We start from the raw sequence: 288,358 nt of genomic DNA, 5'->3' as shown, positions 1-288,358 counted from the left end.
CGGACCGCCTGTCCGCTCTCATCAGATCCGCTCCGATTACTGAACGGATGGAAAAATAGGGTTTCCATCCGTCCAGATTTCAGCACAGGATCGGATGCGGATGGCAGCGGAGGTGACCTCCGCTGACACCCGCTGCCCCATAGAGCTGCATGGAGGATCCGATCAGATCCGCCTAAAAAACTGACAGGCGGATCTGATCGGACTGCCCGTGTGAAAGAGCCCTTAAAGTAGCGCAGTGCCAAAAAAAAAAAAAATATATATATATATATATATATATATATATATATATATATATATACACATATATATACATACACACACACACACACACACACACACACTATATATGTCATGAATGATGTAAAATCAATTGTATACGCCAGGGATCCTCAAACTACGGCCCTCCAGCTGTTGCAGAACTACACATTCCATGAGGCATTGTAAAACTCTGACATTCACAGACATGACTAAGCATGATGGGAATTGTAGTTCCTTAACAACTGGAGGGCCGTAGTTTGGGAATCCCTGGTATACGCTATATATTGTTTCTTTAATGATTTTTTTTTTTTTCCTCCCTCACGAAGGTGGCGTTACCCTTTAACCCAAAATCGGGAGATCAGTTTTAACCATTTCACAAAGCCTGCTCTTATTCTGTATATACAAAAAGTATAACTTTCAGGCAAACCAAACCTGTAGCAGAATACATTTCGGCCAAAACGCATTTAGAAATCAGATGATTTTTTTTTTTTTTTAATACAAGTAAAAAATAAAAATCACACAAAAACACTTAAACTAGCTTAAATGTCGGTGTATTTTTATGCAATTTTACAATCAAAAGGCAGCGCAGATGAAGTACAATGTGTTACACTTCAAGTCATTTAGTACACATGCAGTCTGTGACATCTACAAGTACAGTGCGCCACTGTGGTATAACCCTACACTCCTCTTCAGGCTCCAGAAGGCATCTGAGCAAACCCGGTGAGCTATTAAAAAGACGTACACATTCTATGCTACCCGAGGGATGGAGGCTTGAGTAAGAAGCATTTAGTAAGTTACAGAGCCATAGCGTGACTGTACTTCATTCTTAATACAGTAAGTGAAGGAAAAGAGGCCGTCCAATAAATACGCATGAAGGTTCGGCAAACCTTTGTCAGTCCAGCTGATGTTGGGGGTTCTTGTTTGCTAGGAAATAAGCTAAGTACACAGTGCAGAGAGAAAAAAAAAAAAAAATATATATATAGCTCCCAGGTCCTGTATCTGTCCGCATCTTTAAGCAAAGGTGCTGGCCTGCACTCCCCAAAACATCCAACCGCACTCCATTGACATTTAATAAATTGTTCCAGACCCACAGAATGTGCGCCCAGGCCTTCCCTGCTCTGATGCAATTCACTCATAGAAAAAGCTTAATCAGAGGTGAGCAGCTCTTCGTCCTATCAGTTTGATGAAGCGCGTCGGATAAAAAGAGAAGATCTGGGCAGACTGCATTTTTTTTCCTGAACAATAAAGTTAGTTTAATTTGATGTCACTGGAGTGCAGCTGGACATTGTTTGCACAGCCCAATACAGAGATGGTGAACCTTGGCACCCCAGATGTTTTGGAAATATATTTCCCACAATGCTCAGCTACACTGGATAGTGCATGAGCATCATGGGAAATGTAGTTCCAAAACATATGGGGTGCCAGGATTCACCATCACTGGCCTAATAAAAGAGTGGAGGCCAGTTGATAGGCAGCACCGGGAGCAAAGGCCAGAGAAGGGCAGCTAGTTACCAGCTAGCTAAATGGTTATTTGGGTAGAAATAAAAAAGGTTATGGATTAATGGTCAAGAAGCGATAACAGACAAGGCAAGCAGAGACTGGTGGGTTAACCACAGTACGCCTCAAGTCCTCAAAACGCAATGCCCAGTGCCTAAAATACTCATCACAGCAGAGAACTAGGAATGTGCACCTGTTCACACTCCTAGTTCCCAGATCCTGTTGCTAATCTGAGAGATAAGTCAGAGTCAAGTTAACGGACAACACAAACTTGGTCTGGAAATCTTAAAAGTTTTTACTGGCGTCTTCATAGGGTATTAAGCTATAAGAAGGGAACCAACACCATGTGGACTGACAAAAAGGTTTTTACAATCATTACTTTATTTGTACAATGTTTAACACTTACAGCACTGTTCAGGAATAAATGCACAGATCTGAAAGCGAGATTTCAAAAAAAGCTGCCATTTTCCCTCCCATATACTCCCATTAGAACTTGCGCTAAAAACAAAGCACCCATATGAACAATATGATCCCCTTTCGGCGTCCCTTAGGACAGGAAAACTGCAGGAGAGGGTTGAAAGCCACAGCCGCTGATAATTTATTGTGATTAGAGTTCGGGACTACGGGAGCAGAGCAAGAGTTCCGGGAGGTAAAAACGACATCACTGAGGATCGGACCAAGGGTGGGTTACAGTGCGGAGCCATGAGAACGAATGCAGAACGGGAGCCGTGCAAGAGAGTCGGCCTTGTGATGGAGTGTCACCCCCGGCATCTCTAGAAGGATTATCCTCACACCAAAGCCAGCACTGGAGAGAGAAAAAAAAAAAACACAAAATCACTTTAAATGAGCTGGATATGAAGTCTTGAATGTGAATGTAATGTGTAAGGCCCCTTTCACACGAACGATCCGATCCCCCTGTCAGATTTTCAGGCGGATCGGATCCTCCATGCATCCCTATGAGGCAGCGGACCTCCGCTGACACTCGCTGCTATCCACTTCCGATCCTGTCCGTGAAATCCGGACGGATGGAAACCCTATTTTCCATCCGTCTGGTGGATTGGATAAGAACGGACAGGCGGTCCATTCTCATCCGATCTCCCCAGAGAACAGCGGGGATCTGACAGCTCCGTCTCTGCACACAGAGCAGAGATGGAGCTGTCATCCGCCTGCTCAGTGGGGATCGGCTGATCGATGCCCCGCTAAGCAGAACGGACCTCATTGGACACACCGCCATGCGAAAGGACCCTAAGCCTATTTATTTTATTTTTTAAATCAGGTCATACTTATCTGCTGTATGAAATGGTTTTGCACAGAGCAAGCCTGATCCGCCTCCTCTGGGGTCCCCCACCAGCCCTCCTGGTTCCTCCTTCCTGCCAAGTGTCTTTATAGCAAGCCACTTGCTATGAGGTACTTTGTGGCTCCTGATTGAGCCTACAACTCTGTGCGTCCATTGATATACACAGAATGGTTCGGCCACTCCCCTGGTTTCTCTTCACACTGATTGACAACAGCAGGAGCTGCTGCCTAAAGGAAGATAGGAAGAGGGGGGAAAAAAAGGGAGAGAAGAGGGGGGGAAAAAAAAGGGAGAGAAGAGGGGGGGAAAAAAAAAAGGGAGAGAAGAGGGGGGGAAAAAAAAAAGGGAGAGAAGAGGGGGGGAAAAAAAAAAAGGGAGAGAAGAGGGGGGAAAAAAAAAGGGAGAGAAGAGGGGGGGAAAAAAAAAGGGAGAGAAGAGGGGGGGAAAAAAAAAGGGAGAGAAGAGGGGGGGAAAAAAAAAGGGAGAGAAGAGGGGGGGAAAAAAAGGGAGAGAAGAGGGGGGGGAAAAAAAGGGAGAGAAGAGGGGGGAAAAAGGGAGAGAAGGGGGGGGAAAAAAAAGGGAGAGAAGGGGGGAAAAAAAAAGGGAGAGAAGGGGGGGGAAAGAGAAAGAGGGGGGGGGGAAAGAGAAAGAGGGGGGGGGGGAAAGAGAAAGAGGGGGGGGGGAAAGAGAAAGAGGGGGGGGGGGAAAGAGAAAGAGGGGGGGGGGGAAAGAGAAAGAGGGGGGGGGGGGAAAGAGAAAGAGGGGGGGGGGGGAAAGAGAAAGAGGGGGGGGGGGAAAGAGAAAGAGGGGGGGGAAGAGAAAGAGGGGGGGGGGGAAGAGAAAGAGGGGGGGGGGAAAGAGAAAGAGGGGGGGGGGGAAAGAGAAAGAGGGGGGGGGGGGAAAGAGAAAGAGGGGGGGGGGGGAAGAGAAAGAGGGGGGGGGGGAAGAGAAAGAGGGGGGGGGGAGAGAAAGAGGGGGGGGGAGAGAAAGAGGGGGGGGGGGGAGAGAAAGAGGGGGGGGGAGAGAAAGAGGGGGGGGGAGAGAAAGAGGGGGGGGGAGAGAAAGAGGGGGGGGGAGAGAAAGAGGGGGGAGAGAAAGAGGGGGGAGAGAAAGAGGGGGGAGAGAAAGAGGGGGGAGAGAAAGAGGGGGGAGAGAAAGAGGGGGGAGAGAAAAAGGAGGAGAGAAAAAGGAGGAGAGAGGTCTCAGGCACAGCACTGAATCAAAATTGGTCCCAGGTAAGTATGGGGGCGCTAGTGGGGAGTTGCACGCAAAAGATTTTTTACCTTAAATGCAGAGATCATATCAGGGACAGAAAGCAAGGGGAAATCCCTAACCTAGGCAAAAAGGTAAGGGGATCCCCCGGCCCAATGCACTCGATTGCGCTGGGATGGCATGTCAGCAAGCCCAGATCACAAATCAATGTGTTGCTGGCCCTGAGGTCTAGGGCCACCCCAGCGGGCGCCCGTGGGCCACAAGCTGAGCAGCCTGCATTAGCACTTTAACTTTGGGGCACATTATCATAGTAGCAATCATATAAACTTGCTGCAGTTTACATCTATGTATTGGATGGTTGGTGGAATTTAAGTGTCGTTATTGATGATTTCTTAACGCTGCATGTTTGGTTTTCTATTTTCTTTTTTACTTTGTATCTAGGGTACAGGGACAGCTGCTAATAACCCTTCGGCCCTAGTGCAAATCTGTTTTTCTTGTATTTTGCAGATAAGGCCATCTAATTTTAGCTCACACTGACCATCAGTCATAACCACACCTGTGAGGGCTTCCTGTGCAAAGTATTTCACATCTACATCTTGGTCTTGCGTTAACTTCTCCAGGACTGGTTTCACATCATTCTGTAGGGTGCTGCAATACAGATCAAGAAGGAAAGGTCAAAACAATTAACGCAAAGAAGATACATATACATAGCTGCATAGTGAAGCCTGTCAGTCATTGTAGTCTCTCCTAAGTAAAACACTTGAACCAGTGCTCTACGGCCTCACTTCTCTAACAGCTTACTAATTAAACCACCATGTATTCGGGGGTCTGGAAGCTATTAGCACAAAAGTCCTATTGAATCTATGAAAACACTGTAGGCTTGCTTAATCTATACATACAATAAAGATGGCCTTCAAAACCTACACAGATCAGTAAAGTATATTTAAATCCCTTTCATAAATACACATTCCAGAGCTGCTGGGTTAGCTATGTGGTATTACAAGAGAGACTAAAAACAAATCCAGTTCCATTTCTCGGTAGTTTCCAGGAAAAATCCCCAATATACGCTTTGTTATTACATCAGCCTGGAGGTGCTGACAATGAAAATTCTTAAGGAGTGACAGAAAAAAAAAAAAAGGCACCGGTGGTTTAGATTATTGCCCCAGGAGGAGGCACTGATACATCTGAAGGGTCCCCAGACACACAGATAACGGGTTGATTCATAGGTGTAGATGTGGATTCCCATATGTAAAACCTGCACCTAAAGCAGATGAAAAGTCTGTATCAGGTCTGTAATGGGACCGGTGTGCTTTGATGTGGTCTGTTCTTGAAAAGTACAGCAAGCCCCCAAAAAGGCAAGAAACCGCCCCCCAGGAAGACCAAGAAAAACAAAACACATCAAAAGGCATGTATGCTTTGAACTTTAACCTGTGATGAAAACATGTACAGATCAACTGGGGTCATCTCTTGGTGAGTCTCTGACCAGGAACAGTCATGCAACCAAAAGTCAGAACTCTAACTTATAAGTTGTTGAAAATCTAACTAAAGCCTCGTACACACGCAACGAATTTCCGCCGACCGGTCGTCCATCTTTTGTCCAGAGTGGTGTCTGTTGGTTGGAATGTGCTCTAGACTGCACACAAATTTTCCCGCACGACAGAATTCTACTTCAGAAGTGATGTCATGTGTTGGATTGCTTTCTAGGTGTTCTTTCATCTCTGAGCATGCCTAGTCTTGCTCATAAGATTTTTCCCCATCGAAATCTGTACTAATGAGACGAAAATCAGACGGTCGACAAAAATTTTATAGCCTGCACACCAGGATTTTTTCGGCCGAAAAGTCGGAGTCGGAAGCACCATACTAACAAGCCGAAAATCGGCAGATCGGTCGTCGGACGAAATTTCCTGGCCAAATTTCTACTCGTGTGTACGGGGCTTAAAGCAGGCCATAGACGAGTCAACAACTGAACAAAAACTGATCCATGCACGGAGGGCTGTGCATCCCGATGCACTGGGAAGTCCCCACGTGTTCTGTGCATCCCCCCCCCCCATGCACTGGGAAGTCCCCACGTGTTCTGTGCATCCCCCCCATGCACTGGGAAGTCCCACTGATGTAAATTGGGATGAAGGCACTGGGTAGGCACAGCTGCTGCTCCCAACATGAGATCCATGTGGGTTCAGGTGTGTGAGAGTGTCCCCGAACATACAGTGTGCATTCGAGGACATGCATCCGCACCCACATGGATGTCAAATTAGGAGCAGTGGCTGTGTCTCAAATTACATAAATGGGATTCAAAGAACACATGTGCATCCGTGTGGATAAAAAAAAGGCCCTCCAAGAGCATACACTTTAGTACATCCTGTGTGAACGAGGAACCTCTTATTTGTGACCATATTGAGAGGTGCCTCCTTACACTGGGGGATCAATTAGAAAACTGCTCCCTTATAGATAGCGAACAAGATCATCTTGAGAGTCAAGAGCAGAGGCTCCACCGGTCTCATAATGCTGGCTCTGAGGAGTCACATCAACCATGAATTTACAGTATGCAGGTACCATAGGGTGGGAGATTAATCTGCCACTGTTTAACCACTTTGCCACTGAGTACCGTAGTACTACTGCGGCAAAGTGGCTCGTTGTCTGATGACGTAGACCTACGTCGTCAGACACTCCCCCTTGTGGGCGGCGCTGCGCGCCGCCGGAGGTTCGCTCCTGCTGTATTCAGTCACAGCGGGAGTCGGGCCAGAGGAGGAGCAGCGGCAGTCGCCGCTGCTCTGCCCCGATCGTCGGGGATCTAATGTGGAGATCCGCCCGTGTAAACACAAGCGGGCGGATCTCCCAAGTGACAGATCGGAGTGTTCAGCATAGCTGAACACTCCGATCTGTCCCTGGCTCACAGTCATCTCCCCCCCCACACGTCAGTAAGCACCAGGCATACATTAACCCCTCCCTCTCCAATAAAATTAACCCCTTCCCTGCCAGTGTCATTTTTACAGTAACAGTGCATATTTATAGCACTGATTACTGTAGTAATGTCACTGGTACCCCCAAAAGTGTCAAAAATGTCAGTCAAGGGTCCGATCTGTCCGCCCCAATGTCGCAGTCCCGGAAAAAAAAAAAAAAAAAAAAAAAAAAAGAAAAAAAAAAAAAAAGCAGATTGCCGCCATTACGCGTTAAAAAAACACACCAAAAATGACAGAAATCTTTCCCTTTGTTAGTAAACGCAATAACTTTTGCGCAAACCAATCAAAATACACTTATTGTGAATTTTTTTATCAAACATAGGTAGCAGAAAACAAATTGGCCAAAAATGTAAAAAAATTTTGATTTTTACATTTTTTTTTTTTTTAACACATACATACATACATACATACATACATACATACATACACTATATATATATATATATATATATATATATATATATATATATATATATATATATATATATATATATATATATATATATATATACACACATATATATACATACATATACATACATATACATATATACATATACATACATACACATGCATTATTGGTATCAGTGGGAGGAATGTTTCCCCATAATTGGTGTCAGTGGGAGAAATCAGTTCATCTCTGGTGCCCATGAGAGGAATAATACCTTATTGTTAGGGTCAGTGGGAAGAATAGTAACCAGTCTTTGGGGGTCAGTGAAAGGAATAGTGCCCCAAGGGCCAGGTAAAAGCAAGCAAAGGGCCATATTCGGCCCATGGGCAATAGTTTAAACCTCTGGTTTAAAAAAAGGCAAAAAAAAATAAAATCTTTTTTTTTAGTTTTGGATAGAGTGGAGAGGAATTATAACGGTCAGTTTTTGTTACGGTCTATGCCCCCATTAGGGAGATTCACCCCATTTCTCCTTTTTACCATTATCAATAAAAGTGAAAGTAAAACAAAAAAAATTCCAAATGTTGGGTTGTCCACAGAAAAGTAAGAGGGGAAATCTTCCAATGGGGACACTAGTTCTGGAGACCTGGGGGTCCCAAAGAGATTCCCTTAGCTAGCAGAGATTTCTTCTCACTTCCTGTTTGGCTATGGCATAGGAAGAGAATGTAAATCTCCCCAATAGGACACAGGTGGCAAATTATATAAACAGAGGTTATAAACTTCCCTTATTCCATGTAAAAATCAAAAGGAGGTGGGGGGGGGGGGGGTTGCCTATAGTTCTACTTTAAAAGAAAACCTGGCAGCCTCTGAGGAGCCTTGGTTGAGAAGGCTGGACTGGAAACAGATCCGTACCTGTTGTCCAGTGTGGGACCGATCTTCTGGAGAGACTTGGCAACATTAAAGCGCACATTCGCCACGGCATCGCCTGCCATCCGCACTACCGTGGGCAACATGTGTTTGGTGGTGATCTCCTGTCCACAAACTTCAGAGAGCACCTAGAAAAAAACAAAAAAACACTAGCTGAAAAGAAACTCAAGCATGGAAATAAAAGATCCGGCTTCTCCCCTTATTGCTGACAAACAGTTTTATGTCCAAGAGAACCTCCACATTCACTTACATTGATACAGAACAAGGTGGTCATTCGGTGCAGATAGTTCGGGTCGTTGGACATTGCCAGCACTTTGGGGATGATGGTGGCCTGAGCCCACTCCTTACCAAACTTCTCCACCAGCTTCTTCAGGTTGCTGGTAGCTGCCTCTCGGATGGCATATACTGAAAAAGAAAAAAACTTTTTTTTCCACATCTGACAATAATGGAACATCGTCATCACAAAGCTAAAAGTTGCTTTATAACCTTAGGCCCCTTTCACACAGGCGGACCGTTCAGATCGGCCTGTCCATTTTTTTGGCGGATCTGAACAGAGGCCCCATGCATCTCTATGGGGCATCGGATGTCAGCAGACATGTCCACTGACATCCGATCCTGTCAAATCTGGACGGATGGAAACCCTATTTTCCATCTAATCCAGCGGATCGGATCAGGAGGAAAAACGGACAGACGGTCCGCTCCCATCCGATTCCCCCATAGAGAACAGCGGGACCTGACAGCTCTGTCTCCACACACAGCACGGACAGAGCAGCCATCCGCCTGTTCAGCGGGGGAAATCGCCGGATCGATCCCCCGCTGAGATAAACGGAGTCCGCCGATGAACCGGAATGTGTGAAAGGGGCCTAAAGCTCTAAAATCACTTTAAAGCCCAACTAAATTCAAGTATAACTTACCTATCCTTTAACGGTCCATGTGCCTAGCTAGTGCCAGCATCTTCCACCAAACTCCTAGGTGCTGGGCTGCAGCCATCTTTAGCATGGCACAGGGTGACGTCACTCCTGCACATGTGCAGTTTAATCATCCTGGAGCACAGGATCTGTGCCAGAATGTAAACTGGCCCATGCAGCTCAGTAAACATTCCAAAAAAGACTGAGCAACAGGCATTGCATGTCTCTCCTGCAATAAAGAGCCGGCCTACTCACAGTTTTTAAAAAGGAGACTTTAGTTCTGCTTTAATATCAGAACAATAAATTTTTTTTTTTTTTTTTTTAATTGTTCAACGGAGAGGTAAAAAAATGTTGACATTTAAAAAACACAACTAACCTAGTTAAAGTTAGCTTCACCACAAATCTCCAAAATGGGTACACATCAAGAAATGTAAAAAATTATGAGAGCGCCATAGCACTAGAATGTGTGCAGAAGATTTTCTTTGTAGGACAATTGCGCAAATCTGTGATCAGAGTAAAGGGCAGCTGCAATTGGCCCTTTACCCTGATCTGGGATCAGCTGTATCCAAAAGGACCCAGCGGTCACAGAGTATGCCTGCTGCAGGGGGTGGGGGTTTTTGGAAGAAGTTTATGGACCCCCTCCCAGAACTTTAGTATCGTGCTGTAGCCATCTTTTGACTATAGCGCTATGCTGAAGTGGCTAAGGTATTGCTAAACATGTCGATTTGTATTGCCTGCATACTCTTCTTATTTTACATTTAAATGAAAAAAAAAAGGGGGGGGGGGAGAAGATACACTACTTTGTTTTCTGTTAGATAAACAAATCTTATGTATGATAATGATGTTTAGGCAGAAGCCTAAAGTGGTCTAGAAATACACAACACCCCCACGGTTTTAGAATCATCAGCAGCTGGAAGAGAGAATGGCTTAATAATGGATTAGGACATCTGTAAAGCATCAGGACGGTGTCCCTAGGCATTGAGATTTAAAGATAAACATTTCTTACCATGATCCACGAGCCAGGCCATACATAATGAGTTCAGCTTCTCATCAAAGAACTCTACACCCTACACAGGAACAAAACAAAAAAAAAATAAATCATTGCCGAGGCCAAGAAACAAATACTTGTGATTATTATTAACAATAACATTCCCCTTTCAACAGCACTTCAGAAACCACCTCTAAGCGCACACAAATCAGGCACAACGGCTCCCTCTGCTGGTGAAAGCATTGCAGAGCTCTGGAGTTATAGGCAGCGTCTCCTGGGGACTGCACAGTGTGGGATACCAACCCTGGATGGGGCTCAGCCAAGTGTTTGTTTAGCTGCTATAAACAGACTTTGGTTTGAATCCAAGTGCATATCAAATCACAGAACTCCAATCCCCATTACACTAGTGAGGGAGTGTCAACACCCCCCCCCCCCCCCCAAAAAAAAAGCAAACATTTGGTAGCAGAGATTTGATATTATTTCAAGAAAATCTCAAACTGTCACTGTGTACCAAAATTAGGCAAACAAATATGATCTGGGAAAAAAAAAAAAAACCCTTAAAGGGCCGGTTCACACTGGTGCGATGAGTGAAACCCTGCGATTCAGTGCCAGTTTCTGAATCGCAGTGGTTTATATATTATATATATCTTATAAGGAGCTAAATTATATATATATATATATATATATATATATATATATATATATATATATATATATATATATATATATATATATATATATATATATATATATATATATATATATATATATATATATATATATATATATATATATATATATATATATATAAAATCCATTTGTATATCTCTCTTTTTTTTTTTTTTTAAAGTGGCAGTATACTGTTTTTTTTACCTTTACCTACAGGTAAGCCTATAATAAGGCTTACCTGTAGGTACAATTAATATCTCCTAAACCTGCACGGTTTAGGAGATATTTGCACTGCATGCAGCCGGTCATGCAAGCGGCGCATGTGCTCTGAAGGTCCGGCGGACCTTCAGCTTTCCTTGCCAGGAGCTTGCCGGAAAAAGACGTCATCGCGGCTCCGGCCAATCACAGCGCCGGAGCCGCCGAACACGGAAGAGACGCCGAGGGATCATGTCCGCTCCCACAGCGATGTCCGGGGGTCCGTGTCAGGGCTTCGTTCTAGGGCAAGTGTTTCATAATGAGCTAGTACGCGATGCACACTAGCTCATAATGCCTTTGTCTTGCAGGGTTTTTTTTTTTTTTAAGGTTTACAACCGCTTTAATTACTTTATATTTTTACATCGTCCATTAAAAAAATCTGGTCCGCCTGCCTTTTTTTTCCAGGTACACCCGATTGGGCCACCCATTCTCCTCTATGGGGAGGCAGAATGGGTGCCATCCAATCCTACAAGACCTGCTGAAAACAGACATATGGCGATACGTTCGCCATCCGTTCAGTGAGTTGGATGAAAACGGACATCATACTGTTCGTTTTCCTCCTATCTTCCTATAGAGGAGAGCAGGATTCTGACAGGTCCATCTCTGCACAGCGAGTTGAGATGGACCTGTCATCCGCCTGCTCTGTGGGGATCAGTGGGAGCGATCCCCACTGAGCAAGTGGAGTTCCTCAAAACAGATCCGCCCTGTGTGAAAGGGGCCTTATTCCCATAAGGAATGCAAACATCCCTGGTGATAGAAATAAGTCAGGACAGGTCCTCTTAATGGAGAGATCTGGGGGTCAATAGGACAGACATGGCAGCGAAAGGGTTAAAGCACTGGGAGAATTGCTTTACTTTCTCTAACCAACTCGAAGCATTATTACAAAACAAAATTGCGCAAAAAAAATAAAAAAATAACACAACCACCCTCATTATATATTGTGTCTACAAGGACAAGGTGTACACTGGAGAGTTTCCAAGAGACAAGTACAAATAATGAATATGTATTCAATGTACCGGATGCGGATCGCCCGCTCGCAGAGATACAAGACAATGAGACAAATTGCAGCCCTTTATTGTGTAACCACAACCAGGATGAGTTCTACCTCCAGCTCCCCGCTCACACACAACACTCATTCCGCAGCTCCACTTCTCCTATATAGAAAGGCTCTTAACCTTGAACATTTGTTTACAGACTCCAGGCGCACAAAGGGGGGGGGGGGGGGGGAGAAAGGACGGCCAATCGTTCAGATGAATGTTAATGATGGCACATACCAGCTGCTCAGCTAGGAGAGGCATGCACTCAGCGCCATGGACCTCAAACCCGGGCGGGCACTCACATATAGAAATAATAAATATATGGTAAAAGGCGCTGGTAATCTCTAAAGTGCTGTGTATGGATGCTTAATTAATTTGAATTAAAAAACTTTTTCACCAAATGTAAAAACTTCAATAAAAAACAATAAAACACAATTATCTTGAATAATAAAGTGCAAGTGCTTGCAAGCTGCTGTGCAAAAATTTACATAAACCTTTTAAACAATATTAATTGTGTATCCACAAATAATTGTTACAAACTTAGTGCATCTATTAATAAATTAATGTGATCACAAAATTTTAAAGTGATTAAGGTGAAAACTGTGCTCAATAAATATTTATAGTTTAGTCCAAGTCAATTCATGCAAAAAAAATTATAGTAATATAATCGCTTGGATCTGTAGTGCTTCAAGTGTAGGAGAGTGTCACTCGTTGCCTCTTACCAGATAGGGGCAGGTCGCAAGGACCCCCAACGCTTGTGATCCCTTTCACTAGGTGGATCAGACCATTAATCGACTCCTGTCTCCAGAGTATCCTGCTCCTATTCATGCGTCACTCATACATAGAGTATACGATCCGTATGTGCATGTATAAAGATATATAAGATAGCCGGACAATAGTGTAATACTGTTGGTTTTTTAATCAACATACACAAAAAACAAATAGATGGCTTCTTACATTTTGTTGTGCCCTCCTGGCACTGGGCAATTTGTATGGATTGCTTGCGGATATCAGGAAAAAGAGTCCTCCAAGGATCTGCAGTATCCCCTTTGCGTCTCCTATTCCCTGTTTACATGCGGCAATCGGCTTGTATTTCAGCCTGTGTGTCAAAAAGCCCTTCCTTCCTGTTTCCGGGTATCAGCAGTAACCACAATGCATTTCGCGTGTCTATGCGTCATCAGGCGGTCACTGTTGCCCGGATTCTCGCCATTAAATACCGCTGGCTGCAATTTGATAGGCGCCTGCCTGGTATTCACCTGGGCGCTCATTTATTTGCCAATCATTATTTAGTGCGGCTTCTATATATTGTCCTTTTTTACCAGCTGACACTTAGAAAATTTAAACATACTTTATTCCAAAAAAAATCTTTAAAAAAATACTTAAAAATAATTATAAAAGAGCCAATTATATCAGCGCTAGTAGCTCTAGATGTATAAACCACTGCTATTAGTTCCGTGGGATGTCTATCCTGTTCTCCGCATCAACCACTACAATTAAGCCAGAATGTAACATATATCACAAAAAGGCTCTTTTATAATTATTTTTAAGTATTTTTTTAAAGATTTTTTTTGGAATAAAGTATGTTTAAATTTTCTAAGTGTCAGCTGGTAAAAAAGGACAATATATAGAAGCCGCACTAAATAATGATTGGCAAATAAATGAGCGCCCAGGTGAATACCAGGCAGGCGCCTATCAAATTGCAGCCAGCGGTATTTAATGGCGAGAATCCGGGCAACAGTGACCGCCTGATGACGCATAGACACGCGAAATGCATTGTGGTTACTGCTGATACCCGGAAACAGGAAGGAAGGGCTTTTTGACACACAGGCTGAAATACAAGCCGATTGCCGCATGTAAACAGGGAATAGGAGACGCAAAGGGGATACTGCAGATCCTTGGAGGACTCTTTTTCCTGATATCCGCAAGCAATCCATACAAATTGCCCAGTGCCAGGAGGGCACAACAAAATGTAAGAAGCCATCTATTTGTTTTTTGTGTATGTTGATTAAAAAACCAACAGTATTACACTATTGTCCGGCTATCTTATATATCTTTATACATGCACATACGGATCGTATACTCTATGTATGAGTGACGCATGAATAGGAGCAGGATACTCTGGAGACAGGAGTCGATTAATGGTCTGATCCACCTAGTGAAAGGGATCACAAGCGTTGGGGGTCCTTGCGACCTGCCCCTATCTGGTAAGAGGCAACGAGTGACACTCTCCTACACTTGAAGCACTACAGATCCAAGCGATTATATTACTATAATTTTTTTTGCATGAATTGACTTGGACTAAACTATAAATATTTATTGAGCACAGTTTTCACCTTAATCACTTTAAAATTTTGTGATCACATTAATTTATTAATAGATGCACTAAGTTTGTAACAATTATTTGTGGATACACAATTAATATTGTTTAAAAGGTTTATGTAAATTTTTGCACAGCAGCTTGCAAGCACTTGCACTTTATTATTCAAGATAATTGTGTTTTATTGTTTTTTATTGAAGTTTTTACATTTGGTGAAAAAGTTTTTTAATTCAAATTAATTAAGCATCCATACACAGCACTTTAGAGATTACCAGCGCCTTTTACCATATATTTATTATCTATTTATTGTTATATTAACAATTAAAAGGGCAGCAGGTTCAAATATCTTTTAAATAGGGCTGGGCGCCTTCACAATCTTTTTTAATCACATATAGAAATGTTATAATTGACACACATACCAGCTGGCCTGCGAGGAGAGGCATGTACTCAGCGCCATGGACCTCATACACGGGCGGGCACTCACATATAGAAATGTTCTAATTGATACACATACCAGCTGCTCAGCTAGGAGAGGCATGCACTCAGCGGGCACTCACATAGAAATGTTCTAATTGATACACATACCAGCTGGCCTGCGAGGAGAGGCATGTACTCGATGATGGCTAGACGCACTCTCCACTTGGCGTCCTCCGCCAGCTCCACGATAGCGGGCAACAGTGACTGGGAGAGCTGGCGGATGCCGATGACCTCGTTTACACAGTCCAGGTTGGAGATGATGTTGAGTCTCACTTCTGGACACTGGAGAGAGAATAGACATTGTGGTTAACCAAAAGGGACACAAATGACAAAACACAGCGATCAGGATGACATTTTAGGGATGTTCACACTAGCTCACAGCCCAAAACACAGCAACCCGAACGTCACTTTCCCAATCAGCATTTAATATATTTTTAATCCTCATGCTGCTAGCATTCGTAAATGGATAGGAAGGTAGATTATATTTATTGGTTTTACATTTTTTTCACATTTATTCCGTTACTTCTTTGCTTTTTGCCTAGGCAAATGATGTCCCACATCCCAGGAGTCTTCAGGAGGGGTTCTCTCAGCTAAGCGCACTCCTGCTTGCATGCCTGAGCTAAGGGCAGGTGGATTCCAGGAATTAAAATGCTACATGAATCATCTGCCCTTACTCAAGATGGCCACAGACAGAAACGCTAATGCCCCATACACACGTGCAGATTGTCTGCAGACTTACCTTTTCTATGTAGTGCAAGGGCCTGCCGGATTGCATACAAATTGAAAGTGTTTAGGTTTGACCTCATATTATATGGTTTTGGTAAGTCTGCAGACAAAAGTCTGCAGATAATCTGCACGTGTGTATGGGGCATTAGAGGTTGTTATTGCTCAACAAAATAAAGCATGAAGACACGGATAGATGGGGGAATTGGTTTTAAAGAGAAAGTAAACCAACCCCAAAAAAAGAAAAAAAAAAAACCCTGTAACACAAAGGCATAATGAGCTAGTATGCATAGCATACTAGCTCATTATGAAATACTTACCTTAGAGTGAAGCCCCCGCAGTGCCACCCGCTCAGCAACAGGACGGCAGACCTATTCAGCCATCCTACTTCCTGGTTCTCGTCCTCTGGCCATCTGATTGGCCGGAGGCACGACGACATCACTCCCGCAGCCATTCATGGCACAGGGCTCTTAAGAAATGGCACGGGTGGCCGTTCCTTCAGAGCGCATGCGCCGATGAGGTTATCGGCTGCATTAAAAGTAAACATCTCCCAAACAGTGCAAGTTTAGGAGATATTTACAGTACCTATAGTTAAGCCTTCTTAAAGGCTTACCCATAGGTACAAGTTATAAGAGAGGGCTTTACAACCGCTTTAAAGTAAAGTCAGAAGGTTTTTTCTTTTTTTATCTTCATGCATTCTATGCATGAAGATAAAAAACCTTCTCGATGTAGCAGCCCCCCCAGCAACCCCTAATACTTAAAAGCGCTGCATGTTTGATACCAAAATCCACAAAAAATCAATTGGGGAGAAAAAGTTCATAAAAAGTCCACACACATATAAATGAGGAATCCCAGGTACAGACAGAGTAAAAGTTGTAAGTTGTGAATCCAGAAGCCACCACCAAACACCAGGTGTCCAAGCCTCTTACCGGATCGGACAGACCCCCAATACAGAGATCAGTCAAGCGTGCCCAATAAACAATCACTCATGTGGAGCCGATCCCAGATCCAAAATCTTCCAAATCAGGCAGCTCAGTCTCAGTAAATGACAAGACCTGTGGTGCTAGTCCAGAGATCCCTCCAACTGTGACAGTGATGTCCAGAGTAGGTCTTGGTACACAGGTGAACAGTTGGAGGGACTTGTGGACTATTTATAAACTTTTACTCCCCAATTGTTTTTTGTGGATTTTAGTAAAAGCGCTAAATGTAATTTTAAGCTTATTCATATCCACATTTCAGGATTGGCGCAAACTGCTTTTTTCTGTTGATATAGGGTTTGTTTATTTTAGCACAGTATTATATCTTTATAACCCCTAATACTTACCTGAGCCCCATTTCTCTCCAGCAATGTCCACGAGTCCCTCGGCTGTCCAGGACTCTCCCTCCTGATTGGCTGAAACACAGCTGTGGCACCATTGGCTGTCAGTCAGTTAGCCAAATCAGGAGAGAGGAGGCAGGGCCAAACAACAGCTCTGTGTCAATGCTGTGGGGGCACTCGACAGGAGGGAGTGACATGCAGGACCATCCAGAGTAGTTCATGCAATCATGTTGCAGAATATAACACAGCCCCTGGAAGGCAGAGTGAGTGGATGTTCCTAGGCAGGCTGCCTTTGCATGCGTCCACCCTAGGTAATGCTCACATCTGATGCTGATCCCCCATAATTGAAGAACTGAAATCCAATGAAAAAAAAAAAAAAAAAAAGACGGACAATCCAGGGACAGCACAGCTAGGCAAGAAAGCGCTAGATGTCTTCCAGCCAGGAAACAATGTGGGCAAACAGAAAACATATTGCAGCTTGCCAATTCTTAGATGCGATGGCTGCATTCGTTTTCTTTTTAGTTTTATTTCCCCCTTTTATTTTCACCTGGTTCATCTGCCCAGTAAGTTGGTTTTTCAAAAGAACAAGCTCTTGCAGATGTAGCAGTTGGAGGGTTGAGACAAAACCATTTACCATTGGCAAGGGTGCTTACAATGGTCAGATTTTATGTAAAATTTTTTTTTTTTTTTTTTTTTTGAGATAAAAAGAAAAACCTGCTGTAAAATTATTATGAAGTGTGAGCTGGCAATTGGCTATCTAAATCTGCTAGTACATCTAATAACCTCTCTACAATGTTGCTGTCCAAAGGTTTCTCCTTCATCCAGAGTGGGGGGCACCCTAATGCTGGGTACACATGAGCATGAAAAAACGGGTCGGTTTGGCATAAACTGCCCAACATTCAGCCCGTGTGTACAGCTGCCTGTCAGACAGAAGCCGATCTCATGATAGGCATCAGTTTAGTGTTACGAAGGAGGTCTTGTACTATTATTATTGCTCTCACTCAGGCATGCAAAGCTATATGCAACAAGTGCATTGCAAGCCACGTTCTCATGCACAGGTGGCCCCAAAGCATGCATTTTCGTTCCTACGTGTGTGTGTGTAAATGTGTGTGTGTTTTTTTTTTTTATAAATATGCTCGGGTACAACCATTTTCTTGAAAAAAAATGTGGTTTTTGGTGACAGGTTCTCTTTAATGAGACATGCAGGGTCTTAAAGACCCTGCATGTCTCCTTTGGGCTCCAATGAAGGTTTTGTATTGCAGATCGCATTGCAAAACATTCCTTCTCAGCTAAGCTAGCTGGGGACACGGAGAGGCTGACCCCGGAAGAGATGTCAGATATCGCTTTCCGGATCACAGCAAGAAGGGGAGGAGAGCAGATGTGTGTCCACACTTGTCCTTATGGGCCATAAACACTATACAACTTTCTGAAGACTTTTTCCTTTAGATTTACCAAAACCATATAATATGAGGTCAAACCTAAACACTTTCAATTTGTATGCAATCTGGCAGGCCCTTGCACTACATAGAAAAGGTAAATCTGAAGGAAATCTACCAACAAAAGTTGGATAGTGTGTATCCAGCTTCAGTCTACAGCCACTTCCATCCGCCATGTCCTGGGGCGGCACCGATACTGTGTGAGCGCAATCAGGTGACCGGGCAGCCGCCCCAATGCTTTCACCTAACAAGCAGGAGTCGGCTTGTCCATTTCACACACAATCCCAGGGGCTGCAGCCACTGGATTGTGTGAGAGACCCCCCCCCCCCCCCCCACTGTCAGATCCATACGAGGTATGGACCTGGCAGCGACAGGTTTAATACGGATTTAAGATTCCAGATCTAACCCCTGAAAATCCAACATTCCTATTTAGGCTCCATTCACACCTGAGCGTATCCTTTTTGGGCATTTGGAGACAGGCATTGACATTAACAAAAACGTTTGTAATCTGCCAACAAAGCTCATGTACTTTTTTGAGCTTCAGGCGGCAAAATGCTCATATGGGAACAGGGGCCATTGAAATGAAAAGGATTTTGCTTATTAGGAGTTTTCACTTCAGAGAGGAGCGTTTTACAAGCTGAAAAACACAGGTGTGAACAGGGCCATAGGGTAAATTTGTAATATATTGTGCTTGTAATCAGACCAGATTTCAGCTTCACCCATTACTTTCTTGTGGCGTGCGCCACCTTGTGGCAGAAATATGTAAAACAGAGGAGTCGTCATTAAAATATCACTACAAAAGGTACCTTATGTAATGGGTGATGACACATCAGTGATTTCATAATCTAGAGCACATGTGTCAAACACAAGGCCCGTGGGCCGAATCAGGCCCTCAAGACCATTTCATGTGGCCCTTGCACCTCTCCTAGAGCTGCAGTAGAGCTCCAGCCCTCCTTTGGACCTCCTCGTGACCCTGCACTTACTACTTCCCAGCTCTGCCCCCAGCAGCAACACAAGGTAAGGGGTGCACTGTGATGTAAGGGGGGGGGGGGGGGAACTCTTGACATCTGATATAAGGGGGTTGGGATACTCTGGACATCTAGTATTACAGATACAGCCGGCCCTTTGAGGGCAATCCTAATGCTGATGCGGCCCTCGATGAAGTTGAGTTTGACACCCCTGATCTAGAGCAAGGGTCTTCAAACTATGGCCCTCCAGCTGTTCAAGAACTACAATTCCCATCATGCCTAGTCATGTCTGTGAATGTCAGAGTTTAACAATGCTTCATGGGATGTGTAGTTCCGCAACAGCTGGAGGGCCGTAGTTTGAGGATCCCTGATCTAGAGCAATGAAACATACCCCACATATCTGACACATACAGGAACGTCTCTTACCTCATCCTTCAGCTGAGCCAAGAAAAGAGGAAGAAGATGTTCTATAGTATTCTCCTTCCCCAGGATGGGGGACAGACCCATGATGACGGATGCCAGGGCGGATTTCACGTGCTGGTTGGCATCTGAAACCAATTCCTGGTTAGAAAGGAAACAAAGGATAAAGATCAGAATTCTAATAAAAGGAAACTCATCAAAAACGTATACACAATAGGGCCAAAGGTTTGTGGATTTAACCACTTGACCGCAGGAAGATTTTACCGTCTTCATGACCAGACCATTTTTTGCTATTTGGCACTGCACTACTTTAAGTGGTAATTGCGCAGCCATGCAGCACTGTACCCGCATAAAATGTATATTTTTTTCCATACAAAGAGCTTTCTTCTGCTGGAATATTATATATATATATATATATATATATATATATATATACATACACACACACACACACACACACACGTTTTCTACTTTCTGTTTAAAAGAAAAAACAAGCAATGAAAACATTTTAAAAAATAAAAATATATATTGGAATTTTACACAGCAATGACACCAGGGCCGGCCCTACCATGGATCCCGCTGGGCCCATTGGACCCAGGCAGCAAATTGACTCCCAAGATTTTTTTTCCAGCAGTTGTGTGTCATCAGTTTGCGATGTGTTACAGGCGGCATTTCTACATCTCATACTGCCGCCCGTAGTGCAAACTAATGAGTATGAGGAGGCGGAGCATCTCCTCCAGGGAACGTCCCTCGCGTAATCATAGGGAGCACAATGACACCAGACATCAGTGCACTTCCACTTTTGCTTCAGTGTATAGCGTTTGGCAGGCTTGCTGCCCACTATGTTGGGTAGACTTTGTCATGGGCACGAAGCTTTCCGCATGTAAACACTCCCGTCTGCTGCTTACTGCAGCTCAAGGGGGGGGGGGCAGTTGGTTCAACTGCACGTTTTAAAAGCCTAAAGCCTGCTATATAATAATAGTTTTTTTGTTCAGCCAAAAAAAAAGAAAACCCTGACAGGTTTGGTCGGAGCCCCTGTATTAATCTTCCCCCGCTGAGCTGTTGTGTTGTGACAGGAGGAGGGCCCCCCGCCATTAGCTGCTGGTTTTCCAGGATGCTCGTCCAACAGAAGCCATACACACAGGCCGAACGTCAGCCAGTATTAAACCAACCGGTGTCGTCCAGCATTTGGCCCATGTGTACAGAACTTAAGGGGCACGAACAGCAGTGATCCTGCCGCTGGAGAGGTCTTTAGCAGCAAAGTTGCGCATGTGCCATTAGCCTGCGTTCATACAATGAAAATCATAAGTCATCTGCTACATATACATTGAGGAAGAGCCGACAGACCTACCTTGACACATGGGAGGATCTGCGTCATGATGATATTCTCCCGACAGTCGGGTGACAAGTTCTCACAGAATTCTACAACAAAAAACAGTACACTGGGGTAAGAGGAGGATCGGCATTTATACTTACTGTACACGACAAACCCTTTAAATAATTGTGAAGCAAAAGGATTTGAAGAGCAAAAATGCACTATTCCAGCCATAAACTTTTAACTGGATTTTTAGGATATAACAAATGGCACTTTTCCACTGCAAGTACCGGCTCGGTTCTACTCGGCCCGGTTTGCTTTTCCACTGCTGGTATCGCATGGTACGGTGTTGGAACGGTACGGTACGGTTTGGTTTGCTTTTCCACTAAAGTAGTACTAAAGTTAAGTGGGTGAGAGAACAATGATTCTCTGACCAATCAGTGGCTAGTAGTGACTGCATGCAAAGGATTGTGGGATATGGTACCGGTATGGTACCTCTTGGAACCACAATCGAGGTGGTACTGTTTTTGAGAGCCGTACCGTTTGGTTCCATGCAGTGGAAAAGCGCCGCCGTACCGAACCGAACCATTCCTACACTATACCATGTGGTACCAGCAGTGGAAAAGTGTCAAAAGAATTTTGGCATAACATTTCAGAGTAGGCGAATCAAACAAAAAAAAAAAAAAAAAAAAAAAAAAACACATTCACATGGGCTCCCTGCGGTCCTTTGGGTTTTAATGGCAGAAGAGGGGAGTGGCTACCCAATTATGTGACCGCTGTGATTGGCTCTCAAAGTGGTTGCATTCCCAACCGTCCCGATGGCTCCCAATCTGATGTGCTAGGGATCTGAAATTTTGCAGGTTTATAAGTGGGTATCTTAGTAATATGCATGCCAATTTTTGCTTTTGTAGGTCGTGGTGAATTATAGTGCCAAGAGAAATGGAGTAGGTGTCATGTTGGACAAAGTTGAATACCGAGCAATCAAAGCGTGTGTTGCTGCTAGCGGACAATGCACCTGCACATAGAGCTGCCGAAACTGTCACTTTTGTTCGTGATTGGGGCTATGAATCTCTGCCCCATCCACCTTACCTGGCACCTTTGGACTTCTTCCGGTTTCCAAATCTGAAGAAACATTTACGGGGAAGAGGTTTCCACAATGACTGAAGTGGATAGCTGGATTTCCTCCAAATCTGCATACTTCTACGCAGATGGGATTAATGGTGTGTAACCACAGAAGGTGGATATGTAGAGAAGGAAGAGTCAGATCCCCAGCACATCCGGATCTTGGGAATGGTAACTTATTGACCTCCCCTCGTACTTGCCTGCTCTTTTTTCAAGACCCCCGCAAGCACTCCTGGTAACTCCCCTCCTCTTCCCATGGGGGCAATCGTGCATGTTCGCACCCGAGCCCTACTGCTCCATCCATGGACACAGACAGCGGGACTCGGCCCCGCCCCCGCCTTTAATTGACAGCACTGGGAGCCAATGGCTCCTAGTACCCCAGCAAAACCAGCCCTCCCCTCATACTTGCCTGCTCTTTCAAGGCCCCCGCCGGCACTTCTGGTACCTTCCCCTCTGTCCAATGCCCCCATGGGAAGCCACTTCCCATAGGGCAATCGTGTGTGCTCGCACCCGAGCCCTACTGCTCCATCCATGGACACAGACAGCGGGACTCGGCCCCGGCCCTGCCTTTAATTGACAGCCCTGGGAGCCAATGGCTCCTGGTGCCCCAACAAAGCCCCGGAAGGGAGGGGAGAGAAGAGCTGCAGACGTGCACTGTGCTGAATTGAATGAGGGCTCATGTAAGTAAGAGGGGGCCAGGGGATGCTGACACCTGAGCATTTTTTACCTTATTGCAAGGAATGCATAAAAAAAAAAAAAAAAAAAAATCGGCATCTTGCTTACGGTGAGATTATCGAAAGGTTATTCTCCAAAAGGTGATTCTCCAAAAGGTGTATCGGAATCTTAAAACAGTATAGCAGGGATCCACTACATGGACTGTTAATACATAGGTCATTGGTCTATTAAGTAAAATGCCAAGGCTCCATCATGTCCTCTCTGTGGCATTGCTCTGCAATTCGGCAGGAGTACAGACCCATTCACAATTTCTTGTTTACACCCCATGCGACTTACATCACAGCAGGTGTAAACATTGGTGCCGAGCAGGGGACAGGGTTGCTATAGTAATCCGGAATGAAAACGAGTCTTAGCAAAAAATAAATCACTGGGCATGTGCGAGATTACGGCAGGGAGAAAGAGAAAGGGTGGAAGCCCACAATGTTGCTGACTCTGAAGACCGTACCCAACATGGAGCCGGCTTCGGCCAGGATGGAAGAAACGAAAACACAGAACAGTAAGAAATATGCAAATGGATTAATAATTAGGCAGAATATAATGGAAAGCTTTATCATACTGGCTGCATTGAGAAGGAGCACACCAGGAGCAGTTCACTATCGCTTTACCATGGCTCTGATTATTTAACTGAAACCTATCAAGAAGGTTATCACAGAGATCAATGTTTCCAGGTACAGTCAATGCTTTTAACCCAAGACCAATGTCTAGCACTCCAGCCAAGGCTCACATCCAAGACCACTGTCTATGCCCTAGCTAAAGGTTCCATCAAAGACCAAAATTACTAGTGCTCCAGCCACGGCTTTCAACCAAGACCAATTTACCAGTGCCCTGGCCATGGCCCCCCAACCAAGACCAGTGTCTAGTGCCTGGCTAAGGCCCTCATCCAAGACCAATATCTGAAGCCCCAGCCGAGGCTCTCATCCAAGACCAATGTACAGCTGCCATAGACAAGGCTTGCATCCAAAATCACCATCTCCTACCACAGCCTAGTCTCCTATCCCAGACCAAGGTCTTCCACCCCAGGAAAGATTCCCATCAAAGACCAATGCCTCATGCCAAAGCCAGGGATCCCATCAAAGACCTGTAGTGCATTAGCACATCTTTCCCAGCAAGGAGTGTTGTCTCCAAGGGTTAGAGAGGTTGGATTCACCCCTTTTCTATGGATAGTGTAGGACCCACTGATAATGGGGTACTTTGACGCAGTGGTGGGCTTGAGCACGATATGGCCATATAGTGGGACTAAACCCCCATTTTTATTTATGGATTGTCTCCATATTTGATAGTCATTTCTTTTGCATGGTTGCGCTATTCTTTTTTAATATACATGTTGCTTGGTCCATAGCTGCACCGGCTTTAGATATACATGTTCAGGGTTTGCTCCCCCAATTTTTTGCTTGTTCATCAAAGACCAATGCCTCATGCCAAAGCCAGGGATCCCATCAAAGACCAACGCCTCATGCCAAAGCCAGGGATCCCATCAAAGACCAATGCCTCATGCCAAAGTCAGGGATCCCATCAAAGACCAATGCCTCATGCCAAAGTCAGGGATCCCATCAAAGACCAATGCCTCATGCCAAAGCCAGGGATCCCATCAAATACCAATGCCTCATGCCAAAGCCAGGGATCCCATCAAATACCAATGCCTCATGCCAAAGCCAGGGATCCCATCAAATACCAATGCCTCATGCCAAAGCCAGGGATCCCATCAAATACCAATTTTTCCTGCCTCTAAAGCTTCCATTTAAGACCAATGTCATAGAATACCTCTGTGCCATTATTCAGTAAGCTGTTCAGCTGGGAACCAGCACTATTTCCAGGAACTATACAATAGCAGCCTGAACCATGCCAGTTAAAGTAGAACTATAGGAAAAACTTTTTTTCCTTTCACTTTGGCTAGAGCGAGGGAGGTTTATATAACCCCTGCAAGTCCCACCCCCCCCCCCCCCCCCGCCATCTGTATCCCATTGGGGAGATTTTCCTTTACTTCCGGTCCCATAGCCAAACAGGAAGTGAGAAGAAATCCTTGCAAATTAAAGGGAATTCCTTGGGGACCCCCAGAACTAGTGTCCCTATCGGAAGATTTCCCCTCTTACTTTTCTGGGGACAACCCAAAGTTTGGGATTTTCTTTTACTTTCCCTTTTAATGATAAATGGCAAACAGGACAAAGAGAGGATGAATCTGCCTAACGGGGACACAGACAGCAATAAAAACTGACAGGGGTTCCAATTCGTCTCAACTCTTATCAAAACTAAAAAAGTTTTTCCTTTAGTTATACTTTAATGGTAACTGTGATAGTAACTTCTCTTTAGGAAGTGAATGACTCTGAATAGAACAGATATTTGAAGCTTTCTTGAAGACTTATTAACAATCTGGAGGTGGATCTCTTATATGAGTCAACAGAAAATCTTAATGAAGTAAAAAAAGACCATTGTGTGCACCACCCCCAGCTGCACAATCTTTCTCTCAGTGGTAACTGCTGGATTTCCGCAGTACAGAAAGACATCAACAAGCGCTTAATGTCCCAATCCCAGAGAGAACATTCTAATGACCATTTCACTCCGGGCCAGAAGGAGCAAATATGGTAAAAAAAAAAAAAAAAAAAAAAAAAAAAAATCAAAGCTGCAATTCTAAGCAAAGAAAAATTGTGAGCCAACAACTTCCTGTGCTGCATTGTCATCAGTTACATTGTTCCCAGCTTTCTTGGTGGACAACAGAACACCCTTTTTATGGTGATTAGGAGAGAGGAAAAGACTATAGCTCAGCCTTAAGGCCCGTACACACGTACTGATCGTCGACCGATCTGCCGATTGTAGGCTTGTTAGTATGATTCCTCCGACAGCGCACATTCGGCCGAAAAGAATCTGTCATGCAAGCATTAAAATTTTTGTATGCCGACACCAGAACGGCCGATTGTTCGCCAGTCAGTACAGAATTTGGCCGACAGACAGCAGATTTGCAAGACTGGGCATGCTCAGAGAAGAAAAAAGACAAGGAAAGTTAACCATAACATGACATCACTTCTGCAGTCGGTTGTAGTCAGCGGACAAAATTCTTGTGCAGTCTTTTGCACTTTTCAACAGACACGACAGCCCGGGGACAAAAGACGGCCGATCGTTCGGCCGACGATCGGTACGTGTATACGGGGCTTTAGGGCGATAACTCTGCTCCTCCATAGATACAGGAGAGGGTTTTCTTTAAGTTTTGGATAGTGGAGAGGGATTAGAACCCCCATGTTAAAAAAGGAGAAGTCCACAGTTAAACACTTGACCTCTGGAAGCCCCCCTCTGGACCCCCCTTCCTGACCCGGCCATTTTTTTGCAAACTGCACTGCGTTACTTTGACAATTACGCGTTCGTACGACACTATCCAAATTAAATGCATGTCCTTTTTCCCCCACAAATAGAGCTTTCTGTTGGTGGCATTTGATCAACTCTACATTTATTTTTTGCAGAGGAGGAGAGGAAGAAAAAAAAAAAAAAAGATAATTTTGAAAAAAAATTTAAATAAAGAAAATATATAAAAAAAATATATATCAATTTTTACTTTCGGCTATAAACACATCCATAAAAAGCAAAAATAAAACACAAAAAAACAGTCAATATGTATTCTGCTATATCTTTTTTTTTTTTTTTTTTTTTTTTTTTTTTTTACCAAAAACATATCAAAATAAAAGCGTATATGGATTGTAGATGCTATAACTTTTGCGCAAACCAAACTATGGGATATTTTTTTTTTTTTCTACTAGTGATGGCGATGAGCAGCGACTTCTAACAGGACTGCGATATTGCAGCGGACAAATTGGACACTGACACTAATACAGTGATCAGTGCTAAAAATACGCACGGTCAGTGAACTAATGACACTGGCTGGGAAGAGGTTAAACATCAGAGGGATCAAAGGGTTACCTGTGTGCCTGGCTGTTTTTTTTTTTTTTTTTTACAGTGTGGTAGGTGCTTTTACTAGGGGGAAGACATGGATCCTTGTTCCTGCTTTGCAGAGACACAGTATCCCTGACAGGATGGCAATCTGCCTGGTTTACATTCTGCATGTGTACCAAACTGGCGGGTGCCGGCGCACAGGGCTTGCGGGAGCAGGCCGCTGCACTCACACACACAGTCCTACACACAGCGGCCGCCTTGTAGCAGTAAAACTGCTATAGGGCGGTCTCTAAGTGGTAAAGAAAATGTATTTATGCTTATTTTTATTTTACTTGGAGCCTCTAAAGCATTGCACCCGTGATCAGCAGTTTGCAATTTTGCAATTGCCATGAATGACTCTTTCAGACTTGTCAGTGTATCTGCTTGTACAGGCAGGTAGGTAGATAAACACTGACAGGAAGAGACCATGAACTACCTAGAGCGCTCAACAGGGTCATTGAGAACTACAAGCTGACAAAGGCAGGTGCTACTTGTAATTACCTATTCACAAAAGTCTGTGAATGAATGAACGAACGTCGCGGCCGGGCGGGCAGAACCACTTACAGTCACTTTTTTTTTTTAAGAAGCGGGAGGGGGGGGGGGGGGGGGAGAGATGCCCCCACTTGCTGTCACTGGAGGCAGCAGAGCGGGCAGTGGCTGCAATAGTGGCAACATGTTACACCCTAAACAGGAACATGCAACATGCTCCCAAAGGTGAACTTTTAGGTGTAAAGGTTATTTTTTTTTTTTAAAAACAAACAAGTCATATATAGAAAGCCCCTTGACACACAGAATGGGACTCAGCCCTGCTTCCGTGTCACTGCCTTGATTGACAGCCGTGGGAGCCGATGATGAGAAGCAGAGAGCCTCGGCTCTCGTGCACATCACTGATCGATATCAGGCTCACGTATGTAGAGTATTTATGCAGATAATTCCGCAAGGCAGAAAAAAAAAAAAATCCTTTTGCCTTTTCAACCACTAAGTTTTTATTCCTACCTCTGCCCTCATTAGGGAGATTCACCAATCTCTGTTTACCATCATTGAAAATGAAGCAATCCCAAAATTTTGGGTGTCCCCAGAAAAGTAATAGAAGGGAAATCTTCCAATGGTGACACTCTCTACGGTAACTTTGGGGGGGGGGGGCGCCCCAAGTGATTCCACTCATTCTCAGGGATTTCTGCTCATTTCTTGTTTTTCGGCTATGGGGCATGAAGTGAAGGTAACTCTCCCCACACAGGAAGGAAGTTTGCCTATAGATCTACTTTATCTTGTAATAAATCGGTTCATCTAAATCCTTCCAGAGATATTCCTTACCTTTAACTTTGTGGGAAGCCGCAGCTCGCACCTCAGCCTCACAGTCCTTCATCAGATTCTGGAAAGCCGGAACCAAGTCTGTCTTTGTGATTTCTGGGCCAACTGCTTTCTGGAGCTATACGGTGGCAGAGAAAACATCACATGGCTTAACACAGACATAAGAAATATTTACTGCCTGTGATGACAAAGATCACCAGGGCTAAGTGCAGTGTTACAAATTGCCAAACTAATTGTCAGCACAGAATACGGGAAAAAAAAAAAAAAAAAAGTGTCTCAAGGCTATCCTAGGTTCCCATTCACATTCGGTGCAGTGCTTCCCTGTGCGATTTCAGCCTATTCATTTTGAATAGCCTGAAATCACTCTGCACCAAAACTAGAGCATGCACCACTTTTGGAAATGCACTATAACTGGATCACGTGATAATTTTGCGACCTGCGTTGGGGTTGTTAGGTTTGCATTGACACCCGGTGCAGATCGCAAGGGCAGTGCGATTTGAATGCGGAATGGGAAACTGGCATGGGACACCGTATGGCATTCTGTTGAGAACTGGCCCTTACCTAGGCTAATCACAGCAACAGAGTAATCCTAAAGCCCCGTACACACGATCAGATTATCGAACGATCTGGCGTCCGTTTTTTGTGGCATGCTAGTCTGATGTGGAAAGTGAAGAGGTTGTTTTCATACAAATTTTCCCGTACGACAGAATTCTACTTCAGAAGTGATGTCATGTGTTGGATTGCTTTCTTTGTGTTCTTTCGTCTCTGAGCATGCCTAGTCTTGCTCATAAGATTTTTTTTCCGTCTAAATCTGTACTAATGAGACGAAAATCGGACGCGTTTTGACGGACGACAAAAATTTTATAGCCTGCACACCAGGATTTTGTCCGAAAAGTCGGAGTCGGCTGTCGAAAGCACCATACTAACAATTCGAAAATCGACAGATCGGTCGGACGAATTTTCCCTTCAGATTTTCTTATTGCGTGTACAGGCCTTAAGGCTAGGTTTACACTAATGCAGTGCAGGAAATGCTGCAATCTGTGCACCTTTCCTGCACTGCATTCAAATCGGACTGCCCTTACGATCCATACCAGGCGTTAATGCAATCATGACACCCCAAATGTGTATTTGCCTGCACCGGGCCATGCGATCTGCTTACAACGCAATCCCAAAATTGCTGCATACACGCTTTTAGTGCGATATGAGCCCAGTCAAAATAAATGGGCTTGAATCACACATGAATTGAACAGGAATGCGGGGCTGTTCCTGCGCAATTCACAAGCGGTTCATAGTGTGAAACAAGCCTAAAGCCCAGAACACACGAAGCGATTGTTGGCCGAACGATCGGCCGTCTTTTGTCCAGTGTTGTGTTGGTTGAAATGTGCTCTAGACTGCACACGAATTTTGTCGGCCAACAACAACCAACTGCAGAAGTGATGTCATGTGCTGGTCTACTTTTCGTGTGTTTTTTCTTCTCTGAGCATGCCCAGTCTTGATCATCACATTTTTGTTGGCCGAAATCTGTACTGACTGAGGAACAATCGGCTGTTCTGTTGACGGCCAACAAAAATTTTATAGCATGCAAACCAGATTTTGTTCGGCCGAAAAGTCGCAGCCGGTTGTCGGAAGCATCATACTAACAAGCCGACAATCGGCTGATCGGACGTTGGCCGAAAATTTATGGCCAACAATCGCTGCGTGTGTACGGGGCTTAAAGCACAGCTGAACCATGCACACACATACTCTAAGGCAGGGCTTCCCAAACTTTGAGTCAAGACCCACTTCTGAATACAGTTATTTTTTGGGACCCACTTGCTTGTAATTGAATATTGTAAAGCGCTACAGAATTTGTTGGCACTATATAAATGCAAATAATAATAATATTATTAATAATGCATTTTTTAAAAGGGAGGAGGATGTTAATTTAAAAATATCAATTTACTACTTTTAAAAGCATTATTGAATACACTTGCCAGATGTTCTAAGTGAAGGGTCAGAAATCTGTGGCATGCAAGCAGAGTTGTAAGTAATCAGCACCCTCATAGACAGTATAAGGCAGGCAGAGGACAGAAATCAAACCACCCCAGGACAGTAATCAGCAGGCTATATGGCACTCACCCTTCTCTCCCAATGGTCCACAGTGAAGGTGAAGCCCCCGTTTGCCCTCTCCAGGGCCCAGCACACCTCACCCAGAGTCTCCATGATGAGGAGCTCTATGCTGGTCTTGGTGTCCTGACTCTTCTCCTTCAAATCCTCTACTGAGGCCACAGAAGCTGTCATGAACTCCTGAAACTCCTACATAACAGCCCACATACGTACTCACTGATGCAAGTATCCTCCTCGCGGGAAATGCAGACCAGCCTCCATAAACTGCGTGGGCGGGGTCCTTAATCCATCACAATTTGACTGCTCTTGCTTTCTGTAATTTGCGCAGGCTCGCACAGCACAATTTAAGCGGGCCCGCTCTCAGTGATTTACGGCTCAGCGCGACCCCCTCAAACGCACCTTACGACCCACCAGTGGGTCCCGACCCACAGTTGGGAACTCTTGCTCGAAGGGTATGTTCACCATACATGCGGGAAAACTGTTAGGTGGCTATTCCAGCGCAGTCTCACCACATCGACAAGGCAAAATGCCTCATCTACTAGGTGCTCACTCACATCACTTTGTTGCCATTGTGTGAAGGCACTTTGTGCTGAGAAAAATTACTGCATGCAGTACAACTTTTCAGCGTAGCGCAGTGCAAAGCAAACCCACTTTGTGCTGGCAATTAAAAAAAATATATATATATATATATATTATATAATAATGCAATGTGCCGAGCTCAGAGCATCATCACGGCCCTGATGTTAGCCCCACCATACACCAGCTGTGTTGCAATGCAGCGGCTGGTGTGAACACGCCCTAACATGACTTACCTCTGTGAATTTATCGGCCACCATGTACCGAACACGCCAGGACTTATCCTCAGCTGCTTGTCTCAGTGTCGGCATCACCAGCGGCTCCAGCTCTTCCTGAGGTAGGAGCTGAGCAATATTTACACAGGCCTCCACGGCCAACAGACGGACAGAATCCTGAGAAACAGACATGTGATAAATAGACTGAGCCGGCCACAGATACAGAATAACCAATTACCTCCATATGAATTATCTAACAGCTTTACCTGCTCATCTGAGGCCAGGTTGGAGAACATTGGGATTATTTCACTTTTCACATATTCTAGCTCTAATACTTTTGCAAATTCCCCCAATTTGGAAGCAGCTGCCCGTCTGACCATTGGGGTGTCATCTGAGCACAGATTCCGAAAATGTCTGAATTCAAGAGAAGAGATAAACATAAATATCACATCAAAAAACAAAAAAAAAAAATAAAAAATTAAATTTATTAACACCGTTATGAATAAACAGTGGGGGGTTATTACGCTTCATCTTATGTTCCAGCTACAAGCTCCATGCTGAGCATCACCCCTATATAGATATATGAGCGAGGCACACACGACAGAGACGCAGCAAGCGAGGCACACACGACAGAGACGCAGCAAGCGAGGCACACACGACAGAGACGCAGCAAGCGAGGCACACACGACAGACGCAGCAAGCGAGGCACACACGACAGAGACGCAGCAAGCGAGGCACACACGACAGAGACGCAGCAAGCGAGGCACACACGACAGAGACACAGCAAGCGAGGCACACACGACAGAGACACAGCAAGCGAGGCACACGAGAGTAGGGATGCACCGATCTGATATTAAGATCGGATATCGGCTTCGATACTGGCAAAATAGCTGAATCTGGGATCTGTAAAATTAAAAGATCCATGGGCCGATCCGGTGCTGCCATGTTCAGTTGTATGTTTTAAATTCCTGTTTTCAGGATTTTGCACTTTATATTTTTTACTGTTTGATTACTATTGTATGTTCAAGCAATAAAAAAAAAAAAATAATTTTATTGTGGCTACATTTTATTCTTTTTAAATTTGGAGTTTGTCTTTGAATACATAAATTTTAGATTTTGAATGCACAATTGTTATAACAAAACAATAGTACCAGATCGGTATGGACAGATATGCAAAGCCAGACATCGGTATCGGGACTAGAAAAGCCGGATCTGTGCACCCCTACATGAGACACAGCGAGCGAGGCACACAGCCCAGATCTACAAATTTAAAGCAGGGCTCCACCCAAAACAATAAGCTCCACTTGTTTGCTTCCCCCCCGCCACATTTGGCACCTTACGGGGAGAGCGGATACCTGTCAAAACCAGGTACCCACTCCCACTTAAGGTAAGATTGCTGCAATCGTTATGCGGCGATCTGCAAAATTTCCGGCCCCTCCTCCTCATGCGCTGCCTTCTGGGAGACACAGGTCCCAGAAAACAGCAGGACCATTCAAAAAGCGCAGCGCGACTCCTGCATGCACAGTAGTAAACAGGCTGGCTTCACTTCCGGTTTCTTTTAGTGAAGATGCCAGTGACTGCACCCTGAGCCAATGGACAGATTGCCTTGGGGTGCCGATGTCAAGGGATCCCTGGACAGGCAAGTGTCCTTATATTAAAAGTCAGCATCTACAGTTTTTTTACAGGCTGGAACTCCTCTTTATTCTCCCTGGCCCCCCAGGGATATCCTTTACCAGCAACCTTGGCACTCCCCCCACCAAGGTCCTTCCTTTTCATGTGGCCCTGCTTCCTGCCCCGTGTGTCTACTCACTGTCTAAGTTCCGCTTTGACGGTGCTGGAGATCCGTGGATAACACACGCTGAACAGACCGCATGCAGAAGTGCGTGAGGTGAACCAGTCGCCACTGGCCAAGCGCTTCCCCAGAGGTACGAAGTGCGCCTCGAGGTCCGAGGGAGAGTGTTCATGGGAAATGGCTCGAAGGGATTCCACGGCTTTATCCCTCACCACTGTCTCCTCAACAGTGGCCAAGCTCTCTAGCGGCGGCTGGAAGATAAGAAATAAGTTAGTTGTTTTCTTTGTGATTAAACAGAAAGTAGAGTTTCAAGGAAAAGAATACAGAAGCTACCATGGAGAGAGACATACATACAAGTTCAGGGCCATCATTCAGATGCTGAAAAATATCTGCCCCCTATATATCAGTGTTGCCGATAATCGGTCGATCCCTACTTTACAACCACTTTAAACTGATGCGCGTATGGCCACCATTACTTTTCACTCGTGAATCAATGACATGGAAAGGAGCATTAAAGATGGGAACTAAGCGATTGTCTTTCTGCTTGTAGTGGGGATTTAAAAACACTCACTGGTGTTAAAGATCTATATCTAGTGATTAACGTATGAGCAGCCCCCGACATCACCAAAGGGCCACAGAATATTCAATGTATGCAATGCCTTAGGGCAGTGGTCCTCAAACCTGGTCCTCAGGGCCCACTAACAGGCCAGGTTTGCAAGATAACTGAAATACACCCCAGGTGATCTCATTTGCTGCTCAGTGATTGCAGTACTCTAGTCTGCATCTCCCCAAGGTAATATTTAAAGCGATTTTGTGGCCATCCGCTTGCTTTTCGTCACCTGAAAAGGAAATGGATAGTTACAATTTTTTTTTTTTACTTACCTTGTTATTGTAGAAAAATATACTAACCTTTCTTCCACTTCCTCCCTCTGTGGCCGTGGCCCGCGCCGTCACTTCCGGTTTGCAATGATTCCTGGGAGCTGAACGTCATCGCTCCCAGGAATCAAAGCGACAGCACCGGCCCCGCTCGTCACTTCCGGGGCGACGCCGCATTCCCTGCTAAACAGCTTCTAGGCATGCCCAGAAGCTGTGGAGGAATGCAGCACCGCACCGGAATGACGAGCGGGGCCGGTGCAGGCGCATTCTGGGAGAAGAGGACACGGAAGAGGACGCAGAAGAGGACGCTCCGGCTTCAGCTGCCCACATCTGAGATGGCAGCACTGGAGAAGAGATTTAAAGGTAAGTGCAACCCGGGACAGTACAGAGGCTAGCCATTGTGGAATGTACTAGCCCTGACTGTCCGGGGGGTATTTTTATTGAAAAATTTTTTTTCATGGCCGGAACTCCGCTTTAAAGCGGAGTTCCAAATACCTTTTCTAACTAAAAATACCCCTATGATACTAATCCATCGTCCTTTACAGAACTGCTTTTCTCATACTTACAAGGTGTACAGTATTGGATTTTAGTCAAAATCTTACTTTTAAAAACACCGTCTGGGCGCGGCCATCTTGGATGTGGGTATCTGAAGCCACAGTGTATTCTGCTGTGTCCTCCTTCCTGATTCCAGGAAGTGTTCTGGGAGTTCTTCCTCATTCCAGCCTCCTGGGAGTGAAGACAAACAGCTCCCAGGATGCAATGCAAAGGCGGAAGTGATGTCGGTGGCCGTGGCCACAGAGGAGGAGAAGGAGGAAGTACAATCAAAAATGCCCTGAAAATAAGGTAAGGGACCCCCCCAAAAAAATTGAAAATGCCCAATTGTTGATCAGCTTAGCGAGCACTCCAGGAATCACTAAAGTTGCAAAATAGGCCGGAACTCCGCTTTAAAATCTGGCCTGTTATGGCACTTTTCCACTGCAAGTACCGGCTCGGTTCTACTTGGCCCAGTTTGCTTTTCCACTGCTGGTACGGTGTTGGAACGGTTCGGTACGGTTTGGTATGGTTTACTTTTCCACTAAAGTAGTACTAAAGTAGTAAGTGGGTGGGATAACAGCGATTCTCTGACCAGTGGCTAGTAGTGACAGCATGCAAAGGATTGTGGGATATGGTACCTCTTGGAACCACAATCGAGGTGGTACTGTTTTAGAGAGCCGTACCGTTCAGTTCCATGCAGTGGAAAAGCGCCGCCGTACCGTTCCAACACCGTACCATGCGGTACCAGCAGTGGAAAAGCAAAAAAGCGAGCCGAACCGTTGGGTTTCATGCAGTGGAAAAGCACCATTAGTGGGCCCCGAGGACCAGAGTTGAGGACCACTGCCTTAGGGGGACTGCAGAACGAATAAAGGAAATGAAGGTCAGAGAGTGTGGATAGAATACTTTGTTGGCTGTGGATATTCTGCAGAAGACAATGAAACTAGGAACATGTTACATGAGGCTAGAGATCAATGCTATTACCTCAATCAATGTTCCCCCTACAGACTGCTGAGGTCCGAGGGCCACAGGTTGGGCACCAGGGATATCGATGAAAAAGGTCTTAGAAATCAGAAATAAGGGCAGTAGATTTAGGAACACTTACCAGTAAGCAGTGTACAAACTCTGGTCCCCCAACCAGTGTAGTAAAGGTCCCCAATTGTTCAGCCAAAGCCAGCAGCACTTCATCTTCATCATAGATCGTATCTGCAAGACAAAGGAATCCGTCATCCACAGCTCTGTCTTTCAGGAGCTCACTGGAGTGGAGGGGCCAGGCTTTCAGCAGGGCTATGAGAGGCTGAGCCCGTCTCATGGGCTGTCCTGGTAGGAGGAGCCTGAGGTCTCATGGGCTGTCCTCATGGGCTGCCCTGGTAGGAGGAGCCTGGGGTCTCATTGGGCTGCCCTGGTAGGAGGAGCCTGGGGTCTCATTGGGCTGCCCTGGTAGGAGGAGCCTGGGGTCTCATTGGGCTGCCCTGGTAGGAGGAGCCTGGGGTCTCATTGGGCTGCCCTGGTAGGAGGAGCCTGGGGTCTCATTGGGCTGTCCTGGTAGGAGGAGCCTGAGGTCTCATTGGGCTGCCCTGGAAAACGACTTGAGAAAGTCCGTTCTCTTCTCCCATGAAGACGCACCACTTACCTGTCAGGAATGGCAAAAGCTCACTGCGGGTCCTTTCTACGCCCAAAGCCAAAGCAATCGTGGAGAGCTTCTTAATACTGTTCAGACGGAGCTGCAGATAAATGAGAAATAATGTAAGAACCTCCAATGTGATTACAGGGAGACATTTCGATTCTTTCAGATCTTTTTGCAAGAGCCAACGGGCAGCACAGTAACTCAAGTCTTGGATCCAGCCCAGGACACCACCTGCATGGAGTTTGCATGTTCTCCCTGTGCTTGTATGGGATTCCGCCAAGTTCTCCACTTTCCTCCCACACCCCATAGACATGCTGGTGGGTTGACTGGCTCCTGTTTAAATTGGTCCTTCTATATGTCTGTGAGATAGGGACCTTAGACTGTAAGCTCCTCGAACACAGGGACCAGTATGAATGCACAGTGTGTGATGCACGGTGTAAATGGTGTGTGCCCTATAAATGCCTTTATTAAATTCTCAAGAGGTTCATTGAACTCTGATGAAACAAGTGCTTGCCAGCAGTGCCCAATGGCAGCATTCAGGAGGCAGCCAACACCCCCTGGTAGTCACCTGGCAGAATTCAGTAGCCAGGCAACATGTCTTCCTGTGGTCATCAATAGAAAACGCTTCCATTTTTAAAGCGTCCCGGTCACCAAACAGTCCAGTATTTTAGATGCTCACTTGCAGCATTTCTGCTTGTTCAATTAAGCTTTGACAGTAAAAGCTGGAAGCTGATTGGTTTATATGCAGAGCTGCTCCTGTTTTAATAAATCCCCCCCATAATATACCTCTGCAACCTACTAGAGACACCCTGGAAAGTCAACTCCCCATCACAAACCCCTCCCTCCTTCTACGCCCGTCCTTCAATGGGAGAGTCTAATTACCACTGGTTATGAGTAAGCGATTATCTATATTGTGAAACGCGTCAGGCTGACATGTCTCTCAATGCACTGTCTGTATGGACTCGATGAGGAATAAAGAACTATTTTGATTTCATGTATCCGTGTGCGGACCAACTTCTTTGCTTGCACTACATAGGGCACGCCCTGCCACTACATAATACCGTTGGCTGCCCCGCCACCACATAGGGCCCGCCCCGCCCTGCCACTACATCGGGCCCACCCTGCCACCACATAGGGCCCGCCGGCCGCCCCTACATAGGGCCCACCCTGCCACTAGATAGGGCCTGCCAGCCACCCTGCCACTACATCTGGCCCACCCTGCCACCACATAGGGCCCACCCTGCCACTACATAGGGCCCGCCAGCCGCCCTGCCACTACATCGGGCCCACCCTGCCACCACATAGGGCCCGCCGGCCGCCCCTACATAGGGCCCACCCTGCCACTAGATAGGGCCTGCCAGCCACCCTGCCACTACATCTGGCCCACCCTGCCACTACATAGGGCCCGCCAGCCGCCCTGCCACTACATCGGGCCCACCCTGCCACCACATAGGGCCTGCCGGCCGCCCCTACATAGGGCCCACCCTGCCACTGCATAGGGCCTGCCGGCTGCCCTGCCACCACATAGGGCCCCCCGGCCGCCCCTACATAGGGCCCGCCCTGCCACTACATAGGGCCTGCCAGCCACCCTGCCACTACATCTGGCCCACCCTGCCACCACATAGGGCCCGCCGGCCGCCCCTACATAGGGCCCGCCCTGCCACTGCATAGGGCCTGCCGGCTGCCCCGCCACTACATAGGGCCCGCCGGCTGCCCTGCCACCACATAGGGACCGCCGGCCGCCCCTACATAGGGCCCACCCTGCCACTACATCGGGCCCACCCTGCCACCACATAGGGCCTGCCGGCCGCCCCTACATAGGGCCCGCCCTGCCACTGCATAGGGCCTGCCGGCCGCCCCTACATAGGGCCCGCCCTGCCACTGCATAGGGCCTGCCGGCCGCCCCTACATAGGGCCCGCCCTGCCACTGCATAGGGCCTGCCGGCCGCCCCTGCATAGGGCCCGCCCTGCCACTGCATAGGGCCTGCCGGCCGCCCCTGCATAGGGCCCGCCCTGCCACTGCATAGGGCCTGCCGGCCGCCCCTGCATAGGGCCCGCCCTGCCACTGCATAGGGCCCGCCGGCCGCCCTCCAACTACATACTACCCACCCTGCCACCACATACTGCCCTCCGGCCCTGCCACTACATAATGACTACCGGACGCCCTGCCAGCACATACTACCCGCTGGCTGCCCTGCCACTACATACTGCCCACTGCCCTGCCACTCAGCGCACACTTTCAGGCATACATGGTAATGGCTCCCTCACTGCTTAAACCTACAGTACAAAGCCCCCTCCATACTAAGAACTGAGAGGGACCCCTCCACCTCAGGACCTCTTGTACTGTCAGGGGACCCTCCTCTATATTCCCCAACAGGAAATGGGTCCCCTCAAATGAACCACTGTGGGGGGGGGGGGGAGTGCACATTCACCTCAAGCCTGCAGAATGAGGGCCCCCTTGATGGTTGGGGGTCAGATGAAGGCCCCCTCCTCAGGTTAAGGGGCCCCTCTATAGGAGATTAAGGCCTCCTCCTCAGGGTTAGGGCCCCTATACTGAGGGGCCCCTCTATAGGAGATTAAGGCCTCCTCCTCAGGGTTAGGGCCCCTATACTGACACTGAGGGCCCCTCTATAGTAGATGAAGGTCTCCTCCTCAGGGTAAGGGCCCCTATACTGACACTGAGGGCCCCTCTATAGGAGATGAATGCCCCTTTCTCTGGGTAAGGGCCCCTATACTGACACTGAGGGGCCCCTCTATAGGAGATGAATGCCCCTTTCTCTGGGTAAGGGCCCCTATACTGACACTGAGGGGCCCCTCTATAGGAGATGAAGGCCCCCATTCTCAGGGTTAGGGCCCCTATACTGACACTGAGGGGCCCCTCCTCCTCCTGAGGCCTGCACTGCCCCCAGCCCTCAGTAGTAGTAGTAGTAGTATCAGCACCCCTCCCCCTCCTCACCTGCACATCCTCATTCCGCAGCTCATCGATGAGGACGGCGATGGGATACAGAGAGTCGTCCCCGTCAGCCGCAGCCATGATCGCTTCTTCCTGCCAGGCGGAGAGTGAGGGGGGAGGAGCCGGGGACGGGGGCGCCGAGCCTGTCACGCAGGGGTAAACAAGTCACTCCCCCAAGTCTTATGTTTATAGAGCAACGCGTCCCCTGACCAGCGGGAAGGAGGGGAGAAGGGCGGAGACAGGTTGCTAGGGGATTCCAGGAGTAGGGGGTGGACACTTCTGAAGCCGAGTCGGCCATTTATAGTAAGGGATGAAGGGAAATCAGAGCGAGTGTGAGAAACGAGACAAATCAAAACCACACCCAGATCATCGTGTTAGCCTATAACAGGTGGGGATTTGATGATATATTATGTTTAAATATTCTAAAGCCAAGGGTAGAGGATAAGACTTAAGGGGCGGGGTCAGCACTGATGAGGGGCGGGACCTCACGCTGACAGGCGGGAGGGAAAAGTACTTTCCAAGGGTGGAGAATAGGACTGGCGGGGCGGGGCCAGCTCTGACGAGAGGCTCGCTGGAGGTAAACAAGTCCTATCCTCCAAGGGTGAAGGATAGGACGTCAGGGGCGGAGCCGGCTCCAGCTAGAGGCGTGCCCGCTCCTCCTACCTAGGTTATTGATCTGGTCAGTTAAGTCACGCCTCTCAACTTTTTAAAATGAGAATGAGGGACACCTATTAGCAAAAGTATGCAGGCATAGGACACACCCCCTGCCACGCCCCCTTAAAGGAGAATTATTGCAAAAAAAAAAAAATGACTAGTTAACCACTTTCAGACCGGAGGATTTGGCTGCTCAAAGACCAGGCCCTATTTTGCGATTCGGCACTGCGTGATTTTAACGGACAATTGCACGGTCGTGCGACGCTGTACCCAAATGAATTTGACGTCCTTTTTTTCCCACAAACAGAGTTTTCTTTTGGTGGTATTTGATAAGCTGTGCGATTTTTATTTTTTGCGCTATAAACAAAAAAAGAGCGTCAATTTTGAAAAAATAACAATATTTTTCACATATTTTTATATGAAATTCTCAAAAAAAAAAAATGTAAAAATCTAATTTTTTTAACATTTTAGGCCAATTTGTTTTCTGCTACATATGTTTGGAAAAAAAAAACCGCAATAAGCGTATTTTGATTGGTTTGCGAAAAAGTTATTGCGTTTACCAACTACGGGAAAGTTTTCTGTCGTTTTTATTGTTTTTTTTTTTAACGAGTAATGGCGGCGATCTGTGATTTTTTTTGCGGTACTGCGACATTGCGGCGGACAGATCGGACCCTTGACTGACATTTTTGACACTTTTGGGGGTACCAGTGACATTACTACAGTAAACAGTGCTATAAATATGCACTGTTACTGTAAAAATGACCATGGCAGGGAAGGGGTTAACTTTATTGGTGATCAAGGGGTTAAATGTGTCCCTAGGGGCGTGATTCTGTCAGGGGGCGTGGCTTGTGAAGTAACCACAGAGACATACGATCCTACATAGCAGGATCACATAGCCTCTGTACTTACTTCAGGGAGAATGACAGACGGCTGTGTTTACATCAGCCGTCTGTCTTTCTCCCTCTCCACCGGGAGATCGCGAGTGACCGGCGGACATCGGAGCCGCCGGTCACACGCGCTGGCTCCCCAGGGAACGAGCGGGGGCGGGAGCGCGCCACCGGTGCAGTGCGCTCGCCCCCTACAGGCTCGTGGGCGAGCGACCTAGGTCTACATCGCTTTGCCTGTAAGCAGCAGCTTGCTGCAGTAAATCTACGTGAAGCGGTCGTAAAGTGGTTAAACCACAAGTGCTTTTTTTTTTTTTTTTACACTATTATTCCTGTGGCGTCCGCTAGCAGATACCGTGACCGTGCCACAAACCTTTGCACCTTCCTGTTGAGCGGAGATGCCAACAGATCCACCTTGGGGGGTGCCCTACCGGAGACACAACTGATGAAACACATCCGGATGAAGGGACCACTCCCCTTAGTCCAACGCCTGCCGACTGAGAAAATCTGCCTGCTAATTGTCCACCTCTGGAATGTGTACGATGGAGAGGGCCAGAACGAAGCCTTCTGCCCACCATAGAATGCTGGCTACCTCCAGAGCTGCAAACATTTTTTTGTTCCACGCTGGTGATTGACATAAGCCACGGCCGTGGCGCTGTCCGATTGGATTCGCACGGGACACCCCTGAAGAAGACGATCTGTCCAGTGATTTAGGCACAGTCTGATCTCTCAGAGTTCCAGAACATTGATGGGGAATCTGGACTCTTCCAGTGTCCAAACACCCTGAGCAGCGCTCCGAACCCAGGACACATTCCCACCCGGACAGACTGGTATCTTTGGTGACCTCTGTACAATACAAGGGGAGAAAGGATTTGCCCTGATGAAGAGCCAGAGAGCGAAGCTAACAGATTAGAGACCCTTTTGTTTACTGGCTCAGCCAGATCTGGTTATCCAGACACTTCGGACACTTGTCCCATGTGGCTAAGATTTCCCCTTGCAGGGGCCTCATATGGAATGATGCAAACGGGACCACTTTCAAAAAGGTAGAAACCATCAGCCCCAGCACCCGCATGCAAGTCCAGAGGGATGACCACTGGACAGCAGGTGATGAATAGCAGCATGCAATTTCTGGAGTTTGTCTAGAGGAAAGAACACTGAATAGAACCAAGTCCAGAGTCAGACCCAGATTGTCCAGCTTTGTGGAAGGAACCAGAGCAGACTTCTGATAATTCCAAAGCCAGCTGAACTTTCTTTAGAGTCTGTATAGTGATTTCCACATTGTCCACCAGAGCAGTAAGGGACTCCGCTCACAGGAGAAGGTTGTCCAGGTAGCCTAGCACTGCGATCCCCTGCTGACGTAAGATCGCCAGCACCACACTTTTGTGAAGACCCGAGGAGCAGAGGTGAGACCAAAGGGTAATGCCACAAACTGATAATGCTACACTCCCACGGCAAAGCGGAGGAAATGCTGTGACAGACACATATTGGACTGTGTAAGTAAGTGTCTTTGATGTCAATAGAGGCAAAAAAAATCCGCCACCACCGTGCGAATAGAATCCATTCTGAACTTCTGTACCTGCACAAAGCAGTTCAAGGCCCTGAGATCCAGAACTGGACGCACCTTGCCCTCTTTCTTTGCCTCTATTTCGTGAACCATGAACAGGTTTAAATAAAACCCCTGAAAACGTTCCTGACGCATGGATGCAACCACTGTTCGAATGGACTCTATTCTGAACTTTTGCACCCGCACAAAGTAGTTTAGCGCCTTGAGGTCCAGGTTTGGGTGCACTTTGTCTTCCTTCCTGGGAACAGGTTTGAGTAAAACCCCTGATAACGTTCTGGAGTCAGAACCGGGACAATCACCCCCTGAAGTAACAGGTTTTGCACCACCCCAAAGAGAGCTTGCAACCGGTCCGGGGACAGACGCACATTGGAAGGAAAGAATCTTTCTGGAGGGTAAGAACAAAACTCGATCTTGTACCTAGAAAGAATCACTTTGTGGACCCACTTATCTTGCACCAAGGAGGTCCACAGGCCAGGAAACCAGCAAAAATGTCCCCCCACCCCAGGCAAGGGTGAGGGTGCACCCTCATGCAGAAGAAGGAGCCTTGTCTGCTGGTCTGGAGAATCCCGCTCTCGGTTTGCCAGACCAAGGTTGCTTGGATCCTCCCAAAGAGGTCTTGAAAGACTTTGAACCCTTATCAGCCAGCCCAGAGGGACGAAAAAACTTCTTGTGAGCCGAGGACAGGCCATGTCTATGACAAGGTTCCTTACCATTACCTGCCTGAAGAAGAAAAGTACTCGTCCCCCCTGTGAGACTCTTAAATTATGTCATCCAGGGTAGCTCCAAACAGGCAATCTCCCTGAAAAGGCACAAAATCGGTATTTTTTTTTTGTGCCCCTCCGCTAGCTACACATAACCTGAAAAGGAATTGGATAGTTAGTGGGGCCCCACTCTCAAAAGAGGGCCAGTGTATCCAGCACTCCCCGCTGCATGGTACGGGCCGAGGGCTGCAAACTCTCAAGTGGCCCTGGAAATAGTTGACCAGTACATTTTGGGCTAGCGACTCCAAAATGCTTGGTAAAGGGAGCCCTCCCCTACCTCCGTGCAAAATATGGCCCCCCAGACTAATTTGGGGCCCGAGCTATTTCCAGGGCCACTTGAGAGTTTGCGGCCCTCGGCCCGTACCATGCAGCGGGGAGTGCTGGATATTGCAGGAATCCCTGGACTCTTAGCTGGACTCTTAGCTATTCAGCAGTATCTGTATAGCGCTGCTCTGCAGTTCCTGTATTCCATAGTGGTTAGCCAAATCGACCCCTATGCAGGTCCCTGTAACAATTAAGGTCCTAAAAAAAGCATGTGGCCCCTGCCACGTTTGAGGCCCCTAGCCACCTAGGGGTCAGCTAGTATCCCTGTACCAAGTTTGGTGACCATATCCCCCCGTGATTTGGGTACCACAGGGCACTAAATTTATGGTACATTGGCCCGCTATGTTAATCCATGACTCTGATGGGGGTGGGAATTTGAGGGGGCCACAGCCCAGGCCCTGAAAGAGTCCAGGTTCCCTGAACATGTTTGGGGCCCACGTTGTGGCCCCTCCAAAATTCCCTACTGCGCCATATATTACCATAGGCTAGGCCAAACTAGCCTAAATCTAGGGCCCCACGGTAGCGGAACGATGTTGCCCAGGGGCACCAAACTTGGTATAGGGTTACTAGAGGACCCCCAGGGGCCACAAAATTTTTTTGGGGCCAATGCTTAATTTTCATGAGGACCTTCATGGGGGTGGAATTTGCCCAACCACCGCAGGACATAGGAACTGCAGAGCCAGGCTCTGCAAATATTGTTAAATAGCTAAGAGTCCAGAGATTCCTGCAGTACTCACCAATCCCCACTCCGCATTAGTGGCCGAGGGCCACACACTCCCAAGGGGCCCCCTAAAAAGCTGACCATAAAACTTCAGGCTAGCGACCTCAAAAATGTAGAGGTGTTAAAGGAAGACCTTCCCTACCTCTGGGCCTCTGGACTAATTTGGGGCCCGATCTGTGGCCCCTCAAATTCCTGATCGCGGCTGCACCATAGATTAACATAATGGGCCAGGCTAGCTTAAATGTAGGGCCCTGTGGTAGCCGAACCACGGTGCTCAGGGGCACCAAATTTGGCACATACATTTGTTTGGGGCCAATGCTTTATTTTCACAGGGACCTGCATTGGGGTAGACTTTAGCTGACCACCGCAGAATAGTCCAATGGTATCCAGCACTCCCTGCTGTGCCGTATGGCCCGGGGGCCACATACTCTCAAGGGGCCCTAGAAAAAGTTGATCAGGAAATTTTGAGCTAACAAACCCCAAAATGTTTGGGGTGGTAAAGGAAGGACCCCCCTACCTCTGGGCCAAATATGGCCCCCGGACTCATTTGGGGTCCTAGCTGTAGCCCCTCAAATTTCCAGACTAAGACTCTGCCATAGATTAACATAGCAGGCCAAGCTTCTATAAATGTAGAGCCCAAACCACGGGGGTTCAGGGCACCATACTTGGCAAACTTATACTAGAGGACCTCCAGTAGCCACACACATTTTTTGGGGGCAATGCCTAATTTTCACAGAGACTGGCATTGTGATCGAGTTTGGCCAAATATTGCAGAACATAAGTAATGCAAAGCCCCGCTTTACGGGTAATATCGGATAGCTAAGACTATGGGGATTAACTACTTGTCGACCAGGGCATAGCCCAATGATGGCTACAGCGTGGTCGGCCTATTCTGGGAGGGCGTACAGAGACATCCGAATCGCGCTTCCCACGGATTGTGTTAAAGGGCCAACGACAGGGGCCATTTACCATGTGATCGCTCCATCCAATGACAGAGCGATCATTTGTCAACAGAACGCTGCATGTCTGGTTTAGCTCTCTCTTCGCACGCTGTACACACCGATGGGCACCGCCCCTACCTCATCCATGCCCATCTCTGCCTCATCCATGCCCATCTCTGCCCTATTTATGCCCACCTGTGTCTCATGCCCATCTGTGTCTAAATCATGCCAATGAGTGCCTCCTCATTTGTGCCTCATCAGTGTGTCCCTCATCATGCAGCCTGTATCCCCCTGTCATTCAGCCTCTTTCCCCGCCGTCATTCAGCCCCTGTCCCTGCCGTCTTCCACCCTGTGTCCCCGCCGTCATGCAGTTCATGTCCCCCCGCCGTAATTTGGCCTGTGTCGGTGCCTCCGTCAGAGTCCTCCTTTACATCCAGTGTGTCTCTGTCAGAGTCCTCCTTTACATCCAGTGTGTCCCTGTCAGAGTCCTCCTTTACATCCAGTGTGTCCCTGTCAGAGTCCTCCTTTACATCTAGTGCTTCCCTATCAAAGTCCCCCTTTACATCAGTGTCCCAGTCAGAGTCCCCCTTTACATCAGTGTCCCCGTCAGAGTTCCCCTTTACATCAGTGTCCCCGTCAGAGTCCCCCTTTACATCCAGTGTCCCCGTTAGAGTCCTCCTTTACATCAGTGTCCCCGTCAGAGTTCCCCTTTACATCAGTGTCCCCGTCAGAGTCCCCCTTTACATCCAGTGTCCCCGTCAGAGTCCCCCTTTACATCCAGTGTCCCCGTTAGAGTCCTCCTTTACATCAGTGTCCCTATCAGAGTGCCCCGTTATGTGTCCCAGTCACATAGCTCCTTTATGACCCACGGTCAGAGTGCCCTTTTATTATTGCAGTCAGCGTGCCCCTTTAGTATTTCAGAGTGCCCCTTTAATGTGTCCCATATGAGTACTGATCATAGTATTTCAGAGTGCCCCTTTAATGTGTGCCATATGAGTTATATATAGCTATATATATATATAGTAACTATCTATATATATATATATATATATATATACTATATATATATATATATATACTATATATATATATATATATATATATATACTATATATATATATATATATATATATATATATATATATATATATATATATATACATACTATATATAGTATATATATATATATATATATATATATATATATAAATATACTATACTATATATATACTATAATATACTATATGAGTACTGATCATAGTATTTCAGGGTGCCCCTTTAATGAGTTATATATAGCTATATATAGTAACTATATATATATATATATATATATATATATATATATACACTATATATATATATATATATATATAGTATATGTATATATATATATATATATATACATACAATATATAGTATATATAATATATATATATATATATACTATACTATATATATATACTATAATATACTATACTACTATAATATATATAATATAATATACTATATATAGTATATGTATAGTATATATATAGTATAGTGTATATATATATATATATATATATATATATATATATATATACACACTATATATACTATAATATACTATATAATATACTATACTACTATAATATATATATATATATAATATAATATACTATATATATATATATATATATATATATATATACACACACTATATATATATATATATATATATACTATATATATATATATATATATATATATATATATATATATATATATATATATACTATATACACTATATATATATATATATATATATATATATATATATATATATATATATATATACTATATATATATATATATATATATAAAACTATATATATATATATATATATATATATATATATATATATATATATATATATATATATATTAGTTACATATAGCGAGTTAGAATGTTCATATGTGTAATCATCGTACAGAGCGAGTCAGAATCTGACATTAGATTCTTCCCCGCTCTGTCTCTCGTCGGATTGTGCCCCCGACGGACTGCGCACGCGCCAACCCCAGCCGATCAGCTGTTCTGACAGGGTGACGTCACTTACGGAGCATGCGCAGTCCGACCCGGGCATTATCCGACGGAGGGCATTCCTCGACACGACACCGGCCTAAAGTGCCAAACCAGCAAGAGTGAACATATGGCGGGCCACAGCCTCCGCTTTTGTGTCAGCCAGATCCTTACATGCCGGTAATTATTCTACCTGAATCATGGTTGCCTTATTCAACCTGAAGACTGGGGGATCCACCACCGGTGGGAACAGTAAACTTTTTAGGGAGGGACTCTTTAATGGGGTACCCTCATTGCAAATCGTTTAGGGACCACTTAGCGACTCTTTTTCGACAAATCTGTCAAAATAGGAGGAGAAGGAAAAAACCTTTGCCGCTCTAGAAGACTTATGAGTGCCAAATGGAACCGGTGCTTCCACCGCAGCTTCGGCTGCGTCCTCCATTTTTAAAGTCTCACACACACACACACAGTGTGTTCACCAGCGCCTTTTCGTGCGCAGCTACAGGAGTGGAGGATTCATCCTCACTATCTGAGAAATCAGAGTGCGTGGCCGCAGACCCCGCAGGACGGGCCCCGCCTGTGGTGGCCGAATCAGATTTAATTTCTGAGGAGACGGATGAGGCAGGGGAAGGCGGGGGCGCTTTTTACTAGCCTGCCACCCAAAAATCACCTCCACTCAGGACACAAAGGACTCCAGGACCGCCGTCAGTGCATCAATGGATGGTTGGGACCCGGAGGGCCCCTCAGCCTCAGAGGGGGAAATGTGCTCCAAAGACTCCATAAGGAATAATGGGACCCCACAAAACATGCAAAAAAACACTGCTAAGGGACACCCCCCACAACGCTGTTAATACCACCCAGTCGCCAGAAACAGAGCACCCCACGAGCTTGCAGCAGGAAGAGGGAGGACCTCACCAGATTCACCACCCCATTGGACAATCACCGGTAGCACCAGGATAAAGCACTCGGCATCCAGAAAGGAAAGAGACCCAGGAGTCAGCACCAAAAATCTCTGCCCAGTAGGCTCCTCTGTAATAGCCGCCTCTGATTTCAATGTCGGACCAACGTAAAATGGCTGCTGGACTACATAAACATGGCCGCAGGCCTATACACAATAGGTAGGCTACAACAAAATGGATGGAGGGATCCCTGGGGCCCAGGCAAGGCACAAAAAGTCAAGAGAGAAACTGGGCAGGGCCCCAAACAGGCACAGTTCCCCCCCTCCCCCCCCCCCCCCGCAGCCAATTGCCCAATCGCTAACGGCGCACCCCCCATCACCAGTTCAGCGCCCTGCTCCGGCCCCAGAAAAACAGCCCAGACCACCACACTACCCCTTTATAGGAGGGGAGGGGGGAGAGGGGAAAGGGGGTGGATGGGGGACTAGATGACCCACAGGGAACACCAAGGCACAGGGGGGGCCTAATGGAAGGAGGGGGGAGGCAGGGGTCTGACCGTCCCAGGGAGGGGCCTGCACCCACCCCAAAATCCTCCAGGGAGAGAGGGGGGACAGCTACTCACCATACTAAGAACCAGGCGGGCACAGCTCCTGATGGAACCTCCCGCTATCAAAATGGGGGGGGGGGGGGGCTGTCGGCCAGGAGGAACGCTGTGACGTGGACCAAAACGTGGTCGTATGCGACCTCACGAGACGTTTAACTCGCAGACCAGTCCCCATCCAGTGAGGCTATGTCGCGGCTAACCTAGTGCAGAGCTGTGATCTGCGCGTGCTCACTGGCCAGACTGGAGTGACCACTGGATCTAGATATGGAGCCTGTCGCCCAGTCAGGCAGTTGATTGTAGATCTTACAGGGAAAAAACAGGAAAAAACCTAACTAAAAAGGAAAAAAAATGCCAGGACCAAAGATCGCAGCAAGGAACTAGGTCCTTTATCCTGACTAGGCAGGGAAAAAAACGAGTACCTACAGCAGAGAGGGGGGGGGGGGGTAGTATACCTCCTAGGACTGCCCATAGGCGTAGTTAAGCCTTGTTTTCTGCTTAGTGTCCTACTCCTGTAGGGAGCAGTATAACCCACTGGTCAACATTCTCAGGAGCTGTGTCCGTCAATGAACGAACAAGAAATATCTGCAGCATTAAAAGTCCCAAAAAGCACAGTGGCCGCCATCATCCGTAAACTGAAGAAATTTGGAACCACCAGGACTCTTGCTAGAGCGGGCCAAACGGCCAAACTGAGTGATCGGTGGGGAAAGGGCCTTAGTCTGGGAGGTGACCAAGAACCCAAAGGTCTCACTAACAGAGCTCTAGCATTTCTGTGGAGAGAGGAGAACCTTCCAGAAAAACAACCATCTCTGCAGCACTGCACCAATCAGGCCTGTATAGTAGAGTGGCCAGATCGAAGCCACTTCTCAGTAAAAAGGCACATGGCAACCTGCCTGGAGTTTGCCAAATAGCACCTGAAGGACTCCAACCATGAGAAACTAAAATCTTTGGTCTGATGAAGCAAAGTTGGAATTTTTGGCAAGCGTCATGTCTGGAGGAAACCAGGCACCACTCATCACTTTGCCAAGACCATCCCTATCGTGAAGCATAATGGTGGCATGCTGTGGGGATATTTATCAGCAGGAAAGATGAATGCAGCAATGTACAGAGACATCCTTGATAAAAACCTGCTCCAGAGCGCTCTTAACCTCAGCCTAGGGCGAAGCTTCATCTTCCAACAGGACAACGACACTAAGCACATAGCCAAGATAACAAAGAAGTTTGAAGAAAACTCAAAATGACTGAAGGTGTAATTGCCATCATCCATTCTTTGTAATTTGCAAATTGTCTCCTCTTTGGGTGGTATTTTTAAGGCAAGTAAACAACAATATCTTTTATTTTTCCACTTTAAAAAATTGAGCTATAAAAACAATTCATGGCATTCATTGTATATACAAAAGCCAGTGACAACATGACATAGATCATGAAGGATATTGAAATTGCATAGATAGAAGTATTCCCCAGCTATTTGTTGCCAGGTTCCATCATGGTTTGAAAACAACCCAAGATGGTTCCCAGTAGGTAGGGGTATCTGAAAAATCCTTCATGATCTAGGTCAGGGGTCTCCAAACTGTGGCCCGAGGGCCAGATGCGGCCCTTTGCTTGCCTTTATCTGGCCCTCGGGCATTATTCCTCCCACTGACAACTACTGTGGGGCATTATTTCTTCCACTGATACCAATGATGGTGTACTATTACTCCCAATAAAACCAATGATGTGGTGCTACTACTCTTGCTGACCACCAACCCTGCGACCATGTTTATTCTCACTGATGCTGGATATTTTCTACCCCCACTGGCAATAATCCGGCCCCCCAAAAGTCTGAAGGACAGTAAACTGGCCCTTTGTTTGAAAAGTTTGGAGACCCCTGATCTAGGTCATGTTGTCACAGGCTTTTGTATATACAATGCATGCCATGAATTGTTTTTATAGCTCTATTTTGTAAACTGGAAAAATAAAAGATATTTGTTCATATATATGGTTGTTTAATTGCCTTAAAAAGTCCACCCAAAGAGGAGACAATTTGCAGATAACAAAGGAGTGGCTATGGGACAACTCTGTGAATGTCCTTGAGTGTCCCAGCCAGAGCCCAGGCTTGAACCCGATTGAACTTCTCTGGAGAGATCTGAAAATGGCTGTACACCGGCCCCCCCCTATCCAACCTGATGGAGTTTGAGAGGTCCTGCAAAAGAAGAATGGGAGAAACTTCCCAAAAATAGGTATACCAAGCTTATAGATATACAGTATATATATATATATATATATATATATAAAAGACAACCAGCGCAAAGAGAAGACCCCAAAAAATTATTACAATTGCAGCTGAACACTAAAGGAAAACCACAAACCCAATATAAAGCATAAAACATACATAAGTGCAGCACAATCAATATAAACAAATAGGATAATCAGTTTGAGATAGTGAAGCTCAAAAATCCCTTGTATAGAAGAGGGAATCAACAGACGTGTGAGGTATGAGATCCACTTCAGGTGATGTGCCTCCACCCTCAAGATCAGACCCCTGTGTTATCAGAAGGTCTAATAACATTTGACTTTGGGATCAGTCACCGCAAGATCCCAGCCAACAGTCTGTAATCCAGGAAATGCAGCTGAAGAGGCCAGGCACACTGCACAAGCCAGAACTCCCCACAAACATCGATGTTAAGAAATAAAAAAGACAATCTAAGAGAGATCCACTTGTATAAAAGCGAACAGTTTATTTTAAATGATTCCACTTACAGGACACTCCAGTAAACAACAGCATGAATGTAAGGCTGATAGCCGCCGTTCCAGCAGCTGACTGGGAGATTTGGCAGCGGGTGACATCAGACGGGAAGCGCCTCCCCCCGTACGCGTTACGTCCAATAGAACTTCTTTAGCGGGGTCCAAGCTTGTAGCATCATACTCAAAATGAATTGAGGCTGTAATTGGTGCCAAAGGTGCTTCAACAACGGATTGAGCAAAGGCTGAATACTTCTGTACATGGGATTTTTTCGTTTTTTATTTTTAATAAATTTGTAACTTCTTTCACATTGCCATTATGGGGTATGGTTTGTAGAATCTTGAGCAAAATTATGAATTTAATCTATTTTGGAATAAACAAAATGTGTAAAAAGTGAAGTGCTGTGAATGCTTTCCAGATGCACTGTATACAGCGCTGCACCGCTACGTATGTAAATGAACACATGTGTACAGATGTAATGTCCTGAATGCACAGTACCTGCACCAAGACATATTGGGCACCAAAATACACATCGTGTTTACGCTATATAGGTAGCTGTTCCCATGTGCATGAAGCCTTTATTAAAAAATTCCTTTCCACCAAAAACTGTATGAGGAAAATCAGGGGTGAAAGAAATGAGCAGTTTTTAACCTGAACAGATACCTGGAGTCACAGAGAATGCTTTCTAGCAAGAGCCTCATTTCAGCTTTATTTTTATTTAGGCATTTACAGTACATGGTCCATTAACTTCTCACAAACCAGCCAGTAGCTTCATTACACCAATCAATGTTTATCATTGTCTTAGGTTGATAACATGACAGCCCAATAATGTAGAAGACCACAGCGTATTTACAGGACTCCAGTTTGCCTTCAGTGGTCACATTCCTTTACACACTGCACTGATATGCAGAATAGTGACCTTTTTGTGGTTTCATCTTAATTGTGCCGTATAAAAGGAAGGAAACAAGCCCAAGTGCCGCACACTATTAGAACTGGAAGTCACTATAGTAGAAGCAGCCTCAGCACAGTTCTGTGCAGGCCATGTTCTGCCCCCACCCATGGGGTTTAGTGATAGAGGACCCAAGCCACAGACGGAGAGACCCCCTACTGACAAAGTCAGGACGCACAAGAGTATGACGCCACGCGTATAGGGGGCGGAGACTCCGACGGACGAGCAGCGGTCTCACAGTACGGCTCCCCATCTTGTTTTTGTATGGCCTGTATGGTCCGCACAAGCCCGATTGTGCCATAATATGTGAGTGACATTTTATATATTTAAATAAAGGGTTGTATTGCAGTGAGCACTTAGATCTCTTGCAACTTTTTTTCATGTCCTCCGTTGGTGCTGAGCTTGAGACATTAGCAGCCCAGTAATTGGCATCCAGTGGTCCGGTTTAACGTTAGAAAACCATACCTCGTTAGATTTCCATACCCTCGTCACTTCCTGTCCAAAACAGCTGAACAGCGTAACAGTGCGCATGCTCAGAGCCCTGGAAACACCACTGAACAGCTGTGAAGTTAAGAAGTGCGCATGCTCGGAGGGTATGAAATTATAACGGAAGTGTGTATAATGTTATACTTGTGGCGGTTACATAAAAACAGTTTGGGTGCAACATCAATCATCTCCTCTGCTATCCCTGTCACTTCCCTGATGTCGGCTAGTAAATATATAAGCGGTGGCGGGTGTATGAATTCGAAATGACGGAGATGTCGGCTCCGTGATCCGCTTTTGTATTTATTACCCGAAATCAGGGAAGTGACAGGGGAAGGAGCGGAGAAGATTCATGTTGCAGAGGAGCTGTTTTCATGTAACCGCGGCAAGTGTAACTACCGTGAGAAATCCATACCCTCGTCACTTCCGGTGCACCTACGGAGGGTAAGGATTATGGACCATGGGTATGGTGGTGGTGTTTTTGAGCACATTGTGAATAGAGACACCTATCAAGCACTTTATGTATTAAAGCGGAGTTCCACCATGTAATTTATTTATTTTTTTCAAATACCCCGGGACAGTCAGGGCTAGTGCATTCCACAATGGCTAGCCTCTGATCTGTCCCAGGTTGCACTTACCTGTTAGGACAAATAATTACCTTGAAAACGTCTTGTCCAGCGCTGCCATCTCAGATGTTGGCAGCTTGAAGCCAGCGAGATCCTCTTCCGCCTTCTTCGGTCCCTCGATGCCCTGCGCCGGCCCCGACGTCACTTCCGGTGCGCGCGCGTCATCCCTCCACAGCTTCTGGGCATGCCCAGAAGCTGTTTAGAAGGGGATGACGCGCGCGCCCCGGAACTGACGTCGGGGCCGGTGCAGGCTCAATGATTCCTGGGAGCGAAGACGTTCAGCTCCCAGGAATCATTGCAGAGCCAGGAAGTGACGACGGGCCGCGGCCGAGGAAGGAGGAAGTAGGAAGTAAGGTAAGTATATTTTTCTCGCTACGAGGTAAGTAAAAAAAAAAAAAATTTGATTATCCATTTCTTTTTCAGGTGACCCGGAGCGAGAAGATGGAGGTAAGTATTAAAATAGGGTGGAACTCCACTTTAAGTTTACACTTGGGACTTTCCTGGATTGGACTTGGATACTTTTCATGCACCTTATTGAGAATCCTCTTTTATTTATACACCTTTGGACAGTGTGAGATGTATATATAATTATTTTTATGTATATCACAATAAGCACTTGGTCACTTTATTGTTTATTAAGCACCTTATATTGATACTTTTATATAGCGCTGTACTTTTATATTTTATACACAGACAGAGAGAAACTCGTTAGCAGAGCATGACCTGGACAGAGCTGGGGTGAGGCTGCTTCTAGGGTTGCACCGTTAATGTTATTACCTTACTATAAAAATGTTATTACCTTACTATACAGTACTATGAACCACACAACTAACCCCTGGATAACAATCACCTGCTGATAACTCTTCCCTACAAATGTATCTTTCACAAACCCGCAATTGGTATTATTAATGTATTATTTGCTGCTCTCTATCAATTTGTTCCGATTATTAGATTAGCTTCAATCATCCACTAAGGCTTATTGCCAAAGGAGCATTTTCTCCTCATGTCTTACGTGTTTAATGCTCTGTACAATGTATTATCTACATTTGTTGTTAAATCTTATTTGTTTCAATAAAATTTGTTTGGAAAAAGAAAAAAAAAATGTTTTAACAATTCACATTAAAAAGTACATATCCAAATGTGCATAGTGTCCCCACCCAAACGATGATAGAAAACCACGGCCGCTGCAGGTGCTTACAGGGCTGAAGGAGATGCCTAGGCGGTCCCGCTCCCAAGCGGACATCACTTCCTCCCTATACCCACAGGGGCCCTGGAAATTCTCCTCCAGCCCTGTGAGTATGTCCAGTGGCCGTGGTTTTCTATTATCGGTAAGACGGGGACACTATGCAGAATTGGATTTGACGAGATTTATACTTTAATGTGAGTTGTTATAAAATTTTTTATTAAACTTCCCATTGCTGCACTAGATGATGTTTCCCTTTCTATACTGGGTTCACACACAGGAGCGGAAGGGGGAAAAAAAAATAAAAATCACATGGGATTCAGACAGGAATCGCACCACATTTTGGTTTAAACCGCATGCGATTTTTTGCAGTGCATTTTGAACCCATTAATTTTGTTCGGGCTCAAGTGGCACCGCAAAGGTATCGGTTCCTGGTATTGGCCAGTACTTGACCAAAATTATCATTACTAGTACTCGCCGATAAAAAAATGGTATAGGTGCAACCATAGCTGTTTCTACTATAGTGACTGTCGGCTCTGAGGAAGAGGCACGAGTCAGCCCTCCGTCTACATGAGACATTGGACTTTTCTATTTGATGCTGCTCTTTGGAATTGATATGCTGGTTTATCACGCATGTTTGTGAGTAGTTGATTTTAACTTAGGTCATTAAAAGCCCACTGAGGATAATGCGCTAGGCTGGTGCGCCCTTTCTTTGTGTTTGTATTTATAGTGACTGTCGGGTCCTGATGGTGTGCGGCACTTGGGGTTAATCACCTTCCTTTTACACTGCATGCACTGAGCTAAGACGGGCTCTCCCCAGACTGCACCCTCAGCATGAGTCACCAGACTGGGACACATAGGAACCTCGAGCTGCACCCCCTAGGTTTTTTCACAGTGGGTCCATCCGAATGATGAGGATTTCGAGGAAATTTACCTTTTTCTCCAACTGTTCTTCTTATTATACATCTTCAAGGTTGGATCTCTTGTTTTATGTAAAGAGCAGGCCATATAAAATCTAGCGACAAGAGATTGTCCACCCACAACGGATCATTCCGTTTCTGACATAGGGGATCTATCACAGACCCTGGTGGTGGAGTCCCAGTACTTCACTTTCCAGATCATCACACCTGATGTGACACTTGTGAAGGTTTCCCGCATTCCCTTTTTTTATTTGGAGATGGGAAAACCTGAAAGTGGATGGGAGCAACCAAAACTCCAAGGCAGGGGGTTCCAGCCACAAAAATTGAACACAGAAGTAATAGGTGACTCCGCCCACCACCTATAAACCATAACACTCGGGGGTTCAAGAGGTGATCCTCACTACCCCAACAATCTGCTGTATTCTGATAATGCCGAAGACTTCTTCACCCCGTCCCAGATCCGAGCAGCGTAGTGAAACCTACACAAAAGGACAAAAAAAAAAAAAAAGGCAAAATGTTTAAAAACACAGAAACAAAAAATAGAATAATTTGTAGAAGTGAGCTCCACTGTTCTTTAGTGGTCACCTCTGATAAAATGCAGATCAATACATAACCATATCTGAGCTCACACACAACATTGCTGTGAATATATCCTATGGTTCACTTACCAGTTCTTTTCTGTAAGGATGGTATGTGAGAGCTGCGGGCGTGACATAGACATGATCTGACTCCGCAGTTTGCTGATCATGGTGTGAAAGTTGGGGTGACCCTTATACCCAGGAAGGAGGGAGAAGAGCGGGTTTCCTCCTGAACCTACAGAATAAATACAGAAATAGAATTTTAATATCTCCAAATTACGCATTTGAATAGACCTATAACACAATACAGCAATCCCTGTGCTGAACCATTTACACGGCGCGGTCCGTTCTCTGCTCAGCGGGGAATCGATCTGCCGATCCCTGCTGAGCAAGCGGATGACAGCTCCGTCTCCGCTCTGTGTGCGGGTCAGATTCCCCGCTGTCCTCTATGGGGAGATCAGATGCGAAGGGACTGCCTGTCCATTCTCATTCGATCCCATCCGATCTGCCAGACGGATGGAAAATAAGGTTTCCATCTGACCGGATTTCACGGATAGGATCGGAAGCGGATAGCGGGTGTACTGCGGCAGGCAGCCGCTCCTGGGCAAAGCGACGTAGGTCTAGGCCACTTGCTCTCAGGAGGCTAGGGGGTGAGCGCGCGCCACCTGCGGCACACTCCCGCTCGTCAGCAGGGAAGCCGATGCATGTGTCAGGCGGCTCTGTTTGCCGCCTGACACCCGCGATCGCTCCCCGCTGAGAGAGGACGGTCAGCTGTTGTAAACACAGCCGACCGTCCTTCTCCCTGCAATGATCACAGAGCCAATGTGATCCTTCTATATAGGATCACATGGTTCTGATCATTTCACAAGCCACGACCACCCACCCACCCAGTTAGAATCACTCGCCTAGGCTCACATTTATACCCTTAATCACCTATAGTGTTAACCCCTTCTCTGCCAGTATTATTACAGTAACAGTACATATTTTTAGCACTGATTACTGTAGTAATGTCACTGGTCCCCCCAAAAAAGTGTCAAAAATGTTTGTTAGGGGTCCGATCTGTCCACCGGAATGTCGCAGTCCCGCAAAAAAAAAAAATCACAGAACGCCGCCATTACTAGTAAAAAAAAATAAAAAATTACATAAATCTTTCCCGTAATTAGTAGACGCGATAACTTTTGTGCAAACCAATCAAAATACGCTTATTGCGATTTTTATTTACCAAAAATATGTAGCAGAAAACAAATTGGCCTAAAATGTTAAAAAATTTTGAAATTTTACATTTTTTTTTGAGAAGGTTATATAGCAGAATGTGAAAAATCGTTTTTTTTTTCAAAATTGTCGCTCTTTTTTTGTTCATAGCGTAAAAAATAAAAATCGCAGAGGTGATCAAATACCACCAAAAGAAAGCTCTATTTGTGGGAAAGAAAGAACTTAAATTTTGTTTGGGTACAGTGTGGTACGACTGCGCAATTGTCCGTTAAAGTAACGCAGTGTCGAATAGCAAAATAGGGCCTGGGCATTAAGGGGGCAAATCCTTCCGGTCTTAAAGTGGATATATTATATATATATATATTCCAAAACTATTAAGATTTGAGCAGTAAAGTCTGTAGTAAGAGAAGAGATGTACCTGCTCTTGAGATTGTTTCATCAGTTTCGTTCTCCATCACAGGCACTAAAAACAAATTCACTTCTGACTCCAGGAAGTCATAGGGTAATCCTGGGAAGATACTGCAGTCCAACATGGAGAGAGTGCCTAAAACAGAGTCATGGTCATTGCATTTCATCATACAAATAAAACAATAGTAATAATTCAGATGTCAGGCTGGATACACAGCTATACTCCATGTGTGGATGGAGAGCACAAACTATCAATCCTGATCAATGGTTGTCACATACGTAAAAATGTTTCTGCTTCAGGCAGATCACCTGCCAGCCGCAGGTGCATAGCTACTGAGATCAATCCCTGCCCACAATATCCAGATACAAACCAACTGGCTGCACTTTTTTTTTTATTTCTTAATATCCAACAAGCTTTATTGCAAGTAGTGCAAATTTACAAAGTCTGAATTTAGTGCGATATTCTCTCCTACTCCTTTGAGAATTTCTCCCAAACAGGGGCTTAGTTATGAAGGTGTAAAGGTGGAGTCACCTTCATGACTAAAGCCAACCATAGATGGATCGAATCTCAGCTGGTTTAGCAGGGACTGGCTAAGATTTGATCCATCTGTGTGCAGGTTGGTTCTACTGAAGTCATTAGAAGCACAGCAGACGGCTAAGGCCCCTTTCACACCAGCGCCTCAGTTTTGCTGATTTTTTTTGCTCGGTGGGGGATCGCTCTGCTTATCCCTGCTGAGCAGGTGGATGACAAGTCCTGTCCGCTCTGCTGACACACTTCCGCTCTCCTCTATGAGGAAATCGGGTGGAAAAGGACCGCCTGTCCGTTTTAATCCGACTTGATCCGCCAGACGAAAGGAAAAAAGGACCCCACACCCATGTGGATTTTGCAGGCATGATCGGATCAGATGGCGGCGGGTGTCCGCTGACATCAGCCACTCCATAGGGAAAACTGGAGGGTCCGATCAGGTCTGCCTGAAAAACTGACAGGCAGACCTGATTGTTGAGCCCATGTGTAAGGACCCTATCTCTCGATTTCAGATACGGTAGGACTAGCGAAAGGTGAACGTACCTTTATATCGGAGACGGGAATGCATCATTAGCTTGTCAGTCACTGTGTGCATCTGCTTCAGGCTACGGGGACAGAAATCCTCCCTCTTGGCTTTATTCTGGAGAAACACTACAAGAGAACGAGGAAGATTACGGAGATGCACTGTTAGACAAGAATGTGCAAAAAATTAGTTAAAAAACTAGTAATTGGGGCTATAGCGGTGCTGTATGCCCCGTCCCTGGAGACAAAGGATAGCAAGACAATATTATTATAAAAAATAACTTTATTTCAAATTACAAATATTAAAATAACAACTAACATATAAACATAAATACAACCACCATCACATATAGAACAGACCATAAGTGTGGGCCTCTGTAGGCCACCTTACCCCCACCCAGCTCCACATATAGATAGGGCTTGCCTATAGTGGTGCAGGGTACGGATTACCAATGCATTTCGCCTATATGGCTTCTTCAGGGCAAAATAGGTGCCAAAGACTCGCAGAGGTTCATGGGGGCTGTTAGTAAAATCAACTCAAAAGATTGTCACACAGATACAAGGGCCAGTGGGGCGTCCAAAAACGGTTGTAGATTGTGAATCATCCACAGATGGAGTCCAATTACCTCAGAAGGACTTAATGTGTATTGCCAGAATTATAATCAGTTTAAATCCATGACTGCCCAAAACAGAGAGGGGAAATATAGAGAGATGGCCGGGGTTAGTTAGGTCAAATAAATTGATCCACAAATAAAGCAGAACCCCAATCCTTCTGAAGACAACAATGTCACTGGAAGGTCCCAGTTCAAACTATCATAGGGTAATGGGATTGCTGGTGTGGATAGGAATGTCCCATACAGCAAGTCATTCCAGCCAGTCCAGTGACCAACGACACATAAGAGTTTTCAAAGCCCGTCTGGTCCGCTTGCACAGCAATCTCGGTTGTTAGAACAGAATGTCACAAGCAATGAGGCTCCTAGAAAACTGCTGATTGCAGACTTGCAGTCCTGATTAAGGAAGTGGGATGTCAGACTAATGCAGATGACCTCACATGAAGTGCAGCCTTTGTCTGCAGCCTACTAATAAACAGTAATGCACCACCTTAAAAGTGGAGGAGGTGAAAAATGTCAGTCTATAAAAAACTGGATTTTTTGTAAGAACTTACCGTAAAATCCTTTTCTCTGAAGTCCATTGACAGATGCAGCTCCAATGCTTCTTAGACCATTGGGTTATGCTGCCCCCTACAGGAGTAGTACTAGGCAGGAAAAAAACAGTTTACCACGCCTACGGGGGCTGTCCCTATAGGCATAACCGCACACACCCTGCTCAAGCATACCAGTTTCGTTGCAAGCAGTGATAAGAAGACACAAACCATCCCCATATCAGAGAGGTGGGTGCTGCGTCTGTCAATGGACTTCAGAGAAAAGGATTTTACAGAAAGTTCTTTAAAAAATCCAGTTTTCTCTATCGTCCATTGACAGACACAGCTCTTATGCTTCTTAGACCATTGGGAAGTCCCAAAGCAGTGTAGGCATGAGGGATGGGAAGAACGCAAACCAAAAACAAACTCCAAAAGCTAAACTTAGCCAACTGGGTAACATGAAGCTCTTTAAACAGCAGCCTGCAAAACCTTGCGGCCAAAAAGGATGCATCCAAAGATGCCAACAAGTCTACCTTGTAGAATTTTGTAATGTGTGCACAGACGACCAAGTCGCCGCCTTACAAACTTTCACTACCGAGGCCTGATAGTGAAAAGCCCAAGAGGCACTCAGCCGTCTAGTAGAATGCGCCTTCACAGGGAAAGGAGGAACCTGACCCTTCAATGAATAAGCCTGAGTCGGCTCAAGCATATCATTTTGCCTAAAGACTGTGGATCCCTGTTCCATTTGGCAAGAATCTCTTTTTGCAGAGGTCTCGAGTGAGACTGAGCAAACGGAACCGCCTCGAAGGTTGATACCATCAGACCCAGGGCTCTCATGCAAGTCCATAGTGAGGACAGATCGGTTTCCAACAGCAACCGGATTGCTCCCTGCAATTTCTAAAGTTTTTCCAGGGGAAGAAAGACCCTCGCCAAGGCGGAATCTAGAGTCAGCCCCAGATAATCCAACCTCACTGAAGGCGTCAGAGCAGAGTTGTTTAAATTGACAGTCCACCCAAATTCCTGAAGGGTCTGAACTGTAATTGATAAGTTGCCCAACAGAGCCGAGTGAGAGTCCGCTCTCAATAGGAGATCCTTCAGATATAGCAGGATCGCAATCCCTTTATAGCGCAACAAAGCCAATACCGGGGGGGTCACTACCTTGATAAAGACTCTGGGAGCAGAGGCGAAACCAAAGGGTAATGCCACAAATTGAAAATGCTCCTTTGTCACCGCAAAGCGGAGAAATCGCTGGTGTCCCCCGTAGATGGGGGATGTGTAGATACGCATCTGTGATATCGATGGAGGCCAGAAAATCCCCCTGATTGAAAGACGCTACCACCGACTGAATGGATTCCATTCTAAACTTCTGCACCCGCAAAAAGCGGTTCAGAGTCTTAAGGTCCAGGATTGGACGCACATTGCCCTCTTTCCTGGGCACCATGAACAGTTTTGAATAGAAACCTTGAAAGCGTTCCTGCGGAGGAACCGGCACAATCACTCCCTGAGCAAGGAGATCCTGCACTGCGTCCCGGAGATCCTTCAAATGATCCGGAGACAGGTGAAGATTTGACTGAAAGAAATTCGATCTTGCACCTGGAACGAATCAGTTTGTGAACCCATTTGTCTTGAATGAAGGAAGTCCAGGGTTCCTGAAAGAAGAGCAGACGTCCCCCCACCCCAGAAACAGGTGAGGGCGCCCCTTCATGCTGAAGAGGACTTGTCCGCAGAACCAGACTGGCTGGTCTTGGTCTTGCCTGACCATGCCTTTTTAGCTGCATTTATTTTTTTTATTTTGGGAGCCTGGAAAGCAGTGCACCCATGATCAGCAGATTGTGGGTGTCATTCAGGGCTCTAGCAGACTCTGTGTGTAAGCTGTTTGGCTGTATGGTCAAGCAGTTACACACTAGCAGGAAGCACCAATGAACTACTACAGCGCTCAATAGCGCCGTGGTAGTTCACTGAGAACTACAAGCCGACAGCCGCAAATGCTGTTGGACTTTGTAGTTCTCCGATTCACAGAATACTGTAAGTGGATGACGTGGCTGGTGGGCGGAGCCCCCCGCACAGCCGCATTTTTTACAGATTGTGACAGCTAGCAGGAGGGAGAAGATCCCTTGCTAGCTGTCAGACTGGGGGTTCCGGGGAAGCAGAGGCCAGCGCACCTGTAACGTGATACACCCTGAATATGGGTGTAACATGTTACAAAAGGTGAACTTGACCTGTAACTAAAAATCAAAAGGTGCTTCAACAAAGTATTAGTTTAAAGGTGTGAACACTTACGCAACCATATTATTTTAGTTTTTTATTTTCTCTATCCTCCACAAGATTTCAGTTTGTTGTTTAATGGAGTTGTACAGTTTATAGGTCACATTAAGGTGGAAAAAGTTCTGAAATGATTTATCTTTGTCTCATTTTTTTACATCATAGAAACCTGACATTTTAACAGGGGTGTATAGACTTTTTTTATCCATGTATATAAGCTGCTGGCTTCCTTTATCTCTAGCAGCAAAACTTTAGATCACAGGTGTCAAACGCAAGGCCCGCGGGCCAAATTCGGCCCTCCAGGCCATTTCAAGTGGCCCTTGCCCCTCTCCTGCAGAGGCTGCATCTCCCTCATCTCTGCCCCCACCGTTCTCAGCTGACGGCAACAGAGAGGACAGAACTCCTCTGCCAGATCCTGTTCTTAGGACAGAACTCCTCTGCCAGATCCTGTTCTTCCCTTTGCAGCTGCAGAGAGGACCCCCCAAATTGCAGTTGGCAGCAGAGAGGAGGACACAACTCCTACAGATCCTAAACCTCTCTGTGCAGCTGCAGCACCCCCTCCTCTCCACCTCCACTGGTCTCAGCATTCAGCTGACTCCGGCCCTCCTCCAGACCCTGCAGTTGCTGCTTCCCAGCTCTGCCTCCAGCTTCTTCAGCACACGGTGAAGGGGATGCACTGTGACGTAAGGGGGGTGGGGGTTCTTGACTTCTGATGGTGGTGGGCTACAGATAGACCTGCCCCTCTGAGAGCGACCATAATACTGATGCGGCCCACAATGAAATTGAGTTGGACACCCCTGCTTTAGATCTTAGCTCCACCCTTCTGTCACACTCTGTTTTACAAAGATTGTTCTCCCTACTTCTTTTTCAATATCCATTACATTACAGACAATGCTGCAAGAGCAATAATGCTCCATAGCAGGTGGGAAGAGATGGGACCTCTGAAGGACAGACCTGGTCAAAATCCACATGGTGTCCACTAATAAATGAAGGGGAAGAGTTCAGAAAGTTAAAAGACAGCTGCAAAGTTCTACAACATAACCATACAGAATGACCAAACCCAGAGAAAATAAAAGACATACCAATATGGGGGTAGTACTCAATGCCTTCATCTGCCCCCGATGAGCCGCTGGACTCGTGGCTGGGAGACGGTGTCGATGGCTTCAGCATTTCAGCCGTCTGGAGAAATCTGGCAATAAACATTGCAGTTACAGAACTGAAGTATTATGGGGTGTTTTTTGTGACTAAGAGATGCCAACTTAATCATTCAGGAGAGTGACAGGGTCATTTTGTCCATTGTTAAAAATAAACAATTAGAACTTCTATTTCTGAAAGCATTCTTCATCTACAGCATTTTTTCCCACCTGCCTAAGACTTAGTTTTCACAGTACTGTATGTAGAGTAATTATATATAACCATGGGGGAGGCCATTTTTGCTTTGTACACATGCAGGCCCTGCTTCCAGTTACAGGGAGAGTCAAAATCTGGTGCAGCTCTGCATAGAAACCAATCAGCTTTCAAATTTGTTTTTGTCAAAGCTTATTGAACTGCTTTAAGACCGCTCGCCGCACATTTATTGCAGCAGGCTGTCTCTCCTGAGCAAATCGACGTAGCCCTAGGTCAGTTGTGCGTGTAGTTCTGGGGGGGGGGCCAGGCGAGCGCTGGCCGCTGGTGGCGTGCTCCCGCCCCCACTAATATGCATGGGGCCGGCGGCCGCGATTGCCACCGGACACCCGCGATCGCTCCCCCTGAGAGAGAAGGATGGGCAGCTGTTGTAATCACAGCTGACCGTTCTTCTCTCTGGAATGATCACAGAGCGCCTGTGATCCTTCTAAATAGGATCACATGTCTCTATGGTCATTTCACAAGCCCATCCCCCATACAGTTAGAAAACACTCCTCTAGGCTCACACTTAACCCTATGATCACCCCTAGGTTAATCCCTTCCCTGCCAATGTTACTATTACAGTAACAGTGCTTATTTTTAGCACTGATTACTGTAGTAATGTCACTGATCCCCCCAAAAAAGTGTCAAAAATGTCAGTTAGGGATCCGATCGGTCTGCCGCAGTCCCACTAAAAATCGCAGATCGCCGCCATTACTAGTAAAAAAAATAAATAAATAAAAAATGACATAAATCTTTCCCGTAGTTAGTAGACGCAATAACTTTTGCGCAAACCAATCAAAATACGCTTATTGCGATATTATTTTTACCAAAAATATGTAGCAGAAAACAAATTGGCTTAAAAGGATGAAAAATTTTGATTTTTACATTTTTTTCTTTTTGGAATGTTATAGCAGAATGTGAAAAATATTATTATTTTTTTTTTCTTCAGAAATGTCGCTCTTTTTTTGTTTATAGCGCAAAAAAAAAAAAAAAACAAAAGATCGCAGAGGTGATCAAATACCACCAAAAGAAAGGTCTATTTGTGGGGAAAAAAGGACATCAATTTTATTTGGGTGCAGCGTCGCACGACCGCACAATTGTCCGTTAAAGTAACGCAGTGCCAAATCGCAAAAAATGGCCTGGTCATTAAGGGGGCAAATCCTTCCGGTCCAGAAGTGGTTAAACAAGCTGAAGTTAGAAGCCGATTGGCTACCATGTTCAGCTGCACCAGATTTTGCACTCTCCAGTTTTAGTAAATTAACCCCACAGTGACTATGTGCTAGAAGTAGGAGAGCTGTAGAGGTTCCAAGACTGGAACATTTTCATCCAAAGCCGTCTCACCGGTATATGTTGAAGTCAGTAAACCAGTCCTGGACAACGATAACCACGTGGCACACGGTGAACAAGAAGGCAGCAATCTGTAGTGACTGTGAGGAGACAATAGGAGATAAATGGAAAAAAAGAAAATAAGAGATAAATCGCAGTAAAGATGTTGATAAATGAAGGAATAGATACTTTAGTGCAACATTTCTACAAGTACCAGGTTGGGGGAAACAGTGTGAAGGAAGCTGAATCTAGCTTGTCTGCAAGGCACAGTGGTGTAGTGGTTAGCACATTCACCTAGCAGCAAGAGGGTTGCTGGTTCGAATCCCAACCACGACACTACCTGCCTGGAGTTTGCATGTTCTCCCTGTGCCTGCGTGGGTTTCCTCCCACACTCCAAAGACATGCTGGTAGGTTAATCGGATCCTGTATAAGAAAATTGGCCCAACTGTGTATGTATGTGAGTTAGGGACCTTAGATTGTAAGCTCCTTGAGGGCAGAGACTGATGTGAATGTACAATGTATATGTAAAGCGCTGCGTAAGGCCCCGTTCACACTGGGGCGACGCTACTTTGCCGGACGACCTCATAGGTTGCGGCGCGCTGCTCGCACCGCGACCTTGGAGCGGCCGGCACGGACTTCATAACATTGAAGTCTATGCAGGTCGTTCCGGGTCGCCCCAAAGAAGCTCCGGACCCTTTTTCTAAGTCGGAGCGACTTGTGTTGCTCCTATTAGAATGGGTCCGCAGCTTCTCTATGGAAGGCGACCTACGGTGACCTGTCAGGCGACCAGGTCGCCTGACAGGTCGCCCCAGTGTGAACGGGGGCTAAATTGACAGCGCTATATAAGTACCTGAAATAAATAAATAAATAATAAAGATCAGACAATTGACACTGCACTGCATGCTGGGTATTTCGTTTTTTGGCAGACTGGAGGGTGCAAGTGGCCTGAGTTAGACGCAAGCACAGGCTGGATTTATAAAGCCAATATGTAGCTATTCGAATCAATTTATATTTGTGATGCTCACTTATGTTAGGAAATGTTTTGTGAAAAAATATATTAGCAGCAAATTCTAAGGATTTGTATATCTGAAATAGTATGAAGTTTCCCCTAATGATGGTTCATGAAGGGCAGACGTGGAATCCCTGTGACAATTATGTGCAGAAGCCCCTGGTAGACGGAGCAGTGCAGTCGCCAGCATGACCCCCCACCTCTCCCTCATATCACATTATACTTTCAGATCATGAAGTGGGCAGCAAGAAAAAGATGGTATTGAGTGGGTGGAGCATGTTTTCCATCCCCCAGGCCAATACCTGTACTACCACTCTGCAGCCTGACAGTTTGGCAGGAGCAGATTTTTCAACAGAAACATAAGCCAGTAAAAGGAAAAGAAAAATATAACATGAAGATTACATTTCCTGAAAAATATTTGCCTGGCTGCATGACAGAATCTTCTACAGTTCAGTTTTAAAAGGCATCCTCCAACTGCCATTTAAAACTAGCCATAGACCGTTCGAATCTTGGCCAGTCCAGGAGGGACCGGCTGAGAATCAAACCATGTATGGGAGGGCTGATTGTACCCAAGTCGGACCATCATCAAACTTGGGTACAACCAGCATGTCAGATTTTTCATGCGATTATTGCCAGTGGCTGTAGCAATAATAACTGTGTATTCTCCCAGAATGGACAGCCCTCCAACCCCCCCCCCCCCCCTCCACCAGGAGATCACAATAGCTCTGCGGGAGAGATTAAGTCAGTGTTGATGGGGGAGTCAAGCAATCTTCATTCCTGCACGACAGAAAATCGTACCATCTATTGTCGACTTTAACAGAAGCACAGATTACCTGCACATACATTTTATTTCAAATCCAATGCTTTGTTCTGTACTGCAGACTTTCCTGCTCTGCAAATCCCAATAGTCAAAACCCTGTTGGCTGTGGCTTTAACGTTTTTTTTTTAAGGCGTTGAACTAAATTTCCACATTTAAAGCAGAGTTCCGTCCCCCCTCCATAAATTAAAAGTGAGCAGCTACACATACTGTAGCTGCTGACTTTTAATATTAGGACACTTACCTGTCCTGGAGTCCAGTGATGTCGGCACCGCAGCCGAGGTTTCAATCAGGTAATGGGTGCTCCCGCCGACATTGCCGGTCAGGGAACACGGCAGTGAAGTCTTGCGGCTTCATGGGCGGGTACCTACTGCGCATGCGCAAGGTGCGCTGCGCATTCTGATTGGCTCGGCAGTGGAGGGTAGGAGGAGGGGTCCTCAATTCGCCGTGGCACCGTTCCCGGAAGTGGGGAAGGGTACCTGTCAGGCAACTTGGTCGCCTGACAAGTCGCCTGCCATAGATTAGCACAGGACCCTTTCTAATAGGAGCGACACAAGTCGCTCCGACTTAGAAAGAGGGTCCTGAGCTACTTTGGGGCGACCTGGAGCGATCTGCATTGACTTCAATGATATGAAGTCCATGCATGTCGCTCCGAGGTCGCGGTGCCCGCTGTGCACCGCAACTTCACAGGTCGCCCCGGCAAGTCGGGTCGCCTGTATGTGAACCGGCTCTAAATCGCACATTCCTCAGATCATTCAGAAATAAATTATATACGCCACTGATTTACTGAGGCTCTCTGGAAAGCTACCCGATAATAAAAGACAGACAAGAGTTTGCATTTCCTAAAGACCCTCAAAAATCACTAGCCACAAAGGGATCATGGGAAAATAATGAAAGCTACTCTGGCTGGCAACCTTAATGTGATACTAAAGGATGTCGATTTGTGGTGCCTCAGGTCAGGTATGGGATTTTAAGGGCAGGAGTAAAACGAGTAAACAGTAGTAGTACAATTTGTATAAAATTTATTCGCATGTATAATTATATACAGAGATTTGAGTGAATTAATGGGTAAAGTCCCATTGTGATAGTGAAGAGAAAAGAGTAGTAGGTGTGGTTACACGTGAAAATAGTGACTTAGACAAGAAAGGTAGATGGTCCTGCTCTGCTGTTCCTCATATCAAAGAATGGGAAGATGGTTGCAGAGAGGGGCCTGATCGGTATTCCAACATGTTTCGGCCTAATAGCGGCCTTTATCAAGGATGTTACCGATTCTAGGAATAAGTACAATGAATTGTCAGAAATAGTAGCATATATTTGCTCAAGTTTAAGTTATATATAGAGAATAGTAGATAAACATACATATTTTTTGTCCACTTTCTGGAGTATTGCTTTCCCAGACTTTTTCCAGGAGCTGCAGGAACAATGCTGTATTGGGTGAGAAAAGTGCGGTATAGTTGTAGTTGGAGCCACAAGTGAAACAACCTGAAGAGTTGTTGGTGAAAAGTAGTATAAAAATATAATAATAATAATTACTTCTTGGGCCACGTGTTTTCTGGTCCAATGTAGTTCAATGTGGCTATAGTGTATAACTTTCCACATTGATGGAGATCATCTGTGGTGTTTGCACATTGATGGGAGTCATCTGAGGTGCAAGGTATATAAGAAAGATGCATAGTAAAGTAAAGGATGGTTTGAGGTAAAATTAAATAAACATCCTTGAATGCAGTACTGAAGGTTTGAAAAGTAAGGACTTGATGGAGAGATGTTGGTACATCTTTTCAAGTCCATGCTTACGTTTTGTAGAAGGTATTGGTATGGTGTTGCAGCATGTTGCCTCCAGGTCCTGTCCTCCTGCGATCCGGGAGAGACTGAGGATCTGGAGGTGTTCCCCGGCCTTTTAAAGGCTGTCGCACATGCGCAGTGATGCGCTGTGTGACGCCTATGGGCGGTGTCCGTGGTCTGACGTGAGATGCGTCTGCACGCGGCAGATGCGGCATCCCTTGTAGCCCTTGTATTAGAGAAATGCTTCTCTTCAAAAACAAGCAATCCAACAAAACTGGAATTGATACTCGCATTATCATCAGATTCACCAACGAACACCAGGAAATTAGAAACATCTTTACTAAGAATTGGCCTATCCTTATGGAAGAACCCAGCACCTCAAAGTTCTTACCACACCACCCACCTATTACCTTTAGGAAAGCAGGTTCCCTCCAACAACAACTGGTACGTAGTGAATTCCAGGAAGGATCAAAAAGAGACCCATGCAAAAACAAAGGCACCTTTCCATGCGGAGACTGCGCTCAATGCCCTGTCATCCGCCAAATAACCAATACTATCTTACCGAATGGAGAACCATTTCAACCCAAGCACTTTTGCAACTGCAAAACCAAAGGAATAATATACATGATGACTTGCGAATGCGGGTCCTTCTACATAGGAAAGACCCGACAGGAATTTGGGAAGAGGGTCAACCAACACCTCCAAACTATGCACATTGGCAATTTCTATGTGCCTTTAGGCAGACACGTAAGGGACAAGCACAACTACAAAATGCCCAAAACTAACTTCATAGCCCTGGACAGGATCCACATCCCACTACGTGGGGGGGACTGGAACAAAACGTTATTACAACTAGAAATGCGCTGGATTACTCTTCTCAAGGCCACCATCCCACCAGGGCTAAATGAAGCCCAAAGTTATCGTCCATTTCTCCCAGGTTTCTCTTCAGGCAAAAAAGACTAAATTCATACCAAGGAAATCCACCTCCATTTAGACCAACCTACTATTGGCCATTTTCTGGCCATCCTACTCCCCAATACATGCTGAAAACATGATACTGGGATACCTGACCATAGAATACCCTCCCTACTCGGACCCTATCCAGACCGTCCCACATCCCCTCTCTCTTCATGACTATTATTGCTGCAACTCTATATATATCAATATATATTATATCTTGTTTATTCAATTAATCCTCTTCATATGTACTTAATTGGTATTTACACGTCTGTACATATACTGCCATGACACTGTTCATCCACTTTTTTTGCTTATTTCCTGCACTCCAGGAACTCCCGGCACGGAAAGCCCCGATTTCCCTTTTGGATCGGGGCATTTTTAAGCCAATCGGTCGGTCCTGCACCCTCCACTATCCCCCTTGGGATTTTTTGGCTTTCCTCCGTGTCGGCGGCCGCAGAGGCACGTCCGCACGGCTACAAGGGATGCCGCATCTGCCGCGTGCAGACGCATCTCACGTCAGACCACGGACACCGCCCATAGGCGTCACACAGCGCATCACTGCGCATGTGCGACAGCCTTTAAAAGGCCGGGGAACACCTCCAGATCCTCAGTCTCTCCCGGATCGCAGGAGGACAGGACCTGGAGGCAACATGCTGCAACACCATACCAATACCTTCTACAAAACGTAAGCATGGACTTGAAAAGATGTACCAACATCTCTCCATCAAGTCCTTACTTTTCAAACCTTCAGTACTGCATTCAAGGATGTTTATTTAATTTTACCTCAAACCATCCTTTACTTTACTATGCATCTTTCTTATATACCTTGCACCTCAGATGACTCCCATCAATGTGCAAACACCACAGATGATCTCCATCAATGTGGAAAGTTATACACTATAGCCACATTGAACTACATTGGACCAGAAAACACGTGGCCCAAGAAGTAATTATTATTATTATATTTTTATACTACTTTTCACCAACAACTCTTCAGGTTGTTTCACTTGTGGCTCCAACTACAACTATACCGCACTTTTCTCACCCAATACAGCATTGTTCCTGCAGCTCCTGGAAAAAGTCTGGGAAAGCAATACTCCAGAAAGTGGACAAAAAATATGTATGTTTATCTACTATTCTCTATATATAACTTAAACTTGAGCAAATATATGCTACTATTTCTGACAATTCATTGTACTTATTCCTAGAATCGGTAACATCCTTGATAAAGGCCGCTATTAGGCCGAAACATGTTGGAATACCGATCAGGCCCCTCTCTGCAACCATCTTCCCATTCTTTGATATGAGGAACAGCAGAGCAGGACCATCTACCTTTCTTGTCTAAGTCACTATTTTCACGTGTAACCACACCTACTACTCTTTTCTCTTCACTATCACAATGGGACTTTACCCATTAATTCACTCAAATCTCTGTATATAATTATACATGCGAATAAATTTTATACAAATTGTACTACTACTGTTTACTCGTTTTACTCCTGCCCTTAAAATCCCATACCTGACCTGAGGCACCACAAATCGACAAACTATACTCTCGGGATGGTGGCAGAAACTATTTCTTTCCCTTCCAGTTAAGATCCAAAAAACATTTCTTCAAGTGATACTAAAGGATATTTTTTTTATTTTGCAGAAATATGTAAAGAAAAAAAAAAAAAAGAGGTTATATTTACCTTCTCTGTGTAGCAATATTGCAGGGAAAAGTTCCTTAGCTGCTTTTCTGAAAGTCCCCTGCCGGCACTGTTCTCTCCTCCTCTGGATGCCTCCTTAGCTAGCCGGGTGCTACGGAGGCACCTGTGCTTGCATGCTCCCGAGTCGGGCTGTGTACGTCTTTAGACACACGCAGCACTAGTAAGCCACTTCCACGCTCTCTCCTCAGAGGAGTTTGACTGACAGCAGCAGGAGCCTTATGGCTCCACTACCCTCATTTTATCCTATGAAAGCCGGAAATGGGGGGAGCAGCGCTAGAGCTGGAAACAGCACTGAACTGGTGAAGGTGCCAGGTAAGTGTTTATGGATGGGGGTGGGTAGGACCGGCAGTTGGTCATTTTTTTGAATGCCGACTTCAGAAACATTTTAAAGCCTAACTCCAGGTAGTGATGAAATAACTAGTCCTTTTTAGCAGATGAAGAATCTATTGCCTATTTTGCTAGGGTACGATCTAACAAAGATCAACATGCTTCATTCCCACTGATTCTGCTTGCAGCCAATTGTCTCCTGAAGCCATTCTTCTTACCAGTCTTGTTGCCGTCTCTTCTTTCCAACGTTACCAAGAAAAATGCAGGACCAGTAGCCTCGTCCTATCTTGAGGATGTGGACACTGGTCCTGCATTATACTGGATGATGTAGGAGTGCCCACCCACATTCCAGAGCTGGAGAGCGACAGAAGGGACCGCAGGCTATAGCTGGACCTGCACTGTGGAGTTTTACTCTGCATCAGATCATTTCTTCGGAAATCAAGCAATTTATTTAGTAGTGGTGAAAGTGGGAGGATTTATTATTTTATCACAGCGTGGCTTTAGGCTTCTTTAAACCAGAATAAACTGCACGGTTGGCTGGAATACATTAGCGGTGCAGAGGAAAGTGGACTGACTTATGAAGTAACCGTTTACATATTACCTGCATCTCTACATAGGTGTGCGGAAGGTTGTATTCCGGAGGTAGCTTGCGGTCATTATTTATCAAATGATCCAATATTGCTGGGCTCAGAATGGGCTAAAAATAAAAGAAAAAAAATTAGTATGGCTGACAATATGTTCTAACTATATCTAGGTCAGTGGTACTAATATTTTCAAAAATTGCTAAAGGAAGAAGACATTTAAATAGGTTACAGATGGACGCAACCTGCTCTAGTATTCCCTAATAAACACAAGACAGACTGCAGAACATTAAGTGATTGGGGATTAGAAATTATTCGTTTAAGTGCCGGTTCACACATATGCGATGCGGGAATCCTGCGAATCCACTGCAAGCTACTGCATCGCATTCAAATCACAGGCAGTTCACACTGCCATATGCGAATCGCTGGGGGTGTCAATGCAAACTTAACGACACCCCCAGATCAGTTTGCATATCGCAGTGCAAACTGGCCGTTCGGACATGAATCTGCTCGCATTGGTGTGACCCACCATGCGATCCGATTCTGCTGCGGACCCAAAAAAGGGTCCTGTGCGTGTTGTGTCCGAATCTGATGCAAATTCAGCCATACAATCTGTATGGCTAAATTTGCATCGCACAGATATTGCATGTGATTTTCAGAGAAGTGCGCTCAGAATGTAATGTCTGACATCGCTATAGTGTGAACCAGGACTCAGGGTGGTTTTATCTGTGCCCACAGCCATCAAGATCTGCAATAAATTTGTATATACACTTATATGGCACATTCTCACAGACAGGAAAATTTGGTTCTCAAGCTGGATTAGAATAGTGGTAATAGGACACCTGCAGCTATCCAATCACGATATGATTGGATCTTTTCTTTCTGCCAAATCAATAGGTATTGATTAGCTATGGAAGTTGGCCTTGAAAGGCGCGCACGCACACGCGCCGATACAATTTTTAGATCTAGAAATTTTTATTCTGTTACATAAATTATTCACGTATGGGGGGGGGGGGGGACATTTACTCATTCATGCACACTGCAGTCCTCCCCTACCTGTGTGTCCAGGTAGATTATCCTCTCCTGGCTGATAAAGAAGTCAATGCCACTTGTCTGGTTCCCGGCTCTCTCTCTCACCTCTTGACTCTGCATTCTAAAAACGTATGATCTGCAAGACAAAAAATACACAAGGCATCTTGCTTTTACCTTATTCCAAGGCAATTACAGCAAAGTGGGGTCTTTATTGGTCTTCAATATTGCACTAGGAGATATATACACAAGATGCATGCCTTTTGGACTCATCTTGTGTAAAAAGGGTGCTTGCACTTAAGACCCCTGCCCTGCTGTCTGCTGCATCTTACTGACCTTAGCGTTAGGCAGATATCTTCCAAATTACACAATTTCGTGCAGGTAGTCCCATTCATGTCAATTGGGATGCAGCAATTGCATGAACACAGGCACTGCTCCCAATTGGACATCCGTGTAGGCACGCCACGGATGTCAAATTGGGAGCAGAAGCGGTGTCCGTGCAGCCACTGGGTCCCAACTGACATGAATGGGACTGCCTGCATTGGAATGCATTAAACACCTGTGCACCCTGTGCAGACCAATCATGGCCCTCACACAAGTGTATGCTTAACCGCTTTCCGACCATATACTGTATAAAGTGAGGGGAAAAAGTATTTGATCCCCTGCTGATTTTGTTCTTTGCCCACTGATAAAGAAATGATCATGGAACAACCTGTTAAGCTGAATACACACTATACAACTTTTGTTGGTAGATTTCCTTTAGATTTACCTTCAACTATGTAGTGCAAGGGCCTGTCTGATTGCATACTAATTGAAAGTGTTTGGGTCTGACCTCATATTATATGGTTTTGCTTAATCTAAAGGAAAAAATCTTCAGAAAGTTGTATAGTGTGTATCCAGCATTAGAGTCTGCAAAAGACTTGAGACTGGGGTGGAGGTTCACCTTCCAGCAGGAGAACAACCCTAAACATACAGCCAGAGCTACAATGGAATGGTTTAGATCAAAACATATTCATGTGTTAGAATGGCCCAGTAAAAGTCCAGACCTAAATCCAATTGAGAATCTGTGACTTGAAAATTGCTGTTCACAGACGCTCTCCATCCAATCTGACAGAGCTTGAGCTATTTTACGAAGAAGAATGGGCAAAAATGTCCCTCTCTAGTCACATAAAATCCCAAAAAATAAATTTACGTTTTTGGTTGTAACAAAATGTGGTTAATTTCAAGGGGTGTGAATACTTTTTCAAGGCACTGTACATACTGACCTTCTGATGTCTGTACAAGAAATGTGGAATGCAGACATCACTAGGGCAGAAATTCAGGGACAGCAACAACAGTCAAACCTTCCTCACTAAACTGAAACTATTTATATTTTTAACTGTGTTTCTATTGGAGAGATTTCCCATCACTTCTTGTGCCCTCAAAAGACAAACCCCAGCGGCCTGGGGGGGGGGGGGGGGGTGATTTACTAAAGGCAAATCCACTGTGCCCTACAAGTACACTTGAAAGTGCAGTCGCTGTAGATCTGAGGTGAAGATTTGAAATGAGGGAAAGCTCTGCCGATTTCTATCATCCAATCATGTGCAAGCAAAAATGCTGTTTTTATATTCCTTGCATGTCCCCCTGAGATCTACAGCGACTGCACTTCCAAGTGCACTTGCAGTGCAATCATAGTGCAGAGAGGATTTTCCTTTAGTAAATAAACCCTGTGTCAGCATTCAACACTTCTGGACTATTAGAGGTCTCTGTCCCCTGCCACGCACTGTGGTTCCATCCATCCATTACTTTAACGTTGAGTCTTTTAGTGGTGTAAAGCAGTGGTCCTCAACCCTGGCCTACAGGGCCCACTAACAAGCCAGGTTTGCAAGATAACTGAAATACATCCCAGGTGATCTCATTTGCTGCTCAGTGATTGCAGTACTCTAGTCTGCATCTCCCCAAGGTAATACTTAAAATCTGGCCTGTTAGTGGGCCCTGAGAACCGGAGTTGAGGACCACTGGTGTAAAGGGTAGGAAATAAAATGCTCCTGGAGTGGTTATCACAATACCTATTCTTTTTGCTTGTTCTTAGAACCTCACAGGGTCACTTCATTTCTTACCTCTGATCGTCATCTGGGGAGTTGGCAGAAAGAAGGGACATAATTGTGGACTTCCCTGTACCCTGAAATCCGAGAACTCCCACCACAAGGACATCTGTCTGGTCCAGCAAATACTGAAAACAACAAGAAAGAGTCAATAATACTGCAGAAAGCAGTAGAACTGTCCTAGACTGGGTGAGGACGTCACAGTTGTTCTACCAAAGACAATCTAATTTTCTCTCTATATTGTGTTTTCAAAACTCTGTGCAGACCTATCCATGGCTGCTCTAGGTTACTGCACGTTCCTTAGGTTTAAGGCCTCATGACCACTGGATGTTTTCACAGCAGCAGTTTTTGGAATCAGACTTTTTTTTTTTTTAACAGCCAGTAAACTCCCCAGCATATTATCCTATGTGTCCATGCACACATAGGCTGTTATCAGCAGTTTCTGGCAGGGAGCATTTTCTGGCTGTAAAAAAAAAAAAAACCCAGAACTAGTGGGTTTTAACCACTTCAGCTCTGGAAGGGTTTACCCCCTTAATGGCCGGCCATTTTTTGCGATTCTGCACTGCGTTACTTTAACGACAGATTGAGCGGTTGTGCGACGTGGTACCCAAATACAATTGATGTCCTTTTTTCCCACAAATCAAGCTTTCTTTTGGTGGTATTTGATCACCTCTGCGGTTTTAAGATTTTGCGCTATAAACAAAAAAAAAAAAAGAGCAACAATTTTGAAAAAAAAAAAAAAAACACCATATTTTTTTACTTTCAGCTATAAAATATTCCCAATAAAAATTTTTTTTTTTAAAAATCGATTTTTTTTATCAGTTTAGGCCAATTTGTATTCTGCTACATATTTTTGGTAAACAAAATACCATAAAGTGTATTTTAATTGGTTTGTGCAAAGTTATAATGTTTACAAACTACGGGATAGATTTTTATTTTTTTTGTTTTTATTAGTAATGGCGGCGATCAGCGATTTTTAACGGGACTGTGACATTGCAGCGGACAGATCGGGCCCCTAACTGACATTTTTTACACCTTTTGGGGACCAGTGACATTACTACAGTAATCAGTGCTAAATAATATTAACGGTTACTGTTTAAATGACACTGGCAGGAAAGGGGTTAACACTGGGGGTGATCAAAGGGGTTAATGTATGCCTAACTGTGGGGGGGGGGTTCTGTGACAGGCACAGACAGATCGGGGTTGTAGCTTAGCTGAAACTCCTGATCTCTCCCTGCCTGTCTGACAGAAGACTCTTTGGTTACATAAGCAGGCGGGTCTTCTGTCAGTTTCTTCAACGATCGCAGGAGGACGGCGGCAATCGCTGCCGCTCCCAACGTGGCCAGCCTCCCGCTGTGTCCAATCACAGCGGGAGCGTGGCTCCGGCGGCGGGCCAAGACCTCGTACACGAAATCACGTAGTACTACGGTGGGCGGTCGGCTAGAGGTTAAGAGGCGTTTTTCAGCTGTAAAATTGCTCTAACTCTGATAAAGGCTTACAAATGCTGAAAAACACCAAAAATGCTACTATTCAGTGTTTATCAATGTTTTTGAGTGACCCATAAGCTTTTGTGGGAGTATAAAAAAAAAAAAAAAAAAGCTACAGCTGAAAAAAAAAGCTAAAAAATGCTACAGCTGAAAAAAAGCTAAAAAATGCTGAAAAACGCTACTGCGTTTTGATCACTTCCAGTGTGCATGAGGCCTGAAAGTGTGAGCCCCCCCAAAATAGATATTTTAGGTTTTGATACAGTTTTGTTTTTGTGCTGCACTTTTTTTCCAGCTAACATTTTCAACAAAGACAGAAAATACCTGTTGATCTGTTCAGAAACGCCATGTCCTTGTCCTTTCCTGTGAGATAAACTGAAAGCACTAACAATGTTATCTTCCTTCTGTAAACTAATAATCTCCCCAACCCATGTAATGGAGATGAAGAGAAGAAGACTTGTTTAACCACTTGCTGCCCGCTCACAGTAGATTTACTGTGACCAAGCAGGCAGCTGCAGGCTTGTCAACGTAAATAAACGTTGTGAGCCTGCTTCCCTGGTTAGGGGTGCTTGTGGCCCCCTGCTGTCCCCGGCTGCGGTTGGACACAACAGTATTTTGTCAGCAGGTCCTGACCAATGATTTATGTCTGAGACCTGATGATCAACTGTATCCAATCCCAGCACAGAGCCCTGTGTTTTTACAAGGGTTCCCCAGAGACTGGAAAGTTATTTCAAGGGTTCCTCTGTGTTAAAAAGGTGGAGAAAGGCGGTTTTAGAGAATTACAAACCTTAGTTGTTTTGCATTTGGGTCACAGCTGATTAAAAAGGCATGTGCCTACCTCAATGGCACTGTCACACCAGTTCATGTATTCATCCACCAGCTTGATGCTGTGCTTCATCTTCTGAGGAGGCATCAGTTTTGCCTGGCCAACCACAGCTGAAAGGTAAAAACAAAATAAATAAATAAACCAAAAGAATAAGTCCACCATTAGGCCTCTTTCACATGGGCGTTCCATATGTCCGTATATCATCCCATTTTTGTGCGGGTGATATACGGACATAATGCATGTCAATGCGATTGCGGATGTCAGTGGATGACCATCCGCTGACATCCGATTTGCGTCCTTTCAGCTCTGTTCCGTTTTTTGGAACGGAACAGAACCCTATTTTTTCTTCCGTTTAAAAAATGGAAAGGACGCAAAATCAGATGTCAGCGATGTCACCCGCTGACATCCACAATCGCATTGACATGCATTATGTCCGTATATCATCCGCAAAAACGGATGGGATGATATGCGGATATACGGACCGGATGACACAAGTGTCATCCGTGTTCGTAAAAAAAAAAAAAAAAAGTGCTGCAGTGGACGAAATAAACTGAGCGGCCATGTGAAATAAGAGACAGGGATCAATAATAGTCTATATGTGACCACAAGGCACTTTGTGGAACCACGATAAAGAGGAGTCCTCCAGCGCTTAGGTCTCTTGCCAAAATTGCTGTTTATTTTTATTATCTTAAAGAGACTGTCATATAAAAGTAAAACTTTTTTTTAAAAATCTACCAAGTGTAAAGAAGAAGCAGATTACTTACCCTTCCTCCTGCCCGTGTCTCTGAACATTGTCCTAGTGCTGAGAAATCGTCCCACAAGTTTGCTGGGACACTGACACTTGGGAGTATTGAGTTTATTCGCCTCCTGCAACAGTCACTACTTCCTCCAGGGGACCTCCACATCTTTACTTTGTGCTGCACTGATGTGGAGGTCAGCAGTTGAAACCAGCAAGAGCTGCACACATTATATATATATATATATATATATATATATATATATATATATATATATATATATATATATACACACACACACTTTTTTTTTGTTTCGATCAATTGCATCCTGATTTTTTGGTTTTAGTATCAAAATTTCCATTCGGTGCACCTCTAGGGTCCAGTAGTGCAGGCAGGCAGAGAAATATCCTGTTTCTTCTTTATAGGTACAAGCTTTGTTCAGAGCTTTTAATTATGTGACTGGGTCTTTTTTAACGGTACTTACGGTCAACATTTCCACCCGCATTCGCTGCGGCGCCCATGCCTCGGTTCTGAATCTGGTACACCGGCTGTGTGGGGCGCTGTCCTTCCTTCTCCAGCTTTGCTGTAGAAGCAGATGGTGGCAGAGTGGCGCCCTCCGCTGTTGGGGCTGCTTTACCCTCCTCTCTGGCCTTCATAAGGACAATCGGTTTTTCAGGTGCAGCTGGAGTTGGAGCAGAGGGCGGCTTTGGCTAGCAAAAAAATAAATAAATAGCAAAACTCTCGGGTATAAAAGAAAGGTAATGTAAACTATTGTTATAATAAGAAGGAGAAAATTAAACATAGCTATCATTACATAATACAACATACTTAAAGGATCAAGTCTCTTATAGCTGAAGTCATTGTTTGCAGGCGCTGTGACCTGAGCACACTTTCAGAGCCCCGTCATAGTGACTGGCCATACACATTTCAATTTGATTGTACAATCCTCCTTTTGATTGATCAACAACTGTGCTGTGTGAAGGCCTTTCTAATTGCCCAACATATACTAAATGCATTGTTTGGGCACAACATAGTTGTGGGTAGATGTAAAGGTTACATAGTTACATAGTAGTTGAGGTTGAATAAAAGACAATAGTCCATCCAGTTCAACCTTTGTTGGTGTGTGTGGCCGTAATCATCTCTCATACCCCTGAATGTTCTGATCCTTGAGATGTACGTCTAAGAGTCTTTTGAAAGACACCATACTACCCGCAGAAACCACCTCTTGTGGTAGAGAATTCCAAAATCTTGTAGCCCTAACAGTAAAGAACCCCCCACGTTGCCTAAGGTTAAAACGCTTCTCCTCTAATCGCATTGTATGCCCCCGAGTCCTCATGCAATCCCTTCGACTGAATAGCTTTTCTTCTATGCTGAGATCACCATTGAGATATTTATAAATTGCTATCATGTCCCCTCTCAGGCGTCTCTTCTCCAGGGAGAATAAATCAAGCGATTGCAGACGCTCTTCATAATTAAGGTCCTCCAATCCCCTAATTAGTTTAGTTGCCCTTCTCTGAACTCTCTCCAGCTCCAACACATCCCTCCTGAGGACCGGCGACCAGAACTGGACAGAATACTCCAGATGTGGTCAGACCAGAGTTTTATAAAGTGGAAGGATTATAGTCTTATCTCTGGAATACATCCCTTTCTTTATGCATGCTAATATTCTGATGGCTTTGGCAGCTGCCGCTGGACATTGCATGCTGTTGCTTAGTCTATCCTCTGCCAAGACTCCCAGATCTTTCTCCAAGGTGGTTGTAAAGTTACTGTACAATCAAATTATAAGGTGTGTGGACTTCATTATTGTTAATACGCTACATTTCCTGTTAATATTTGAAGGCATTTTGTAACATTAAAAGAAACAGCCTACATTTAGCTGTGGAGAAGTCTAGTACAGAATACAGCACAAGGAGGACAAAGTAACTTACACGGTCAGCTGATGGTTTGGCCAAGATGATGGGAGTCTTCTGTATGGTGTAGCCAGAACTCTCTTCATTTCCATCCTGAGCATTCTAAAGAACAGTCAATATAGCATAAAAAAATAATTAGACACAACCTACTGGTACAGCGGCAGTGTAACAAAAAATAAAAGACAATTACAAAAACTTAATTGGATGGATTTAACAGAACAACTATGGCGGCCTCAGAGGTCGTCTTCTGTGCCGCTCTCTGATTTTGTTTCTTTAGGGCTTGACTTTCTTTGACTATCGCTGAGCCCCGCCCAATTTCATTCCGATGTCCAATCAGAATGCCTCAGAGGTTCTCTTATTTGGACAGAGGAATAGCAGTTGGCAGAGCTTACCAAAACCAACGAAGTCAGGTATCTCGAGGTGTCTGCCTTCTGGGAATGCTTTAGTTTAAAATGGACTACAGGTTCTCTTTACTGTTTTTAGTTCTTCCTAATGTGCCTGTCTGATAGAGTTCTTCTTTAACCACTTGCTGACCGCCCCATAGCAGTTTTACTGCTATAGGATGGCCGTTGTGCGCAGGTTAACGTGTGTGTGTGTGTATATGTATATATATATATATATATATATATATATATATATATACACACACACACACACACACACACACACACACACATACATACATACATATATACACACACACAATCCTGCACTTCCGGGTATATTGGGCGCGAGTGCGCGCCGCCAGTGGCTCGCTTCTGGCATAATTCTACACAGCGGGTCCAGCAGACCCGATATCCACCAGCACCCCCTGATCCTTCTGTACAGAGGTAGAATGGCGATTTAACTATTTAAACAAGGGAGATCACCATTCTGTCAGTAGGGAAGGCATTCATCCTGTGTTCCTGTAAAGCAGGGACACGTATCTCTGCCTTCCACTAGTAAAAGCACCTCCCCCACAGTAATAAAACACTAGCTAGGCACACAGTTAACCCTTTGATCACCCCTGATGTTAACCCCTTTCCAGCCAGTGTCATTAAAGCCTTGGGGGTGAATTTTAGATAAAAATACCCCCGGGACAGTCAGGGCTAGTGCATTCCACAATGGCTAGCCTCTGTACTGTCCTGGATCGCACTTACCTTTTAGAAGAAATACTTACATTGAAAATTTCTTCTCCAGCGCTGCCATCTCGGGTGTGGGCAGCTAAAGCCAGCGCGTCCTTTTCGGTGATGTCTAAGTCCCAGAATGCCGTGTCATTCCCTGCATGCCCAGAAGCTGTGCAGGGATGCCGCGCCTGCACCGGAAGGGACGAGCGGGGCCGGTGCAGGCGCATTGACTCCTGGGAGCGATGACGTTCAGCTCCCAGGAGTCATCGCAAGCTGGAAAAGACGGCGCGGGCCACGGCCCCCGAGGGAGGAAGTGGAAGGAAGGCGAGTATATTTTCTTCTATAACAAGGTAAGTGAACAAAAAAAAAAAAATCGTGAGCATCCATTTCTTTTTCAGGTGACCCTCAAGCGGATGGCCCAAAATAGATTTTTTTCGATTTTGAGGCCGGAACTCCGCTTTAATACAGTAACAGTGTATATTTTTAGCATTGATTACTGGATTACTGTCACTGATCCCCAAAAAAGTGTCAGTTAGTGTCCCGACTGTCTGCTGTAATATCACAGTCCCGCTAGAAGCTTCTGATCGCCACCATTACTAGTAGCAAAATAAATAAATAAAAAATTCCATAAATATATAACATAGTTTGTAGACGCTATACCTTTTACGCAAACCAATCAATATACACTTATTGTGAAAATATGCAGTAGAATACATATTGGCCAAATTTTATGAAGAAATTTGATTTTTTTTTTAAATTTTATTGGATACGTTTTATAGCAGAAAGTAAAAAAAAATATATTTTTTTTTTTTCCAAAACTGTTGGCTTTTTTTGGTTTCTAGCACAAACATTAAAAAAGGTGATCAAATACCACTAAAAGAAAGCTCTTAAGTTTTATTTGGGTACAGCGTTGCACAACCACGCAATTGTCAGTTAAAGTAATGCAGTGCTGTATTGCAAAAAATGGCCTGGTCAGGAAGGGGAGTAAATCTTCCAGAGGTCAGGTGGTTAAAGAATAAGTACCCTTTTGATAACATGTTACACCCATATTTGGGGTATAACATGTTATGAATGCACTGGCCCCCGCACCTCCCCGATCCCCAATATGCCAGCTAGCGGGGGTTCTTCCCCATCTGCTAAATTTTTTTTAAAAAACGTGGCTGTGCAGGCCCCAACCGGCCGTGTCACTCATTCACAGCGCTCTGTGAATGGAAAACTACAAAGTCCGGCAGCCTTTGCAGCTGTGGGCTTGTAGTTTTCAATGAACTACCACAGCGCTGTGGTAGTTCATTCATTCTTCCTGTCAGCATGTATCGGCTTCCTCGTATGAGATATGAGCAAACAGATACACTGACAGATGATCCTGCTGGTTCCTGTGTCCCCCTTGGTGTGCTGACCATGGTAATCATGGCTGCTGACCCATGATGCCGTTATCAGTTTACATGCCTCCGTCATCCCGCTGCTCTCCCTCTCTCCTGTTACTTCCAGTGTGTAAGCTGATAAAAAACCCTACTCCCCTCCTGACACTATTCCATGTGGCAGTAAAGTTAGTGATCCCAATTCCTGCCAGACCCTTTTTTCACATCGGCTGACGTAAGAAGGAAATCTCAGCCTCTCCCACTGTAGTCCTTAGATCGGAGAAGGACAGCAGCGGGCGGCATGTGACTTCACGTCAGCGATGTGAAAAGTAAGTATGAAGGTCCTCACAAATGCGCTTCTGGAAGAATGGTCAAACATTCCCATAGACACACTCCTAAACCTTGTGGACGGCCTTCCCAGAGGGGTTGAAGCTGTTATAGCTGCAAAGGGTGGCCAACTCAATATTGAACCCTACTGACTAAGACTGGGATGCCATTAAAGTTCATGTGCGTGTAAAGGCAGGCGTCCCAATACTTTTACCAAAATATATTGTATCTACAGTAAAGAGCAATGAAGCTCATGTCCACCAACCATATTTCATGGATCTGTCATATCTAACCTGATATAATCGGATTGGTTGTTATGTGCTGCTGCACTTCACGTATATTTTTAAATATTTGGAGCTCCACCTGGGACGCCATAAGGTTTTAACAGAAGCTTAACCCCCTGTGCTCACCCATTTGTCCTGATCGCGGTCACGTAGCACGGGGTCCCTTTCACGCAGAGGTTCAGACAGGTTCAGGTTACCAGAGGGACCCTGGTCCATCCAACGGCGCCTCCTGCTGCGCCCAGGAACATACATACTGGGTTGGCTGTGCCCAGACTCCGCCATGATTCTGATTCAGTTCTACTGGAGAAAATTAAACGTAAATTAAACATCAAGCAACAAGTAAAATCAAAGACTGACCAATGTCATCAAGAGCAACACTGCAACTGCGCTAAAGTAAAAAAATAAATCACTTAAAGAGAACCTGTTACCTATAACTTTAACCACTTGCTGACCAGGTCTTTCCTGGAACTTTTTGCTTAAAAGTTTAAATTAGTATTTTTTTTGCTAGAAAATTACATAGAAACCCCAAACATCATATATTTTTTTTTTTTTTTTTTTTTTTTAGCAGAGACCCTAAAGAATAAATTAGTCATCGCTGCAATATTTTATTTCACACTGTATTTGCGCAGCGATCTTACAAACGCAATTTTTTCTGGAAAAAAAAAATATACTTTTTTAATAAAAAAAAATAAAAAAAACAGTAAAGTTAGCCCAATTTTTTTTGTATTCTGTGTGGGATGAGGTTACACCGAGTAAATAAATACCTAACATTAGAGCTGCACAGTTCTGGATAAAATGAGAATCACAATTTTTTTTAAAGATTTACAACCCATGAACATTAGGTTATCAAACAAGATGGCAATAAAATAAGAGGTAATGCTCTTTGCTTCAATAAAATCTAAAAAAATGTAATGAAAAATAATGTAATGTATAAAGAAAAAAAAAAAAAATACCATTAAGCTATATTAGTGTCTTTTTTTTTTTGTACTCGCTGATAGCAATTACTGATACCTCTTCCAAATTCTATTCTTACACACTGTAAATAAATATATATATATATATATATATATATATATATATATATATACACACACACACACACACATACATACATTAATTTGTAAAATAATTTATATATATATATATATATATATATATATTTTTTTTTTTTTATTGTTACGCTTTTTTATAATGGGAAAACATGTAATGTTAAAGTGGAGTTCCACCCTATTCTAATACTTACCTCCATCTTCTCGCTCCGGGTCACCTGAAAAAGAAATGGATAATCGCATATTTTTTTTTTTTTTACTTACCTCGTAGCGAAGAAAATATACTTACCTTACTTCCTTCTTCCTCCTTCCTCAGCCGCGGCCCGTCGTCACTTCCTGGCTCTGCAATGATTCCTGGGAGCTGAACGTCATCGCTCCCAGGAATCATTGCGCCTGCACCGGCCCCGACGTCAGTTCCAGGGCGCGCGCGTCATCCCCTTCTAAACAGCTTCTGGGCATTCCCAGAAGCTGTGGAGGGATGACGCGCGCGACCCGGTAGTGACAGCGGGGCCGGTGCAGGGCATCGTGGGACCGAAGAAGGCGGAAGAGGACGCCGAAGGGGATCTCGCTGGCTTCAAGCTGCCCACATCTGAGATGGCAGCGCTGGACAAGACGTTTGCAAGGTAAGTATTTGTCCTAACAGGTAAGTGCAACCCGGGACAGATCAGAGGCTAGCCATTGTGGAATGCACTAGCCCTGACTGTCCCGGGGGTATTTAAAAAAAAAAAAAAAAAATTACAGGGTGGAACTCCGCTTTAAAGTTGTAAAAAAACTAAAAATATTAATGGACAAAGCAAAAAAAAAAAAAAAGTTTTAATTAACAGTTTATGAAAAGAGAAGCAAACCCATGCAATCCAATTCCAATGTGCAAATCCAAAATTCAGCCATACAACTGTGCATTGTGCAGACATCGCATGGAATTATTATTTTTTTAATTTTATTTCAGGTACTTATATAGCGCTGTCAATTTACGCAGCGCTTTACATATACATTCCACATTCACATCAGTCCCTGCCCTCAAGGAGCTTACAATCAAATGCCTCGTTTCCACTGAGTGGTACGGTACGGTTCGGAATGGTACACCTTGTGTTTCCACTGCCAATAGTACCCTTTCATGATAGGGCTGGTGTAGCAGGAAAGCTGTGATAGACGATTCTCTGTCAACCAATCAAAGTTCTGCAGAGTGCAGCTCCACCCTGTTGGTACGATACTAATGTGCTTGGTACCCCAACGAAAGGGTCCCAAAAAAGTGGTACAGTACGGAATTAGGGTACCATTCACAATGGAAATGGCATAAATAGCGTACCGTACCGAACCGAACCAAACCAGAAAGCTCAGTGGAAACGAGCCATAAGGTCCCTAACTCACATACACAGTAGGGCCATTTTTTTTTTTTATACAGGATCCAATTAAACTACCAGCATGTCTTTGGAGGTTGGGAGGAAACCGGAGTACCCGGAGGAAACCTATGCAGGCACAGGGAGAACATGCAAACTCCAGGCAGGTGGTGTCGTGGTTGGGATTCGAACCAGCGACCCTCTTGCTGCTAGGTGAAAGTGCTAACCACTACACCACTGTGCCACCCATAATGCACAGTAATATGAACCCAGGCTGAAGTCGCACAGATATGAATGGTACTCATTGGAAATCATGGGGTACGACTCGTCATGTGACTTTGCAAGGACAAGTCGTACCAGTGTGAAAGGGGACTAAATATCGATTTGCAGCTGGTCTCCTCCAGGTATCGGGGACCTGCCAGAGATCTGCAGAAAATCTACACATGCTTGGGGGGGGTTCCACAGCTGTACACAAATGCTGCTGGTTCTGGTATCCGGGACATTGCAGGGATGATTTAGGTCCCAGTCCCAAAAATACATGGCAAAGCGCAGTGCATTGTCCGACAAGAGCGGAATCTCGCAGCACATGGGCACTGCTGAGTAATGTGTGAAGATCTACTTTTAGAGATCAGTGCAACCTGCTAATCCACCCCCCCTTCCCCAAAAAAACATTTCTGGTGGACCAAAATTCAAACCTGCTATACAGGGAAGGCTGAATAGTGACAGGTTCTCTTTACTCCCTCTCCCAGCTTCTGAGAATGATGTCATTTGGTTACAATGGTTTAGGGGTGCAGTTTGCAGGTGCACAGCAAGCCTCCTCCCCCCAGTCAATATAACCCCCTAGGAGGGTAAATAATCTTCCCCTGTGTGGGGTGACACCACACTTACCAGCTATCAGCTCTTCTTCTTCTTCTCTGCTTCCACTTTGGTCCTTCAGTAAATCAGTCCCTACCTAAATAAGAAACAAAAATGGCACAAAACGTTCCGGTGAAAAATAGTTCCTAAGCAGATTCCACATTGGTCCCTCAGTAAATCAGTCCCTACCTAAATAAGAAACAAAAACTGCACAAAACGTTCCGGAGGAGAATGGTTCCTAAGCAGATTCCACATTGGTCCCTCAGTAAATCAGTCCCTACTTAGATGAGAAACACAAACTGCACAAAACATTCCGGAGGAGAATAGTTCCTAAGCAGATTTTACATTGGTCCTTCAGTAAATCAGTCCCTACCTAAATAAGAAACAAAAACTGCACAAAACATTCCGGAGGAGAATAGTTCCTAAGCAGATTTTACATTGTTCCTTCAGTAAATCAGCCCCTACCTAAATAAGAAACAAAAACTGCACAAAACGTTCCGGGGGAGAATAGTTCCTAAGCAGATTCCACATTGGTCCTTCAGTAAATCAGTCCCTACCTAAATAAGTGTCAGCCAACCCCCCACCTAAAAAGCAAAAATACGCATGCTTACTCCCTACGCATAAATCTCAAAAGTACAAATACACCCCCCCCCCCCGCTGAAATCCCCCCTCCCGACACAAATCATTGCCTCCCATCCCCCAACAAAAACGCCCCTCCCCAAAAAATGTCAGCCCTTCTAGAAAAAATATTCTACCCCTCAATCAAATTTCACCTCTGAGTACTCAACCCCCCCCCCCTTACACTCCAAATCCTCCCTCCTAGCACAAATTTCCCTCTAAATTTCCCCTCCTCTCCCCCCTCCAAAACAAAACTTTCCCCTTCTAGCCTCCTAGCACAAATCCACCCCCTAAATTTCCCCTCCTAGCACAAACCCTCCCCAAAAAACATTTCCCCTCCTAGCACAACCCCCCCCCCCCCCCAAGAAAAATGTCCCCTCCTAGCACAAATCCCCCCCCCCCCAAGAAAAATGTCCCCTCCTAGCACAAATCCCCCCCCCCCCAAGAAAAATGTCCCCTCCTAGCACAAATCCCACGCAGAAAAATGTCCCCTCCTAGCACAAATCCCCCCCCCCCAAGAAAAATGTCCCCTCCTAGCATAAATATCCCCCCCAAGAAAAGTTTCCCCTCCTAGCACAAATCCCCCCCCCCCCTCCCAAGAAAAATTTCCCCTCCTGGCACAAACCCTCCCCTCCCCAACAAACATTTCCCCTCCTAGCACAAATCCCCCCCCCCCCCCCCAAGAAAAATGTCCCCCTCCTAGCAGAAATCCACCCCCAAGAAAAGTTTCCCCTCCTAGCACAAATCCCCCTTTAAGAAAAATTTCCCCTCCTAGCACAAATCCACCCCCTAAATTTCCCCTCCTAGCACACCCCCCCCCCCTTCCCAACAAACATTCCCCCTCCTAGCACAAATCCCCCCAAAGAAAAATGTCCCCTCCTAGCACAAATCCCCCCCCCAAGAAAAATGTCCCCTCCTAGCACAAATCCACCCCCTAAATTTTAGTTCTACTTTAAAGCCTAACTCCACTTTTGTTAAGAAGAAAAACATCCCCCTCTGGGTGATCTCTGTACAATACAAAAACCTTTGTTGCAGATTCCTCCCTTTTGTTATTCTCCAGAAATCCCTATTTGTTCCTTTGTTCTAAGTGGGTCTAATAGAAGTGGGTTCATAATTATCAATCAGCTGTGCACCTGCAGAGCACTAATGAGGAGATCTGCTGGGCCTGGATCCCTTTAGATGTGTTCCTATTGGGAGTATCTCACCAAAAATGACATTTGTGTTGCAGGGGATGCCAGAAATCTGACTTGTATCTTAGTGCAGACTTCTGGGGAAATCAGTGAGCCAATCACACAAGCAGGAAATGATGTTTCTGGGGTGTGGTCAGTATACATTCTGTGTACAGAACACCTCCAGGTAGCATTACAGAAAATTACAGCGGCTGCAGATTTAAAAGCAAAGGTTATTTTTATCAAACATTCAATTACAATATGATTTGTGTCACAATTGTTATTTTCTATAATTTGCTATTTTTTTTTTTGCTATTATTTTTCTTTATTGGCTATTCCCCCCCCCCCCCCCCCGCAAAAGTGGAGTCACCCTTTAAATATCCCATGCATGCGCAGATGTGCAGCAGGTCTCCTCCAGGTATTTGAGACCTGCATATGCATGGATCAATGTTACCTGCTTACCCATCCCCCTCATTTTAAAATTGAATAAAAGTGAGAAAATGTTTATTTATTAATTTATTTATTTTTTATTTTTTTTTATCCATAACAACTTTTATTGAAAAAAATTCATTTTTTTTTTCATTTATTTTTTTCATTTATTTATTTATCCATAACAACTTTTATTGAAACAAATTCATTTTTTTTTCATTTTTTGTTTTTATTTATTTTTTTTATTTATTTTTTATCCATAACAACTTTTATTGAAAAAAATCTTTTTTTTTTCATTTATTTTTTTTTTATTTATTTTTTTATCCATAACAACTTTTATTGAAAAAAATTCATTTTCTTTTAATTTATTTTTTTTCATTTATTTATTTATCCATAACAACTTTTATTGAAAAAATTCATTTTTTTTATTTATTTTTTTATTTATTTTTTTATCCATAACAACTTTTATTGAAAAAAATCATTTTTTTTTCATTTTTTTTTTATTTATTTTTTTATCCATAACAACTTTTATTGAAAAAAATTCATTTATTTTTTTTAATTAATTTTTTTATTTATTTTTTTATCAATAATAACAACTTTTATTGAAAAAAAAATCATTTTTTTTTCATTTATTTTTTTAATTTATTTTTTTATCCATAACAACTTTTATTGAAAATAAATCATTTTTTTTTCATTTATTTTTTTTTCATTTATTTTTTTATCCATAACAACTTTTATTGAAAAAAATTCATTTTTTTTTCATTTATTTTTTTTAATTTTTTTTATCCATAACAACTTTTATTGAAAAAAATTCATTTTTTTTTCATTTATTATTTTTTTTTATTTATTTATTTTATCCATAACAACTTTTATTGAAAAAAATTCATTTTTTTTTCATTTATTTTTTTTTTTTTCATTTATTTTTTTATCCATAACAACTTTTATTGAAAAAAATTAATTTTTTTCATTTATTTTTTTTAATTGTAAAATGTAAAAAAAAATCTGCTGATTTGTTTTATTTTATTTCTAGGACCGTTCGATGGATGTGAACTGTCTAAGGAAGAAGATAAAGCCAGCCCAGCAGTGAAAGAGTTACCAGATGCCTCTGCACAGCCCTCCCCTGCTGTCCCTGGTGCATGATGGGTAATGTAGTTCTGGGACTACACCTCCACCCAGCATGCTCTGCAGAGTGTTTCCAGGTTGTGTTTGCAATCTCCTACTTCCTGGCTGCAGGCGTTGGGTTGGTGGTAAGTGGTCCTTAGGGAGAGGTGGGGGTTTGGGGGGTGCATTGATTTTCTGATTGATAATTTGGGGGGTGTCATATGTTTTTGGAATGGTCTGCAGTGTTGCATGCTTCCCTGCAATCCAGTATAGAGGAGGATCACTAGATGTGACCACCTGTGATTTCCAGGGACAGCCCAGCTCCTGTCCCTACAAATGTCACCGGCTACTTGTCCCCCATGCATTGGAAATCTCCCACCGCCTCTGTAGTTTTATCATAACCTAAGACATTGAAAAAGAAGAAATACAAACACCTGAGGCGTCCGCTTTTGTAGAACTACAAGCCCCAGCGTGCCTGTCAGAGCTGCTGGTGCTTTGCATGCAGTCTTTGCAATATAGTGTACAGTCTGTGGCTTCTGCTGTTGTAGAACTACAAGTCCCAGCATGCCAACCAGACATAGGTGGGTGGTGCTTTGCATGCAGCCTTTGCAATATAGTGTACAGTCTGTGGCTTCTGCTTTTGTAGAACTACAAGTCCCAGCATGCTCACAAGACGTAGGTGGGTGGTGCTATGCATGCAGCCTTTGCAGAATAGTGTAGTCTGTGGCTTCTGCTTTTGTAGAACTACAAGTCCCAGCATGCTCACCAGACGTAGGTGAGTGGTGCTATGCATGCAGCCTTTGCAATATAGTGTACAGTCTGTGGCTTCTGCTTTTGTAGAACTACAAGACCCAGAATGCCTACCAGACGAATGTGGGTGGTGATTTTCGTACAGCATGGAATTTGGTAACTGGCTAAATAAAATACCATGACTGAAGGCTGAGGGGGCTATTTATAAAACATTCACTGGATGAATGTCACACACACATTTGTGCAGGTTGCACGAATTTTCTCAGTGTTTTCTCTAATAGATTAATTCCTGTGCCCCTCATCGCCATCTAGTGGCCAAAATACAGTATAATATTTTGAGATCTCTATGAGAAATCATACCGCATTTTGGCCACTAGATGGGGCTGACGATCATAGAAATTTATTATAGAAAACAAGGGGAATGAATATATATATATATATATATATATATATATATATAAAATGTATACAATTTTTTTTTTTGTGCAGGGAGACGAGAACCAAAACATCCCCACTGTCAGGAGAGAGAGCTGTGTTGTTTACATACACAGATCTCTCTCCTGTCACTCGCTCCACGGGTCCCAGTCGGGAAACATTGGACGAAATCCAGTGATCGGCATCTACGCGCACAAGCGCCCCCTACCTGGAAAAGCAGGATCACGTGTGTGTGTGTATATGTGTATATATATATATATATATATATATATATATATATATATATATATATATATATATATATATATATATGTATGTATATGTGTGTGTGTGTATATATATATATATATATATATATATATATGTATATGTATGTGTGTGTGTGTGTGTATATATATATATGTATGTATGTATATGTGTGTGTGTGTATGTATGTATATATATATATATATATATATATATATATATATATATATATATATAAATTCTGCGCAGCCGGCCCGCCCTGTAGCAGTAAAGCTACAGTGCGCGGGCAGCAAGTGGGTATTACTGAGACTTTATCAGAGGTGTGTGATAGAAGAATAAGGTAAGAGCATATATCTCTAGGATACCATATCTACCGTTGTCCTGTAGGGGTGCAAGCACGACCCATGGTCTACACCAGGGGTCTCCAAACTATTGGCGCTTTTCCACTGCATGAAACCGAACGGTTCGGCTCGCTTTTGTGCTTTTCCACTGCTGATACAGCATGGTACGGTGAAGGAACGGTTCGGTACGGTGTAGGAACGGTTCGGTACGGTACGGCAGCGCTTTTCCACTGCATGGAACCGAATGGTACGGCTCTTAAAAACAGTACCACCTCGATTGTGGTTCCAAGAGGTACCATACCCGGTACCATATCCCACAATCCTTTGCATGCAGTCACTACTAGCTACTGATTGGTCAGAGAATCCCACCCACCCCATTGTTATCCCACCCACTTAACTTTAGTACTACTTTAGTGGAAAAGCAAACCATACCGTACCGAACCGTTCCAACACCGTACCATGCGGTACCAGCAGTGGAAAAGCAAACCGGGCCGAGTAGAGCCGAGCCGGTACTTGCAGTGGAAAAGTGCCAATGGCCCTCCATTTGTTCAGGAACTACAATTCCTATCATGCCTGGTCATGTCTGTGAATGTCGGAGTTTTACAATGCCTCATGGGACGTGTAGCTCCTCAACAGCTGAAGGGGCGTAGTTTTGAGATCCCTGGTCTTCACCAAGGGTGCAAGTCTTTTCATGAAGCCGTTCTCCCGTTACCACTTGCTCAAAGATCCAATTTGGTTCTTATGGATTTCTAATAAATACGATCGAGCAGCAGGATCAAATGTGTAGTTGGCCTGAAAATTAAAGATAGCATGCAATTAAAATTGGAAGCAACTTTTGTTGACCCAATATCTGTTTTGGCTTGTGTCTCCTGACAGGGTACTGCGACCCAGTAACTTCTTACCATGGATCTCTTTCATGGCATGGAGGTTGGTGCTGAGGTGGAACTCAACGATGGCTCCTTAGCTTTAGATGATCACACCTCAATAAAACTGGTAGGTAATAGCCACTTACGCTTTCAAAGTGTATCATTATTAGGGATGCACCGATCAGACTTTTTTGGTCCCGATACCGATCTTTTGCTATGTGAAATCGCCGATCCCGAGTCCGACCAGGAAGTACTGTTTTGTGAGCTTATAACAAAATAATACTTCCGGATCTGTATCGGCAGATACCTTATAACATTGTGCATTCAAAATCTAAAATGTCATGGGTTTAGTCTTTAAGAGGTTAAACTTCCCTCCTCCAGCAGACGGAACGAAAAGATACATTGTAATCATTGTGTTTACTTAACTGGGAGAGTTGAAAGGCATTTGTAGGAGGCTCTTTTTTTTTTTTTTTTCTTTGACAGCTGTTCTCTGCTCCCTCACCAGCTATAAAGAGCAAAACCGGATCGCCCGTGGGTCTGTTAATTTTACCGATTTCCCCGATCCAGCTATTTTGCCCGTATCGGGGCCGATATCCGAATATCGAATCGGTGCATCCCTAATCATTATTGCCTTTAAAGCAAGCCTCGATCCTCTTCCCTCATGTCTCGGCGGCGCCGGCATCACTGGTATGGGCACCTGGCTGTGACAGTTTGCGGCTTCACAGCCGGGTACGCACTGCGCATGTGCGAATTGCGCTGTGCGTCTCCATTGGCCGGCAATCTTCTGGGACCTCTGACGTGTCCCAGAAGATTGCAGGGAGGGAGGGGGAGAGGAGAACTTCCGTTCAGGGCGCCGCGGCGCTCCGAGCGGAAGTGGGAGCGGGTACCTGTCAAAACTAGGTACCCGCTCCCCCCCCCCCCCCCCTCCCAGAAAGACATGCCAAATGTGGCATGTCAGGGGGTTATTACTACCTAAAACGGAAGTTCCACTTTTGGGTGGAACTCCGCTTTAAAAGTGGGGTATGCCTGTATCTGTTAAATTGGCCACTTGTAGCCTCCATTGAAAGCTCGCATGAGAGGTTGAAAACGCAGGAACATTGCTTTCCTGGGAATTCCGTTTACAGAAATCATAATATTGCTATGGAATGGCGTATGGCTATATGGCCAAGCGTATATTGACACCTGAGTACCAAACCTAAATGGGCTTGTTGCTATGGAAACAAAGCCTCCACTCTTTTGGCTGCTTCTTCTAAGGCACATCTGGGTTGTGGAGAGAGATGGAGACAAGATATTGGAGAATGTGCAGCGCACTTGTGCAGTAGGGACCCGCCCGTGGAGCTGCAAGACTTCACTGCCGAGTTCCCTTATCAGCAATTGCGGCGGCAGCAGCACCCGACAGCCGATGGAAACATCGGCTGCGGTGCTGACATCACTGGACTCCAGGACAGGTAAGAGTCCTAATAATAAAAGTCAGCAGCTACAGCATGTGTGCTGCTGACTTTTAATTTTTGGAGTGGGGGGGGGGGGTTGGAACTCTGCTTTAATTCTATTTAGGTACAGCGTCACACGACCGCGCAATTGTTAATTAAAGTAACGCAGTCCCAAATCGCAAAAAATGGCCTGGTCATCAAGGGGGTAAAACCTTCCGGGGCTGAAGTGGTTAAACAAAGGCCAAGATGGCAGCTTGCTTGTCTGAAAACGATAGGGGGGGGGGGTTTACTTCCACTTTAATCATTATTTCACAAGACACAATAAGTGTGTTGTTGCTGCTTCAAATATTGCATGAACACCTGCCCGCAATTTCAATGACAAATCGCAGAACGCACGTTTGAGATGCCATTTATTTAAATGCCACCTAAGATCGTGGTGCAGTTCTGTCGTGATTGTCGCGCTGCAATCGTGTCAACCCGTATTACGTGAAGCATGTTGCCCAAAAGTAGCTCCTGAACTTTTTTGGGGCAACAAGCTTGACGCGATGTGGGTTGGCACGATTTATCGCGCCACAACCACACCGCAATTTTAGATGCATTTTAAATAACTGGCATCTCGAATGTGCGTTCTGCAATTTGTCATTCACACCCTGGCACTTTGAAATCCTGGGCAGAATCGTTCCAAATCTGCCAGCGATTCAAAACGCCGAGGTGTGAATGTAGTCTAATTGTTTGATTGCTTTGAGTTGACGTTTATTCATTGCTTTGATTCCTGTTTAGATTTGTGTTTTAGTTAATGTCTTGTATGTTTTCTTCAAACTTTAATAAAAAGTACTTGAATAGAAAGAAATAAAGCTGGGGGGCGTGGCCGGCAGCCGAAGGAGATGGCCGCGTGAGGTTTGAGCTCCGATACTCCCGGTCTCTCCGCAACACCTAAAGCGACGTAGGGCAGCGACTCCGGCTCTCCTTACACCCTCGTGAAACCGGGAACCCTGAGGAGCAAGATGCGGAAGCGAAAGGATCGCGGGGGGCCCCGTAAGTTAACGGACTTTTTCTCCTCTACAAGTACACCCAGGTCCCAAAATGGCGCCGGGGCCTTGCTGCAGGCCGGAGCCTCGGCCGGATCGCGGCACAATAGCGGGAGGGACCCGGGCTTGCTCTCTCCATCGGCCAGCAGCAGGTCATCCCAAGGGGGCTCCCCATCCCACAGCCCGCAAAAACATGCGACCAAACGGTCGGAGGCACACCGATGTGCGGGCGACAGTAGGGAAGGCAATGGATCCCTGGATAGCACACTTGAATTCTACGCTAATATACGGGATTTTCCTACTACTGGGCAGCCACTCACAGATGTCACTATGAAGGACATGCTGATGTCCATTAATGGAGCGTTTCACAGGGAGATAGTGGCGTGTGTTAATGGCATAAAGACTGACGTAGTAGAACTTGGAGGCCGGGTGGATCATATTGAAGGGAAAATGGAGGAATTCTCTACTGCCCACAACGAGCTAGTGGACGATTATAATGCCCGGGGGGATGACCTAGATGCCCTGAGAAGCAAGATGGCGGACCTGGAGGACAGGGCCCGCCGCAATAATGTGAAGTTGCGGGGGGTTCCCGAGTCGGTCACCCCCCCAGAACTAAGAGCCTATGTGCAGGCTATGCTGCTAGCCCTACTGCCGGACACCCCGATCACTGAAGTGGTGGTGGACCGGGCCCATCGCTTACCAAAACCACAGCATTTACCGGACAAAGTTCCAAGGGATGTCATTGCGCGCATCCACTTCTTCCACGTGAAGGATGACCTTATGAGGTTTGCGAGGAAAACCACCCCACTGCCTGATCCCTACCACGGTATCTCGGTATATGCGGACCTATCGCAATTTACTATGGCCGCTCGGAAGAAGCTTATCCCATTGACCAAGCTGCTTAGAAACAACCAGGTGCAATACTCCTGGGGGTTCCCCACCAAGCTACTTATCATTAGAGAGGGCCGTACACACGTCATCCGATCGGTGGAGGAAGGATTTGCCCTCACTAAAAAATAGGGTTTTCTCCCGGACCCGCAGGAGACCTCTCCTCGTGCAGAACCTACCCGTCTAGAACCGGAATGGCGTAAAGTCAACAGCTGAGCCCGAGCTGCTGGAGAAGTTCCCGGGATACTAGTACCATGGATCCACAGCGGATTCCTTTTGCACCTTCTTCAAGTCGCTTTTTTTTTTTTTTTTTTTTCCTTTGCCTTTATAGTTTCCTCTTGATGTTTCCACTCTGAGCAGTTGAAGTTACCTCCTACCTGGATGAGTCGGGGTCCAGGAGTGACCGGGTGCTCGGAGCTGACTCCCCCCTGACCAGTGTCTGCGATCTTATCGCATGACGGGGTTTACTCCGAACTCTTGTTTACTTGTTTTTTGTGCTTTTTGTGTTTCATTTTGTTTTATAGTTCATTTTTTTGACCTCACCATTGTCTACGAAGAACTGGAAACTACTACCCTGATGACCAAGAACTTTTACATTGCATGCGCTCAACACCAGCAGCACACATGGGGGACTGTGTCCTTGTACACTCTCTACAGGTACTGTCCGCACTGTCTGTCCTTTTTCCTAGCTCGATATGGAGGACGCTGCTTGACCTATGAAGACCCTGCTTGTAGCGAATTAAGTCTGATAACTGCAAAGTTTCATTATCTTTATGCCTTTTCTCTTTAAATGGTTATTAAGATAGTTTCTATTAACGCACACGGCCTTAACAGTCCTTTCAAGCGCAGGTCTCTCTGGCGGGAGGCTCGCGCTTTACATGGAGATGTAGTTTGTGTCCAAGAGACCCACTTCGCACGGTCCAATCCTCCTCGGTGCTCTGACAGGTCCTACCCCCACATTTTCTCCTCTTCGGGTGCTACTAAAAAGAAGGGTGTACTTACTGCTATTAAAAATTCTGTTTCCTTCACTTTACACGACTCGTTGGCCGACGAGGCAGGTCGGTACCTTATCCTAGTCTGTGGCATTAATAATATCACCTACACAATTGTTAACCTTTATGCTCCTAATCAGGGGCAATTGCGATTCTTACGGGCGCTGAGGAGAAAAGTGGATCGTGTGAAAAAGGGTCTCACACTGTACTGTGGGGATTTTAATTGTATTGCAGATAAAGGGTTGGATTGTTCTCCCACTCAGGGGCGTGCGAGGGCTACTCTACAAAAGTTTTTGCACACCTCTGACTTATATGATGTCTGGCGTTGTTTGAACCCTACGGAAAAGGACTTCACGTACTACTCAGCCCCTCATGGATCGTACTCGAGAATAGATCTATTTGTGGCTGACCTACAATTCCTAAGAGCGGTTGAGAAGTCTAACATCCACACTATGTCCTGGTCTGACCACGCTCCGGTCTCGTTGGTGCTCTCGGAGCCCCATATGACTACCCCGGTCCAACTGTGGCGCAACAATGTGTCTCTGCTCCGGGACGCGGGCCATCGGGAGCGGATGGGTGGTCGGATTCGGGAATATTTTGAGGATAATGACACTCCGGAGGTGGACATATTCACACTATGGTGCGCACACAAGGCGGTTTCCAGGGGGATTCTTCTCCAACAGGCCTCTAGAGTAAAAAGGGCGAGGGCTCGGGAGTTGGATTCCCTGATGGGGAAGCTCAGATCCCTTGAGATCGCTCATAAAGCAGACTCTACCCCACTTAAATTGGAGGAGCTTACTGAGTGCAGAAAACTTGTCCGTCTTAAACTTCTAGAAGAACATCAGCATCTCTTGTTCTTATCTAAAGCACGATACTATTCTCAGGGTAACAAATCGGGCAAAATGTTAGCTAATTTCCTGAGACGGAGGCACCAAAAAACTAAATTGCCCTCTATCAAAGAGCCCACAACTGATATCCTAGTACGCCACCCCACTGCTATAGCCAACGCCTTTTCTAGTTACTATAAGGCACTCTACAACCTTAAGGATGATGCAAAGACCCCTCAACCTTCAGAACCCCTTATTAAGTCCTTCTTAGACTCCTTGCATCTTCCCACTATAACGGATCAGATGCGGCAGGTAATGAATTCCCCTATAACAGAGGCGGAAGTTCAAAAGGCTATCTCGTCCCTACCACCTAACAAATCTCCAGGAGCGGACGGCTTTTCGGCTGAATACTACAAGGCATTCCAACAAACCTTGTCCCCATATCTTTGTAAAGTGTTTAATGCGGCTGCCCAGCGTGCCTCCTTCCCAGAGGAAATGTTACAAGCAGTGATTGTTGCGCTTCCGAAGCCAGGCAAAACGCCTGATGTGCCCCAAAATTTCCGTCCCATTTCTCTTCTAAATTCGGATCTTAAGCTATATGCAAAAATCCTAGCTGTGCGCCTGGCCGAGGTAACTCCCTGCCTGATCAAAGCGGATCAGGTGGGATTCGTGAAAGGTAGACAGGCGCCGGACGGCACTAGGAGAATGTTGGATCTCTTGCAAATGGCTGAAAACAGGAAGGTGCCCTCGGTGTTCCTGACGTTAGACGCAGAAAAAGCGTTTGATAGGGTTCACTGGGGGTACCTAAAAGCGATATTGACCAAATTTGGGTTTCAGGGACCTATGTTTTCTGCTATCTCTGCCCTATATACTAAACCCTCGGCCAGGGTGTTTACATCCGGTGCCATGTCTGACAGCTTTGTGATTACCAATGGAACGCGCCAGGGGTGCCCCCTGTCACCACTTATTTTTTCCTTGGTTATGGAGCCCCTGGCGGAGGCCATTAGGAGTGATCCCAATATCTCGGGTATTGGAGTAGGGGGAAGAGATCACAAAATCGGGCTATTTGCGGATGATGTGATACTTACCCTGACTTCCCCAACACGGTCCCTCCACCATTTGCAGTGCCAACTGGAAGCTTTTGGAGCCATTTCCTACTATAAGCTTAACGTAACAAAGTCCATGTGCTTGCCGATTTCTTTGTCTGCTAGAGAGCTGCAAAGCCTTAAGAGCAAGCACCCTTTTCAATGGACCACTAAATCGGTTCCGTACTTAGGTATATCTTTGGTGGCGCCGACATCTCAAACATATCATACTAATTTCACCAAATTGCAGTCCATCGTTCGGGACGACCTAGCACATATCGCCTCCTATGAACTATCATGGTTGGGACGCATATCTGCACTCAAGATGCTGGTGCTACCGAAGATTCTTTATTATTTTAGGACACTCCCGGTGGTAATCCCGGAGGCATTCTTCAATAATATGGACAAGGAATTTCGGAGATTCCTGTGGGGGGGTAAGGTACCGAAGATCCCGTACTCTATACTGATTAAATCTAGATCTGTGGGAGGCGTCGGCTTCCCGCGCCTCAAAACTTATTACGCGGCCGCCCTATTAGATCAAGCGAAAGCTTGGTTTGACCCCACCTCAGATAAATTATGGGTGCTTTTAGAAAAGGCAATAGTGGCGCAAAGGGAACTCCCGGCCTTGCTTCTGGCCTTTGTATCTGACAGTGCAATCTGCATCCCCAGGATATCCTCTTTGCAGGCGACGTTACGAGCCTGGAAAGTGGCACAATCCTTGACAGGGATCCCTAAAACTAAACTGGAACTGAAGCTAGACTCCTATGAATATCTTATACCTTCACTGAAAATACCTCTTGGGGAATGGTCTAGGTCATCCTCATACCGGGAAATACGCAACCATCCTGTTAATAATCCCTCTTTTTTTGGGGCCCAGCTATATCACTACCATATTAAACACCCTAATCCCTTAGTGGAGGTACCTTCTGATATCTGGGACTATTTCTCAAACCACTACAGCAAACCAAGGGGACTTTCGTGGTTCTACAAGGCACTGCAACACCATACTAGGTACAGCAAGTCCTCTAACGAATTAACATGGGAAAAAGACCTAGGGGAGGAATATACGGAGCGTGAATGGCGGCTGGCCACTCGCTCCGGATATTCATTGACACATTGTACTACTCACTGGGAGGTGGCTCTCAAAATCCACCACCGCAGCTATCTGACCCCGGTGCGCCTGGGCAGAATGTTTGGTGACGCTTCCACGGCCTGCTGGCGGGGGTGTGGGGGACAGGGAACGCTATTTCATCTTCTATGGCAATGTCGGTGTCTCACAGGCTATTGGGCGGCGGTGTTCGCTCTACTTAGGTCGGTGACCGGGGAGCTGATGCCAATGTCCCCGGCCTTGGCTCTATTGAACCTAGGCATCCAAAAAGTGCCTCCCTTACACCGAGCTATCGTTACCCATATCCTCACCGCAGCCAGGTTAACTATTACTGCGGCTTGGAGATCGGAAAATAAACCTCAAGTGTTGGGGGTAATTAATAGAGTTCGTTCCCATTATTCATATGAAAGATTCTTTGCTAATGTTAATGGACAGTGCACGCAATTTGAACAGATGTGGAGTTGTTGGTCATCGAAATACCCGGGATAGGGGCAGCCTTGTCTCTAGGTGTTTTGTTATAATGTAATGCTTATACTTTTGAATGATGACATGTACTTGCATGTGAGGTTAAAGTTTTAGACTGTCCAGTTGATAGTCTTATGTATTAAGGATCTATGCTTCTCGACTGTACAAGGGTTGAAATGCTGTCAGAGTTAATTGTAACTACCACATTCAATGCCCACACGCTACGTGGGGGCAGTGGGTGGGCGTCCCGTGGGTTGGCGCCTGGCCCCCGGGGGGGCTGGGGGGGGGCCCGCGCTGGATCACAGTGTTGTTCCCGATGGGGGTGGTCCGGGGTGGGTTCCCCGTTGGCGCTGCACGGAATTGTTTGGCTGGGGGGCCGACTAGCGGGAGGCCCTATCCCAAGTAATAGGTTGGCGCTGTCTGATGGCTGAATTGGGTATACATTGTTCATTGTGATTGTTGCGGATTTCAACTGGTGTACCTGTATAACGTATTTGTTATTTGTTCTTTTTCTTGAAAATTTAATAAAAAACTATTGAAATGAAAGAAATAAAGCTTTCCACAAGATTTTAGAATTAGTTGAAAAGCGCATATATGAGGTTCAGGTTTTGATGTAGACTTGGCTTGCAATTGAAATTCTACTTTATTCCAATGGTGTTCAGTAGGGTTGAGGTCTGGACTCTTTGCAGGCCATTCGAGTTCCTCCACCCCAAACTCATCAAAGCATGATTTTATGCAGCTGGCTTTGTGCACTCATGATGTAACAGAAAAGGGCATTCACCAAACTGCTGACACAAATTTGGAAAGGCACAATGGTCTTACACAGGGGTCCCTAATCCCCGGGTCGCGGACCGGTGCCACTCCGTGGCTTGTTGGGGGCCAGGCCATGTGTAGATTGGTAGGCAGCAGGTGAGTGAGCCAGCATAACCTGCACTGCCACCTACCCACCACCAGAGGGCGCCAGCTCCCTTTATCCCAGCACCACTGCTCCTTTCTCTTCCAGTGACCTTACCTACAGAGAGGAAGGGGGAGAAGAAGCCTTGCCTGCCAAGAGGTGACAGGCTGCACACACCCCCATCTCCCTGGAGGTGACCGGTTGCGGCAACCCCCCCGTCCTCCAGGTGACAAGCTGCTCACCACCAGGAGATGACAGGCTGCACCAAGCACCCCCCCCCCCTCCCAAGGTAGCACTCACAAGAAAGGTGACAGGTTGCACACAAACCAAAAGAAGTTGGACCGCACTCGGAAAAGATTAAATCTTTTATTCCTCATAGACAAATCCATACAGACAGTGCATCCAGAGATATAACAGGTTGACGCGTTTCACGATAGAGGATCGCTTACTTATAACCACACCTGTGTGGTTATGAGTAAGCGATCCTCTGTATCGTGAAACGCGTCAACCTGGCATGTCTCTGGATGCACTGTCTGTATGGATTTGTCTATGAAGAATAAAAGATTGTATGGATTTGTCTGAGGAATAAAAGATTTAATTGATTTCATCTTTTCCGAGTGCGGTCCAACTTCTTCTTTTGGTTTGATTACAGTTCTGGATGGCGGATCTGACCTGCACCGGCATATTCCGCCTCACCTGAGCGGCTCTTCTCTCCAAAATTTGACAGGTTGCGCACACACACAGCCCCAGCCTCCACCCCCACCCCCACCCCAAAATGTGACTAGCAGCACACACACACCACCCCATTACAGATGACAGGCTGCACCAAGCACCCCCTTGCCCCAAGGTAACAGGCGGCACTCTCACAAGGAAGGTAACAGGCTGCACACACACACAAACCCCAGCGTCCCCCCCCCCCCCCGGAGGTGATAAGGAGCACAAACGCATCACCCCAGCCCCCCCCCCCCCCCAAAGTGACAGACAACACACACACACACATAGCCCCAGCCCCCGAAACCCCCATATAATATGAAAAAAACCTTTTCAACAACGTGCATCGGATTTCCATGTTTTACAATCATATTGTGCTTTCTATTCTGTAACTGACAGCTCTTCTTTTTCCTCCAGGAGAACAAACGGGACTTACCTCTGTGGCAGCACCTCCATTACTTTGATGACTCAAGCAGCGACGACGAGAGCTTAGACCAGCAAAATGTGGATACCACACCATCGGTGGTCAAGACCCTGGAAATCCCTAGTCGTATTCCTGAAATCAGGAGCCAGGTTGTGGAAAATAAGCAAATGGAGAAGAATAGGAATGCATTGTCCAGCACAATAAATATACAACCGGGCACTTTCTGTATAAATGGAGAGCAGAGAGAGGACCATTATTTTGTTTTGAGCAATGGCTACAGCAAAAACCTCCAAGAACAGGCTTTCCAGTTAGCACCTCATTTTGAAGAACAAGGCATCTCTTGCACTGAGGTCATGTCAGACTCTGGACAACTACAGCCTAACTCCACAGAGGTATACACAGAAACCACTTTGTCCTATGAAGATCCAAATTTGGGAAGGTACAACTGTTCTGATGCCAGAACTCAGTGCAACAAGACAATCAATCCCCTAGGGAAACACTACAAATGTCAGCGATGTGGGCGCCATTTTTTGCGTTTGTACAATCTGGAAAACCACTTGTGCATTGAGAAGGCTTTTAGGTGTCCCCAGCAAAATGGCAATAATGTAGAGACCATGAATAGGTTGGAAAAGATGTGTGCTGAAGCCCAGAAAGAGCTCCATTGCCTACAAGGACAATACAAGAAAGAGGTTGTAAGCACTCAGCCCGATTCCTCAGAAGCTCAAACGTGGAATCAGGAGCCGTTCTCTGAATCCGGATCAGTCATTCCAGAAACAGTTCCCTGTGACCAACATGAGTGTGAATCAAGCAGCATAAGAACTCAAGAGTTTCATATCTCATGCAATGATAATAGTGAAAATGTTGCTTCCCAAAACGGGACTACCCTTAAAAATATTGTTGTCGTTGATATGACCGATTGTAGTACCGATTGTAGTACAACGTTCCCCGAAGCAAACCAGGAACAGGACTCAGCAAAACAAGTGGAGGCTATCCATCCCCAGCTAGATCAAATAAATAGTGAATGGACTCATTTGAATCAACATTTGTCCTTCCAAACCAGCGATGAGAACCCAGACGATCCCACCGATCCCATACATGAAGCTAAAATCATATACAAATGTGAAGAGTGCGGTAAAATTTACAATACGCATTGTTCATTTACCAACCACATGCACTGGCATCAAAGAAAAAAAACCTCATCTATGGTGAATACAGAGCCACCACCAGGAGGCCAGGAATCTGATTGGACTACCCACCATGTTGATACAAGTCCTCAAATAGGCAACTGTGCCAAACCAACTCAACAAACCAACTCAACATGGACTACCCACCATGTTGATACAAGTCCTCAAATAGGCAACTGTGCCAAACCAACTCAAACGTTCACCTTTGAATACTGTGGTAAAGTATTTAATAGCCCCGTTGCTGATGCCGCACACACCATCTGGCATTTAAAAAAGAAGGGGCCTGTGACTGTTACTCCAACTCAAGGGGCCATACAAGAAACAGGAGAGGTTTCATCATTCACTACCAAAAAAGTAAAAAATGACGGGGCATGTACTAGCTCTGTGGACGTTTTCACCTGCCAGCAATGTGGAAGAGTCTTCAACAAGCTATGCGCCTACACCAATCATAGTCGTTGGCACGTAAAAGAAAAGGAGTTGAGAAACAAATTTAATGCTGAATCCAGAAGGCTTCTTCTGGATGAAGAACTCTTGAAAGAAGTTGACACCAAGAACACTTTAAATCAGGGCAACATGACTTTTGATGTAGACGCCAACACAGGGGTGCCGGATATTTGCCTTGACGATGGTAATGTTCAAGGTTACTGCAGGCTGGTTAGGCAACTAAGCTTAGATGAGCAACACAACCTTCCTTTATGTGAGCAAGTTGTCAAGAGTGAAGAACCTAGTTGCCCTCCACTACCTATGCAGGTGGAAACTAAACCACAAACGCTACCTGAAGTTCTAGAATCGGTTCTTGAGCTTGTAGTAGGCACAGAAGAAGTACATGAGATTCTGCTAAGCAAGGCGGGCCTCGTGTTTAGAAAAAGAGAAGCTTACGAGAATGCTGAAGAAGTAGATGAGGATGTGGCTGAAGAGGTCTCTGGAATGCATTTGGAACCAGCAGAGGACCAGATCCTTGGAACCAAGTTGGAACCAGCAGAGAACCAGATCTCAGGAACCAAGTTGGAACCAGCAGAGAACCAGATCTCAGAAACCAAGTTGGAACCAGCAGAGAACCAGATCTCAGAAACCAAGTTGGAACCAGCAGAGAACCAGATCTCAGAAACCAAGTTGGAACCAGCAGAGAACCAGATCTCTGGAACCAAGTTGGAACCAGCAGAGAACCAGATCTCTGGAACCAAGTTGGAACCAGCAGAGAACCAGATCTCTGGAACCAAGTTGGAACCAGCAGAGAACCAGATCCCTGGAACCAAGTTGGAACCAGTGGAGAACCAGATTCCTGGAATGGAGTTTGAACCAGCAGAGAACCAGGTTGCTAGAATGCATTTGGAACCTGCAAAGTACCAGACCCCTGGAATGCGACTGAAACCAGAAAAGTCACAAATCCCTGGAAGGCATTTGGAACCAGAAAAGAAAATCTATTCTCCCAAAATTTTGCCATCCAAAATAGCGGCACAGTTTTTAAGCAGACCTAGACCTCCCCACAGATGTCGCGATTGTGGAATCCGCTTCCATCAGATCTGGAGATTAAAGCAGCATCGGCTTAAGGGGTTTGGAAAGACGTACACTTTGAAGAAGCACCAGTGTGATTGCGGGCGAACTCCAATCGGTTCTCTGCACTTCTTGCTTCACCAGCTGCAACATCTGAGTGACACTACCTTTACCTGTGCCGTGTGCAATAAGTCGCTGTGCGGTTATCGCCAGCTCCAAGCCCACAGCTTGGTTCACCCATTGGTATCGCAGTTCCAATGCAAATGTGGAACCCGGTTCACAAAGCTGCCCAGATATCTCTGGCATTCTCTAAAAAACAAGGCAAAGCCTAAACCAAAACTGCAAATGCGAGGTTCTCCTGAACCATCGTTATAGTAATTGTGGCTTCCATAAAGGGGAATTCACAAATTCTGTAATGTAAAAATTGTTTATACCTTTGCAATATAGAAGTACATTCTGTAATCATGTACAAAGAGAAGATATATTTTGTTATGTATAAGTGATATTTCAAGATTGTTTAAACAGATTTCATTTAATTCAGAATTTCTTTTTAAAAAAGGTTTAAAAATAAAGTTTTGAAATAAATGTTCCTAAAATTATATATATTTTTTTTTTGTTTGAATCTGCATCTTGCAAGCTCATCATAGCATTTAAACTGGCCCATGCCTCATTTCTTTTGCTATCCTAAGTACCTAAGCATAGAGGATGATGTAAGCTTTTTATTGCAGGCTCTCCCCTATCACTGATCTCTAGCAATGCCTACATAGCAGCTGTGAAACTTCATGTAAAAATCAACTTTACCTTCAGAAGTCTGCCTGGATACCATGACCTCATCTGTCCTCAGGGCTGCTGTTAGAAATCATGGGGCCCCGTACAGCCTACCTGGAAGGCCCCCCCCCCGAATATATCAAGACAATATTTTCACTAAAAATACACTAAAATCTTTATTAGCAGACACAAACCTAACAGAAAACCTGTTTGAATTAGCCCTTTTTATTTGATTTTTACATAAATAAAAAAAAAAAAAATATATAATATTTTAAACATGTTTACAGTTATATTATTTTACAATTTTTTTAAATTATTTATTACAAGGTTTAATTATTCATATATATATTTTTTTTATATATTGCTGAAAGCTGGCAGGAGGGGGACAAACTGGCTTTCAGCTGCTGCAGATGGCTTCCTTTTGTAATTGCCCCTCCGCCCGACCACACCAATTCCCCGTGCTGTTGAGGTCCCCCTGTGTGTCTGGGCCCCCTACAGGAGGACTGGTGGTCCCCCCCCCCCCCCCCCTATCAGTGGCCCTGTCTGTCCTTACCAAATTAAATGAAATTATTATTTCCTTTTTCTTTTCTTTCTTTCCTTTTCTTTTTCTTTTCTTTTTTTTTTCTTTCTTTTCTTTTTTCTTTCTTTCTTTCTTTCTTTTTCTTTTTTTATTTATTTTTTTTATTTTTTCTTCTTTCTTTCTTTCTTTCTTTCTTTCTTTTTTCTTTCTTTTTTCTTTCTTTTTTCTTTCTTTTTTCTTTCTTTTTTCTTTCTTTTTTCTTTCTTTCTTTCTTTTTTCTTTTTTCTTTTTTCTTTTTTTTTTTTTTTCTTTTTTCTTTTTTCTTTTTTCTTTTTCTTTTTCCTTTTTTTTTTTTTTTTTTTTTCTTTTTCCTTTTTTTTTTTTTTTTTTTTTCTTTTTTCTTTTTTTTCTTTTTTCTTTTTTCCAGCTCTGCTTTTCTATAAAAGTATATAGCAGTCACATAAAAGAAAATATTAATTCCAGCCAATCAGGAAAGGCTCTACATTTAAATCCTGAAAGTAAAGTTGATTTTTACACAGAATATTCTCTGCTGCTATCTAGGGATTGCTAGAGATAGCAATCTCTAGATAGCAGCTGTGAATATTCTGTGTAAAAATCAACTGTGCCTTCAGGGTTTAAATGTAGATCCTTTCCCGATTGGCTGGAATTATTATTTGTTTTACTAGTTGTGACAGAGGGAGCAATAAAATACTTGCAGCAGCCTCTATGCACAGACCTACCATATAGTTAAAAGTTTGTGGACCATATTCCCAAAAGTATGAGGACACCTTCGCAAAAGATTGAGTTATGGAATTTCCATTGAAGGATACTGTTAAAGGGTAACTCCACGTTCGTGGGGAAAAAAAAAATAGCAACAATTTTTTAAGAAAAAATAATCTTGCGTATACAATTGTGACACAAGTCATATTGTAATTGAATGTTATTAAAAAATTACCTTTCCTTTTAATCTGCAGCAGCTGTAATTTTCCGGAAATGCAATATGTCTACCTGGAGTTGCTCTGTACCCAGAATGTATACTGACCACACCCCAGAAACATCATTTCCTGCTTGTGTGATTGGCTCACCAATTTTCCCAGAAGTCTGCACTAAGATACAAGTCAGATTTCTGGCATCCCCTGCAACAAAAATGTCATTTTTGGTGAGATACTCCCAATAGGAACACGTCTAAAGGGATGCAGGCCCAGCAGCTTTCCTCATTAGTGCTTTGAAGGTGCACAGCTGATTGATAATTATGAAACCACTCCCATTTGACTCACTCAGGACACAGGAACAAACAATGATTTCTTCAGAATAACAAAAGGTAGGAATCTGCAACAAAGGTTGTTCTAATCCTTGCAATGAACAGAGATCACCCATTACTGGCTCTGAAATTGAAGACCAGTCTACAAGGCACACCATCCCATAAAATTGCCTTTGCAACTGGAAAGTGATAATATATCCTTAGTGTGTATGTATATGTGTGTGTGTGTGTGTGTATATATATATATATATATATATATATATATATATATACATATATATATATATATATATATATATATATATATATATATATATATATATATGTGTATATATATATATATATATATATATATATGTGTATATATATATATATATATATATATATATATATATATGTGTATATATATATATATATATATATATATATATATATATATATGTATGTGTATATATGGGACGACAGCCATGCAGACCAATTTGATGCAGTGTGCGGCGTATGGTCTGAGCACCGACAGGCTGACCCCCCCCACCCCTTCAACCTCTGCAGCAATGCTGGCAGCACTCATATGTCTGTTTCCCAAAGACAACCTCTGGATATGACGCTGAGCATGTGCACTCAACTTCTTTGGTCGACCATGGTGAGGCCTGTTCTGATTGGAACCTGTCCTGTTAAACTGCTGTATGGTCTTGGCCACCGTGCTGCAGCTCAGTTTCAGGTTCTTGGCAATCTTCTTATAGCCTAGGCCATCTTTATGTAGAGCAACAATTCTGTTTTTCAGATCCTCAGAGAGTTCTTTGCCATGAGGTTCCATGTTGATCTTCCAGTGACCGGTATGAGATAGTGAGAGTGATAACACCAAATTTAACACACTTGCTCCCCATTCACACCTGAGACCTTGTAACACTAACGAGTCACATGACATCGGGGAGGGAAAATGGCTAATTGGGCCCAATTTGGACATTGTCACTTAGGGGTGTACTCACTTTTGTTGCCAGCGGTTTAGACATTAATGACTGTGTGTTGAGTTATTTTGAGGGGACAGCAAATTTACACTGTTATACAAGCTGTACACTCACTACTGTACATTGTAGCGAAGTGTCATTTCTTCAGTGTTGTCACATGAAAAGATATAATAAAATATTTACAAAAATGTGAGGGGTGTACTCACTTTTGTGAGATACTGTATGTTGGTTAACAAGAATGCCTATCACATGAATAGACAAATATGGATGCTGCCAAGGCGTGCGTGTACCCAAACATGACTATTTCAGGAAAAGTCAAGATCTGCATATACTTTCGTTGCCTATATTTTTATTTTTGCCTATGAGAGGGGTGTACTCACTTTTGTGAGATACTGTATGTGTATATATATATTTTCTTTTAGCAGAGGCCCTAGAGAATAAAATGGCAACCGTTGCAATTTTTTTTATGTCATATGGTATTTTGCGCATGCGCAACGGTTTTTCAAACGCAATTTTTTGGGAAAAAATACAATTGAATTAATTTTAATAACAATATATAGCTCAATTCCCGTCTGAAAAAAAAAAAAACACTTGCAAGCCACAACTTATATATATATTGCGGTCGGCAATTGGATATACACTTTCTTTATATCATATAGGGTTATGGGGGTGCTTCTAGTGTGGTTATGGGTAGGAAAGGGGGGGGGGTGGTTGAAGGACCCAAGCTTGGAGTTGGAGTGTAACCCCTCGGAGTCCAGGCCTTGGCACTGAGGGGCTCATATTTGCATGCATTAGCACCGACAGAGCTTTGCTGAGATCGCGGTCCCTGCGCGCTTCGAGCACAGTGACCTGTGGCTCACTTAAAGCTCCTGATCGCTTCTTAGGATTGGGAGTTTTCTGATCATGTGACAGCCAATCACAGCGGTCACAAGCTCTGTTCCACCTTCCAGAATGCCAAACCCCTTAACCACTTTAAGACCGGAACAATTTGCCCCCTTAATGACCAGGCCACTTTTTTCAACTTGGCACTGCGTGAATTTAACTGACAATTGCGCGTTCATGCAATACTGTACCCAAACAAAATTGACGTCCTTTTTTTCTGACAAATAGAGCTTTCTTTTGGTGGTATTTGATCACCCGTGCAATTTTTATTTTTTGCGCTATACACAAAAAAATAGCGACAATTCTGAAAAAAAAAAAATGACATTCTGCTATATAACATTCCCCAAAAAAATTAAAAATTAAATTTTCTAACATTTTAGGCCAATTTGTTTTCTGCTACATATTTTTGGTAAAAGGATATAGAAGGATCACAGGCGCTCTGTGATCCTTCCAGAGAGAAGAATGGTCAGCTGTGTTTACAACAGCCGACCGTTCTCAGCGGGGAACGATCGCGGGTGTCAGGTGGCAATCGGAGCCACCTGACCTGTGCATCGGCTTCCCCCTGGCTGCCTGCTCGCGACCGGCGTAGACCTACGTCGATTCACGCAGGATAGCCACATTGCCGCAGTAAAAAGGCAGCGGCCGGTCGGGAAACCAGTTAAAATAGAGAAAGAAAACTCCATATGAGTGTAGTATAAAAATATATCATTTATTGTGCTCAAAATTGGAAGCCCACATGTTAAGAATGTAAACTCGCTCATCAATGGATAAACATCGCTCAAAACAACCCCATCCTGTAGGTAAGTGGAAACAGTCACAGGTGCCTGGGCTGGAGACACTGGAGAGGATCCCAGAACCACTGGGACCAGCTTGGAGGCTATCATGGCCTGAAGAAGGATCAAGCATGCTCTGTAATGCGTAGCCATGTCCACATCATCTCCTTGCCCCTTGTTTTTTTTTTTTTTTTCTTTAAAAAAAAATAATAAAATTTAGGCGCCGAGAGGCTGGGACAGGTGATAGCTCACCTCCCAGCGGACCGCCAGCTCGATCCCAATATCCAACTACGAGCTTGTTGATGTCACCGTCCCTAGATGTGCGGTGTGCTCAAAGCTGGTTGGCTTTTGAACAGACTGGCCGCGTGATTGAGGGTGCCCATACGTTTGGTTTTGTTTTTTTTTTGGTGGGGACATGCTTTTTCTTTTGTTTTTTGTATTTTGGTAACCACCAACTATTTCGCCCTTTCTGTATATGGCTGAATATATCTATTACCAAGCTATCCAGTCATCCATTCTGAGTGGACCCTGAAGCCTTATACCCTTTTGGATGGGAAACTCCATGGCGTCCTTTGTGCGCTAATAGGCTGAACCCCTTTTTTTTTTTTTGGGGGGGGGGGTTGGTCTTCCCTTCTCAGGAAATATGATATTTATGTAACCATTGGTCCTATTTAACCACTGTGATACATCCCCGATGAAGATTGATGTCTAGGTTTTCACATGTATTTTTATGCTCATGTGTTCCACTGTGATTTTTATATGATCATGGACCAATCTTTGCATGCTTGTATATGCACTGTGTTTCCAAAAAAAAAATTTACAATAACTTTTTCATTTTTTTTATTTTGTCTAATGTTTTTTGGTGCCTTTTCAAATCCCCCTTCTTGATTGTAAGCTCTAACGAGCAGGGCCCTCTAATCCCTCCTGTATTGAATTGTATTGTAACTGTTTTGTCTTCCCTCATATTGTAAAGTGCTGTGCAAACTGTCGGAACTATATAAATCCTGTATAATAATTTAATCAATTAATAGGATGTGGCATTACATGTAACTAGCAGGCATCTTCAGGGGGGGGGCGGGGGGGGGGGGCGGAGGTTTCTTGAGCACCTGATGCCCAAAGTGCCTTTTTTGTCAAGGTGGACATCCCAAGTTTCCCGCATTTGGGCTGTGGCTCCCTGACACCTGCAAGTGCCACATGATGTCCCTTCTGCCCGGCTGTCAGCGTATTTTCAAGTCAGAACGCAGCCAATGCTTCCTGTATAGTTCCGGCTCTGTCCTGTCACAGGTGGAGTGATATTAAATTCACTCGGCCTGGGAGAGGAGAGATGCAGGAAGCATCGGCTCTGCATCCTTCCTCCAGCGCCGCTCCTCATACTCCGGCGTTGATGTGTCTCAAAGGAGCCAGCATTTCCCACCAGCAGTACCAGCCAGCAGTACCTGCCAGCAGTATCCGCAAGCAGTACCCGCCAGCAGTACCAGACAGCAGTACCCACCAGCAGTATCCGCAAGCAGTACACGCCAGCAGTACCAGCCAGCAGTACCAGCTAGCAGTACCCGCCAGCAGTACCAGACAGCGGTACCCACCAGCAGTATCCACAAGCAGTACACGCCAGCAGTACCAGCCAGCAGTACCAGCTAGCAGTATCATCCAGCAGTACCAGACAGCAGTATCTGCAAGCAGTACACGCCAGCAGTACCAGCCAGCAGTACCAGCTAGCAGTATCCTCCAGCAGTACCCGCCAGCAGTACCAGACAGCAGTACCCACCAGCAGTATCCGCAAGCAGTACACGCCAGCAGTACCAGCCAGCAGTACCAGCTAGCAGTATCCTCCAGCAGTACCCGCCAGCAGTACCAGACAGAAGTACCCACCAGCAGTATCCGCAAGCAGTACACGCCAGCAGTACCAGCCAGCAGTACCAGCTAGCAGTATCATCCAGCAGTACCCGCCAGCAGTACCAGACAGCAGTATCCGCCTGCAGGTAAACTGCAGTGCATCAGTGTGAATGCATCCTTTGGCCCCTTTCACACGATCGGTCTGTGCATTCGAATGTGTACATTTTTGCAATATGTTTTTTTAATACCTAGTTGCGTTCTGTCATAAAATGTCATGTCCATGTTCATACATGTATTTGTTTTTTTAACCTAAAAATACCCCCAGAACAGTTAGTGCTAGTGCATTTAAACAACAATAGCCTCTGAACTATCCCCTGTTTAGTGTACCTGTAAGAAGAATTACTTACCTTGTCAAGTTCTTGTCCAGCGCTGCCACCTGCGGTGTGGGCAGCTGAAGCTGCAGTGTCCCTCTTCCTGGATTTCGGAGTCCCAGAATGCCATGCCTCGTCACTTCTGTTGCAGGCGTGTCATCCCACAGCCGGATACCTTGTCATTGCGCATGCCCAGAAGCTGTTCTCGTGCCTGCACCGGAAGTGACGAGGGACACCGGTGCAGGCGCATTGACTCCTGGGATTGATGACACTCATCTCCCAGGAGTCAATGCAAAGCAAGAAATTATGTTTTAATGTTATTGATGGTGTAAAGTTCAAAATTAGGGTGGAACTCCGCTTTAAGCTTCTTACCAGATGTCCAGGACCATAAATTATAATGGACAGGCAGCGGCAAGTTTATCCAGGAGGGTAACCATAATATGGATCACAGATCGTATAGGGGAGACTCACAGTGATAAGAAAAAGGAAAACCCCCATAGTGAAGCCCATCATGATATATAAAGGATTTTTTTTTTTTTTTAAAAGATGGCTACAATTACCTTCATACAAAACATAAAAGGCATTTGTTTTGTGTAACAAAAGAGCAGCAGGCTGTTGGCTTCAAACACTACCGCTGGTAAGCGATCGGGCGTGCGTGATGTCATCACTGGCAGGCCACTCCCTGATGCATTTCGTCATTAACAAGACGTCTGTGGAGGAGGGGCCGAGGTGTCTTGTTAATGACAAAATGCATCAGGGAGTGGTCTACCGGTGATGACATCACGCACGCCCGATCGCTTACCAGCGGTAGTGTTTGAAGCCAACAGCCTGCTGCTCTTTTGTTACACAACACAAATGCCTTTTATGTTTTGTATGAAGGTAATTGTAGCCATCTTTTAAAATAAATCCTTTTTATATCATGATGGGCTTCACTATGGGGGTTTTCCTTCTTTATCATTGTGAGTCTCCCCTATATGATCTGTGATCCATATAACGTTTACCCTCCTGGATAAACTTGCTGCTGCCTGTTTGACCATTATAATTTATGGTCTTGGACATCTGGTAAGAAGTCTGAGTTTGAGAGTGTTGCTGGTGACGGATCCCTTTACTTTCACTCTGCACTGATCATTCCTTCATTGGATTGTTTTGCACTTATGGACTGTTTTTGATTTTTTTGTGTTGCATTATTAACCACTTAAGCCCCAGCCCTATTTCGGACACTTTTTGTTTACAAGTTAAAATCAGTATTTTTTCCTAGAAAACTACTTAGAACCCCCAAACATTTTTTTTTTTTTTTTTTTCCAACTCCAAACATTATATATATTTTTTTAGCAAAGACTCTGGAGAATAAAATGTCGGTCATTGCAAAATTTTTTGTCACGCGGTATTTGCGCAGCGGTCTTTAAAACGCCATTTTTTTTGGAAAAAATTAGAAAAATCACATTTCACTGCATTTAAAAAATACTAAACAGTAAAGTTAGCCCATTTTTTTCGTATATTGTGAAAGATGATGTCACGTCGAGTAAATAGATACCCAACATGTTACGGTTTAAAATTGCGCCCCCCCCCCCCCCCCCCCCCCGTGGGATGGCGACAAACTACGGTCAATAGAGATCTCAATTGACGACGCTTTAAATTTATTTAACGGTTACCAATTTAGAGTTAGAGTGTAGCTCTTTTTTTTTTTTAATTATTGCCCATGCTCTGGTGATCGTGGCGATACCTCACATGTGTGGTTTGAACAGTGATTTCATTCGCGGCTCGACTTGCGTATACGTTTTTTTTTGTGCGCGAGCTAACGGTGACAGGGGCTGCTAAATTTTTTTATTTTTTTTTTTTTCCTATTTATTTTTTCTTTTTTTTAACTTTATTACAGGTTTTAAAAAAAAATAAAAAATCTGATCACTTTTATTGCTGTCACAAGCAATGTAAACATCCCTTGTGACACCAATATGTAGTGACAGGTACACTTTATGGAGGGATCGAGGGTCTAAAAGACCCCAAACCCCTCCACTGCACTTCCATGTATGGAAAACGCCAAAAACTGCGTTTTTGCATACAGCCGTTTTTTAAATTTGCCACCTTTTGCAGCACAGTAACCCGGAAGTGATGTCATGGGCGCCGCCTCCGGGTTACGTCATCGGAGACCCGATCGATGCCGTTTCTGGCATTCATCGGGACTCCATCCAGCCGGCGGACGTGCCGGCTGGGTGCTCGGGGCTCCCGGTGGGAAGGGAGCCCCGAGCAAAGCCACCCGGGTAACGTTCGAGCGGCTCCCGAGCCGCATCGTTCGTTACCGACGGAAAGCCGACCGTCGGCTTTAAACCACAGTACCGGGATGATGCCTCTAGCTAGAGGCATCATCCCGGTATAACCCCGCAAAGTCTGCCAACGTACGGGTACGTCAGTATGCGGTAAGTGGTTAAGATTGAGTTCTATTTTGCACTTTTTCACTTTTTATGTACACCAACCAGACTCGCAGGTCTAGGTGAACCTAACCTCGGAACTTACTATAAAGCAGCCATACTAGATAAAGCTAAAGCTTGGTGGGCCACCACCTACCAGCCAACCTAGCTCCAAAATCGAGAGTACAGCCCTGACAATGTCCACAAAAGGACTACTCAGTGCCATACTACTACACATGCAACCAACTAAATGCTACCTGGACACTGTCACAGCTACCACTAGAGTTTGGAAAGCGACATACCAAGCAACCAAAGGCATCCCAGCGGAGTTACTTCCACTTCTTCCTCTAAATACTCTGGAGCTTCTCATTCCCAACACATCCTTTACCCCTTGGATCAAGGCTGGTATCGATAATATAGGAACCCTAAACTCAGACTCCACACTCAAATCCTTCCAACAACTATGCTCGTCCTACCCGATTAATCCCAGGCAATTCTAAATGTACCTCCAACTAAGGTCTGCTCTACGCCAACTCCAATTCTCGTGTAATACAGTTATCCTGAACATAATCCGCTTCTACGAAATGTCGAAATCATCCCTCAAAGCGATTTCTCACATCTACCAGCTTATCCTAAGCACCCTCTCTCATGGTAACACCCCCTCAATGTGTGGCTGGGAACAATGGATAAAAAAGCTATACCACAGAACAATGGCACCTGGCCCTGAACTCTACTCGCAAAGTATCATGCTGCATTTCCCATTGGGAGATAAAATATTCAATAACTGGTACTTGACCCCCCCCCCACACATATATCCAGAAGCTCCCTCTACATGCTGGTGTGGTCACTATGGCTCAATGCTTCACATCTGGTGGAGTTGCCCAGCATTGGAGAAATTCTGGTCGGATATATCTTCATTCATCACCCCTTCCTTAGGCCTCTCATTCCCTCTGACACCCCAGATGGTGTTACTCAGCATGGATTCTAACCTATGGCCCTCAAATCTCAACACTCTCTTGGCACACATTTTCATTCCCATTGGCTTAGCTAATGCAAGAAAATGGAAAAGCACCCAACCTCCAACATTAGCTGAAGTACTCTGTATACTAAATGAAAATTGCTGGCTTGAATATGCCTTTGCAAAGGTTAACCTAAAAAATTCACTCCTTTATTACAAACTGCAAAGCCTGGCTTAAGCACCAGGAAGGCCCTGGTGAACTTACATAGTGCCCTCCCTCAATGCCCCCTACCTACAAACTGCCAATCCCTTTGGCCTCTTCCCTGCTGAGTCTCCACCTGATCTTTGTCTCCCCTTTACTCAATTCTCTGTTCTTATCTTCCAGACAACCACACTTTAAGTTTAATAGAAAAAGGAAATGTGGAGAATCGTGGGTTGGAAGACCAAACCACACCTGGTTCTTCACAAAAACATATGACTGGACTTTCTAAGGCACACCATAGAATGAATCATAACGACTCACATAACTAAAAAAGATTTTATTTATTTATATAAATAAATAAAATAAATAATAAATAAAATCTTTTTTAATTATGTGAGTCATTCTATGGTGTGCCTTAGAAAGTCCAGTCATATGTTTTTGTGAAGAACCAGGTGTGGTTTGGTCTTCCAACCCACGATTCTCCACATTTCCTTTTTCTATTTAACTTTGGATGATGGCACAAGTTGGGTAGTTCAATTTCTTTAATGCTTAAGTTTAAATTGTCTTCTCCTCTATTGTCACAAAAGTTACAATACTAGTCAACTTTGAATACTAATATTAGCTTGATGACTGTTTAAGTTTGCATAATTTCCCATATGCAACACTGTATGCCTTTCATCTTTTTTGCATATTGTACTGCTATTTATTACTCAATAAAACCTCAAAGTTAAAAAATATATATATATGTCTCATGTCTATGACTGTCTACTGCAGCATGTCCACAGTCTCTGACCATCTCTTGTATTATATTCATAGTCTCTGACCATCTGTTGTATGATGTCTGCAGTCTCTGACCATCTGTTGTATGATGTCCACAGTCTCTGACCATCTCTTGTATTATATTCGTAGTCTCTGACCATCTCTTGTATTATATTCATAGTCTCTGACCATCTGTTGTATGATGTCTGCAGTCTCGGACCATCTCTTGTATGATGTCCACAGTCTCTGACCATCTCTTGTATGATGTCCACAGTCTCTGACCATCTCTTGTATTATATTCATAGTCTCTGACCATCTGTTGTATGATGTCTGCAATCTCGGACCATCTCTTGTATGATGTTCACTGTCTCTGACCATCTCTTGTATGATGTCCACAGTCTCTGACCATCTCTTGTATGATGTCCACAGTCTCTGACCATCTCTTGCATCATGTCTATAGTCTTTGACTATTACATGGTGTATGCTTTCTGTCTCTGATAATGAATTTATCTGACAATGAATATTCACTCAATTTTATGTGTGGCCCTTAGGAGATGTCAGGGGACTCACTTGAGGCTCCCATATCAAGAAAGTTGACCACCACTGGTATACAGCATAAGCTACATGCGGTATACAGCGCTGTGTTTTGTAAGCGGTATAGGGACCTCCTGTCTGTTGCTGAAACAAAATTGAGTCAGGTAGACAATTACATGAAGCCTTATATTTTTATCAATGAATACAAGGGTTGATTGGTTGGGGTGGAGAGGGGGTGGATGGCATCACAATCGCCACCCCAGCTAGTCAGAGGAAGCTTTGTATTAATTGATAAAAATACAAAGCTTCCTGGGAATGGCCATGCAGAGCTCCACCCGACTTGATTTTTTTTTGGGAACAGGGCAGGAAGTCCCGTACTGCTGCCGAAACCCAGCTTCTGCTACATACAGTTTATAAAGCGCTCATGGTGGGTGGGTACATCTATTAAAGGAAATTGTTTGTTTGTGCCAGCTTGGTCTAAATAAACTATTTAAAGCAGAACTTCCCTTGCCTTCTCCCGCCTTCTATAAAATGTTTGGACACTATTTTGTTTGGGGGGAGGAGCGGGTACCTAGGTTTGCCTAGGCAATCCAAGTAGAAGTTCAGCCCCCCTCTCGTTGCATGCACCTTTCTGGGATACATCACAGGTCCCAGACTTTTTTGGGGGAACATTGAACATCCTGTTTAAAGTTCAAGGAAAGCTGGAATTCAGCTTCAAATCAAAGGTCTATACCCAGGACGTCTCTTTCTCTATCACACTGCCCCTCTCCAGTCACTTTCATTCCATAGGAACACTCTGTAAGGAGGACAGAAATCTTTCCAAAGGTTCAGGCCACACAATGCATCTCCTGGTCAGGCAACGAAACATGGATAGCAAAAATTTTTCTAAAACAATGCAATTACTTCAACAACTCTCCAGAAGCACAATACAAAATAATTAATAAAAATGATGCCCCGCAACACCAAACAACTGATCTAAAAATATAGGCAACTAAAGTATATGCAGATCTTGACTTTTCCTGAAATAGTCATGTTTGGGTACACGCATGCCTTGTCAGCATCCATATTTGTCTATTCGTGTGATAGGCATTCTTGTGAACCAACATACAGTATCTCACAAAAGTGAGTACACCCCTCACATTTTTGCAAATATTTTATTATATCTTTTCATGTGACAACACTGATGAAATGATACTTTGCTACAATGTAAAGTAGTGAGTGTACAGCTTGTATAACAGTGTAAATTTGCTGTCCCCTCAAAATAATTCAACACACAGCCATTAATGTCTAAACCGCTGGCAACAAAAGTGAGTACACCCCTAAGTGAAATTGTCCAAATTGGGCCCAAAATGTCAACATTTTGTGTGGCCACCATTATTTTCGCAGCACTGCCTTAACCCTCTTGGGCATGGAATTCACCAGAGCTTCACAGGTTGCCACTGGAGTCCTCTTCCACTCCTCCATGATGACATCACAGAGCTGATGGATGTTAGAGACCTTGCGCTCTTCCACCTTCCGTTTGAGGTTGTCCCACAGATGCTCAATATGGTTTAGGTATGCAGACATGCCTGGCCAGTCCACCTTTACCCTCAGCTTCTTTAGCAAGGCAGTGGTTGTCTTGTAGGTGTGTTTGTGGTCATTATCATGTTGGAATACTGCCCTGCGGCCCAGTCTCCGAAAGGAGGGGATCATGCTCTGCTTCAGTATGTCACAGTACATGTTGGCATTCATGGTTCCCTCAATGAACTGTAGCTCCCCAGTGCCGGCAGCACTCATGCAGCCCCAGACCATGACACTTCCACCACCATGCTTGACTGTAGGTAAGACACACTTGTCTTTGTACTCCTCACCTGGTTGCCGCCACACACGCTTGATACCATCTGAAACAAATAAGTTTATCTTGGTCTCATCAGACCTCAGGACATGGTTCCAGTAATCCATGTCCCTAGTCTGCTTGTCTTTAGCAAACTGTTTGTGGGGTTTCTTGTGCATCATCTTTAGAAGAGGCTTCCTTCTGGGACGACAGCCATGCAGACCCATTTGATGCAGTTTGCAGCGTATGGTCTAAACACTGACAGGCTGACCCCCCCCCCCCCCACCTCTTCAGCCTCTGCAGCAATGCTGGCAGCACTCATATGTCTATTTCACAAAGATAACCTCTGGATATGACGCTGAGCACGTGCACTCAACTTCTTTGGTCGACCATGGCAAGGCCTGTTCTGAGTGGAACCTGTCCCGTTGATCGCTGTATTGTCTTTGCCACCATTCTGCAGCTCAGTTTCAGGGTCTTGGCAATCTTTTAATAGCCTAGGCCATCTACATCTATGTAGAACAACAGTTCTTTGCCGTGAGGTGCCATGTTGATCTTCCAGTGACCAGTATGAGAAAGTGAGAGCGATAACACCAAATTTAACACACCTGCTGCCCATTCACACCTGAGACCTTGTAACAATTAGGAGTCACATGACACCGGGGAGGGGAAATCGCTAATTGGGCCCAATTTAGGTATTTTCACTTAGGGGTGTACTCACTTTTGTTGCCAGTGGTTTAGTCATTAATGGCTATGTGTTGAGTTATTTTGAGGGGACAGCACATTTACACTGTTATACAAGCTGTACACTCACTACTTTACATTGTAGCAAAGTGTCATTTCTTCAGTGTTGTCACATGAAAAGTTATAATAAAATATTTACAAAAATGTGAGGGGTGTACTCACTTTTGTGAGATATTATAAGTGCTTGGGTAGGGTACAAAAAGTCAAGATTTGCATCTTTCTCAGAATCTTCTTTTTTCTGTTTTTTTTTTTTCTCTGAAACAATGTCCTTGTTTAATCAGGTATCATTTTTAAAGTGTGCATATCTAGCCAAAATGTTATTTTTATAGAGGAAAGAATGATTAAATCCTTTCCTTTCCCTTCCCTCCTTTCCTTTCTCTTCCTTCCTTTCCTTTTCCTTCTTTCCTTTCCATTCTTTCCCTTTCCTTTCCCTTTCCTTTCCCTTCCATTTCCTTCTTTCCTTTTACTTTCTTTTCATTTCCCTTCACTTTCCTTCCCTTTCATTTATTTTATTTTCCTTTTCCTTTCCTTTCCTTTCCTTTCCTTTCCTTTCCTTTCCTTTCCTTTCCTTTCCTTTCCTTTCCTTTCCTTTCCTTTCCTTTCCTTTCCTTTCCTTTCCTTTCCTTTCCTTTCCTTTCCTTTCCTTTCCTTTCCCTTCCCCTTCACTTTCCTTCCCTTTCATTTATTTTATTTTCCTTTTCCTTTCATTTCCCTTCCCTTCCCTTCCCTTCCCTTCCCTTCCCTTCCCTTCCTTCCTTTCTTTTCCTTTCCCTTCACTTTCCTTCCCTTTCATTTATTTTATTTTCCTTTCCTTTCCTTTCCCTTCCCTTCCCTTCCCTTCCCTTCCTTCCTTTCCTTTCTCTTCTTTCCTTTCATTTCCTTTCCCTTTCCTTTCCCTTCCATTTCTTCTTTCCTTTTACTTTCTTTTCCTTTCCCTTCACTTTCCGTCCCTTTCATTTATTTTATTTTACTTTCTTTTCCTTTTTTTCCCTTTCCTTTCCCTTCCTTTCCCTTATTCTTCTTTCCTTTCCTTTCCTTTCCCTTCCCTTCCCTTCCCTTCCTTCCTTTATTTTCCTTTCCCTTCACTTTCCTTTCCTTTCCTTTCCTTTCCCTTCCCTTCCCTTCCCTTTCTCTTCTTTCCTTTCATTTCCTTTCCCTTCCATTTCTTCTTTCCTTTTACTTTCTTTTCCTTTCCCTTCACTTTCCTTCCCTTTCCTTTATTTTATTTTACTTTCTTTTCCTTTCCTTTCTCTTCCCTTCCCTTTCATTTTCCTCTCCTTTCCATTACTTTTCTCTCCTCTTCTCTTTCCATTTCTTACTCTTCCTTTCCCTTCTTTTCCTACTATTGAGCCCCGGCACACACTAAGCCGTATAACCATATTCACAGCAATACCACCACAGGCGGCTGATATGGTGGAAGGATGACCAATGTTGGACTGTTTGCCCTGCAACTACTTGTCCAGGTCTTCAGGATGTTTATATTACATTCAGTCTCTGCATTGAAAGAATGTTCCAACTAAAGCTATGTACCACTGTTCATATGTGTAGTTTAACCACTTTAGGACCGGAGGATTTTCCTGCTTAACGTCCAGGCCACTTTTTCCAACTTGGCACTGCGCGACTTTAACTGACAATTGCGCGGTCATGCAACTTCATACCCAAACTAAATTTACGTCCTTTTTTTCCCACAAACAGAGTGTTCTTTTGGTGGTATTTGATCACCTCTGCACTTTTAATTTTTTGCGATATTAATAAAAAAAGAGCGAAGATTTTGCAAAAAAATTGACATTTTCTAATTTGACAGTTAAAAAATATCCAATATATTCAATTTTTGTTATATATTTAGGCCAAAATGTATTTAGCTACATGTCTTTGACAAAAAAAAATTCTAAATGAGCGTATTTTTAACCACTTTCAGACCGGAATATTTTTCCCCATTCCTGACCAGGCTATATTTTGCGATTCGACACTGCGTTTATTTTGCGACGCTGTACCCAAATTAAATTTAAGTCCTTTTTTTCCCCACAAATAAAGCTTTCTTTTGGTGGTATTTGATCACCTGTGCGATTTTTAATTTTTGAAAAAAAGAGCGACAATGTTGAAAAAAAAAAATACAATATTTTTTACATTCTGATATATAACATTCCCCCCCCCCCCCCAAAAAAAAATGTAAAAAATCAATATTTTTTAACATTTTAGGCCAATTTGTTTTCTGCTACATATTTTTGGTAAAAAAAAAAATCACAATAAGCGTATTTTGATTGGTTTGCGCAAAAGTTATTGCGTTTACTAACTACGGGAAAGATTTATGTCATTTTTATAATTTTTTTTTTTTTACTAGTAATGGCGACGATCTGCGTTTTTTTTTTTGCCGGATTGCGACATTGCGGCGGACAGATCGGACCCCTAACTGAAATTTTTGACACTTTTGGGGGGACCAGTGACATTACTATAGTAATCAGTGCTAAAAATATGCACTGTTACTGTAATAATGACACTGGCAGGGAAGGGGTTAACACTGTTGGTGATCGAGGGGTTAAATGTATGCCTCATGCTTACTGACGTGTGTGGGGGAAGGTGACTGAGTGACACAGGGACAGATCGCAGGTTCAGCTATGTTGAATCCTGCAATCTGTCACTGCCTGTCACAGGAGATCCGCCCGCTTTGTTTACACAAGTGGGCGGATTTCCACACTCGATCCCCGACGATTGGGGAAGAGCAGCGGTGATCACCGCCTCTCCTCCCCTGGCCCGACTCCCGCTGTGTCTGAATACAGCGGGAGCGAGTCTCCAGCGGCGCGCGCGCGCCACCGAGAGGGGGCGGGATCCAGTGACGTAGGTCTACGTCGCTGGACCCAGGAGAGCCACTTTGCCGCAGTAGGCTCAATGTGAGCAGACGGCAAGTGGTTAAATAATTAAAAGAAAACCCCTGGTGTTCTTTTTTTCCTACCTCAATCCCACTGGTCTATAGGCTGAATGAAAGACATCCAACAGATTCCTCCATCCACGATCTAACTTGATGTAGACACTGTTGGGACAACATTTTTCCAGCAGGCTCCTTTGACAAAAATCGTTCAAACAATCAACTTTTGTTGAACGGAAGGGGGCGGCACAGCCACCCACTAAGCGACTTTCAGCCGGTTCACCAGGAACTGGAGGAAATTTGCCCAGTGTATGACTAGCTTCAGAGGGAATCCCGCCAAAATAATAGAAATTTGCTGCAACCAGAACAAGTGTTTCCATTGGAAGACTTCACCTCTATTCATGTTGTGGTGACAGCCCAAAATTTGTTTCTTCCCATCAGTTTTAGATCTGGTGGCAAGGTCACCAGAACACACAAAGAGCGTGACTTTTCCTAACTTGGACACAGTAATGAGGACATCACAAAGGCCCTAGACCAGGAATCTCCATCGTTCTAAAGAAATGGCCACTTTACTTTCCTTCAGACTTTAGGGGGGCTGGACTGCGCCCAGTGGGAGCAAACAATGCCCAGATTTTGGTATTGGGGGGAGAAATAGTTGGTGTTGTTGGAAGAAATAATGCCCCATTTTTGTTGTCAGTGGAAGGAGATATGCCCCATATTTGGTGTCACTGGAAGAAATAGTGCCCCGTTGTTGGTGTCAGTGGCAGGAATTTTGCCCCATTGTTGGTGTCAGTGTCAGGAATATAGCCTAAAGCACAGGTGTCAAACACAAGGCCCGCGGACCGAACGTGGACCCCCAGGCCATTTCATGTGGCCCTCGCACCTCTCCTGCAGCTGCGGCACCCCCCTTGTCTCTGCCCCCACCTTGTCTCAGTAGTCAGCAGCAGAGAGGACAGAACTCCTTTTCCAGATCCTGCACTCCTCTGTGCAGCTGCAGAAAGGCTTGTCTTGCCCCCCCTCTTCTCCGCAGTCTACAGCAGAGAGGAGGGCAGAACTCCTCCTACAGATCTTGCACCTCTCTTTGCATCCGCCTCCCATGGTCTCAGCATTCAGCAGACTCTGGAAGCTGACTCCAGCCCTCCTCTGACCACCAGACACTGTACTTCTTCCCAGATCCACCCGCATCTTCTTCCTGGCAACATCACAAGGTAAGGGGGTGCATTGTGATGTAAGGAAGGGTGGGTGACTCTTGACTTCTAATGATGGGGGGTTCTTGACATCTCATGTAGGGGTGTAAGGAGGCATGGGGTGCTCTGGACATCTAATCTTACACATATAACCGGCCCTTTGAGGGCAACTATAATGCTGATGCGGCCCGCAATGAAATTGAGTTTGACACCCCTGGCCTAAAGGCAAGCAAAGGGGTGCAGTTTGGAGACCACTGCACCATACTAAGATCTAAAAGAAAAAACTTTTTGGCTTTGGATACCCTTTAAAGTTCCTGGCCTGCTGCTGGCCTGTACCCAGTGCTGTATTTTGGCCTAGGCCAACAAGGCCCAGGCCTAGGGCAGCACTTTTCAGGGGGGCAGCAAAAAAGTCGCCCCCCTCTACCTTGGACTCTATTGGCCACTGGTTGCTAGAGCTGCCTCTCTCACCTCCCTCTCTCTCATTTACCCCCTCTCTATCACTCCCTCCTCTCTCTCATTCCCCTCTCTCTCTCTCACCCCCTCTCTCTCTCATCCCCCTCTCTCAACCAACTCTCTCTCACCCCCTCTCTCTCTCTCATCCACCCTCTCTCTATCACCCCCCCTCTCTCTCACCCTCCTCTCTCTCTCTCACTCTTTCATTCCCCCCTCTCTCTCTCACCCTCCTCTATTTCATCCCCCCTCTCTCTCTCCCTCCCTTACCCAGCCCCCTCTTTCTCTCCCTCACCCTTCTCTCTCTCCCACACCCTTCTCTCTCTCTCTCCCACCCCCTCTTGTGAGATCTCGGGTTCATGGGACTTGTAGTCCTTCAATTTTGGAGGGAGCCACATCCGTTAAAAAAGGAGTGGGGAAAATTTACATGGGGAGTGGGGGAGCAGGGCGCCCAATTTTAGTCTTGCCTAGGGCAGCACAAAACCAAAATACACCACTGCCTGTACCAGAGGACTTGTCACATCTGAAGGTAGGCCAACCTAACCTGAGAAAACAGGAAAAGAGCCGCTCAGGTGTGCGTTCCAAACCCGGTGCAGGTCAGATCCGTCATCCAAGAGTAGAAGAAATCCAAGTTTGAGACCGCACTCAGGGTATTATGATGAAATCAAAGGTTTATTTATTCCTCACAAATAAAGTAGACAGACAGTGTACAGAACAGACGCGTCCGGTTGACGCGTTTCACGACGCTGTAGGTCGCTTACTCATAACCACCAATGGTTATGAGTAAGCAACCTACAGCGTCGTGAAACGCGTCAACCGGACACGTCTGTTCTGTACACTGTCTGTCTACTTTATTTGTGAGGAATAAAGAAACCTTTGAGGCCAACCTAACCTCCCAGGACAGCTGAGGTCATGACTGTACATACAACACACATGTACTTAAGGGTCCCCTAGGAGAAACATTGGCTTCTCAGTTTCCCAAAGACACAATGTCAGAACCCAAAACGTACTTGCTGTTACTGCATATCATTTTATGTGCATCACGTATAGCTACATTATAAATCTCCCATTTTTAAATACATTTATTCCACCTCATTTTTTAGTATATGTGCTGCCGAGGCACGCACATTCCACCTCATTTTTGATATGTCAGTTTTATCCTTGAAGTGTTCCATGAGAATCAATAATCCACAAAGTGCCTCTTTATTGCAAAGAGTAAGGCAGTTTAGGAGTGGTCCTCTAGTAAGTTCATCTAAGTTCATTAGTCTATTGATCTAAAAGCAGCTAGATTGTCCATGTTGTGTCCCACCACCCTTCCGACAACGAAGGGGATGGTAAAGTGGAAGACAATGCTCCAGTGGTAAACAGAGTCCAGGAAAGGTGACATCTTATGTCAGTGAGATATCTGGGGGGATTCCAGGGCTGTCATGATTTGACGGCTGAGGTCATCCAGCTTCTTGTCCAGTTGGTCGATCCTCTTCTCCAAATCTTGGTGGGAAGAAGTAAAGTTGAAGTCCAGCTCAGTCATGATCATCTGCATCTGGAAAATGAGTGGACAATATATTTTATAACATTGTAAGAGGAAGGTTTAAACTTTAAAGCAATACTGAACAAACTATGAACTGTCTGTGTTCAGGTGGAGGACAGAGAAACTTTGGCCATGGGGACAAAGCATGAGCATATTAGAAAGCCCAGCATAGCAACCCAAACCAACTAGCCCTTTTAGGCTGGGACAAATTTATGTGGGCTAAAGAAAGGTGTATCAGGCAAAATGTTCCATGGTGCCCCAATGATTGGTTGCCAAGTTTGGTGTTCATAAAGGACATTGTTCATTTTGACATGGCTTTCAGCATAGCTTCCTTTCTATTTCTCGAAATTCAGTTACATGGCTTCTCATAGCTGCAAAGGAAGTTGATGCTGGAAGACGTCCTTTTGCTATAATTGTGAGTTTGAATGTGGAGCAGGTTGCTATTTATAATACCCACGTTTTGCTATATATACAGTGCCTTGCGAAAGTATTCGGTCCCCTTGAACTTTGCGACCTTTTGCCACATTTCAGGCTTCAAACATAAAGATATAAAGCTGTAATTTTTTGTGAAGAATCAACAACAAGTGGGACACAATCATGAAGTGGAACAAAATTTATTGGATATTTCAAACTTTGTTAACAAATAAAAAACTGAAAAATTGGGCGTGCAAAATTATTCAGCCTCTTTACTTTCAGTGCAGCAAATTCTCTCCAGAAGTTCAGTGAGGATCTCTGAATGATCCAATGTTGACCTAAATGACTAATGATGATAAATAGAATCCAGCTGTGTGTAATCAAGTCTCCGTATAAATGCACCTGCACTGTGATAGTCTCAGAGGTCCGTTTAAAGCGCAGAGAGCATCATGAAGAACAAGGAACACACCAGGCAGGTCCGAGATACTGTTGTGGAGAAGTTTAAACCCGGATTTGGATACAAAAAAGATTTCCCAAGCTTTAAACATCCCAAGGAGCACTGTGCAAGCGATAATATTGAAATGGAAGGAGTATCAGACCACTGCAAATCTACGAAGACCTGGCCGTCCCTCTAAACTTTCAGCTCATACAAGGAGAAGACTGATCAGAGATGCAGCCAAGAGGCCCATGATCACTCTGGATGAACTGCAGAGATCTACAGCTGAGGTGGGAGACTCTGTCCATAGGACAACAATCAGTCGTATACTGCACAAATCTGGCCTTTATGGAAGAGTGGCAAGAAGAAAGCCATTTCTTAAAGATATCCATAAAAAGTGTTGTTTAAAGTTTGCCACAATCCACCTGGGAGACACCAAACATGTGGAAGAAGGTGCTCTGGTCAGATGAAACCAAAATCGAACTTTTTGGCAACCATGCAAAACGTTATGTTTGGCGTAAAAGCAACACAGCTCATCACCCTGAACACACCATCCCCACTGTCAAACATGGTGGTGGCAGCATCATGGTTTGGGCCTGCTTTTCTTCAGCAGGGACAGGGAAGATGGTTAAAATTGATGGGAAGCCAAATACAGGACCATTCTGGAAGAAAACCTGATGGAGTCTGCAAAAGACCTGAGACTGGGACGGAGATTTGTCTTCCAACAAGACAATGATCCAAAACATAAAGCAAAATCTACAATGGAATGGTTCACAAATAAACATATCCAGGTGTTAGAATGGCCAAGTCAAAGTCCAGACCTGAATCCAATCGAGAATCCGTGGAAAGAACTGAAAACTGCTGTTCACAAACGCTCTCCATCCAACCTCACTGAGCTCGAGCTGTTTTGCAAGGAGGAATGGGCAAAAATTTCAGTCTCTCGATGTGCAAAACTGATAGAAACATACCCCAAGCGACTTACAGCTGTAATCGCAGCAAAAGGTGGTGTTATAAAGTATTAACTTAAGGTGGCTGAATAATTTTGCACACCCAATTTTTCAGTTTTTTATTTGTTAAAAAAGTTTGGAATATCCAATAAATTTCGTTCCACTTCATGATTGTGTCCCACTTGTTGTTGATTCTTCACAAAAAAATTACAGTTTTATATCTTTATGTTTGAAGCCTGAAATGTGGCAAAAGGTCGCAAAGTTCAAGGGGGCCGAATACTTTCGCAAGGCACTGTATATATACTACCCACGGGTCTTCCTTTCATTGATGTCTGAATGGTGAAGTATCTCCACTCAGCGCCAAGAGCCCAATATAGGGCGCAAATGCCCTCCTGCCCCCCAATCCAGTCCTCACCTGTCTGTGTTGCTCCATTACAACAAATCAGATTCCAACAGTCAATTTTTATTTGCCTTTCATTTATTAACTCTTTATGACAACATTGATGTAATAATGTAGATATATGTCAGATTCATTATAAGGCAATAAAATGTCATATCAGTTCCCACTTCATACTCTTACCTTGGAGATATCGACCATGGCATTCACTTGATCCCTCAGATTTTTCTGTTTTATCCTCCTATGACGAAATCTGTAATAAAAAGCAATACACATTTACAGTGCATTATACCTACATTGTAGCAGGAAGGTTGTGACTAAAACAGGAATGGAGACAATGAAATCTAATCTCTGAAGGATTAAACCCTTTCATGACCACATTATTGATGCTCAGATCAATTTCTAGGTAGAGATCGACCGATTATCGGCAAAGCCGATATATCGAGGGCCGATATACACTTTCCCTGATATATCGGAATGGGCCATGACTACCTGAAACCTGGGAGCAATAAAATGCCAATATATATATATACAGTATATCTGTGGATTTATATTTAACTATATACAGTATATACAGTATATGTGGAAACAGTATATGTGTAAATCAGATATTTTAATGGACTTCCAAGAAGAAAGAAGGAGGGTACTAAGGACATTTTAATGCATCAACATTTCGTTGAGTTATAGCTTGCTTTTGTCAAGGATGGGCCATGACTAGCCAAAACACTAGGGCAATAAAATGTCCTACATTCTATATTATATATTTACATTCTATATTATATATTTATTATATGAATATTTATTTATTAATTATAATAATACATTGTACTGTGTTTACCGCATATATAAAATGTGTATTTATTTATCTATTTATCAATTAAAAAATAAATAAAAATACATTTTATATATATATATATATATATATATATATATATACATATATATACTGTTTATATATTTTTTTTTTTTACTACTTGCAACCAGGAGAGGGAGCACTGAGCAAACTCAAATACCAGCTGAAATTTTATGCAGCAACTTTTTTTTTTTTTTTGGTAAACAGACGCCAGAGAAAGTCAGACCTACCATCACTGTGCTAACAGAGACAGTGCTATCTTAATATCAGGGAACTGGAGAAAGTGCAGAGAAAGGCAACCAAACTGATAAGAGGCATGGAGGAGCTCAGCTATGAGAAAAGATTAGAGGAACTGAATTTATTATCTATGAGAAGAGGAGATTAGGAGGGGATATGATCAACATGTACAAATACATAAGGGGTCCATATAGTGAACTTGGTGTTGAGTTATTCATTTTAAGGTCATCAAAGAGGACAAGGGGGCACTTTTAACGTCTAGAGGAAAACAGATTTCATCTCCAAATACGGAAAGGTTTCTTCACCGTAAGAGCTGTGAAAATGTGGAATAGACTCCCTCCAGAGGTGGTTCTGGCCAGCTCACTAGATTGCTTTAAAAAATGCCTGGATTCTTTCCTGGGTGTACATAATATAACTGGGTACTAATATTTATAGTTAAAGTTGATCCAGGGAATATCTGATTGCCTCTCGGGGGATCAGGAAGAATTTCTTTTCCCCTGCTGTAGCAAATTGGATCATGCTTTGCTGGGGTTTTTTCACCTTCCTCTGGATCAACAGCAGGTATAGGATTGTGTATATGGGATTGTATGGTTGGGTTTTCTTTACTGTTTTTTGTTTTTTATTGGTCAAGCCAGGTGGACTGGTGTCTTTTTTTAACCTGACTAACTATGTACCTTAAAGCGGTGTTCCAGCCTCCCCTGTAGCTGCTGACTTTTAATATTAGGACTCTTACCTGTCCTGGAGTCCAGCGATGTCGGCACCGCACCCGATGTTCCCATCGGCTGTTGGGTGCTGCCACCACCGTTTCCGGTGAGGGAACCTGAACCTTGCGGCTTCATGGGCGGGTCTCTAATGCGCGAAGCGCGCTGCACATTCGGATTGGCTCGGCGGCGGGGGAAAGAGGAGGGGGCCAAACTTACAAGGGACAGCACCGCGGCGCCATCTCCTGGAAGTGGGGAAGGGTACCTGTCAAAAACAGGTACCCATTCCCCCCTCCCCCCTGAAAATGTTGCACCGGAGGAGGGGGTTGGAAGAAGATGAGTGGTAGTTTCACTTTTGGGTGGAACTCCACTTTAATTAGAAATCAGAGAAAGTATAGGCAGTGCTGGGCTTTCTAATATGCTCATGCCTTGCAACCCCAATGTTACATAGTTACTGTACATAGTAGTTGAGGTTGAATAAAGACAATAGTCCATCCAGTTCAACCTGTGTAGGTGTGTGTGACCATAATCATCTCTCATAGCCCTGAATGTTCTGATCCTTAAGATGTATATCCAAGAGTCTTTTGAAAGTAGCCATACTTCCCCAGAAACCACCTCTTGTGGTAGAGAATTCCACAATCTTGTAGCCCTAACAGTAAAGAATTCCCCGCGTTGCCTGAGGTCAAAATGCTTCTCCTCTAATCGCATTGTATGTCCTCGCGTCCTCAAGCAATCCTTGCGACTGAATAGCTTTTTTTCTATGCTGAGATCACCATTGAGGTATTTGTAAATTGCTATCATGTCCCCTCTCAGGCGTCTCTTCTCCAGGGAGAATAAATTAAGCGATTGCAGACGCTCTTCATATTTAAGGTCCTCTAATCCCCTAATTAGTTTAGTTGCCCTTCTCTGGACTCTCTCCAGCTCCAACACATCCCTCCTGAAGACTGGGGACCAGATCCAGTTCTGGGAATGATGATTTTGTTAAAACAAAAATGTAAAACAAAAAAGAAAAACATATATATTACAGATATTTGTTACATAGTGCTCTCATGACGTTGCTTTTGCAGAGAATTGCATGATCCTGGATGCATCGTGTGCATTTGATGCATTTGGCATACACCTCTGTTCTTCTCTATGATGGATGAATCTCTTTCAAGCACTATAGACCTTTTAAAAATGCACTGGATGAAGATGTGAAAGATGCCATAAATATTAGGGGTCCGATCTCATTGTGCTTACCCTGTGTTGTTTCTTTGCAGTATAAAGCTTACAGGATGAACCAGCCCTTATAGAACAAAGAAGCCGATTCCCGGGAGAACTAACTTACATGTGAATGGCCGCCAGCAGCTCCCTCTGGTGTTGCCGTATTTTGGCTCTGTCCCGTTGCCTAGTGTGTTTATGGAGCAGCCAGGCCTCTCCCAGCACATTCGCCGCTGCGCATTTGATCTAAAAAACAAAAGCGTTCAGATCAGTGTCATTTTTATTTATTTTTAATTTATTATTATTATAATATATTTAATTTATTATCATTATTTTTATTTTAATTTATGCATCACTTTACATATATATATTGTGACGAGACCAATCTCGCCACATTGCATTGGAGGAGCCTGGTTGCCCGCCTGCTGCCTTTGGACTATGGACCAGACTTTAAAAGACTTATTTTCCCTACAGAAAGGCTTATTCGTGCCTTTTCTGTCGGGGTGTTCGGTAGATTTTATCTACCGAACAAACTAACGATTACATGACCACCTGGAAGCTAAACCTAATTATATCTTCCATTGTCTCCAGGATAGAGGTCGCTGTAAAAACTAGTGCTAGCTGCAGAGAGAGAGGGGGGGGGGGATTGTTTCCAGCAGCCCCCTCCTGAGGAATGTCTACTGATTACCTGAGTGCTTTTGTCTAGAGTGGGGATGCTTTGCTTCTGTGAGTCTGTAATGTGATACATGTCTGTTTGTGTTACAGTCTTCCATTTGGTCCCCTAGGGGAGTGTCCACCAGGTGGGAGACCTGCATAAATGCGGGGGGGCAGGTAGCCCTCAATAAACAGTCCACTGCTTGAGCCTCACACGGAGCCTTGTCTCGTTCTTGGGGGGATTCACTGTATGCTGTTGGAGACTGATTGCTAGGAGTGTAAGCTGATGTATGCTTTTCCTGTTCGTCTGCTAGCAGCTATTCGTAAGGTTCCAGTTTGTAGTGCTATTTTGTATGCAGTTCGGGAGTTTGGTGTCCTGCAAGTAGCTGTGCCTGTCTCTCAGAAAGGGGCATATCGCATAAACGGATTTTAACCCCTTGTCTGCTGAAACGGTCCGTTATATATTGTACATTCACATCAGTGCCTACCCTCAAGGAGCTTACAATCTAAGGTCCCCAACTCACATTCATACATACACATAGTAGGGTCAGTTTAGACAGGAGGCAATTAAAGCGGTAGTATACTCTAATGAAAAAAAAAAAACCCTGCAAGGCAAAGGCAGAATGAGCTAGTATGCATCGCATACTAGCTCATTCTGAAAACTTACCTTAGAACGACCCCCGGACACCGCTGTGGGAGCGGACATGATCCCACGGCGTCTCTTCCGGGTTCGGTGGCTCCGGCGCTGTGAGTTGGCCGGAGCCGCGATGACGTCACTCCCGCGCATGAGCGCGGGAGTAATCTTCCGGCAATTTTCGGCAAGGAACTCTGAAGGTCCGCCGGACCTTCAGAGCGCACGAGCCGCACCCGTCAGCGGCTGCATGCAGTGGTAATATCTCCTAAACCGTGCCGGTTTAGGAGATATTAATTGTACCTACAGGTAAGCCTTATTATAGGCTTGCCTGTAGTTAAAAGTCAAAAAAAGCGGTATACTACCGCTTTAACCTACCAGCATGCCTTTGGAGTGTGGGAGGAAACTGGAGTACCCGGAGGAAACCCATGCAGGCACAGGGAGAACGTGCAAACTCTAGGCAGGTAGTGTCGTGCTTTGGATTTTGCTGCTAGGAGAACGTTCTAACCACTACACCACTGTGACACCCCAATGTAATGAGCTGATCCAGTTTTAGATGACCCTGCATCCCATATACAGGTGCATATCAAAAAATTTGAATATCATCAAAAAGTTAATTTATTTCAGTATTTCATTAAAAAAGGGAAACTCATATATAGTATCTCACAAAAGTGAGTACACCCCTCAATTTTTGTACATATTTTATTATATCTTTTCATGTGACAACACTGAAGAATTTATACTTTGCTACAATGTAAAGTAGTGAGTGTACAGCTCTCCCTCTGATTACCTACAGACAGTTGCTGTTTTTTTTTTCCACACATTCATCCCAGTGCCATCTTAAGAGCATTAAAGGGCAATGCAGTGCACTGGGGCCCCGCCTACACCTATCACCCATGAGAATAAAAATGCAACTTATCGATAAGGCGATATTTATGGGTACAGCAGTGCCAGGCTAATGACAGCTTCCAAGTTCGGCAGCTGGGTCCGGTGAGCACACATGGATGGGAGTCAGACTCAACTGTCCTGTGTGCGCCTGTTCTCGTGGAGGCGGACAGGCATTCCTGCAGTTGTGGGCTCCCCCTTCATGGCCCAAGTGGCCTGACAGCAGCGCAGGGCCGACAGGTGCTTGCCACCTGCTTAGTTTGGCGGCGGGATGCACACGGGAATTGGGACTAATGCTTAGCTGGGTTGCTGGGCAAGTGGGGCCCCTGGGCAACTACCCAGCCTGCCCATTCAGTAAGATGGCCCTGATTCATCCTTACTCCTGTTTGCTCGTTACTCAATAAACAGTCCAGGGGATTTGTTTTTGTATTTATTGTGGAACTTGGATGGGAGAAGGGAATAGTGGCATACTCACACTGGACTATACACTCTCTAGCATCCCCTGGACTGACACCCGTCCACTGACTCTTCTAGCTGAAGAGATGGTCCTCACAGGACAGGCCCCATAACACAGATCTGTACTCACAATAGGCAGAATCAGATCCTTCCTTGTGACTCCCTTTCAGTCAGCTCTGCAGGACCTCTGGGTTCAGCTTCTGTCTGACTTTCTGGCCTTCAGTTTGACCACCCAAGGCTGCATGGCAGCTTCTCCAGAGGAGGGGCAGCTGCCCCCTCCCTCTGGGACCCCGTGTTCCACCCGAAGACCACAAGCACATGTGCCTTTGGCATTTATACAGTCACCCAGCATGCACAGAGGCACTTTCCTCTGCCAATCACCAGGGAAGTAACAATGCCTGTGCCCTCACTTGTCAGGTTTCCACCCACTGTCCAATATGCCTCCCTATTGGACAAGTGTGAAACATTCAGACAAGCTGAGCTGCACCTGAGCACCATGAGCAGACCCTACCAATGGATCCTGCTCCCTGCTAGGCAGAGAGCACTATAAATGTACCTGGAAATCTTCCTGGTAAGCAGAAGGACCCAAAAACTATACTCTCTTCTACCACCTACCTAGGAGGGTGCTACACAACAAAACTAGATCCCCCTCCCTGCTGCAAGCATGTGATTGGACAGTGAGGGGGCAGCAACAGCCTGAAAACCTCCTTCCAATTAGCCAAAATGACACTGTCTCTTTAATTCATGATGATAGGTGAGCTTCTATTACTTAACCACTTAAGCCCCGGAAGATTTTACCCCCATTCCGACCAGGGTTTTTTTTTGCGATTCGGCACTGCGTGACTTTAACGGACAATTGCGCGGTCGTGCGACGCTGTAGCTAAACAAATTTGACGTCCTTTTATCGCGTTTACTAACATTACTAACAAAAATTTGTAATTTTTGTTGTTTTGTTTTTTAACGCGTAATGGTGGCGATCTGCGATTTTTTTTGCGGTACTGCGACATTGGACAGATCGGACCCTTGACTGACATTTTTGACACTTTTGGGGTTACCAGTGACATTTCTACAGTAATCAGTGCTATACATATGCACTGTTACTGTAAAATTACACTGGCAGTGAAGGGGTTAACTTTTTTTTGAGAGGGAGGGGTTATGTGTGTCCCTAGGGGCGTGCTTCTAACTGTGATTGGCTGTGTCTTGAGCTGTAGGAACAGTGATCAACGGTCCTACATAGTAGAACCGTATGATCACTGTTTCTACACAGGGGAGAATGACAGGCGGCTTGTTTACATTAGCCGCCTGCCTTTCTCCCTCTGCACAGACGATCGCCGAGTGACCGGCGGACATCGGGTCCGCGGGTCACACGCGCGGGGGGGGGGGGGGGTCCGTGTCCGCGCGGGAGCGCACGCTCGCTCGCTCCCTAGACCCACACAGGCTGCCTGTGAGGGGCTGACCGCCGCAGTAAATAGTCGTGCGGCGGTCGGCAAGCGGTTAATAAGAGTTCTTTGAGCTCATGGCCGTCTTCATAGTATATCTGGAGGCCTTCGTTTTCTCAAAGATTTTATTGCGGCTCATTCCAAGGCCTCTGAAATACGGCTTTCTCTTGTAGATCTGACTTACCAGGATTCATAAAGGCCTGTTTTCCTGTATGGAAAGCTAAATTGCTTCCTATGAGGAAGCCGAGGTCTTGTGACCCGTCTATAATAAGAAACCAGAGGTCAAGCCCTAATTCTCGGTCTCCCAGTATTGTGTTAATATAAAACGCGCCTTGGGGATCTGCAGGAGATCTCGAAATGGATAAAAAGCCTCCACTGCCTATATTAATAGAATGGCAAGGCCGTTACCAGGAAGCCACTGCCAAGCTGGGCACCCATTCAGATAGGACTTTCCATAATGGCTTTGTTTTCACACAATATCACCATACCTGGAAACTGTCCGGGTTTGGCTCTGAAGGTCACGACATCTAGACACATCTCAGAGGTGTGTGAAGACCATTCAATATGATTCATAAAATGGAAAGCAGAATATTCTTGTCTCTCTATACCAGGGATCCTCAAACTACGGCCCTCCAGCTGTTGTGGAACTACACATCCCATAAGGCATTGTAAAACTCTGACATTCACAGACAAGACTAGGCATGATGGGAATTGTAGTTCCTGAACAACTGGAGGGCCATAGTTTGGAGACCCCTGTACTATACCTTTGATCACTTATGTTTACCGAATTAACTCTTCTGGAGGAGCTCCCCTAAAGTCTGGCCAGGTATCCCCCCTCCTCCCTCTCCAACTAAAATAATACCTCACACCTTATCATTAAGGTTCATTTTGACATCAAATTTCGATTTTGTTTTAGTCATAGTCTTTGACTAAAATGCCATTTTAGTTTTGAGTCGTATTTTAGTCATCTGAACTGTTTTAGTCCTAGTTGTATGAAGCACCCTGCTAGGTAGGTGCTAGATAAAAGCATTGTTTGCTCCATCTGCTTATTAGGGGAGCCTGATCAGTAGTCATTTCTGACGAATCGTATGTCAGTCGCGGCGTGCTGACGTCACCAGAGTGAGACGGAGGACGGGCGGAAGAGCCGACCGGCCGGCGGCTTGCCTTTTTCTGATCAAGCGTTCCCCATTTGATGTTTGTAAGTTGCTTTCTGTTGGTTTTATATTAAAGTTTACAGTTTTACACTATGGTGCATTTTATCTTCATTTATGTGACCCTGTGATTGATGCCTCCATTGGGAGATACGGATTTCTACTTCATCTGGAGAATAAGTTGGAATCCTTGGAGCATATGAAATTGGTGGATTGATACCTATTTTTGGCTTTACCTTATTATCCATCTGGTAAGCAGTTTTGTGGATTGGGTGTCATCGTTTCTGTGTGGAGTTCGGTATCCATCTTTATCACCCAACATTTCCTTTCATTGGCTACTATATATCTTCTGTCTGGTAAGCAGATAGCACCATTGGTGGTGGCATTGCCTTTTTGAACAAATTGGAGTGTCCCTATACACTTTATTGGCGATTCTATTATGTCTATCTGGTAAGCAGATTACACAACTGGTGGTGGTCACTGCATTTTCGGTATCGCTTATATATTTGGAAAATATTTTTCATTTAATTTTCACGATTTAGAGGAACATATCCCTCGTTTATTTTACATAGTTTATCACATATCAGTTTTACGCTATGGATCCTATACCTTTTTCTCTCCTATGTGCGTGGTCTAATGTCTGCTGAGTCATCTTATGCTTCAAAGACCTGAAACACAGTGGAACCTGATCTGGTTGTAGGATATCCGTTTGGAGATCTTGGGTGCCAAACCCTTATATTGGGCACAAAATTTGAAGCACTCTGGTAAGCAGTCTGCACTACTAGTGGATGTTCACCCATACCTAGTGGACTTTATGAACATTTTATCCAAATTCTTTGGAGTTTATTCAGAGACTTAAGGACTTTTTTTGAATTTTTTGAATTTCATTATATTTGGTACTGTGTGGTTATAGCACGTAGTTTTGCCTGTTACATGTGTCCATGTGTGATTCATTTGGTCTGAGGGAGTGTCCCCACTCTATCCAATAGGGGAGCCTGTTGGACAGTGGAGGAAACCCAGCCAATGACACACAGGCTTTTGTGGCTGTCCCAGTGGGAGGGAACAACCGCAGTGCATCCTGGGATTAGTCATACAGGCCAAGGGCACATGTGCGTCATTGGGCGGGAAACCAGGTCCCAGGAGGAGGGTGACGGCTGTCACAGGCCTAGTGGACCAGAAGTGTGGTGCTGGGCTGTGTGGTCCAAAGGAATCTGAGCAAGTGGCAGAGCAACCTGAGGAAAAACAGTGTCCGTGAGTACCAGGGAGCTTGCCAGGAGCCTGCCCAGGAAGGGGACCACTCTAGGGCAAGTCGGGGGACAGGAGCCAGCACACACAGAAAGTAAGAAAAGGGGGTGCCAAGTTAGACCCTGAAGAGTACATTAAGACATAGTTCGCCTTTTATATCTTCACTTCAGTGGTGAGGTGAAGCAGCGGCCTAGCCGCATACACCACAGCTAGTTGTCCTCAATATTGTGCATAGTTCAAGTTGGAGTATCCCACTCATCGCTTCTCCTATCCCAGTTCCAATAAAATACAAAAAACCAAATCCCCTGGACCAGTGGTCCTCAACCCTGGCCTACAGGGCCCACTAACAGGCCAGATTTGCAAGATAACTGAAATACATCCCAGGTGATATAATTTGCTGCTCAGTGATTGCAGTACTCTAGTCTGCATCTCCCCAAGGTAATACCTAAAATCTGGCCTGTTAGTGTGCCCTGTAGGCCAGGGTTGAGGACCACTGCCCTGGGCTGTCCATTGACTGAGCCAAGGACTTAAAGTGATAAGTTTAACAAGCTGTTCCCATGGGTAACCCAGGTGAATCCATTCTCAGCAGCTCCCAAGTGGGCAGTGCTACATGTATTTTAGTCAACTAAAATCTCCAATACATTTAAAGTGATTGTAAGGGGAAAGAATAAAATAAAAAAAATAACAAACATGCTATATTTACCTGCTCTGTGCAGTGGTTTTGCACAGAGCAGCCCTGATCCTCCTTTTCTCAGGTCCTCTGCCGGCGCTCTGGGCCCCTTGCCAAGTGCCCCCATAGCAAGCCGCTTGCCATGGGAGCACTCGTGCGGGCTCGCTCCTGAGCCAGCTCTCTGCGTCCATAAGACACACAGAGCATGGCTTAGCCCCGCCCCCGCTCCCGCCTCTCTGGCTGTAACTGACAGCAGCAGGAGACAATGGCTCCAGCTGCTGCATCTTAGCCAATCAGGAGAGAGAGCCCCGGGTCTAGTACACATCGCTAGATCAAGATTGGGCTTAGATGAGTAATAGGGGGGCTGAGGGGGAACTATACACTGAAGGTATTTTTATCTTCATGCAAAGAATACATGAAGATAAAAAACCTTCAGCCTTTACAACCACTTTAGGTCGACTATAATCTAACGGGTTTAGGTAAATTGTAATGCATTATTTAAAGCGGAGTTCCACCCAAAAGTGAAACTTCCGCTTTAGGTAGTTCTAACCCCCTGACATGCCACATTTGGCATGTCATTTTTTTGGGGGGGGGGGATGGGAGTGGGTACCTAGTTTTGACAGGTACCCGCTCCCACTTCCGCTCGGAGCGCCACGGCGCCCTGAGCGGAAGTTCTCCTCTCCCCCTCCCTCCCATCAATCTTCTGGGACATGTTAGAGGTCCCAGAAGATTGCCGGCCAATCACGATGCATAGCGCAACTCGCGCATGCGCAGTGGGTACCCGGCTGTGAAGCCGCAAACTGTCACAGCCGGGTGCCCACACCAATGATGCCGGCGCCGCAGAGCAGAGAGGGAGAAGAGCAAGGCTTCGGGCGGCCGCATCGCTGGACCGTTTGACAGGTGAGTGTGTGATTAGGCTGGAACTCCGCTTTAAGCATTTCTCTAGAATTTCCAAACTCATTATATACTCCTGGAGTAAAAAATCTAATAACATGTTATTATTTATAGTATTTAAGTGATATAAAACCTTCAGGTTTTTGTAAACTACAATAACAATCAGGTTATCAATCATTACTTGATCTGTGTAATGGTTTTGCACAGAGCAGCCCTGATCCCCCTTTTCTGGGGTCCCCCTCAGGTGCTCCAGGCAGTGCAGGGACAAGGTCATCCAGTGCCCAGGGCAAGGATGCCAAACTGCGCACCCCATTCCCTCAGGGTTAGAGTCAAGGCATCCCCTATCGCTGCAATAAACCATTGCGCCCAGGGCAACTGACCCTCCTGCCCACCTCTTGTCCCGGCCCTGGCTCCACCCATTCCCTTAGGGTTAGGGTCAAGGCGCCCCCTATCCCTGCAATAAACCATTGCGCCCAGGGCAACTGACCCTCCTGCCCACCTCTTGTCCCGGTCCTGGCTCCAGGCCTCTCCTCTTCAGGGAGTGCCCCTATGGAAAGACACTTTCCCTGGGGGCACCCGTGCATGCTCGCTCCCGAGTCGACAGCTCCCTTTTCCCAGCATTTGATTGACAGCAGCGGGAGCCAATGGCTGCTGCTATCAATCTGCCCAATGAGGAGGGAGACAGTAGTTTGAGCCGCTGCTGTCGTGTAAATTGCTGTAAGGATCGGGCCCAATAAGAATAAGGGAGGGGGGGCTGGGGTTCTCCTGCAGCACAGAAGATTAACCTAAATGCATAGAATGCATTAGGGTCAAAACCCTTGAGGCTTTACAACCACTTTAAAGCGGGGTTCTGGCCACAAAATCATGCCCTTAGATTTTATGGCATCCGCTTCCTTATCCTTACCTGAGCAATAATTGGATATTCCCGGCCTTTTTTTTTCTACTTATCTTATTAGAGAGCATGATATACTCACCTTACCATCCACTTCCTCCTTCTTCGGCCGCACGGCCTGCGCCGTCACTTCCTGTCCCGCAATGCGTCCTGGGAGCTCTTACTCATGGCTCCCAGGATGCAATGGGCAGTGACGAAGGCGGCCGGCCGCTCCTTTCATCGCGTGATTTCCAAACAGGAAATGACGCGATGTTAGGCGGAGAACAGTGCAGACGCTGCCGTCCCTATGGAAACAAACACTATGCCGATCGCATAGTACTGGGCATGCGCGAGATTTCGCGCTGGATTCACTGGCCTCCGCCCACTACAACCAGGAAGCAGGGCAGACATTTCCTCACAAAGGACTCGGCGATCCAGGACAAAGATGGCGGCGCTCACAATAATTTTTATAAAGTAAGATTTCATGCTTGCAAACATATTATTACAATGTATGAAACAGGATTAGCGGATGTATAGAGGTCGAAGGGTCACTGTTTGGGGGACATTAAAAAAAAAAAAAAAGGATTCTGTGGCCGGAACTCCGCTTTAAGGTTTGAATATGCACTACAGACACAGATTTAGCCATTGTGATATATAACCAGTGGCTATTTTTACGTCAAATTTTGATTTCAGTTTAGTCATAGTCCTCTGACTAAAATGCTATCGTATTTTAGTCATCTGAATTGTTTTAGTTTTAGTCGTATTTTAGAGTTAATTAACATTGCCTATGATTGATTTGAAAAAATGGAAATCTAAATGTCCCGAATACTTACCTAAATCTGCAGTCCCGTGACCCAACAGGTCCCAGATCTCTCTTTTCTAGACAAACGTGAGAGGGTACTTCTTTGGTGGCCTTCTGGTGAAGTGGATGCCCTCCTAATGGGTTCTTCACAAGGTCTTGAAGGCTCCAGCTGTGGCATGTTGACACCACAAGAGGTGACAACAAAACTGGTCACTAGGATGGATCACCGGTTTTTACTTTTCGAAAAAGGCGTCACGGAGGGTCATTTGACTGCGGAGTGAGATAAGTACCGTAATTAAAGGACTCTAGCTTCTATAGTTTATGCAGCATGACTGAGTTGATCCTAGACTTGGTTTCAGCCAAGCAAAGAGTGGGTGATTTCCATGCCTTGGCAATTATTTGGCTACTTTTCGAACAACAATTAGTAATTTGAATTGGGTCTTGGAGAGGCCAGGAGATTTGCAGTTTAAACCACTTGCCGACCGCCGCACGACTATCTACGTCATCAGTCAGCCCCTCACAGGCAAAGTGACATAGATCTACGTCGCTCGCCTGTGAGGCTCTAGGGGGCGAGCGCACGCCGCCGGAGGCGCGATCCCGCCCCCGCTCGCACCCTAACATCTCCGCGCTTGTGACCGGCGGACCCGATGTCCGCCGGTCACTCGCGATCGTCGGGGTGGAGAGGGAGAAAGGCAGGCGGCTAATGTAAACAAAGCCGCCTGTCATTCTCCCTGGTGTAATGACAGAGATCATACTGTTCTGCTATGCAGGATCGTATTTCTCTGTTGTTACACGAAAAGCCACGCCCCTTTACAGTTAGAAACATGCCCCTAGGGACACACTTAACCCCTCCTTCTCCAATAAAGTTAACCCCTTCCCTGCCAGTGTCATTTTTACAGTAACAGTGCATATTTATAGCACTGATTACTGTAGTAATGTCACTGGTAACCCCAAAAGTGTCAAAAATGTCAGTCAAGGGTCCGATCTGTCCGCCGCACAGGGCCGGTGCTACCAGTAAGGCGAACTAGGCAGCCGCCTAGGGCGCAACCTAGCAGGGGGGCGCCGGTGGAGCCTGACCTGAGTTAAGTGACTTACCGTATGTCACTGAAGGGTCATTGAAGGGGTTTTACCAGTGACGGCTGGCCTGTCCATTAGGGGCACAGGGGCGCCGTCCCCCCCCCCCCATGCATGCACCCAGCCGCCTAATCTACATGCAGGGCACCGGATGCATGGATACCATTGAGGGTTTTTTTTTTGAAGCACATGATTAGAGCCGGAGGCTCTAATTGGCCTCAAAAAAGGGTGGACTCAGGGCGCAGAGCACTGCACCCTGAGCCCACCCAGTTGTGTGACAAAAGCGAATGAATATTTGCTATTGCCACACTGATTCTCCTCCCGGCCAATCAGCAAGCGGACCTGAGACCTGTTTCTCAATTGGCCAAAGAAGAAGGCATCCTATTGGCGGAGGAGGGAGCACCAGCCGCCACTGGTTTTAACCCCTTCAGCAACTTGGGATGGGAGAGCGACAATTTTTATATTGCCTAGGGCGGCAAAAATCCTTGCACCGGCCCTGCCGCCGCAATGTCGCAGTCCCGCAAAAAAAAAAAAAAAAATCGACGCCATTACTCGTTAAAAAAAAAACAACAAAAATGACAAAAATCTTTCCCTTAGTTATTAGACGCAATAACTTTTGCGCAAACCAATCAAGATACGCTTATTTGGATTTTTTTTTACCAAACATATGTAGCAGAAAACAAATTGGCCTAAAATGTTAAAAAATTTAGATTTTTACATTTTTTGGGGGGGAATTTCATATAAAAAAAATGTGAAAAATATTGTTATTTTTTCAAAATTTACCCTCTTCTTTTTTTTTTTTTGATTATAAACGTTTATTGAAAAGTATATTCAAGTACAAAAAGAACAACATTTGTAAGTCCCCGTTCACACTAAGGCGACCTGTGAGGCGACCTGGTCGCCTCACAGGTCGCCGTAGGTCGCCTCCCATAGGGAAGCTGCGGACCCGTTCTAATAGGAGCGACACAAGTCGCTCCGACTTAGAAAAAGGGTCCGGAGCTTCTTTGGGGCGACCAGGAGGCGACCGCCATAGACTTCAATGTTATGAAGTCCGTGGCGGCCGCTCCGTGGTCGCCACCCGAAGTCGGATCGCTTGCATGTGAAGGGGGGCTAACAGTGGTATAATAGTGCATCATTAATACAACTTTTCAAGTAATAGACATCAGATAAAACAGAAAAGAAAAAGAGAAATTAAAACAAAACAGTAAATGTATATCTGTTAATGTTGGAGATATAGGATTATCAGAATATCAAAATATTTCTGAGCTGAGCAAGTGAGTTAGCAGAATCTCTAATAAGATATTAATAATCCGGGCATCTCCTTTGCCTCTAAAGGAGGCGCCCGTCTAATTTGGTTTATGGATGTAAAAATTTACCCTCTTTTTTTGCTTATAACGCAGAAAGTAAAAATCGCACAGGTGATCAAATACCACCATAAGAAAGCTCTGTTTGTGGGAAAAAAAGGACGCCAATTTCGTTTAGGTAGAGCGTCGCACAACCGCGCAATCTGTTCGTTAAAGTCACACAGTGCCGAATCGCAAAATAGGGCCTGGTCAGGAAGGGGGTAAAATCTTCCGGAACTTAAGTGGTTAAACTTGTAAACAAAAAGTGCCAGATCTGGTCAGCAAGTGGGGTTATGAAAAAGACGTCAAATTACATTATGAAAGGGGGGTCACGAGCCAGTTATAACCTGGGGCTTAACTGTAGCACTGTCCCCGTAGTGGTTAAGAGTGCAATTCACTTTTTTTAAACCCTACATTTGTGAATGGGCTCTAATTTGCTACACTTAGAAGTGCCCTCTGGTGTCCATTTTACTTTCCCCTCTGTGATTGGACAGTCAAGGAGCAGCAGAACACTGCACATGCCTGGTTATTTCAATAAAGGGTGTGTAAATATTCCATTGCAAATGTCTTATTTGCGTTGTGCACCCACCTGCTTCATGTAGTGTATGTCCCTCATAAAGTTGTGTACGTGCTTTTCAGCCTTGGTGAACTCCAGTTTCTGAGCAGCTACGGCGACTATCAGAGCTGTACACCCGACTCCCTGGAAAACAATAAAAAGGCAAAGTGAGTCATCACATGGGCATGGGCTTACCTGCTGTTAGAAGACGGCAGGTGCAGGTTTTTGTTTTCCAAAGCAAACGCACCCAAAAGTGGTATTTCAGTTCAATGTGGTTTGTTGGCATATTGATATATATACTGTATATGATATATTTATACTTTTTATATGGTAAAACAAAATGCCAAGTGATTCATTACATAGTTGAGCCAATACCAAAAGAACTCCCTAATATCAAAGTGTAAACTCTCATCTATGACTAACTACCATAATACATACTTGGCAGGTCAGTGACTCATTCTAGGAACCACAGACATACAATTCAGACCATGCATGTGCACACATCACACGCCATGCAGTATGCTGAAGCATGTACTTCTCAGAGTGCCCGTAGTAACATGCCAGGGGTATTTTCTGTATGGTTGTGTTATGCCATTTTTATGCATAAAGTGGTCACATTTTTATGTAGTACAGAGCTCTCCAAACTTTCTAAACAAAGAGATAGTTTACTGTCCTTCAGACTTTAGGGGAGCCAAACTGTGGCCATTGGCGGTAGAAAATGTCCTGGCATAAGTGGGAGTAAAAAATACCCCATTTTTGGTGTCAGCGAGAGGAGTTGTGCCCCATCGTTGGTGCCATTGGGTGGGAAGAATAATGTCCCATCATTGGTGTCATTGGGAGGAGTTGTGTACCATCACTGGTGTCATTGGGAGGAACTATGCCCCAACATTGGTGTCAGCAAGAGGAATTGTGCCCCATTGTTGGTGACATTGGGTGGGAAGACTCATGCCCCATCATTGGTGTCATTGGGAGGAGTTGTGCACCATCACTGGTGTCATGGGAGGAACTGTGCCCCATCATTGGTGTCAGCAAGATGAATTGTGCCCCATTGTTGGTGTCATTGGGAGGAGTTGTGTACCATCACTGGTGTCATTGGGAGGAACTATGCCCCATCATTGGTTTCATTGGGAGGAGTTGTGTACCATCACTGGTGTCATTGGGAGGAATTGTGCCCCATCATTGCTGCCATTGGGTGGGAAGAATTATGCCCCATCATTGGTGTCATTGAGAGGAGTTGTGCCCCATCGTTGGTGCCATTGGGTGGGAAGAATAATGCCCCATCATTGGTGTCATTGGGAGGAGTTGTGTACCATCACTGGTGTTATTGGGGGGAACTATGCCCCATCATTGGTGTCAGCAAGAGGAATTGTGCCCCATTGTTGGTGTCATTGGGTGGGAAGAATCATGCCCCATCATTGGTGTCATTGGGAGGAGTTGTGCACCATCGCTGGTGTCATTGGGAGGAACTGTGCCCCATCATTGGTGTCAGCAAGATGAATTGTGCCCCATTGTTGGTTGGGAAGAATCATGCCCCATCTTTGGTTTCATTGAGAGGAGTTGTGCACCATCACTGGTGTCATGGGAGGAACTGTGCCCCATCATTGGAGTCAGAAAGAGGAATTGTGCCCCATTGTTGGTGTCATTGGGTAGGAAGAATCATGCCCCATCATTGGTGTCATTGGGAGGAATTGTGCCCCTTTGTTGGTGTCATTGGGTGGGAAGAATCATGCCCCATCATTGGTATCATTGGGAGGAGTTGTGCACCATCACTGGTGTCATGGGAGGAACTGTGCCCCATTGTTGGTGTCATTGGGTAGGAAGAATCATGCCCCATCATTGGTGTCATTGGGAGGAATTGTGCCCCTTCTTTGGTATGATTGGGTGGGAAGAGTCATGCCCCATCATTGGTATTATTGTAAAGAATTTTGCCCCATCATTGGTGCTATTGGGAGGAATTGTGCCCCTTCATTGCTGTCAGTGGGGGGAATTATGCCCCACTGTTGGTGTCAGAGGATGAAATATTGCTCCAAGGGCCAGAAAAAAAGCAAGCAAAGGGCTGCATCCAACCTCCGGGCCACAGTTTGGAGACCACTGATGTAGTACATTGGTTGTAAATCTTTGTCAGTATGGCAGTGCACAACACTTGTAATATTCAGTACAATTCTGCAAGACATGCTTAAAAACACTGCACATTGTTCCAATGAAAAGTTAATTCTATGGCTTATTTGTATAAAGAAAATCACTGTGTGAATGTCTCAAGCATCGACACAGCCATATTTGACTGCCGTATTCTAATATTTAAAAATGTAATGTGAGAATGTCTCAGGGATTGGCATAGCTGTCACAAATAATTCCCATAACTTGCCTAATATTTTTTACTCTATATGATCATCAGCTCCATCTAGTGGCTATAATGTGGTATTTTCCTGAAATTTGTGAATCAGGAAAAAAATGCATTATGACCACTAGATGGAGCTGATGATCATAGAATGTAAACGTATCACACATACTACAGGGATTATTTGTGATGGCTGTGTGAATGTTTGAGACATTCGCACAGCACATATTTTCATTATATAGACCCCTATGTGTAAACTTAAAATAGCTTGGGTCACCTACTCCCTTTTGATTGTCTAATAGACCTGTAATTCTCAGATATAGTCTAATTGGCTTATGACAACCCAACAAGGCTTTAAGGCACTTGCTCTATCCTTACACTTTCCCACTTGCTTTCCCCTCTTTGCCCTATCTATCTAATCTGAACTGCCCTCTTCTTCCTCCTATGGAGGAGGGTGGTTCCTAAATACTCTAGAGGGCAGTGCCAAGAAATGATCCCTCTCTCTGCAGCAAGGGATATGTCACCAGCACAACAAAGAACTCCAAAAAGGTCCAGCGCTTTATTGAACGATCCCATCACAGCAGAAGATAGCAACGTTTCAGAAACAAGCAGGAGCCCTTCATCAGGCATGTGACCTTCATAGGGTCAAATGCCTGATGAAGGGGTCCTGTGTAGCTCTGAAACGTCTCTATCGTCTGCGGTCATGTGATCCTTCCATAAAGCTTTGGACCTTTTTATGGAGTTCTGGTGTGCTGATGACATATTGTTTGCCTTTCGAGTCATTCCGGAGTCTCCATGCCCTTGGGTTACAGGAAGTGGATTGAATGACATTGGGCATCATTCAAACCAGAAGAAGAGTGGCTCCACGTTGCTGGATCAGTGTGTATGCTACAGCAGGATTGTGTAAATATAGCAGCTGAACCTGCAAGAGGCTGGGAAGGCATTTTTTCAGTTTTATGCCCAAACTAGAGTCTGGTGGTAATAGTGTAGTGGTGTGCCCCTTTATCCAGATGCAGGTGCAAGTCCCTTTAACTCAATTCCCCACAATCCTCTGGGTTCCCAGCATCCCCTGAGTTCCAGGACACGCCCAGGGAGTATAAATGCCAGCCCCGCCCAGCTTCCTGTGCTCAGAGAGATCCTGCCTGATGGGACAGCAGTGACTGGGCAAGTGAGCTGTCCCCAGGTGCTGGGTCCTCATTCAATCAGTCTGGTGTGTGGGCCACCAGTAGTGAGCACAAGATCACACAGCATCTATTCAAGCCCCAGGCACTGGAGAGGACTCTGTTACAGTCCATGTGGAGAAGTTGTCCAAGCAGTGGGTTGGTCCTATCTACAGCCCCCAGAGCCTTCTGACCGAAGTCAGCATCAGCAGTGACTGTGTGAAGTCTGTGCCAGCAGGAAATCCCCTCAGCTCACAGTCTGCTGAATGAACAAGTAATCTCTTGGAACATGTGAGAATCTTCTGCTCTTTATCAGTAATCTGAACTCAGAGCACTCTGCTGCCATCTAGTGGCCATTAGTAGAACTGCAATAGAATTGTTTTCATACTGTATGTGTTATGCCTGTTTCTCCCTTCCTCATATAGCTGTTTTGTACTGCAACCCCTGTCCACATGATCTCCTGTGTAATCTACGTTCAACATTGTTAAGTAAAGTAGAAATTGCACATCACCACTGGTCTGATCATTTGGCTGATACCGTTACATAACACTATTATCCTGCTGTATTTTTATAAAAGCAACAAAAAAAATCTTAGTTGTCTATGGTGGAGGTCAACACAGACATAAGTTCCCCCTCCATAAGGCTACCACTACCATTTATTAGGACTAGCTGAGGAAAGTGGAAAAGCGCTGGACCCGTAGGTTTCATTTACTGGTATTGTTATCTTAAGGTTGGTATAAATGATCTGGTTCCTGGGCAGCCAGCTTCTACAACCAAGAGGGTCACCACAGTCTCATTGGCTTGTAGTGTGATGTAAAAAGAGTTGAAATTGAAGCACCGCACCACTGCTAAAAGGTCCAGATACAACTTTGTTCCATTTAAGGTTAGGGGTACAATTCAAAAAGTCGCCAATGCGTTTACGGGGTCTAAGTGCCCCCTTCATTAGGGTTTTACCAGTGTGATTTCAAAGCACGGTCCTATTTAGCAGCTTGTTTGGCAGCTGCCAAACAAGCTGCTGACTAGGTACGTGCTCTTAAGTTGTACCCCTGATCTTTGGAATAAAGTTGTATCTGGACCTCTTAGCAATGGTGTGGAGCTTCAATTTCAGCTCTTTTTAATAGGACTAATGGCAGGATGCTAGGAAATATAACAACTCGGCATGTTTAAGGTTATATAATGAGATGTTTCTAATATCAAATATATAGTAAAATAAAATAATTTAAAGAATTGACTGTCCTCCTGGTGCCCACAGCCCTTGGTCTCACCATGACTCCAGTGAACAGGCAGACCATCTTGCCGCACACACTATGTGGTACCATGTCTCCGTAGCCGATGGTGAGGAAGGTGATTGGGATGAGCCACATGGTGTCCGTCAAATTACCACGGTCAGGAGAATCTCCCCTACCAAGAGAGATGGAGGGTATTATACATACTTTTGGGGTAGTATAGCAGTGTACATACAGTGCATCCGGAAAGTATTCACAGTGCTTCACTTTTTTCTACATTTTATGTACAGCCTTATTGCAAAATTGATTAAGGTCATTTTTTTCCTCAACATTCTACAAACAATAGCCCTTAATGACAACGTGAAAGAAGTTTGTTTGAAATCTTTGCACATTTATTAAAACTAAAAAAATGAAAAAAAATCCCATGTACATAAGTGTTTACAGCCTTTGCTTAATGCTTTGTTGAAGCGCTTTTGGCACCAATTACAACCTCAAGTCTTTTTGAGTATGATGCTAAAAGCTTGGCACACCTATTTTTGGGCAGTTTCTTCCATTCTTCTTTGCAGGACCTCTCAAGCTCCATCAAGTTGGATGGGGAGTGTCGGTGCACACCCATTTTAAGATCTCTCCAGAGATGTTGAATCGGGTTCAATTCTGGGCTCTGGCTGGACCACTCAAAGACATTCACAGAATTGTCCCGTAGCCACTCCTTTGTTATCTTGGCTGTGTGCTTAGGGCCGCTGTCCTGTTGGAAGATGAACCTTTGCCCCAGTCTGAGGTCCAGAGCGCTCTGGAGCAGGTTTTCATCAAGGATGTCTCTGTACATTGCTGCATTTATCTTTCCCTCGATCCTGACTAGTCTCCCAGCTCCTGCTGGTGAAAACCATCCCCACAGCATGTCCAGTCAACTGAATTTACCACAGGTGGAGTCCAATCAAGTTGTATCTCAAGGATGATAAGTGGGAAACAGGATGCACCTGAGCTCAATTTTGAGTATCACGGCAAAGGCTGTAAATACTTGTGTGGGATTTTTTAATTTTTTAAATTTTTAATAAATTTGCAAAGATTTTAAACAAACGTATTTTGCGTTTTTATTATGGGGTATTAGTTGTAGAATTTTAAGGAAAAAAAATAAATTAATCCATTTTGGAATACGGTTGTAACATAAAAAAATGTGGAAAAGTGAAGCGCTGTGAATACTTTCCGGATGCACTTTTTTTTCGGTTGCATCATTGGATGACATAATACATAAATATTATTAAAATACACATTGTGTAAACTTTATCATCAGTAGTATAGTAACTTGTCATACACAAATATGGCAATATCCCCTGTAGTAACAAGATATGAGACATTTTCCCATACACTCTGGAAAGGGGGACATGAGAAACTGGGGATATTTGGTGTGCCACAAATTAAATAAAAATATTAATATATAATATAAAAAAAAAATAAAAAAAGACACATTTATTTATATATTAAAAGTATTATTTCCTCATTCATAAAAACAATAAAGAGGGCTGGTTGGGGGAATATGGAGTTAGTTAAGAAGACCGCATCCCGAAACATAGGAACAAAGAGGGAAAACCCCCAGTGGGACTTTTTAGGTCTTAAATCGTAATTGAAATACTAATCAAAGCAAAAAAGTGATAATCTTTATATAAAAATGTATTCATTATTACCATATGTGTCTTTGCCTATGTACCTATATACTCATATGATGATGTCATTTTAGGGCTAGCCACCCACATGTTGTCCTGTGTATTTATGTCATCTTTTGTATTTCCCATTTCCCTTTTTTATACTTGTGTAAAATAAAATAGAATTTTTTTATATAAAGATTATCACTTTTTTGCTTTGATTGGTATTCCAATTACGATTTAAGACCTAAAAAGTCCCACTGGGGGTTTTCCCTCTTTGTTCCATTCATAAAAACAACATCCATAGCTGCAATCAACAGTATCAACTGTATACAATAGAATCCATATGTAGATATATCATCAAACGTTTCTGGACACCTGACCATTATATCTATATGGCTAATGGCCCTCCAAATTATTGAAGTGATATTAAAGGTTGGATATTTTTTAACTAAAATTATAAAGATGTCATACTTACCTGCTCTGTGCATTGGTTTTGCACAGAGCAGCCAGATCCTCTTCTTCTGGGGTCTCCCACTGATGCTCTTGGCTTCTCCTCTTCCGAGTGGCCCTATAGCAAGCTCCTTGCTATTGGGGCACTCATGCATGCTTAAAATTAATTGTAACGCTGATCGGGAGCTTGGTCTTCATGTTCAACATCAGTACCTAACCTCACAAATACTATTCTGGCTCAATGGGCACAAATTCCCCCATACACACCCCAAAATCTTTTGGAAAGCCTTCCCACAAGAATGGAGGCTGGTTTAGCCACATGGGAAGGTGGCAACGCCATATTAATTTTCTTTTTTTCATTTAATGCACGGGATGGATAAACTCTCATTGTGTGACAGTGAGGGCTGGTTTATATCCATATTGAGGCTTGGCCATCTATCAATATTTTAGTTTACACTCAGATTGAGGCTTGGCTCTTTGTAAGAAGGTTTCCCTCTTTAGACCTTTCAGAACGAAGCTTGGTCCCGCTTTACTTTGAAGCAGAGGACGTGATTTGGTCATTATTTAAGTCTGGACATCAGCTTGCCCCACGTTCATACGTGGTTTTCCCTTCTTGAATGGAGTAAATAACAAGCATGGTAATGAGTGTGGCGTCCGCGCCCCCGATAACGTCAGATTTGACGAAACGTGTAGGATGGAGCTTACACTCCTGACTTCACTATGCATGCTGGAACTAGGAAGTGGCCACATTGAACCCCAGGATCTGTATTTCTACTATTAACTGCTTGTATACTTTAATCAGTGGTTAGATTAATTTTCTTTTTTTAATAAAAGAATACATGAGGTTTTACACTATGTGAGTCTTCCTGATTCTCTTTTATGTCACAGTGGGCTATTCTGGGTTACTAGATTTGACACCATGGTGATCATATATGGAGATTTAGAGGTGATACCAGGTCCCATACAAAGGATATATTAATCTACACGCTCATGTGACTCTTTTTATACAAAGGGTCCACTTGTTCCGGTAAGAGTCCTCGAAACCTATGGTGGTGGTACACTTGGTGTTTAAAGTATCCGGGCAGACAAGATTTTTCTTATCATCACACTGGTGGATTTGGATATATTGGGACTATTATTTATGTTTTTCTTTTTACTTTTTATTTATTATGTCACAACATTTTTTGCATGATTTTTGATTGTCACAATAAGCTCAGCAATATAAATTTATAACACCATAGTAATGCCCATGATTAAGAAATAAAATGTCCGACAAGCTCATATTAGTGTGAGGATCAAGTGTCCTCAAACTTTGGTAAAATAAAATACTTCTAGGCACCTTGTATTGCTATCTTTTAGAAGGCACTTTTAATTTATTGGCTCTTTTTGCATTACAGTTTTGATTTATTAAAAAAAATCCAGCTCTTCTTACCTCTCACAGACAGACAAAACCCAAGAGGAGACGACCCATAGACTGATGGTTAACGTGAGCAGGACTCGGCCTGGACAGGTGTTCATAAGGATCTTCATGACGAACGGATACTGAAATTTGATTTTATTGAGGGACCCTATACTTCGATAAGAGGCGTCCACCAGCACCTTGCTGTGCAGTAGTACAGTCCTAGGTATTAGGTAGACCCGTAAGAACATCAGGATGGACAAGAAAATGTCCAGGTTGCTGAGAAAAACCATAGGTTCCTTGGAAGAGTTTGACCCTCCCTGTCCTCGACAATGCTGTTCATAGGGGAATGGATGGATGGCACACACAAGGATTTCCAGCAAAATGCAGGCAGCTTTCTTGGCATTGACAGCAGTCCGCCAATCCACTAGAGAGTTGTCATTCATGAAGAGCTGGAAGCAAGATGTACAAATCGTTATTATCTTACAGTACTGTGAACTTGTGGTGAATTTTTATTGTAATATTTACTTCTAAGTTATTTTTTACATGACTTTAACATATTTGTATACTTGCTTTTCCATAATTTTCTTATTGCTATACAGTGATTTGTAGGTTAGCCAATAGAGCAGGGGTCTCCAAACTTTCTAAACAAAGGGGCCAGTTTACTGTTCTTCAGACTTTGAGGGGACCGTACTGTCGCCGGTGGAAAATGCCCAGCGTTATTTGAAGTAAACAATGCCCCATCATTGGTGTCAGTGGAAGGAATAGTGCCCCATCATTGGTGTCAGTGGAAGGAATAGTGCCCCACCATTGGTATCAGTGAGAGGAATAGTGACCCATCATTGGTGTCAGTGGGAGGAATAGTGCCCCACCATTGGTGTCAGAGGGAGGAATAGTGCCCCACCATTGGTGTCAGAGGGAGGAATAGTGCCCCACCATTGGTATCAGTGGAAGGAATAGTGCCCCATCATTGGTGTCAGTGGAAGGAATAGTGCCCCACCATTGGTATCAGTGAGAGGAATAGTGACCCATCATTGGTGTCAGTGGGAGGAATAGTGCCCCACCATTGGTGTCAGAGGGAGGAATAGTGCCCCACCATTGGTGTCAGAGGGAGGAATAGTGCCCCACCATTGGTATCAGTGGGAGGAATAGTGCCCCGTCATTGGTGTCAGTAGAAGGAATAGTGCCCCATCGTTGGTATCGGTGGGAGGAATAGTGCCCCATCATTGGTATCAGTTGAAAGAATAGTACTCCATTATTTGTATTAGTGGGAGGAATAGTGCCCCTATCATTGGTATCTGTGGGAAGAATAGTGCCCCATCATTGGTATCGGTGGGAGGAATAGTGCCCCATCATTGGTATCAGTGTAAAGAATAGTACTCCATTATTTGTATCAGTGGGAGTAATAGTGCCCCATCATTGGTGTCAGTGGGAGGAATAGTGCCCCATTGTTTCTATCAGTGGGAGGAATAGTGCCCCATTGTTGATATCAGTGGGAGGAATAGTGCCCCATCATTGGTGTCAGTGGGAGGATTAGTATCTTATTGTTGTTTTCAGTGGAAATAATAGTGCCCCATCATTGGTATCAGTGGGAGGAATAGTGCCCCATCATTGGTGTCAGCGAAAGGAGGAGTGCCCTGTTGTTTGTATTCAAGGGAGAAATTGTACCCTTTTGTTGGTACTCCATTATTTGTATCAGTGGAAAGAATAGTGCCCCATCATTGGTGTCAGTGGGAGGAATAGTGCCCCATCATTGGTGTCAGTGGAAGGAATAGTGTCCCATCATTGGTATCAGTGGGAGGAATAGTGTCCCATCATTGGTGTCAGTGGGAGGAATAGTGCCCCATCATTAGTGTCAGTGGAAGGAATAGTGCCCCATTATTAGTGTCAGTGGGAGGAATAGTGCCCCATCATTAGTGTCAGTGGAAGGAATAGTGCCCCATTATTAGTGTCAGTGGGAGGAATAGAGCCCCCAAGTGCTGGATAAAGGCAAGCAAAGGGCCACATTCTGCTCCCAGGCCGCAGTTTGGACACCACTGCAGTAGAAGGAGCACAGATTGGTTAAATACAGTTAATTCCTCTCTGCTTAACAATTGTTGCGATAAGGGAGTGCATTGATTTTAATGCGTCAGCCGGCTTATAGATTGTGAGGAGGAGCAGTAAAGCACTACCACTATGAAGCTCTGCAAAGCAGGAAGTAGATCCAGAGAATTTAATGAGAAAATACGGCTATGTGGTATAGAATATCTCCAGAATTAGTGAGTGAGTTATGTTAAGTACTGCTCTCTCACTAACTGATCATAACGTATCTTGGTGATTCTGCCTCTTTGAGGATAAAGTCACACTTGCCCATTCTTAGAAAAGTGATCTGTGGCGAATCGCTTTTCAGAGTGTGGCTAAGCAGCCTCTCTCAGGTGTTCAGGAGGCAATACTACCTCTCGAACATCTGTTTTTTTTTTCTTCTTATTGCTTTTTTTTTTTTTACAATAATGTTCTGCACTAGCCCCATTGACTTGAATGGGTGAGTTTGACAGACAACTTGACATGCCCAATACATTTTCCACAGCTGTGAATCAAAGCATCGCAGTCATGGTATGTAAATATCCTCCTTTGACAGTATTGTAAGCTTTAGGTGCCCCAGGACCTGATTAGCGTAGGGGCTATTGGAGCTGCAGCTCCAGGCCCCTACCTTAATATAGGCCCGGGTTGGCCAGATTCACTGTTACCGCTCTTTACGGTCACTTGTAAACATGGAAGTCTGGCTTCTGTGCTATAAGTGAAAGCACGCTTCCCCAGGAAGCTCCCTCAGAACCTCCCCACACAGCACTAAGGCCGGACAAAAAGGGACAGTTGCCGATGCATGGATGTTTTTATGGGCTTCAGAGAAGGCATCTCATGTTGTAATAGGCCTGCGCGACTGCACCCTTCCTCCTCAGGGAGCATGCTGAGGCACGGCCCTTAAGGCACTTCAAAATCCCCAGCACCAAGCCCATGATGCTCCTAATCCGCCCCTGAGGTTCCATGACACCTATTTTCAAAGAGGCTTGAGTCCTTTAACCACTTAAGCCCCGGAAGATTTTACCCCCTTCCTGACCAAGGCCTATTTTGCGATTTGGCACTGCGTGACTTTAATGGACAATTGCGCGGTCGTGCGACGCTGTACCTAAACGAATTTGACGTCCTTTTTTTCCCACAAACAGAGCTTTCTTTTGGTGGTATTTGATCACCTGTGTGATTTTTTGATCATGCGCTATAAACAAAAAAAAAGCGACAATCTTGCAAAAATAACAATATTTTTCACATTTTTTTATATGAAATTCCCCCCAAAAAATGTAAAAATCTAAATTTTTTTAACATTTTAGGCCAATTTGTTTTATGCTACATATGTTTGGTAAAAAAAAAATCGCAAAAAGCGTATTTTGATTGGTTTGCGCAAAAGTTATTGCGTTTACTAACTAAGGGAAAGATTTTTGTCATTTTTTTTTTTGGCGGCGATCTGCGATTTTTTTTTTGCGGGACTGCGACATTGCGTCGGACAGATCGGACCCTTGACTGACATTTTTGACACTTTTGGGGGTACCAGTGACATTACGTAATCAGTGCTATACATATGCACTGTTACTGTAAAAATGACACTGGCAGTGAAGGGGTTAACTTTTTTTTGAGAGGGAGGGGTTAAGTGTGTCCCTAGGGGCGTGATTCTAACTGTGATTGGATGTGGCTTGATGTGTAAGAACAGAGATCAACGGTCCTACATAGCAGAACCGTTTGATCTCCATTCTTACACATGGGAGAATGACAGGCGGCTTGTTTACATCAGCCGCCTGCCTTTCTCCTGGTGTAACGGACGATCGCGAGTGACCGGCGGACATCGGGTCCGCCGGGCACGTGCGCGGGGGGGGGGTCCGTGACCGCGCGGGGGCGCACGCTCGCTCGCTCCCTAGAGCCTCACAGGCTAGCGACGTAGTCCTACGTCACTTTGCCTGTGAGGGGCTGACTGCCGCAGTGCGGCGGTCGGCAAGCGGTCAAACATATGCAATATTCAAGGGGACATTTGCGAGCCCCCGAAACATGTTGGTGGTATTATTTGCTTATATGATCAATCATTAAAGCTACTTGGACTTCTTGACTCATCACCATTTGGTCTGGCGTTCCTCTTAGTTTTTTACATTTTGAGTCACATTCTGGGTACCCACCTAAGGGGCGCCTTGCTTCATGTGGGCCAGTCCTTTCAAGAATATATACTGTACAACACCTCGTCCCTACGGAAGGGGGATTGTTTAGACACCAGAAACGCATTGCCTTTTTATTTATTTTTTTCAATTATTTGATTAATGGTTTAAAGCAGAGTTCCGGCCTCAAATACCTTTTTTAACAAAAAATACCCCTATAATACTAATCCATCGCCCTTTACAGAACCGCTATTCTCATACTTACAAGGTGGACAGTATTGGATTTTAGTCTAAATCTTACGCTTAAAAACACTGTCTGGGCGCGGCCATCTTGGATGTGGGCATCTGAAGCCGCAGTGTAATCTGCTGTGTCCTTCTTCCTGATTCCAGGGAGTGTTCTGGGAGTTCTTCCCGATTCCAGCCTCCTGGGAGTGATGACAAACAGCTCCCAGGATGCAATGCAAAGGTGGAAGTGATGTCGGTGGCCGCGGCCACAGAGGGGGGAGAAGGAGGAAGTACAATCAAAAATGCCCTGAAAATAAAGTAAGGGACCCCCGAAAAAAATTGAAAATGCCCAATTGTTGATCAGCATAGAGAGCACTCCAGGAATCACTAAAGTTGCAAAATAGGCCGGAACTCCACTTTAAGTTTCCTTTGACTCATTTTTAGTCTGACGCTCTTCATGCCATCTTCGTTTTTCTAGATTCTAACCCTTCCCCACTCCATCCAAAACTAAAATCATTCTTCTTCTTTCAGGCTATTTTAATCTTCTCAATCAGTTTTAGTTAATGGAAGGAAGATATGGCATTGCTGTATCAAAAGCACACACTACAAGCCCATAGGTGTGGCTGCCTGTACTACCCCAGCAACCACTAAATATAATACAGTGTTTATACCACCAGCTGTGTATGCCATGTGCCCAATCTCAATAATGCGATACAGACGGCATATGCAGAACTCAGACTGAGTGACGCATCCGTGAAAAATAATCCTCCTGCCAAAATACCTTTGTGTGCCTCAGAATCGGCTGGAATAAGTAAAAAGCGACAGTAGGGTTTGAGTCACAGGGAAGGTCTGGAGCTAATGTAGAAAGGCATCATAAGGCGGATCAGGGCAGCCTTTATAAATGTCATCTATATTTGTACAGTGGGGGAAATTATTATTTGATTCCCTGCAGATTTTGTAAGTTTGCCCACTTACAAAGAAATGAGGGGTATATCATTTTTATCATAGATGTATTTTAAATGATAGACAGAATATTAACCAAAAATACAGAAAAAAAATACATGATACAAATGTTATATATTGAGTAGCAGCAGGGCTTTTTTTCTCCGATAATAGGTGCAGGTACTCCCCTCTTCTGAGTCACCCCTTGTCTCCACCCTCTACCACCTCCGAGCGCTGTCCTTTGGTTCCACCCTCTACCCACCTCCCAGCACCCCCCCCCCCCTTTAGAGAATACAGAACCAAGTATCATGTTGTGGTTCTAGGTAATTTGTATAGAGTTTTTTAATAACTAGAAAAGCAGTAAAATAGATCCCCCGGAATCAGCAACAATAGACCTCCCCCCCCAGCAATAGATCCCCCCAGCAACAATAAATCTTCCGCTGCAACAATAGAAAAAACAGTAAAATAGATCCCCTGCAATCAGCAACAACATACCCCCAACAATAGCCCCCCAGCAACAATAAATCCTCCCCTGCAACAATCGCTCCCCCTCAATAAATCCTCCCCTGCAACAATCGCCCCCCCCCTCAATAAATCCTCCCCTGCAACAATAGACCCCCCAAACAATAATAGCCCCCCAGCAACAATAGTACCCCCCACAACAAAATGCCCTCCAGCAACAATAGATTCTTCCCAGCAACAATAGATCCCCCATCAGCCAGCATCAACAGGCCATTCAGCTCACCCCACTGACCCCAGAACCCCTTTGCCATTGCAAACATTCAGACTGGAGGTGCCGGAACTGCGTTCCCCAGCGTTCCCGCTGAAAAAAAGCCCTGAGTAGCAGTAAAAAAAGTATTTGATCCCCAAGCAAAACATACTTTTGTAATTGGTGGAGAAACCCTTCTTAGCAAGAACAGAGGTAAGACGCTTCTTGTAGTTGGTTATCAGGTTTGCACACAACTCAACAGTGATTTTGGTCCACTCTTCTTTACAGATCTTCTCTAAATTCTTTGGGTTTCTTGGCTGTCGCTTGGCAACTCGAAGTTTCAGCTCCCTCCATAAATTTTCTATAGGATTAAGGTCTGGAGACTGGCTAGGCCACTCCAAGACATTATTATGCTTCTTCTTGAGACACTCCTCTGTTGCCTTGGTGGTATGTTTTGGGTCACTGCATGCTGGAAGACCCATCCATGACCCATCTTCTGTGGGAAGAAGGTTCTCATTCAAAATTGTACAATGTATGGCCCCGTCCATTGAGCCCTCAATGTGGCAAAGGTGGCCTTTACCTTTAGCAGAGAAACAGCTCCAAAACATAATATTTGCATCTCCGTGCTTGAAAGTGGGGATGGTGTTCTTAGGATCATAGTCAGCCTCCAAACACGGTGAGTCGAGTTAATGCCAAAGAGCTAAATTTTGGTGTCATCTGACCACAGCACTTTCTCCCGATTCTTCTCTGAATCATTTAGATGCTCGTCGGCAAACTGCAGATGGGCCCTTACATGTGCCTTCTTGAGAAGGGGGACCTTCTGCAGGATTTCAATCCATGGCGGTGTATTGTATTACCATTGGTTTGTTTGGTGACTGTGGTCCCAACTGCCTTGAGATCATTTACAAGCTCCTCCCGTACAGTTCTGGGTTGATCCCTCACTTTTCTCATGATCATCCTTACCCCATGAGGCGAAATCCTGCATGGAGCTCCAGGCCGGGGGCGATTGATGGTTATTTTGTATTTCTTTTATTTGCAAATAATCGCTCCAACAGTTGTCTCCTTCTCACCAAGCTTCTTGCTGATGGTCTTGTAGCCCATTCCAGCCTTGCCCAGGTCTACAATCTTGTCCCTGATGTCCTTTGACAGCCCTTTGGTCTTGTCCATGATGGAGACGTTTGAATGGAAGAAAGATTCTGTGGATAGGTGTCTTTTATACACATAACGAGTTGTCGTTAGGAGCACCTTCTTAACCACTTAATGTCTAGCTACGTAGACCTACATCGGCTGACTTTGCGGGGTTATACCGGGATGATGCCTCTAGCTAGAGGCATCATTCCGGTACCGTGGTTTGAAGCCGACGGTCGGCTTTCTGTCGGTAACGACCGATGTGGCTCGGGAGCCGCTCGATCGTTACCCGGGGGGGGCGGGAGGGGACGTCCCCCCCCTCCCGCCGCCTTCCGTGGCTTTTCCGTGACGGGAGCCCCGAGCACCCAGCCAGCACGTCCGCCGGATGGATGGAGTCCCGATGAATGCCAGGAAACGGCATCGATCGGGTCTCCGATGACGTAACCCGGAGGCGGCGTCCATGACGTCACTTCCGGGTTACTGAGCTGCAAAAGGCGGCAGATTTGAAAAACGGCTGTATGCAAAAATGCCGTTTTCGGCGTTTTGCATACAGGGAAGTGTAGTGGAGGGGTTTGGGGTCTTTTGGACCCTCGATCCCTCCATAAAGTGTACCTGTCACTACATATTGGTGTCACAAGGGATGTTTACATTGCTTGTGAAAAATAAATAGGAAAAAAAAATTTAGCCGCCCCCGTCACCGTTCGCTCGCGCACAAAAAAAACCGTATACGCAAGTCGAGCCGCGAATGAAATCGTGTTCAAACCACACATGTGAGGTATCCCCGTGATGGCCAGAGCGTGGGCAATAATTAAAAAAAAAGAGCTACACTCTAACTCTAAACTGGTAACCGTTAAATAAATTTAAAGCGTCGCAGATTGAGATCTCTATTGACCATCCCACGGGGGGCGCAATTTTAAACCGTAACACGTTGGGTATCTATTTACTCGGTGTGACATCATCTTTCACAATATACAAAAAAAATGGGCTAACTTTACTGTTTAGTATTTTTTAAATGCAGTGAAATGTGATTTTTCAATTTGTTTCCAAAAAAATGGCGTTTTAACCACTTGCCGACCGCCGCACGACTATCTACGTCGGCGGTCAGCCCCTCACAGGCAAACTAACGTAGGGCTACGTTGCTTGCTTGTGAGGGTCTAGGGAGCGAGCGCCCGCCCCCGGAGGCGCGCTCCCGCTCCCGCGTGGTCACGGACCCCCCCGCGCGTGTGACCAGCGGACCCGATGTCCGCCGGCCACTCGGCGATCGGCGGGGGAGAGGGAGAATGTCAGGCAGCTTGTGTAAACAAGCTGCCTGTCATTCTCCTCGCTGCAAAGACACTGATCACATGGATCTACTATGTAGATCCGTTGATCAGTGTCCTTACAGCTGAAGCCACAGCCAATCACAGTAGAAAGCACGCCCCTAGGGACACACACAGCCCCTCCCTCCCAAATAAAGTTAACCCCTTCACTACCAGTGTATTTTTACAGTAACAGTGCATATATATATAGCACTGATTACTGTAGAAATGTCACTGGTAACCCCAAAAGTGTCAAAAATGTCAGTCAAGGGTCCGATCTGTCCGCCGCAATGTCGCAGTACCGCAAAAAAAATCGCAGATCGCCGCCATTACGCGTTAAAAAAAAAAACAACAAAAATGACAAAAATCTTTCCCTTTGTTAGTAAACGCGATAACTTTTGCGCAAACCAATCAAAATACGCTTTTTGCGATTTTTTTTACCAAACATAGGTAGCATAAAACAAATTGGCCGAAAATGTTAAAAAATTTTGATTTTTACATTTTTTTTGGGGGGAATTTCATATAAAAAAATGTGAAAAATATTGCTATTTTTGCAAAATTGACGCTCTTTTTTTGTTTATAGCGCGTGATCAAAAAATCGCACAGGTGATCAAATACCACCAAAAGAAAGCCCTGTTTGTGGGAAAAAAAGGACGCCAAATTTGTTTAGGTACAGCGTCGCACGACCGCGCAATTGTCCGTTAAAGTCACGCAGTGCCGAATCGCAAAATACCCCCTGGTCGGAATGGGGGTAAAATCTTCCGGGGCTTAAGTGGTTAAAGACCGCTGCACAAATACCGCGTGACAAAAAATTTTGCAATGACCGACATTTTATTCTCCAGAGTCTTTGCTAAAAAATATATATATATAATTTTTGGGGGTTCTAAGTAGTTTTCTAGGAAAAAATACTGGTTTTAACTTGTAAACAAAAACTGTCCGAAATAGGGCTGGTGGGTAAAGTGGTTAAATTGATAGGACTAATCTGTGTACCACATGAGCACATACTGTAGCCAGTCATTGGGAGCCAGAATTATTGTTGGTTGGTAGGGGATCAGATACTTATTTTACTCACTTAACTCCAACACAATTTATAACATTTGCATCGTGTGTTTTCTGGATTTTTGGTTGATATTCTGTCTCTATCATTTAAAATACACCTATGATAACAATGATAGACTCTTCATTTCTTTGTAAGTGGGCAAACTTACAAAATCTGCTAGGGATCAAATAATTATTTTCCCCACTGTATTAGAATACCACCCAGCCTAAAAGTATTCTCAAATTTAAGAGGAAATTTTACACAGTTTATCACCTGTTATCTGCATAAAATCTTCATTTAACAAATAAAAATGGTTTAGGGGTGCATCCATGATGCTCAGTTTGCAAAGCATGTTGTACGCAACAGATGCATGCTGATATATTTAAGCAATGCTGTGATCATAATAAAGTTGCATATTAGCTATAATCCCCCCATTCTATGCAGTCTGTACCTTTTTTTGCACCCTCATTGGTCTGCTCAGTTCTGGCTTTAGGGTATGGAGAAGTTGTGACTCACTCCGTTGATTTCCTCCCCGGAGCCACTATCACTATTATTATACAAATTTCACAGCTATGTAGGCTTTGCTGGCAGACAGGCTTGAAGTTCTCAGTGGAACATGACCACACTTGTAGTCTATTGACTTGGAAAAGTCTGCAGGAGCCTGATATTCCACACCCGGCCGCTCCACTGATTACGGTTGCAAAGCTTTGCAGGCTTGTTGTAAGAGAGACTTCATGCAGTGGTGTATTTAGGTTTTGTGCTGCCCTAGGCCTGACTAAACTTGGGCACCCCCTAATTTAAATATGACCCACCCCTTCCTGTAAAGGCCACACCCCTTCATGTTTATGATTTTTCAGTGCCCATCAGTGCAGCCTCATCAGTTTCCATAAGTTCAGCCTCATCAGTGCAGCCTTATTAGTGCAGCCTCATTACTGGCCATCGGTGCAGCATATGAGTGCGGCCTCATCAGTGGCCATCAGTACAGCCCCGTCAGTGGCCATCAGTGCTGCCTTATCAGTGCATCATATCAGTGCCCATCAGTGCTGCCTTATTAGTGGCCATCAGCGCAGCCTCATCAGTGGCAGTCATTGCAGCCTCATCAGTGGCCATCAGTGCAGCCCATTAGTGCCCATTAGTGCAGAATATCAATGCAGCCCCATCAGTGAAGCTTATCAGTGCCCACTTTTTTGCTACCCCCCTGCAAAGTGCCACCCTAGGCCTGGGCCTTGTTGGCTTAGGACAAGATACAGCACTGACTTCATGGTTGACTGGTTTTGGAGCCAACAGCACAAGTCATTACTCCTTCTCCAGCCCTACTAGAACACTGTCCTCCCCAAGGACGAACTCTCCACCAACTGGTGCCCCACTCCATGCCAGAGGCTTCCACAAAACATTCCCGGCCATAGACCTTTGTATCCCCAAGGAAGAATTGTCCACACAAAACAGTTTGTTGCACTTTACTGATGGAATTCTGGAAATGACATAACAGTCACATCATATCGACATACAATTCAGAGTCACTTGACATTACACATAGGTGTGGGGTCATTGGTTTCCATGCCCCAACTGCCTAGGGGTCTTCCCTACCTTACCTATACTATACAGTATATGCACATTTATTATTTTTTTTTTTTTTGTCAAAGGTGGATTTAGGCTGGCCATACATGGCTTGGTTTGTTTTCCTTCCCCTGGAGAGCTGAACAAAAAAAAACAAAGACAATTTCCCCATCCACACATTCGAGATGGATGGGGAAATCCTCCCTGTTGTATCACTGTATTCTGCAAACCCGTTGGCTGCATGATCGAGCATACATTTTGCAACAACTTTGTTCATGATCGACTTTTCATGAACTGTTCCTGTTGAAATGGCTGAATTTCGATCCATGTATGGCCAGCTTAAGCCTTTAAAGCAATCCGTTGCCCCCTACACTAAAAATTCCAGAAGCATGCCGCTTCCACAATAACTGCAAGTCAAATATGTGTAGCTAATTGCCTACTGCAGGGGTGTCAAACTCAATTTCGCGGGCCGCATCAGCATTATAGTTGCCCTCAAAGGGCCGGTTATATGTGTAAGATTAGATGTCCAGAGCACCCCATGCCCCCTTACACCCCTACATGAGATGTCAAGAACCCCCCCATCATTAGAAGTCAAGAGTCACCTACCCTTCCTTACATCACAATGCACCCCCTTACCTTGTGATGTTGCCAGGAAGAAGATGCGGGTAGATCTGGGAAGAAGTGCACAGAGGAGGGCTGGAGTCAGCTTCCAGAGTCTGCTGAATGCTGAGACCAAGGGAGGCAGAGGTAAGGTGGTGTTGGCGGATGCAAAGAGAGGTGCAAGATCTGTAGGAGGAGTTCTGCCCTCCTCTCTGCTGTGGACTGCTTGGGGGGCAAGACAAGCCTTTCTGCAGCTGCACAGAGGAGTGCAGGATCTGGAAAAGGGGTTCTGTCCTCTCTGCTGCCGACTACTGAGACAAGGTGGGGGCAGAGACAAGGGGGGTGCCGCAGCTGCAGGAGAGGTGCGAGGGCCACATGAAATGGCCTGGGGGTCCACGTTCGGCCCGCGGGCCTTGTGTTTGACACCTGTGGCCTACTGTATTGCCTACTGAAATCGACTTCCCATTCTATAGAGGTGCTGGTAATGTGGCCAAGTGTCACGTACCTGATCCGAAGCCGGAGTGTAGAGAGGGCTCCCCCTTGCGGCTAGGTGCAGAGCACCCCTGGAAGCGGGACAGGGAGTGCTGTGCCCGAAGTAGCATGGGTTGCTGGTTGGGATGACCAGATGAAAGCAGGAACAAACTTGTTGTGAAGTTCCAAGCAGGTCTGTAACACTTTGGCAAGCCAGGCAGTAACAAGGTACAAACAGGAACAAACTGGGAGAATGCTGGAGTGAAGTCAGGAGCCAAGTCGAGGTCAAGTATTGGAGAAGACAACAGGAATCCAAGAGCAAGCCAAGGGGTCAGGAGCCAGGAGAAGCAAAGTCAAACAGTTCAGGTCGGCAACAGGAGGTCAAGATCAGCAGGTTTACAAGGCACAGGGAACACGGGAGGCTGTTGATCATCCAGCAACTAATTGTTGTGGTTGCTGGCTTTAAATAGGCCGTTTGGCGCCAAGCGCCTTTACGCACATTCCGGACTGCGCTTGCCCGTGTTTGGGCGCGCATGCGTATTCGCGCCAATGCGCAAATTCGCTGATTGGCCAGGATGTTGGCAGTACCCTGACACCAAGGCATCACAGGTACACTCTGGCTACATCACCAGTGCCTTCCAGGAAACTATTGCAGCAACACAAGATTACGCAAAATCTCGAGAAAGCTCTCTAAAGGAGCATGAGGGAAATCTGGTGGAGGCTTCATCAGTGAGGAGGCCAGAGAATGAGACAAAAGAAGCTGGCCTCAGATGACTTTTCTTTTTAAATGGGGACACAGGTTGCAGAGGAGGGGGTGGATAGACCAGCGGGAATGACTGAAGATAAGACTAAGGAGATGTGCACTTGAAAGTTGTTTTACTTGTTTCCATTTGCACATTGTTTTAGTCCTGGAAGTTTACTGAAGGAAGGGGGAAGATGGTCTTTTTTAATTCCGCCTTCCCCGCTGACTTCAATGTGTTTCACCCAAATGGCGACAATTCCCTGAAATCTCCGGAAATCTGCAGAAATTTCAGGGAAATAAAAACTCTTAATATCACTCATCTGTATGACAGCAGAGTGTCAGGAAAAGGCACGGAACTCCATCCCATAGTTTATTATATAGCATCTTTGTATCTTGAAGTGGATTGCTGGCAGGGGTCTGTGCTCCACCTTCAAAACACACACAATCTACTCATGGATTACTCACATCCGGCTATAAAGTGCCTGCAGAGATCACTGGAAGCTGCAGAATTAGTAGGTGACAGTGACAGGCAAAAACATGCAGAAATCCCTCTTACAAGAGAACCCGTCACAATACAAACCTTGTCCATCGATGCCGCATGAACATCTTCCCCTCTGAAATGTAATCTGCGTATACTTTGCTTTAATTGGTTCCTTCTTTCTCCCCTCATTAACATGCTACTGACATTTTTTATGTTTTTATGATAGCCTCCATTAACCACTTCAGCCCCCGAAGATTTTACCCCCTTCCTGACCAGGCCCTATTTTGCGATTCATTCGGCACTGCGTTACTTTAACGGACAATTGCACGGTCATGCGATGCTGTACCCAGGTAAAATTGATGTCCTTTTTTTCCCACAAATAGAGCTTTCTTTTGGTGATATTTGATCACCTGTGCGATTTTTATTTTTTATTTATTTATTTTATTTATTTTTAAATTTTATTTTTTATTTTTTGCGCTCTAAACAAAAAAAGAGCGACAATTTAGAAAAAAAAAAAAACAATATTTTTCACATTCTGCTATATGACATTCTCAAAAAAAAAAAATATTTAAAAATCTAAATTTTTTAACATTTTAGGCCAATTTGTTTTCTGCTACATATTTTTAGTAAAAAAAAAAAAAAAAAGAAATAACCGCAATAAGCGTATTTTGATTGGTTTGCACAAAAGCTATCGCGTCTACTACGGGAAAGATTTATGTCATTTTTATTGTTTTTTTTTTACTAGTACTAGCAATCTATGATTTTTTGCGGGACTGCGACATTGCGGCGGACAGATCGGACCCCTGACTGACATTTTTGACACTTTTGGGGGGGACCAGTGACATTACTACAGTAATCAGTGCTAAAAATAGACGCTGTTACTGTAATGACATTGTCAGGGGAGGGGGTTAATCCTGCGAGTGATTCTAACTGTGGGGGGCGTGGGTGGCTTGTGAAATGACCATAGAGACATGTGATCCTATATAGAAGGATCACAGGAGCTCTGTGATCATTCCAGAGAGAAGAACGGTCAGCTGTGTTTTTCTCAGCGGGGAACGATCGCGGGTGTCAGGCGGCAATCGGAGCCGCCTGCCCGCTGCATCGGCTTCCCCGCTGAGGAGCGGTGGCGGGAGTGCGCCGCCGGCGGTGCGCGCTCGCACCCCAGCCTTCTACATGTACAGTGATTTGCCTGGGAGCAGTTGCCTGCCGCAGTACATCTGCGGCGGGCGGTCTTAAAGTGGTTAAGCCTGCTCTTGAATTTCTATACGGCTTAATACAGTGAATCCTGTAGTAAAGCTTCACTTTTTCCACATTTTGTTATGTTAAAGCCTTATTGCAAAATGGATTAAATTCATTATTTTCCTTATAATTCAACAATACCTCATAATTACAATGTTAACCGCTTGCTGAACAGCCGCCGTAGTTTAACTGCGGCAGGTCAGCTCTGTCCCGCGAAACTATGTACCTGTACGTCGCTTCGTGGGACCGCTACCGCAGGTGCACCCATTGCCCGCAAGGGGGAGCCAATCAGCAGATCCGGCACCCGTGATCGCTCCCCGTGGAGACAGAATGGGCGGTCTGCCGTTGTAAACGCGGCAGACTGCTGCTCTGTCAGGTATGAACACAGGGATCCTGTGTTCCTCTTTTTTAGGAACACAGGTCTCTGTGTTCATGCAGCAAGCCCATCCCACAGTTAGAAAGCACCCTATAGGGACACATTTAACCCTTTGATCGCCTCTGGTGTTAACCCCTTCCCTGCCAGTGTCATTGGTACAGTGACAGTGCATATTGTTAGCACTGATTACTGTAGTAATGTCACTGGTCCCCCCCAAAAGTGTCAAAAATGTCAGTTAGGTGTCTGATCTGTCCGCCGCAATGTCGCAGTCCTGCTAAAAAAATCGCTGCCTGCTGCCATTACAAGTAAAAAAAAAATAAATAAATAAAAATAACATCTATAATATATAATAATACATCTTTCCCCTAGTTTGTGGATGCAAAAACGTTTGCACAAACAAATCAATATACACTAAGCCCCCGTTCACACTGGGGCGACGCTACTTCGCACCGCGACCTCCGAGGTCGCGGTGCGAGCAGCGCGCCGCTACCTCGGAGCGGCCGCCACGGACTTCATAACATTGAAGTCTATGGCGGTCGCCTCCTGGTCGCCCCAAAGAAGCTCCGGACCCTTTTTCTGAGTCGGAGCGACTTGTGTCGCTCCTATCAGAACTGGTCTGCAGCTTCCCTATGGGAGGCGACCTGCGGCGACCTGTGAGGCGACCAGGTCGCCCCAGTGTGAACGGGGGCTTAATGGAATTTTTTTTTTTTTTTTTTAAACAAAAATATGTAGCAGAATACAAATTGCCCTAAAATGATGAAAAGATTAAATTTTTTATTTTTTTTATTGGGAATGTTATATAGCAGAAAGTAAAAAATATTGTTTTTTTTTTTTTTTTCTAGAATTGTCGCTCTTTTTTTGTTTATAGAGCAAAAACTAAAAATCGCCGAGGTGATGAAATATCACCAAAAGAAAGTTCTGTTTGTGGGAAAAAAAAGTACATCAATTTTATTTGGGTAAAGCGTTGCACAACCCAATTGTCAGCAGTGCCATATCGCAAAAAATGGTCTGGTCATTAAGGGGGAAAATTCTTCCGGTCCAGAAATGGTAAAAGAAGTTTGTTTTAAATCTTTGCAAACTTATTCAAAATAAAAAACAAAAAAAAAAATCACATTTACATAAGTATTCACAGCCTTTGCAATGACACTCAAAAATTAGCTCAGGTGCATCCTGTTTCCACTGATCATTCTTGAGGTGTTTCTACAACTTAATTGGAGTCCCCCTGTAGTAAATTCAGTTGATCTGACACGATTTGGAATGGCACACACCTGTCTATATAGGGTCCCACAGTTTACAGTATATGTCAGAGCACAAACCAAGCCATGAAGTCCAAGGAATTGTCTGTAGACCTCAGAGACAGGATTGTATAGAGGCACAGATCTGGGGAAGGATACAGAAACATTTCTGCAGAATTGAAGGTCCCAATGAGCACAGTGACCTCCATCATCCGTAAATGAACTCTTTGGCCTGAATGGCAAGCGTGATGTCTGGAGGAAACCAGGCACCGTTCCTCACCTGACCAATGCCATCTCTACAGTGAAGCATGGTGGTGGCAACATCATGTTGTGAGGATGTTTTTCAGAGGCATGAACTGGGAGACCAGTCAGGATCGAGAGAAAGATGAATGCAGCAATATGCAGAGACATCCTTGATGAAAACCTGCTCCAGAGCGCTCTGGACCTCAGACTGCGGCAAAGGTTCATCTTCCAACAGGACACAGCCAAGATAACAAAGGAGTGGCTATGAGACAACTCTGTGAATGTCCTTGAATGGCCCAGCCAGAGCCCAGACTTGAACCCGATTAAACATCTCTGGAGAGATCTGAAAATGGCTGCGCACCGACGCTCCCTATCCAACCTGATGGAGCTTGAGAGGTCCTGCACAGAAGAATGGGAGAAACTGCCCAAAAATAGGTGTGCCAAGCTTGTAGCATCATACTCAAAAAGACTTGAGGCTGTAATTGGTGCCAAAGGTGCTTCTACAAAGGATTAAGCAAAGGCTGTGAATATTTATGTACATGGGATTTTTTTTTTTGTTTTAAATTTTTAAGACATTTGCAGAGATTTCAAACAAACTTTTTTCACGTTGTTATTATGAGGTATTTATAGAATTTTGAGGAATATTTGAATTTAATCCATTTTGGAATAAGGCTATAAGATAACAAAATGTGGAAAAAGTGAAGCTCTGTGAATACTTCCTGGATGCACTTTATGTCTTGCTTTGGTTGTCATGGGTTATTGCGGGACTGCACAATAAAAAGGCACCTTCACCCGATCTGCAGCTCCTACATATAGATGAATATAGGTATTTATATATAAGGTGTTTTCTGTTCCAGCGTGACTGTGCCCCTGTGTATGCTGGGTTGTGTATGACATAATCCTGACCACTGCACTCTGTATGTTGGGCTGTGTATGACATACTCCTAACCACTGTACTCTGTATGCTGGGTTGTGTATGACATACTCCTGTCCACTGCACTCTGTATGCTGGTCTGTAAATGACATACTCCTGACCACTGAACTCTGTATGCTGGGCTGTATATGACATACTCCTTACCACTGCACTCCGTATGCTGGGCTGTATATGACATACTCCTGACAACTGCACTCTTTATGCCGGGCTGTGTATGACATACTCCTTACCACTGCACTCCGTATGCTGGTCTGTAAATGACATACTCCTGACCACTGCACTCTTTATACCGGGCTGTGTATGACATACTCCTTACCACTGCATCCTGTATGTTGGGCTGTGCATGACATATTCCTGACCATTGCACTCTGCATGCTGGGCTGTATATGACATACTCCTTACCACTGCATTCTGTATGTTGGGCTGTGCATGACATATTCCTGACCACTGCACTCTGCATGCTGGGCTGTATATGACATACTCCTGACCACTGCACTCTTTATACCAGGCTGTGTATGACATACTCCTTACCACTGCACTCAGTATGCTGGGTTGTGTATGGCATACTCCTTACCACTGCACTCTGTATGCTGGTCTGTAAATGACATACGCCTGACAACTGCACTCTGTATGCTGGGCTGTGTATGACATACTCCTGACCACTGCACTCTGTATGCTGGGCTGTGTATGACATACTCCTTACCACTGCACTCTTTATGCCGGGCTGTGTAAGACATACTCCTGACCACTGCACCCTCTACGCTGGTCTGTAAATGATATACTCCTAACCATTGAACTCTGTATGCTGTGCTGTGTATAACATACTCCTGACCTCTGTACTCTGGGATGTGTATGACATACTCCTGACCACTGCACCCTCTACGCTGGTCTGTAAATGATATACTCCTAACCATTGAACTCTGTATGCTGTGCTGTGTATAACATACTCCTGACCTCTGTACTCTGGGATGTGTATGACATACTCCTGACCACTGCACTCTGCAGGGCTTTGCACAATGCCTATAAGATGAAGTATACTACATTTTTTATATATTACAGTTTTTGAAATATCAACGCACACCTATAAAGCAGAGCTCATCCATTCCTCCACAGTCTATTACCCTCCGATGAAAGCACCCATCACAAAGTAAATATAAAGCGTTGACTCCCGGCCAATTCATTAAGTGCTTGGATCACGGTACACAAATATACCGAGCTAAACATGCGTTGCGTCATCCAAACATAATAGGACACTTCATTATTCATATCCTGAACGCGGTCCTTGAACCACTGAGACCGAAATGGCACAATGTAACAATAAAAGTGAGCTTCCAGCCAAAAACAACCATCCGAGAACTCTCCAGTCCTTGCCTCGGGGTAAAAGTAGAGAAACACTAATTGACTTATTTTTCCTCTCGGTGGTAACGGGTTACAAATTGCTTTTCCTACAGGAGGAACAGGTCAATGGTGTGAACACCGGCGCTCTCTTCCTTTAATGACTTAAACTGTAATTATGATAAATCCGCACATCAGTGGGAACTGGAGGCCGAGGACTCCCCGTGCCAACTCTGTGTCAACTTGTGCAATAAAAGATCCGGTATTAAAGGAAATCGGTCTTCTGGGAACCATGGAGGCTTCCATGGCTGACTTCTGAATTTGAAAATGCTGGTGGTTTGGCTGTCCTACTGACTTTTTTACAGAGACATTTTCAGATCTCTCCAGAGATGTTCAAACGGGTTGAAGTCTGGGCTCTGGCTGGGCCACTACTCAAGGACATTCACAGAGTTGTCCCGTAGTCACTACTTTGCTTTATAGATCCGGAACAAGCATGAACATAAGGCCCTTCTGACTTCCTTCATTTTCTTTGGTCAGCAACTCAAACTACTAAAGCAGGGGACTAGCGTAACAGCCAGGCAACTGACATTTCAGAAGGTCAGTTATGGCAGCCTTAATGCTTTATTCCTGACAATTTTATCTTAACCCATACCCACCTAAGGGTAAAACAAAACTTTCTGCTATATAACATTCCCAATAAAAAACTTAAAAATCAAACTTTTTTTTATAATTTTAGGCCAATTTGTATTCTGCTACATATTTTTGGTAATAAAAAATCCTGATAAGCGCATTTTGATTGGTTTGTGCAAAAGTTATCGCGTCTACAAACTAGGGGAAAGATTTATGTCACTTTTTTTTTTTTTTTTACTAGTATTGGCGGCAATCAGTGATTTTTAGCGGGACTGCGACATTGCGGCGGACATATCGGACCCCTGACATTTTTGACACTTTTGGGGGGACCAGTGACATTACTACAGTAATCAGTGCTAAAAAATATGCACTGTTACTATAATAATGACACTGGCAGGGAAGGGGTTAACGCCAGGGGCAATCAAAGGGTTAAATGTGAGCCTAGGGGGTGCTTTCTAATTGTGGGGGAGGGGGGGCTTGTTAAATCAACACAAAGACCTGTGTTCCTAAATTGGAGGAACACAGGAGCTCTGTATTGATTCCAGAGAGAACAACAGTCTGCTGTGTTTACAACAGCAGACCGCCGTTTTCTCTCCAGGGGGAGCGATCGCGGGTGCAGGTACGTAGATTTGTAGGAACCCGCCGACCTGCTGCCGTATACAGGCGGCGGCTGGTCGGCAAGTGGTTAATACCTTCTTTAAGCCTTCTTCTTGAGTAAGACCCCTTTCATACTTATGCAACCTAAAAGTAGAGCGATTTTTCCTACGATTTTGTTGCAGCGATTTTTCAGCGATTTTGACTGGACTTGAAGCAATACCTATGTCTTTGGACCTCAAAACGCATTCAAATTGTCCCCAAAGTAGTGCAGGGACTACTTTGAATTCGTTGGGACTTGAAGTCATACAGATTTGAACGGTACCCATTGGAAATCATGGAATATGACTTGTCATGCGACTTTGCACTCCCAAATTGCAGGACAAGTTCAGAAGTGTGAAATGGGCCTAAAGCAAATACAAAGAGTTAAAACAGATCTGTATTGTGTCAGTGTGTCATTTAAAGGTATACACAACATGTCTGAACCTAGAATGTCAGGAGGGCTGGACGGTTCACAGGGTCAAAGCTGCATAGAAGACTATACAACTACAAGCATCCCCCAGGGGGCAGTGCTGCACACATTATATTTTTTGAGTTTGAAGTAAAACTGAAAGCAAGAGGTGTTCTTAAAACACTGAATTTTGGTACCTGGATCTCCTTGACATGGAAGGTGATGATGAGGATAAGGAGAACGATGGTGGAGATGGTTATGCTGCATTTCATCAGGAAGAGGTAGACAAACCACTGGAAGAAAAACACAACAAATCAGAGAAAAAAAAATACTAAAATGTAAGAAAGACAAACAATAGGAATACAAAATATTACAGAGTATGATACTGACAGCCTATACATGAGCTGCTGGGTCCCCTGCTTTTATCTGTCCCTTGGTACATTATTTCTCCCACTGACACCAATGATAGGACACTATTCCTCCCACTGACACCAATGATAGGACACTATTCCTCCCACTGACACCAATGATGGGGCACTTTTTCTCCCACTGATACCAATGATGAGGCACTATACCTCTCACTGACACCAATGATGGGGCACTATACCTCTCACTGACACCAATGATGTAGCACTATTCCTCCTACTGACACCAATGATGGGGCACTATTCCTCCTACTGACACCAATGATGGAGCACTATTCCTCCCACTGATACCAATGATGGGGCACCTTTCCTCCCACCGTCACCAATGATGGGGCACTATTCCTCCTACTGACACCAATGATGGGGCAATATTCCTCCCACTGACACCAATGATGGGGCACTATTCCTCCCACTGACACCATTGATGGGGCACTATTCCTTCAACTGACACTAATGATGGGTAATACCAATGATGGGACACTATTTATCCCACCAATTATTGGGCACTATTTATCCTACTGACACCAATCCCCAGTGGCAGCTGGTGCTCCATGGGCCGGGGGGGGGCAGACGTACCACACCATACCCCCCCCGGTCGCCGGCTCACTCACCCTGGACTGGCAGGTAGCAGCGGTGGCGGCTTCCCCCTCAGTCTCCTCCGTGGGTTGGGCTTCCCCTGCGTCTCCTCCCTCCTCCTTGGCCAATAGCAGGGGTTCTCCTTTCGGCTAATCAGGAAGCGGGTCTCAGGACCCACTTCCTGATTGGCCAGGAGGAGAATCCGTGTGACAATAGCGAATATGTGTCACACAACTGGTTGGGCTCAGGGCTAACGCCAGTATTTAACGTCAAATTACCGACGTAAAAAACTGCTGCGGGCGGTCCGGAAGTGGTTAAATTCATTTTTTTTCTCAAAATTCTACAAACATCACCCCATGAGGACAACATGAAAGAAGTTTGTCATTGTAAAATTCCATCGTCTTTTCGCCTTTAGTAAATCAAACCCACTTTGCCGCCTGTTAATTCTAAACAACAGGAATCCAGCAGACAGGAGCCGCAGGTGTCTTTTTTTTTTTTTTTTCATTTTCTTTTCTTTTTTTATTTGAACACATTTCAGTGGTGCATTTCCTACATAAGAAGACGCGGCATTCAATAATATCAGATATGTTTACAGAAGCCGAGCTCCCCGCGACATGTAGAGGCAGCCTGCAGGATCTCTGCTGATAGCCATACAATGAGATCTTTGTACCGTGGTTTTGCACTGTTTAAACACAGCCGTGTCACATAATCTTTGATCTGCAGTACAGGATGCGGAATACTGGTAGAGAGCCAGGCCATTGTGTACAGAAACGTATAGGTTTGCTCGCTATTTCTCCATGTGCCACATGCCACCCCTTTCCAGTGTTGCCAACCTACCAGATTGAAATTTACTGACACGACATGCAGTGCTGTATTTTGGCCTAGGCCAACAAGGCCCCGGCCTAGGGCGGCACTTTGCAGGGTGGCGTCAAAAAAGCTCCCCTCCCCCCCCTAGTTGCTAGAGCTGCCTCTCTCACCCCCTCTCTCTCTCCCACCCTCTCTCCCTCACATCCCCCTCTCTCTCATCGCCCCTCTCTCTCGTTCACCCCCCCTCTCTCTCTCACCCCCCTCCTTCTCTCACCCCCCTCCCTCTCTGTCTCTAATCCCCTCTCTCTTTCTCATACCCCTCTCTCTCTCTTATCCACCCTCTCTCTCTCATCCCCCCTCTCTCTCACCCCCCCTCTCTCCCTCCCTCTCTCTCAGCCGCCCTCTTTATCTCTCTCTCTCATCCCCCACTGTCTCTCTCATCCCCCCTCTCTCTCTCACCCCCTCTCGCTCTCTCTCTCCCACACTCTCTCCCTCACATCCCCCTCTTCTCTCATCCCCCCATCTCTCTCATCCCCACTCTCTCTCTCTGTCTCTAATCCCCTCTCTCAACCCCCCTCTCTCTTTCTCATACCCCTCTCTCTCTCTCATCCCCCCTCTCTCTCTCATCCCCCACTGTCTCTCTCATCCCCCCTCTCTCTCTCTCACCCCCTCTCGCTCTCTCTCTCCCACACTCTCTCCCTCACATCCCCCTCTCTCTCTCATCCCCCCCATCTCTCTCATCCACCCTCTCTCTCTCTGTCTCTAATCCCCTCTCTCAACCCCCCTCTCTCTTTCTCATCCCCCTCTCTCTCTCATCCCCCCTCTCTCTCTCTGTCTCTAATCCCCCCTCTCACCCCCCTCTCTCTCTCTGTCTCTAATCCCCCCTCTCACCCCCCTCTCTCTCTCTGTCTCCAATCCCCTCTCTCAACCCCCCCTCTCTCTTTCTCATCCCCCTCTCTCTCTCATCCACCCTCTCTCTCTCATTCCCCCTCTCTCTCTCTCTCATCCCCCCTCTCTCCCTCCCTCACCCACCCCCTCTCACCCCCCCCTCTCATGAGATCTCAGGGGTTCATGCTGGGACTTGTAGTCCTTCGATTTTGGAGGGAGTCACATCCATTAAAAATGAAGGAGTGGGGCACATTTACATAGGAGGGGGGCGCCCAATTTTATTCTTGCCTTGGACAGCACAAAACTTAAATACACCACTGCTCCAAACACCTCCCATGCTCTTCGGTAGGATGGTTAGAATATACGGTGGCCATAGTCTGATACAGTCCTTGTCCCAAGGTAAGTGTCCTTTACAAGGCAAACATTTGTATCCAAGGTTCAGGGATAAGCAGCCATGCCCCCAGTTGCTTCCTCACACGGAGAGGTATATGGACGTTTTAGACTCTCTTCTTATCAATCTATGACCTTTATAGGTTTGCATTTATTGGTTTGACGCTGTACACTTTTGCTATTTATTTAAAGTGAAAGTGCAAACAATCCTTAGTAGCTGATGCAGGGAAAGCACAGGGAAGGAAAGTAGCTGATGCAGGGAAAGCCCTGTCATTATCGGTATCAGTTTTGAGGTGTAACTGTTTCACCGTTATCTCGGTTTGCACTGGTCGCTCTGCTATGGCGGCCTTATCAGAGCAAAACAAAAAGATTTACGGCTTATCTTTAGGTGCTCATTAACAGATGGAGTAGGTTGGTGATAATGCTGTAAAGGTTCAAAAAGTATCAAAAATAGAGTGTTTTTCTTTTAGAGAATAAGTCAACCCAAAATGTTATATTCCTGATATGTGGCTGCTGTACCATCTATTGTATGAGAAAGTCTCCTGTTCTCTTTATATTTCTTCCTTTATGTGAAATCTCTGGTGTTCCTGCCAGTCCCTCTGCTTTCCTATTAAAACTGACCACACTAAGCATGAGAGCAACTGTGCTGGAAACTCAGTGTACTCTCCTCCAATGATCAGACGTGTCCAGAAACCCCCCTTTTTCCACCGTGCACAGCCATTCACTCTGAAGTTTAGTGTGCTGCTGTTTCTCCTCTCCCAGCTCTCATGCAGCTGAGAACATTGAGTATATCTATAAACAAATGTTTTTCCTTTTATTTCTATTTTTAACTGAATGGGTTGTTTTATAAGGTGGGGGTTTACATATACTTTAAGCATGGAAAACTAAGCAAGTGTAGAGAAATGTGTTTTTTTTCAGGTGCTACAGACAAAAAGGTAACATAGGTAAAAATGTTGAAATTTTAATTATACAAAGTAAAAATGTCCAACAATAAAAGAAAACTTAGTGGGAGAGGAGAGGGTACTTTCTCAGGGACCACAGCTTTGGTTTTATCTTCCTTCATGTTAAATCAATGGCTCTAGAGGTAAATCTATTGAGTCATCTTGATCTGTACTTCTGTAACCTGATATACAATTTAGGAATAATATTTGATGTTGCTGTACCTGTAGATTTTTTTTTTTTTTTATTACTCTTTGTTAAAAAAATTTCCATAAAAACGATTGAAAAAGAAAACTTTGTTTTACATGTATTATGCAGTTTTTGCAATTCACTCAACATGTTTCGCTATAAATGAGCTTCTTCAAGAGATAGGGATGTGGCACATGCAAACAATTAATAAGTCCTCTGGAAAGAGTGGCCCAATTTCTATGTAGCAAATCATATAGTATCAATTGAGTCATCATCAGAACAAGAGAAAAGAGGAAACTCACGGGTTCCATTGAGTACATGTGCTGCAGTGGCAGCCATTGGATGACCCCTGGCACCCGCTGATCGGCGAGGAGAAAGACAGGACAGAGCTCTGTCAATGCAAACAATACAGAGCTCTGTGCTGTCAGCAGGGATGTGCCGGTTTTTGGTTCCCTGCAAAGGAATAAAAAGCGGCTTATCCATAAGTAAAAGCACCTCACAGTACACACATAAACACTGGTTAGGCACACAGTTAACCCTTTGATCGCCCCTGATGTTAACCCCTTTCCAGCCAGTGTCGTTAGTACAGTGACAGTGCAAATCTTTTAGCACTGATCTCTATTAGTGTCACTGGTCCCCAAAAAGTGTCAGTTAGTGTCAGATTGCACGCCATACTATCGCAGACCTGCTATAAGTCACTGATCGCCGCCATTACTAGTATAAAGGAAAATAAATAAATACAAATTCCAGCATATATCCCATAGTTTGTAGATGCTATGACGTTTGCGCAAACCTATCAATATACACTCATTGGGATTTATTTTACCAAAAATATGTAGCAGAATACATATTGGCTTAAACTGATGAAGAAATTCGATTTTTTATTTTTTGTCATAGGATACGTTTTTTTTCCCCCAAAATGTCTTTATTAATAATTTGTTTATAGTAGTAGTAATAATAATAATAATAATAATAAAATAATAATAATAATAATAATAATATTATTATTATTATTATTAATGTTTTATAGTAGAAAGGTAAAAAATATATGCACAAATGAATATTGACAACCACACAAAGAATATATATATATATATATATATATATATATATATATATATAAATAAAAATACATCACTTTTATTCTACAAAAAGACAAAAAAGACAATGCAAAATAATACATAGAACAAACATGGTACTTGATTAAGAATATTGCACATAACCAGTATATATGGAAATACTTAATGGTCAATTTGAACATCAATAATGTCACTTAAAGTGGTTGTATCCTCATTAAAAAAAACAAAAAAACAAAAAAACAAAAAAAAAAAACAAACCCTGCAGGACAAAGGCATAATAAGCTAGTATGCATCGCATACTAGCTCATTATGAAATACTTACTTAAGAACGAAGCCCCGACACTGTCGTCTGGACACCGCTGTGGGATCGGTCATGTTCCCTGGGCGTCTTTTCCTGGTTCGGCAGCTCCGGCGCTGTAAGTGGCCGGAGCCGCGATGACGTCACTCCCGCCCATGCGCGCAGGAGTTTCACTTTCCGGGAAGGAGCCGGCAAGGAGCTCTGAAGGTCTGCCGGACCTTCAGAGCGCATGCGCTGCTGACGCCAGCGGCTGCATGCAGGTTGAATATCTCCTAAACCGTGCAGGTTTAGGAGATATTAATTGTACCTACAAGTAAGCCTTATTATAGGCTTACCTGTAGGTAAAAGTCAAATAGTGGAGTATACTACCGCTTTAAAAGACACTTAGAGGTCCACTTGTAGGACAAACTCTCCATAAGTATTCACGTATCCAAATTCAATCAAGGTATATATACAGGGAAGGAACCGCTATATATTTCTCCCCAAAGAAAAATGAGTACCATTTAGTCTCACCGGGAGTTGGGGGGAGAGGGATATCCGGCCCGAAAGGCACAGAGACTGGCAACCTTCAAAGACCAGAGAAGACAAATGGCCTTAACCCCATTAAGGTGTGATAGCATCCAGTGAGACAGCTGAAGTGGTGAGGACTCTTATGGAGAGTGTTGTCCTACACGTGGACCTCTAAGTGTCTTTTTTGAACCTACTGGTTACTGCTACATTTTAAGATTTTTTTTGTGCTCTTTCTCCTGAGAAAGCGAAAATTGTTTTAGTGAAACGCGTCGAGATTTCAGCAAGCACACAATGATCGACATTATTGATGTTTAAACTGACCATTAAGTATTTCCATATATACTGGTTATGTGCAATATTCTTAATCAAGTATCATGTTTGTTCTGAGTATTATTTTGCATTGTCTTTTTTTATCTTTTTGTAGAATAAGATTTATGTAGTTTTATTGATATATTCTTTGTGTGGTTGTCTCTTTAAAATCCCCTAAGCCATATTCATTTGTTATTTTCCCAGGACTGAGACACACCTGTCTTCTGTACATGTCAGCCCAGCTCCTTTTCATAAAAAAAAAATAAATATATTCTTTTATTTACATTTTTGGTCTTTTTTTGTTTATAGCGCAAAAAAATAAAAATCGCAGAGGCGATCAAATACCACCAGCAGAATAGAACGTGGCCTAAAATGATGAAAAAATTTGATTTTTAATTTTTTTTATTGAGAATGTTGTATAGCAGAAAGTGAAAAATATATATTTTTTTTTTCAGAATTGTCGCTCTTCTTTTGTTTATAGCGCAAAAAATAAAAACCGCAGAGGTGATCAAATAGCACCAGCAGAATAGAAATTGGCCTAAAATGATGAAATAATTAGATTTTTACATTTTTTTTTATTGGGAATGTTATATAGCAGAAAGTGAAAAATATTGTTTTTTTTTTTTTCAGAATTGTCGCTCTTCTTTTGTTTATAGCGCAAAAAATAAAAACCGCAGAGGTGATCAAATAGCACCAACAGAATAGAAATTGGCCTAAAATAATAAAAAAACAGATTTTTACATTTTTTTTATTGGGAATATTATATAGCAGAAAGTGAAAAATATTGTTTTTTTTTTACACAATTGTCGCTCTTTTTTTGTTTATAGCGCAAAAAATAAAAACCGCAGGGGTGATCAAATACCACCAAAAAAAAAAAAAAAAGCCAAAAAACTCTATTTGTGGGAAAAAAGGATATCAATGTTATTTGGGTACAGCGTCGCACGACCGCGCAATTGTCCGTTAAAGTAACGCAATGCCGAATCGCAAAAAATGGGCAAAAAAAGGGGGCAAATCCTTCCAGGGCTAAAGTGGTTAAAAACACAAAAACAGTTTTTGTATTTCAGTTGTGTGGCTGGGGTTCCCCTTTAAGTACTGCGAGCCGTTTGATAAAAAATGCGATTTTTACATTTTTTTTATTGGGAATATTATATAGGAGAAAGTGAAAAATATTGTTTTTTTTTTCACAATTGTCGCTCTTTTTTTGTTTATAGCGCAAAAAATAAAAACCGCAAGGGTGATTAAATACCACCAAAAAAAAAAAAAAGCCAAAAAACTCTATTTGTGGGAAAAAAGGATATCAATGTTATTTGGGTACAGCGTCGCACGACCGCGCAATTGTCCGTTAAAGTAACGCAATGCCGAATCGCAAAAAATGGGCAAAAAAAGGGGGCAAATCCTTCCAGGGCTAAAGTGGTTAAAAACACAAAAACAGTTTTTGTATTTCAGTTGTGTGGCTGGGGTTCCCCTTTAAGTACTGCGAGCCGTTTGCCGTAATTAGTAATGTAACGCTGTGGATTGGTGTGTTTTGGTGTTGTCATGGTGATTGCTCGGTGACCCCCCCCCCATGTGCACTTTCTGATTTCACACATTTGCTCTTCCTGTGCATCTAAATAAACTCCGCTGGCTCTATAACAAACTTTATCTCTCCCACGAGATCTCAAACAATGGGGAGTTCCTGCTTCCGAGGAGGGATAAAAACAGAAGCCGACCAACGCAGGAGAAGAGACGTCATCCAATAACGGGACGCCTTTCACATGCATGGCAGTAGTTTTGCTCAGGCTCAGACTGCAGAGGATTCTGGGAAAAAAAAATCAAACCTGATCTAAGCCTATACCTACCACAAGTATCCTAATCAGACATCACTGAGGACGTAGCGTCAGATATATTGTGTTATGTTACATGTAATTGGTAACACTTCCAGGTACTCAATAACTCTTAACCACTTTTGGACCGGAAGATTTTCCCCCTTAACCACTTTAAAACCGGGCCAATTTTTGACACTTTTTGTTTACAAGCTAAAATCTTTTTTTTTTTTGCTAGAAAACTACTTAGAACCCCCAAATATTATATATATATATATATATATATATATATATATATATATTTTTAGCAGAGACCCTAGAGAATAAGATAGAGATTGTTGCAATATTTTTATATCACACCGTATTTGCGCAGCGGTCTTCCAAGCGCAATTTTTCGGGGAAAAATTCACTTTTTTTAATTAAAAAATAAGAAAACAGTAAAGTTAACCCAATTTTAGATAATGTTACGCCGAGTAAATAGATACCCAGCATGTCATTCTTCAAAATTGCGCACGCTCGCGAAATGGCGACAAACTTTGGTACTTAACCACTTTACCACCGGAGGATTTTGCTGTCTTCCGTCCAGGCCACTTTTTGCGATTCGGCGCTGTGCGACTTCAACTGACAATTGCGCGGACGTGCGACGCGGTACCCAAACGAAATTTACGTCCTTTTTTCCCCACAAACAGAGCTTTCTTTTGGTGGTATTTGATCACCTGTGCGATTTTTACTTTTTGCGCTATAAACAAAAAAAGAGCGTTTATTTTGAAAAAATAACAATATTTTTAACATTTTTTTTATATGAAATTCCCCCCAAAAAAATGTAAAAACCAATTTTTTTAAAAATTTTTGGCCAATTTGTTTTATGCTACATATGTTTGGTAAAAAAAATCGCAATAAGCGTATTTTGATTGGTTTGCGCAAAAGTTATTGCGTTTACTAACAAAGGGAAAGATTTCTGTCATTTTTGGTGTTTTTTTTTTAACGCGTAATGGCGGCGATCTGCGATTTTTTTTGCGGGACTGCGACATTGCGGCGGACAGATCGGACCCTTGACTGACATTTTTGACACTTTTGGGGGTACCAGTGACATTACTGCAGTAATCAGTGCTATATATATGCACTGTTACTGTAAAAATGACACTGGCAGGGAAGGGGTTAATTTTATTGGAGAGGGAGGGGTTAATGTATGCCTGGTGCTTACTGACGTGTAGGGGGGGAGGTGACTGTGTGAGTCATGTTTACACACAGCGGGCGGATCTCCAGACTCGATCCCCGACGATCGGGTAAGAGCAGCGGCGATCGCCGCTGCTCCTCCCCTGGCCCGACTCCCGCTGTGAATGAAAACAGCGGGAGCGAGCCTCCGGCGGCGCGCAAGCGCCGCCCAGAAGGGGGAGTGTCCAACGACGTTAATACTACGTCGCTGGACGATAACGAACCACTCTGCCGCAGTAGTATTACTGTAAGCGGTTCTAAAGTGGTTAAAAATCCCCATAGGCGAGACTTTAAAAATTTCTACAGGTTACCAGCTTAGAGTTACAGAGGAGGTGCGATCTGATCTGGGGGTGTCGTTAACTTTTAATTGACACCCCCAGCGTATCGCATATGGCAGTGTGAACAGGGTGCGGATGTGATGCGGGAACACGCTGTATATTCGCAGCGTTCCTGCATCGCACAAATGTGAACCGGCACTTAGGGCTCAAATTATTGCTCTTGCTCTAACGATCGTGGCGATACCTGACATGTGTGGTTTGAACACCGTTAACATATGTGGGCGGGACTTCCGTATGCGTTCGCTTCTTCCCCCGAGCTAACGGGGACAGGGCGCTTTAATTTTTTTTCCTATTTATTTTATTTATTATTTTTACACAGTTTAAAAAGAAAAAAAATTTGATCATTATTATTCCTATTACAAGGAATGTAAACATCTCTTGTAATAGAAATAGGCTTGACATGTCCTCTTTATTGTGAGATCTGGGGTCAAAAAGACCTCACATCTACACTAAAAAAGAAAAAAAAAAAAAAAAAAAAAGGTTGAAAAAAATCTGCCTTTTAAACCGGTTGCTAGGCAACGACGTTTGAAGTCGCTCCGGTCTTCCAAGACCATAGAGTCGAGTGAGGGTCACCTTGCCCTCACTCCACTTCCTGTCTCTGAGGATCTGCCGGCGGGTCTGGTAAGTGGGGAAAACGGCCGGGACGTGGCGGGAGGGGGGCACCTATTCCGCCGCACCGTAAGGTTGATCTCGCAGCGAATCCGCCCCTGGGACCACCCTTATCTGAAAGCCAATCGCCCGCTGTTTTCAAAAATACCGGGGTTATGGGGGCTATCTGCTGCCATAGCCCTAGTATTTAGCATCATAGGACCGACGTAAAACTGCGACGGGCAGTCGGTAAGTGGTTAATGACCAGGCCATTTTTTTCGATTCGGCACTGCGTTGCTTTAACGGACAATTGCAAACATAAATGTAAACATCCCGTGTAATAGAAATAAGCAGGACAGGTCCTCTTTATTGTGAGATCTGGGGTCAAAAAGACCCTTAACCACTTTAAGACTGGAAGGATTTGCCCCCTTAATGACCAGGCCACTTTTTTCAACTTTGCACTGCGTGATTTTAACTGACAATTGCGCGGTGGTGCGACACTGTACCCAAACAAAATGTATGTTCTTTTTTCCTCCCACAAACAGAGCTTTCTTTTGGTGGTATTTGATCACCTGTGCGATTTTTATTTTTTGTGCTATACACAAAAAAAAAAGCGACAATTCTGAAAAAAAAAATCAATATTTTTCACATTCTGCTATATAACATTCCCCCCAAAAAAATATAAAAATCTAAATTTAACATTTTAGGCCAATTTGTTTTCTGCTACATATTTTTGGTAAATAAAAATCGCAATAAGCGCATTTTAAATGGTTTGCGCAAAAGTTATCGCATTTACTAACTACGGGATAGATTTATGTCATGTTTTATTGTGTTTTTTTTTTTTTTTTTTTATTAGTAATGGCAGCGATCTGCGATTTTTGGCGGGACTGTGATATTGCGGCGGACAGATCGGACCCCTGACTGACATTTTTTACACTTTTTTGGGGGGGGGGGGGGGCAGTGACATACTAACTAAGGGAAAGATTTCTGTCATTTTTGGTGTTTTTTTTTTTTAACGAGTAATGGCGGCGATCTGCGATTTTTTTTGTGACATTGTGGCGGACAGATCGGACCCTTGACTGACATTTTTGACACTTTTGGGGGTACCAGTGACATTACTACAGTAATCAGTGCTAAAAATATGCACTGTTACTGTAATAATAACACTGGCAGGGAAGGGGTTAACATTATGGGTGATCAAGGGGTTAAATGTGAGCCTAGGGGAGTGATTCTAACTGTGGGGGAGCGTGGCTTGTGAAATGATCATAGAGACCTGTAATCATATATAGAAGGATCACAGGAGCTCTGTGATCATTCCAGGGAGAAGAACGGTCAGATGTGTTTACAACAGCTGACCGTTCTTCTCTCTCAGCGGGGAGCGTTCGCGGGTGTCAGGCAGCAATCGGGGCCGCCTGCCTGCTGCATTGGCTTCCCCACTGACAGGGGCGCTCACCCCCTAGCCTCCTGCTCTCGTCCGCCATACAGTTATGGCAATTCGCGCAGGAGCGGCTGCCTGCCGCAGTACATCGTAAAGAGGTTAAAAGCCATAAAAATTTTTTTATTTTTTTTCATGATGAAAAAAAAAATGGGCCCTTTAAGGCCATTGGGAGGAAGCGATGTATGAAGTCGCTCCGGTCCTCCAAGGCCATAGAGTCGAGTGGGGGCTTGCCCTCACCCGACTTCCTGCCTAGGACTCCATCAGACCGAATCAGTTTCTCCGCTACCGACGGCTACGGTAAGCGGGGAAAACGACCGGGGAAGCAGCGGGAGGGAGGGGGGGGGGGGCACAGCTCTCCCGCCGCCCATAAAAGGGATCCTGCGGCGAATCTGCCGCTGGGACCACTTTTATGGGAAAGAGAACCGCCCGCCCTGTAAGAAAATACTGGGGTTATGGTAGCTATCTACTGCCATAACCCCAGTATTTAACATCAAAATACCGACGTATAACTGCGGTGGGCGGCCCGAAAGTGGTTAGATTATAATTATAATTCATTGATGAATATTGGAAAAGTATTCATGTAGAGTCGCTAAGCACGTAACATTGGATAAGTCTACTGCTGGCATGAATGGTGATGATGCTGAATGACTACAGCTACCAAAGTTTACATTTTGTGGTTTTATATTTGCATTGCAGTTTGCCTTCTTAAGGTTCGCACCTCTGCGTGTCAGGAACGTGCCCAGAATTGCATGTTTTCCCAACGTGCACAGAATTGTGCTGCCATTTAGCAAACGCATAGCTGTGCCATTAAATAGTAAGGGCACCCCCACACATCTGCAATAAACGTGCCAAACTGTATGGTGCAACAGCACCATGCATTTCGGTACAGCCTGCTTCCGGAAAAGAGCGCGTAGGGTAGTCCATTGCTTGTTGCGTGTTGAGTTTTGTTGTGTACTGTAGGGGGCTGTGTAGCCGCAGACTGGTCAGGGTGCCCACGCTGACCCGTGCCCACAGCCAAAAGAACCTACAATGTGCATGTGAGCATCAGAACTGGACCACAGAGCAATGGAAGGTGGTGGTCTGGTCTGAGGAATTACATCATGTGGATGGCCGGGTGCACGTGTGTCACTCACCCGGGGAAGAGATGGCACCAGGATGCAGTATGGGAGGAAGGCAAGCCAGAGGAGGCAGTGCGATGCTTTGGACAATGTTCTTCTGGGAAACCTTAGGTCTTGGCGATCATGGAGTGGTTACTTGACACGTACCACCTACCTTACAGGGCTTGACAAATTTTCCTGAAATCTTGGAGCCAGCTAAAAAAGTTAGGAGCCAGTTTTTTTTTTTTTTTTTTTAAACTAACAACCAAGCTTTATTTAATAAAACGGATACTAAATTTACACATAAATACGACTAGAACCCCACTCTCCTCTATAGCGCAATTGGATGAAAACAGACTGTCTGTCTCTTTCCATCTGATGCCATCTGATCCGATCCACGGGATGGATAGAAAATAGAACCACCATCCGTCTGCTTTTGGCGGACAGGATCAGATGGCGGCAGATTACTGCTCCATAGAGGAGACTGAAGGGTCCGATCAGGTCTGCCTGAGAAACTAACAGGCGGACCTGATCAGACAGCCCTTGTGAAAGGGGCCTTCGGCTGTGGCATGGCGATGAGGAAAAAAAAAAATTATATATATATATATATATATATATATATATATATATATATATATATAAATATTTTTTTTTAATAATTAAAAAAAAAGAAAAAAATATTATTTATTTATTTTTTACATTTAAAAAATAAATTAAATTAATAATAATAACCACACTCCCTGTCAAAGGTAACTAACTGGACAGGGAGATGGTAATGCATTGAGAACAAACAGGCAGTGGAAACAGTCATTACAACAGTCATTACTCCCGGCCACCACAAGAGGGCGCCAGTTCCCCATTGGAAGCCTCTCTCATCTCAAGTAGGCCGAAAAGCCGGGGGCCTCAATTTTTGGACGGCGCCGAAGTCTGTGCACTCTGTGCAAAAATGACAAGACACCTTCTGCAGGGCACCCCAGGCGCCAGGTCGCTAATTCTAGTCGCAAATGCGACCTGGCGCCCGGGTTTGTCGAGCACTGGGTTAGTAACCTACCACCTCTTCATGGAAACGGTATTCCCTGATGGCAGTGGCCTCTTTCAGTGGGATAATGCGCCCTCCCACACTGCAAAAATCGTTTGAGGAACACAACAATGGGTGTTGACTTCACCTCCAAACTCTCAAGATCTCAATCCAGTTTAACTAGATTTCTGTGGGATGTGCTGGAAAAAAAAAGTCAGATCCATGGAGGCCCCATCTCACAACTATGAAGACGTAAATGATTTGCGAGTGATGGCTTGGTGCCATGTTCTTTCAGAATACCGCTACCCATCAGAAAATGCAACGGAAGTGACGTTGCAAACAAAATTGCTTATTGCGCATGCGTTCCAACATGGCCGCTTTGTATTTCAATAGGTTTCCTAATCTGACAGAACACGAAGGCGGCAGCGGACATCTTCATACACCCAAGCAACTCTTCAATTTCACACCTATTTTAGCAGTTAACTAAAGTGAAATAGCGACCGAGTGAAATAGTCTATTTCACTATATAATCAGTTTGGCACTGAGCAGTGCGGGGTGTACCAAGATGGCCGTCACCACCTTCTACCTGCAGGTTTGTCCTGTATTTACTAAAGTACTATAACAATAAAATGTAATACTGTATTTCAGTATATAAGGTGAATTTATATGATAAAATAAGTGTGCAATTGAAGACTTGCCTTGGTGTAAGAAGATGTCCTCTGATGCCTTCGTGTTCTGTCAGATTAGGAAACCAATTGGATCGCATAGTGGCCATGTTGGAACCCATGGCGCGTGCATGGTAATCATTTTTGTCTAAGTGTGAAATTGAAGACTTGCCTTGGTGTAAGAAGATGTCCGCTGATGCCTTTGTGTTCTGTCAGATTAGGAAACCTATTGGATCGCATAGTGGCCATGTTGGAACCCATGGCGCATGCACGGTAATCATTTTTGGCTAAGAACGTCACTTCTGTTACATTTTTTGATGGGTAGCGGTATTCTGACCGGACACCGGATAACCACAGCATACTTTAAGAGGTCTAGTGGTGTCCATGCCTTGATGAGTCAAGGCTGTTTTGGTGGTAGAAAGGGGGCCTACTGGATATTAGATGGGTGATCATAAAGCTATGGCTGTTCGGTGTAAGCAGCCAATGTAATGTTTTGCCAGTGCTCTATAGAGTATTATTATTTAAGTGGAGTTCCTTTCATTTTTTAAAATTAGCCACATTGAAATATGCACCCATAGTGATGTAATGTTTGGCTGCTTATATGGTGAAATTTATTAAAGTACCTTTTTCTCATTAGCCTTGGCCCCTGGGATATCTATGTCATTGATCCCAGAAGTCTTCGGCATCTAATGCCTCGTTTCCACTGAGTAGTACGGTTCGGTTCGGTACGGTATGCAATTTTTGCCATTTCCATTGTCAAAAGTTCTGAATGATACCCTAATTCCAAACCATACCGTACCACTTTTTTGGGACCCTTTCGTTGGGGTACCAAGCACATTAGTACCGTGCCAACAGGGTGGAGCTACACTGTTAAGGTACTGTTGAGCTGAGGTACTGTTGGTGGTGGAAACGCAAGCCTGATCAAGGTGTACCGTTCCGAACCGTACTGAACTGTACCGAACCGAACCGCTCAGTGGAAACGAGGCATAATGCGGGTATGATCACGAGATTTCCTGACTGGAACAAAGCGCTCCCACAGGCATGAGATAGAGAGGTGCATGCTGGGTAGCCAGCTGCATGAAATCCAGGAAATTAAGCCAGGCTGGCCACATCTGCCATGGCCGCAACCAGAATCGAGGGAGCAAAGAGAAATTATCATCTAGTAAGTAATTCTAATGTGTACATGGCCAGCAATATCCATCTCGATGATGTGATTAGGATAATTTTGGCTAGGAGACTGGAACTCCACTTTAATGTGTGTGTACTGTATGGCTATATTTATATATAGAGGTTAGTCCATGTATCAAGAATTAAAATGATAAATAACCCACAGCTGTGATTGGCTGGAACCCAAAAGTAAAATGTATATTCAGGATATCCTGCAATGCAAACATCTCATGCAGACAACAGAAGTCGCATTGCACACCCAACCACATAACATCAGCGAGACATCAGGAATGATGCACAAACTCCCGGATATAGGAGGCCGGCTCACCCTTATGGACTGTAAACATTTTGTCATTGTTTAATAATGTCTGAACCCTCACTAATTTTTAACATTGCGGTTCAATTCAGTAAGCTACAATAAATTCCAGTTTTCCTGTTGCCGAAAAAATAACACTTATAGAAATATGAGAGATGCACTGGGAGAACCCAACCACTTTATTACCAGGCCATAGCCAACCGACGACTACAGCACAGCTCTCTTGTTCTGGGAGGGTGTCCATGGATACCCTCACAGAGTGCGCCTCCCACGCTGAGACACAGCTGATTTACAGATCGAGGTAAAGGGCCAATCACAGAGGCCCTTTACCATGTGACCAGCTGTGTCCAATCACACTTGATCACATGTAAACAAACTTGCCTGTTATCAATCTGCCCAATGAGGAAGGACAGAGCCGATAGAGCCTCGGCTCTCATGCACAGCGTTGGATCATGAATGGTGAATGGGCTCAGGTAAATATAACCGTGGAGGGGGGGGGGGGGTATTCTGTTACACTGAAGGTTTTTTAACTTAATGCATGGAGTGTATTAAGATAAAAAAAAAAAACCTTTAGGCTTTAGAAACACTTTAAGCTAGCCAACAAATGAATTCCCCCATCCACTTTGAATCCTCCCTACTGCGCTATTGTATCCTGACAGCGAGATTCATCCTCTGTCAGAATACACTGATCAGGGCTGCACAGTGGTGGGCCGCACCATAAGGGGCGCTGCACCCCTAATCCATGCGCCCAGCCCCTAATCAGCATGCAGGGCACTGGAGGCATGGATTTCAATGTTTTTTTTTTTTTTTTGAAGCACATGATTAGAGCCTGAGGCTTTCATTGGCTTCAAAAAAGGGTGGGCTTGGGGAACAGAGCACTGCATCCTGAGCCCACTCAGTTGTGCGACATTAGCGAATTAATATTTGCTAATATCTTCCTGCTTCTCCTCCTGGCCAATCAGGAAGTGGGTTCTGAGACCCAACTGGCCGGGGAGTCTTAAGACTTCCGGCTATTGGGGTTTTAGGACCTACTTCCTGTTTGGAGGAGAAGCAACGGCCTTGGCTCTTCCCTCGACAAGCTGGAGCAGCGGGTGGAGGGGCGGAGGGGCAACAACAGCCTCTTTAAGCTTCCAGGAGCCCTACCCTGGATCAAGCACCACCTCAACATTGGCCTCCTAAGGTAAGGCCACTGATCACCACTTTTCCATCCATCTCAAGCGCAGGCAGGGGGGGGGGGGGTTTGCATTACTGTTAGTGCGGGGTAAGGGGCCAGGTTTGTTTGTCGCCCCCCAAAAATATTGAGCACCAGCCGCCACAGCTGATTGGCTGCAAGCGCTGATCACACAAAAATATACTGCCAATTCAGTCCAAGAGGAGTTGATCATTAAATCGACTCCTCTGAAACAGGAACGGCCATAGATGGAACGAAATTCGTCCAGTCCCCGCTGAACCGGCTAAATTTCAATCCTTCTATAGCCAGCTTTAGAGTAGGAAAAAACTTGGCAAAACAAAAGTTTTTTGGCAGAAGAGTCCAAGGTGGATTTGATTCATGATTTCGTTACTAGTAAAAAGGCTTGATTTAAATAATATTTTTTAACCACTTAAGAACAGCTTGCCGCAGTTACACTACGACAGGCGGACCCTTCTGCGCACATCTGGCAGATGTTTTCTTTTGGCAGCTGGGTGGACATGGTTCTCAATGATTGATGTGGATCTTCATCGCTGGATGATGTAATTGCTGATGGATTTACAGTGTTGGCCATTTTGTGGGCTTTATATATTTTTTAAAGGGCTTGTCAAAAAGCATCAGCGTGTTTACTGTTTACATTTTTTTTGAAAATGAGTAGGGATACTATGTACCCCTTGCTCATTCACATGTGAGAGGCAGCATCTCAATTCTGACAAACCCCCCCCACTTTCAGACCCCAAAACCACCAAGCCAGAGTTATGGGGAAGAGGCCCTTATCTTCAGTATCATTGTCAGGACCTGGATCACCTGCTGGTGGAACTGTGCTTCCCAGTAGTCAGCAGATCCCAGTAATTCGTTTCCACCTGATTCTGGCTGCTGGAATGATATTTAGCTCCTCCTCTACATTTCACCGTTGCTCCAGTGTTTTGGTTTGCTGCCAGATACTGCTAGCCTTTTATCCTGTTGCCGTGATTCTGATAAGTCCTTCACTTGCAGACCCCCATAACCACTGGGTCAGGATTTTGGGGAAGAGGCCCTTGTCTTCACTAACATTGTTAGGACCTGGATCACCTGCTGATGGCACTGTGCTTCCCAGAGCAGAACGTTTTAGTTCTGGTGTCCACCATCGGGTGTCTCCCAGCAGTCAGCAGATCCCAGTAATTAGTTTCCACCTGATTCTGAGCTGCTGGGAAAATATTTAGTTCCAGCTCTACATTTCCCCGTTGCTCCAGTGTTTTGCTTTTCTGCCAAATACTGTTAGCCGTTTATCCTGTACCCATGATTCTGATTAGTCCTTAACTTGCAGACCCCCATAACCACTGGGCCAAGATTTTGGGGAAGAGGCTCTTGTCTTCACTAACATTGTCAGGACCTGGATCACCTGCTGGTTGCACAAAGCATCGCAGAGCAAAAGGCTGCAGTTTCAGTGTCCTTCATCGGGTTTCTCCCAGCAGATCCCAATAATCAGTTTCCACCCGATGCTGGCTGCTGGGAGGATATTTAGTTCCTTCTCTACATTTCCCTCTTGCTCCAGTGTTTTGCTTTGCTGCCAGATACTGCTAGCCGTTTATCTTGTTCCTGCTCTTGATCGTACTCTTTGGTTTGTACCTATACCCTGATCCCTGCTGCCTTGTTCCTGCTCCATCTTGTTTCTGATCCCGGTTTTGGTTCCCACTTCCTATATATATTCCCTGCACCTCTAGTTTTACCCTGCTTTTCTGTGCTCCCCTTATATATTGTACAGTAAACACTGAATAGGCACACATTTAACCCTTTGATCGCCCTAGATGTTTAATATCTTCCCAGGTAGTGTCATTGTCACTGGTTCCCACAAAGTTTGAAAAGTGTCATTGTCAGATTGTCCCCTGCAATATAGCCGTCACACTATAAGTCGCTGATCACTGCCATTAAAAGTTTAGTAAAAAAAAACATTACAGTAAATATCTCATAGTTTGTAGACGCTATAACCTTTGAGTAAACCATTCAATGTACGTTTATTGGGATTTTGTTACCGAAAATATGTAGCAGAATACACATTGGCTTAAATTTATGAAGAAATTTGAGTTTTTAATTTTTTTTATTGGATATGTTTTATAGCAGAATGTAAAAAAAATATTTTTTTTTTCAAAATTGTTGGTCGTTTTTTGTTTATAGCCCAAAAATGAACAAACCCAGGGGGTGATCAAATACCACCAAAAGAAAGCTCTATTTTTGTATTTAAAAAATGACATAATTTTAATGTTTTCATTTTTCAATTTTATGTACAGCATTGCATGACTGCACAATTGTCAGTTAAAGTAACGCAGTGCCGTATAGCAAAAAAAAAAATGGCCTGATAATGAAGGGGGGTAAATCTTCCGGAGGGATAATGCAAAATATGGGACTTTAAAAGTACTGAGACGGCAAAGAAAACAAAACACTTTTCATAAAGACTTTTATCTCTGTTCACATAAAAAGTTCCTAAACTTGCAGATCTCAACAATTCATGCCATTACTTGTTTATCTTTTTTCTGCACCCATATGTATATCAAATTAATAACCTTCAATTATATTATAACCTCCTATTCACCTGCATTAATGGCAATTAAATCTAATTATTGATGTCATATAGTTAATATATAGTCTTCCAGTTGATACTTGTGGAGGGATGAGACTACTTCTTTATGTGTCCATCTGCTTCTTTAGGAGAAACCGAGGAGGTAGTAGATCATTAGATCATTGCGCTTGGAATATTTAGGTACTCTATAGAGAAGAGGATAAGGCCGAGAGGTATTCAAACAAATGGAGAAAATGGATTGATTTTAAAAAGACCAATAAATATATTTATATATTTAATAATAAATATTATATAATAAATATTATATTACTATATTATATTTATTATACCAATAAGTATTATTTATTTATTTATTATTTATTAATAATAAATATATAAATACATGGAGAGATTTGGGGATAGATTAAGATAAAGAGAGGAAGGAGAGACGACACTTCTTGAGGGGAAAAGGAAGAGGGTGGGGGGGGGGGGATTGGGGGGGTATAGGAAGAGACGAAGTGTATTGTGAAAATGAATTTTTTTTTTTCCTTGCTTTGTACAATTTTGAAAAATTAATAAATATATATATATATATATATAAAAAAGAGGATCATTGCACTTGTGCCATTAGCCAGCCAGGCATGCAGTCTAATCGTACACGGGGGAGGGTATATGCAGTAAGTCATGTCACCTCAATATTGGCACCCTAAACAAAGGGTATTTAGAGTGACTAATAGGATTATTCCCAACTGGTCTTTAACCACTTGACCTCTGGAATATTTACCCCCCCCCCCCTCCTTCATGACCAGGTAATTTTTTGCAATACGGCACTGCATTATTTTAACTGACAATTGAGCAGTCGTGCGACGCTGTACCCAAACAAAATTGATGTAATTTTGTTTCCCACAAAGAGAGCTTTCTTTTAGTAGTATTTGATCACCACTGGGTTTTTAACTTTTTGCGCTATAAACAAAAATTTCTATTTTGAAAAAAAAAAAAAAACAACAGCATTTTTTTGACTTTCTGCTATAAAACACATCCAATAAAAAAATGTAAAAAAATCTAATTTCCTCATAAATTTAGATGTGAAAAAAATAAAAGAAAATAATTCTGCACCATCCCTGTGTATTACCCACCTATTACTCAACTCTATATACTATAGGAAGCAGATAGGACTACTATGCATCCAACCACCTGTACAAAATTCAATAGATATATATATATAGTCACAAAAAAGTGCAGCGCTCTCCTTTAATAAAGTGCATTCAAATTATAGTGCAAAAATAAATATCTGAAAACAGTATAAAATCATCTATGTATAATAAATTAATTAATAACGTGAGTCCATCTTTTCTTTTAAGTATATATACAATCCATCAATAAATTAATCAAAATCTGTGAAAAAAAGGGGTGCAGTCCCATACACCAGAAACACTTCAGTAATTGTCTCTGATCACCACAGTGCCCTTCACCCCACCTATGGGGGTCTTCACACCCCACCTATGGGTGTCTTCACACCCCACCTATGGGTGTTTTCACACCCCTCCTATGGGGGTCTTCTCACCCCACCTATGGGGGTCTTCTCACCCCACCTATGGGTGTCTTCACACCCCACCTATGGGTGTCTTCACATCCCACCTATGGGTGTCTTCTCACCCCACCTATGGGTGTCTTCACATCCCACCTATGGGTGTCTTCTCACCCCACCTATGGGTGTCTTCACACCCCACCTATGGGTGTCTTCACACCACCTATGGGTGTCTTCACACCCCACCTATGGGTGTCTTCTCACCTCACCTATGGGTGTCTTCTCACCCCACCTATGGGTGTCTTCACATCCCACCTATGGGTGTCTTCACACCCCACCTATGGGTGTCTTCTCACCCCACCTATGGGTGTCTTCACACCCCACCTATTGGTGTCTTCTCACCCCACTTATGGGTGTCTTCACACCCCACCTATGGGTGTCTTCACACCCCACCTATTGGTGTCTTCTCACCCCACCTATGGGTGTCTACACACCCCACCTATGGGTGTCTTCTCACCCCACCTATGGGTGTCTTCTCACCCCACCACAGCACTGATGGGCCCTGATGAGGCTGCACTGATGAAGCTTCACTGATAGGTGCAACTGATGGGCGCTGATGAGGCTGCACTAATAGGCGCTGAGTGGCAATTTTGGCTCTGAGGAAGAGGGTCCTCCCTCGAAACGTGTAAGCCACATCAGGTTTTGAGGACGCCATCACGCTATCCAGCAGTAGAGAAGTGTCCTGGAAGCGAGCGGTTCCCATTTCCTACATGCTTGTTCATATGCTACGTTTGTGAGTATATTGTACGCTACCCTTCTTTGATTTTAATAAACTTTTAAGTGGTAAACCACAAGGTCGGTGCGCCCTTCTCTTGTTGTTTTTCTTGTAGTGCCTTTTGGATACCCTTGGTCCTGAGGGGGGCAGCAAGACCACTTCCTTTGTGTCATTAAACCGCCTAGAAGATTCATCTTCCCGCATACCACTCGAGCGCAGGAGAGATATTGTTGTATTTGCCTGCCGGCCAGTCGTCCGTCCCACTGGGGGATTGTTGTATTTGCCTGCCGGCCAGTCGTCCGTCCCACTGGGGGATTGGTGTATTTGCCTGCCGGCCAGTCGTCCGTCCCACTGGGGGATTGGTGTATTTGCCTGCCGGCCAGTCGTCCGTCCCACTGGGGGATTGGTGTATTTGCCTGTCGGCCAGTCGTCCGTCCCACTGGGGGATTGGTGTATTTGCCTGTCGGCCAGTCGTCCGTCCCACTGGGGTGGTGGTGTATTTGCCGCCCCCCCAAATGATCATGCACCAGCCGCCACTGGTACATCCAGTATGTGGGTGGCAGCCATCTTTATTCCACTTTCAGGCTCTGCTTCCTGCTTAGTACACTGACCAATGGCTGTGCCTCTTTGCTCCTCTATACAGATTCAGGGTCCCGGCTGATCAGACATTATAGAAGGGTACACTATACCATTATATCATCATATATATATATATATATATAATTATATATATATTATATCATCTCCTCTTATTCTTCTATATATTATCAGGTTGTATGATGTCACAACATTCACTTATCTGTGGTTAGGATTTATCTCTGGAGACCTCGGGATCCAGACAGGAGTTCTGGAGAAAAGACATTTGTGGTCAATAGCTGAATCTTTCTTTGGTAACTGAGACGGCTAATTTCCTCGTGTCCAGGAATAGTTGCGGTTTGTTTCCTGTTGCTGGAAGCAGAGAAAGCAGAACAGACCTCCGCTGAACCGCGGCCCCCAAGACACATCCATGCTGCGAAGCAGCTTCAGAGCAGATCCTAACGCCGATTATCACTGACATCTTCTACCGGCTTTAACCTGTGACTGCAATTTTCAAAAGGTTTTTTTTAAATTTCATTAATCACTTCCCTTCTGGGTCAATTTTTTTTCTTTCATTTTTTGCACACATTAACCATTTCAATACCGGGTACGTTCACCTCCTTCCTGCCCAGGCCCATTTCCAGCTTTCAGTGCTGTCATTTTTAAATGACGATTGCATGGTTATGCAACACTGTACCCATATTAAGTTTTTATCCTTTTTTGGAGACAGATAGAGATTTTTTTTGGTGATATTTAATCACCGCTGGGTTTTTTATTTTTTGCTAAACAAACAAAAAACAAACAAAAAAAAAAAAAAAGAAAAACGTTATTCTTAGTTTCCGCTATAAAATTTTACTAATAAGTAATTTTACTTCTTCAATGATGTGCGCTGATGAGGCTGCACTGATAGGCTTCACTGATGGGCCCTGATGAGGCTGCACTGATGGGCACTGATGAGGCTGCACTGATAGGCACTGATGAGGCAGAACTAATGGGCACTGATGAGGCTGCACCCGATGAACCCTGATGAGGCAGCACTGATGGACACTGACGAGGCTGCGCTGATGGGCCATGATTAGGCAGCACTGATAAGCACTGATGAGGCTGCACTAATAGGCGATGATGAGGCTGCACTGATGTGCACTAATAGGCTGCACTGATGGGCACTGATGAGGCAGCACTGATGGGGACTGATGGGCTCTGATGAGGAGGCATTAATGAAGCTGCACTGATAGGCGCAACTGATGGGCACTAATGAGGCTGCACTAATAGGCGTTGATGAGGCTGCACTGATGTGCACTGATGAGGCTGCACTGATGGGCTATGAATAGCTGCACTGATGGGCACTAATGAGGCTGCACCGATGAACCCTGATGAGGCAGTACTGATGGGCACTGACGAGGCTGTGCTGACGGGCCCTGATGAGGCAGCACTGATGGGCCCTGATGAGGTAGCACTGATAGGCACTGATGAGGCTGCACTAATAGCCGCTGATGAGGCTGCACTGATGTGCACTAATAGGCTGCACTGATGGGCACTAATGAGGCTGCACTTATGTGCACTGATAAGCTGCACTGATGGGCACGTGGGGAGCACAGCCGTCCTCCCGAAACTGGAGAGCCATCTTTCATCTAGGAAGGGGTTAAAGAAATAATAAACCCAAAAACAAACATTTATTATATTGCAGCTTAATGATTCTTAGATGTGACGGCTGCATTTGTTTTCCTTTTTTTAGGCTTTCTTTCTTTTAATTTCATCTGGTGATCCAGCCAGTAAGTCTGTTGTTTTTCAACAGAACAAGCTGCTCTGCAGATGTAGCAATTAGAGGGTTGAGACAAACCATCAGGGGTGCTTCCAATGATCACCTTCTATTTATTTATATAAAACCTTTATCCCAAAAAGGCAAAAGCTATTGGCTGTAACTGCTTATAAAGTGTGTGGCTTCAGTTTGTTAGTGTATTTATATCTGCTAGTATATCTAACACTCCTCTCCCCCAGACTGACAATGGTGCTGTCTGCTGTGCCCACTGTTCTGTGTGTTCTGTGTGTTACTGGCCGGATCACCAGGTGAAAACAGAGGGGGAAAAATGTCTAAAAGAAAAAAGAAAACGAATGCAACCACCGAATCTAATGATTGGAAAGCTGAGATATCATACATTTTTGCTTTTGAGTTTAATACCGCTTTAAAGCCTACAACTCCAGATGTTTTATTTATTCTGATATTGAATACAGTTGTGGAAGAGTTCAGATCTTGTTAACCTTTTACTTCTCCCTCCGGGACCCCACTGGGAACTTTTTTCCTCACTTCCTGTCCCTGTGACCCCCCCCCCCCATTTAAGAGATAAGGGGAGTGGCTGGTCCTGCATTCGTTTTGTTTTATTTTAGGCTTTTTTTCTTCTGTTTTCACCTGGTGATCTGACCAGATACAACTCTGGATGAAGGAGCACAGGGGGCACAGCAGACAGCAGCATTGTCAGTCTGGGGGGAGGACTAAACTCCCAACTGTCCCTGATTTCAAGGGACTGTCTCTGATTTGGAACTAAGTCCCTCTGTCCCACTTTCCTCCTCATTTTGGTCTGATCTTTATAGTTGTATATAAAATGCTATTTTTATCTTTCAAAAAGTGTTTCCCAGTGCTCAACCTTTCATCCAATTTCTAAATTGCTGCATTTGTAAATTTCAAAAGCCAATATAAAGGAATAGTAGTGGAGAAAAAAAATTGTAGGTTTAAAAAATATATATTTTTTGTATAATTCTCCTTTAAGGGGGTGTGGCAGGGGGTGTGTCCTATCGTTCAAAAAGTGTTTCTGAGTCTTAAACCTTTCATCCAATTTCTAAATTGCTGCATTTGTAAATTTTAAAAATCAGTATAAAGGAACAGTGCTGAAAAAAAAAGCAATTGTGGGTTTAAAAAATATATGTTTTTGTATAATTCTCTTTTAAGGGGGCGTGGCAGGGGGTGTGTCCTATCTTTCATAACGTGTTTCTGAGTCCTAAACCTTTCATCCAATTTTTAAATTGCTGCATTTGTAAATGTCAAGAGCCAATATAAAGGAATAGTAGTGGTGAAAAAAAAGCAATTGTGGGTTTAAAAATATATTTTTTTTGTATAATTTTCCTTTAAGGGGGTGTTGCAGGGGGTGTGTCCTATCTTTCAAAACGTGTTTCTGAGTCCTAAACCTTTCATCCAATTTCTAAATTGCAGCATTTGTAAATTTTAAAAGCCAATATAAAGGAATAGTGCTGAAAAAAAAAAAACATTTGTAGGTTTAAAAATATATATATTTTTTTGTATAATTCTTCTTTAAGGGGGCGTGACAGGGGGTGTGTCCTATCTTCCAAAAAGTGTTTCCCAGTGCTAAACCTTTCATCCAATTTCTAAATTGCTGCATTTGTAAATGTCAAAAGCCAATATAAAGGAATAGTAGTGGTGAAAAAAAGCAATTGTGGGTTTAAAAATATATTTTTTTTGTATAATTCTCCTTTAAGGGGGCGTGGCCGGGGTGTGTCCTATCTTTCAAAACGTGTTTCTGAGTCCTAAACCTTTCATCCAATTTCTAAATTGCAGCATTTGTAAATTTTAAAAGCCAATATAAAGGAATAGTGCTGAAAAAAAAAAAAAACATTTGTAGGTTTAAAAATATATATATTTTTTTGTATAATTCTTCTTTAAGGGGGCGTGACAGGGGGTGTGTCCTATCTTCCAAAAAGTGTTTCCCAGTGCTAAACCTTTCATCCAATTTCTAAATTGCTGCATTTGTAAATGTCAAAAGCCAATATAAAGGAATAGTAGTAGTGAAAAAAAGCAATTGTGGGTTTAAAAATATATTTTTTTTGTATAATTCTCCTTTAAGGGGGCGTGGCCGGGGTGTGTCCTATCTTTCAAAACGTGTTTCCCAGTGCTAAACCTTTCATCCAATTTCTAAATTGCAGCATTTGTAAATTTTAAAAGCCACAAAAAAGGGATAGTAGTGGTGAAGAAAAGGAAGTGTGAACTTAAAAAATATATTTTTTTGTAAAATTCTCCTTTAAGGGGGTGTTGCAGGGGGGTCCTATCTTTCAAAATGTGTTTCTGAGTCCTAAACCTTTCATCCAATCTCTAAATTGCTGTATTTGTAAACGTTTAAAGCCAATATAAAGGAATAGTAGTGCTGGAAAAAAAAAACACTTGTAGGTTTAAAAATATATATATTTTTTGTATAAGTCTTCTTTAAGGGGGCGTGGCAGGGGGTGTGCCCTATCTTTCAAAAAGTGTTTCCAAGTGCTAAACCTTTCATCCATTTTCTAAATTGCTGCATGTGTAAATGTCAAGAGCCAATATAAAGGAATAGTAGTGGTGAAAAAAAAGTTTCACTCTGCGATCGGCGGGGGAGAGGGAGAAAGTCAGGCGGCTTGTGTAAACAAGCTGCCTGTCATTCTCCCCTGTGTATGAAGGATGATCATATGGTTCTACTATGTAGAACCGTTGATCACTCTTTATACATCTGAAGCCACAGCCAATCACAGTAGAAAGCACGCCCCTAGGGACACACATAGCCCCTCCCTTTCAAATAAAGTTAACCCCTTCACTGCCAGTGTATTTTTACAGTAACAGTGCATATATATAGCACTGATTACTGTAGAAATGTCACTGGTAACCCCAAAAGTGTCAAAAATGTCAGTCAAGGGTCCGATCTGTCCGCCGCAATGTCGCAGTACCGCAAAAAAAATCGCAGATCGCCGCCATTACGCGTTCAAATAAAAAACAACAAAAATGACAAAAATCTTTCCCTTTGTTAGTAAACGCGATAACTTTTGCGCAAACCAATCAAAATACGCTTTTTGCGATTTTTTTTTACCAAACATAGGTAGCATAAAACAAATTGGCCGAAAATGTTAAAAAATTTTGATTTTTACATTTTTTTGGGGGGGAATTTCATATAAAAAAATGTGAAAAATATTGCTATTTTTTCAAAATTTACGCTCTTTTTTTTGTTTATAGCGCGTGATCAAAAAATCGCACAGGTGATCAAATACCACCAAAAGAAAGCTCTGTTTGTGGGAAAAAAAGGACGCCAAATTCGTTTAGATACAGCGTCGCACGACCGCGCAATTGTCCGTTAAAGTCACGCAGTGCCGAATCGCAAAATACCCCCTGGTCTTTTAGCAGCCAAATCCTCCGGGGCTTAAGTGGTTAAAGGCAATGTTTTGGTATTATGTGTCAATTTACATTTTGTTAATTTTCAGAGCAGACAAAAGGGTTCCCTTTGGGGTCGCAGAGGAACAATATGTGGGCTGCACAGTACAATAGGTGGATGTGAATTTGTCAAATTTTGGGTTCCTTCCAAATGTTGCCAGGTCACGCTCTTCTGCCGCACCCGATGCCAACACCTGGGAAAGCAGTTTATGCTGTATGGGAAGACGGATGCTTATATGTATGTATGGGGATAAGTACAGAGCACCACGCCACTTAGAAAATTCTGTATTTTTCCATGTAACCTGGACATACTGTATTGTATAATATAATGCCAATGCTACCCTCATTCGGCTGGCTGTGTGCGGCGAGGAGGGAGGTCTGTGAGCGCTGCTGCTCTGCATGAATGCACCGTCCCTCGTATGTGTAGTTTACATTTGTTTGAGGATCACTTTCTCCCACTGCTCCCTATGTTGATTAGAGGTGGCTTTTTTGGAACCCTTTGTGGGATCGGCTTGCTTATCCAGTTGCAAACTTTTGTAATGCTTATTCAGAAATACTCATTGTGATTGCTGGTTTGCATACCTTCCCTCTTTCATCTTGGGCAACCATACAGCAATTCCTTCGTGTCAACGGATTGGTCTTAGTCTTTTACATTGCCTTTACATGTGTCTATGTTTCTACTGGAGTATATCTCATATTCCCTCACCTGACGAGAATATCGTTGGTCAGGGTGATAATTTATCCTCCTTATCAATCATCGAAGTGGTGTCTATTGTGTCTGTCATGGGATCCTGAAGAAACCCTTATCCTGGGGCGAAACGCGTAGATCCAGCCTCAGATTGACCCACATCTGATGTTATTTTTTGTGTTATTCTGACTCGGATTGTTGTGATAGTGATCTAACCCTTGTGAGACCTCTGTGCCTGGCCTGTATAAGCAGATACGGTCACTGCGGACAATCCTCCTCAGATAGCTGAACTCACCAATACTGGTTTCATCCAAAAGCTGGTTTATTCTGAACATCACACAACAGGAATACAGCAGAATGAATGCATTTCAGTATTATGTGGTCAAAAGATGATGCTTTCCTTAGCTTAGCATGTGGAATACAAGAGTCCCTGTTACATGAGGCAAATGCAAGCAGCCATGACACAGGAAGTACAGCAAGAGCAGGGGCGGAGTTTACATCCAAGGAAATGATGTATCATGCTCACAGGAGGAACAAGAGCATTACCAAAAAAGGCCAGAAGGTGGCAGCAAATACCTACCCATTGAAAAATACATGGTAAATAAATCACAGAATATACTATGTAAATTGCATCTACAATAATCAGAATATTAACAGCACATGTGTAGTGAGATATGTAACATGACATGATGTATTCTATGCTATAGTTTTCTGCCTTGTTTTTATACTTTTTGAGATTAATAAAAGATATTACTTTTAATGATGGCTGATATGTCTATCTATGCCAGACACTATTGAAATCCCTCTTTATTCATCCCTGATTCTCCCAATGGAGTAAGAGGGATGACATTTTCTTCTCATTGTCTAATGCCAATGCTATCCCCCCCCCCACTCAAGAAAAAATGTGTTGCCCCTCACAGTGTGCATTGGAAGCTGTAGTAGATCAGACAAAGCCATCTCATTTCCTGGCAAGAGGACATCCAGCATCATCTAGCCCAGTAGTCGCCAAGCTTTCAAACCTCACAGACCACTAAACTCACAATTTCAAGTCCCATGGACCACTTACATGAATTTTACATATCTCATACACACAATGCTCCGGCTCTCTGCTCCCCCCCCCCCCCAATCACACAGACGCAGTATTGACTGCCAGAGCGCATTGAGAACTAGTGATGCACCGAAAATTATCGGTCAAAAATAAGGTTTTTTTTTTGTGCCAAAAGAAAAAAAATGCCACAAAATGGCTGCCGAAAACATCTGTGATTTTACAGCCATTTTCAATGCCTTTCAATGGGGAGGTGTGTTTTTGGTGCGGTTTGCCAAATATGGATTTTTAACACCGCTTCAAAAGGTGCCGATAATGGCCGACAATACATTCAATTTAATTTAAATTAATGATTTTAATAAAAAGTCGAATATAATACAATTATTTTAAAAAATACACAATATATAATTTCGGTTTCGGCCAAGTGCATCCTGAATTTTCCAGTTTTGACCAAGTGCGTCCTGAAATTTCGGTTTCGGCCAAGTGCGTCCTGAATTTTCGGTTTTGGCCAAGTGCGTCCTGAATTTTCGGTTTCGGCCAAGTGCATCCTGAATTTTCGGTTTTGGCCAAGTGCATCCTGAATTTTCGGTTTTGGCCAAGTGCATCCTGAATTTTCGGTTTTAGTTTCAGCCAAGTACAATCTGAATTTTCAGTTTTGGCCAAGTACATCCTGAATTTTTGGTTTCAGTTTTGGCCACGTGCATCCTGAATTTTACGGTTTCAGCCAAGTACATTCTGAATTTTCGGTTTCGGCCAAGTACATTCTGAATTTTCGGTTTCGGCCAAGTACATCCTGAATTTTTCGGTTTCGGCCAAGTACATCCTGAATTTTCGGTTTCGGCCAATTATATCCTGAATTTCCGGTTTCGGCCAAGTACATTCTGAATTTTTGATTTTGGCCAAGTGCTTTCTGAATTTTACAGTTTCGGCCAAGTGCAATATGAATTTTCAGTTTTGGCCATGTGTATCCTGAATTTTATGGTTTCGGCCAAGTGCATACTGAATTTTCGGTTTCGGCCAAGTGCATCCTGAATTTTCGTTTCAGTTTCAGCACCGAAATTTTCATTTTGGTGCACCACAATTGAGAACAACACTGGAAACAACATTTATTATACATCTTAAAAAACATGTACAATTGGGACATATGGGAAGTCCCAAACAGAGAATACAAATAAATTGAAAAAACACAGAAATACATTCCCAAGCTGGGAATGCCGATACTTAGAGCAAATGTTGAAACAGGTCTCTGATGTGTGCCTTCTTTGGAACTTTTATTTCTTTTTGACTTACAATAAATATTTTATCTTTATCATTATCATCCATGGTGAATATTTCCATTATGTGGAACTACAAATAACAACCAGCAAGTGTGAGCACATGTACTATGATTGGGCTGGACAAACTCACATCCCCTGCGCTCCCCATAGAGGCTCTTGTGTTGTTTATTCTGAGTATTGGGACTGTTAAGGTACTCAGGTTTTCCTCTCAGTTACGGGAGGATACTCAATCAATGCTTTTCATGGTCCACTATAGAGCGCCATAATTATTTGTTTTTTTATTTAAACTCAATTTAACTGCAGGCCGCCTCAGCAACTTGGCTGCACTCAAAGGGCCAGTTGTGCTCTAGTAGTACGCTACCTACAGAGTGCAGGGTTCAGGGGTGCGCTACATTCAGAGTGCAGGGCTCAGGAGTGCGCTACGTACAGAGTGCATTACTTACAGAGTGCAGAGTTCAGGAGTGCACTACGTACACATTGCAGAGTTCCGGAAGGCGTTACGTAAAGTGTAAAGTTCAGGAGTGCGTTATGTACAGAGTGTAGAGTTCAGGAGTGGGTTACATAGAATGCAAAGTTCAGGAGTGTGTTAGGTACCAAGTGCAGAGTTCAGGAGTGTGTTACCTACCGAGTGCACTGTTCAGGAGTGTGTTACGTACAGAGTGTAGAGTTCAGGAGTGCGCTACGTACAGAGTGTAGAGTTCAGGAATGCGCTACGTACAGAGTGTAGAGTTCAGGAGTGCGCTACGTACAGAGTGTAGAGTTCAGGAGTGCTCTAAGTACAGAGTGCAGCGTTCAGGAGCATGTTATGTACAGAGTGCAGAGTTCAGGATTGCGTTACGTAGAGTGCAGAGTTTAGGATTGTGTTACGTACAGAGTGCAGAGTTAAGGAATGCGTTAGTACAGAGTGTAGAGTTCAGGAGTGCATTATATACGTACAGAGTGTAGAGTTCAGGAGTGCGTTACGCACAAAGTGTAGCTTTCAGGAGTGCGTTACGTGCAGAGTGTAGAGTTCAGGAATGCGTTGCATACAGAGTGCAGTGTTCATAAGTATGGTACTTAGAGTGCAGAGTTTAGGACTGCGCTACGTACAAAGTGCAGAGTTCAGGGGTCCGTTACGTACAGAGTGTAGAATTAATTAGTGCGCTATGTACAGAGTGTAGAGTTCAGGAGTGCATTACTTACAGAGTGCAGAGATCAGGGGTGTGCTGTGTACCGAATACACGGTTGTGTAGTGCGCTATATATTGAGTGCAGGGTCTCCCTTCACACCTCCACAGCCCTCATCCCCCCTCCAGGGTAAATTTTTATTTTCTGAAATGGTATCCCTGGAGGTTAAAAAGAAATTCACCTCTGGCTTCACCTCAGTCCATTTTCACCACTGGAGGTTCTCAGTCTTCAGGCGATAATGGACCCGCCCCTGTCACCACAGCCCCTTTCACTTAAAGAGTTATAATGCAGAGAGCTGCCCTTTGAATCACTGAGGACCACCAACACTGATAGAAAATCAAAGGGGCCTGAAGACACCTGAAAAAGGTCATGCATAAAAAATGCATAACTTTGAGGTCACCCATTGGGGGAGGGGATACACATGATGCCCCCTGTTGTGTTTGGCGGGCCATACCACTGCCAGACCAGAACCATTCAAGTGAATGAGGCCTCACTGCAACTGCTCTGCAACCACATGCAACGAGGATGGCGTTGGCGCAGTCTTAAAGGGTTAAAAGCAAACGGAGAGGAGGCAACAAATTCCCTCCCAACTGCCTGTTAAAAGCCTGCAGCTCGCTTTTCAGAGGGGCAGCAAGGGCTGCCATAAGTATAAATGAGTCCTAAATAATCATTAGAGGTTTATTAACCAGGGAGGGTTTTCTCTTTTTTTTTTTTTAGAAGACTTTTTTAGAAGACTCAGCTTTTTTTTTTTTTATATTATTTTTACACAAAGACGTCTCGCTGCCAATATATCCAAGCCATTCCCAAAATATGGCCTTTCTTATCAAAACCACACCTATTATCCTAATCTCTGCGCCCTTTGAGGTTCAGACATCTAGCCTGCCCCACCAAAATAAACAGAAGCGAAAAACGGTCAAAAATTTCACGTAAGCAAAATCTGCATCATAATGCTTTAATATTTTTTTCAATGATTAAATTTTTTTTTTCAGTTTATTAAGGGCCCATTCATTCCCCCTCTTCCCCCCTTCGATTCTCAATCGTCCCCATTTTTCTTCTGATGTATAGACCTCTAGATTAAAGTATTATCTGCCTAATTTCTTACTGGGCAAAGGGAGGGGAAGAAGTGCGGCTTTTGCCTGCATACTTTGTACTGAGCTGCTGGGTGTGAGAATAGGGTGAGCTGAACTACCCTTACCACTGCTAGTAAGGGGAGCTAAGCTGCTGAGTCACTGCTGGGAGGGGGCAGAGGGTGACATGAGTTCTGGTAGGGGGGGAAGCTGAGCTGCTGAGTTGGGAGGGGGCACGGGGTGAGTTGAGCTGCGCAGTCACTGCTAGAAAAGGTGAGCTAAGCTACTGATTAAATACTGGGAAGGGGCACAGGGTGAGCTGAGCTGCTGAGTAAGTTCTGGTGGGGGATCTGAGCTGCACTGCTAGGAGAGGGCACAGTGTGAGGTGAGCTGCTGAGTCAATTCTTGTAGTGGGAAGCTGAGCTGTTGAGTCACTGTTGGGAGGGGGCACAGGGTGAGCTGAGCTGCTGAGTCATTGTTGGGAAAGGGGCACAGGGTGAGCTGAGCTGCAGAGTCACTGCTGGGAAAGGAAAGCTAAGCTGTTCATTAACTACTGGGAGGGGGTCACAGGATGAGCTGAGCTGCTGAATCACTGCTGGGAGAGGGCACAGGGTGAGGTGAGCTGCTGACTAATTTCTGGTAGGGGGGAGCAGAGCTGCAGAGTCACTGCTGGGAAAGGGGAGCTAAGCTGCTGAGTCATTATTGGGAGGGGGCACAGGGTGAGCTGAGCTGCTGAGCCTGTTCTGGTTGGGAGGAGCTGAGTTGCTGAGTCACTGCTGGGAGAGGGCACAGGGTGAGCTGAGTTGTGAAATTAGTTCTGGTAGGGGGGGAGCTAAACTGCAGAGTCACTGCTAGGAAAAGGGAGCTAAGCTGCTGAGTCATTACTGGGAGGGGGCACAGGATGATCTGAGCTACTGAGTTAGTTCTGATAGGGAGGAGCTGAGCTGCTGAGTCACTGCTGGGAGAGAGGCACAAGGCGTGCGAGCTGCTGAGTCACTGTTGGGAAGGGGGCACGGCTTGACGTGAGCTGCACAGTAACTGGTGGGAAGAGGTGCTAAGCTGCTGATTAACTACTCAGAGGGAGCACAGGGTGAGCTGAGTTGCCGAGTCAGTACAGGTAGGGGAAGCTGAGCTGATGAGTCACTGCTGGGAGAGGGCACAGGGTGAGGGGAGCTGCTGAGCCAGTTTTGGTAGGGGGAGCTGAGCTAAAGAGTCACTGCTGGAAAAGGGGAGCTAAGCTGCTGAGTCATTAATTACTGGGAAGGGACACAAGGTAAGCTGAGCTGCTGAGTCAGTTCTAGTATTGAGGAGCCGAACTGCTGAGTCACTGATGGGAGAGGGCACAGGGTGAGCTGAGCTGCTGAGTCAGTTCTGGTAGGAAGAAGCCAAACTACTGAGCTGAGTCACTGGTGGGGGGGGGGGGGCACAGGGTGAGTCAAGCTGCTGGTAGAGTAACCTGAGCTGCTGACTCACTGTTGGGAGAGGCCACAGGGTGAGGTGAACTGTTGAGTAAATGTTGGTATTGGGGAGCTGAGCTGCTGAGTCACTGCTGGGAGAGGGCACAGAGTGAGCTGAACTGCTGATAGGGGGGAAAAGGGTAAGCAAAGCTGTTGAGTCACTTGTAGTGGTGGTGGAGGAATATGGATGTGGGGTGTGCAATAACAAGAGTTCCTGAGCTGCTAAGAAAACAATCTGAACAACTCTAGCAGGCAGACAACCCAACAGGCTCCACCCACTATAGGATTCCTGCAGAAAACTACAGGAGGGGGTGGAGATAAGACCAGTCCCCCTGCACAAGGAGAGAGATCAGCAGTGACTGGTCACTGTTGCAGGAAGGAAAAGTCTCACACTGGATGACTGCACGGATCTGGAGGAAATACACAAAGCACACCAAGATTCAGGGAAGAATCCACATGATGAATGGATTTAGACCATATTTGCTTATCCCGGACTTCAGCTTTAAGCTTCAAAGCCATTGATTCTTTGCACAGTGAATGGTATTAATCTGCCATTGTTTCCTATGACCTCTGGTAACTTTCTAAAACAATGAGAAAGGTTTATCAGTCTCAGGAGGTCTGTGTGTTTCTGAAATCCAGTTTATATAAAAAGCAGGGCTGATGTGAAAATGCTGTAATAACCAACAATCCTAAAACCGACTCAGCTAAAAATAACTCTTCTTCACTCAGCGCGTCTTCCCACAAGTCATTTTAGCTGCTGAAATCCAACTCAATGCAACTATTAGTGGGGCCAACAAGTGCTCAGTAGAAAGAGGGGTCATGGTGGTGTATTTAAAAAAAGATTTACAGTGCTACTCATCCCGTGAAACTGAGTGTCTATTTGTTCTGTGCGAATGGAGGAAGCAGTGGTCTCTTTGCAGAGGTCTGACACACTCTGCTCAGTCACAGCTACCGGCAGGGCTGCTGTTAGAAATCGCGGGGCCCCATACAGACTACCTGGCAGGGCCCTCCAAGAAAATATTAAAGATATATTTAGCTAAAATTACAACAAAATCACTATTAGCAGACACAAATATAACATAACTCACATAATTCCTGCTAAATCTAAAAAAAAAAAAAATATGTTAAATAAAAAAGAAGATGAGATGAGAAAAATATACAGGCTGGGTAGTTGGAGCTCAGTGATCAGAGAGACAGAAACAAAGTTACAAATAAACTCCTGAGCAGAGATAACATTAGAGCCAGTGCTGGGAGGGGGGCCCACACAAGGGAGGGGATTAGTGAGGGACAACTGTCTCTTTCTCAACAGATTAAAGCTGATAGCAGGGAGAGGGACAGATCAGATTCAGGTGCTGGAGGAAGATTTCTGTAATTGTTGTCCATCACTAATCTCCCTCTCTGTGTGGGCCCTCCTGTGTGCTCGGGCGCCCTACAAGAGGACTGGTGGTCCCCCCCTATCAGTGGCCCTAGCTACCGGTATAGGTCTTACTCTTCAGAGAAGGGCCATTGCTCTTTGTGTGAAAGCAGTGGTCTCTTTCCAGAGGTCCGACACACTCTCTGCTTAGTCAGAGCTACAGCTATAGGTCTTACTCCCCAGAGCAGGACTATTGCTCTTTGTGGGGAAGCAGTGGTCTCTTTCCATCGGTCTGACACATTCTCTGCTTAGAGCTACAGCTATAGGTCTAACTCTGCAGTGAAGGACCATTGCTTTTTGTGTAGAAGCAGTGGTCTCTTTGCAGAGGGGTTAGCAAACCCTCTGCTTAGTCAGAGCTACAGCTATAGGCCTTAGTCTTCAGAGAAGGGCCATTGCTCTCTGTGTGGAAGCAGTGGTCTCCTTGCAGTGGTCCGACACATTTTCTGCTTAGTCAGAGCTACTGCTATAGGAATGACCTTGCAGGGGGTGAGTAGGACCTCTGCAGAGAGACCACTGCTTTCACACAGAGAGCAAGTGCCTTTCTCTACAGCACGCTGGCTGCAGACAGACTTTTCTAATCAAGCTGTTGCTGCTTTTTAAAAAAAAATCCAACTGTAATACATTGCACCTTTTTATTTTTGATGCCCCTAGAATGCAGTTGCTCACACCCTTTTCTCAGCAAACATGTAGGTAGGTGAGAACTTCTGATTTGTCCCAGACTTTCTTGATCTGCCATGTGCACAAGCCCCTATTGGTGCAGCTTGCTATCATTAGCATACAATGATAATGCGGCTCTGCTGACTTACTGATAAAGGAAGACAGTAACACCCAGGTTCACGACTAGGTCACAGCTGAGGAAAGTTACAGCAGTTAAAGCCTATCTAAAACCCAAAAAACAAAACTGTAATATATTGCAGTTTATCAGTCCCTATTCACTTGTAATGTGCCTTCAAACTTCCTAGAAACTTTGTACATTTAACTTGAATCCTAGAAACTTTGACCACTCCAGGAAAAGTTAATTCCCTAGTGTATCCCTATCCCTCCTTGAAATTTCATAGCCCTCTCCTCTTCTGAGAGTGTTTAATTACTGTCTGCGCTGGCGCAGCTCTTCCGCCCCTCCACTTACTTCCCTACATAACCTTTTTAGCTACCAGGGGAAGAGCAAAGGAGAATACTATAGAGCAGCCATTCTCAACTAGGGTTACATGGAACCCTTGGGTTCCTCCAGATGTTGCTAGGGGTTCCTTGACCTAGAGCAGTCATTCATAAATAAGGTTCCATGTAACTCTTTGGTTCCTCCAGCAGGTGCTAGGTGTTCTTTGACCTAGAGCAGTTATTCTCAGTTAGGATTCCATGCAACTCTTGGGTTCCTCAAGAGGTTGCTAGGGGTTCTTAGACCTAGAGCAGTCATTCATAAATAGGGTTCCATGTAACTCTTTGGTTCCTCCAGCAGGTGCTAGGTGTTCTTTGACCTAGAGCAGTTATTCTCAGTTAGGATTCAATGCAACTCTTGGGTTCCTCAAGAGGTTGCTAGGGGTTCTTAGACCTAGATCAGTCATTCATAAATAGGGTTCCATGTAACTCTTTGGTTCCTCCAGCAGGTGCTAGGTGTTCTTTGACCTAGAGCAGTTATTCTCAGTTAGGATTCAATGCAACTCTTGGGTTCCTCAAGAGGTTGCTAGGGGTTCTTAGACCTAGAGCAGTCCTTCTCACATACAGTTTAATGCAACTTTTGGGTTCCTCCAGAGGTTTCAAGGGTTTCCTTGCCCTATAGCAGTCATTCTCAATAGGGTTCCATGCAACTAGCTACCAGGAAAAGAGCAAAGGAGAATACTATAGAGCAGCCATTCTCAACTAGGGTTACATGGAACCCTTGGGTTCCTCCAGATGTTGCTAGGGGTTCCTTGACCTAGAGCAGTCATTCATAAATAAGGTTCCATGTAACTCTTTGGTTCCTCCAGCAGGTGCTAGGTGTTCTTTGACCTAGAGCAGTTATTCTCAGTTAGGATTCCATGCAACTCTTGGGTTCCTCAAGAGGTTGCTAGGGGTTCTTAGACCTAGAGCAGTCATTCATAAATAGGGTTCCATGTAACTCTTTGGTTCCTCCAGCAGGTGCTAGGTGTTCTTTGACCTAGAGCAGTTATTCTCAGTTAGGATTCAATGCAACTCTTGGGTTCCTCAAGAGGTTGCTAGGGGTTCTTAGACCTAGAGCAGTCATTCATAAATAGGGTTCCATGTAACTCTTTGGTTCCTCCAGCAGGTACTAGGTGTTCTTTGACCTAGAGCAGTTATTCTCAGTTAGGATTCAATGCAACTCTTGGGTTCCTCAAGAGGTTGCTAGGGGTTCTTAGACCTAGAGCAGTCATTCATAAATAGGGTTCCATGTAACTCTTTGGTTCCTCCAGCAGTTGCTAGGTTTTATTTGACCTAGAGCAGTTATTCTCAGTTAGGATTCCATGTAACTCTTGGGTTCCTCAAGAGGTTGCTAGGGGTTCTTAGACCTAGAGCAGTCATTCTCACATACAGTTTAATGCAACTTTTGGGTTCCTCCAGAAGTTTCTAGGAGTTCCATGACCTAGAACAGACATTCTCAACAGGGGTTCCATGGAACTTTTGGGTTCCTCCAGAGGTTGTTAGGGTTTCCTTGCCCTAGAGCAGTCATTCTCAAATAGAGTTCCATGCAACTCTTGGGTTCCTCCAGAGGTTGCTAGGTGTTCCATGACCTGTGGCTGGTTGACCTCCCATTTGGTGGTACCTACCTAGTTTACAGGGCCCAACAGCACTTGGCAGAACCAAGCAGCATGACACAAATTATCTTTTTATCTGCCTGAAAGGTTTGAAGTGGCAACTGAGTCTGCTGGGGCAGCCAACATCACATTCAAGATGGTGGCACACAGCAGCAGTCTTAAGCCTCGTACACACGTGTCGAAATTAGGCCGGGAATTTTCATCCAACGACCGATCTGCCAATTTTTGGCACGTTAGTATGGTGCTTCCGACAACTGACTTCGACTTTTCAGCCGAAAAAATCCTGGTGTGCAGGCTATAAAATTTTTGTCCTCCGTCAAAACACGTCCGATTTTCGTGCAGTCAGTACAGATTTTGACAGGGAAAAATCTTATGAGCAAGTCTGGGCATGCTCAGAGAAGAAAGAACACAAAGAAAGTAAACCAACACATGACATCACTTCTGAAGTAGAATTTTGTCGTGTGGGAAAATTCGTGTGCAGTCTAGGAACATTCCAACCAACAAAACACAACTCTGGACAAAAGACGGACGACCGGTCGGCGGAAATTCGTTGCGTGTGTGCAAGGCTTTAGGGCTTTTGGAGTTCTCTACTGCCTTTTATAGACAAAGAACTTGCCTAAAATATGTTAGATGCGGATATAATCATATGAGAGGGTCTTGGTTCGAATGAATGGTTTGGTGACAGGAATTCTTTAAGAAATGGGCCAATAGGAATAAGTGGGATATGAGAGGGAAAGGTGGAATGAGCAGGCATTCAGTTGTATTAGAGGCTGTTGTAAATACATGCAAGCACCTGCAGAGTTTTTTTTTGAATGACAGGGTCACTTGAAGCCAAACTTTAACTTGCTAAAACTTTCTCCCCCCCCCCCCCCCAATATAGCAAACTGCAAATGCTGAAAAAAAAAAATCATTGGCAATGGCTCCACGCTACAAAAAGATCGAAACTGAACCCATATACTACTTAACTGTTGCTACTGAAGCTCAAGGCAGTTGCCTGGCTGGCGGAAATAATGTCATTTGGGTGTACCATTTGGCCGGTCAGCACAAACTATAGCCTATTGAAGGGCTTTCAGCATCAGCCTGCCCTGCCACTTGTACCTCCTCAACAGCTGGGAGAGTACACTCTGGCCAAACCTTCCCACACCACTATTGTTCTCAAGCAGCATGTGACATATAGGGAGAGGTGCCAGTGATGAAGTTGGCACGACTGCCCGGCACAGCTTGCAAAGTTTTGGAGAGGTCGAAATATGAACCCATTCACTTCCAGAACTTTATTTTAACCAGTATTCAGGTTGAATCCTATTACTAACGATAGCACTGGCGTTTTCCTACTGTTTATAATGATAATCTGTCACTTTCAGACTCCAACAGACAAACAGAGTGGCGTGGGAGCACAACTAAGATAAGTATTAGAGGATGGGGGTTCCCTCAGTGGTGTATTTAGGTTTTGTGCTGCACTAGGCCTGACTAAACTTGGGCACCCCTAATTTCTATATGACCCACCCTTTCCTGTAAAGGCCACACCCTTTCCTGTTTATGACCCGCCCTGTCATCTGTAAACTACAGACCACAACCATCAGTGCAGCCTCATCAGTTCCCATAAGTTCGGCTACATCAGTGCCCATCAGTGCAGCCTTATCAGTGCTCCTCATTGCAGCCTCATTACTGCCCATCAGTGCGGCCTCATCAGTGGCCATCAGTACAGCCCCATCAGTGGCCACCAGTGCAGCCTCGCAGTGCCCATTAATGCAGCCTATCAGTGCATCATATCAGTGCCCATCAGTGCAGCCCTATCAGTGCAGTTTATCAGTCCTGCCTCATCAGTGGCCATCAGTGCAGTCTATTAGTGCCCATCAGGGCAGCATATCAGTGCAGCCCCATCAGCTTTTTTGCTGCCCCCCAGCAAAGTGCTGCCCTTGGCCTTGTTGGCCTAGGCCAAGATACAGCACTGGGTGTCCTTACAAGAGGACTTCTAAGGAAGCAGGATGTTGGATATGTATCACCAACTTAAAGGTTAGGGCAAGGTTTCCCAACCCTAGGGTTCCTCCAGAGGTTGCTGGGGGTTCCTCGAGCAATGACAAATTTCTGCCATTTAGATTAGTTCCCACTGACACCACTCATCCTTTTAGCTATCTGAAAGGGGGGAATTCTTCCCAATGACCACAGGTGTCCAAACTTACTTTGGCAGAACCCATGGGAATCTGCAGGGGAGGACTGAGCCAGGGGGCAGGGGGACAATTGTAAAAAGGCTGCACCGCTTCTGCCCCAGACATGCCTAAAGGATTACTGGTGAAGAGAAGTAAAAAGTCCCTGTCGTTGGCCTACTGAGTGAAGACAAGGACAAAGCGCAGGCCGTCCTCCCCAGCATGGATGGTGTAACCTGTGTCTGAGCAGAGGCCAGTTCCATGCCCTACTGGAGACTCTTCTGCCCCGGCCAGCCCCTCCCCACCTCCCCTTGCTGGCCAGGTCGGGAACCTGGATTCAGCCGGTAAGTAGAGAGAATCTGGAGACAGGCTTCAGCTTGGAATGAAGGTCAGGAGGAGGATTGGGAGAGTGGGAAGGGGGGGGGAGTTAGGGAAAGTGGGGGGGGGTAGGGAAAGTGGGAGGGGGGCCCAGTTCCTGCTCCATGGGCCTCTGGTTTGTACTTGCCCCCTGGGCCGAAAGTTGCCAGTCTTCCCCTGGGAATCTTTCACATGATCACATCCCCACCAATGACCTAATATGGCCACATGGTCATTGTGGGTCAATAATGTTATGAGCGTCCCCACCCATTCATGTTATGATGTGCATCTGACTGGGCCAGTGGGGCTGTGATCATGTGACAGCTACCCATAGGTTCTGCCAAACTGGTTTAGATAATCTAACTCATTCCTATTTTTGATAGGGCCAGATGGCTTGAGTTTGGCAGCTCTCCACATAGCAGGGATCCCAGAGTCAAGAGTCACCCAATTTAGGAAGTATATATGTAGTTGACTCAAAAGGACCTCTAAACAGCCATTCCTAAAGTCCAAAATCGCTTTAATAAAATCGCAAATGACAACAAAAAAAAAAATCAAAAGGCAGCCAACACGTTTTGAGGTCACAAAAATCCCCCTTCATCAGGGCTTTGGCAAAATGTTTAGACGACCCACAGTAAATCTCCTGGTTATACCAATGTAAACCGGGAGGATGATCATTGAGTGGAAGCTTGAAGCTCTACTGCATTGGCTGTCTTTTGTCTTCACCTGTTATTTGTGTACTTTGTACTTCAATCCTTCATGTCCCCAACCTGCGGTCCTTTGGTATATGATGTGCAGCCCTCGGACCTCAGCAGTCTGTAGTGGGACCATTGATTAGGGTAATAGCATTGATCTTTACTAGCCTCATGTATGTTCCCAGTTTCATATTGTCTTCTGAAGCATATCCCCAGCCAACAATGTATTCTGTCCATACTCTCTGACCCTCATCTTCCCTTTTAGGTCTGTAGTTTCTAAAGGTCTTCTCAAGTATTACATACAGTATATTGAACATTATGTGTGGCCCTTTATTGATGTCAGGGGCCACATTTCAGGCCTTCTTGAGCTCTAAGTTGAAAAACAGCACTGTAGTGCATATACAGTATGTGGCACATATGCTTCCATAGGGGTCTGAGGTCCTGTGGTGAGAATGTGCTCTTTGCACGCTCTCAAGCGGTCACGGATAGCTCTCAGTCTCTGTGATTGGGATCTGGTAAAGTGATCTCCCAATCATGTGACCGCTGCAAGCCCTAATCACAGCGATCCCATGATGGGGACACTATCTCCACCTCCTAGTGGTAACACCCACTTCAACAGCCATCGGTAGGGGGCAGGAAGGAGTTAGTAGAATACTTTTTGACTCCAAGTATGTCTGCCTGGTGCTCCTTCTGATTCAAATACATTAACAAAAATGAAGGCATCAACCAATCATGATCACTTCCAGTAAGCAAGTATAAATACCTATCAGCTATGGATGAACTGATGCTTTACCACAAATGATCTGCTAACAGCTAAATCCATTAGACAATATTCTGTACTCCTACTGCTGGACCTGCTGCCTTAAATCACCCCTAATGTGATGGCTGCAACTGCTTCTGTTTGGTGAGGTGTGTGATGTGCTGGAATTGATGATGTTGCTACTCGCAACTGGTTTTCCAGGTTTGCGTGAGTCAGTCTGGAGCGCAGTCAACTTTTTGTGGTGGTAAGTTTTGAAAAGAACTGCTGAGGGGTACTGCTGGTTGGTACAGCTGGCTGGTACTGCTGGTGGGTACAGCTGGCTGATAATGCTGGTGGGTACAGCTGGCTGGTACTGCTGGTGGGTACAGCTGGCTGGTACTGCTGGTGGGTACAGCTGGCTCAGGCTGGTACTGCTGTGTGTGCTGCTGGCGGGAAATGCTGGCTAGGAGAAGTGTAGCGTGCAGCGGCGCTGTGCTGGAGGAAGGGCAATGTTTCCTGTATTGGTCAAAGGTGGAGTGCATTTGATATCACTCCACCTGTGACTCACTCAGGCTGTCAGAACGGAGCCTGAACTATACAGAAAGCATCGGCTCCGTTCTGACAGATCAGCTGAGACACAGACTCAGCTGCATGGGGGGCCGGACCAGATGACTTTGCAGGCCGTAGGTTCCCCACCCCTGCTCTAAGCCTTTGGCCTTTGTGACTGTACTCTTTGCTGGTTCTCATCCTACTTATCCGATCGTACCTATAGCGTTATTTATGATTCTACTTCCTCCTCTCCCTTTCTCTGTCCAGGTCCCCCAAGGTTCTGTTCTTGGACCTCTCTTATTCTCCATCTACACCTCCTCCCTGGGTCAGGTAAAAGCCTTCCATGGCTTCAAATACCATCTCTATGCTGATGACACCCACTCTTTCTTCCCCCTCAGCTTACTCCTTTAGTCTCCTCACCTATCACTAATTTACTAACAGACAACATATCAGCCTGTCACACCACTTCCCCAAACTCAATCTATCCAAAACTCATAATATTTCCTCCACCATGAATATTTGCCTCTTACCCTACTCTGTCAAGATCGATAGCACAACTATCAGTCTGTCCCCCCAATGCCAAAGTCCTAGGTGTAATTCTGGACTCTAAACAGCGCTGTATTTTGGCCTAGGCCAACAAGGCCCAGGCCTAGGGCAGCACTTTGCAGGGGGGCAGCAAAAAAGTCCCCCCCATCCACCTGAGATTCTATTTGGCCAGTGGTTGCTAGAGCTGCCTCTCGCACCCCCCTCCTCTCTTTCTCACCCCCTATTCCCTCTCTCTCATTCCCCCTCTCTCTCTCTCCCCCCTTCTCTCTCTCTCCCCCATCCCCCTTCTCTCTCTCTCTCCCATCCCCCCTTCTCTCTCTCTCTGCCATCCCCCTTCTCTCTCTCTCTCATCCCCCCTTCTCTCTCTCCCATCCCTCTCTCTCTCTCTCTCTCTCTCTCTCTCTCTCTCGCTCTCATCCCCCCTCTCTCTCTCTCTCATCCCCCTCTCTCTTTCATCCCCCTTCTCTCTCTCTCTCCCATCCCTCTCTCTCTCTCTCCCATCCCTCTCTCTCTCTCACCCCCCTCTCTCTCATCCCCTCTCTCTCACTCCCCCCTCTCTCTCTCCCTCACCCACCCCCCTCTCTCTTCCACCCCCCCTCTCATGAGATCTCAGGGGTGCATGCTGGAACTTGTAGTCCTTAAATTTTGGAGGGAGTCACATCCGTTAAAAAGGAAGGAGTGGGGCAAATTTACATAGGGGGGTGAAGGGGGGCGCCCAATTTTAGTCTTGCCTAGGGCAGCACAAATCTGTCCAAATCGTGTCGCCTCAACCTCCACAACATCTTCAAAATACGCCCCTTCCTAACCAATGACACCACAAAGCTCCTAATCCACTCCCTGGTCATCTCTCGCCTTGACTACTGCAAAATCCTCCTCATGGGATTACCTTTACATAGGCTATCCTCCCTTCAGTCCATCATGAATGCTACTGCCAGGCTCATCCACCTTACAAACCGCTCTGTGTCTGCTCCCCCTCTCTGCCAATCTCTCCACTGGCTTCCACTCACCCAACAAAATAAATTCAAAATACTAACAACAACTTATAAAGCCATCCACAACTTAGCCCACAGCTGCATCACTAACCTAGTCTCAAAATACCAACAAAATTATTCATCCCGAGACCCCCTGCTCCCTTGTCACCTCCTCCCATGCTCACCTTCAGGACTTATATCGAGCCTCTCCCATCCTATGGAACTCTTTACCCCAATCTTTCGGAATACCTCCTTCTCTGTTTGCTTTTAGATGATCCATGAAAACCCTCCTCTTTTTTTTCATCCCCCAAAGGCATTACCTTTTGTATCACTTAACCCTCCCTCCTAGATTGTAAGCTCTAAGGAGCAGGGCCATCTGATTATTTCTGTATTGAATTGTATTGTAAATGCACTGTCTGCTCTCATGTTGTAAAGCGCTGCGCAAACTGTTGGTGCTACATAAATCCTGTATAATAACAATAATTATTATTGCTATCTCATATTTTAATTTACCGTTTCAGGATCTGAGTAAGAAAATGTGCAAGGAATTCCGATTAGCTTATTTGGATTTTAGCGTGATTCCTGAAAAGTCATTCATCAACTGCCAGATGACACGCTGAGAAGGTGACGGCTGAGCCAGGCGACGGTTACACAATTCAACAATCGGGCCTCTGGTCAGAAGAACTACAGTTATACCACAATACGCTCCTCTCACTGCCTGACTCATCGCTGGCCAGCTGCAGTATATTACTGCCAATGAGTCAAATGCAAGTCTGTACAAGCTATATTGGCTCTTCTAGCTAAGCTCATGTATTACAAGTAAAGGAATTGTGTTTTATGCAGTGGAATGGATTTTTAGATTACTTTACAAAGCAACATTTGGGAGGATCCCCCCCAAATGATTATTGGCTACATACAGTATCTCATAAAAGTGAGTACACCCCTCACATTTTTGTTAATATTTTATTATATCTTTTCATGTGACAACACTGAAGAGATGACACTTTGCTACAATGTAAAGTAGTGAGTGTACAGCTTGTATAACAGTGTAAATTTGCTGTCCTCTCAAAATAACTCAACACACAGCCATTAATGTCTAAATCGCTGGCAAGAAAAAGTGAGCAAACCCCTAAGTGAAAACGTCCAAATTGGGCCCAAAAATTTCAATATTTTGTGTGGCCGCCATTATTTTCCAGCACTGCCTTAACCCTCTTGGGCATGGAGATCACAAGAGCTTCACAGGTTGTCACTGGACTCCTCTTCCACTGACATCACGGAGCTGGTGGATGTTAGAGACCTTGCTCTCCTCCACCTTCCATTTGAGGATGCCCCACAGATGCTCAATAGGGTTTAGGTCTGGAGACAATGCTTGGCCAGTCCATCACCTTTACCCTCAGCTTCTTTTACAAGGTAGTAGTCATTTTGGAGGTGTGTTTATGGTCATTATCATGTTGGAATACTGCCCTGCGGCCCAGTCTCTGAAAGGGAGGGGATCATGATCTGCTTCAGTATGTCACAGTACATGTTGGCATTCATGGTTCCCTAAATGAACTGTAGCTCCCCAGTGCTGGCAGCACTCATGAAGCCCGAGGCCATGACACTCCCACCCCCATGCTTGACTGTAGGCAAGACACACTTGTCTTTGTACTCCTCACCTGGTTGCCGCCACACATGCTTGACACCATCTGAACCAAATAAGTTTATCTTGGTCTCATCAGACCACAGGACATGGTTCCAGTAATCCATGTCCTTAGTCTGCTTGTCTTCAGCAAACTGTTTGCAGGCTTTCTTGTGCATCATCTTTAGAAGAGGCTTCCTTCTGGGACGACAGCCATGCAGACCAATTTGATGCAGTGTGCGCCGTATGGTCTGAGCACTGACAGGCTGACCCCCCACCCCTTCAACCTCTGTAGCAATGCTGGCAGCACTCATACATCTATTTCCCAAAGACAACCTCTGGATATGACTCCGAGCACGAGTACTCAACTTCTTTGGTCGACCATGGCAAGGCCTGTTCTGAGTGGAACCTGTCCTGTTAAACAGCTGTATGGTCTTGGCCACCATGCTGCAGCTCAGTTTCAGGGTCTTGGCAATGTTGAATTTCCAGTGACCAGCAAGAGAGAATGAGAGCGATAGCACCAAATTTAACACACCTGCTCCCCATTCACACCTGAGACCTTGTAACACTAACGAGTCACATGACACCGGGGAGGAAAAATGGCTAATTGGGCCCAATTTGGGCATTTTCACTTAGGGGGTGTACTCACTTTTTTATGCCAGAGGTTTAGACATTAATAGCTGTGTGTTGAGTTATTTTGAGGGGACAACAAATTTACTTATTGTTATACAAGCTGTACACTCACTACTTTACATTGTAGCAAAGTGTAATTTCTTCAGTGTTGACATCCAAAAGAGAGAGACCGCACTCAAAGATGTTAAATAAAAATCCTTAGGACTCCTTTATTCTCCATAAATCCAATAGACAGCAGACAGACAGTGCAATACACGGACAGACGTGTCGGGTTGACGCGTTTCACGATAAAAATCGCTTATTCATAACCACACACATAACCACATTTCTTCAGTGTTGTCACATGAAAGATATAATAAAATATTTATAAAAATGTGAGGGGTGTACTCACTTTTGGGAGATACTGTATATATATATATATATATATATATATACTTGTATTTATTTTTTTTGTTAAGGGGTTAGGTTTACAGGTTAGCATTAGAGTTAGAGGTTAGGGCTAGGGGTTGGAATTAGGGTTTGGGGTTCATTTATTAGTTGATTTTTTATTTATGTATTAATATTAAATTCCAAATATGCCAATCATCCTAAGAGATACCAACATTAGAAGCGCTATTATAATTACCACAGATAATTAAAAAGAGATAAATCTCATATATCAGTCCACAAAGAATTGAATGTAAAAAACTAAAAAATTAAAAGTAAAAACAGTCAATAGCACCAAGTGATAAGGGTAATTTCATCAAAGGAAGGGTAGACTTGGATAAAAAAGGGGAACTTGCATGAAGACCATCACCACACCTCATGGAAAACCTCTTCCTTTGGTAAAAAAGGTATGCAATATCGGATAAATATTCTATGGCAGGAACAGACTCAATCACCACCCAGGATATCTCTCCTCAGCAATCAACAGGCACGTCATATAAACAATCCATTTCTATAGGAGAGATCCTATCATCCGACTCCACTCCTGAGACAGACCTCCACTCAGGATCCCACTCACATGGGGTTAAAAGGACCGATGGATTGAGGAAGGAAATTGCTCATAGCATGATGCTGTTAAAACTTTATTGATCAAATAAGCCCCCCCCTTTACATAATGCGCTTACACATAGATAAAAGGTAAATTGCACAATCATTGATGGCACTTTGTCTGTGACTCTCACCGTCCGACCATCCCACGGTGGAATCCCATCAGAGAAACAGAGCTGAATGGTGTGTGCTAATGCCGTGTGGTCACACTCTAACACGTTTCGTCATCAACTTCGTCAGACGGCATGGCCACCCGGCGCGGCTCTCACAATTTATATGCATTACAGCCATCCCACGGTGGAATCCCGTCACAGAAGCAGAGTTGAATGGTGTGTGTAGATGCCGCGTGGTCACGCCCTAATGCGTTTCATCATCAACTTCATTAGAGGGTGTGGCCACCCGGCGCGGCTCTCACAATTTATATGGAGTTAACTCCATATGCGCCTCCAAAGAACGAGATGCAATTGGCTCATAGTAATACAAACATCAGCGGATATTGTCACATTCCTATACACCAAGGCTTTTCAACCCAACTAACTCCGGTACTCCCTGGAAAATCATGCCACGATCACGATACCAATCCCCGGGTAAAATTATAATTATCACTAGGTATTGAATAAAAAATATATATATATAAAAAACATATATACTGTATATAATACATATATTATTTACACATTACCAACCTGAAACAGGTAAAGGGAATAAAATCCCCCCCCCCAAAAAAAAAAAAAAAAGAAGCAAGCTGAAATGACAATACCCTCCGATACATTAACATACAAAACAAATACACTGTATGAAAAATAAATGGATAAAATATATCATAAACATTCATACACATCCCGATTAATAATCACTTATAAATCAGTTTAAGTCCAGTTCCACATTCATACCTTTAGGACTCAAAGTGATAGTTAAATATATCCATTTAGTCTCATCTTTAGACAGCTCCCCTACTCTATTAGATCCTCTCCATAATTGGGGGGGGGGGGTTGTAGCAATCCCCCAAAATTTCAAACCTGAGGGGTCTCTGCTGTGTTTTAGTCTAAAATAAAGGGACACACTGTGATTCTTAAACCAGATTTTTATATTATTTATATGCTCTAAAATGGGTTTGCTCGAGAGCCTCTTGGTGCATCCAATATACATTAGGCCACAAGGGCATTCCAGAGCATACACTACATAAGAGGAATTACAATTGATACAATTACTAATTTTGAATTCCCTCCCATTCGCTGTGGAGGTAAATCTAGTTAAGCCCCGAAGTGGCGTAGTAACTTGTCTACATTATACACAACGCCTACACGCGTAAAACCCAACCTGATCCCAAACCATTTGGAGTTATTTGGATCAAGGACGTTTTTTGCAATCTTGTCAGCGAATGACTAAGATTTCCTATAAACAAATTTAGGTCTACTAGGAAGGGCCTTACTAAGAGTTTTGTCCATTGCGAGTACATTCCGGTGTTTACAAAAAATACCTTCAACTTCCTTATACTGTACATGATAGTCACTAATAAAGCTGAATTCCCGTTTGTCATCCAAAATCCTAGTTCCATCTTCTAAACAATAGTCCCAAGTCAGGCAACTCACTTCCTCTATTGCCTTATCTAATGGGGATCCCCTATAACCTTTTTCCATGAAACGTTTTTTTTCAAAGTTTGAACTTGAGAAATATAATCTGTGTTGGAGCAACAATTCCTCCTGACCCTCATAAACTGGCTCTTAGGAATATTCCTTAGCCATAAAGGATGGTGCCTACTATGTATGGGAAGATAGCTGTTCCTATTTGATGCCTTAAAGAACACCTTTGTTTTAAATGTAGTCTCACTTAGATAAGTACTCACATCGAGATAGTCTACACTCTAAAGGGAGTTTTCATCACCTGCCCAGATGAAGAACAGGTCTTCAATGAATCTTCTGTAGAAGAGTAGTTCTCTATTCCTACTGAAGATGAACCTGTCCTCCCATTCACTCATGAAAAGGTTTGCGATGCTAGGCGCAAATTTTGCCCCCATCGCAACTCCCCTCTTCTGAGTGTAGAAATTCCCATCATACCAAAAGTAATGGGACAAACAAAAATCCAAAATCATTCCCAAAAACTTCTTCTAAACAAAAGGTAATTCCTTACTCTGACTAAAGGCCCAATTAAGAGCTAACATCGCATCATCGTGCTGAATGATGGTATACAGAGATGAGACTTCTGCTGTCACAAGAAAAACTTAGGATTGAGGAGGTATTTCTACTGACCTAAGTAGCTGAGGCTCTTGAGCAAGCGCATTTCAGAGCATATAAATAATATCAAAATTGGGTTTAAGAATCGCAGTGTGTCCCTTCATTTTAGACTAAAACACAACAGAGACCCCTCAGGTTTAAAATTTTGGGGATTGCTACAAACCCCCAAGTATGGAGAGGCTCTAATAGAGTAAGGGAGCTGTCTAAAGATGAGACTAAATGGATATATTTAACTAACGCTTTAAGTCCTAAAGTTATGAATGTGGAACTGGACTTAAACTGCTTTATTAGTGATTATTAATCGGGATGTGTATGAATTTTTATGATATATTTTATCAATTTATATTTTATTCAGTATATTTATTTCTGTATGTTAATGTATCGGAATGTATTTTTTTTTTGGGGGGGGGGGGGGTTATTTCCTTTACCTGTTTCAGGTTGTTAATGTGTAAAGTATATGTTTTTATATTAGATTATAGATGGTGAAGGCGCCTGGTTTTAATGTTTTGGCCCTTGATGTAATGCAAAAACCTGCTGCCCTTTTTTATTTTAATGGTGGTGTGCCAAAAAAATACAAGTAGTAGATAAGTGAAAAAGTAGGCGCTGGTAATCAGTGTGTGTTCCAGGTGTGTTAGGGGGTATTAGATTGTCTACACCAATCAATTATGTCCATAAAGATAAACCGCGTTTACCAATAAATCTATAAATAAATGGTAGACTTTAAAATCATCTATAATACCATAATGTGAACAATTTGTAATAACAACCTAGTAAAAAGGTGAAATATATATCTCTGTGTCTATATAAAATTGGTGACTTTTAGTGATATTGAAATTAATATCAATTTCAATATCACTAAAAGTCACCAGTGTGGGGACTTACTAGATGAACATAAAGATCTGCGATAGCGGGTGGCAGGTGGAAATCACATCTGCCGGACCCGCTGATTGGCTCCCCCTCTAGCCAATCAGCCCCCACCGGTTATTACACAAAACGACGTACAGGTACGTCGTTTCGCGTAATAGAGCCAACCTGCCGCAGTTACTGGGGCAGCTAGTCGGCAACTGGTTAATGGCCATTTGAGCAAAAGAAGGTAAAAAATGCGCACAGCAATGCTCAAATTATGCGTGTATCACACTTTTTAATGCATGGTAGAAAAAAAGCTTCCTAAACTCGCCAATCTGCTAAAATCGAGCTATGAAAGTAGCTCCAAAACTTTTTTGAGCTTCAGGTGACTTGGAGGGAGGTGTGAACCAACAGCGTAGAGCAGGGTTTCTCAGGTTGCTCGAGAGCCTCTTGGTGCGTACAATATACATTAGGCCACAAGGGCATTCCGGAGCATACACTACATAAGAGGAATTACAAGAGATACAATTACTAATTTTGAATTTCCTCCCATTCGCTGTGGAGGTAAATCTAGTTAAGCCCCGAAGTGGCGTATTAACTTGTCTACATTATACACAACGCCTACACGCGTAAAACCCAACCTGATCCAAAACCATTTGGAGTTATTTGGATCAAGGACGTTTTTCGCAATCTTGTCAGCGAATGACTAAGATTTCCTATAAACAAATTTAGGTCTACTAGGAAGGGCCTTACTAAGAGTTTTGTCCATTGCGAGTACATTCCGGTGTTTACAAAAAATCCCTTCAACTTCCTTATACTGTACATGATAGTCACTAATAAAGCTGAATTCCCATTTGTCATCCAAAATCCTAGTTCCATCTTCTAAACAATAGTCCCAAGTCAGGCAACTCACTTCCTCTATTGCCTTATCTAATGGGGATCCCCTATAACCTTTTTCCATGAAACGTTTTTTTCAAAGTTTGAACTCGCCAATCTGCTAAAATCGAGCTATGAAAGTAGCTCCAAAACTTTTTTGAGCTTCAGGTGACTTGGAGGGAGGTGTGAACCAACAGCGTAGAGCAGGGTTTCTCAACCAGGGTTCTTCTGAGGTTGCTAGGGGTTCCTTGAGAAATGGACAATTTCTGCCTCTCAGATAAGTTCCCAATGACACCATTGTTCCTTTTAGCTATCTGTAAGGGGGTAATTCTTCCCAATGATGACAAGAGTAAGGAGCATTCTTCCCACTGACTGTCACACTAATGTGTCGTGAGTTGTAGATTTTTAATTTTTAGCAGGGGTTCCCCGAGACCAGAAATTTATTTCAAGGGTTCCTCTCTGTTGAAATGGTTGAGAAAGGCTGCCGTCGAGACTATTTAATTTTTTCACCCTAAGCCCTTTGGAGCTTCAAGCTACAGATGTGAGGGGGGCCTTAAGTCTTGAGATATTGAGCAGTGTCCATTTACTTAAATTAGGACAATTCATTTATGTCTTCTGTGAGGACTCTTGAGTGCTGAGGATCAGGTGTGTAATTACAGGGGCTGCGCAATTGCAACCAGGCTCCATGCTCCAGGGGGCCTGTGCGGCTCCCCTGTACACCTTGATAGGAGGGGCGGAGGGGGCAGCATGTAAAGAAATCACTGTCCTACTTTTTCATCCTGTAGCTGCAGGAGGAAAATGGAGGAGATTCGTTCCTCTGTATGCTGCCCCGCCGCCCCTTCTATCCAGTTCACTTGTGTTCTGCTGTCTCTGTGCCCCTGTGTTCTCCCCTGGTCCCCCCCCCACTGTGCTGCCCTCCCCCCCATTGTGCCCCCTCCCCTCCCCAGCCGCCTGCTGCAGGGGATGTATCACAATAGAGAACCAGGAAGGGGGTCAGTAAATATGTAATTTACAAGCTTCTTCCTTTTCTGAATGGACAGAATCATAGTCAGTGACATTGTAAACAAATAAAATAAAATGATAAAAAATAATACAATTAAAATACCAAAAAATAAAAACTACTGACACCAGTGGGTGAACTTCCAGGATCGCAAAGGTCAAACTTGCAACCGGGCCCTGGCATTCCACCACCAAGGGGAGGCCCCAAGATGGCAGGAAGGGGGCCCTCTGCAGAACTTGTGAAAAGGGCCCTGCAGCGAGAGTAAAGGGCCCCAGGATCAGTGGGAAGAGCCCCAGGCTTGAAGGGAAGAGATCTGGAGTGCCCTTCATGGTTTCTTGCACCAGGGCCCTGAAGGTTCTAGTTACGCCTCTGCTGAGGATTTGTTGTATGTATAATGTGACCAATAGCTAGACTGGTTGATATGAGAGCCCAGGTCCATGGGTTCTCCAAGACAGGCAGGGATTGTCGAGGTTCTTTTAAAATCTCTTATTTTGAGGGGAACGGGGTGGGCAGGAGTAGATGGGGAAGGTATTTTGTGTTTATAGAACAAGGCAAACATATTGATGGAATACAAGGTAATAACCGCGCTAATGGAAAGGAGAACAGCAGCAACTTCAAGTGTGACCACACCCTAAGCAAAATCTCTGTAATAAGTCGTGCTAACTTGAATGATGGAAAATGAAGTCCATAAAGTCCATATATATCAGGATCACAGTATTCAAACAGGCTCCCTATGGGTATACGCTTACCAGAATTGGTAAATCAAAAGGCAGGTTCTCTAAGATAAGGACACGGCGTACTGACGTCATCTGATCGCGACCAGGAAGTGCGGACGAGCGGAGACCGTCCGGCCGGCGGCCTACACACATATATGCTTCACATTTCCTCGCTACTGTAAGTTTTATTCCTTTTTCTTTTAATAAATCAAATGGTTTTACACTATGGAAGCCTTCTCTTTTATTTGGTGGTGATCTCCTTGGCCATATTGGAGTTATTCGTCCAGGATTCCACTGCAGGTCCCTTGAAGTTCACCATTCCTACAGGCGATTTTACCATCCCCTTAGGGTAAGAGGCAAATCTCACTGGTGAAGGCTGGCATCTTATCTTGCTTGATTCTTCTGTATAATCTGGCCCATTTTTATTACTATCTGGTAAGAGGCGAGTGTTGTTGGTATTGGCTATCTACACAGAGGACAGTCACTTAAGATTTCCCATTCACTTTGGCGCTTTCTTCTTTTCACTGTGGTAAGAGGCGACACCAGCTGTTACAGGATTGCACCTCACTTATATGTTTTGCATGTATTTCCAGCCATTTTTGGTAAGGGGTACCTATAGGTGTCCCATTTAAGAGTTATCTACTCCTTTCTTTTCCTTCTGTATCAATATACTGGTGGAGTTCACACACTTTATTTAGTTGTTTTCACTCACTCTGGTGTGTAAGTTTTTTCCGTTTGTGTTGGGTTTTACGCTATTGCGTTTTTATATTTTTTATCCAATACCATTGAATCAACGCGAGAATATTGGTTCCAGTCTGCTATCAAGGGGACGAGTTTTATCTTAGAGAACCTGCCTTTTTATTTACCAATTCTGGTAAGCGTATACCCATAGGGAGCCTGTTTGAATACTGTGATCCTGATATATATGGACTTTATGGACTTCAATTTCCATCATTCAAGTTAGCGCTACTTATTACAGAGAAACATATTGATGGCAAGAATGTTCCCTGGTTCCCTCTCTCTCTCTCTGAGCCTTTTGCTTCCACACCTATTGGAAGGTCACTCAGTAAAAAATTAGGTGATAAGACCCTAAAGTGTCATCCAGGTGCAACGTCAAAGCCTGCCAAATCATAGGACATAGACACGCATATCAAATCACAGTTTCAAGTTACCTTGCACAATCCCATAACTGATTTTATTTGTTGGCTAGAATTGCTACTTAATTTCTGGAATATATTGGCAGCAACAATGCCATGACATCTATTCTTACACTGATGCCACTCCTGGGGCATAGTCATTTATTAGCACAATAAAGTTTTTCAAGAGAATTTCCTGAGAAATGTGATGAAATTCGAGCTGATATGTAATACAGCCTTTCTCACATCCTTTTTCGTTTTACCTGGGAGGAACACTTGAAATTACACTATAGCCTTAGGGAACCCTTTCTAATATTTACAATATCTACAACTCAGGGTACAATAGTGTGATGGTGGGAAAAATGCCCCTTTACACTTGTGGTCATTGGGAAGACTATCCCCTTACAGATAGCTAAAAAGAACATTGGTGTCAGTGGTTACTGATCAGAAAGAAGCTGCTCATTGCTCCGGAGCCACCAGCAACCTCTGGAGGAACTCTACGGTTCCACAGAACCGTAGTTGAGAAAGGCTAACCAAGTCAATTTAAAGTGAACTTTAAATTGGGGAGGGAGGGGGAGGGGAGGGAGCAAAGCCGTGGCTCTGTGTGTGAATGGACACGCAGGGCGGCAGCTTGGGAGCAAGCCTGCTCAGGTGCACCTATAGCAAGCTGTTTGCTCTGGGGGCACTTGATGGAGGGAGGGGCCAGGATCACTGATGGGGGACCCGAGCAGCGGAGGATCAGGGTCGCGTGATGGTATCAAGCATCCTAGCCCCACCCGACTAGTTTCCTCATTCATCCTCACATTCTGTTGCGTGAGGACGTTGAATGACGAAACTAGTTGGGCGGGACTAGGATGCTGAAAGTCGTGTGACTTTGAAGGAATGCCTGTGTAATCTTGAGGTCGTACCCTACGATTTCCAATGAGCACAATTCATATCTCTGCGACTTCAAGTCACAGCGACTTCAAAGTAGTCCCTGCACTACTTTGGTCCGACTTCGATGCTACATGAGGTCCATAGACCTCAAGATTACACAGGCATTCCTTCAAAGTCACACGACTTACAGGTCATACAAGTGTGAAAGGGGCCTTAATGAATAAATATCTAAACTTATTTCCTCTGTAAGCCATTCTTAGAAATCTAAAACTCTAAACAATTGGCAGCCAGACAGCCAGTAGGAGAAGTGCAGAAAACATCAATCAGACTGTATATAAAAAAAATAGACTGACTGAAAGATGAGGAAATAAATGACTTTCTCAAAGGTTAAAAAGTGAAAGAGAGAGTTGTAGTGATGTCCTAAATCAGGGATCTTCAAACATTCGAAACAGGGGGCCAGTTTACTGCCCTTTAAACTTTAGGGGGGTACAGACTGTGAACAGTCAAAGTAGAAAATGCCATAGGCTTGGTGGTGGGAGTAAAAACAATTACATTATTGGTGTGAGTGAGAGGAATAGTGCCCTATCGTTGGTGTCAGGGAGAGGAAAAGCCCCCCATTATTGGTGTCAGGGAGAGGAAAAGCACCCCGTTATTTGTGTCAGGGGGAGGAATAGTGTGCCATCACCGGTGTCAGTGAGAGGAATAGTGCCCCATCATTGCTATCAGTGGGAGGAATAGTGCCCGATATTTGGTGTCAGTGGGAGGAATAGTGCCCCATCATTGGTGTCAGTGAGAGGAATAGTGCCCCATCACTGTTGTCAGTGGGAGGAATAGTGCCCCATCATTAGTGTCAGTGGGAGGAACAATGCCCCATCATTGGTTTTTAGTGGGAAGAATAGTGCCCCCTCATTGGTGTCAGTGGGAGGAATAGTGCCCCATCATTGGTGTCAGTGGGAGGAATAGTGCCCCATCATTGGTGTCAGTGGGAGGAATAGTGCCCCCTCATTGGTGTCATTGGGAGGAATAGTATAAATGATGCCACGTTAAAAAAACAAAAATCTCATATCATGATATAGTTTGTAGTTATAGTTATAGGATGTAATTTCCAAAGTAATTTTCTATATTTTTCAATATTTGGTGTTAATTCCTGGTGATCCTGGCATGTAGGTCCTTGTCCAGAAACGTCCTGTTACAGGGTGACAATGCAATGTCCCTGTCCCCCAATTCTGCTCCTTTGTTGTCGCCTTGTCATTGGGCTTCCAATGGAGACTATGTGTGGCTGTTTCAACGCACATTACGCAGGCACAGGGCTGGTGCTAGACTATTTTGCGCCCTAGGCAAGACCAGTTACTTGCACCCCCACCCCAAAAATAACTGTACATATTGCCCCCCTTTAACCCTACACCCCCTTCCTGTATACACTGCCCTCTTTAATCCTACACCTCCCTTCCTGTACACACTGCCCCCCTTTCCTGCACACTGCCCCCTTTAATGTTACATCCCCTTCCTGTACACACCGCCTTCGTTTAACCCTACACCTCCCTTCCTGTACACACTGCCCCCCCCTTCCTGTACACACTGCCCCCCCTTCCTGCACACTGCCCCCCTTTAACGCTACACCCCCTTCCTGCACACACTGCACCCCTCTCTAGAGGTGGATGAGGAGGTGACAGGAGAGGAATGTGGCACTGGCCATAGCTGCGCCCCCTAGGTGGCAGTGCGCCCTAGGCAGCTGCCTAGTTCGCCTAGTGGTAGCACCGACCCTGCGCAGGCATGATCCACTGTTGTCACCATCAGGAAACCTGCCCTGACAAATTCCCTGCAGCCATCGCTGGAGTGCATGTAGACAAGAAGTGGCTGCAAAGGAGATCAGCAGGACTGAGATGCAACAAAGGATGAAGAAAGGTGAAGCAAGCCAGCAGTGGTGAAATGTGCAAAGGAAAGCGGTTTTGGGTGGAGACCTCAATGAAACTGCATACATTGAGGTCTCCAACCCGAAACCCCCTTCCTTGGTTTGCTTCACCACTGCTGGCTTGCTCACAAGAACAAGTGAAGTCCCCTAACCTTGTGAACAAGCCAGCAGTGGTTAAACATGTCAAGAAAGGTGGTTTCGACTGGAGACATCAATGAAACTGCATACATTGATGTCTCTCCCCGAAACCACCTTCCTTGACGTGTTTCACCAATGCTGGTTTGCTCACAAGGATTGGGGCTTCCGCTCTGCTTGTGAGCAAGCCAGCGCGATGAAACGCGTCAAGGAAGGTGGTTTTGGGTTTAGACGTCAATGTATGCAGTTTAATTTAATGACTTACTAAATACAGAAAGAATAGATACGCTTTTGAGTGCCACTTATATTTTTTTTATAAGTTTTACTAAGAGTAGAGACAGGCTGTGGTATCTAGCACCTGGGTTGCCCATGTGGTCTGAAAGGAGCAAGTCTGGGGCAGAGTCATGGGTTTGAGCTTTTGTTGAAGTAGCCTATCGGAAAACTGACAGCCGAACAGCATCTGCATCCAAATCACTGTTTGGATATTCTGACAAAATACAGAATTCTGTAGCCCGTATAGCATCAATGGAGGAACCTGTTAGATTTCTTTCACCCAGGCTGCAGGCTGAACTAAAGAAAATCTATACATGTAAATAGGAAATATTCCCTCTGCATTGACCATTGACCTCCTGTCACACACGTTGGTAGGAAAAAAAGATTTCCAAAATGTTTGCATTCCACATGTCTTTATCTCATCTACAATCACGGTGTTAGAATTTGTCCTTTATCTTTGAATGTTCCATTTTATTAGATACACTTTCCTGCAAGTCATTTCTTGTATACTGTAGCCTGTTTTCTTAGGGAGAACCTGCACAGGTGATTTTAATTTCTTGCTACTCTGAGAATTTACCACTTGCTGGTTGTTAGCTCATGAGACTAGAGTTACACAGGAGGAGATCTTTAGTAGCTCAAGTGATGTAGCCCCATTAGTAGTAATCTTACTGCTGGCCGGCGGCTCCCCTATTTACAGCAATGTATCCGTACAGTGCATCCCAAAAGTATTCACAGAGATTCACTTTTTCCACATTTTGTTATGCTACAGCCTTTATTCCAAAATGTTTTAAATTCATTATTTTCCTCAAACAAGCAATACACTACACCACAAAACCAACCTTATTATTTCTAAGTGCCAACACTGCAATTAGCAAGAGAGGGGGGCTGAGAGAGAGAGGGGTGAGAGACAAAGAGAGGGGGTGAGAGAGGGGGGAAGGAGAGAAGGGGGGGGGGTAGGAGAGAAAGAGAGGGGGGTGTGGGAGAGAGGGAGTGAGAGCAGGGATGTGAGAGAGAGTGAGAGCGGGGGTGTGAGAGAGAGTGAGAGGGGGTGTGAGAGAGAGAGAGAGGAGTGTGAGAGGAGAGGGATGAGAGAGAGGGGGGTTGAGAGAGAGAGGGGAGTGGGAGAGTGAGGGGGGTTGTGAGAGAGGGAGAGAGGGGGGTGAGAGGGAGAGAGAGGGGATGAGAGAGAGAGAAGGGGGAGAGAGAGGGGGTGTGAGAGGAAGAGAGAGGGGCGTGAGAGAGAAAGAGGGGTGTGATAGGGAGGGAGGGTTGAGAGAGAGGGAGGCAGAGAGAGAGAGAGAGAGGGGGGACTCAGAGAGAGAGGAGTGTGAGAGAGAAAGAGGGTGTAGGTGTGTGAGAGAGGAGAGGGATGAGAGAGAGAGGGGAGTGGGAGAGTGGGGGGGTGTGAGAGAGGGAGAGAGAGAGAGGGGGTGAGAGGGAGAGAGAGGGGATGAGAGAGGGGTGGGGTGAGAGTGGAAGATAGAGGTGGGTGTGAGAGGAAGAGAGAGGGGTTTGAGAGAGAAAGAGGGGTGTGATAGAGAGGGAGGGTTGAGAGAGAGGGGGGGCAGAGAGAGAGAGAGAGGGGGGGGAACTGAGAGAGAGGTAGGAGGGTGAGAGAAAGGTGGGCTTGAGACAGGGGGGGGGGCTTGAGAAAGAGAGGGGTAGCTGAGAGGAGAGTGAGGGGGGAAATGAGAGAGATACCTCTAGCTCTGTCCCTATCTGCAGCCCCTGCTCTGCCCCCCGGTCCCAGTCTTTGTCTGTAGGTAGTCTGTGTATGATCATGCCCGGTACCTCCCATGCCCGTCTCCATCCTTGATCTGGTGGTGCTTTCTGCTCTGTTCCTTCCAGTTCCCCGGGCCTCACTGATAAAGTTGAGGAGTCCAGGCTCTGGAAGGCACCGGGGATGCGGTACCCACTGCTCACCTCTTCGGGCGTCAAGGAGGTGGTGAAGCTTTTCTCTCCCTCCTGGGCTCTCAGGCCTGTTAACCTTCCCCATGGAGGCTGCTGGACCACCCACTCACTTGCTCGCCATGTGCAGATACATTCCCACACAGCTGTTTTCTGCCGCCGACGCCACCGTACCCGCACTCTCTATGGACTCTCTCGCATGCCCACAGAAATGGCTCTGCGTGCCATAGGTTCGCCATCACTGCCCTATATTGACCACGTGAAAGAAGTTTGTTTGAAATCTTTGCAAATTTATTAAAAATAAAAAAACAAACAAAAATCCCATGTACATAAGTATTTACAGGCTTTGCGCAAAACTTTGTTGAAGCACATTTGGCACCAATTACAGCCTCAAGTCTTTTTGAGTATGATGCTACAAGCTTGGCACACCTGTTTTTGGGCAATTTTCTCCCATTCTTCTTTGCAGGACCTCCCAGGCTCTATATGACTGAATTTGAATAATGAATAACGAATTTAATCCATTTTGGAATAAGGCTGCAACATAACAAAATGCAGGAAAAGTGCTGTGAATACTTTCCGGATGCACTGTACGTCAAATCGAACTTCCTGGTTTACCAGCCCGCACATGCGTGCTCCCTGCTGCTCTGTGCTGTGGATGGACACAGTTTGTCAGCAGGCTCACAGCCAATGATTTTGGCTGTAAACCTGCTGATCAGCGTGGCTAACCACAGCACAGAGATCTGTGTGTTAGTAAACACAACACACAAGCTGGCTGATTCTTTCTCCCCGATCTAACTTACTGTTTGGGAGGAAAGCCAGCCAGATCAGTGAGTAAAAGCAACACGCATACACTTGTTAGGCACACAGTTAACCCCTTGATTGCCCTTCTGATCACCCCTGTCACTCAGCCAGTGTAATTAGTGCAGTGACAGTGTACAGTATTATTACTGATCAATATATTAGTGTTGCTAGTGAAGTCAGTGTCAGTTAGGGCTTGATTTACTAAAAACTGGAGAGTGCAAAATCTGGTGCAGCTCTGCATAGAAACCAATCAGCTTCCAGGTTCTATTGTCAAATCTGAAAACTGAACAAGCTTAAGTTAGAAGCTGATTGGCTACCATGCACAGCTGCAGCAGATTTTGCACTCTTTAGAGCCGGTTCAAATAGGAGCGACCCGACTTGCCGGGGCGACCTGTGAAGTCGCGGTGCACAGCGCGCACCGCGACCTCGGAGTGACATGCACGGACTTCATATCATTGAAGTCAATGCAGGTCGCTCCAGGTCGCCCCAAAGTAGTACAGGACCCTTTTTCTAAGTCGGAGCGACTTGTGTCGCTCCTATTAGAACGGGTCCTGTGCTAATCTATGGCAGGCGACCCACGGCGACTTGTCAGGCGACCAGGTCGCCTGACAAGTCGCCCCAGTGTCAACCGGCTCTTAGTTTAAAGTGATACTAAAGTCTTGTTTTTTTTTTTCTTGGATAAAAATAACAAACATGTCATACTTACCTGCTCTGTGTAATGGTTTTGCACAGAGCAGCCCGACCCCTCCTCTTCTTGGGTCCCATGCTGGCACTCCTGGCTCCTCCCTTCTGCTGAGTGCTCCCACAGCAAGCAGCTTGCTATGGGTCACCCGAGCTAAGCTGCTTCTCTGTGTGTCCATTCAGACATGGAGCCGCTGTTTGACGCCACCCCCTCTCTCTTTTCATTGGCCCACTGACTTTGATTGACAGCAGCGGGTGCCAATGGCGCCTGCTGCTGTCTCAGCCAATGAGGGAGAGCACCCAGACAGCCGAGGTTCTCGGGTGTAACATCGCTGGACATAATACATGGAAGAGAGAGGAGGAAAAGAGGGGGAGGAACAAAAACAAAGGGAGAGGAAGAATAGGAAAGATGGCTAGAGAGAAAAAAGGGAAAGATAAAAGGAGAGATGGGGAAAAAAACAAGAGAGAATGCCCCCATACATTGGTGGTTAGTAGGAAGAATGCCTCCTTACGTTGGTGGTCATTAGGAAAAATGCCCCCCTACATTGATGGTCAGTGGGAAGAATGCCCCCGTTACATTGATGGTCAGTAGGTAGAATGCCCCCCTTACATTGGTGGTCAGTAGGAAGAATGCTCCCTTTACACTGGTGGTCAGTAGGAAGAATGTTCCCCTTACATTGGTGGTCAGTAGGAAGAATGTTCCTCTTAAGTTGGTGGTCAGTAGGAAGAATGTCCCCCTTACATTGGTGGTCAGAGGAAAGAATGCTCCTTATACTGGTAGTCAGTAGAGAGAATGCCCCCCTTACATTGGTGGTCAATAGAAAGAATGCCCACATTACATTGATGATCAGAAGAAAGAATGTCCCCCTTACATTGGTGGTCAATAGAAAGAATGCCCCCCTTGCATTGATGATCAAAGGAAGAATTCCCTTATTACATTAGTGGTCAACGGGAAGAATGCCCCCCCCCCCCTCCCCCTTAAATTGATAGTAGTAGGGTGAATGTCCCTCTTACATTGATGGTCAGTAGATAAAATGCTCCCTACACTGAAAGTCAATAGGAAGAATGCTCCTTATACTGGTAGTCAGTAGAGAGAATGCTCCCCTTACATTGGTGGTCAATAGAAAGAATGCCCACATTACATTGATGATCAGAAGAAAGAATATCCCCCTTACATTAGTGGTCAACTGGAAGAATGCCCCCCCCCAATTGATAGTAGTAGGGTGAATGTCCCTCTTACATTGATGGTCAGTAGGTAAAATGCTCCCTACACTGATAGTCAATAGGAAGAATGTTCTTTAGACTGGTAGTCAGTAGGACAATTGCCCCCCTTACAGTGGTGGTCAGTAAGAAGAATGCCGTCCTTACAGACAGCCACAAAGATCATTGGTGTCATGCAGTTTGCTCTACGAAGTGGTGCAGAACTATCCAAACACTATTAGATGGGAGGTCCATCAGCCACAGCTTAAGAACCCCTAGCCTCCTCTGAAGGAACCCTTGACTTCCACGGAACCCCGGTTGAGAATGTCTGCTGTGGACTATCAAGGTGACTGCCAGCAAGTAGTTAAATCTTTTAGCAGCCAAAGATTTAAAGCACCTGTGTAGCTCAGCACCGAAGAGCAAAAAGATGTTACTAGTCATGCTGATCTGCATTTGTTTCCAACGCTAAATTACAAGCAAACATTTTATTAGCCAACAGCATGCAATCAACCCTTCGCTGACAGTTGCTTCATTTGCAGCATATTGTCTTTTACTAGCACAGCTGCCACCAAGGAGTTAAATGTCCTGAAATGAAAACCTCATGTGTAGTTTAGCTTTAAACAGCCAATCCACACAAACCTGATACTTTAGGTAAAGGTGGGGTCTGGAGGGCTGAGTCAGCCCTTGGACACTTCAACAGTGAGATCCCCCTGGCCACAGTTTCTGACTTGGTCCTTCTCCACCTTGGGTGTTCCTGCCCACCTTTGTGGGTTCCAGCTCCTTCCTTTATATTCTTTATAAGTCTAAAATAAATACAAACTTAAGTCGGGATGGTGGGAGCCCGACAATGCAGAATACATAAAGTCCCATAGAAGAAACTGTCACATACTGTCCCATAAAATAAACTGTCACATAATGTTCCATAGAAGAAACCGTCACATACCGTCCCATGGAAGAAACTGTCACATAATGTCCCATTTAAGAAACTGTCACATAACGTCCCATAGAAGAAACTGTTCCATAGAAGAAACTGTCACATACCGTCCCATGGAAGAAACTGTCACATAACGTCCCATAGAAGAAACTGTCACATAATATACTATAGAAGAAACTGCCACATAAAGTCCCATTGAAGAAACTGCCACAATATCCAATAGAAGAAACAGTCACATAAAGTCCCGTAGAAGAAATTGTCACAATGTCCCATAGAAGAAACTGTCACATAATGTCCTATGGAAGAAACTGTCACATAAAGTCCTATAAAGAAAACTGTCACATAACGTCCCATAGAAGAAACTGTCACATAATGTCCTTAACCACTTAAGCCCCGGAAGATCTTACCCCCTTCCTGACCAGGGTTTTTTTTTAGATTTTTTACTGCGGGATTTTAACGGACAATTGCGCGGTCGTGCGACGCTGTACCTAAACGAATTTGACGTCCTTTTTTTCCCACAAACAGAGCTTTCTTTTGGTGGTATTTGATCACCTGTGCAATTTTTTGATCATGCGCTATAAACAAAAAAAGAGCATAAATTTTGCAAAAATAACAATATTTTTCAAATTTTTTTATATGAAATTCCCCCCAAAAAAAATGTAAAAATCAAAATTTTTTAACATTTTCAGCCAATTTGTTTTATGCTACCTATGTTTGGTAAAAAAAAATCGCAAAAAGCGTATTTTGATTGGTTTGCGCAAAAGTTATCGCGTCTACTAACAAAGGTAAAGATTTTTGTCATTTTTTGGTGTTTTTTATTTAACGAGTAATGGCGGCGATCTGCGATTTTTTTTGCGGGACTGCGACATTGCGGCGGACAGATCGGACCCTTGACTGACATTTTTCACACTTTTGGGGTTACCAGTGACATTTCTACAGTAATCAGTGCTATATATATGCACTGTTACTGTAAAATTACACTGGCAGGGAAGGGGTTAACTGTATTGGAGAGGGAGGGGTTAAGTGTGTCCCTAGGGGCGTGTTTCTAACTGTGATGGGACAGGTCTCCTATTGTAAAAACAGAGATCAATGTTTCTACATAGTAGAACCGTCTGATCTCCATTTTTACACAGGGGAGAATGACAGGCGGCTTGTTTACATCCCTCTCTACCGATGATCGCCGAGTGACCGGCGGACATCGGGTCCGCCGGTCACACGCACTGACTCCTTAGTGAACGAGCAGCGGCGGGCGCGCGCCTCAGCAGGCGCGCGCTTGCCCGCTATTGGCTCACAAGCCGGTGACAGGCTAATGACGTATATATACGTCACTTTGCCTGGCCGGGGCTGACCGACGCAGTATATGTACTTGCGGCGGTCGGCAAGTGGTTAAGGCTCCATTCACACCTGAGCGTATCGTTTACAGGCGTTTTTTCTGGCTTTTTTTCAGGCGTTTTTTTCTGGCTTTTTTCAGGCGATTTTTTCTGGCTTTTTTTCAGGCGATTTTTCTGGCTTTTTTTTCCAGGCCTTTTTTTGCATGTGTTTGGAGGCAGGTATTGACATCTAACAAAAATGCTTGTAATCTGCCAAAAAAGAAGCTCATGTACTTTTTTTGAGCTTCAGGCGGTTTGCTTCAGGCAACAAAATGCTCATATGTGAACAGGGGCCATTGAAATGAATGGGAGTTTGCTTGTTGGACGTTTTGAGACTTCAGAGATGAGCGTTTTATGAGCTGAAATATGCTCAGGTTTGAACAGGGCCATAGAAGAAACACTTCCCATACATGAAACTGTAACATAACATCCCACAGAAGAAACTGTCAAATAATGTCCCATAGAAGAAAATGTCACATAACGTCCCATAGAAGAAAATGTCATAAACATCCCACAGAATAAACTGTCACATAATGCCCCATAGAAGAAACTGTCACATACCCTCCCATAGAAGAAAATGTCACATAACGTCCCATAGAATAAGCTGTCACATAATGCCCCATAGAAGAAACTGTCACATACCGCCCCATAGAAGAAACTGTCACATAATGTCCCATAGAAGAAACTGTCACATACCGTCCCATAGAAGAAAATGTCACATAACGTCCCATAGAAGAAAATGTCACATAACGTCCCATAGAATAAACTGTCACATACCGCCCCATAGAAGAAACTGTCACATAATGTCCCATAGAAGAAACTGTCACATACCGTCCCATAGAAGAAAATGTCACATAATGCCCCATAGAAGAAACTGTCACATACCGCCCCATAGAAGAAACTGTCACATAATGTCCCATAGAAGAAACTGTCACATACCGTCCCATAGAAGAAAATGTCACATACCGTCCCATAGAAGAAACTGTCACATAATGTCCCATAGAAGAAACTGTCACATAATGTCCCATAGAAGAAACTGTCACATAATGTCCCATAGAGGAAACTGTCACATACCGTCCCATAGAAGAAACTGTCCCATACCGTCCCATAGAAGAAAATGTCACAAACATCCCATAGACAGTCACATAATGTCCCATAAAAGAAAATGTCACAATGTCCCATGGAAGAAACTGTCACATGATGTTCCATAGAAGAAACTGTCACATCCATAGAGGAAACTGTCAAATAATGTCCCATAGAAGAAACTTTCACATAGAGTCCCATAGAAGAAACTGTCAGATAATGTCCCATAGAAAAAACTGTCACATAATGTCCCATAGAAGAAACTGTCACATAATGCCCCATAGAAGAAACTGTCACATAACGTCCCATAGAAGAAAATGTCACAAACATCCCATAGACAGTCACACAATGTCCCATAGAAGAAAATGTCACATAATGTCCCATGGAAGAAACTGTCACATAATGTCCCATAGAAGAAACTGTCACATAATGTCCCATGGACGAAACTGTCACATAACATCCCATAGAGGAAACTCTCACATAACATGCTATAGAAGAAACTGTCCCATACCGTCCCATAGAAGAAACTGTCACATAATGTCCCATAGAAGAAACGGTCACATCCATAGAGGAAACTGTCAGATAATGTCCCATAGAAGAAACTGTCACATACCGTCCCACAGAAGAAAGTGTCACATAACGTCCCATAGAAGAAACTGTCGCATAATGTCCCACAGAAGAAAGTGTCACATAACGTCCCATAGAAGAAACTGTCATGAGGTTGAACCCTCCAGCATCTACACCTAAAATACCACACTGGGGTGGAATGACACATTACAGGTTATGGTGGAATGCCAAAAGCTGTACATTGCTGCCTTGTACAGCCCCATCCCTTAGCTGTACACCTCCATCCCTTAGCTGTACACCTCCATCCCTTAGCTGTACACCCCCGTCCCTTAGCTGCACGGCCAAGTTTGCTTCCAGATGTTCACAGGTGCAAAGTAAGAGAAAGTCCCATCAAAGGGGACACATTAGTGTTGTCATTCCACTTACCTCGCAGATGGCGGCGGGGATCAGTTCGGTGTGTATGACCATCAGGATGATGCCAAGCAGAGCCAACAGCAGGATCCAGGCGGAGAGCTTCTTCTTCTGGTCCACCAGCACCTTCCTCTCCTTCAGCTTCCTCAGGTTCTCGGAGGGGGGCTCCCACAGGATGTCCACTTTGGGCTGCGAGTTGAGGATGGAGATGTCGGTGAGCTCCTTGCTGTGCATGTTGCTGCGGGCCGATTTCCCTCGGGATGCAGGAAGGCATGTTGTAAACAGGGGCCAGCCGCTCCTTCCCATGTGCTCCTTTGGCAGCGTCTCCAGAGAACCCGGCCCAAGTCCGGCTACCAGAGACAGCAAAGGAAACCACTGTCTTCCTGTGTTCTCGCTTGGCAACAGGGAGGAGGGAGCTGCGTCCCCCTCTAATGCCCGTCACCTGCCCCTTACTACGTTCTTTCCAAATTTCTCCTCCAAAACTTTTTTTTTTTTTTTTCTCCTCTGCCTTTTATTTTTGCAACTTTTCTAAACTCTCTGGTTTTTGTTCTCGCCTTTCCACGTGTTGCATTTCCCTTAAAGGTTCTTCCTACCCGGCAACTTTTCTCTCTCTAAACTTTTCCTGCTAGCTCCGCTGGGAGTCTACGTCCTTATTTTTTCCTCCTCTCCTCGTATCGCTACTCTGATGCCATCGGCCTTCCCTATAACTTTGTTTTTATTTGTTTAGCTGATGTCTGCAGGGGGTGGGAGGGGAGGAGGCGGCTCAGCAACAAGTGAAAAAAAAGAAAGAGCTACTTGTTTGGAGCGTGTGTTTATATACAGGCAGGAAAAGAGGAATGTAACAAATTGGATTGTTTGTAAACAATGTATGCAATGTGGGAGGAGTTATAGGAAGACTTCAGATGGGAAAGATAAAGTGTCATTAAGGACACTTTCACACTTGTGCGACTTAAAAGTCGTGCGATTTTATCGCAATTTTTTTGCCACGATTTTGATGCGATTTTGACTGGGCTTGAGCCAATGCCTATGTCTTTGGACCTCAAAACCCCTCAAAATCGGGCCAAAGTAGTGCAGGGACTACTTTGAAGTCGGTGCAACTTCAAGTCGCACAGATAGTGTCGGTTCACACTAGGGCGACACGACTTCGGACGAGTTATGCCGTCGCCCATGCACCGCGACTTCGGCGTGGCTTGCAACGACTTCACATAATGGAAGTCAATGCAAGTCGCTCCGAGGTCGCCCCGAAGTAGTGCAGGAACCATTTTCTAAGTCGGAGCGACTTGAGTCGCTCCTATTAGAACGGTTCCAATTGCACAGCACGGTCCGCTACTTGTCAGGCGACCAAGTCACCTGACAAGTCGGAACAGTGTGAACCGGCAGGTGCTACCACTAGGCAAACTAGGCAGCCGCCTAGGGCGCACTGCCACCTAGGCGCAGCTATGGCCAGTGCCACATTCCTCTCCTGTCACCTCCTCATCCCCAGTGGATGTCACCTCTAGAGAGGGGGGCAGTGTGTATAGGAAGGGGGGTGTAGGGTTAAAGGGGGTGAAGCATTAAAGGAGGGCAGTATGTGCAGGAAGAGGGTGTAGCGTTAAAGGGGGGCACTGTGTGGAGGAAGGAGGGGGCAGTGTGTTCAGGAAGGGTTTTGTAGGGTTAAAGGGGGGCAGTGTGTATAGGAAGGGGGGTGTAGGATTAAAGAGGGCAGTGTATACAGGAAGGGTTGTGTAGGGTTAAAGGGGGGCAGTGTGTATAGGAAGGGGGGTGTAGGTTTAAAGGGGGTGAAGCATTAAAGGAGGGCAGTATGTGCAGGAAGAGGGTGTAGCGTTAAAGGGGGGCACTGTGTGGAGGAAGGGGGGGGGCAGTGTGTTCAGGAAGGGTTGTGTAGGGTTAAAGGGGGGCAGTGTGTATAGGAAGGGGGGTGTGGGATTAAAGAGGGCAGTGTATACAGGAAGGGTTGTGTAGGGTTAAAGGGGGGCAGTGTGTATAGGAAGGGGGGTGTAGGTTTAAAGGGGGTGAAGCATTAAAGGAGGGCAGTATGTGCAGGAAGAGGGTGTAGCGTTAAAGGGGGGCACTGTGTGGAGGAAGGGGGGGGGCAGTGTGTTCAGGAAGGGTTTTGTAGGGTTAAAGGGGGGCAGTGTGTATAGGAAGGGGGGTGTGGGATTAAAGAGGGCAGTGTATACAGGAAGGGTTGTGTAGGGTTAAAGGGGGGCAGTGTGTATAGGAAGGGGGGTGTAGGGTTAAAGGGGGTGAAGCATTAAAGGAGGGCAGTGTGTGCAGGAAGAGGGTGTAGCGTTAAAGGGGGGCACTGTGTGGAGGAAGGGGGGGGCAGTGTGTTCAGGAAGGGTTGTGTAGGGTTAAAGGGGGGCAGTGTGTATAGGAAGGGGGGTGTGGGATTAAAGAGGGCAGTGTATACAGGAAGGGTTGTGTAGGGTTAAAGGGGGGCAGTGTGTATAGGAAGGGGGGTGTAGGGTTAAAGGGGGTGAAGCATTAAAGGAGGGCAGTGTGTGCAGGAAGAGGGTGTAGCGTTAAAGGGGGGCACTGTGTGGAGGAAGGGGGGGGCAGTGTGTTCAGGAAGGGTTGTGTAGGGTTAAAGGGGGCAGTGTGTATAGGAAGGGGGGTGTAGGATTAAAGAGGGCAGTGTATACAGGAAAGGGTTAAAGGGGGTGTAAGTAGCTGATCTTGCCTAGGGCGCAAAATAGTCTAGCACCGGCCCTGCCGGCACAAATGAATTGGTGCTCATTGGAAATAATGGAGAACGACATGTCATGCGATTTTGCGGTCCCAAATCGCAAGACAAGTCGCACAAGTGTGAAAGGGGCCTAAACCCTCTGCTTATAAAATAAATAGTGCTGCACAGCTCAACACTAGGAAGGTTCCTTTGCAATTCGCATGCGATTAGGTACGCATGCGCTTTTAGCACATTCATTTTTAACCACTTCTGGACCGGAAGATTTTCCCCCTTAATGGCTAGGCCATATTTTGCGATTCGGCACTGCTTTACTTTTAATGGACAATCGCGCCATCATGCGACCTTGTACCCAATCAAAATTGATGTCCTTTTTTTTTTTTTACCACAAATAGAGCATTCTTTTGGTGGTATTGATCACCTCTGTGGTTTTAATTTTTTGCTCTATAAACAAAAAAAGAGCAACAATTCTGAAAAAAAAAAAAAGAAACAATATTTTTCACATTCTGATATATAATATCCCCCCCCCCCCCAAAAAAAAAATAAAAATCTACATTTTTTAACATTTTAGATTTGCCCCCTTAATGACCAGGGCATTTTTTGCGATTCGGCACTGCATTACTTTTAACGGACGATTGTGCGGTCGAGCGACACTGTACCTAATAAAAATGTACTTCCTTTTTTTCCCACAAATAGAGCTTTCTTTTGGTGGTATTTGATCACCTGTGCGATTTTTATTTTTTGCTCTATAAACAAAAAAAGAGCGACATAAAATTCTGAAAAAAAAAAAAAAAATCACATTCTGCTATATAACATTCCCAATAAAAAAAAAAAAAAAAAAAAGTAAAAATCTAATTTTTTTAACATTTTAGGCCAATTTTGTTTCCTGCTACATTTTTGGTAAAAAAAAAAAAAAAATCGCAATAAGCGTATTTTGATTGGTTTGCGCAAAGTTCTTGCGTCTACAAACTACGGGAAAGATTTGTCATTTTAATGTATTTTTTTTTTACTAGTAATGGCGGTGATCTGCGATTTTTAGCGGGACTGCGACATTGCGGCGGACAGATCGGACCCCTAACTCACCGTTTTGACACTTTTGGGGGGACCAGTGACATCACTACAGTAATCAGGGCTAAAAATATGCACTGTTACTGTAATAATGACACTGGCAGGGAAGGGGTTAACACTGTGGGTGATCAAGGGGTTAAATGTAAGCCTAGGGGAGTGATTCTAACTGTGGGGGGGCGTGGCTTGTGAAATGGCCATAGAGACATGTGTTCCTATATAGAAGGATCACAGGCGCTCTGTGATCATTTCAGGGAGAAGAACGGTCAGCTGTCTGTTCTTCTCTCTCAGCGGGGAACGATTGTGGGTGTCAGGCGGCAATCGGAGCCACCTGCCCCGTGCATCGGAGTCGCTGCTGCCGAGTGGGGGCGGGAGTGCACCTAGCTGCGGGCGCGCGACCGACGTTTGCACAGGAGGGCCAGCCTGCCGCAGTATATATGCGGTGGGCGGTCCGGAAGTAGTTAATGGGCTCAATTCGCAAAAATAAGGGCTTGCACTACTTTTGGAAATGCACTGCAACCAGATCGCATGGTACTTTTGTACTATGCAATCTGGTGCAGGCAAATGCACTGCATTTGCGACCTGCGATTGAGTGTTGTTAGCCAGTAACCAATAACCAGTGCCGGGTCAAGGTCATCTACAGCCCAGGATGAATATGGCACCCCCCCCCCAACCTATGCTCGTATGTCGACGGCGTTCGATGCGTGATGTCATTCCATACACAAGGTCATGGGAAATGAGGGGGGGGGGGGGGGGACGTTGTCGCACTCCAAGCGCCCGGGGGATGACATTAATGGTGGCAGCAGGCACTGCACACCTCAACACTAAGGACATTCATGTGCAATTCATATGCGATAAGGTGCGGTGCAATTTCAGCAAATTTTCAATGGGTTTAAATCGCACCGAATCGCATCAAAATTGGTGCCTGCACTACTTTTGGAAACACACTGCATTTGCGACCTGCGGTTGGAGTGTTGTTGGCTAAAGGGCCCATATACACCAGAAACCAGTGCTGGGAGAAGGTCATCTACAGCCCAGGGCGAACGTGCCAAATAGCGCCCCCCCCCCCCCCAAGATGTATGAGCATTATGTGTCAGCAAAAATTCCCCCCCCCCCCCACAAAATTCGAGCAATAATCTGCATGCTTACCCTAAAAGCATAAATTCATCCCCCCCCCCCCCACACTCGCAAATCTGCCCCCGTACTGAAATTCCCTACTTCCCAGCGCACATCTGTGCCCTCCATTCCCCCAGCTATAATCCTCTCTCCCCCCTCGAAAAAAAATAATTCACCCTCCTAGCACAAACCCATCAATTGTCCTCTCTGAACAAAAATCCACCCCCCCCCCCTCCACTCCAAATCCCCCCAGCACAAATTCCCCTCCCCCTATTTCCCATCCTAGCACAAATCCCTCCCACCAATGTTCTCCTCCTAGAAGGAATACCCCCCCCCCCCCATCATCATCCATAATAGCACAATAATGAGCAGTATAGTGATAGAGTAGTGCAGTGAGCAGTTAGTACAGTGAGTAGTATAGTGAAAGAGTAGTGCAGTTGTCTGGTAATGCAGTGATCAGTACAGTGGTAGAGTAGTACAGTGGTTGGGTAGTGCAGTGAGCAGTATTGTGATAGAGCAGTGCAGTAAGCAGTATAGTGATAGAGTAGTGCAGTAAGCAGTATAATGGTAGAGAGGTGCAGTGGTCCAGTTGTGCAGTGATCAGTATAGTAAAAGAGTAGTGCAGGTGTCTGGTAGTGCAGTGATCGAGTAGTGCAGTGAGTAGTGCAGTGGTGGGGTAGTGCAGTGAGTAGTATAGTGGTGGGGTAGTGCAGTGAGTAGTACAGTGAGTAGTGCAGTGAGTAGAATAGTGGTTGGGCAGTGCAGTGAGTAGTATTGTGATAGAGCAGTGCAGTGAGCAGTTTAGGGATAGAGTAGTGCAGTGGTCAGGTAGTATAGTGAGTAGTATAGTGAAAGAGTAGTGCAGTTGTCTGGTAATGCAGTGATCAGTATAGTGGTAGAAGAGTACAGTGGTTGGGTAGTGCAGTGAGTAATATAGTGATAGAGCAGTGCAGTGAGCAGTATAGGGATAGAGTAGTACAGTGGTCTGGTAGTGCAGTGAGCAGTATAGTGATAGAGCAGTGCAGTGGTTGGGTAGTGCAGTGAGCAGTATAGTGATATAGTACAGTGGTTGAGTAGTGCAGTAAGCAGTATAATAGTAGACAAGTGCAGTCCAGTTGTGCAGTGATCAGTATAGTAAAAGAGTAGTGCAGTTGTCTGGTAGTGCAGTGATCAGGCAGTGCAGTGGTGGGGTAGTGCAGTGAGTAGTATATTGATAGAGTAGTGCAATGGTGGGGTAGTGCAGTTACTAGTATAGTGGTGAGGTAGTGCAGTGAGTAGTATAGTAGTGGGGTGGTGCAGTGAGTAGTATAGCAGTAGAGTGTTGCAGTGGTGGGGTGGTGCAGTGAGTAGTATAGTAGTGGGGTGGTGCAGTGAGTAGTATAGTGGTGGGGTAGTGCAGTGAGTAGTGCAGTGAGTAGAATAGTAGTGGGGTGGTGCAGTGAGTAGTATAGTAGTAGAGTGGTGCAGTGGTGGGGTGGTGCAGTGAGTAGTATAGTAGTAGAGTGGTGCAGTGGTGGGGTGGTGCAGTGAATAGTATAGTAGTAGAGTGTTGCAGTGGTGGGGTGGGGTGGTGCAGTGAGTAGTATAGTAGTGGGGTGGTGCAGTGAGTAGCATAGTGGTGGGGTAGTGCAGTGAGTAGTGCAGTGAGTAGAATAGTAGTGGGGTGGTGCAGTGAGTAGTATAGTAGTAGAGTGGTGCAGTGGTGGGTGGTGCAGTGAGTAGTATAGTAGTAGAGTGGTGCAGTGGTGGGGTGGGGTGGTGCAGTGAGTAGTATAGTAGTGGGGTGGTGCAGTGAGTAGTGCAGTGAGTAGTATAGTAGTGGGGTGGTGCAGTGAGTATTGCAGTGGTGGGGTGATGCAGTGAGTAGTATAGTAGTGGGGTGGTGCAGTGAGTAGTATAGTAGTGCAGTGGTGGGGTGGGGTGGTGCAGTGAGTAGTATAGTAGTAGAGTGTTGCAGTGGTGGGGTGGGTGGTGCAGTGAGTAGTATAGTAGTGGGGTGGTGCAGTGAGTAGTATAGTAGTAGAGTGTTGCAGTGGTGGGGTGGGTGGTGCAGTGAGTAGTATAGTAGTGGGGTGGTGCAGTGAGTAGTATAGTAGTGGGGTGGTGCAGTGAGCAGTATAGTAGTGGGGTGGTGCAGTGAGTAGTATAGTAGTAGAGTGTTGCAGTGGTGGGGTGGGTGGTGCAGTGAGTAGTATAGTAGTGGGGGTGGTGCAGTGAGTAGTATAGTAGTGGGGTGGTGCAGTCAGCAGTATAGTAGTGGGGTGGTGCAGTGAGTAGTATAGTAGTGGGGTGGTGCAGTCAGCAGTATAGTAGTGGGGTGGTGCAGTGAGTAGTATAGTAGTGGGGTGGTGCAGTCAGCAGTATAGTAGTGGGGTGGTGCAGTGAGTAGTATAGTAGTAGAGTGGTGCAGTGGTGGGGTGGGGTGGTGCAGTGAGTAGTGCAGTGAGTAGTATAGTAGTGGGGTGGTGCAGTGAGTAGTATAGTGGTGGGGTGGTGCAGTCAGCAGTATAGTAGTGGGGTGGTGCAGTGAGTAGTATAGTAGTAGAGTGGTGCAGTGGTGGGGTGGGGTGGTGCAGTGAGTAGTATAGTAGTGGGGTGGTGCAGTCAGCAGTATAGTAGTGGGGTGGTGCAGTGAGTAGTATAGTAGTGGGGTGGTGCAGTGAGTAGTATAGTAGTGCAGTGGGTAGTATAGTAGTGGGGTGGTGCAGTGAGTAGTATAGTAGTGGGGTGGTGCAGTCAGCAGTATAGTAGTGGGGTGGTGCAGTGAGTAGTATAGTAGTGCAGTGGGTAGTATAGTAGTGGGGTGGTGCAGTCAGCAGTATAGTAGTGGGGTGGTGCAGTGAGTAGTATAGTAGTGGGGTGGTGCAGTGAGTAGTATAGTAGTGCAGTGGGTAGTATAGTAGTGGGGTGGTGCAGTGAGTAGTATAGTAGTGGGGTGGTGCAGTCAGCAGTATAGTAGTGGGGTGGTGCAGTGAGTAGTATAGTAGTGCAGTGGGTAGTATAGTAGTGGGGTGGTGCAGTGAGTAGTATAGTAGTTGAGTGGTGCAGTGGTGGGGTGGTGCAGTGAGTAGGGTGTAGGGGATGAAGGAAGTCCTATGAGGGGGAAGCCAATCACTCACCGCCAGGCTGGAGATAAAGAAGTGACCGCGGTGCCATCTCCGCAGCTCCTCCCACCCCATCCTCAACAGAGACAGCTGTGGGAGGAGCGGCCACACCCAGCCCCGCCCCCCGGAGAGCGCGGCCGGCTGGCTCTCCCAGGAGGCTCCGCGCAGCACACAGGGGAGGAGAGCGCAGAGCCGCAGACAGCCCCTGCGGGTCCCCCCCCCACGGGCCCCTGTTTGCACAGAGCATAGGAAAAATGTGATTTTATTTCATTAGGGATTCATTCCTCTGCTATTTTCAATATAAGAAGCCAATAATTATAACTTTCTCCTACATAATACCTGGTGATCCCACCATGGAAGTCCTTGTTCTGGCTCATCCTGCTATATGATGACAACTCTGTCCCTGCCTCCTAACTGACTTCCTGCGTTGTCATAAATGAATACTGCAAGTGACCAATTAAACACCCATTCCATAGACAAAGTCCACTGTTGTCACAATGAGGAACCCCACCATGAGAAGCACCATGCTGCCGCCATCCCTGGATTGCATCCAGACTGGAAGTGGCTGCAAAGAGGATGAAGGAGATCAGTAAACTGACCAACCTGCCTAGAGATCTATTCCTGTAATCACTTTTCTATCAGGGCAGATTTTGTCATTTTTTGCACACGTTAAATCTGCTTTTCTTTGCCATCGAAAAATACTTTGAACTCGCCAAGAATTATCTTAAAGCAGAATAAAATCGTGACAGTTGCAGTTTTGGTTCACTATATTGTCAAAAGTATTGGGACGCCTGCCTTTACACACACATGAACTTTAATGGCATCCCAGTCTTAGTCTGTAGGGTTCAATATGGAGTTGGTCCACCCTTTGCAGCTATAACAGCTTCAACTCTTCTGGGAAGGCTGTCCACAAGGTTTAGGAGTGTCTATAGGAATGTTAGACCATTCTTCCAGAAGTGCATTTGTGAGGTTAGGCACTGATGTTGGGCGAGAAGGCCTGGCTCACAGTCTCCGCTCTAATTCATCCTAAAGTTGTTCTATTGGGTTGAGGTCAGGCCAGTCAAGTTCCCCCACCCCAAACTCTCTCATCCATGTCTTTATGGACACTCCTAAACCTTGTGGACAGCCTTCCCAGAAGAGTTGAAGCTGTTATAGCTGCAAAGGGAGGGCCAACTCAATATTGTACCCTATGGACTAAGACTGGGATGCCATTAAAGTTCATGTGTGTGTAAAGGCAGGCGTCCCAATACTTTTGATAATGTTGTGCATTTTACAATACTTGTGCAGCTGTTTATCAAACACAAGTTTTTTTGTTATATCTGTTCAATAAATGCAAAAATACCTCTTGATCCTGCCAGGATTTTTTATTTTGACCTAACATACACATAAGTAACTACAGCATTTACAGGAAAGCCATGCCACCTAGGGGAGAACATGCAAACTCCATGCAGATAGGTTTCCTGGGGAGAATTTTACCCAGAACTCCAGTGCTGCCTGACAATTCCATTAATCATCTGTGGTACCCCACTGGGCTTTTATCAATGTCTCTCGAGGTGCCAAGGCTAGCTGCAGTCTTCCTTTGTTCTTTGATGTGCGGTCATGTAGTAAAAATCCTCCATGTGAAACTAATGCTCTAAGGCAGCGGTCTCTAAACTGTGGCCCTTGTTAGCCTTGACACAAATGAGGGGGCACTATTCCTCCCACTGACACCAATGATAGGGCACTATTCCTCCCACTGACACCAATGATGGGGCACTATACCTTCCTCTGACACCAATGATGGGGCACTATACCTTCCACTGACACCAATGATGGGGCAATATTCCTCCCACTGACACCAATGATGGGGCACTATACCTTCCACTGACACCAATGATGGGGCACTATTCCTCCCACTGACACCAATGATGGGGCACTATTCCTTCCACTGATACCAACGATGGGGCACTATTCCTCCCACTGACACCAATGGTGAGGCATTATTCCTCCCACTGACACTAATGATGGGGCACTATTCCTCCCACTGACACCAATGATGGGGCACTATTCCTCCCACTGACACCAATGATGGGGCACTCTTCCACTGACACCAATGATGGGGCACTATTCTTTCCACTGACACCAATGATGGGGCACTATTCCTCCCACTGACACCAATGATGGGGCATTTTTTTTCCACTGACACCAATGATGGGGCACTATTCCTCACACTGATACCAATGATGAGGCACTATTCCTCCCACTGACACCAATGACGGGGCACCCTTCCTTCCTCAGACACTAATGATGGGGCACTATTCCTTCCACTGACACCAATGATGGGGCACTATTCCTTCCCCTGACACCAATGATGGGGCACTTTTTTTCCACTGACACCAATGATGGGGCACTATTCCTTCCACTGACACCAATGATGGGGCACTATACCTCCCATTGACACCAATGATGGGGCACTATACCTTCCACTGACACCAATGATGGGGCACTATTCCTCCCACTGACACCAATGATGGGGCACTATTCATTCCACTGACACCAATGATGGGGCACTATTCCTCCCACTGACATCAATGATGGGGCATTTTTTTTCCACTGACACCAATGATGGGGCACTATTCCTCACACTGACACCAATGATGGGGCCCTATTCCTCCCACTGACACCAATGACGGGGCACCCTTCCTTCCTCAGACACCAGTGATGGGGCACTATTCCTTCCACTGACACCAATGATGGGGCACTATTCCTTCCACTGACACCAATGATGGGGCACTATTCCTTCCCCTGACACCAATGATGGGGCACTTTTTTTCCACTGACACCAATGATGGGGCACTATTCCTCCCACTGACACAAATGATGGGGCACTATTCCTTCCCCTGACACCAATGATGGGGCACTTTTTTTCCATTGACACCAATGATGGGGCACTATTCCTCCCACTGACACCAATGATGGGGCACTATTCCTCCCACTGACACCAATGATGGGGCACTCTTCCTTCCTCAGACACCAATGATGGGGCATTATTCCTCCCAACGACACCAACTGTTTCTCCCCCTAATACCAAAGACTGGGCATCGTTTACTCCCACAGTAAACACAGACTGGGCACAGTCCACTCCCCCTAAAGTCTAAAGGACATTAAACTGGCCCCTTCTTTAGAAAATGTAGAGACCCCTGCTCTACCAGATGCCTTGTTTACCCCTCAGTGGTAAGATTTGTTGCATTGTTTGTGTTCATAGGACTCTGCAAAGTGCCCATAGGGATCATTCACAGCAGAGCTGACTACATCTATGCTGAAAGTCTTCTGTTGCTTTGCAGCACATTTAGAAAATATCTTGTATGCCACAGTTTTGAGCACCTGGCTCTGCAGCCTCCCATTAAATTTAACCAGCTATGGACACCGGATGTCCTACACATATCCAAAAAATATTCACTGAAATACACAGGAGGTATATAGAATGTCCTGTCTTCCTGCCCTTCTCCCCCCTTACACTTTCTGGCAATTCCTGGCTGTCAAAATGACAGCAGGGATTTGCTGTCTAACTACAGCGGTGTTTATAAACATTGTTCAGAAGTGAGATAAATACAAAGTAACATTGTCACATTTGTATCTACTCTGTTTCATCTGCAGAGCAAAGGGATGAGCGCCGATCTGCATATGATGTCAGTTGGGCCAAGTTTGGAAGTGCGGCAAGATTGCACATGCGGATCGCTTTTCAGAGTCCTTTGACAGGTGGTTTTGTTTGAATGGCACTACTGCCTGCCAAGCGTGACGGAGGATAATCTTTAACACAACCATGGAATGTGAATACCCCCGTCTGCTGCCTTTGCAGCCTAAAGGGGAGCAGCAAAAACGTGGCTTGAATATGTGTTTTTACTGCCCCCCCAATTGCAATCCAAACCCCCTTCCCCTTAAAGCAACTTGACAAGTAAAAAAAATGTTTTTAAATAAAACTTGTTTCTATTTAATCCATTAAAAACTCTTTAGCTGACCATTCACTGATGGATTTTTTCATTCTGATTACGGGCTGAAAAAAAAAAAAATCTATAGTATTTCTCCATCCACACTATACAGAGCAAATGGAGCAATCTGCAATGCCGGCTATTGTATTCTGACAACCAGAGCCATTGGATGTCAGAATGTCCAAACAGCCACTCCTTTAATTTTTCAGTTAAAGGATGTTGGGAGGGATGAATTCCAACAGGGCTACCCACAAAGTGAATTTCAACTGGCTCATAAGTAGGGATGATCGAACTTTTGAAAAGTCCAGTTCGACCAGAACACCCAAATTTCCCAAAAGTTCGGTTCGGATTCCAGAACCCCATTGAAATCAGTGGGACCCAAACTTCTGGAATCAAAAAACACCATTTTGAAGCCCTAAAACCCAATAAATGCCCCTAAAAAGTGCCTAGGGTTCTGGGTCATGCCCCAGGGACTATGAATCAGGCAAAAAAAAGTTCTTAAAAATTGTAATTTTTGATATATATATATATATATATATATATATATACCCCTAACCCAGAATCTGCATAGTGGGGTCACTATGACCCCACTGACATGGAAGAGTTCGGTCACCCTGAAATGGCAGAGTGAGTTCAACCTAAACTACACTACGGTCACCCTGACATGGCAGAGTTCGGTCACCCTGACATGGCAGAGTCAGTTCACCCTAAACTACACTACAGTCACCCTGACATGGCAGAGTTCGGTCACCCTGACATGGCAGAGTCAGTTCACCCTAAACTACACTACGGTCACCCTGACATGGCAGAGTCAATTCACCCTAAACTACACTACGGTCACCCTGACATGGCAGAGTCAGTTCACTCTAAACTACACTACGGTCACCCTGACATGGCAGAATTCGGTCACCCTGACATGGCAGAGTCAGTTCACCCTAAACTACACTACGGTCACCCTGACATGGCAGAGTCAGTTCACCCTAAACTACACTACGGTCACTCTGACATGGCAGAGTTTGGTCACCCTGACATGGCAGAGTTCGGTCACCCTGACACGGCAGAGTCAGTTCACCCTAAACTACACTACAGTCACCCTAACATGGCAGAGTCAGTTCACCCTAAACTACACTACGGTCACCCTGACATGGCAGAGTCAGGTCACCTAAACTACACTACGGTCACCCTGACGTGGCAGAGTCAGGTCACCTAAACTACACTACGTCACCCTGACACTTAAATCTATCCCTACAAAAACTAGATTTTTGAATCTAACTATAGTGGTATATAGTACCCTAGCTACACTGCATATCCCTTTCCTCACACTAATAATTGCAAAATGACACTGGAGCTTTACAAGCAGCAGGAGAAACACAAATGCTTCCATTCTCTTCCACAGACTCTGTATTACAGTGCTAGAGTTTTGGCAGGGCTATGTTATATACTGGGGGGCGTATGGGGGGCATATTCACTCTTGATTGGCCTCTGGACCCCGTAGTCACTCCAATCACATTTTACTGATGTTTCTGGGCCAATCATGGGCTTTTAAAGCCCAGTTCCTGTCCCATTGCATTTTGGGCGGTTCTGGTGGCCGAATTCCGAACTTTTACCGCAAAAAATATGGAATTAGTCCGAATTTCGACCACCCAATGTTCGGGTCAAAACGATGGTCGACCCGAACTGTTCGATCATCCCTACTAATAACGAACAGGCAAAAATTCACTCAGTGTACAGACAACTTTAGTTTATTCTAATCAACTCCTTCTTCCCTTTCTCCTCTTAGCTGTTATTTTCCTGCTGTTCGTTTTATTTCTATTTTTCTAACCATTAATATTTACATTTTTTTTCTTTGTGTTGTTTGTTTGTTTTTTTTCTGTTGCATTAAATGCTTCTGTCTGTAAAAAATCAGGTACTGGTGTCCTTGGAATCCAGCACTGTCTTCCCAAAGCAGATTCCTTTGTGCTAGTCTCCAATGCTGCCATTTTGGTTATGGGAGCTGGCTCTAGCTTCCTGAGGGAACACAACCGGCTCCTAACTATGCATGCATGAGATTGCATGGCACAGGGAGACTGGTTTTGGGATGTTTAATGTGTCCTAAGAGGCTGAGGGTGGGGCAAGTAATGTAATTCTCACCACATTCAAAATTGTTAGGGACGGGGGTAGGAAGAGGATAAGTGTCACTTTCACGTTTGAGTGAAGTTGTTAGGGCTGGAGACTGCCTTGGACTGACTCAATCGGTCACTGGTCATAGGTGGGTGATGACTTGGGCGAGTAGACAGAGATCCCTACAAGTGGTTTGCGCCCAATTTTAGGCTTCTGCAAACACCGCCAACACTCGGACAGTCATCCCTCTGATTGTTTGCCATTGACTCACCTGTTTGGGAATTCTTCCTATTTGTTAGCATGCAGCAACAACTCTGAAAAAGGGAGAGTCCCTGTTCCCCCGAAACGCGTTGGCCCGATGTACCTAGATGTGTATTTCTGGGCTATGGACCTAATTGTTGCTTGTGGCTGCTGCCTCCACTTTGACTGACCACCAAACTGGCATCTATGGAAAAAGGAGTATGCAAGGAAAAGTATTGGCACTGCTCTAATTGTTCCTAAGTACATAAATACTTCTATATAGCAAAAAACTGTGCTTGTATGAAAAATACATAGATTCAAATATATGTCACCCAAAAATATCACCTTAAAAATACATCATCATAAAATATGTGCAGATTAGCAAACCAGTTAATCTGTGCAAATGTTAAGTGGTGGAAATACGCTCCCGATGATGTCAGAGTGACGAAACACGTAGGGAGGTCATTGTGCAACTTCCGGTTTTGTGGTTTGGGTCTGTGGAGCACACGGCATCCTGGACTTCCTGGAATTACACGCGAGTGACTGTTTTTTAATGTAAATGTAATACTTTTAATACTAAACCTTGCCTTTTTACACTATGGGGGCTGTACCTTTCTAATTATATTGACCACTTGGAGGATGTCACTATACCAGCACACAAGAGGGGAAGCATAAGGAGACCGAGGAAAGGAACACCAACCAATATACACATACACAGCGAGACACCCCTGTTGTAAGAGGTAGGAAATCTGGTGAGCGAGCTACTAGCTGGGGGGACACGAGTGAAGACGCCAGGACCACTGTGTGTCTTTGACATACAGTATATTTCTATAGATTTATACCACTCAAGGCGCTCCACCGGTGGCACTACAAGGACCAACAAGCCTAGGAGTGTAATTTATGGACACAGTGCACCTTTTTTACTCGCAGGACTTTACCACAATTTTTAGCACAATTTATATATTTTCTACACAACCAATGAATATTTTTCACCATTGTATGAATTTCTCTATCAATAATCTGTGCTTACCAATTAGGTAATTCATATTCACTTAGTGTATTTAGCACTGGCACATTTTGCGTATTTGCACCACAAAACATTTGCACAGATTACATGGTTTGCTAATTTGCACGTATTTTATGATGATGTATTTTTATGGTGATATTTATGGGTGACATACAGTGGGTACGGAAAGTATTCAGACCCCCTTAAATTTTTCACTCTTTGTTATATTGCAGCCATTTGCTAAAATCATTTAAGTTCATTCTTCTTCCTCATGAATGTACACATAGCACCCCATACTGACAGAAAAACACAGAATTGTTGACATTGTTGCAGATTTATTAAAAAAGAAAAACTGAAATATCACATGGTCCTAAGTATTCAGACCCTTTGCTGTGACACTCATATATTTAACTCAGGTGCTTTCCATTTCTTCTGATCATCCTTGAGATGGTTCTACACCTTCATTTGAGTCCAGCTGTGTTTGATTATACTGATTGGACTTGATTAGGAAAGCCACACACCTGTCTATATAAGACCTTCCAGATCACAATGCATGTCAGAGCAAATGAGAATCATGAGGTCAAAGGAACTGCCTGAAGAGCTCAGAGACAGAATTGTGGCAAGGCACAGATCTGGCCAAGGGTACAAAAAGATTTCTGCTGCACTTAAGGTTCCTAAGAGCACAGTGGCCTCCATAATCCTCAAATGGAAGACGTTTGGGACGACCAGAACCCTTCCTAGAGCTGGCCGTCCGGCCAAACTGAGCTATCGGGGGAGAAGAGCCTTGATGAGAGAGGTAAAGAAGAACCCAAAGATCACTGTGGCTGAGCTCCAGTGATGCAGTCAGGAGATGGGAGAAAGTTGTAGAAAGTCAACCATCACTGCAGCCCTCCATCAGTCGGGGCTTTATGGCAGAGTGGCCCGACGGAAGCCTCTCCTCAGTGTAAGACACATGAAAGCCCGCATGGAGTTTGCTAAAAAAACACCTGAAGTACTCCAAGATGGTGAGAAATAAGATTCTCTGGTCTGATGAGACCAAAATAGAACTTTTTGGCCTTAATTCTAAGCGGTATGTGTGGAGAAAACCAGGCACTGTTCATCACCTGTCCAATACAGTCCCAACAGTGAAGCATGGTGGTGGCAGCATCATGCTGTGGGGGTGTTTTTCAGCTGCAGGGACAGGACGACTGGTTGCAATCGAGGGAAAGATGAATGCGGCCAAGTAAAGGGATATCCTGGACAAAAACCTTCTCCAGAGTGCTCTGGACCTCAGACTGGGCCAAAGGTTTACCTTCCAACAAGACAATGACCCTAAGCACACAGATAAAATAACGAAGGAGTGGCTTCACAACAACTCCGTGACTGTTCTTGAATGGCCCAGCCAGAGCCTTGACTTAAACCCAATTGAGCATCTCTGGAGAGACCTAAAAATGGCCGTCCACCAACGTTTACCATCCAACCTGACAGAACTGGAGAGGATCTGCAAGGAGGAATGGCAGAGGATCCCCAAATCCAGGTGTGAAAGACTTGTTGCATCTTTCCCAAAAAGACTCCTGGCTGTATTAGATCAAAAGGGGGCTTCTACTAAATACTGAGCAAAGGGTCTGAATACTTAGGACCATGTGATATTTCAGTTTTTCTTTTTTAATAAATCTGCAACAATGTCAACAATTCTGTGTTTTTCTGTCAGTATGGGGTGCTATGTGTACATTCATGAGGAAGAAGAATGAACCTAAATGATTTTAGCAAATGGCTGCAATATAACAAAGAGTGAAAAATTTAAGGGGGTCTGAATACTTTCCGCACCCACTGTATATTTGTATTTATGTATTTTTCATACAAGCACAGTTTTTTGTTATTTGTAAGTATTTATATACTTAGTAACAATTAGAGAAGCGCCAATTACCCACTTTTCCTTGCATATTCCTTTTTCCGATGTACTTATTGCTATTCTCAATAAACATCTTCTGACATACAGTACCATCCAACCTGCATCTCATTGAACACCAGACTCTCCTTTTTTCTACTTACCTTTCCAAGTCTACGTTTGAGCGAAGTTCATCTTTAAAGTAGAACTAAAGCCAAGACATATTTCTTTTTTCGAAAAGAAATAAATGTGGGTGAATCGCCAATGAGTTACTGCACCGCATCTCATACATTTTTAGAATAGATAGGAAACAAATTGTTGGGATTTTTTGGGTGCTTTACATCAAAGGACACTGGATGCGTTAAAAAACATTTATTTAACCACTTTACCACCGTAGGGTTTTGCTGTCTTACGTCCAGGCCACTTTTTTGCGATTCGGCACTGTGCGACTTTAACTGACAATTGCGCGGTCGTGCGACGCCGTACCCAAACGAAATTTACGTCCTTTTTTCCCATAAACAGAGCTTTCTTTTGGTGGTATTTGATCACCTGTGCGATTTTTACTTTTTGCGCTATAAACAAAAAAAGAGCATACATTTCGAAAAAATAACAATATTTTTCACATTTTTTTATATGAAATTCCCCCCCAAAAAAATGTAAAAATCAAAATTTTTTAAAATTTTTGGCCAATTTGTTTTCTGCTACCTATGCTAGGTAAAAAAAAAAATCACAATATTTTGGTTGGTTTGCGCAAAAGTTATTGCGTTTACTAACTAAGGGAAAGATTTATGTCATTTTTGGTGGGGTAATGGCGGCGATCTGCGATTTTTTTGCAGGACTGCGACACTGACTGACATTTTTGACACTTTTGGGGGTACCAGTGACATTACTACAGTAATCAGTGCTATATATATGCACTGTTACTGTAAAAATGACACTGGCAGGGAAGGGGTTAATTTTATTGGAGAGGGAGGGGTTAATGCATGCCTGGTGCTTACTGACATGTGTGGGGGGAGGTAACTGAGTGACACAGGGACAGATCGCATGTTCAGCTATGCTGAACCCTGCAATCTGTCACTGTTTGTCACTTAGGAGATCCGCCTGCTCTGTTTACACAAGCGGGCGGATCTCCAGACTCGATTCCCCGACGATCAGGGAAGAGCGGCGGCGATCGCCGCTGCTCCTCCCCTGGCCGACTCCCGCTGTGACTGAAAACAGGGGAGAAGTCCAGCGGCGTAGGTCTACGTCACTGGACGGAATCGAGCCACTTTGCCGCAGTACAGTCCCAGTGACTGGTCTGCAAGTGGTTAAATATTGTTAGAAAATATTTGAGCTCAACAAAACATATTTGAGCTCCGATAAAAACATTTACACTCAGAGTTTATATCATATAAGTCCTGCTTTACATAACTGTGTCCTGGCTGTAAAATCCCAACATGTTTTGCCAGCTGGGCTTCTTCAGGGGATGTTTTATCCGCTATTGATCATACTGTATTATTATATGTTATACATTATATGTTTGCTTGATAGAACAGTATGACCAATAGTGGATAATACATCCCCTGAAGAAGCCCAGTGGGCGAAACATGTCAGAATTTTACCGCCAGGACCCAGTTATGTAAAGCAGGACTTATATGATATGAACCTTGAGTGTAAATGTTTTTATTGAAGCTCAAATATGTTTTGTGGAGCTCAAATATGTTTTATTGATGTTTAAATAAATTATGTTTTTTAATGCATTCAGTGTCGTTTGATGTAAAGCACCCAAAAAAATCCCAACACTTTGTTTGATTTTTATTTCTCTTTTCATTTTGGATAGAGTGCGGGAATCTCTGATGTGACCAGGGTCACCAAAACAAGTGAAGATTTCCCCTCTTCGTGATCTGGTGACAACAAAATATGGTCATTTCTTCCACATTCACTCCTGGTGTAGTTCCCCAAATTGGCCACTAAGTGCTGCGATAGCATCTACCAGATGCCTATGCAATGTTTGCATAACTATTGTCGGGCCTGGATCACCTGCTGTTGCCCCAGATGATCGTTTTAATGAATTTTTGGACTGATCACTATGGACAGCATTAGGCGCCCTTACACATGGCTGCCTGAAGAGGCACTGTTTTTGTTCCTGATGGGTGGGTTTGGGGTTCCTGTTGTAGGAGTGTAGAAACCATTACCAAGGAGAGCTTCAGATGCAATGCATAGCACTAGTCTCTGCCAGAGCTGCAACCCTCTCTAATCCATGAACCCTCTCCCCCCTCTATAAGAATTCCTATACACTCAGCAAGTTATGAATTTAACACAAAGGCATTTTGTTAGGTTTAAACAGAAGGCAGTTTATTTCTCACAGTAATATATCTTTATGTGTTGTGGTTTCCAGGCAACAGGGAAGTGTTGATCGTGACCTTGCTTTTTTTTATTCATATTCCAACGTGTATTATTCCAGAGTCTATACCCTGCGGCCCTTTTGGGGTTTTTTTTTGTTGTTGCTTTCTCAAGCTACTGATTAAAATATATTACCCACAACTTCTATCACAGCCTTTCTCAACCTGTCTACCCTTGAGGAGCCCTTGCAATCAATGTTAGGACTTGTGGAACACTTGCTCAAACCCAGGGGCGTAACTACAGGGGTTGCAGGGGTTGCAATTGCAACCGGGCCCCATGCTCCAGGGGGCCTGTGTGGCTCCCCTGTATACCTGGATAGGAGGGGTGGCGGGGGCAGCATGTAGAGAAATCACTGTCCTCCTTTTTCCTCCTGTAGCTGCAGGAGGAAATTGGAGGAGATTGGTGCCTCTGTATGCTGCCACCGCCGCCCCTTCTATCCAGTTCATATGTGTTCTGCCATCTCTGGGCCCCTGTTGTGTGCTCCCCTGCCCCCCCCACTGTGCTGCCACCCCCCACTGTGCTCCCTCCCCTCTCCTGCCGGCTGCTGCAGGGGATGTGTCACAATAGAGAACCAGGAAGGGGTCGGTAAATATGTCATTTACCAGCTCCTTCCTTTTCTGAATGGACAGAGTCATAGTCAGTGACATTGTAAAAAAATAAAATAAAAACTACTGACACCAGTGGGTGAACTTCCAGGATCGCAAAGGTCACACTTGCGACCAGGCCCTGGCATTCCACCACTGTGGGGAGACCCCAAGATGGCAGGAAGGGGTCCCACTGCAGAACTTGTGAAAGGGTCCCGCAATGAGAGTAAAGGGCCCCAGGATCAGTGGGAAGAGCCCCAGGATTGAAGAGAAGGGCCCTGGCCAGGGGTCCGGGGGGCCCTTCATGGTTTCTTGCACTGGGGCCCTGAAGGTTCTAGTTACGCCTCTGCTCAAACCAATTCATTGGTGGTCAGTGGCAAAAAATCGCCCTTACATTGATGGCTAGTGAGAAGAATGGCCCCTTACAGTAATGGTCATAATGCCACCATTACAGAGTGCTAAAAGGATTTCTGGTGCCATGTAGCTGGCTCTGCTGTTTGGCATTGGCCTAAGAACTATGTTGGCACCATCAGAGGGGGAGGTCTGTCAGCCACTGTTCAAGGAACCCCAAGCAACCTCTGAAGAAACCATAGGGTTCAACGGAATCATGGTTGAGAATAGCTGCCCTATCAGGTTTTACTGTTCTATTAGAAAGATTTCCCCTCCCTTCCTGTCCAGGGGACAACCTTTGTACCAAACAGGAAGTGAAGGAATCTCTCCAATGGAGCCTCCAACACCGGTAAAATCGGACAGAAGTTTGAACCCTTTCCCACTCTATCCAAAACTAAAATAAATGTTTTGGCTAAAAATACAATAATTGGTTTGATTTATTGCTTTTGCACTATCTTACTTTTTTCTGTGCCATCCTTCTGTTTTCTCTTTGCATTTTTTTATCTGATATTTTATAATAGATCTTTCTGAGAGAAGTATCAAATGGAGCACCCCAAATTTTTAAAGGGGCTGTAAGGAGCCCACAATGTAGAGGTATTAATTTGTAAAGGTGCTGTAATAGCAGTGATCTCAAGCAGAATCATTTAAACACTTTACCACCGGAGGATTTTGCTGTCTTACGTCCAGGCCACTTTTTGCGAATCGGGCACTGTGCGACTTTAACTGACAATAGCGCGGTCATGCAACGCCGTACCCAAACAAAATTTGCGTCCTTTTTTCCCATAAAGAGCTTTCTTTTGGTGGTATTTGATCACCTGTGCGATTTTTACTTTTTGCGCTATAAACAAAAAAATAGCGTAAATTTTGAAAAAACAATATTTTTCAAATTTTTTTTATATGAAATTCCCCCCCCAAAAAATGTAAAAATCAAAATGTTTTTATTATTTTAGGCCAATTTGTTTTCTGCTACATATTTTTGGTAAAAAAAATCGCAATAAGCGTATTTTGATTGGTTTGTGTAAAAGTTATTGCGTTTACTAACTAAGGGAAAGATTTCTGTCATTTTTGGTGTTTTTTTTTTTTTTAACGAGTAATGGCGGCGATCTGCGATTTTTTTTTGCGAGACTGCGACATTGCGGCGGACAGATCGGACCCTTGACTGACATTTTTGACACTTTTGGGGGCACCAGTGACATTACTACAGTAATCAGTGCTATACATATGCACTGCTACTGTAAAAATGACACTGGAAGGAAAGGGGTTAATTTTATTGGAGAGGGAGGGGTTAATGTATGCCTGGTGCTTACTAACGTGTGTGGGGGGAGGTGACTGAGTGACACAGGGACAGATCGCAGGTTCAGCTGTGCTGAACCCTGCAATCTGACCCTGTCTGTCACATAGGAGATCCGCCCGCTTGTGTTTACACAAGCGGGCGGATCTCCACACTCGATTCCCTGACGATCGGGGAAGAGCGGCGGTGATCCCCGCCGCTCCTCCCCTGGCCCGACTCCTGCTGTGACTGAATACAGCGGTAGCGAGCCTCCCACAAGGGGAGGAGTCCAGCGACGTAGGTCTACGTCGCTGGACGGGAACGAGCCACTTTGCCGCAGTACAGACAATGTGACTGGTCGGCAAGTGGTTAATGTGTCTCTAGTCGAGGGGTTTCCCAATGTTCTAAGCCAGAGTTCTCCAAACTTTCGAAACAAAAGATCAGTTTACTGTTCTTCAAAATGCAGGGGACAAAATTGTGACCAGTGGGAGTAAAAAATGCTGCAGTGTCAATTGGAATAAACAAAGCCACTGCCTTGCTGATCAGTGGTAAGAGTAAGAAAAATAACTTGGCACTTGTGGTCTGTAGGAGGAATAATAGTGCCCCATCATTGGTATCAGTGGAAAGAAATAGTGCCCCACCATTGGTGTCAGTAGGAGGAATAGTGCCCCATCATTGGTATTAATGAGATTATTAGTTCCCTATCATTGGTATTAGTGAAATGAATAGTACCCCATCATTGATATTAGTGGGAGGAATGGTGCAACATCATTGGTATTAGTGGGAGGAATAGTGCCCCATCATTGATATTAGTGGGAGGAATGGTGCCCCATCATTGGTATTAATGAGATTATTAGTTCCCTATCATTGGTATTAGTGAAATAAATAGTGCCCCATCATTGATATTAGTGGCAGGAATGGTGCCCTATCATTGGTATTATTGGAAGGAACAGTTCCACATCTTTGGTATCAGTAGCAGGTTTTATGCCCCATTGCTGTTGTCAGTGGGAGGAACAGTGCCATATATAAGTATAAGGAATAGTGTCCCAAAAGCCAGATAAGGTGAAGCATAGGGCAACATCTGGCCAACGGGCTGTAGTTTGTTGACCACCACTTTAGTAAAAGATTGTTTCTTAAAACATGTACCCAGTCTCCAACATCTCCTTGAATATTTTCATAGTCTCTAACCATCTATTGTTGCATGTCCAGTCTCCAAACATCTTCTATTGCATACAGTCACTGACTTTCAGTTAATTTTCAGTAAATACAATTTGTGTACCTCGATGATGATGATGATGATGATGATGATAATGATGATGATGACGTAATGGTCCATGCTTGGGGTCCACCTATTTTAAGGAAGGTGACCATCCTAGTTTATACCATCTACCTGTTCTGTTGTGTTCTTAAAACACAGCCAGCTTTACTAGTTAAGAATCTCTTCATCTGCTGAGAGCTAGCCTTATAGGTCAAGTTTACGTCCACCCAACATTCTGTAAAAGGAACTGCTGATTGGAAGATGATAGTTACTCCAGCTACTTACTTCTAGAGAGAGAGGCCACCAAACTTCAGCCAAGGGACAAGTTTTACCAAGCTTCTCAGGATATCCATTCAGACAGGTGTTCCTCCATGGTGCTTCATTACACTTGTTCAGAATATTAGGTCTGAACCCTAGGCCTCTACCCAGACACATGATCACCCTTGATAATCATCAAGAGACGGTTTCTGACAATTTGTGCAGAACTTTTTTGGTTAGCAAACCGATAGTTGCAGCAGCTGTCCGGGTGGCTGGTCTCAGAAGATCTTGGAGGTAAAGATGCTGGATGTGGAAGTCCTGGGCTGGTGTGTTTACACGTGGTCTGCGGTTGTGAGGCCGGTTGGATGTAGTACCAAATGCTCTGAAACGCCTTTGGAGATGGCTTATGGTAGAGAAATTAACATTCAATCCATGGGCAACAGCTCTGGTGGACTTTTCTGCAGTCAGCATGCCAATTGCACGCTCCCTCAAAACGTGCGACATCTGTGGCATTGTGCTGTGTGATAAAATTGCACATTTTACAGCCCATTCACACTGATCCGACTTGGACCACGACTTGGTCAGCCTGACAAGTCGCGGTCCGTCGCGTCCCATAGTGTAGTACAGGAACGGTTCTAATAGGAGCGACACAAGTCGCTCCGACTTAGAAAAAGGGTCCTGTACTACTTCGGGGCGACCAGGAGCGACTTGCATAGACATTCATTTTATGAAGTCCGTGCAAGTCGCGCTGAAGTCGCGCTGCACGCGACTTCACAGGTCGCCCCCGAAGTCGGATCCGACATAGTGTGAACGGAGTCTAAAGTCCCATACACACGATAAGAAATTTGGCCGGGAAATTTCGTCCGACGACCGATCTGCCGATTTTCGGATTGTTAGTATGATGCTTTCGACAGCCGACTCCGACTTTTCGACTAACAAAATCCTGGTGTGCAGGCATTAAAATTTTTGTCCTCCGTCAAAACATATCCGATTTTCATCTCATTAGTACAGATTTCGATGGGGAAAAATCTTATGAGCAAGACTAGGCATGCTCAGAGATGAAAGAACACAAAGAAAGCAATCCAACACATGACATCACTTCTGAAATAGAATTCTGTCGTACGGGAAAATTTGTGTGCAGTCTAGAGCACATTCCAACCAACAGACACCACTCTGTACAAAAGACGGACGACTGGTTGGCGGAAATTCGTTGCGTGTGTACGAGGCTTTAGAGTGGCCTTTTATTGCGGTCAGCCTAAGGCACACCTGTGCAATAATCATGCTGTCTAGTCAGCATCTTGATATGCCACACCTGTGAAGTGGATGGATTATCTCGGCAAAGGAGAAGTGCTCACTAACACAGATTGAGAAAGATTTGTGAACAATATTTGAGCGAAATAGGCCTTTTGTGTACATAGAAAAAGTCTTAGATCTTTGAGTTCAGCTCATGAAAAATAGGGGCAAAAAGAAAATTGTTGCGTTTATAATTTTGTTCAGTGTAATACCATAATATGAACAAGAAAAATAAAAAAACCTTTAATACAAGACTTATGAAATTATAATAAATTCAATACAATTTTTTTTAATGCCATTATAAAACATATTAAACTCTATTGCTCTCAAATACATCATGGGCCTCAGCTGCAGTGATATCCTCATCCAGTATCCATTAGCTATCTATTTCACAATGTACTCTGTCCTTCATTTAATTAAATAAACAGGATATCAGTTGAATGCAACACTGACTGATGGTGATGTGTAATGAAGACCTTCTCAAAGCTTTTCTGGAGCCCAGTCGTTAAAAAACATATACCTGGGGTGATCACAGGGACACCAAAGGAGAAAAAAGAAACCCCCGGACACCCAGTGTCAGCTGTGGACTCTTTCGTATAGTAGTAGGATTGTCAAAACTCCCACTATGAGGCTTCATTAGATGTATGGTAATGCCCTGTAATGAAAAGTGTTAAAGAAAAATTCCAGGTATGGATAATTTTACGTAGTTACATTGGTCCAACTTGGACCAATGTAACTATGTATATACAGTGCCTTGCGAAAGTATTCGGCCCAATTGAACTTTGCGACCTTTTGTCACATTTCAGGCTTCAAACATAAAGATATAAAACTATAATTTTTTGTGAAGAATCAACAACAAGTGGGACACAATCATGAAGTGGAACGAAATTTATTGGATATTTCAAACTTTTTTAACAAATAAAAAAATGAAACATTGGGCGTGCAAAATTATTCAGCCCCCTTAAGTTATTACTTTGTAGCGCCACCTTTTGCTGCGATTACAGCTGTAAGTCGCTTGGGGTATGTCTCTATCAGTTTTGCACATCGAGAGACTGAAATTTTTGCCCATTCCTCCTTGCAAAACAGCTCGAGCTCAGTGAGGTTGGATGGAGAACGTTTGTGAACAGCAGTTTTCAGTTCTTTCCACAGATTTTCGATTGGATTCAGGTCTGGACTTTGACTTGGCCATTCTAACACCTGGATATGTTTATTTGTGAACCATGCCATTATAGATTTTGCTTTATGTTTTGGATCATTGTCTTGTTGGAAGACAAATCTCTGTCTCAGTCTCAGGTCTTTTGCAGACTCCATCAGATTTTCTTCCAGAATGGTCCTGTATTTGGCTCCATCCATCTTCCCATCAATTTTAACCATCTTCCCTGTCCCTACTGAAGAAAATCAGGGCCAAACCATGATGCTGCCACCACCATGTTTGGTATGTTTGTATGATGTGTTCAGGGTGATGAGCTGTGTTGCTTTTACGCCAAACATAACGTTTTGCATTGTTGCCAAAAAGTTCGATTTTGGTTTCATCTGACCAGAGCACCTTCTTCCACATGTTTGGTGTCTCCCAGGTGGCTTGTGGCAAACTTTAAACGACACTTTTTATGGATATCTTTAAGAAATGGCTTTCTTCTTGCCACTCTTCCATAAAGGCCAGATTTGTGCAGTATACGACTGATTGTTGTCCTATGGACAGAGTCTCCCACCTCAGCTGTAGATCTCTGCAGTTCATCCAGAGTGATCATGGGCCTCTTGGCTGCATCTCTGATCAGTCTTCTCCTTGTATGAGCTGAAAGTTTAGAGGGACGGCCAGGTCTTCGTAGATTTGCAGTGGTCTGATACTCCTTCCATTTCAATATTATCGCTTGCACAGTGCTCCTTGGGATGTTTAAAGCTTGGAAAATCTTTTTGTATCCAAACCTGGCTTTAAACTTCTCCACACCAGTATCTCGGACCTGCCTGGTGTGTTCCTTGTTCCTCATGATGCTCTCTGCGCTATAAAACGGACCTCTGAGACTATCACAGTGCAGGTGCATTTATACGGAGACTTGATTACACACAGGTGGATTCTATTTATCATCATTAGTCATTTAGGTCAACATTGGATCATTCAGAGATCCTCACTGAACTTCTGGAGAGAGTTTGCTGCACTGAAAGTAAAGGGGCTGAATAATTTTGCACGCCCAAATTTTCAGTTTTTTATTTGTTAACAAAGTTTCAAATATCCAATAAATTTCGTTCCACTTCATGATTTTGTCCCACTTGTTGTTGATTCTTCACAAAAAATTACAGTTTTATATCTTTATGTTTGAAGCCTGAAATGTGGCAAAAGGTCGCAAAGTTCAAGGGGGGGGGGGGCGAATACTTTTGCAAGGCACTGTACCTGTACCGCACTGGTGGAATACTTCTAGAGGCTGGAAATCACTGTATAGATACAGCTACTCCAATGATCTCCACTAGATTCTGGGGCCATTCTGAGTAACTGCCCTGCTGCATTGTAAACATATGAGGTTGGACGGGATCACTTTTTCTCAATGAATGCAAAGCATTCTCTGGTTGGACTAGATGAAGAGGTGGCGGGTGACATCATGGTCTCCACCTCATCCAGTCAAAGAATGTTTTAGTGGTATCATCAAACGCCCCAAAAGCAAAGGATGCCAACCAAGTGCAAAGTGACTTGGATTTGGATCCATCACCTGCTAGCTCCATCTCTCCCAATTCTGAAGTTCTGACTTTTTTTGTCACTTTTTATTCTGCATACTTGTTCCAGGTAAGAGACTAAGAAAGTATTAAAGCCAGTGGCTTGGGTAATCAGAAGGCATTTAGCATTGGATGACCCTGTATTTCTAGTATGACTTAATTGTAGTTACACCACAGCCTTTAATTTCAGCACACGCATTTTTGCTAATTCAGAATTTTCATGTGCTTATAACCATCAAAGTATGAACCGTATCAGGATGTCACAGACTTGTGAACTCTGATACCATCGCTATGCTGATGACATTTAAAATCTATCTCTCCATTTCTCAGCTCACCCATTCTGTCTCCTCCTGCATCACTAATTTACTAACTGACATATCAGAATGCATGTCACACCACTTCCTCAAACTCAATCCTTCCAGAACTGAGCTCATAATATTTCCTCCTCTCGTGTCCCCTACCCTGACGATTCCATCAAAATCAATGGTGCAATAATCAGTCTCTCCCCATATATCAGGGTTCTAGGTGTCATCCTAGACTTTGATCTCTCCTTTCAGCCCCCACATCCAATCACTGTCCAAGCCTTCAACTCCGTAACATCTCTAAACAACGTCCCCTGCTAACCAATGACACCACAAAGCTACTAATTGGCTCCCATGTTATCTCTTATTTTGAGTACTGTGACTCCCTCCTTGTTGGCTTACCTCTAGATACCTCAAAGGCTGTCCCCCCTTCATTCAATGATAAATGTTACTGTCAGACTCACCTACCCTACCCACCACTCCCACCATCCCCCTCTGCCAATCCCTCCACCGGCTTCATTTTGTCCAAAGAATAAAATTCATAACACCAACATGTAAAGACATCCATAACTCTGCCCCCAGCTACATAATCAGCTTTACCAAAGCCATTCACAGCTCTGCTCCCAGCAACATCATTAACCTCATCAAAGCCATTCACAACTCTGCCCCCACCTACATCATCATCCTCATCCTCATCAATGGCATCCAAATCTATGCCCCTACCTACAGTACATCATCAACCTCATCAATGCCATCCAAATCTATGCCCCTACCTACATCATCAACCTCATCAATGCCATCCAAATCTCTGCCCCCACCTATATCATCAACCTCATCAATGCCATCCGAATCTCTGCCCCCACCTATATCATCAACCTCATCGATGCCATCCAACAATGTGCCCCACCTATATCATCAACCTCATCAATGCCATCCAACTCTGTGCCCCACCTACATCATCAACCTCATCAATGCCATCCAACTCTGTGCCCCACCTACATCATCAACCTCATCAATGCCATCCGAATCTATGCCCCTACCTACATCATCAACCTCATCAATGCCATCCAAATCTCTGCCCCCACTTATATCATCAACCTCATCAATGCCATCCGAATCTCTGCCCCCACCTATATCATCAACCTCATCAATGCCATCCAACAATGTGCCCCACCTATATCATCAACCTCATCAATGCCATCCAACTCTGTGCCCCTACCTACATCATCAACCTCTTCAATGCCATCTGAATCTCTGCCCCCACCTATATCATCAACCTCATCAATGCCATCCAACAATGTGCCCCACCTATATCATCAACCTCATCAATGCCATCCAACTCTGTGCCCCACCTACATCATCAACCTCATCAATGCCATCCAACTCTGTGCCCCTACCTACATCATCAACCTCTTCAATGTCATCCGAATCTCTGCCCCCACCTATATCATCAACCTCATCAATGCCATCCAACAATGTGCCCCACCTATATCATCAACCTCATCAATGCCATCCGAATCTCTGCCCCCACCTATATCATCAACCTCATCAATGCCATCCAACAATGTGCCCCACCTATATCATCAACCTCATCAATGCCATCCAAATCTCTGCCCCACCTATATCATCAACCTCATCAATGCCATCCAACTCTGTGCCCCACCTACATCATCCTCATCAATGCCATCCAAATCTATGCCCTACTTACATCATCAATCTCATCAATGCCATCCAAATCTCTGCCCTCACCTATATCATCAACCTCATCAATGCCATCTAACTCTGTGCCCCACCTACATCATCAACCTCATCAATGCCATCCAACTCTTTGCCCCCACCTACATCAACACCATCCAAATATCTGCCCTTACCTACATCATTAACCTCCTCAAAGCCATTCACAACCTTGGCCCCACCTACATCATCATCCTCATCAATGTTATCCAAAGCTCTGCCCCCAACCTACATCATCATCCTCGTTAATGCTATCCAAATCTCTGCCCAAAACCTACTGTACATTATCAACCTCATCAAAGAAATCCACAACTTTGCCCCCCCACCTATATCATAAACCAAATCTCTGCCAACACCTACGTCATCAGCCTCATCAAAACCATTCAAATCTCTTCCGCAATCTACATCATCATCCTCATCCATGTCCTCCAAATCTCCACCACCTCCTACATCATCAACCTCATCAAAGCCATCCACAATTTGCCCTAAGCTACATCTTAAACCTCATTTTAAAATATCACCCAAACCATCCTCTTTCCTCTTCCAAAGTCCTCCTATGGTCTCCCCAGGACTTCTCCAGATCCTCTCCCGTCCACTTGAACTCTCTTTCCCAATCTTTCTCTTACTCTGGCCACCTTTAGGTGATCCATGGAAACTCTTAAGCCTATCCTGGCTCCACCTAATAAACTGAACTTTACCTTCTTCAATTATTACATTTTGTATCACTTTCCCCTCCCTCTAGATTGTAAGCTCTCGTGAGCAGGGCCCTCTAAGCCCTCTTATATTGAACTGCATTATAAGTGTACGGTCTCCCTTTATGGTGGTGTTATATAATAACTCTTCTGCACTTGTTATTTTATAATAAATATGTTTTAAAGTGGTTCTAAAGCCTTATGTTTTTTTTTTAACCTTAATGCATTCTCTGCATTAACCCTTATACTTATCTGAGCTCAATCTCAATCCAATGCACTGCCCAAGGACAGCGGTTCTCTCTGCTCTCTTCCTTCTCACTGGGTAGACTGATAGCAGTGGGAGCCATTGGCTCCTACTGCTGTCAATCAAATCCTATGATGAGGGAACGGGGGGTGGGCACTGTCTATGTCTATAGAGGCATGGAGCCTTCATGGAGCCCTCGGGATCGAGCCCTCATGGAGCCCTCGGGATTGAGTCCTCATGGAGCCCTCGGGATCGAGTCCTCATGGAGCCCTCGGGATCGAGTCCTCATGGAGCCCTCGGGATTGAGCTCTCATGGAGCCCTCGGGATCGAGTCCTCATGGAGCCCTCGGGATTGAGCTCTCATGGAGCCCTCGGGATCGAGCCCTCATGGAGCCCTCGGGATCGAGCCCTCATGGAGCCCTCAGGATTGAGCCCTCATGGAGCCCTCGGCATCGAGCATGGGTGTGCCTATAAGAAGCGGCTTCCTATGGTGTGCACTTCCCAAAGAGAAGAAGCCAGGAGCACAGGGGACCCCAAATGGGGAGGATTGGCGCTGCTCAGATCAAGTGAGTATAACATGCTTATTATGAAAAAAAAAAAATAAGGTTTAGAATCACTTTAGGTTCAAAGTGCTAATTTTGCACATATGGTCTTCCTTATTATTTTTTTTTTTTTTAAATGCAGAATGATTACCGATTTTCTCCAAAATTGAATTGTGAAACTTTGCATTCCAGACTCCAGACCAGTAATTCTAGTAGGTTCAGTTTTCTCTGTAATGTTGTTTTATACTCTGCAGTCATTTTTCCAGAGAAAGAGTTAAAGTTCTCACAAGTGCAGAGCTGTACTGATTTTAATCTAACAAACACTGTTAAGAGAGATATGGCAATCATGACAGCCCCAGCAACTCTGAAAATATTTTTTTCCCTGAAGGGGAAACCACAATCTGTGCGACATATAGAAGTGCACACTAGATATTTCACATACACACAGCTGAACGGGGACAATGCAAACTTCATAACTATTGTGGGAACAAACAGCAAAACCATTAAAACCCAATTAATGTCTCACACTTTTTTTATCTCATAATTCTATACCCCCCATGTAGCACCCTCCTACGTAGGTGCTAGGTAAAAGCATTGTTTGCTCCATCTGCTTATCAGGGGAGCCTGATCGGTAGTTTTGCCTGTGTTATTCACTTGGTCTGAGGGAGTGTCCCCACTGTATCCAATAGGGGAGCCTGTTGGACAGTGGAGGAAACCCAGCCAGTGACACACAGGCTTTTGTATTTTGTAGAAAGAAAGCGGCACCTCCAGCAATTGGAAACTTGAAACTTGAGTTTATTGTGAAATCAAAGGTCCAACACCGAACATATGTACAAGACAAACTGGATCAGCAGACGCGTTTCACACCATGTGCTTAATCATGTGCTTAACCACTTAAGCCCCGGAGGATTTGGCTGCTAAACGACCAGGGGGTATTTTGCGATTCGGCACTGCGTGACTTTAACAGACAATTGCGCGGTCGTGCGACGCTGTACCTTAACGAATTTGGCGTCCTTTTTTTCCCACAAACAGAGCTTTCTTTTGGCGGTATTTGATCACCTGTGCGATTTTTTGATCACGCGCTATAAACAAAAAAAGAGCGTCAATTTTGCAAAAATAGCAATATTTTTCCCTTTTTTTTATATGAAATTCCCCCCCAAAAAAAAAGTAAAAATCAAAATTTTTTAACATTTTCGGCCAATTTGTTTTATGCTACCTATGTTTGGTAAAAAAAATTGCAAAAAGCGTATTTTGATTGGTTTGCGCAAAAGTTATTGCGTTTACTGACTAAGGGAAAGATTTTTGTCATTTTTGTTGTTTTTTTTTTTAACGCGTAATGGCGGCGATCTGCGATTTTTTTTGCGGTACTGCGACATTGGGGCGGACAGATCGGACCCTTGACTGACATTTTTGACACTTTTGGGGTTACCAGTGACATTTCTACAGTAATCAGTGCTATATATATGCACTGTTACTGTAAAAATACACTGGTAGTGAAGGGGTTAACTTTATTTGAGAGGGAGGGGCTGTGTGCGTCCCTAGGGGCGTGATTCTTACTGTGATTGGCTGTGGCTTCAGCTGTATGCAGAGTGATCAACGGATCTACATAGTAGATCCATATGATCAGCTCTCATACAGAGGGGAGAATGACAGGCAGCTTGTTTACACAAGCTGCCTGACTTTCTCCCTCTCCCCCGCCGATCGCAGAGTGGCCGGCGGACATCGGGTCCGCCGGTCAGACGCGCGGGGGGGTCCGTGCCCACGCGGGAGCGCGCCTCCGGCGGCGCGCGCTCGCTCCCTAGACCCTCACAAGCTAGTGACGTAGCCCTACGTCACTTTGCCTGTGAGGGGCTGACCGCCGACGTAGATCGGCGTGCGGCGGTCGGCAAGTGGTTAATCAGCAATGATTAAGCACATGGTGTGAAACGCGTCTGCTGATCCAGTTTGTCTTGTACATATGTTCGGTGTTGGACCTTTGATTTCACAATAAACTCAAGTTTCAAGTTTCCTATTGCTGGAGGTGCTGCTTTCTTTCTACAAAATACATGGACTTTCCGGGTTGCGGACCTTGGCGAGCACCCAGTTTCTTAGGATTGCCACAGTTTGCTCGGGATCTTTCTTGTTCAGCTGATAGCCTTTGAGCGGTGATTTGTTTCTTTCCCTGACACAGGCTTTTGTGGCTGTCCCGGTGGGTTGGTGCAGAGAGTGGTGCATCCTGGGGTTGGCTATAAAAGCAAAGGGGCACATGTGACAGGGCGTCTTTGGGTGGGAAGCCAGGTCCCAGGAGGAGGGTGACGGTTGTCTCTCCTCCTGTCAGCAAGGAAGGTGGTCACAGGCAGTCGGCCTAGTGGACCAAGTGTGTGATGCTGAGCCAGGAGGTCCAGGATGCTGAAAAATGGAGCTGAAGGCAGAGCAACCCAGGGAAAAACCGCGTCCATGAGTACCAGGAAGCTTGCCAGGGGTCTGCCCAGGAACGGGACCACTCCAGTGGAGAGTCAGTGGACTAGCATGCAGGTGCCAGGTCAGGACCCTGAAGAAAAATTCAGTCAGGAACCTATTTTCTACTTCACTTCAGTGGCAAGGTGAAGCAGCGGCCTTGCCGCACGCACTACAGTCACTTGTCCTCAGAAATTGGGCATAGTTCAAGTTAGAGTGTCCCACTCATCCCTTCTCCCATCCAAATTCTAAAATAAAACACAAAAACCAAATCCCCTGGACTGTTCATTGTGTGAGCCAAGTCTTAAAGTGAGAAGTTTTACGGACTGTTGCTATGGGTAACCCAGGGGAATCCACACTCAGCAGCCCCCTAGGAGGCAGCGCTACACCCGCATGTTATGATTTGCGACTGATTTTTGTTAGGAAATGCCCTCTTTCAGTATGTAGCACCCTCCTAGGTAGGTGCTAGTGAGAGAGTATAGTTTGAGCTCTGTCTGCTTACCAGAAGAGCTGCAGGTAAATCTATATTGTTCTCTGCCTACCAGAGAGCAGGATCTGTTAGTAAGGTCTGCTCATTGTGCTCAGTATGTGATTCATTCTGTCTACAGAGTGTTTCACACTGGTCCAATAGGGAGGCATATTGGACAGTGGGAGGAAACTTGACGAATGGGTGCATGGGCTTTTGATACAGTCCTGACGTTTGGCAGAGGGAAGGTCGCCTCGGTGCATGTTGGGATACTGTAAAAAAGCCAGGAGCACATGTGCTCGAGGTCTTTCGTTGGGGAGTGGAGTCTCGGAGGGAGGGGACGGCTGCCTCCTCCTCTGTAGAGGTGCCATGCGGCCTCAGGGGGTCATCATGAGGGCCGGAAGAGTAGCAGTGAGGAGCTGAAACAAGAGGTCCAGGGAAGCTGACTCAGAGGGGAGACACTGGAGGATCTGTCTCTTCGGTACAGTGTTTACAGGAACTCGTGTCAAGGGGCCTGACCTGAGGGGGGCCATCCCTGCTCCTAGGATAGTCAGTGGACGGGTGTCAGCGGGAAGAGGATGCTAGTGAGAGTGTTCTGAAGATAGATTATCGTCCATCAAGTCATCTTGTTAGAGAGCAAAGAGAACAAGAGACCTAGCCCCATCCACCCTAGTGGCAGTGTGGATTAAACAGCCTGGCTGTTCATATTTCCAAGCAGAACTCTGAAGATAGAAGTCCTCAAACAATGTGAATAGTTCAATTGGAGTATCCCACTATTCCCTTCTCCTATCTCAAATTATCAATAAACAACAAGACAGACAACACGCCTAGACTGTTCGTTCATGTGAAGAGCCATTGGGAACACGGAGAGATCCAGAGACTTGTTCAAGTAAATATGTGCTGTCAGGGGCGTAACTACAGGGGTTGCAGGGGTTGCAATCGCTACCGGGCCCCATGCTCCAGGGGGCCCGGTAGCAAACCAGTGGGTGAACTTCCAGGATCGCAAAGGTCACACTTGTGACCGGACCCTGGCATTGCACCACTGTGGGGAGGCCCCAAGATTGCAGAAAGGGGGCCCACTGCAGAACTTGTGGTAGAATCCTGCTGCGGAACCATAATAAAAGGCCATGCAACGAGTGTAAAGAGCCCCAGGATTAGTGGGAAGAGCCCTGGGCTTGAAGGTAAGGGCCCCGGCCAGGGGTCTGGGGGGCCCTTCATGGTTTCTTGCATCAGGGCCCTGAAGGTTCTAGTTACGCCTCTGTGTGCTGTTAACCAGGGGAGCCTGTAAAGACAATATCCAGCAGTTCCTGCGGGGGCAGTGCTACAAGTACAAATGCTGCTTAATTCCTTTACACTGCAGTATTCTATGCTGACAGAGCTGAGTAGCAGCCACACCCTTCATCACAAGTGTCCTTGCTGAGAAGGGAATGGGGCGTGTCAGACCAACTCAGTAGTCTATAAACTGTTGGTAAGCAAAGGATGCAGCCCTTTGCATGCTTTTATCAAGCCCTTGGGGCAATATTTCATCTTCTGACACCAACATTGGGGCACAATTCTCCCCACTGACACCAACGAATGGGCACAGTTTCTCCCAATGATACCAATGATGAGGCACAGTTCCTACCAGTGACACCAATGATAGGGCATGATTCTTCGCACCAAATGACTCCAATGATTGGGCACAATTCCTCTCACTGACACCAAAGATGTGGCATTGTTTACTCCGGCCATTTTCCAATGGCAACAGTCCTGCCCCCTAAAGTCTGAAAGACAGTAAACTGGCCCTTTGTTTAGAAAGTTTGGAGACTCCTGCTCTAGAAGATGCCAGAGGTTCCTTGAGCTGTGGATGACTAACCTTCTATCTGATGGTGCCTGCATATTTCTAGGGCCAATGCCACTTGAAAGAGCCAGAAGTATGACACCAATGATCTTTCTACCTGTCTGTAAAGGTGGCGGTCTGACCACCACTATAAGGAGAGCCTTCTTCCTGCGACCACCAACGGGGAACTTTTCCCATTGACCCCTGATAAACTGATTAGGCAGCAGTTACCCTAGACCTGAACAATATTTTAAGGGTTTATTGGGGTAAAATGGTTAAGAAAAGCTGATCTAAAGCAATAAACGTATATGAAATATCAGTTTTTAGAGTTTAACCACTTTACCACTGGAGGATTTTCCTGCTTTACGTCCAGGCCACTTTTTGCGATTTGGCACTGTGCGAATTTAACTGACAATTGCGCGGTCATGCAACGCCGTACCCAAACGAAATTTACGTCCTTTTTTCCCCACAAACAGAGCTTTCTTTTGGTGGTAATTGATCACCTCTGCGCTTTTTATTTTTTGCGATATTAATAAAAAAATGCGAAAATTTTGAAAAAATAACAATATTTTTCTACTTTGACAGTTAAAAAATATCCAATATATTCAATGTTTGTCATATATTTAGGCCAAAATGTATTTAGCTACATGTCTTTGACAAAAAAATTCTCAATGAGCGTATTTTTAACCGCTTTAAGACCGGAAGATTTTACCCCATTCCTGACCAGGCCATATTTTGCGATTCGACACTGCGTTACTTTAACGGACAATTGCGCGGTCGTGCGACGCTGTACCCAAATAAATTTATGTCCTTTTTTTCCCCACAAATAGAGCTTTCTTTTGGTGGTATTTGATCACCTGATTTTTACTGTTTGCGCTATAAACAAAAAAAGAAGAGCGACAATTTTGAATAAATAACAATATTTTTCACATTTTTTTATATGAAATCCCCCCCCCCCCCCAAAAAATGTAAAAATCTAAATTTTCTAACATTTTAGGCCAATTTGTTTTCTGCTACATATTTTTGGTAAAAAAAATTGCAATAAGCGTATTTTGATTGGTTTGCGCAAAAGTTATCGCTACTACTAACTACGGGAAATTTATGTCATTTTTATTGTTTTTTTAACTAGTAATGGCGGCGATCTGCGTTTTTTTTTGCGGTACTGCGACATTGCGGCGGACAGATCGGACCCTTGACTGACATTTTTGACACTTTTGGGGGTACCAGTGACATTACTACAGTAATCAGTGCTATAAATATGCACGGTTACTGTAAAAATGACACTGGCAGGGAAGGGGTTAACTTTTATTGGTGATCAAGGGGTTAATGTATGCCTGGTGCTTACTAACATGTACGGGGGGAGGGGACTGTGTGACACAGACACAGATTGCAGGTTCAGCTATGCTGAATCCTGTAACCTGTCCCTGAATGTCACTTAGGAGATTTCCACACTCGATCCCCGACGATCGGGGAAGAGCGGCAGTGATCACCGCCGCTCCTCCCCTGGCCCGACTCCCGCTGTGACTGAAAACAGCGGAAGCGAGCCTCTGGCGGCGCGTGCGCACCGCCCACAAGGGGAGGAGTCCAGTGACGTAGGTCTACGTGGCTGGACGATATCGAGCCACTTTGCCGCAGTGGTTAATAAAGGGTCTTCAGGAACCCAACAGTCCTCAACAGACAATTGCTCGTCCTTTCTCCAATTTTTATACATCAACCCCGTATTATAGGACCCAGTAAGATGCGCAGGTAAGTGCTATACAAACATAGCAAACTAAGTTTACAGGAATTAAACATTGCGCTCGTTCCAGAGTAAACTTCCTGGAGGAACTGGGCTGGAGGATGTAGACACAGGTGAATGGAAATGTCAAACGTCCCCTTGGGTGGAATCAGGAAACCATTGTGACAATTTGTAACTCTGCTCATTAAAACGTGTCAATCTTCTTTCTTCTTCCTGTTTTCATAACCCAAATTTAACACAACTGGATTGGTTGGTGAAGTTAAGAACAATGTTGCGGGGCAGAGCGGGTTGCTTAACTCCATGAAGATCAGAGATTATTGAAGCCAAGCCATAACCAAATTTAGGGGCGTCAGAATGAGCTGATTAACTTAAAGTGGTTGTAAACCTCAGACATGAAATATTAACAAAGTAAAACCCTGTATATTATGTGCTTGTCTCAATTAAGAGCGCTGCTATCAGCACAAACCACTTCATACACGTTCTCCTGACACTAAGAGAAAAAAGGTGACAGGGGAGGGAGCTCCAGCTGATTGACAGCCTCAGCCAGTGCTGTGTCTTGGCCTAGGCCAACAAGGCCCAGGCCTAGGGCGGCACTTTACAGGGGGGCAGCAAAAAAGCTGCACCCTGCACGAAAAAAAAAACAGCCTCCTCCCGGGTCCTGCACGAAAAGGGTCCCCGCCGGCTTGCGCTACACTTTTAGTATAGTGCCAGTCTTATGGGGTAAATTGGACCAGAGGGAAGAGTCCAGGAGGCAAATCAGTCTGGCACCCCCATAAAGTGGTCAGTGATGAGGCTGTACTTATGAGCAGTAATGAGGCGACACTGATAAGGCTGCACAGATGGGCACTGATGAGGCTGAATGTATGGGAACTGATGAGGCTACGCTGATGGGCACTGATAGACTTTTGGTCTGTGGTTCACAGATGACAGGGGGGATCATAAAAAGTAAGGGGCATGGCCTTTACAGGAAGGGGTGGGTCATATGTAAATTAGGGGGTGTACAAGTTTAGTCGGGCCTAGGGCAGCACAAAACCTAAATACACCACTGGCCTCAGCTCTGTTCCTGTGTGCTCTGTGAAGGGGGTTGTGTCTCTTCCCTCCAATCAGCAATCAGAGCTCTCCTCACTGAGCTCTGCAGAGTGTAAATTCAACCCCCCGCCCTCTTTTTTCTAACAGTTTAGACAAGCTTTATAAATTCTTGACTTTGAACAGATGACGACCGCAGATAAACAGGTACAACTTATGAAGGAGGGTTTGTTTCATTTCTGTGTATCACCTTAGGCTATTCACTTCACTGGGTGTATGGAAGGGTTTATAACCACTTTAAAGTGATATTAAAGTCTCATTTCTTTTTTTTTGTTTAACCACTTCTGGACCGGCAAGTTTTACCCCCTTAATGACCAGGCCATTTTTTGCGATATGGCAGTGCGTTATTTTAACTGACAATTGCGACGCTGTATCCAAATAAAATTTATGTCCTTTTTTACCCACAAATAGAGCTTTCTTTTGGTGGTATTTGATTACCTCTGCATTTTTTTTTTTTTTTTGCGCTATAAACAAAAAAGAGCGACAATTCTGAAAAAATAAATAAATAAATAAAAAAAAAACAATATTTTTCACATTCTGCAATATAACATTCCCAATAAAAAAAAATTAAAAATCAAATTTTTTCATTATTTTAGGCCGGATTGTACTCTGCTACATTTTTTTTCTTTAAAAAATCCCAATAAGCGTATATTGATTGGTTTGCGCAAAAATTATCGCGTCTACAAACTAGGGGAAAGATTTATGTCATTTTTATTTATTTATTTATTTATTTTACTATTAACAGCGATTTTTAGTGGGAATGTGGCATTGGGGCGGACAGATCGGACCCTTGACTGACATTTTTGACACTTTTGGGGGGACCAGTGACATTACTACAGTAATCAGTGCTAAAAATATGCACTGTTACTGTAATAATGACACTGGCAGGGAAGGGGTTAACACCAGGGGCAATCAAAGGGTTAAATGTGTCCCTAGGGGGTGCTTTCTAACTGTGTGGGGGATGGGCTTTCTGCATGAACACAGAGAACTGTGTTCCTAAATAAGAGGAACACAGGATCCCTGTGTTCATTACTGACAGAACAGCGGTCTGCCGTGTTTACAACAGCAGACCACTGTTCTGTCTCCACAGGGAGCGATCGTGGGTGTCCGGTGGCTATCGCGGCTGCTGGACCCGCTGATTGGCTTCCCCTGTGGAGAATGGGCGTGTGCACCCAAACCCCCCCCCCCCCCGCACTAGCGGACCCACAAAGCGATGTGCAGTTATGTTGTTTTGCGGGACAGAGCCCACCTGCCTCAGTAAAACTGCAGCGGGTGATCGTTAAGTGGTTAAAAATACCAAACATTTTATACTTACCTGCTCTGTGTAATATTTTTGCACAGAGCATTCCCTATCCTCCTCTTCTCGGGTCTCTTGGCGGCGCTTCTGGCCCCTCCCTCCTGTTGAGTGCCTCCAAGCAGCTTGCTATGGGTGCTGCCGTGCCGAGCTGCTGCTCTGTGTGTCCATTCAGACATGGAGCCGCGGCTCAGCCCCTCTCTCCTCATTGGGTCACTGACTTTGATTGACAGCAGCGGGAGCCAATGGCGCCTGCTGCTGTCTCAGCCAATGAGGAGGAAGAGTTTTGGATAGCTGAGTTTCTCCTGGAACATCGCTGTACAGAGATGGGGCTCAGGTAAGTATAAGGGGGGGCTGGGAAGGCTGCTGTACACAGAAGATTTTTTTTTTATCTTAATGCATAAAATGCATTAAGATAAAAAAAAAACCTTCTGCCTTTAGAAGAACTTTAAGGTTTAATTTTCAGTTCAGGTAGGAGCAGGGCTGCTGATAGTGGGGGACCACCAGACCTCCTGTAGGGGGCCCGGGCACACAGGGGGGCCCCAACAGCACAGGGAATTAGTGCCGTCGGGCAGAGGGGCAATTACAGAAGGAATCCCTGTGCCACTGGCTCTCTGCAGCAGCTGAAAGACAGTTTTCCCCCCTCCTGCCAGCTTTCAGCTGCTGCAGGGAGAGACACAGGCACAGGGCATCATTCCTGTAATTTCTTCTCTGACAACGACCCCCCTCCCTGTTCTGCCTGCTTCTGATCCCCCCCTCTCTCCCTGTGTGCCCCCCTTTTACTGTGCCCTCACCCCCCCTCCTCTCTCCAGCAGCGCTGCAGGGAGAGACACAGACACAGGGCATCATTCCTGCAATTGCTTCTTCGACACCGACCCTCTCCTTTTTCTGCCTGCTTCTGAACCCCCCCTCCCTCCTCGTGTGCCCCCTTTTCACAGTGCCGTCCCCGCCCCCTCCCTCCCGCAGCGCTACAGGCTTCCCTTTCCTGTAAAAAAAAGAACTAATTGTAAAAAAAAAAAAAAAAAAAGAATAACAATTAACCACTTAAGCCCCGGAGGATTTGGCTGCTTAATGACCAGGCCCTATTTTGCGATTCGGCACTGCATGACTTTAATGGACAATTGCGCGGTCGTGCGACGCTGTATCCAAATTAAATTGACGTCCTTTTTTACTCACAAACAGAGCTTTCTTTTGGTGGTATTTGATCACCTGTGCGATTTTCACTTTTTGCGCTATAAACAAAAAAAGAGCGACAATTTTGAAAAAATAACAATATTTTTCACATTTCTTTTATATGAAATTCCCCCCCAAAAAAATTTACAAATCAACATTTTTTAACAATTTAGGCCAATTTGTTTTCTGCTACATATTTTTGGTGAAAAAAAAATCGCAATAAGCGTATTTTGATTGGTTTGCATAAAAGTTATTGCATTTACTAACTATGGGAAAGATTTCCGTCATTTTTATTGTTTTTTTTTCAACTAGTAATGGCGGCGATCTGAGATTTTTGTTGTGGGACTGCGACATTGCGGCGGACAGATCGGACCCTTGACTGACGTTTTTGACACTTTTGGGGGTACCAGTGACATTACTACAGTAATCAGCGCTATAAATATGCACTGTTACTGTAAAATGACACTGGTAGTGAAGGGGTTAACTTTGTTAGTGATCAAGGGGTTAAATGTATCCCTAGGGGCGTGATTCTGTCAAGGGGCGTGGCTTGTGATGTAACCACAGAGACATATGATCCTACATAGCAAGATCGTATGATCTCTGCAGTTACACAGGGGAGAATGACAGACGGCTTTGTTTACATCAGCCGCCTGCCTTTCTCCCTCTCCAGCGGGAGATCGCGAGTGACCGGCAGACATTGAAGTCACCGGTCACTCGCGCGGGGATGCATAGTTACATAGTTAGTGAGGCTGAAAAAAGACACAAGTCCATCCAGTTCAACCTATGATGTGTGTGTGTTTGCTTTTAACCGTACATTGTATACCCCTGTATGTTGTGGTCTTTAAGGTGTCCATCCAATAGTTTTTTGAAACTATCAATGCTCCCCGCTGATACGACTGCTTGCGGAAGAGAATTCCACATCCTTACCGCTCTTACAGTGAAGAACCCCTTACGCACTTTAAGGTTAAACCGCCTTTCCTCTAGTTTTAGTGAGTGGCCACGTGTCTTATTGTATTCCCTTACTCTAAATAGTTTGTTCCTTATGCTAGGGTCGCCAGTACAGTATTTGTACATTGATATCATATCCCCCCTCAAGCGTCTCTTCTCCAGAGAGAAAAGGTTCAGTGCTTGTAGTCTTTCCTCATAGCTGATGTCCTCCATTCCCCTAATTATTTTTGTTGCCCTTCTCTGGACTTTCTCCAGTTCCAGCACATCCTTCCTGAGGACCGGTGCCCAGAACTGGACAGCATACTCCAGATGTGGCCGGACCAGAGTCTTGTAGAGAGGGAGAATAATCTCTTTATTTCTGGAGTGAATCCCCTTTTTTATACATCCCAGTATTCTGTTGGCTTTGCTTGCAGCGGCTTGGCATTGCATGCCACTGCCAAGCCTGTTGTCTACCAGTACCCCCAGGTCCCTTTCCATCCTAGACTCACCCAGAGGTTCCCCCCCTAGTGAGTAGCTTGCTTTCTGGTTTCTGGCCCCCAAGTGCATTACTTTACATTTTTCTACATTAAATCTCATCTGCCATGTAGTTGCTCACCCCGTTATTTTGTTCAGGTCTGCTTGCAAGATTTCCACATCCAGCATAGAAGATATTGGCATGCCTAATTTAGTATCATCTGCAAATACTGAGATTGTACTAGATATCCCCTCCTCTAGATCATTTATGAATAAATTAAACAGGATTGGTCCCAGGACAGAACCCTGGGGGACCCCACTTTCCACACCCGCCCAATCCGAGTACTCCCCATTAATCACCACCCTCTGTACTCTCCCCTGGAGCCAGTTCTCTATCCAGGTACTCACCTTATGATCCATACCTACCTTCCTTAGTTTGTACAGTAAGCGTTTGTGGGGAACGGTGTCAAAGGCCTTTGCAAAGTCCAGATACACCACATCCACAGGCTTTCCTTTATCTAGGTGGCAGCTCACTTCATCGTAGAAGGTTAATAGATTGGTTTGGCATGAACGATTTTTCATGAATCCATGCTGATTACTACTTATAATACCGTTTTCATTACTAAAGTCTTGTATGTGGTCCCTTATCATCCCCTCCAAAATTTTGCAGACTACTGATGTTAGGCTGACCGGCCTATAGTTACCCGGGATATATCTCGGCCCCTTTTTAAATATTGGTACCACGTTGGCTTTTTTCCAATCAGCTGGCACCATACCTGTCTGTAAACTATCCTTAAAGATCAAGAATAATGGTCTGGCAATCACCTGACTGAGCTCATTTAGAACCCTTGGGTGCAAGCCATCCGGTCCCGGGGATTTATTTATGTTAAGTTTCTCTAGTTTAGCTCTAAGTCTATCCTCTGTTAGCCATGGCGGCACTTCCTGAGGTGTATTATTTAGTTCGGCCTTACAAGCGGGGTTCGTGTAGCCCCCCGATTCCTTTGTGAAGACTGAAGAAAAGAAATTATTTAACACTTCCGCCTTTTCTCTGTCCTCTGTGGCCATTTTTCCTTTATCATCTTTTATGGGGCCAATGTGTTCTGGCCTCGCTTTCTTACTGTTTATATACTTAAAGAATTTCTTGGGGTTCTTTTTACTCTCCTCCGCTATATGTCTCTCGTGTTCTATTTTAGCCGCCCTGATTTCATCTTTACATTTCTTATTACACTCTTTGTAGTGCTTAAATGCTGCCAATGACCCCTCAGTCTTGTATTTTTTGAAGGCCTTTTCTTTAGCTCTAATATACATTTTTATGTTGGAGTTTAGCCACCCAGGGTTTAGTTTTGCTCTTTTAAATTTATTTCCCTGTGGAATGCACTGGCCCACCCCCTTGTTAAGTATGCTCTTGAAGCACTCCCATTTTTCCTCCGTGTTCTTTGTTCCCAGGGTTCTATCCCATTTGATATTTTCTAGCAGCGAGCGCAGTTTAGGGAAATTGGCTCTTTTGAAATTCAGTGTCCTTATATTACCCTTGTGTTTCCTATTACTGTAATTAATACTGAAACCAATTGACCTATGGTCACTGTTCCCTAAGTTGTCCCGTATTTCTATATCCGTGATCAGGTCTGTATTGTTGGTAATCAGTAGGTCAAGTACCGCATTGTTTCTTGTCGGTGCATTCACCATCTGACCCATGAAATTGTCCTGCAAAACATTTAGGAACTGCCGAGCCTTGGCTGAATGGATGTTAGTGAAGGGATGTTAGTGAACGAGGGGGGGCGGGAGCGCGCCTCTGGCGGCGCGCACTCGCCCCCTAGAGGCTCGTGGGCAAGCGACGTACCCCTACGTCGCTTTGCCCCGTAGGGGCTGACCGCCGCAGTAAATAGTCGTGCGGCGATCGGCAAGTGGTTAAACATTATAATAAAAAAATTGTAAAATAAAATAATTGTAAACATTTTGAACTTCTAAAAAATTTAAAAAAACAATTAAAAAGGGTTAATTCACACAGGTTCCCTGGTGTGTTTGTGTCCGCTAATAATGATTTTAGTGTATTTTTAGTGAAAATATTGTCTTGACATATTCAGGGGGGCCCTGCCAGGTAGGCTGTACGGGGCCCTGTGATTTCTAACAGCAGCCCTGGGTAGGAGTATGACCCAACGCCACCCTAACATGAAGCCACAGGCTCAAACTTTTACCCGGTCACCCGAATCACCTGTCGTCCGCACACAGGCATCGCAATTCTCCTCCATATATAAAAAGAACTTGTAATTTAGCTGAACTGCCCACACAGCAGAGAAAATGAAAAGTTTCCGAGGAAGGAAATGAAATCAATCACATCTTATTCTGAGTCACTCGATTATTCTTGGAAAGACTGTGTAAGAAGCGTCAGTTGAATTTAAATGTGCAGTTTCCAAAGGAATAGAAATAGGGGTGGAGGTTTTCTTAGACATCAAACACAAATTCATTAAACTCTGGGCACGAAAATATAAATATATTTCTTAATAACCACAAAGTATCTCAATCCACTTTGTGTGTACGAAATGTCTTTGCAAACTCAGATATTACCATGTAAAAGTAGCAGTGACATCATCACTGTGCTGTACATAGCCTGTGCAAAGAGCAGAGCTGTGGGAGGGGCCCACTACAGAAAATTACAGGAGGGGGTGGGAAACAAGACCAGTCACCCTGCAGAAGGAGAGAGAGCAGAGCGGTGGGAGGGGCAGCCGACTCCACCCTCTACAGAAAACTACAGGAGGGGGGTGGAGACCAGTGGTGACTGGTGCTCTATGGGTCTGGGGGGCGGGTGCAGCAGACAGACCTGACCACGGACCACACCAGCTCCAGCCCGCACCGCACTGCACACCATATTCCCCTCCCCCCGCCCCCCCCGAGCGCCGGCTTACTCACCCTGTGCTGCCCCTGGATTGACATGTGGAGGCGGTGGCGGCGGCGGCGGCTTCCCCCTCAGTCTCCTCCGTGTCCTCCTTCGTTGCTTGGGCTTTCCCTGCGTCTCCTCCCTCCTCCTCCTTTACCAACAGGATGGCTTCTCCTTTCGGCCAATCAAGAAACGGGTCTCAGGACCCGCTTCCTGATTGGCAAGGAGGAGAATCCATGTGAGAATAGCGAATATTAATTTGCTATTGTCACACAACTGGGTGGGCTCAGGGCGCAATGCTCTGTGCCCTGAGCCCACCCTTTTTTGAAGCCTATTAGAACCTCTGGCTCTTATCACGGGCTTAAAAAAAAAAATCCCCCATTGTAATCCATGCGTCCGGCGCCCTGCATGTAGACTAGGGGGACGGACGCATGGATAGGGGACGCCACTGGTGGAAATTTACAGGAGTGAATTTCCATTCCTAGGGGTAGATTTCCTCTCACTTCCTGTTGTCTCCCCTCTGTTTGTAAGTAGGAGTCATTTGTAAGTTGGGTGTTTGTAATCCAGGGACCGCCTGTATATGAGCCACCGGGGATGGGTAACAAAAATCATAAATGATTCAAAAATATATCAAATTAACAAATTTATTAATTCAGAAATTCAAAAAGTAGAACAATGCAAAAACAGGACCCATCCACCATCACCAATAAAAAAAGACAACATTGTCTAATTGTGCTAATCGGTGCACCAAGCGCCATACATCAGAGTTGTATAAAGTACTCGAAACCCATACTTGAGCAGAAGTGGAAGTGCTCGATCAAAAAGCGACTTGAGTAGAAGTGGAAGTGCTCGATCAAAAAGTGACTTGAGTAGAAGTGGAAGTGCTCGATCACAAAGTGACTTGAGTAGAAGTACTAAAGTATTCAACATTTTTTGTACTTAAGTATTGCAAGTAGTTTTTAAAAAAATGTTGCTACTCAAGTACTGAAAGTAAAAGTACCAGTAGTTTTGAAAAAAAAATTGCTACTCAAGTACTGAAAGTAAAAGTACAAGTACTGTGTTATGTAGTTATTAAAGAAAGAAGTCAAAAGTTTGAACATCATATTGTTTTTTATTATTTCAAATGCAGCTTTTATTTATACATACAGTAGCATTTATTTTCGTATGCGCTGATAATAGATGTTTTGAGCTTCATGAAACCTGCCATCTACTGTTCTGGCAGTGGTCATTTTTATGATTGTAACGAGTAACTATGCAGCACAAAAAAAATATATCGGAGTAGAAGTATTGAAATCATCGAAAAAATGTAGTGAAGTAAAAGTGGAAGTAGGAGAATAAAATTATACTCTAGGAAAGTACAGATACCGCCTTTCCGTACTTAAGTACAGTAGTGAAGTAGTTCTACTTAGTTACTATACATCTCTGCCATACACACATCAATCACACTACACAATCACCAAAGAGGATGCATTCCCCTAGGAGAGTCATAACAAGGGATGCATACTCCACTGGAAAAACCTCAATTGTGGGACTTGAGGTGAAGGGCCAGTACCACACTGGTCACCTTCATGCAAAAATCAAAAAAGAACCTGTGAAATGTGTGGAGTTAAACATCCCAAGTAAATCATGGGCAAATGATATGAGTCTAGACTTGGGTGGGCTGACAATGATGTCAGTGTGCAAATAGATACAATTGTAGCAAGCATTGTTGCAAAGTCTAAGGCTGCATTCACATGTCAGCGTTGGCTATTTCCGCCTGCCGAATCGCGGCAACATCGCGCAAACAAAATCGCGGGACGCAATACGCTCCAAAGAAGCTCTTGTACTTCTTTGGAGCGTATTGCGTCCCGCGATTTTGTTTGCGCGATGTTGCTGCGATTCGGCAGGCGGAAATCGCGGCAACATTGCTTGGCGTTTGGGGGGCTGTTGCAAATCAACGGGCAACGCTAGGCGTCCCACGATTTGCAATAAATCTCCGGATCGCGGGCGGAACCGCGGCGGTTCTGCCCCCGATCCATACGCTCACATGTGAACGGAGCCTTAACGTGAGTTGATTCCACTGTTACATAATGTAGCAAACACTGACAAAAACACTTGACTGGAATCCACAGATAGCTTTGCCTTGTTGTATCTAAGGCTGGCCTGGCCATACATGATCCAATTTTCTTACAATTTTCTGTCCAATTTTCTTGAAATTTACCTTCAAGTATGTAGTACGAAGGCCTGCCTAATTAGATACAAGTGAAAGTGTTGTTTAGCTTTGACCTCACATTATGTGGTTTGTGGTAGATCTAACAGAAAATTGTACAACAAAAGTTGAACATGTATGGCCAGCCTAATCACAAATTCGCACGGAGCAAGTTAATAAGGAAAAAGCTACTGATAAAGTGTAGAGTAAGCACAGACAAGCTGGTTGTATTAACCTGGTTGGGCTACTGGCGAATGGATGTAGACATAGATCGGGTATTAAAGGCAAGTTCATAGGATCCTCAATGGCGCTTACCTTCACCCTCTATGCGACTGATGATACAGTCAAGGCTTTACCTTCATCTCATGCCGCTTGACAGATCTTTTCAAATTTCCTCCGGATGACCCCACACAGGGGTATCCACTCCACTCTCACAAGCTAATAACTGGTTGCTAAATGTCGCCATTTATGCGCCTCCATGCAGGATTCCATGACAGCCTCCCATGTGAGTAGCTCGTGCAACGTGTAGCGTGTGATTAGTGGCATTGACGCTAGGGATCAACCGATTATCGGCACCACTGATATATCGGGGGCCGATATGCACTTTCCCTGATATATCGGTATCCATAGGCGTGCGCACAGGGTGTGCCAGGTGTGCCTGGGCACACCCTAATCACCCTGTCTGGCACAGATTCACTCTGTTTAGGCCCCTGATGTTTCAAAAAATGTAAAAAAAAAAAAATGTATAAAAAACAATAAAAACTGGCACCTGCCACTGCCCTACTGACACTGCCCACTGCTCTGCTGACACTATCAGTATATACAGTATACATGTGTGTTTGAGATTTGGGGTGCACACCCTAATGCAATAGGTGTGATTAGTGGCATTGTCGGTATCGGCCCCTGAGGTTACCAATATTGCCGATATTTCGGGAAAGTGCTGTACTGGAGTGATGCCTGCAGCTAGAGGCATCACTCCGGTACCGCCGTCCATAGCCGATGGTCGGCTGACTTGTAATGACAACCGATGCGGCTGAGAACCGATGCGCCTTCCGCGGCTCGCCTGGGTCTCCCGTCCCACCCGGAGACCCGGGCATCCTACCTGCACAGCCACCGAAGACCCGATCAAAGCCGCATTTGGCTCTGATCGGGTCTCCATGTAAAAAAAACGGAAATTATGTCATGACAACCCTTCCGGGTACTCGGCGCCAAAGTAAAAAAATGACAGCATTCGAAACAGCCTAACTTGGTGTTTTGAATGCTTTTCAGTGACTAGGAGGGGTTTGGGGTCTTTTAGACCCCCAGATCCCTCCACAAGAGTACCTCTAAAAAAAGAAAAATATATTTTTACATGTCCAAAAATATCGGCTAATACCGATATCCGATGACCAAAATATCGGTGTCGGTATTAAAAAAACGATAATCGGTCGATTACTACATGGCATCAACGTGTTTCACCGCAAACCAAGCTTCTTCAGGAAGTAGTGCCCCCTAGCTGGGACGTGCTTTAAATACACCTTCCAATCCAGCTTGTCAAAATTATTTAAAGGGGACATAGGTCATTTTGCACCAAATGTAAAGATAATAAAAATATAGTCTCAGACATTCACTATCATACATTTTGGCGAATGGACATGCGCAAGGAACCACCCACACGGGCGTGCATGCAGGGACCATAGACTAACAGTAGCAACAGAATGGAACTAGATGCACCAGACTTTAAGCCCCACTTAACATAGGGCAAAGCAGCAAAATAATCGTAAAAAAAATAGTAAAAGTAAACTAATTAATTAGTCTAGAAAAACCTGTAAATTGAGTTCTTTATTCAAGCCATTAGGTACAAGAGTATTTAATTGATAGATCCAAAATCTTTCTTTTTTAAGGAGGATTTTGTCAAAATCACCCCGTCTTTGGCTTAATTGCAAAGAAAATAAGCCTTTGACTTTCAAGCCAATAATACTGGCTTGATGAAATCGGAGGAAATGTTGTGCTAGAGAGCTTTCTGGATCTTTCTTCTTGATATCC

At 44.7% G+C, this 288,358-nt stretch overlaps 4 protein-coding genes across 5 annotated transcripts; 1 reads left to right on the top strand and 3 right to left on the bottom strand.

Annotated features, from left to right (window-relative positions):
• Window positions 1-2,118: 2,118 nt before the first annotated feature.
• On the bottom strand, window positions 2,119-39,275 carry LOC309568422 (uncharacterized protein). Its single transcript, XM_082274090.1, has 15 exons — window positions 39,130-39,275; window positions 36,180-36,270; window positions 35,652-35,752; window positions 33,158-33,390; window positions 31,614-31,761; window positions 31,369-31,524; window positions 28,454-28,568; window positions 21,404-21,474; window positions 20,059-20,193; window positions 15,296-15,469; window positions 10,451-10,511; window positions 8,787-8,941; window positions 8,522-8,664; window positions 4,818-4,909; window positions 2,119-2,560 (listed from the first exon to the last, which is right to left on the bottom strand). The coding sequence occupies exons 1-15, from the start codon at window positions 39,205-39,207 to the stop codon at window positions 2,544-2,546; spliced, it is 1,770 nt and encodes a 589-aa protein (XP_082130216.1). The 5' UTR covers window positions 39,208-39,275; the 3' UTR covers window positions 2,119-2,543.
• A 16,001-nt stretch (window positions 39,276-55,276) lies between these two features.
• Window positions 55,277-146,281, bottom strand: SMG9 (SMG9 nonsense mediated mRNA decay factor). Of its 2 annotated transcripts, none has more exons than XM_082273542.1 (14): window positions 146,266-146,281; window positions 83,232-83,405; window positions 80,049-80,123; window positions 78,605-78,830; window positions 77,396-77,493; window positions 75,089-75,201; window positions 73,017-73,128; window positions 71,981-72,076; window positions 64,791-64,876; window positions 63,146-63,252; window positions 58,682-58,789; window positions 57,623-57,748; window positions 56,083-56,227; window positions 55,277-55,893 (listed from the first exon to the last, which is right to left on the bottom strand). In XM_082273542.1, the coding sequence occupies exons 2-14, from the start codon at window positions 83,385-83,387 to the stop codon at window positions 55,815-55,817; spliced, it is 1,527 nt and encodes a 508-aa protein (XP_082129668.1). In that variant the 5' UTR covers window positions 83,388-83,405; window positions 146,266-146,281; the 3' UTR covers window positions 55,277-55,814. The 2 variants fall into 2 exon arrangements, with proteins under 2 accessions (XP_082129668.1, XP_082129667.1); XM_082273541.1 differs by lacking the exon at window positions 146,266-146,281 and adding an exon at window positions 86,196-86,256.
• LOC309568973 (uncharacterized protein) lies at window positions 92,310-105,429 on the top strand. Its single transcript, XM_082274737.1, has 2 exons — window positions 92,310-92,428; window positions 102,148-105,429. The coding sequence occupies exons 1-2, from the start codon at window positions 92,339-92,341 to the stop codon at window positions 105,205-105,207; spliced, it is 3,150 nt and encodes a 1,049-aa protein (XP_082130863.1). The 5' UTR covers window positions 92,310-92,338; the 3' UTR covers window positions 105,208-105,429.
• KCNN4 (potassium calcium-activated channel subfamily N member 4) lies at window positions 125,095-239,475 on the bottom strand. Its single transcript, XM_082273544.1, has 9 exons — window positions 239,069-239,475; window positions 172,316-172,411; window positions 151,751-152,169; window positions 148,265-148,400; window positions 143,535-143,645; window positions 130,958-131,076; window positions 128,023-128,092; window positions 125,252-125,657; window positions 125,095-125,208 (listed from the first exon to the last, which is right to left on the bottom strand). Exons 1-8 carry the CDS (start codon window positions 239,357-239,359, stop codon window positions 125,511-125,513), a joined length of 1,389 nt encoding a protein of 462 aa, XP_082129670.1. The 5' UTR covers window positions 239,360-239,475; the 3' UTR covers window positions 125,095-125,208; window positions 125,252-125,510.
• Between the last annotated feature and the right edge of the window lie 48,883 nt (window positions 239,476-288,358).

Source organism: Pelophylax lessonae, assembly GCF_965119305.1.
Source record: "Pelophylax lessonae genome assembly, chromosome: 12".
Lineage (NCBI taxonomy): Eukaryota > Metazoa > Chordata > Amphibia > Anura > Ranidae > Pelophylax > Pelophylax lessonae.
The sequence above is the reverse complement of the archived record's forward strand: the minus strand, read 5'-3'. Positions and strand labels throughout refer to the sequence as shown.

What these genes read in the sequence shown, in the direction of transcription:
- LOC309568422 (XM_082274090.1), bottom strand. Translation starts at nt 39,207, where the DNA reads ATGGCTGCGGCTGACGGGGACGACTCTCTGTATCCCATCGCCGTCCTC. An exon ending in GTCAAAGCGGAACTTAGACA is followed by an intron (nt 31,762 to 33,157) that starts GTGAGTAGACAC and finishes TCTTGAATTCAG; the next exon opens with ACATTTTCGGAATCTGTGCT. An exon ending in TGGCCGATAAATTCACAGAG is followed by an intron (nt 28,569 to 31,368) that starts GTAAGTCATGTT and finishes GCCACCGTATAG; the next exon opens with CTCCAGAAAGCAGTTGGCCC.
- SMG9 (XM_082273542.1), bottom strand. Translation starts at nt 83,387, where the DNA reads ATGGCGGAGTCTGGGCACAGCCAACCCAGTATGTATGTTCCTGGGCGC. An exon ending in GGTGTGACAGTGCCATTGAG is followed by an intron (nt 75,202 to 77,395) that starts GTAGGCACATGC and finishes TGTTGTTTTCAG; the next exon opens with TATTTGCTGGACCAGACAGA. An exon ending in ATCCTTACAGAAAAGAACTG is followed by an intron (nt 55,894 to 56,082) that starts GTAAGTGAACCA and finishes CCTTTTGTGTAG; the next exon opens with GTTTCACTACGCTGCTCGGA.
- LOC309568973 (XM_082274737.1), top strand. Translation starts at nt 92,339, where the DNA reads ATGGATCTCTTTCATGGCATGGAGGTTGGTGCTGAGGTGGAACTCAAC. An exon ending in ATCACACCTCAATAAAACTG is followed by an intron (nt 92,429 to 102,147) that starts GTAGGTAATAGC and finishes TTTTTCCTCCAG; the next exon opens with GAGAACAAACGGGACTTACC.
- KCNN4 (XM_082273544.1), bottom strand. Translation starts at nt 239,359, where the DNA reads ATGGGAAGGAGCGGCTGGCCCCTGTTTACAACATGCCTTCCTGCATCC. An exon ending in GTTTTGTCTGTCTGTGAGAG is followed by an intron (nt 148,401 to 151,750) that starts GTAAGAAGAGCT and finishes CTCTCTTGGTAG; the next exon opens with GGGAGATTCTCCTGACCGTG. An exon ending in ACATACACTACATGAAGCAG is followed by an intron (nt 131,077 to 143,534) that starts GTGGGTGCACAA and finishes TTTGTTTTTTAG; the next exon opens with ATCAAATGCGCAGCGGCGAA.